The 288,358-nt window shown below is 47.8% G+C and overlaps 1 protein-coding gene across 1 annotated transcript; it reads left to right on the top strand.

Annotated features, from left to right (window-relative positions):
- Positions 1-45,536: 45,536 nt before the first annotated feature.
- On the top strand, positions 45,537-280,321 carry LOC141271501 (NXPE family member 1-like). The gene is made up of 6 exons (XM_073681564.1): positions 45,537-45,662; positions 45,758-46,473; positions 223,370-223,431; positions 225,308-225,316; positions 278,468-278,674; positions 279,716-280,321. Exons 1-6 carry the CDS (start codon positions 45,537-45,539, stop codon positions 280,249-280,251), a joined length of 1,656 nt encoding a protein of 551 aa, XP_073537665.1. The 3' UTR covers positions 280,252-280,321.
- The last annotated feature ends 8,037 nt before the right edge of the window (positions 280,322-288,358 follow it).

Genomic DNA, 288,358 nt, shown 5'->3' with positions numbered 1-288,358 from the left:
CTCACTCAGCACAGCAGCCAGCCCTTAGTACCGCAGTTGTGGTCATGTAAAAGATTGTTTCCTCCTAAACATCTCCAATCTGTTGACAACGGAATTGCTGTCTTTCTGACTGGTGAATACAGACGGTTTATGAAAGCTGATGGCTGTCGCAGTCCCCCAGTACCAGTTGCCCAGTCACCATTACTTCTCTAAGAAAGCTGTGTCTGCGTTACCCCAGCATGTGGCAGACAACATCATCTGTTCCTTGAAAAAATCAATGTCTGCCAGGGTGCATTTCAGCAATTCAGCAAAGACACCTGGATGAACAAGCATGGCCAGGGACATTACATCTCTCTGACTGGGCACTGGGTGACTCCACAGGTATTGGAATTCCCAAGGCTTGCAGGACCAACCTCTGTATGTAACACTTTCTCCAGTGTTTCTGCATTCTCCCCCTCCTCTACGGCCTTCCACCTGCGCCCTCATCCTGTGGCTTAATGAGACACTCGTTTCAACAGCGCAGAGAGAATCCCCCCCACCTCCATATTGTGCAGCTAGAGCTCGCCACAATCTGACAGTGTTAAAATTACTATGCCTTGGAGATTGCAGTCATACAGTTTAAAAGTTGTGGACAGCTATCCAGGCTGAGTTTGAGCAATGGCTGTCTCCACTGAACCTGGAGCCAGGTAAGGCCGTGTGCGATAACAGAGTGAACGTGGTGGCGGTCCTACGTGGGGCAACCTCACACACATGCCTTGCATGGCTCACATCAAGTGATGAGTGAGCACAAAAATGCTCGGGTACTTGTTACTCTAGTTGAGCAAACTGGAATGCTAGAGTGCTCGACCCGAGCCACGAACATTCCAATGTGATTCTATGGGAAACTGGAGCATTTTTCTGGAGCCCCCCCCCCAGAGGTCTGCAGGGGGCCTAAAAACTGCCCAAATCAATGGGAATAGTGCTGAAATGACATGGGAACAGCATGATGAAGACCCCTGGTAGCATCTCTGACTCCCAGGTCACTGCTGCTGTGAACAATGTTATCAGTATGAGTATTACGCCACTTTTATGGGCTCACAATAAAAAATACAAAAAGGAAACCAAAATGGATTTTCCTGGGAAAAAATGATAAGGAATAGTGATGAGCGAGTACTAAAATGCTTGGGTACTCGTTGTTCGGGTCGAGCAAATTGGAATGCTCGAGTGCTCGGACTGAGTAACGAGCTCAATGTAACTCAAGCACTTTTCCGGCGGCTCCCCCCGGCGGTCTGTAGAAGGCCTTAAAATTGCCCAAATTGATGGGAACAGTGCTCAAATGACATGGGATGAGCATGGGGAAGACGCCTGGAAGCATTTCGGATGCCCAGGTCACAGCTGTCAACAATGTTGATAGAGGTATTCACCACTTTTATGGACTTACAATAAAACATGAAAAAACAAAACCAAAATGGATTTTCCTGGGAAAAATGTTAAGGAACATCCTTTCCAGGGTAATGGCTTGTATATAAGGCAAAATAAATGACCAAAAACAAAAATGCTCCTCCACACCTTGGGCTATGCTCACACAGAGCGTTTTTGATGTGTTTTTGCACTTTTGCATTGCTTTCAACCAAGATAAATGCATTCACTGGGAAATGTCATTTTAACATTTTACAACCTTATCTGGCCATGTTCTGTATGACACATCATCAGACACATCCTGTTTCATTTATGATGGAGTGATTCTGAAAGTCACAAAGCCTATTTTTCTAGGGTCATCAGGCGGCCCTTACTATTCTTAAAGGGCCAGCAGTCAGTCCTCGCTATTGTTAGAGCGCCATCAGCCGGCTATGCTTTGTTGTTCCCATTATTAACAAGTGGGTCTTCTATACTGTTATTTCATATGCAGTGACTGCAAGGGCTGCCAAAAATTTGTACACAACCCAATACCCCTTTGAAGAGACATAAAGGAGGGTTTCAGTAAATAAAATGTTCCCTTTATAAAGGAGTGGGTCTCCAAAATTGGTAATGTTCATGCTGTGACTGCAAGGGCTGCCAAAATTTAGGAAAAACTCCACTAACAATTTAAAGACACATAGAGCTGGGCCACAGTAACGAGTACATGTTCCCATTAGAAAGGAGAGGGTCTGCTATACAGTTATAGGGTATGCAGTGAGTCCAACGGCTGCCAAAATTTGGGAAAAACTCCACTATCAATTTAAAGACACATAGAGCAGGGCAACAGTAATGACATATTCCTATTAGAAAGGAGAGGGTCTCCCATACTGTTTGCCTATGAAGTGACTGCAATGGCTGTCAAAAATTTGGAGGCACTCCAATGTCCCTTGCAAGAGACATAGAGGTCAGAGGACCTCCTGAAAGCAATGTTCCCATTATTAGGAAGTGGGTCTCCCGTAATGTTTGCCTATGCAGTGAAGCAACAGCTGCCAAAAATTTGGAGGAACTCCAATGCCTCTTTCAAGACACGTAGAGGTGAGAGAGCCTCCTAAAAACAATGTTCCCATTATTAGGAAGCGGGTCTCCCATAGTGTTTGCCTATGCAGTGAAGCAACGGCTTCAACGGCCAAAAATTTGGAGGAACTCCAATTTCCCTTGCATGAGACGTACTATAGATATATTGATATGCTGCATATGGTGGTGATATGGTGGTGGAGGATGAGGATGCGGAGAAGGAGGAGGATAAGAGCAAATTAACAAAATCAGGAGGCATATACCCATGTCTGGGTGTGAAGACAGAGGTGCATGGGAATAGAGTTAGACCTCCACGAAAAAAGACACTGTATTTGAGTTTATGTTACACTGCTATCATTCGGTGGTGTTGAGAAGTCTGGCCCAATCCAGCCCTTGTTAATTTTTATAAGAGTCAGCCTGTCAACATTTTCAGTTGACAGGCGGATGCGCCTATCGGTTATAATTCCACCGGCGGCACTAAAAACCCGTTCTGACAAAACGCTAGAAGCAGGGCAGGCCAAGGCATAGAGTGCCAGTTCATGCCACGTGTCCAGCTTGGATACTCAAAAATTATAAGTCACAGAGGAATCACAGAGGACGTTGGTACTGTCGGCAAGGTACTCCCTCAGCATCTTCCGAAACTTTGCACTCCTTGTGAGAGTACCCCCCGCCTCAGGACCTGTGCGGTCTGAGAAAACTGTCACAGAACTTTGACAGTGTTCCCCTCCCTCTGCTGGATTGCATTTGTGGCTCTCTAGATTGTACTCCTTGGTTGTCCAACGAACTGTGACCTCTGTTGCCAGCGTCTTCAGTTGGGAATTTTTTCATTAATTCCGCAACAAGGGCCTTCTCGTACTGCCCCATTTTATTAGGCTTGTCCAGCAAAGGAATAAGAGACATAATGTTTTCCCCATGGTGTGGGTCTAGAAGCGTCACCAACCAGTAATGACTGTCACCCAAAATTTGGACAACGCGAGGGTCACAGGAAAAGCAGCGTAACATAAACTCAGCCATGTGTGTCAGACTGCAAAGAGGCAAGACTTCCATGTTCTCACCAAGAGAACAACTGACCATATTCTCCTCCTCAACCTCCTCCTCTTCCTCCTCCTCCCTGTCCTCAGGCCATCCTCGCTGAACAGACGGCATGGTAGTTGTGCAGGTAGTACCGTCTATAGCACAGGAAACTAGCTCCTGTTCTTTCTCCTCCTCCTCTTCCTCATTGTCACCCAATCCACTTTGGGATGAGATGAGGCTGGGCTGTACAGTCATGGCCAAAAGTTTTGAGAATGACACCAAAATTATATTTTCACATGATCTGCTGGCCTCTGGTTTTTATTAGTGTTTGTCTGATGTTTATATCACATACAGAAATATAATTGCAATCATATTATGAGTACCAATAGGTTATATTGACAGTTAGAATGAGTTAATGCAGCAAGTCAATATTTGCAGTGTTGCCCCTTCTTCTTCAAGACCTCTGTAATTCTCCCTGGCATGCTCTCAATCAACTTTTGGACCAAATCCTGACTGATAGCAGTCCATTCTTGCATAATCAATGCTTGCATTTTGCCAGAATTTGTTGTTTTTTGTTTGTCCACCCGTCTCTTGATGATTGACCACAAGTTCTCAATGGGATTAAGATCTGGGGAGTTTCCAGGCCATGGACCCAAAATCTCTATGTTTTGTTCCATGAGCCATTTAGTTATCACCTTTGCTTTATGGCAAGGTGCTCCATCATGCTGGAAAAGGCATTGTTGGGCGCCAAACTGCTCTTGGACGGTTGGGAGAAGTTGCTCTTGGAGGACATTCTGGTACCATTCTTTATTCATGGCTGTGTTTTTAGGCAAGACTGTGAGTGAGCCGATTCCCTTGGCTGAGAAGCAACCCCACACATGAATGGTTTCAGGATGCTTTACAGTTGGCATGAGACAAGACTGGTGGTAGCGCTCACCTCTTCTTCTCCGAATAAGCTGTTTTCCAGATGTCCCAAACAATCGAAAAGGAGATTCATCAGAGAAAATGACTTTGCCCCAGTCCTCAGCAGTCCACTCCCTGTACCTTTTGCAGAATATCAGTCGGTCCCTGATGTTTTTTCTGGAGAGAAGTGGCTTCTTTGCTGCCCTCCTTGAAACCAGCCCTTGCTCAAAGAGTCTCCGCCTCACAGTGCGTGCAGAAGCACTCACACCAGCCTGCTGCCATTCCTGAGCAAGCTCGGCACTGCTGGTAGTCCGATCCCGAAGCTGAAACAGTTTTAAGATACGGTCCTGGCGCTTGCTGGTCTTTCTTGGGTGCCCTGGAGCCTTTTTGACAACAATGGAAGCTCTCTCCTTGAAGTTCTTGATGATGCGATAGATTGTTGACTGAGGTGCAATCTTTGTAGCTGTGATACTCTTCCATGTTAGGCCATTTTTGTGCAGTGCAATGATGGCTGCACGTGTTTCTTTAAAGATAACCATGGTTAACTGAAGAGAAACAATGATACCAAGAACCAGCCTCCTTTTAAAGTGTCCAGTGATGTCATTTTTACTTAATCATGACTGATTGATCGCCAGCCCTGTCCTCATCAACACCCACACCTGTGTTAATGGATCAATCACTAAAACGATGTTAGCTGCTCCTTTTAAGGCAGGACTGCAATGATGTTGAAATGTGTTTTGGGGGTTAAAGTTCATTTTCTGGGCAAATATTGACTTTGCAAGTACAGTAATTGCTGTTAAGCTGATCACTCTTTGACATTCAGGAGTATATGCAAATTGCCATTACAAAAAAGGAAGCAGTAAACTTTGGAAAAATTACTATTTGTCTCATTCTCAATACTTTTGGCCATGACTGTATGTATTCACCCTGTATATTTCCTTGCTTCTTCTCATCGTGCTCCGCCTGCAATGCATCCTCTTTAATTGAGAGCAGAGAGTGTTTCAGAAGACAGAGAAGCGGGATGGTGATGCTAATTATGGCGTCATCGCTGCACACCATCTTGGTGGAGTCCTCAAAGTTTTGGAGGATGGTACTAATGTCTGACATCCATGTCCACTCCTGAGGTTTTATGTGTGGAGTCTGAAATGAATACTGACGGCCTTGTTGATACTGGCAGTCAACAACTGCCCTCTTTTGCTCACAAATCCTTCCCAACATCTGCAATGTAGAGTTCCAACACATAGGGACATCGCAAATCAGTTGGTGAGCTGGAAGCTGCTAATATGCTTAGGTGACAAACCACTCAACACTGAAGAGTTGTGGACAGCTCTGAAAGAGCAGGCAGATCTGTGGCTTGCACCGCTGAACCTACAGCCAAGCATGGTAGTGTGTTACAATGGCCAGAACCTGGTGGCGGCTCTGAGGCGAGGAGAGCTCACACACACGTACCATGCCTGGCCCATATGCTTAACCTTGTGGTTCAGCGGTTTCTCAAAACCTACCCGGATCTGTCGGATCTGCTTGTCAAAGTACACTGCCTGTGTGCCCATTTTAGAAAGTTAGCTATGGCTTCCGCCGCTATTGCCGTGCTTCAGCTGCTATAAGCCACCTAGTCAACACCATCATGTCCTATCCAAAGACAACTGACAAGGAGGGGCTACTCCACTCTCTTTCTTTGGCAGCCGCAGAGCGATACGCCTTGTTGATAAGGGCCAGAAAGAGCAGGTGCTCCAGTGGATGGCAAGCGCTGATTCAAGTGGCTTCTCCTCTTCTTCCTCCACCTCAACATCACACACAGTACAGTCCACACAAGTGACCCTCCAATTACCCTTGCTTCCCCCCGTGTCACAACTGTTCAAATGCCCAACTGACTGTAGTGAACCACAGATGGGCAAGTCTGTGGATCTGTTCACCCATTCTATACCATGGGCATCAGAAGTGTACTCCAAACATTCACAGAGTCAAGAAGAGGAGGAAAGCATCTGCACCGATGCCCAAATTCTTTTTACGTTGCATTCGGGGCAGTACAGAGTAGCATCTGAGCAGGTTCCTGACCCTCGTCACCAGGCGTTAGTCACTGGGAAGAGAGGTCATCTTGATGAGACTCAGATACCTGAGGCTCATGCGGACTGTACTGTACTGTGAGGGCAACAAGTGGAGAAGGGTCACTCTGAGGCCGAGGAATGGGATAACATATTGGATGATTGCGAGGTTGAATATCCTACTTAGTGTGAACCTAGTGTCACGCAGCCGAGTAGGTCATCTGAGAAGGTGGAGGAAGAAGACGAGGAGGTTACCTTCCGCCCTACGGCGCAGACACGGAGTGATGCAAGCGTTAGGAGCACTGCATCCTTAGCCAGTAGAGGGAAAAAGGACAATAATTTAACTACTACATGCATGAACCTTCACATGCGAACACAACATGCATTACACTGGGAATCTCACTGCGCTAAAATGTAGACCAGCGGACCTCAACAACCATCAGCCACCCCATCAACCGCATCTGCTGCTTCTTCCTCCTCCTTCCTCCTCCTTCCTCCTCCTCTGTTACCGTGCCAAGTATTGGCACGCAGATCTCCCACTGCAAAACTTCTGGTTCTCTACCCACTCCAGTCAGGCTGAGTGAGAGCCCGTCAGCTGTAATGGAAGTGGACATCCTGCTGTGTTTGTTTCAAAGAGTACACCACACGTTTCTCAATCCACCGTAACATCTTCGCCTGCACCTCACTCACTGAGGTGTCTGTTTCACCATACTCCGCCCTCTATCAGCACCACAGCCAGCCCTCGGTCCCGCAGTTGTGGTCACGTAAAAGATTGTTTCATCCTACACATGACAAAGCTAAGAGGTTGAACTCCACCATCTCAAATCTGTTGGCCACGGAAATGCTGCCTTTCCTCCTTTTAGGTCAGACGGTTTCTGAAAGCTGATGGCTGTCGCATTCCCCTAGTATTAGTTGCCCAGTCACCATTACTTCACTAAGAAAGCTCTGCCTGCGCTACACCAGCATGTCACAGACAACATCACCGGTTCATTGACTAAATCTATATCTGCCAGGGTGCATTTCACCACAGACACCTGGACAAGTAAGCATGGCCAAAGACATTACATCTCGCTGACTGGGAACTCCTGTGACTCTGGTGGCTGTGGGGACAGGCGGGGAAGGGGCTGCTCCACAAATCTTGAAATCCCCAATGCTTGCAGAACAAACTTCTGTATTATACACTTCCTCCACTGCTTCTCTGTACTCCACCTCCTCTAGGGCCTCCACCTGTACAATTAACCTCTGCCTTAACGAGACATGCATTCCAACAGTGCAGAGTGAATCCACACTTCCTCCGTACTGCACAGCCAGGGCTCACCGCAATCAGGCAGTCTTAAAATGAATATGCCTTGGAGATCGCAGTCATACAGCTGAAGAGTTGTGGAAAGCTCTCCAGGCTCAGTTTCAGCAATGGCTGTCTCTGCTGAACCTGGAGCCAGGGAAGTGCCGTGTGCGATAACGGTGCAAACCTGTTGGCGGCCCTACGTCGAGGCCAACTCACACACGTGCCTTGCAAGGCTCACGTCCTCAACCTGATGGTACAGCGATTTCTCCGCCACTATCCCGGCCTGGATGATCTGCTTCAGAAAGTACGGAAGCTGTGTGCTAACTTCGCATCCCTCATGTCATCAACTTGCATCGATACAGAGGTCTTTCTCCATGTCAGTTAATAGGTTGATATGCGATGTGCTGATGCGGTAGAATTCCACTCTGCACATGTTGCAGCGATTGTGGCAGCAGCATCGAGCCCTGACGCAGTATGTTATGTCTTATAGCCTAAGCCAACGCAGTACGGATGTGGGGCATATCACGTTTACAGAGTGGGACAACATTAAAGACCTCTGCACCCTTCTGCACAGTTTTGAAACGGCTACTAAACTAGTTAACGCTGACAATGTCGTCATCAGCATCACTATTCCGGTCATCTACATGCTGGAGAAGACCTTGAATTGCGTGCAGCAGGAGATGGTTGTCCCAGAAGAAGAGGAGGATGCAGAATGGAAAAGAATGTCTCAAAGTTCCAGATTGTCGTCACACAGGCAGATGCCAAGTGACAGTGGCTTCCTGTGATAGAGGGGGTTTAGTGATACCAGACATACTGTTAGTGAATGTGCAAGAGCCAAGGAACAAATGGAGGAGGAAGAGGTGATGGGCGAGCAACAGTCAGAAGATGAAGAGAATAATCATCTCCTCTCTGTTGAACGTGGGGATAAGGGGAGGGGATGGAGGAAACATGGAGGGGACTCGGGAAACATGCATCAGTGTTACGTGACGCGCCCCCAGAGCCGTGGGGTACTTGGCAGCTGGGCCTCTGGCTGCTGGTGGGGGATATCACGGTGGCTGGCCCGGTCCGTGGCCCAGAGTGGTCAACAAAAAGGGGGGAAATGTTATTTATATGGGGTTTGTAGTTTTAGGAAGTGTTCGTAACGCCACCTGTGGAATGCTGCCAAAGGCAGCCGCCGCTGAAGAGCAGTCCTTTGAAGCTGATGTTACTGCTGCAGGGATGGTGTGGCTCTCCACAGGAAGAGCTAGCTCCAGGGCAGTGTAGATTGTGTTCATTGCGCTGGGCATTGTAGTGCAGGGGGAAAGCTGGCACAGCTGAAATAATGGACGAAGGCAGTGCGGTGCAGTCATCCGAGTTTTTACTCACAGTTCTTATGAAAGTTCCACTGGTGCACTGTACGGGTGCCAGCCTCCCACGTCGCGCTGCGTTCACCAGACCGGGGGTTCAGCTCTTCCCCAGGTAGTTTAAGAGCACCTGACGAAACCCCGCTTTCTTGTGTTCCTCTCTAGACCGTCTTCACGCTGGGTCTTCTCCCTCCTGCCCTGCTCTTCCCCACTCTCAGTCCCGCTCGGGTGCTCTGAAGTCCCTCCTGTCTTTCTGGACTTCCCGGACCTGCTTGACCCTCACGGAGATTAGAATCAGGCTTTGGCAACTGAGCTATAAAAGCCAGAAGCCTCCGGATTTTCCAGCCGAGACCTGGAGTAACACGGCAGGTCCAGGGGCCGGTCCCCTTCTTGCGGCCTACGATCCCTCTGTCTTCTGACAGATTCAGGGCGTACGGGTGCCGTCCTGCACTCGCCGTACCCCCTAGGATCCCTTTAACAGAACGGAGCCTACTCCTCTGCTCCCATCCTGGGCCTCTAACACTAGGCCCTATTTGTGGAGCAGAGCTCCTAATGAGACTCTGCTCCCAGACTGTCTTCACTCACTGACCTACTCAACTCCACTGACCTGCCACCCTAAGATGGCTTCCCTTTAAATACCTACTACTATGGTGCTCTCCTAAACTGCTTCCTCCACCCACACCCAATACTGGTTCCCCCTACCTTTGGGTTCCCCCCACTCCAGCCAGGGACAGGGCTCAGCACTGCGCATGCATCTTGCCTCTCCAGCCGGCCTGTAGCAGTGTAGTGTTGGATGCAGGTGTTGGGGTTCCGGGCAGCACTCCCTCCTTACCTAAGAGAAGGAGACACCACACTTCTGGGTGAGGTGCAGTACCTCTGTGGTGACTGAACCCTCAGGGGCGCCATATTACGCAGCCAACAACAGAGTCTGGCTTTGGACCACCTGGAAGAGCCCAACATATGAGTGCCTTCTTGCTGCACTTTCTGCAACATGATTCCCATATAGTTAGGATTCGAAATAATGCTGACTACTGGGTTGCCACTCTGTTAGATCCACGTTATAAGAGTAAATTTTGCCAGGTGCTTCCCACCCTGGAAAGGGACATGCTAATGTTGGTGTATCGAAACAAGCTTTTAAGCAACCTTAATAGAGCTTTTCCCCTAGATAGAAGTGAGGCACACAGTGCGCATCGCAGCTGTAGTCTTTCAACCTCTGGCAAGTCAGTTCGTCAGCGCCAAACCATTAGCAGCAGCAGCAGAGTAAGTGGCATAAGCAATTTCTGTGAGTCCTTTCACACATTTTTTAGACCAGTCCGTGCACCAGCACAACAACAAGTCTGACACTTGGAGAACGACTGGAGAGGATAGAGGAGGACTATGTGAGGATTTTGACCTTTTTACATTTTGGTCTTCAAAAATGGAGGAATGGCCTGAGTTCGCCTGTCACGCCTTGGAGTGGAGGTTTTATCATGTTCGGCAGCCAGCGTTCTCTCAGAACGTGCTGGCGGTGTCCTGACGGATAAGCGCACCTGGCTGTCCCATGAAAGTGTTGACCACCTAACTTTCATCAAGATGAACAACTCATGGATCTCAAAGGACTTTTGCACCCCAATTGCAGACTGTGCAGAGTAGGCGATGTTGTAGTTTTTAGTGTGCTGCATTGATCTTACAGAATTGCAGTCTGCAATATGGCTTTTGTGCCTGCTCCTGCTGCTGCTGCAGGTTTTAGGCCCTAATTTTTGGAAATGTGGGGAATCCTGATTGGGCCTCCATCTATTAGGTTGGCTGTAGTGGAAGGTGTGTTGGTCCCCATTATACTACTTATACTATAGTGAAATTGATGCCACTTTGGTGGTTTTATGCCCAATTGTTCTCCATCTATTGGGTTGGCTGTAGTGGAAGAGTTGTCGGTCCCCATTATACTACTTATACTTTAGTGAAATTGATGCCACTTTGGTGGTTTTAGGCCCGATTGTTTTCAAGTGGGAACAGTCCTGATTGGGTCTCCATCTATTGGGTTGGCTGTAGGGGAAGAGGTGTCATTCCTAATTGTACAATTTCTACTGTACTGAAATTGATACCACTTCGGTGGTATTAAGCCCTAATTTATGGAAATGTGAACACTCCTGATTGGGTTTTCATGTGCTGTGTTGGCTGCAGTGAAAGAGGTTTTGGTCTCAATAGTAATGAGCAAGCACTAAAATGCTTGGGTACTCGTTGCTCGGGTCGAGCAAATTGGAATGCTCGAGTGCTCAGTCCGAGTAGCGAGCCCAATGTAAGTCTGTGGGAAACTCGAGCATTTTTCCGGCGGCTTCCCCCGGTGGTCTGCAGAGGGCCTAAAATTGCCCAAATCGATGAGAACAGTGCTCAAATGATATGGGAACAGCATGTGGAAGACCCTTGGAAGCATTTATGACTCACATGTCACTGCTGTCGACAACGTTGATAGAGGTATTACGTCACTTTTACGGACTCACAATAAAACATACAAAAACAAAATCAGAATGGATTTTTCTGGGAAATATGTTAAGGAACATCCTTTCCAGGGTAATAACTTGTATATAAGGCAAAATAAACAACCAAAAACAAAAATGCTGCTCCACACCTTGGGCTATGTTCACACGTGACGTTTTTGATGCGTTTTAGCACTTTGCATTGCTTTCAACGAAGACAAATGTTTTCACCGGAAAATGTCACTTGAACATTTTACAACCTTATCTGGCCATGTGGTGTGTGAAACATCATCAGACACATCCTGTTTCATTTATGAAGGAGGGATTGTGAAAGTCACAAACATTATTTTTACAGCCTTACTATTCTTAAAGGGCCAGCTGTCGGCTATGGTTTGTTGTTCCCATTATTAAAGAGTGGGTCTCCTATACTGTAATTGCATATGCAGTGACTGCAAGGGCTGCCAAAAATTTGGGCGCACCTCAATACCCCTTTGAAGAGACCCTGTGAGTTTTGCCTGGCTGAGCCCAGAGCAGGAGCAGATCAGGAGATCCTGTGTGTTCTGAGGGTGTCTGCTGTGTGATACACTGGACAGGGCGTCTGAGGAGAACTGTAATTACTGAACTGCAACAAGACTCTCTCTCTACAAGCTTTTCTGTGGGGCTTGATAACCCCTGGCCCTGGTGAAGCTGTGCCCCTGCTTAAGAACAAGTGCTGAGCTGGGGAAAGCTGTGTGGCTCTTTGGAGTTTTGTGGAAGTCCATGCTGAGTGACTAGAGACTTTGTTCTGAAGGAGCCAAGTGTCGAATGAGAGGGAAAGAGACTGAGGATATCATCTCTGTGACGGAGAGTGTGGTCGGTAGTCTGGAAAACAGTGAGTGACTGCGAGAGGAGAGAAGGAGTCCGGTGCCATTCACATTGAGAGGACACTGACAAGCCTTGTGAAGAGTTCTTCCCAGACCTTAACCTGAGGCTACAGGACTAAAGTCCCTGGCGTGTGGGCTCGGCATTGGCCGATAAGACAAGGAGCCGTTGCTGTTTTTGTGAACGTTGCTTTTTATTTTGACGCCAAAGTTTTCCCGGGACTAGCTGCAGCCACCGTGATTCACAAACCTGTGATAGACCACATCTGAGTTTAACGGTACCGTAACTTTAAGATACCCGGGTATCCCTATACTAGGGGAATAAGAGCAATTGGTGTAGTTTCATGCATTGTTATTGTTAATAGCGGTAGGATTGTACTCAGTGTGCCATCTCAGGAGTCCCTATAGAACACCCTCACTAGATCGACAGTGTTTAGGTAAAATTGTTCCAGATCTTTAGAATAATTCACATAATCTGGAAACCTTGAGATTGGCACATTGATTTCAGCTTTTGCTGATTGTGTGTATTTAGGACAGAGTCCCAGGTAGAACCTGAGACTGATTCATGCAATACTGAATTTTAGTCTAATCCGTGTTTTAGTAAAGAAAGTGTTGTTTATTTATGTCTCTGTCTCAGTTTGTGACTCACTGGATCCCTCTCGGACCTCTGGTCATTACAGTTTTGGCGTAGTCAGCAGGATCCAGTGCTTGTCATGGACGGAGGCGAGGGAAGAAATGACTGCCGCACCAGCAGCCCCCCCGCTGATAGCGGAACCTCTGGCAGCCGTGGCAACTTTGGGAGGATATGTGCTGGTAGGAGCTTTACTCCAGCACATGCCGAAATACGACGGGCGTAACATGCCGTTGCAGGATTGAGCTGAGAGGGTCCGGAGTGTTCTGCGGATGTGTAATCTGGCCCCCGCATTACGAGCAGAGTAGGCATTAAATACACTAGAGGGCGACGCTAGGTGGATGGTGATGGTACGTCCAGAGTCAGAGAGGAGCACGTTAGAGAAAATCTTGGAATCTTGGAGTTCGGGAGGCCGGGCTCACGTGGCCCAGCTTCGTTCCTTGTTTTTCAATCGGCCCCAAAGGGAATGTGAGACCATGATGCAGTACTCGAATACCTTACAGGAAATGTTGAATGAGGTGCAGCGACTAGACCCAGGGGCCTTGGGTGCATTCCGAGAGGTAGACCTCTTGCTCCGGGATCAACTCATAACAGGGTTAGCCAATAAACTCCTTTAAGACAAACTAATGGAGATGACCCAAGCTACCCCAGAATTATCCTTCTGGCAGATTTATCGGGCCGCGGTGGAATGGGAGGAGGAGTCTACTCTGGTGGTCGAGGGGGCAGTGGACAGTGCACAGCTGGAGGGAGGTCGGTCGCCAGTTTCAGGAGGGGGAGGACTGGTAAACGTTGTACAGGCTCTGCGTGCCGAACTGAAGGAGCTAAAGCTGGAGGTGTCTAAACTCCGAGCTGGAACGGTCCCTACTCCCATGGAAGGGCCACCCACCGTGTCCTCTGGCATGGTGGTTCCGCAGTCTGCCAGGTCCTCCTCCTCAAATGATTCAAGTTCTCGTCCACGAGGAGCAGTCACCTGCTGGAGCTGTGGGCGTTGGGGACACATATCCCAATACTGCCGGATGTCTGCAACCCTGGAGCCTCCTTCGCCCGCGTTAAACTCCCAGCTGCTGCTATGAGAGGGGGCTAGCAGCAGTGGCCCAGCCCCCACAAAGCCCTCGACGTGAAGAACAAGATTTGTTCGAAAGCAGTCCAGTGCTGGAAGCAGAGTTTGAAGGGCGGAAGATGAGATGCTTGGTTGACACAGGATCCAAATGTACTATAATGCCCTTAGAGGTGTACGAATGGCACTTCAGTCAACTAGTGGTTCCCGAGGACGGCCGAATGAGATGACTTACCGCCGCTAACAATGGCCAACTGACGGTGAAGGGAATCCTGTGGATGCAACTGAAAATGTTTGGTCAAGAGCTGGGTCAGAAAGGGATAGTGCTGGTGGACCACCCTCCTAGAAAAGGGATGGAGGTGATGCTCGGAATGAACTTTCTGTGAGATTTAAATCATCAGATGTATGCCAGGGAGGGACCCCGATAATAGGCTCGTGCTACCCACCATCGACCCACACAGAGAATGTTACACCGTCTAGTGCTGAGCTGCGATCTCCTGAAGAGTGTGGTCCCTGGGGGTCGGGCGGGCCTGGTCCGAGTGCCATCGCCACACACAATCTCTAGTGATGAGTGAGCACTAAAATGCTCGGGTGCTTGAAGCTCGGGTCGAGCACATTGGAATACCCGGGTGCTCGACCCGAGCAACGAGCCCAATGTAAGTCTATGGGAAACTCGAGCATTTTTCTGGCGGTCCCCCCCGGCGGTCTGCAGAAGTAGAGTTTAATTTATAACATTAAAGAATTGTGTCTTTATTTCAATGAAAGGACTTTATTCTGGGTGTTTGTGTTTTTTTTTTAACTTTCACTATGGGGTTAGTAATGGCGTCTATAAGACGCCTCTCCATTACTAACCTGGGCTTGATGTCAGCTGGCTTTATAAGCTGACATCAACCCCAACCCTATTACCCCACTGCCACTGCTCCAGGGTAGTGGGAAGAGCGAGGCTAAGTGCCAGAATTGGTGCATCCAATGGAAGTGCCATTTCTGGGGCAGCTGACGGCTGGTGTTTCTAGCCTGGGAGGTGGCCATATTCATGGCACCCTTCCTGGGCTATTAATATCAGCCCCCAACTGTCTGCCTAGCCTTTGCTAGCTATTAAAATAGGGGGGACCCCACGTCATTTTTTTGGGGGTCCTCCATTTTAATTGCTAGTAAAGGCTAGGTATTCAGCTGGGGGCTGATATTAGTAGCATGGGAAGCTCCGTGGGTATTACCCCCTTCCCAGGCTTCAAACATCTGCCCCAGCCACCTGCTTAACCTCCGCTAGAGACTAAAATTACGGGGAACCCCACGCCAATTTTTTTTTAATAAATCCTTTATTTTAACACTAAATGACAAGTACAGTAACCAACACTGTCACTGTACTTATTATATATGTGACTGACATGTTTCTATCTATCTAATCTATGTGTGATGCTCTATTCTTTCTGTTCTAAATTGTCGGGTACCAATGTATGCCGCTGATGAATTGCCGGCCGGCTTTTTTAACCCCTTTACCCCCGAGTGTGGTTTGCACGTTAATGACCAGGCCAATTTTTACAATTCTGACCACTGTCACTTTATGAGGTAATTACTCTGGAACGCTTCAACGGATCCCCCTGATTCTGAGACTGTTTTTTCATGACATATTGTACTTCATGATTGTAGTAAAATTTCTTCGATATCACTTGCGTTTATTTGTGAAAAAAATGGAAATTTGGTGAAAATTTTGAAAATTTTACAATTTTCAAATAATTAGAATTTTTATGCCCTTAAATCAGAGAGATATGTCACACAAAAGAGTCAATAAAAAACATTTCCCACATGTCTACTTTACATCAGCACAATTTTGGAACCAAAATTTTTTTTTGTTAGGGAGCTATAAGGGTTAAAAGTTGACCAGCGATTTCTCATTTTTCGAACAAAATTTACAAAACCATTTTTTTAGGGATCACATCACATTTGAAGTCACTTTGAGAGGTCTTTATGACAGAAAATGGCCAAAAGTGACACCATTCTAAAAACTGCACCTCACAAGGTACTCAAAACCACATTCAAGAACTTTATTAACCCTTCAGGTGCTTCACAGGAATTTTTGGAATGTGGAAGAAAAAAATGAACATTTAACTTTTTTTCACAAAAATGTTACTTTAGACCCAATTTTTTTTATTTTCGCAGGGGTAACAAGAAAAAATGGACTCCAAAATTTGTTGTGCAATTTCCCCTGGGCACGCAGATACCCTATATGTGGGGAAAAACCACTGTTTGGGCGCACGGCAGGGCTCGGAAGGGAAGGAGCGCCATTTGACTTTTTGATTGTAAAATTTGCTTGAAAAATTAGCGGACGCCATGTTGCGTTTGGAGAGCCCCTGATGTGCCTAAACAGTGGAAACCCCCCACAAGTGACCCCATTTTGGAAACTAGACCCCCCAAGGCACCTATCTAGATGCATAGTGAGAACTTGGAACCCCTAGGTGCTTCACAAATTGATTTGTAAAAATGAAAAAGTATTTTTTTTTCCACTTTTTCATTTTTACGAATCAATTTGTGAAGCACCTGAGGGTTCCAAGTGCTCACTATGCATCTAGATAGGTGCCTTCGGGGGTCTAGTTTCCAAAACGGGGTCACTTGTGGGGGAGCTCCAATGTTTAGGCACACAGGGGCTCTCCAAACGCAACATGGTGTCCGCTAACAAATTGAATGTAAAATCGGCTCAAATTGTTAGCGGACACCATGTTGCGTTTGGAGAGCCCCTGTGTGCCTAAACATTGGAGCTCCCCCACAAGTGACCCCATTTTGGAAACTAGACCCCCCAAGGCACCTATCCAGATGCATAGTGAGCACTTGGAACCCCCTAGGTGCTTCACAAATTGATTCGTAAAAATGAAAAAGTGGAAAAAAAACACTTTTTCACTTTTATGAATCAATTTGTGAAGCACCTGGGGGTTCCAAGTACTCACTATGCATCTAGATAGGTGCCTTGGGTGGTCTAGTTTCCAAAATGGGGTCACTTGTGGGGGAGTTCCAATGTTTAGGCACACAGGGACTCTCCAAACACAACATGGTGTCCGCTAACAATTTGAGCCGATTTTCCATTCAATTTGTTAGCGGACACCGTGTCACGTTTGGAGAGCCCCTGATGTGCCTAAACGGTGGAGCTCCCCCACAAGTGACCCCATTTTGGAAACTATACCCCTCAAAGATTTTATTAAGGGGTATAGTGAACATTTTGAACCCAGAAGTATGACACAGAATTTGATAACATTAGGTCATCATATTGAATAAGTTGTCATTACTCTTGAGCGCAAGTGCTCGCTACTTGAGTTTGCATCGGGTTCTCAGGTATGCACCATGTATCACGGGTGCTCAAGTGAAAAGCTCGAGTCCCCGCCCGCTTGTTTCATGGTTATTAGACACCCCAAAAAAAACATGCGGTGATCGCTCGTGCATGGCAGGCAATCCCCGCAAGGTTTATTTGGCCGCGAAGCATATGGGGCAGAGACTCGAGCACCCGTGATACTCAGTGCATACCAGAGCACCCGATGCAAACTCAAGTAGCGAGCACCTGATGCAAACTCAAGTAGCGAGCACTTGCGTTCAACACTAGTTGCCATATCGTCATCTTTTTTTTTTTTTTCACTTTTGGAAAAAAAAAAAAAACCAACCCTAACATTAGCACAACCCCAACCCCAGCCCTAGCGTTTATTTTTTACGCCATTCCTCGTGCGGTATAAGTGATGAGATTACTTTATTCTTCGGGTCGGTGCGATTACAGCGATACCAGAATCATATCGGGTTTTTATGATTGACAGCTGTCACACACTGAAAGACACATATTTTGTAAAATCTAGTTTTTGCATCGCCATATTTTGGCCGACAGAGTCATGTGATGGCTTGTTTTTTGCGGGATGAGTTGACGTTTTTATTGGTGCCATTTTCAGGCATGTGACATTTTTTGATCGCTTTCTATTCCAGCTTTTGGGAGGCAGAATAAACAAAAACCAACAATTCAGGAATTGTGTTTTTTTACATTTTTTTATTCTGCTCCAGGTGTGGTAAAATTGATAAGGTAGCTTTATTCTTCGGGTCAGTACGTTTACAGCGGTACCACATTTATATCGTTTTTTATGTTTTGGCGCTTTTACACAATAAAAGCTATTTTATAGAAAAAAATATTTTTTTGCATCGCTTTATTCTGAGAGCTATAACTTTTAGATTTTTTGGAAGATGGAGCTGTATGGCAGCTTGTTTTTTGCGGGACGAGATGACGTTTTCAGGGATACCATTTTTATTTATATTCGTCTTTTTGATCGTGTGTTATTCCAATTTTTGTTTGGCGGTATGATGATAAAGCATTGTTTTTTGCTTTGTTTTTTTTTTATTTTTTTACCGTGTTCACTGAAGGGGTTAACTAGTGGAACAATTTTATAGGCCAGGTCGTTACGGACGCGGCGATACCAAATATGTGTACTTTTATTGTTTGTTTGTTTTTTTTTCTTAATAATATTTATTGATGGGTACATTATATTTTTAATTTTAGTGGATTATTTTTTTTATTTTTTTTTTATATTTTTACAATATTTTTTTAATTTTTTTTTCACTTTCTGGGAGTTTGTTTTACTTTATTACTTTGTCCCACTATGGGACTTTCACTTTTTTTATTCTGATCGCCTGCATGGCACAGGGATGCAGCACCATCCCTGTGCCATGCAGGCAGTCAGCGCTGGACAGGGAGAAGATAGTTTGGAGATGCACTGCGCATGTCCAAACAATCTTACTGCTGTCTGGTGACCCGGATGTTGTCATGACGACATCGGGTCATAATGGCAACATCCGGGAAGCCGCGGCAGACAGCGCTGGAGGCCGGAAGAGGAGGTGAGTATACCGATGACCTCCCCTTGCCACCGCAATGCTGCGATCGACTTCGATCGCAGCATTGCGGGGGTTAATGTGCTGGGAGCGGTGCGGGACCGCTCCCTGCACATAGTACCGGGTGTCAGCTGTGACAATCAGCTGACATCCGGCGGCGATCGCGCCCGCACAGCCTGTGTGCGCGCGTGATCGCGATGACGAACTAATACGGGTCAGGCTCTTAAAGCCCAGGGCACTGACGTGTATTAATACGTCATGGGCTGTAAAAGGGTTAAAGAGACAAAAACACTATTATTTTTTTTTTTAATAAATCCTTTATTTTAACACTAAATAACAAGTACAGTAACCAACACTGTCACTGTGTAGCGTCGGCGTCCCTGCCTCCTGCTAGGCAGGGACGCCGTTCCCCTCACCTCTCCGCTCCGTGCCCGGCGTCTTCCTCCCGCTCTGCTGGCAGCGAGCGCTGCTTCCCGGTCACTGTGCTTAGGGCGCGCGCGCGCTCCCTCTCTCTTAAAGGGGCCGCGCGCGCCGTCCTAAGGAGTCCCCGGCCAATGGCCGGAGGACCTCACCATATATAAGGCACCTCCTCCAAAATGGAGGTGCCCAAGCAATGTTGTTGCAAAGCCTTTCAACTCTGCTTCAGCCCTCAGGTCCCGTTGCCTGATACCTGCCTGATACCTGCCTGATACCTGCCTGATACCTGCCTGATATCTGCCTGTTTCTGTCTAGCTGCTTGCAATCCTGTGGTCCGACAGTCTGCCTACCAGCACCTGCCAGTCTGTCTATGGATCAGTCCACCCGCGGACCAGAAAGTACCTGCCAGATACCTGCCTGCCTGTCCAGAGACTCTGACCCGCTCACCTGGGAGCGCTCACCTGCTACCCGCCTGCTAGCCTACCTGGAGGCTTAGCCGTCACTTGCTGTGACCACCTGCCTGTCCAGAGACTCTCACCCACTCACCTGGGAGCGCTCACCTGCTACCCGCCTGCTAGCCTACCTGGAGGCTTAGTCATCACTTGCTGTGACCACCTGCCTGTCCAGAGACTCTCACCCGCTCACCTGGGAGCGCTCTTCTGCTACCCGCCTGCTAGCCTACCTGGAGGCTTAGCCGTCACTTGCTGTGACCACCTGCCTGTCCCAAGACTCTCACCCGCTCACCTGGGAGCGCTCTCCTGCTACCTGCCTGCTAGCCTACCTGGAGGCTCTGCCGTCACTTGCCGTGACCACCCGCCTGTCAAGAGACTGTCCCTGTCACTTGCTGTGACCGCCCTGCCCTTCTACCCTGAGACTGTCCTTGTCACTTGTCGTGTCTACCTACCCGCCTTCCCTGGGAGCCACCAGCTTCCTTACAAGGACTGCCCTTTGTATAGTAGCTCAGAGGTTCCACCTCCCAGACCCGTTACACACTGTACTTAGAAACATGTCAGTCACATATATAATATCTATCTAATCTATGTGTGATGCTCTATTCTTTCTGTTCTAAATTGTCAGATACTGATGTATGCGGCTGATGAATTGCCGGCTTTTCTTGTTTCACTGTGAGCACTGTTCCCATCGATTTGGGCAATCACTGTAATGCCACAACCACCATGGCTGTGACATTACAGTGAGTGGCAGACAATCCCTGCATGATTGGTGCTCTAAATAGCGCCAAACATGCAGGACGGGGCCCCGAGCTCCCGCCCGAGCATCTCAAAAGTACTCAGCGAGCTCTGAGCATCTCGAGTACTGAGATTCTCGGGCAAGTACCGAGCAGTGGCGAGCATGCTCGCTCATCACTACAAGAGACCTTTTTGCGACATGCAGAGGATTTCGGTTGTTTCCGGACGATTGAGCATGAGATTCCCACGAGGGATACCCCTCCTATTAGGGAACGTTATCGTCAAATTCCCCCACCGCTCTATCAAGAGGTGAAGCGCATGGTGGCCAGTATGCTTGACAACCGAGTGATCCGAGAGAGCCAAAGCCCCTGGGCGGCCCCTGTGGTCTTGGTGCGGAAGAAGGATGGGATCCTTCGGTTTTGTGTGGACTATCGCAAATTGAATGCTCACACGTTGCGGAACTCATATCCATTACCTCGCAAAGAAGAGTCTCTGTTGTCATTGGGTCGGGCCAAATATTTCTCAACATTGGATTTAGCAAGTGGCTATTGGCAGGTACCAATGGCCGAAAAAGATCGGGCCAAGACGGCGTTTGTCCTACCAATGGGGCTCTATGAATTCAACCGGATGCCCTTCGGGCTCACTAACGCCCCGGGAACCTTCCAACGCCTGATGGAACATTGATTAGGCAATCTGAATTTTAAATCAGTCCTGATATATCTAGATGACATTGTGGTGTTCGGGACCTCATTTGAAGACCATCTTGAGAAGTTACTTCAAGTTCTCCGGCGGCTCAGTTGTTACTGCCTAAAAATAAAACCAAAGTAGTGCCAACTGTTACAGAGGCAGATTGAGTATTTAGGCCACGTGGTGACTCTGGATGGTGTGCTGCCCGCGACCAGTAAGGTCATGGTCATGCAGGAGTGGCCACCTCCCCGTACCCTGCGAGAGGTTTCGGGCCTTCTTGGGTTTAGCGGGGTACTATTGGCGATTTGTACCTAAGTTTTCACAAGTAGTGAGTTCCCTGAATGAGCTTTTAAGAGAGATGGCACAAGGCCCCCAAAATAGCCCCATCCTATCTGGACCCCAGCAGCAAGAGGCATTGGAGGAGGTGAAGGCCACCCTAACGAGTGCTCCGTTGTTGGCGTATGCCCGGTTTGATTCCCATTTTCTGTTATACACCGATGGAAGTCTGCATGGGCTGGGGGCAGTACTAGCACGAGTGCAGGATGGTCAGGAGCGAGTAATCGCCTATGGCAGCAGGTCTTTAAGAGACACTGAACGCAACCTAGCTAACTAAAGCTCCTTTCGCCTAGAGCTATTGGCCCTGGTGTGACAGAACGCTTTGCCGAGTATTTAACAGGAGCTGAGGTGCTAGTCATGACTGATAATAACCCTCTGGCTCACCTAGAAAACGCAAAACTGGGAGCATTGGAGCAGCGGTGGGTCACTCGCCTTGCTAAGTTTAACTATCAAATTAAGTTTCGCTCTGGGCGGGAAAATGGAAATGCGGATGCACTCTCAAGGGTGCCCCTTGGGTCCTCGGGGGAAAATGTTGATGACCAGCTTGAGGACACTGAAACCCCTGACTTGGGGCAGGTACCTATCTTCCGAAGTGTGGTACATTCAAGTGGGGTGGCGTCAGGGATGCCATGTGTTCTGGGAAAAACACCCTCGGATTGGGCGAAAGACTAGAACGATTGCCCTAACATTGCACTAGTGCGCAATTGGGTACAAAAAAAGGGGTCTGGCCGCATGCAGAGGAAAAGGCCCAGCTGTCTGTGGAAGGAATGAAACTACTGCGACAGTGGGATAAGTTGTGTGTGGAACAGGGCCTCTTGTACCGTAAGGTGTACCTGCCATCTGAGCTCTTGCACCGGTACCAGCTAGTAATCCCTATGGGGATGGGTCCGGTGGTCGCTCGCGAGGCACATGAGAAGAGGGCCCACTTTGGGAGTGAAAAGACACTCCAGTTGCTACAGCGAGTCCTCTATTGTCCTGAACTGGGGGTGATGGTGACGGAGGCCTGTCGGCAGTGTCGGGTCTGTGGGCTCAGTAAGAGCCCTGAGCAGCGGGCGCCCACGCAATCTATTAAGACTTCTGCTCTCTTAGAGCTGCTCATGATTGACTATGTCTTAATACCATACTCAACGTCTGGGTATTCCTTTTGCTTGGTAATGACAGACCACTTCACCAAGTATGCTGTAGCAGTGCCGACAAGAGATCAGACGGCAGAGTCGGCGGCTGAGGCCGTGTGTCGACATTTCATCCAGGTGTTTGGGTGTCCCCAAAGAATACACTCGGATCAAGGGGCATGTTTTCAGGGGGCATTGATGAAGTAGCTGTACCAGCTGTATGGTATCGCACCATCGAAAACGACACCTTACCATCCCCAAAGTAACGGAGCTTGTGAGCGCTTTAATCGGACTCTGTTGCAGATGTTGAGGACGTTAGAGGGTAAACAGCAGGTATGCTGGCCTGAATATCTCCCCGAATTGATGTTGGCCTACAATAATAGAGTGCACAGCACTACTGGCTACTCACATCGCTTGTTGATGTTCGGGAGGCCAGGGCGGGACATCGAGAATTTGAGTATGCCAGGTCCCTCCTCCAATCCCCTCGGACTGCATCAGAATTGGTTCGAGAACACAGGCGGCAATTAAGGGTGGTGCATCAGGTGGTGGGTGATCGACTCTGTCAGGTGACCCATAGGGACGCGCGTCACGTGCAAGCCGAGCCTTTCTCCCTGGGAGATAGAGTGTTGGTGAGAATCAAACGACGGTCCGGAAAGTTGAGTGAACGATGGGAGGCGACTGCGTACCTGGTAAAAAAATGAGTGAGCCCTGAGATTTCAGTCTACGAGGTCGAACCGGTGGGGATAGGGGGACCAACCCGTAATCTTCATCGTAACTTGCTACAACGGTGCTGGTTTGAAGATGTGGTCCCCGTTTCCACGGAACCACAAGCCGTGTCCCGAGGGGTGGGCATTCCTAGTGCTCTTGAATTTGATGGTGAGTCTGCCTCTAAGCCTGCTTACTTGCCCCCTGCGATCAATCTGTCCCCTTGTGGAGAGAGTGTTGAGAATGTGGTATGTCCTTCAGAGAACAGGGAATCAGGTCAGTTACCTGACCCGGATGATGTGGCACAGGGTGCCAAACCTCAGTAGGGAGCAGCCTCATTGGCTCCCTCTGATGATACCGCTGAAAAGACTTCTGCCCCCTCGGGGACCGAACCTGATGGGGTGGGTCTCAGGAGAATTACTCGAGCTATGGCGGGTATACCCCCACAGTGCTATGCACAAGACGACTTTGAGTGGGGAGGTGTATCGAGGACGCCATCTCTAGTGGAGTGGCATGTGAGAGTGTGAACTGTGATAGCAGCAGGAGAGCATTAGGACCCTGTGAGTTTTGCCTGGCTGAGCTCAGAGCAGGGGCAGATCAGGAGATCCTGTGTGCTCTGAGGGTGTCTGCTGTGTGAGACGCTGGACGGGGCGTCTGAGGAGAACTGCGAGGACTGAACTGCAACAAGACTCTCTCTCTACAAGCTTTTCTGTGGGGCTTGATAACCCTTGGCCTTGGTGAAGCTGTGTCCCTGCTTAAGAACAAGTGCTGAGCTGGGGAAAGCTGTGTGGCTCTTTGAAGTTTTGTGGAAGTCCATGCTGAGTGACTAGAGACTTTGTGCTGAAGGAGCCAAGTGTCGAGTGAGAGGGAAAGAGACTGAGGATATCATCTCTGTGACGGAGAGTGTGGTAGGTGGTCTGGAAAACAGTGAGTGACTGCGAGAGGAGAGAAGGGGTCCAGTGCCATTCACATTGAGAGGATACTGACAAGCCTTGTGAAGAGTTCTTCCCAGACCTTAACCTGAGGCTACAGGACTAAAGTCCCCAGCGCGTGGGCTTGGCATCGGCCGACAAGACAAGGAACCTTTGCTGTTTTTGTGAACGTTGCTTTTTATTTGGTGCCAAAGTTTTCCCGGGACTAGCTGCAGCCACCACGATTCACAGGCCTGTGATAGACCACATCTGAGTTTAGCGGTACCATAACTTTAAGATACCCGGATATCCCTATACTAGGGGAATAAGAGCAATTGGTATAGTTTCATGCATTGTTATTGTTAATAGTTATAGGATTGTACTCAGTGTGCCATCTCAGGGGTCCCTATAGAACACCCTCACTAGATCGACAGTGTTTAGGTAAAATTGTTCCAGATCTTTAGAATAATTCACATAAACTGGAAACCTTGAGATTGGCACATTCATTTTAGCTTTTGCTGATTGTGTGTACTTAGTAGAGGCAGTGTCCCAGGTAGAACCTGAGACTGATTCATGCAATACTGAATTTTAGTCTAATCCGTGTTTTAGTAAAGAAAGTGTTGTTTATTTCTGTCTCTGTCTCAGTTTGTGACTCACTGGATCCTTCTCAGACCTCCGGTCATTACAGAGACATAGAGGACTGTCTCAGTAAAAAAATGTACCCCTTATAAAGGAGTGGGTCTCCTATAGTGGTAATGCCCATGCTTTGACTGCAAGGGCTGCAATTTGGGAAAAACCCTACTAACAATTTAAGACACATAGAGCTGGGCCACACTAATGAGTTAGACATGTTCCCATTAGAAATGAGAGGGTCTGCTATCCAGTTATAGGGTATGCAGTCAGTCCAACGGCTGCCAAAATTTAGGAAAAACCCCACTAACAATTTAAAGACACAGAGCTGGGCCACAGTAACGACATGTTCCTATAAGAAATTGTAGCATCCCTGGCAGCATGCTGGCATGGTTTACCATCTCCCACCATGCAAGACTGCCAACTTACCTACCAGTCCAGGCTGTGCACTATGCTCCTCTACCTGCTGTGTGCATGTCTCTTGTCTGCTGGCTTAGGGCGGCGGTGCTGGAACTTCCTAATTCTTAAAGTTACAGTGTGCGCAGTCCTAATGCATCGCCAGCCTATTGCTGTGAGTCACTGGATACTTAAACCTCCTCCACCCAGTGAGAGATGCCTGAGCAACACTTTCTTACAGTGTGTTCTGTGCAACTGTGTGTTGCCAGGCCCTGTCTTGAATCTTGCTTGTTTCCGCCACCCTGGGGGCTGAGTACCCAGGGCCGGCTACCTGTATCTGTGACTTCTAGTCTATTTCCGCCACCCTGGGAGCTGAATGCCCAGGCTCATTCCTGTATCTCGTTCCTGAGTCAGTTCCTGTCTCAACTGTGTCCCAGCCCATTACCTGTTTGTCTCCATGTCCGATCCTTCCTTTTTCCTGCAGTGTCTGAACCAGTACCTAACTCCTACTTGTTGTCTCTGTACTTCTGTTTGTGAGTTTTGTGTCCACTCGCTACTTCATAGCAAGTACCTTGTGTGTATCTGGTTCTGCTTGTCCCGTTTCCCTGCCTCCGTATCTACCTCCTGTGTTCTAGCTATCTTCTTGTGTTTCCCTGTCCCTGTCTTTTCCATGTGAACAGAGCCCTGTCCTGTCTCTCCGCACCTGAGGCTCTGCTCTTTCTACTCTGCTCTGCCCTGTTCTGCTTCCCCTTTGCACCTGCGGCTCTGCTCTGCCCTGCCCTGTGGCTCTGCTCTGCCCTGCCCTGCGGCTCTGCTCTGCCCTGCTTCACTTCCCCTCCACACCTGCCGCTCTGTTCTGCCCTGCTCTGCTTCTTCTCCGCACCTACGGCTCTGCCCTGCTCTGCCCTGCTCCGCTTCCCCTCTGCACCTGCGGCTCTACCCTGCTTCACTTCCCCTCCGTACCTGTGGCTCTGTTCCTGTGTCTCAGTCTGTACTGGTCCCTATCCAGCCTGTTTACCTACCTGCCAGTACCCGCCTGTCTGCATACTAGCCATGCCTGCCAGTACCCGCCTGTCTGCATACCAGCCGTGCCTGCCTGTACCCGCCGGTCTGCACACCAGCCGTCCCTGCCAGTGCCCGCCTGTCTGCATTCAAGCCGTGCCTGCCAGTACATTCCGCGGTGTGAGTCAACAGCTGTGTGACCGGGGTCTGACCTGGAGTAGCACCTGGGCCACCTTCCATGTCCCTCCTCGGACCACGGAGTCGATTAAGCCGCCGTGCATCTGTGGTCGAATCTGGCGAGATCCCTAGTCATGCCCCTCCAGGCACTCCTCGGTTCGTGGCCCAGTGGGACCACTACAGTCCGGGCGTGAGCATAACAGAAGGAGAGGGTCTGCTATACAGTTATAGGGTATGCAGTGAGTCCAACAGCTGCCAAAATTTAGGAAAAACCTTACTAACAATTTAAAAACACATGGAGCTGGGCTACAGTAACGAGTACAACATGTTCCCATAAAAAAGTAGTGGGTCTCCCATACTGTTTTCCTATGCAGTGAATGCAATGGCTGCCAAAAATTTGGAGGAGCTCCAATGCCCCTTGCAAAAGAAGGAGATATGGTGATATGGTAGATTTGGTGGTGACATGGAAGAGGATGTGGAGGATGAGGATGAGAAGAAGGAGGAGGACAAGGGCAAATAAACAAAATCAGGAAGCGTATACCCATGTCTGGGTGTGAAGACAGAGGTGCATGGGAATAGAGTTAGACCTCCCAAAAAAAAGACACTGTATTTGAGTTTATGTTACGCTGCTATCATTCGGTGGTGTTGAGAAGTCTGGCCCAATCCAGCCCTTGTTCATTTTTATGAGTCAGCTTGTCAGCATTTTCAGTTGACAGGCGGATGTGCTTATCAGTTATAATTCCATCAGCGGCACTAAAAACCCGTTCTGACAAAACGCTAGCGCATGCCACGTGACCAGCTTGGATACCTCAGGTATACCTCCCCGCCTTAGGACATGTGCGATGGGAAGGTCTCAGAAAACTGTCCCAGAACTTTGACAGTGTTCCCCTGCCTCTGCTGGAATGCATTTGTCGCCCTCTCGTCTGTACCTTGGTTGTCCAACAAACTGCGACCTCTGCCGCCAGCATTTTCAGATGGGAATTTTTTCACTAATTCCGCAACAAGGGCCTTCTCGTACTGCCCCATTTTATTAGGCCTGTCCTGCGCGGGAATAAGAGACAGAAAGTTCTTCTTGTAGCATGAGTCTAGAAGTGTCACCAAGCAGTAATGACTGTCACCCAAAATTTGGACAACGTGAGGGTCACGGGAAAGGCAGCGTAACATAAACTCAGCCATGTGTGCCAGACTGCAAAGAGGCAAGATGTTCGTGTAGTCACCAAGAGGATGACTGACCATGCTCTCCTCCTCATCCTCCTCTTCCTCCTCCTCCCTGTCCTCAGGCCATCCACGCTGAACAGACGGTATGACAGTTGTGCAGGTAGTAACATTTATAGCGCAGGACACTAGCTCCTGTTCTTCCTCCTCCTCTTCCTCATTGTCACCCAATCCATGTTGGGATGAGATGAGGCTGGGCTGTGTGGAATCACCCAGTGTGATTCCTTGCTCCATCTCATCGTCCATCCTCTTTGATTGTGAGCAGAGAGTGTTTCAGAAGACAGAGAAGCGGGATGGTGACGCTAATTATGGCATCATCGCCGTTCACCTTCTTGGTGGAGTCCTCAAAGTTTTAGAGGATGGTACATATGTCTGACATCCATGTCCACTCCTGAGGTCTCATGTGTAAAGTCTGAACTGAATACCAATGGCCTTGTTGATGGTGGTAGTCAACTGCCCTCTTCTGCTCACAAATCCTTCCCAACATCTGCAATGTAGAGTTCCAACACGTGGGGACATAGCAGATTAGTCAGTAAGCTGGAAGCTGCAAACACAGCTGAAGCACGGCAAGGGCGGCGGAAGCTGTAGCTGACTTTCTAAAATGGGTACACAGGCAGCGTACTTACACAAGCAGATCCGGGTAGGTTTTGAGAAATCACTGAACCACGAGGTTAAGCATAAGGGCCAGGCATGGTACTTGTGTGACCTTGCTTCGCCTCAGAACCGCCGCCAGATTCCGGCCATTGTCACACACGACCATGCTTGGCTGTAGGGTCAGCGGTGTAAGTGACAAATCTGCCTGCTCTTTCAGAGCTGTCCACAACTCTTCAGCATTGTGCGGTTTGTCACCTAAGCATATTAGCTTCAGCATAGCCTATTGCCGCTTGGCCGAGGCAGTGCTGCAGTGCTTCCAGCTTGCGACTGATGTGGCCATTTGGGAGATGGAGGCTGAAGAGAAGGAGGAGGTGCAGGAGCTGTAGAATGTGGGGGAAACCCTGATTGACCAAGAGCCCGCAATCCTTAGCGTCGGGAGTACGTGTTCTGTCCCAAGGTCCGACTGGTTCCCGGCTTCCACTATATTAACCCAGTGTGCCATCAGCGAGATGTGCCGTCCCTGCCCACAAGCACTCATCCACGTGTCCATGGATAGGTGGACTTTCCCAGTAACTGCGTTGTTGAGGGCATGTCTAATATGGTGGGACACATGCTCGTTTAATGTGGGGACGGCACACCTGGAGAAATAGTGGCGGCCGCCGCCATCATGTTGCGGAAAGCTTCCATCTCCACGAGCCTAAAACACAACTTTTCGAGCACAAGCATTCACAAAATGTGTGAATTTAGTAGTGTGGCCTGTGGGGCGTTAGCTGCGTATTTGCGCTTGCGTTCCAAGGACTGGGGTAGGGACAATTGAATGCTGCGCTGGGACAAGGATGTGGACGTGCTTGCTGGTGGTTCTACTTTGGAGTGTGCAATGACAGGTGTAGGGCGTGAAGCATCTTGGCATGCCCAAAGGACAGGGCATTGGCGTGCATGCACAACAGCGGAAAGAGCAGTGGCTTCACCCGCAGACACTGTTGCTGGACCCTAGGGTTCGACCCATTTAGTCGGGTGCTTTGCTGCCATGTGCCTGATCATGCTGGTGGTGGTCAGGCTGCTAGTTGAACTTTATGTCTCTTATTCCCTTGCAGGACAGGCCTAACAAAATGGTGCAGTACGATAAGGCCCTTGTTGCGGAATTACACTGTGTTCCAAATTATTATGCAAATAATATTTTCTCAGATTTTCCCCTATATGAATTGCAGTCATTGTAATTTTCCAGTCAAATAACTATTAGAGTACAATTGAAAGGTTTTTTGTACAAACTGCCTATGATAACAGTATATTTTTTAAAAAATAAAAAACTCAAACTGCACTCAAAATGCATGTTCCAAATTATTATGCACAGCAGAGTTTTCAACCTTTTCATTTTAATAAAGAACAAAAAAATGGTCATTTTTTAAATTATAAGCATTAGCAGCTTATTTTCAGCTCAAAACTTTATTCTAGGTGATGTTACATTTGCACATAAGACCGCTTGTTCGAAAGGAGCTTCTGAACTCTCTCGTCCATTGAATTTGTCAGGTTTTGGATGGTTTCTGCTTCAATTGTTTTGCATGAGGACAGAATACCCTCCCAGAGCTGTTGCTTAGATGTGAACTGCCTCCCGACATCATAGGCACTCCTTTTGATGATGCTCCAGAGGTTCTCAATGGGGTTGAGGTCAGGGGAGCATGGGTGCCACACCATAAGTTTGTCCCCTTTTATGCCCATAACAGCCAGAGATGCAGATGTGTTATGTGCAGCATGAGACGGGGCATTATCATGCATGAAATGATCTCGATGGTCCAGATGGATGGAGAGGAGGATGGCTGGTTGATGGACACCCCATGCAAACACGGTTACGGCGCTAACAAGGAGGAGGTGGAGTAATGTTTTGGTCTGGAATCATAGGGAGAGAGATTGTCGGCCCTTTTAGTATCCCTGAAGGGGTAAAGATGAACTCCATAATGTATGTTGAGTTTCTCAAACAGCACTTCCTTCCATGGTTCAAGAAGAAGAACCGTGCATTCCGCAGCAAGATCATTTTCATGCATGATAATGCCCCGTCTCATGCTGTCCTTTCAATTGTACTCTAATAGTTATTTGACTGGAAAATTACAATGACTGCAATTCATATAGGTAATTTGGGAAAATCTGAGAAAATATTATTTGCATAATAATTTGGAACACAGTGTATTAAAAAAATTCCCATCTGAAAACGCTGGCGGCAGAAGTCACAGTTCGTTGAACAAGGCGAGAGAGCCACAAATGCAATCCAGCAGAGGCAGGGGAACACTGTCAAAGTTCTGGGACAGTTTTCTCAAAACCTCCCATCGCACAAGCCCTGAGGAGCAGGTTTTTTCTTTCACAAAGAGTGCAAAGTTTTGGAAGATGGTGAAGGAGGACCTTGCCGACCGTACCAAACTCCTCCGTGATTTCTCTGTGCCTTATAATTATTGGGTATCCAAGCTGGACACGGGGCATGAACTGGCTCTCTACGCCTTGGAGGTACTGGCCTGTCCTTCCGTTAGCGTTTTGTCAGAGCGGGATTTTAGTGCCGCCGGTGGAATTATAACCGATAGGCGCATCCGCCTGTCAACTGAAAATGCTTACAGGCTGACTCTTATAAAAATGAACAAGGGCTGGATGGGGCCAGACTTCTCAACACCACCGAATGATAGCAGCACAACATAAATTCAAATACAGTGTCTTTTTTCGTGGAGGTCTAACTCTATTCCCATGCACCTCTGTCTTCACACCCAGACATGGGTATACTCTTCCTGATTTTGTCTATTTTCCTCCTCCTTCTCTGCATCCTCATCCTCCACCACCATATCACCACCATATGTACCATATCAACATATCTACGTCTCTTGCAAGGGACATTGGAGTTCCTACAAATTTTTGCAAGCCGTTGCTTCAGTGCATAGGCAAACAGTATGGGAGACCCACGTCTTAATAATGGAAACATTGTTTTCAGGAGGCCCTCTGACCTCTATGTCTCTTGCAAGGGGTATTGGAGTTCCTCCAAATTTTTGTAGGCCATTGCATTTACTGCATAGGCAAACAGTATGGGAGACACACTTCCTAATAATGGGAACATTGTTTTCAGGAGGCCCTCTGACCTCTATGTCTCTCGCAAGTGGCATTGGAGTTCCTCCAAATGTTGGACAGCAATTGCAGTCACTGCATAGGCAAACAGTATGGGACACTCGCTCCTTTCTAATGGAAACATGTCGTTATTGAGGCCCACCTCTATGTGTATTTAAATTGTCGTTGGGGTTTTTCCTAAATTTTGGCAACCGTTGGACTCACTTCATACCCTATAACTGTATAGCAGATCCGCTCATTTCTAATGGAAACATGTCATTACTGTGGCCTAGATCTATGTGTCTCACTGCATACCCTATAACTGTATAGCAGACCCTCTGCTTTCTAATGGGAACATGTCACACTTGTTACTGTTGTCCTGCTCTATGTGTCTTTAAATTGTTAGTGGGGCTTTTCCTAAATTTTGTCCGCCGTTGGACTCACTGCATACTCTATAACTGTATAGCAGTCCCTCTCCTTTCTAATGGGAACATGTCGTACTTGTTACTGTAGCCCTGCTCTATGTGTCTTTAAATTGTTTGTGTTTTTTTCCTAAATATTGGCAGCCCTTGCAGTCACAGCATGGGCATTACCACTATAAGAGACCCGCTCCTTTATAATGGGAAAAAATTTTTTTACTGAGACCCTCCTCTATGTCTCTTCAAAGGGGTATTGGGTTGCGTCCGAATTTTTGACAGCCCTTGCAGTCACTGCATATGCAATAACAGTATAGGAGACCCACTCGTTAATAATGGGAACAACAAAGCATAGCCGACTGATGGCTCTCTAGCAATAGCGAAAGCCGACTGCTGGCCCTTTAAGAATTGTAAGGGCCTCCTGATGGTCCTATAAAAATAGGCCTTGTGACTTTCAGAGTCCCTCCATCATAAATGAAACAGGATGTGTCTGATGATGTGTCACACACCACAAGGCCAGATAAGGTTGTAAAATGTTAAAATTACATTTCCTGGTGAAAGCATTTGTCTTAAAAAATAACGTAAAAACAAAACAAAACAGTAGGATCTTTCTTTAGTATAAAAACCAGAGTCGCCAGTGTAAACTCCATGTAATCACATTGTTCAGCTCCTGCACCTCCTCCTCGAGTTCGGCCTCCATCTCCGAAATGACCACATCAGTCACAAGCTGAAAGCACTGCAGCACTGCCTTGGCAAGCGGTAACAGGCTGTTCTGAAGATGACATGCTTAATGCTTAGGTGACAAACCGCCCACCGCTGCAGAGTTGTTGAAAGCTGTAACACAGCATCCTGATCTGTGGCTCTCACCGCTGAACATACATCCAGGCATGGTCGTGTGTGACAATGGGCAGAACCTGGTGACGGAGAAATGACAGCCTTGATTCTGAGAGCTCATCTTTCTCCCCCGCTCAAGAGCCCCATAGCTGCTGCAAAGTTTGTGATTTCATGAACTCTCCTGATGGAGAAGCCAGGGCCCACCCGAAGATTCTCTGTTGGGACTGTCCAACCCTGCCGAGAAGCAGTCCTGGCTAAGAAAAGCGTGTGGGAAGGTTCCCGGACACTCTATGGCTCCTTTTTTACTGAGGTGGAAACTCACTCAAACACGGGGAGAACATACAAAATCCTTGCAGATGTTGCCCTTGCAGGGATTTGAACCCAGGATCCCAGCGCTGCAAGGCTTCAGTGCTAACCAATGAGCCAATGTGCTGCCGTTTGTAACATACCTGGCGGCGTCCTTGCATAGTGGTCCATTTCCCACTGTGCAGGAGCGCGCACTTGATCTCCTGTCCAGAATGTCTCTCTGGCTTCCCTCCATGCTGTCTGTTTGTGTCTGTCTCTGCTGCTTAAGGGCGGCGCCCGATCACTTCCTGCTTTTTGTACCTGCTGTGGGTCACACCCCTTGTGCGTCCTCAGCCTATTGCTGTCTGACACTTGGTATATAGCTCAGCAGCTCCCTTCTATCCCTGCCTGAGCATAGTGTTTTCCTTCAGTGTGTGCTTGCACTCTGAAGGTGCCAGGTCCCGTCTTTGTTTCCTTGTCTGCCTTTCCTGGAGGCTGTATTTCCAGGCCTGTCTGAACTGAGTCCTGTATGTCTCCTGCTTTTTGTATCAGTTCCCGTGTCTGAACTGAGTCCTGTATGTCTCCTGCTTTTTGTATCAGTTCCCGTGTCTGAACTGAGTCCTGTATTTCTCCTGCTTTGCGGTATCAGCTCCCGTGTCTGAACTGTGTCCTGTATGTCTCCTGCTTTGCGGTATTAGTTCCCGTGTCTGAACTAAGTCCTGTATGTCTCCTGCTTTGCGGTATTAGTTCCCGTGTCTGAACTAAGTCCTGTATGTCTCCTGCTTTGCGGTATTAGTTCCCGTGTCTGAACTGAGTCCTTTCTGTGTATCTTGTCTGTCCTGTCTGAACACGCTCCTAGCCTATTCCTCCCGCCTTCTAGGAGCCGATTACCTAGACCCGCTCCTGTATCTTGTCTGTCCTGTCTGAACACGCTCCTTGCCTGTTCGTTCCGCCTCTCTGGGGGCCGTATTCCCAGACCCGCTCCTGTATCCCTCTGCAGTGTCGGTCTCCTCCGTACACTCAGTTCCAGTCTGAACTTTCTCCTGTCCTTTACCTGTTTTGCCTCTATGTCCGTTCCCTTCCTTTTTCTGCAGAGTCTGAACTCGTACCTAACTCCTGCTTGTTGTCCCTGCAAGTACTGTGTGAGTATCTGGCTCTGTCTTTCCCTTCCTGTCTGTTCCGTGTGAACAGAGTCCTGTCCTGCCCTGCTTCTGCCCGCTGCTCCGGCAGTCCTGTCCTGCCCTGCTTCTGCCCGCTGCTCCGGCAGTCCTGTCCTGCCCTGCTTCTGCCCGCTGCTCCGGCAGTCCTGTCCTGCCCTGCTTCTGCCCGCTGCTCCGGCAGTCCTGTCCTGCCCTGCTTCTGCCCGCTGCTCCGGCAGTCCTGTCCTGCCCTGCCTGTACCCCTCTGCCTGTAATGTTCCTGAGTCCCAGTGTGTACTGGGCCCTATCCCGCCTGTGTTCCTACCTGCTAGTGCCTCCCTGTCTGCACTCTAGCTGTGCTTGCCTTTACCCCCCTGCCTGCATACCCGCCTGCCTGCATACCAGTCGTGCCTGCCTATACCCTCCAGTCTGTGTGCCAGCCTACCAGCCTGTTCCTGTATTCCCCTGTGTGGGTCAACAGCCGTGTCCGGGGTCTGTCCTGGAGTAGCACCTGGTCCCTTTGCTCGGTTCCTCCTTGGTGCACTGGCGTCGTATGCCGTCGTGCGACCCTGGTCGGATCGGGTGAATACTTAGTCACGCCCCTCCAGGCATTCACTCTCCGGCACGGTCCAGTGGAATCACTACCAATCACACGCACACGCCGCTTAGCCCGGGCGTGTGCATAACAGCATGCTCAGGCCATGGTTCCCGTTGAGCCCCACGGCCTTCGCCCTCTGAGAAGTTTTCCAGCGAATATATGCATTAAAATAAATAAATAAATTTTTTTTCTCTTAGCTGAGTTCCAGGCGAAATTACGCACCGTCCAGATGGATCTATCAGCTCTCGTTCCTGCGGATCCGCCACGTTACTATGGGGATCCAAGACAGTGTCGTGCATTTGTGGAGCAATGCATGCTACACTTTAAGGCCTACCCTCTCTATTTTCCTTCCGATTGGGCTAAAGTGGCCTTTATTATGTCTTACCTGGCGGGTGATGCCTTGGAATGGATCAACTCCCTATATGAAACACAGGATCCGATCCTCCGGGACCTAATGGCCTTCCTGGTGGCCTTTCTAATGGTCTTCGATGATCCTAACCCGGAGGCTCCTGCTGAAGCTTCACCTCCCAATATCCCGGAGCAGCCCCGATGGGTAATGTGTGTGGGTAGCGCAATAGTCCTCCAGCCCAATGAGACTACTGCCCACCCAGAATCCTCACAGGGTGACTACGCTTTCCGGAATACTTCTCTCAACCTCAAGAGTCAGTCCAGACGTGCTAGACGTAGAGGCAAGCCGTCACGCCAGGGTCTGTCCTCCCTGAGACCTCCTGACCCCAACCTTGAAGTCCCTACTGAAGCTTCATCTCCCTGTATCCCGGAGAAACCCCAATGGGTAATGTGCGTGGATAGTGCACCAGTTCTCCTGCCCGAAGAGACTTCTGCCCATCCAGACTCCACACAGGAGAACTTCCTGCACCCGGCATCAGATGCTTCTCTCTCTTTAACCGGTGTGCATGTCCAAGGATGCTCCAAAGCTGTGGTTACCTCTGAGTCTGTGCACCTCTACTACCTGGCGGAGGATCCCCTGTTGCCTCCTGAATCCTCCGGGATACCACTCGATGACAAATGGAGAGAGACTTCTCTACACCCGGTACTCAATACTTTGTCCGCTTCGTCCTGTGAGCCTGACAATGGGTACCCCAAAGTGGTAGTTACCTCCGAGTCTCTACACCCCTCCGACCAGGCGGAGGATCTCCAGTTGTCTCCTGAACCCTTCGGGGTGCTACCTGGTAGCGAAAGGACAGAGACTCTCCTATACTCTGTACCTGATACCTCGCTCGCTTCGTCCAGTGAGTCCAACCTAGTGTACTCCGAAGCAGAAGTTACTCCCGAGTCTCTACACCCCTCCGACCAGGCGGAGGACCTCCAGTTGTGTTCAGAACCCTTCGGGGTGCCACCTGGTGGTGAATGGACAGTGACTTTCCTATACTCGGTACCCGATACCTCGCCTGCTTCCTCCAGTGAGTCCGACCTAGTGTACTCTGAAGCAGTTGTTTTCTCTGAGCCTCTGCACTCTTCTGACCCGGCGGAGGACCTCCAGTTGTTTCCTGAATCCTCCGGGGTACCACCAGATAACAAAGAGACAGTGACTTTTCCTCATTATGTACCTGATAACCCGTCTATTTTTTCCTGTGAGCTTGACAAGATGTACCTCGAAGCAGAGATTACCCTCAAGTCTCTGTCCCCCTCCAACCCAGTGAACGACTGGTCCTCGAATTCCCTGCGGAAGATTCTGGCAGGCCTGAAGAAGAGGGGGCGTAAGGGGGGAGGTACTGTAACATACCTGGCGGCATCCTTGCATAGTGGTCCATTTCCCACTGTGCAGGAGCGCGCACTTGATCTCCTGTCCAGAATGTCTCTCTGGCTTCCCTCCATGCTGTCTGTTTGTGTCTGTCTCTGCTGCTTAAGGGCGGCGCCCGATCACTTCCTGCTTTTTGTACCTGCTGTGGGTCACACCCCTTGTGCGTCCTCAGCCTATTGCTGTCTGACACTTGGTATATAGCTCAGCAGCTCCCTTCTATCCCTGCCTGAGCATAGTGTTTTCCTTCAGTGTGTGCTTGCACTCTGAAGGTGCCAGGTCCCGTCTTTGTTTCCTTGTCTGCCTTTCCTGGAGGCTGTATTTCCAGGCCTGTCTGAACTGAGTCCTGTATGTCTCCTGCTTTTTGTATCAGTTCCCGTGTCTGAACTGAGTCCTGTATGTCTCCTGCTTTTTGTATCAGTTCCCGTGTCTGAACTGAGTCCTGTATTTCTCCTGCTTTGCGGTATCAGCTCCCGTGTCTGAACTGTGTCCTGTATGTCTCCTGCTTTGCGGTATTAGTTCCCGTGTCTGAACTAAGTCCTGTATGTCTCCTGCTTTGCGGTATTAGTTCCCGTGTCTGAACTAAGTCCTGTATGTCTCCTGCTTTGCGGTATTAGTTCCCGTGTCTGAACTGAGTCCTTTCTGTGTATCTTGTCTGTCCTGTCTGAACACGCTCCTAGCCTATTCCTCCCGCCTTCTAGGAGCCGATTACCTAGACCCGCTCCTGTATCTTGTCTGTCCTGTCTGAACACGCTCCTTGCCTGTTCGTTCCGCCTCTCTGGGGGCCGTATTCCCAGACCCGCTCCTGTATCCCTCTGCAGTGTCGGTCTCCTCCGTACACTCAGTTCCAGTCTGAACTTTCTCCTGTCCTTTACCTGTTTTGCCTCTATGTCCGTTCCCTTCCTTTTTCTGCAGAGTCTGAACTCGTACCTAACTCCTGCTTGTTGTCCCTGCAAGTACTGTGTGAGTATCTGGCTCTGTCTTTCCCTTCCTGTCTGTTCCGTGTGAACAGAGTCCTGTCCTGCCCTGCTTCTGCCCGCTGCTCCGGCAGTCCTGTCCTGCCCTGCTTCTGCCCGCTGCTCCGGCAGTCCTGTCCTGCCCTGCTTCTGCCCGCTGCTCCGGCAGTCCTGTCCTGCCCTGCTTCTGCCCGCTGCTCCGGCAGTCCTGTCCTGCCCTGCTTCTGCCCGCTGCTCCGGCAGTCCTGTCCTGCCCTGCCTGTACCCCTCTGCCTGTAATGTTCCTGAGTCCCAGTGTGTACTGGGCCCTATCCCGCCTGTGTTCCTACCTGCTAGTGCCTCCCTGTCTGCACTCTAGCTGTGCTTGCCTTTACCCCCCTGCCTGCATACCCGCCTGCCTGCATACCAGTCGTGCCTGCCTATACCCTCCAGTCTGTGTGCCAGCCTACCAGCCTGTTCCTGTATTCCCCTGTGTGGGTCAACAGCCGTGTCCGGGGTCTGTCCTGGAGTAGCACCTGGTCCCTTTGCTCGGTTCCTCCTTGGTGCACTGGCGTCGTATGCCGTCGTGCGACCCTGGTCGGATCGGGTGAATACTTAGTCACGCCCCTCCAGGCATTCACTCTCCGGCACGGTCCAGTGGAATCACTACCAATCACACGCACACGCCGCTTAGCCCGGGCGTGTGCATAACACCGTTCACCCTCTGATATCTAACAGGCTGGAGAAACTTGCACCTACTGCCACTCTAGCTTCAGCTCCTTTGTGAGAAACTAATGTATTTGGGCAGCCACTCAGTCTACCAAATAGAATTCCTGAGAAGGAAATTGGGGATGGCTTCGCTACTGGTACTGGGGCAGTGCTAACACCATGGCATCATACCATAGTTCAGTGGAAATATTACAGGCTGGTAGGAGGCAAGCAGATTCCCACAGAAAAGTACTAGCAGTAATGTTGTGGGACCCTTGATTATGGAAGGCGGAGATGATACCGAGAGAAATAGTGGCGGCTGGGGACCGAGTATGGACACCCGGCCGCCGGCGGCATGAGGTTGTGGACAGCTTCTGCCTCCATGAGCCTAAAAGGCCACATTTCAAGTGCAAGCGGCTTTAGAGGACTTTCTGGGAGAAATGACAGCTGTAGTAGATACGGTTTCCCAAGTCCTTTCACCAAGCTAAAGAATATGGCTGTGGTGAAATACAACTCTCAGCAAAAAAAAGCTGTGGACTGGCTCCGTACCATCCCTGGCCACGGTCACTTGACCATGTGTTTGTGGTTAGGTGGTCCTTCCCAGTAAGTGCACTGGGGAGGGCATGGTAATGTTGTGGGACCCATGCTTGTGGAAGACGGAGACGACACCGGGAGAAATAGTGGCAGCTGGGGACCGAGTATGAACACCTGGCCGTCGCCGGCATGAGGTTGTAGACAGCTTCCACCTCCACGAGCCTAAAAGGCCACATTTCAAGTGCAAGCAGCTTTAGCCGACTTCCTGGGAGAAATGACAGCTGGAATTGATACGGTTTCCCAAGTCCTTTCACCAAGCTAAAGAATATGGCTGTGTGAAATACAACTCACCGACAAGCTGTGAACTGGCTACAAGTAACAGAAAACTAAGCAAATGGTGGCCTCTATCATCATCTCGGCACTATGAACTCTCCCGATGGAGAAGCCAGGGCCCACTGGTGGAGTCTCCGGTTCCGTGGTGGGCCCGTCCAACTCTGCTGAGAAGCAGCCCTGTCTAAGAAAAGTGTGTGGGAAGGTTCCCGGACACTCTATGGATGCTTTTTTTTAATGTGGATTGAACGTGCTTAATTGTATGTTATTTCTGAAACCACATTGCGAATCAGGCCATTGCCCAACCCTGTAGTCATGAAATTAAAGGGCAAACAAAGATGTTTGTGTGTTGAAGCACCACCGACAAGTGCGAGCTGATGTTGGACAGGCTGCTGCCATTGCTTATGCGCCAAGCTACATTAGAAGACTTCCTGGGAGAAATGACACCCAGAGTAGATACGGTTTCCTTTCACCGAGCTAAAAAATATGGCTGAGGTGAAATACAACTCAACGACAAGCTGTGGACTGGCTCCGTACCATCCCTGGCCACATTCACTTGTCCACGTGTTTGTGGTTAGGAGGTCCTTCCCAGTAAGTGCACTGGGGGGGGTATGGGTAATGTTGTAAGACACTCATCCGCCACCATAAGGTTGTGGACAGCTTCCGCCTCCACGAGTCTGAAAGGCCACATTTCAAGTGCAAGCAGCTGTCAAAAATTTGGCAGTATAGTATTGCAGTCTGTGGGTGGGTGGCTGGTTGGCTGGCTGCATATTTGTGCTTGCATTCCAAGGAATGGGCTACAGACAACTGAACGCTGCACTGGGACAAGGACGTGGACGGTGATTGTTGCAAGTCTGCAACGACAGAGGCATCTTCGCATGCGCCAAGGATCACTTGTGATAGGCACACTTTTAGGCAGTGACCTGGGAGTCATAGATGCTTCCAGGGGTCTTTCCCATGTTTCCATGTCTTTTCAGCACCTTATGCATGTGTGTGATGATGTGTCACACACCATATGGCCATATAAGGTTGTAAAATGTTAAAATGACATTTCCCAGTAAATGCATTTGACTTGGTTGAAAGCAATGCAAAAATACAAAAATGCATCAAAAACACTATGTGCGAACATAGCCCAAGGTGTGGAGGAGCATTTTTGTTTTTGGTTATTTATTTTGCCTCATATACAAGTCATTACCCTGGAAAGGATGTTCCTTAACATTTTTCCCAGGAAAATCTACTTTGGTTTCGTTTTTGCATGTTTTATTGTGAGTCCGTAAAAGTGGCGTAATACTTCTGACAACATTGTTGACAATAGTGACCTGGGCATCCGAAATGCTTCCAGGGATCTTCCCCATGCTGATCTCATGTCATTTGAGCACTGTTCCCTTCGATTTGGACAACTTTTATGTCCTCTGTAGACCGCTGGGCAAAGCCGCCGGAAAAATGCTTGAGTTTCCCATAGACTTACATTGGGCTCGCTACTCGGTCCGAGCACTCGAGCATTCCAATTTGCTCGACTCGAACATTGAGTACCTGAACATTTTAGTGCTCGCTCATCAGTATTAAAAATCTAACAAAGTATTTTTTTTTACTGAGGATGAGGCCTTTATAACATGGGAGATATTCTCCAAACTATTTCAAACTGAGATGTTCTTGCTGTATAACGTTAGGAACCAAAGTATTTTTTCACTGTGGATGAGGCCTGTATAACATGGGAGATATTCTCCAAACTATTTCAAACTGAGATATCCCTGCTGTATAACTTTAGGAACCAAAGTATTTTTTTACTGTGGATGAGGCCTGAATAACATACAAGATGTTCTCCAAACTATTTCAAACTGAGATGTTCCTACTGTATAGTTTTAGGAACCGAACAAATTTTTTTTTTACTGTGGATGAGGCCTGTATAACATGGGAAACATTCTCCAAACTATTTCAAACTGAGATGTCCCTGCTGTATAACTTTAGGAACCAAAGTATTTTTTTTACTGTGGATGAGGCCTGTATAACATACAAGATATTCTCCAAACTATTTCAAACTGAGATGTTCCTGCTGTATAGTATTAGGAACCAAACAAATTATTTTTTTTTGTGGGGATGACGCCTGTATAACACAGGAGATATTCTCCAAACTATTTCAAACTGAGATGTCCCTGCTGTATAACGTTAGGAACCAAACAAAGTATTTTTTTACTGTGGATGAGGTCTGTATAACATGGGAGATATTCTCCAAACTATTTCAAACTGAGATGTCGCTGCTGTATAATGTTAGGAACCAAAGTATTTTTTTACTGTGGATGAGGCCTGTATAACATAGCAGATATTCTCCAAACTATTTCAAACTGAGATGTCCCTGCTGTATAACGTTAGAAACCAAACAAAATATTTTTTTACTGTGGATGAGGCCTGTATAACATAGGAGATATTCTCCAAACTATTTCAAACTGAAATTTCACTGTTGTATAACGTTAGGAACCAAACAAAGTATTTTTTTTTACTGTGGATGAGGCCTGTATAACATAGGAGATATTCTCCAAACTATTTCAAACTGAGATGTCCCTGCTGTATAACTTTAGGAACCAAAGTATTTTTTTTACTGTGGATGAGGCCTGTAAAACATACAAAAAACATACATCACCCACCAAAAAAATTACAAAAAAAATTACAAACTGGACTAACACATTAATAAATGAGAAAAAAAATTATGTGCTCTGCACTCAGAAGCTCTGCACTGACAAGCTCTGTAGATAGCTGAATTTCAACCCCACAAAAACAAAAAGTGGCTTGCTTGCTTTATCACATTAGCAAGTGCAAAAATAGATTGAAGATCTGCATGGAGCACAGAAAGTACAACCGATGCACAACACTGTTCTATGCCATAGGCCCTGCACTTTCTCTCAGAATCTCAGTAATTGTACAAAAACAAAATAAAAGGGCTGCAAGGTTGATTGAACACAGCACAGGACTTATCTACACTATCTGACTTCCACAGAAGCGCCCATCTATCTAGCTAATATCTAGCTAATATCTCTCATTACACAGGACAGTGCACACTCAGCAGCATCTATCTCCTTCAGTGACATGCTTAAAATGGTGCTGAGGGAACATGGCTAGTTTTTATATGGAGAGGACATGTGATTTCAGCAGCCAATTGCAGAAGCCCTTGTGTCTGGGACACTGTAGATGCTTCCTGCGCTCTGATTGGGTCACCGCACTTTCCTGACTTAAAGTTACCTCCTACAGGAAAAATTTAAAAAAGAGCGCTGCTGATCTGGCTATTACCAGCCCCCCCCACTCATCTGCCATGTCTCCCCACTCATCATACACAAGCACTATGCTAGCAAAACTGTAAAAAACACTGTAGTTGGCCCGAAATCACGTAACCATGGAAATTTGCCCAACGCTACCGATTTTACCACATTCGTGTCAAACTTAAGTTTGGAGATCGGATCTCGAACATATTCACTCATCACTACCCCAGTGCAATGGCTGTGTCTCAACCATGTACGAAACATGGTCTGATCATACCGTATCTCCTGGGCAGGGGAGGACACAAAAGAGTATACAGATATTACAGCATGAGATCACAGCTGATTCTTTTTGTGAGGTAAAGCATTTCACTGCCTGTTTTTAAACAATGTTTTACTTCAAAGAAAGAATCAGCTGCAATTACCTGCTGTAATGTCTGTATACTCTTTTGCTTTCTCCCCTGCCCAGGAGATGCGGTATGATCAGACCATGTTCTGTACACGGTCAGACACAGCCATTACACAGTACACAGCAGGGGCACAGTTATAAGATTATTTCATCACTGGAACATTTTATTTCAACACATTCAATTGTGGAACTTATTATCATTCAAAGATCTATTGATTAAAATTAACTTTTGTTTGTGGGAAAACCCCTTTAAGCTTTTTCTTTGCCACTTTGCCCTGAAGGCCAGTATCCCGGAGTAACCTCTTCACTGTAGACGTTGACAATGGCGTTTTGCGTGTACTATTTAATGAAGCTGCCAGTTGAGGAGCTGTGAGGCGTCAATTTCTCAAACTAGAGACTCTAATGTACTTGTCTTGTTGCTCAGTTGTGCAGCGAGGCCTCCCACTTCTCTTTCTACTCTGGTTAGAGCCTGTTTGTGCTCTCCTCTGAAGGGAGTAGTACACACCGTTATAGGAAATCTTCAGTTTCTTGGCAATTTCTTGCATGGAATAGCCTTCATTTCTAAGAACAAGAATAGACTGTCGAGTTTCACATGAAAGTTCTCTTTTTATGGCCATTTTGAGAGTTTCATAGAACAAACAAATGTAATGCTACAGATTCTCAACTAGCTCAAAGGAAGGTCAATTTTATAGCTTCTCAAATCAGCCAAACCGTTTTCAGCTGGGCTAACATACTTGTGCAAGGGTTTTCTATGGTTTTCTAAACATCCATTAGCCTTCTTACACAGTTAGCAAACACAATGTACCATTAAAACACTGGAGTGGTGGTTGTTGGAAATGGGCCTCTATACACCTATGTAAATATTGCAATAAAAACAAGACTTTTGCAGCTAGAATAGTAATTTCCCACATTAACAATGCATAGAGTATAGTTCTGATTCATTTAATGTTAGCTTCATTGAAAAAATGTGCTTTTCTTTCAAAAATAATGACATTTCTAAATGACCCCAAACTTTTGAACGGTAGTGTATGTTGTTCAGACTCTTGGCTAGTGAGACGGGACTGTGTGGAAGACAGGGTGGTACTGGGAAACAGGCTGAAAGCATTATCTCCCATCCAACCCACAACCTTCTTGCACTGACCTGGCTTCAACAGTGGTGTCCTGCGCCCCGCTGAAAAGTCGGAAAGTTATCTAGGTCTCGTGGATGAGTGTGTTTGTTGTGCTCCCGCAGTAGGCACAGTTTCATCTGGACCACGGCCTCCTTGTGCACTATCAGCAGCACGGCCACCTCCCCATCCCTTACCGCATGCCTTGCACATTTTAAATAATCTACGCAGCTAAGAGCGGTATTATTAGAGAATATAATCTATTTAAATTGTCGCTGAATGAAGTTTTGCTTGTACCTGACAGCAGCAAGGACTGTAACGCAATCAACCCTGACTAGGTGCCTTTATTACGCTCTCCCTACTCCACTAGCTAGCCCTAAACAAATTGTAGATAAGAGCAGTATTATTAGAGAACAGTATCTATTTAAATTGTCTCTGAAAGGAGTTTTGCTTGTAGGTGGCAGCACCAAGGACTGTAACACAATCAACTCTGACTAGATGCCTATAATGCGCTATCCCTTCTCTGCCGGTTAACCCTAAACTAATTGCAGATAAGAATGGTATTATTAGAAAATAGAATCTATTTAAATTGTCCCTGAAAGGAGTTTTGCTTACATGTGGCAGCACCAAGAACTGTAACGCAATCAACCCTACCGAAATGTCTCTAATAAGCTATCCCTACTCTGCCACCTAACCCTAAATGAATTTCAGATCAGAGTGGTATTATTAGAGAATAGAATCTTTTTAAATTGTCAGTGAAAGGAGTTTTGCTTGTATGTGTCAGCACTAGTGATGGGCGCGTAAGTTCTGTTAACCCTTTCGGCGAGCATGCTCGGGTGCTCTCCAAGTATCTTCAGCGTGCTCGGGTGTTATGTTTAAGTCACTCCATGCTCATGATTTGCGACTGTTTGACAACTTTAATACATGTGAAGAATGCCTAAGAAACAGGCATTCCTCACATGTATTAAAGCTGTCAAACAATTGCAAAGCATGAGCACAGAGTGACTGAAACATAACACCTGAGCATGCTGAAGATACTCGGAAAACACCCGAGCATGCTCGTAAATCTCGAGTAACGAGCAGGCTCGCTCATCACTAGTCAGCACTAATGACTGTAACGCAATCAACCATGACAAGATGCTTGTAATTCTAACCCTAAAATAATTGCACATAAGAGTGGTATTATTATAGAATCTATTTGATTTATCCCTGAAAAGGACTGTGGGTTTAACGTTGCAGCACCAAGGACTGTTTTTCAATCAGTCCTGCTCTAAGTGCCACTAATACACTATTCCTACTCCAACAGCTAATCTTACCCTAATTGCAGCTAAGAGCAGAATTATAGAATAGAATCTATTTGAATTAGCCCCAAAAAGGGCTGTTGGTTTAATGGTTGCATCAGCAGGTACTAGAACACTATTTAACACATTACACTGTCCCTTCTGCAGTTGAAACTCTTCCTACACTATTTCAGCGTATAATGCACCGAACATGAGGTCACTGGGTCTTACATAGTATAACACAGTGTTGCCAGTAACCAACATGGCTACAGCATTACTGTGATTGGCAGGGAATCCCTGCATGTTTAGTGGCTGAAAATCAGGCACTAAACTTGTGGGCGGGAAATTGAGCATTGCGCCTGAGTACCCGGATACTTGATTGAGTGCCGAGTGTCTCGAGTACTAGAATGCTCGATTGAACACCGAGCAGTGCCGAGCACGCTCGCCCATCAGTAGTTGTGGGCTGATAATGTTCTTGGATTTATGACCAAAATAGCATTCCAGGCAGGAGAGATGGACTTAAGTGTTCTTCAATGTGATTAGTAACCTTAATACATGCTAATTAGACTAGGCTACTTAAATAAACAACATTTTCATAAACTTACAACTTTACAATTTTATAAGATTTACAAGATTACTAATACCATGTATTTCTTCTTCAGGTCCAGCAGCATGTCCAAACTAGTTGAAAAGCAATTTCTGGTCATTATTTGTATGACATTTGTTTGTATTCTGGTTCTTAGCTTTATGCATCATCTGCAGTCATTTCAGGTATGTTCTTTATTAATTAACATGACACTGCCTACTAAATTATTTACATTATATTTATATAATAACAATAATTAAAAAACAAAATCACTTTTCAGCTTTCTGCAACACATTGGATTTCCCAAAGCCAACAATTTGCATTTTCAACACAATGCAAAAATTTCACTCAAACTGAAACCAATGGCATAAATGAGAAAGTCAACCGCTTCTTTGATGCCATAAATCAGGAAATTCCACAAGTAAACTTCACAGATGTAAATGTGGTCACCAGTGGCACAAAGAGCAGAGCAACCATCATAAACCATAAATCAACATACTGTGTGAGAGACACTTTAATTGTACAAATTGAAATGTTTAATTTTTTGGGTAAAAAGAAGACATATGGAGGTGATTTTTTACGAGCCCGTATCTTTTCTCCAGAACTTGGAGCTGGGGCATCTGGAAGAGTTAAAGATTTTAATAATGGGACCTATAATGTCCATTTCACTTTGTTCTGGGAAGGTCTGGTGAAAATATCCATAATTTTGTTACTTCCAAGTGAAGCAGTGTCCATCTTGTGGAAAGTGAGAAATATTGACTATGGATATATTACATTTGTGGGAACGTTCCTCAACAACACAAAAGAGGTTCATACACAATGTGGGTTTTATTTGAACTCACAAGAAGAATTATGTAAGTATGAAGATAAGAAATATGGAGAGGTCTTCAACTGCGTCAGACCATCTCATGTGCCCTGCGAGGCCTTCATATCATTGAAGAGTAGTAACACACCTGTGAGTTATCTTACTCAAATTCAGAAGAATATTTTTGCAAGGTAATTATCATTTTAAGTCAACTTAAATGAATATTAGGCAATAAAAGCTTCCACAAATGAGGCTATTATCAATATATTAGTCAAGATAAAAGCCAAAGGCAAAAAAATGAAATCTGATTTATTATGACAATAGGAAACAGCAAAAAATCTGAATGAATTAAAAAGTAACTTTTAATAGATAGTTTTAAAACCCAAATTCTTCAAGTGCCAAGTGCTATTATTATTAAATACAATTATGATGATGCTGGTCACCAAATGAACAATTAGATCAAGATAGAATCCCAACTCTTTTTACAATGTATAGATGGGTCTTGGTGAAATAAGTGTTGGTTATTTTTTATTGGTATCCAGAGTCTAATTTTTAGATAGTGGATATATTATTTAACCCCTTAAAATCTTGATCTAATTGTTCATATTGGTGACCAGCATCATTATAATCGTATTTAATAATATTAGCACTTGGCACTTTAAGGATCGTTTTAAAACGATTTATTAAAAGTTACTTTTTAATTCACTCTGATTTTTCGTTGTATCACACATTATGTTAGTCAACCTGTAGCAGAATAGCAAATCCCAATCAACCAGAGATATACAGTGAGAACCAGAAATATTAAAATATTTGGACAATGACTGAATCTTCATGATTTCAGCTCTGCATGCCACTATTTTTTGTTTAAAATGAAGCAACTGAGATGCAATTGAAGTGTAGACTTTCAGGTTTAATTAAAATGGTTCAACAAAAAATATCCTGTGACACATTTAGGAATTGCAAGCATTTTTGTACAAAGCCTCCTCATTTCAAGGGTACAAAAGTAACTGGACAAATTAACTTTACCATAAATAAAATGTTCATTTTTAATACTTTGTAGAGAATTCTTTGCAGACAATGACTGCCTGAAGCCTGGCAATCCCATGGACGTCTTCAAATGCTGTCTTTACTCCTTTTATTGCAGCTGACTTCAGTTGTTGCTTGTTTGTGCGTCTTTCTGTCTTAAGTTTTGTCTTAAAGTGTAGCCATTGTTTTAATTTTTATTTACAAAAATCAATGGCACACATGAAAATAAGCAACTTTGTAATATATTTTATTAGAGAAATCTGCTTCTTTCTCTGCCAAAATTGATCAGTCATTATCAAAATTCTCATTTCTAAGGTGCAAATTGCCTCTTCAGAGAAAAAGAGGACTTGTACTCTATAGCGCCACCTATTGGAAGCAGCAATCCTACAAGTCACAATCAACCCTTTAACGAGTCGTGCAATATGACTTAGGATAAAAGCCAATAGCCTCCTTACCTTGACGTGCCAGAGCTGGTGTGTCACTCTCCATAAGGAGAAACGCTACCCATTTCTAAGGTAAAATCTGTATTCCATCAAGACAGACTTTCCTATTACTGATATAGAAGATGGTAGCTGCTACTAATGAGATTGTATGTAGATAGGAGGAGAGGAAGGAGGGAGAAGTTCTGCCCCTAACTCCTCCCTCCTCCCATATACATATAATTGTATCCATAACAATGTAGCAATAATATTTAACACGTGTCTACTTCACATCAGCATCATTTTTTAAACATATTTTTTTTGTTAAGAAGTTAAAAGGGTTAAAAGTTTATTAGCAATTTTTCATTTTTACAACAAAATTTATAAATAAGTTTTTTTAGGGACTATATCCCATTCAAAGTGACTCTGAAGGGACTATTTGACAGAAAATACCAAAAAGTGACACCATTTTAAAAACTACATCCCTTAAAGTAATAAAAACCACATTCCTAAAGTTTATAAGGGGCTTCATCGGAATTAAAGCAATTGGAAGCACGTGCAAGGAAAAAATAAAAATGTTACTTTTTCCCACAAAAATATACTGTAGTTTTAGCCCCAAATTTAGCAATTTCAAAAGGGTAATAGGAGAAAATGGACAATTCAATTTGTTGCACAATTTCTCTTGAGTACGCCGATACCCCATATGTGGCATAAAACTACTGTTTGAGCGCACAGCACAGTTCAGAAGGGAAGAAACGCCATTTGGCTTTTGGAGCGCAAAATTAGCTGGAATAGATAGCGGATGCCATGTCGCATTTGTAGAGCCCCTGATATGCCTAAACAGTGGAAACCCCCCACACGTGACTCCATTTTGGAAACTACATTCCTCAAGAAACTTATCTAGAGGTGTGATGAGTACCTTGAATCCATAGGTGCTTCACAGAATTTTATAATATTAATCCGTGAAAATGAAAACAAATTTTTTTCATGCAAAATTGTTGCTGCAACAGGAGAAAATGGACAACTAAATCTATTGTGAGATTTCTCCAGAGTATGCTGATACACCATATGTGGTGGAAAACTACTGTTTCTGTGCATGACAAGGCTCGGAAGAGAAAGAGCTCCAATTGAATTCTGTAGCACAATTTTGGCTGGAATAGATAAATTGCTGATGATATGTCACATTTGAAGAGCCCCTACAAGTGACCCCATTTTGGAGACTACACTTCTTGAGGAATTCATCTAGGGGTGTAGTGAGCATTTTTAACCCTCAGGAAATGCACAGAATTGAATAACATTGGGTCGAGTCAATGGAAAATTATCAATTTTTCCACTAAAATGTTGATTTGGTCCCAAGTTTTTAATTTTCAAAAGGAATAACAGCAGAAAATTGACCATACAATTTGATACGCAATTTCTCCTGAGTACGACAATACTTCATATCTGCTCAAAAACTACTTTTGAGGCACAATGCAAAGCTCAGAAGGGAAGGAGCGCCATAATGGAGTTCAGATTTTGCAGGAATGGTTTGAGAGTGCCATGTCACATTGGCAGAGCTCCTGAGGTACCAGAACTGCAGAATCCCTCCATAAGTGACCTCATTTTACAAACTACACTTCTCAATGAATTCATCTAAGGGCACAGTGATCAGTGTGTCACAGAAATTTCTACCATTGGGTGATGAAAAAAGAATAATTACATTTTTACCAATAAAATATTGCTTTAACCACACGTTTTTCATTTTTATAAGGATAATATTCTGAGAACTATAGCTTTTTTATTTCTCTGCTGATGGAGCTGTATGGTGGTTTGGTATGGTGGCCTCAGGAGAAGATGACATTTTCAGCTATACCATTTCCTTTCATTGATCACATTTTGTTTAACTATTTGTTGGGCAGTATTATGAAAAAGCATAGTTTTTTTATCATGTTTTTTATTTAATTTTTTATGTTAACTTAAGGAGTTAACTAGTATGATAGTTTTATAGGGTGGGTCGTTCCAGACGCAGCAATACCAAGTATGTGAATTTTTTGGGGTTTATTTTTGCTATTTTTAAATATTTTTACAATTGTTTTAACTTTTTTTGCTTAGTCCGTCTAACTTTTATTACCCTGATCACTGGTATAATGCATTGCACTGCATTTTACCTGTCAATGATGCACTGACAGATCGCTTTTTAGACCATGCTTTTGGCATGCTCTAAACTGGCTCCCATAGCTGGCAGACCCTGAGGTCATCATGACGACCTCAGGTTGCCATGACAACAATAGGGTCCTCACGATTACGTCACATGGGCTCTGTTCGTATGAGAGAAGGAGCCCCCTCACTCTCCTATCTTCCTAAATCTTGCAACCGATATCAATTGCGGCATTTAGAGGGTTAAACAGCCAGGGGCAGTGCGGGCACCATTCCTGATTGTGAGATCAGGAAATCGGCTATCATATTAACTGGACTCCTGGTGGCGATCACGTGGGCACCGTTCCCATGCCCATTTGATCGCCATGACATAACTATACGTTAAAGATCGGGAACCCCTATCTGAACATGACGTATAGATATGTCACAGGTCGTTAAGGGGCTAGGCATGGGAAATGCATACTTTCTGGGGTTGAGTTCTGGTGATTGACGCTGCCATTGCAGAATATTCAACTTATTTGCCTTAAAAAACTCCTTGGCTGCTTTCACAGTATGTTTTGAATCATAGTCCAGCGCTGTGAAACGCTGTCTAATCAACCTTGCTGAATTTGGTTGAATCCGAGCAGAAAGCATAGCCCTGTACACTTCACAATAAATCCAGCTGCTTCTGTCATCAGTCATATCATCAATAAACATTAGTGACCCAGTGCCATTAGAATCCATACATGTCCATGTCATCACACTGTCTCCACTATGTTTTATCGAAGATGTGGTGTGCTTTGAATCATGAGCCGTTCTAAGCGTTTCCCATGGTTTCTCCTGCCCATCATTCTAGTTCAGGTTGATCTTAGTTTCATCTGTCAAAAAAATGCTTATCCAAAACTAGTCTGGCTTTTCTCGATGTTTTTTGACATAGTCTAATCTGGCCTTTCCATTTTTAAGGCTGATTAATAGTTTGCACCTTGTTGTGAACCCTCTGTATTTGCTCTCATGAAGTCTTCTCTTTATGATAGACTTAGGCTGTGTGCCCACGTAGCGTTTTTCAAGTGTTTATGCTGCGGAATTTCTGCAGCGTAAACGCTTGTTAAACGCTAGGTAATCCGCACCCCATGGTCCCCAAGGGGATTCCGCAAGTTCTGTGCCCACGCTGCGGATTTTTCCGCAGCGTTTATGCTGCGTTCAAAAATCCGCAGCATGTCCATTAATTTTGCATTTCCGCAAGCGGAATTGCCTTTTGCAATGCATTAAAAAACACAAGGCAATTCCGCATGTGGAAATCGCGCGATAAATGCGTGCGGAATTCCGCATGCGTTTTTACTTGCAGAAATGAAGCAGAAATTTTCTGCCTCATTTCTGCAACGTGGGCACATAGCCTAAGGCTGTGTGCCCACGATGCGTTTTTCAAGCGTTTATGCTGCGGAATTTGCTGCATTTTTTTCCGCAGCGTTTATGCTGAGCTCAAAAATCCGCAGCATGTCCATTAATTTTGCGGACACGCAGCGAAATCGCCGCCATTGACTTGCATTGAGACGCATATAATCCGTGTCAGTACATTTGTACTCACGGATTATATGCGTTTCAATGTGCGGATGGTACCCAAGTCTGGAGGAGAGGGGACTCTCATCCAGAGCTGGGTACTATAGAAACTGTAAAAAAAATAATTTAAAATAAAAAATAAAGTTTATACTCACCTTCCGATGTCCTCTGGGTGTTTTGTCTGCTCCGTCCAGTGTCTTGCAATGTTCACGTTGTTGTGAAGGACCTGCCATGACGTCACTGAGTCATGTGACCCATCACATGGCTCAATGACGTCACCGCAGGTCCTTCACAACAGCGCGAGCCGCCCAACACACCGGACGCGGCAGAGAGAACACCGGGAGAACAACGGAAGGTGAGTATAAACTTTATTTTTTTTATTTTTCACCTTTCTTATTCTTTTTTTAAACTAACTTGGTCACACTACTATAAATCCATGCCGGTTGCATGGATTTATATAGTGTGAACAAGTTGTCAAGCACTTTTCCAAGTGATGCTAAAATCGCTTGGAAAAGCTCTTGATAACCTGTATGCAGAAATGCTTGCAAAGACGCTTGACAAACGCTTCTACCTGGCGGGAAAACCGCATGTAAAAACCGCATGCGTTTTTCCTGCCAGGGAGAAGCGTAAAAAATATGCAGCATTTCTGCATCGTGGGCACATAGCCTTAATTACTGAAACACCTACTTCCTGGAGAGTGCTCTTCACTTGGGTGGATGTTGTGAAGGTGTTTTTTTTCACCGAGGAAAGGATTCTGCGATAATCCACCTGCAAATGCTACACCTGTAATCAACTCCAGACCTTTTACATGCTTAATTGATGGTGAATTAATGAGGGAATAGCCCATACAACCCATTAAAGAGCTTTTTATATAATTGTCCAATTACCTTTGGTCCCTTTAAAAAGAGGCTGCTACATATTAAAGAGATGTAATTCCTAAATCCTTACTTAAATTAAGAAAGTCTGCACTTTAAGCCCATATTGATTATATAACTGTATCTTGAAAATGTTTTGGTAAACAGCTAAAATGCTAAAACTTGTGTCACTGTCCAAATATATCAGGACCTAACTATGTATAAGTCAAAAATACATAAACTGTATTCATGCATAGTCATCAACTAGATAACAATGGCAGTACCATTTAGATAAAGAAATCAATATAATTGTACCAATAATATCTAAGTCGGCCGGTCACATCTTCACACGCTATCCGAAATGGAGCTATGAATAACCAATTGCATGTCACAATTCTCTATGCAAGTAACAAATTGTTAGAATCAGGCTCTAAGCCCCTACATCATCCTGCTCTCAGATTACATAAAAAACTACTGTCAGATTTGCTTTAATTCTAACAAAAGCTGTGATAGTGATGTTTTGTAAAAAGATGGAAATGCTCCCTTGTTTCTCCTTGAAGACGTTTATTGTTGCAATGTGTTATGATGTTTGTATATGTAATAATCTGTATTGTTAGTGATGAAGCTGTATTCTGCCCGGCAGCAGGTAGTTAACAGGCACAGTTAGAGTTAATGTTTGGGACTAGCTCAAACTGGGAGGGGATAAAGTGAAGGGACAGGGAGAGAGTTTCCTATCAGGAGTTAGCCATGGCCTGGCTTGCAGCTAGTGCAGACCTGTGGTCTGATTGCTCAGCAGAGCTGACATGGGTGTCCCTAAAATGAAACTGAGAGGACGGATCCAATGGAAGAGAGAGAAGTGACCGAAAGTAGGGAGTGACCAATCGGAGACGGGTCCTGGGAGCCGAGCAATGTGGCCCAGAGTTTATTACAACAAGAGGTAACAGGCCCAGATGGGACAGAGTATGTGAGATGAAGGGAGTGACCCGTGCAGGAATTCCAGAGCATCAAAGAGAAGTAAAGGCCATAGTGGCAAAGTAGCTCCCCTAAGGGGAAAAGGACATGGAGCTATGGGTTGAGTATAGGACTCTTACAAACAGGACTGTAGTACTGAGCTGGGCTGTGGAGAAGTAAAGAGGAAAGGTGAACATAGAGCGCAATTGAGAAAAGAGGAAGGAATCTGTGTGTGGAAAATGTTCCGTGTGTTGAAAGAAACGTTCATCAAGATCTGTGCCCGCTCTCTCCTGTATATAATTTCTTCCCAGTTATAATTGAGTAAAAAGTTTATTTTTGATTCGGAGTCTACCTCATTAAACTAACATCTGGTCCTGTTAAACCAACGTCATCCAGTACATACAGACTGCACGGATATAGCGTCCTCACAGCACAAGTCCACACACCCAGCCAGGACCCCCACCTTCATTTAACCCCTTTACCCCCCAAGGTGGTTTGCTTGTTAATGACCAGGCCAATTTTTACAATTCTAATCACTGTCAGTTTATAAGGTAATAGCTCTGGAACCCTTCAACGGATCCCCCTGATTCTGAGATTGTTTTTTCGTGACATATTGTACTTCATGATAGTGGTAACATTTCTTTGACATCACTTGCGTTTATTTGTAAAAAAAATGGCAATTTTCGCAATTTTCAAACTTTGAATTTTCATGCCCTTAAATCAGAGAGATATGTCACACAAAATAGTTAATAAATAACATTTCCCCATGTCTACTTTACATCAGCACAAATTTGGAACCAAAATTTTTTTTTTGTTAGGGAATTATAAGGGTTAAAAGTTGACCAGCGATTTCTCATTTTTACAACAAAATTTACAAAACCATTTTTTTAAGGACCACATCACATTTGAAGTGACTTTGAGGGGCCTTTATGACAGAAAATACCAAAAAGTGACACCATTCTAAAAACTTCACCCCTCAAGGTGCTCAAAATCACATTCAAAAAGTTTATTAACCCTTCAGGTGCTTCACAGGAATTTTTGGAATGTGGAAGAAAAAAATGAACATTTATTTTTTTTCAAAAAAATATTAGTTTAGATCCCAATTTTTTTTTATTTTCAAAAGGGTATCATTAAAAAATGGACCCAAAAATTTGTTTTGCAATTCCTCCTGAGCACACTGATACCCCATATGTGGGGGAAAAATACTGTTTGGGCACACGACAGAGTTCGGAAGGGAAGGAGCGCCATTTGGCTTTTTGAATGTAAAATTTGCTTAAATAATTAGCAGACGCCATGTTGCGTTTGGGGATCCCATGATGTACCTAAACAGTAGAAACCCCCTACAAGTGACATCAGTTTGGAAACTAAACCCCTCAGGGAACTTATGTAGATGTGTGGTGAGCACCCTGAACCCCCAGGTGCTTCACAGAAGTTTATAACATTGAGCCGTAAAAATAAAATTTTCACATTTTTCCCACAAAAATGTTTTTCAGCCCCCAATTTTGCATTTTCATAAGGGTAACAGGAGAAATTGCGACATAACATTTGTTGTGCAATTTATCCTGAGTAAGCCGATACCCCATATGTGGGAGAAAACCACTGTTTGGGCGCACGACAGGGTTCGGAAGGGAAGGAGCGCCATTTGACTTTTTGAATGTAAAATTTGCTTGAATAATTAGCAAATGCCTAGTTGTGTTTGGAGAGCCCCTGATGTGCCTAAACATTGGAAACCCCCCACAAGTGACACCATTTTGGACACTAGACCCCTCAGGGAACTTATCTAGATGTGTGGTGAGCACCTTGAACCCCCAGGTACTTTGCAGAAGTTTAGAACATTGAACCGTAAAAATACAATTTTCACATTTTTCCAACAAAAAATGTTTTTCAACCTCCAATTTTGCATTTTCATAAGGGTAACAGGAGAAATTGCACCATGAAATTTATTGTGCAATTTCTCCTGAGTAAGCCGATACCCCATATATGGGGGAAAAACACTGTTTTGGCGCACGGCAGGGTTCGGAAGGGAAGGAGCGCCATTTGACTTTTTGAATGTAAAATTTGCTTGAATAATTAGCGGACACCATGTTGCATTTGGAGAGCCCCTGACGCACCTAAACAGTGGAAATCCCCAGAAGTGATTCCTCTTTGGAAACCAGACCCCTCAAGAATTTTATCAAGGGGTATAGTGAACCCAGAGGTACGACACAGAATTTGATAACATTAGGTCATCATATTGAATTGTCATTAGTCTTGAGCGCAAGTGCTCGCTACTTGAGTTTGCGTTGGGTGCAGCAGCTCACTATGCTATGAAGCCTGTCAGCGCTGCACACAGGGAGAAGTTACTTTGGTCATGCGCTGCGCATGACCAAAGTAACTTCCTGCTGTCTGGTGAACCATATGTTGTCAGGACAGTGCGGGACACTGGCAGAGGAGGTGAGTGTCTGCGCTTTCATGCCCTTGCCCCCACAATGCTGCGATCGACTTCGATCGCAGCATTGCAGGGGTTAATGTGCCAGCAGCGGTGCGGGACTGCTCCTGGCACATAGCACCGGATGTCAGCTGTGACAATCAGCTGACACCGGCGGCGATCGCCCCTCACCGCTTGTGTGCGGGTGACGAACCCCCAGGGCCGTGGGGTACTCGGCAGCCGGGCCTTCAGATGCTTGGGGGAAATCACGGTGGCTGGCCCGGTCCGTGGCCCAGGGCGGTCAACAAAATGGGGAATGATTATATTTATAGGGGTTTAAGAATAATTCGTGACGCCACCTGTGGATTCTGGTAAGAGGTTACCAGCTCTGCGACAGTCCACTGAGGCTGATGTTAGGGGCAGCTATGATGGAATGGCTCCCCACAGGTGGAGCAGGCCTCAGGGCAGTGTAGAGGTGTAGAAAGATGGTGGAAGCAGGAGAGAGACGGCAGGATGGTCCCAGAGGAAGTACAGGCACACACACAGGGGCAAACTTCAATACCTTTTCTGATGGTGATGCAGGTACGGTCCAGGGCACTCAGGGCGAAGGGTACATTTCTGGACTCTCCCCAGTGAGCGGGTGTAAGGCCTCCTGATCTGTGTCTTTTACTCTCTAAGCTTCGGGCCTGCCTGGAGCTAGGCCTGGCTTGCTTACTGCTTCCTTCTTGTACCTACTGACCTGGCGGTAGGGTTTTCTCCTGGTTCCCACTATTCCTGGTCGCTGGAGCCTTAGTGGTACCTAACCCTGTTGCTGTGGTCAGCGGTTGGTTAACCTGGGACTTGTAGTTCTCCAGGGATTCCGGTTGTTTCTAAGGGTCATAAAGATCCTTGTAGGCGCGGACCCGGTGTCCGGTATAGAAATCGGGGTGAGCTTACTATGCTCCTCTGCCCCCTTAGTTCCACTTGCCTTCGGCCACTCGGGGCCCTCACTAGGCTTTAGGGCTGCTGGAGGCCTAGCTTGCCTCACACAGCAGCCTGCGTGCAGCTACATCCTGTCTCTCTGCAGACTGCACACTGACTGAGCTGCCTGGCTCCACCTTCCCTTTATATATCCCTATCAGGGCTCCCTCTGATGGAAGGTGGAGGTGTTTGCATGTAGTGAGGGCCTCTTGTGGAGAAATCCATCTATGCACCCTTCTAGGTTCTGTGGCACCAATGCGCAGCAGGGGCGCCACACGGGCGCGATTGTATCACGTGTAATAGTACGTAGTTGGCCCTATAGGCCCAGGGCGCAACTATGTACTATTACTGACAAGGTCGGAGAGGGGTTAATGTGCCAGGGAGCGAAAGACAAGTACCTCACCCACGGCTACAATGTTACAGTTTGATTACTATTCCAAATAAAAATCACATCAATAAACTGTTGCCAATGAATGAGGTTTCGCAAGCAATTTACTCTTTTGGAAAATAAATGCCTCCTCCCATTTACCAACAAATACATTTGCATAACTTGGGGTTAGTAGTTTTCTACTGTTTATTACAAAATTCACCCTGATATTTAAAATCATTATGACTTAAAAATAAACATTACTCACTCCACGATATGTTGCATTTGATCTCTAGGAAAAAGGCAGAATTTTTCAAGATCAAACATAGCGGCATCATGTCTAAAGTGCACATGATATATAGGTTCTACCAACGATTATTATACAATATTGGAAGAATATGCTTAGTATCATGGAAATAATCTGGAATTGATTGCACACACCTCTACAATTGTGTATCTACATATCTTGACATATTAGATGTTAAAAAAATCAATGCCCTATATATTTGACATTCCTGGGGGGTCCTCACTGCATTTATGCACTTTTGGTATATAGTAAAATATTGCAATTTTGAAGCTAAGGATGTTAATAAACTTTGCTTTCTGATTAGTTAACACCCCAATATTAACATCAGTCTAAATCAGATTCAATAAAACTTTCCCATATTCTACTGTAGGGTCCTTCCTCTATTTAATATAAGTTTTTGTATCACTCAGGGGATGCAGGGACTCTATATGTACAACAATATTTTATAACTAGTGATAAGCGGACCCGTATATATGTTCAAGTCCGTCGGAATCCGCCGAACGATAAAAAAAAGTTTGATTCAGCTACCAGAATGGTACTCGAACTTGAACCCGAACCGGGCCCGAACATCCGGCGTTTCCTATGCTGTCATCTGTGTGAAACGCCAACTCTGATCAGCGGTAAAAATATCAGAGAAAAAAAATAACCAATAAACAAAAACCGTGAGGCAGAGGTCCAAATGGAGAAGGGGTGGAGGTGGATGTGGTGGTGTAGGTGGAGGGGAGGAGGGGGCCAACACTTTTTTTTAAAGTAAATTTACTTAAAATAATAGAGAAAAAAAAATTAACCAAAAATAAAAATATAGACCCACAAGGCAGAGGTCCAAGTGGAGGAGGGGATGGAGGTAGATGTGGAAAAGGGGGATGAGGCCAACACTGTTTTATTTATTTATTTATTTTTTATTAAACTTGGGTAAGCAACAAAATGAAATCAGTGCAAAATAAAGAGTAACCATGGCTGGGTGCGGCTGGTATAATTGTCTAGTCAGTCAAAGGATTGGAGAAGTCCTGTGTGATCCATGCCTGTTTCATTTTTATAAATGTTAGCTTCCCCAAGTTGTCTGTGGACAGGCAGTTGCGCCCGTCTGTGATGACACAACCTGCGGTGCTAGCAACATGCTCTGTCATGACACTTGCAGACCCTTCAGTTAGTATGTGGACATGTACTCTTCCACGACTCTGCCCCTTGCTGAAACGGGCAGTAGCACATGGTGGTGCCAGATGTTGTGGCATACTCATAAAGTTTTGCCAAATTGGGGCCATGCAAACAATGCCTTTTGAGGTGGTGGTGGTGCAACATCTATGTGGGTGATTTCCTCCTCCGCATCTGCCTTGATGTTCCACTGAGTCGCTGCTGTTAGGTGGAAAAGCCATTAGTAGTTTCTATACCAGAGCGTTCTTGAATTGACTCGTTTTTTGATCCCGCTCCAGTTTTGGAAACAATGATGGTACGTTGCCCTTGTACCGGGGATTGAGCTGGGTGGCCACCCAGTAATCTGCATTGATGACAATATGGGCAACTCAGCTTTCATTGCGCAGCATATATTGGCTCATGTGTGCCAGGCTGCCCAGAGGCAAAGGCAAGCTGTCCTCAGTGACAGATGTATCTTCTGGGTCCTCACTAACCCCCCAGCCATGCTCCAGTAATGCCTGTGAGCTGAATTGAGAGCCAACCTGCTGTGAACACGGCTGTTGTTCCTCCTCCTCCTCATCCTTCAAAACTGTCCCCTGGGTTGAAACTTGTGTACCCTCCCGCTGTTGGTACAACAACCCACCTTCCGAGCCATATGTGAAAGACAGGCCTGATGACGTTGAAAATGGTCCTTGTTCCTCCTGCTCCTCTTCCTCTTGCGCGACTACCTCAAGCATCATTGCCTGTGAGGTTGTTTCCAGCAGGCATACAAGTGGCATTGTCGCAGCCATACCAGTGGCCATGTTGCTTGAATATCCAAAGCACCGAAAAATGTCACACACATCCCGCAAGAGGCCCACTCATTGGTGGTGAAGTGACTGAGGTTGTTCAGCCGAGCGACTCACCCATGCATGTGTGGCACCCCAGGGGTCTGGTTACCACAGTAATAGAAATATTACATCTGAGAGCAAGTTGGAGGTTTCCTGGTCAGGAGCCCTTAAGCATGCAACACCTCCTGCCCAGACCTGGGAGGGGAGGAATCTGCCCTATATAAACTGGGTCTGGGGCGGGGTTAGACAGACAGAGCCTGGAGACAGTTCCAGACACAGGGACTGGAAGCAGATATTGCTCGTCCTGGCTGAAGAGACTACGACCGGACACCGGAGTCCCAGGCTGTGGGGACGTATATTCACCCAGCAGCAGAAACCAGCCAGCAGGGGATTCCATGTCCTCTGGCCATAGAAGCCCGGAGGCTCAGTCACAAGGAAGGGACCAGCACCGCCATCGAGGAGCGGAGGCTATCAGAAGGCCCCAAGTCACCAGCCATACTGGTGAGCACCACACGGTATACTCAGGGACGTGGGCTACTTCCACTTTCTTACAGCAAGTTAGCCAGAAAGAGTGCAGATAGACGGGGAGCCCTACAACTCCACCTGGCCAGGGGAACTCCTGTTTGTTCACAGACTGACCAGGCCCCTTATGCTAGCCAGTACTCTTGGGAGAGTCTGCCTTAATATCATCAGTAAAGACCCTGAACTGCACTGCAAAGACTCTGAGTCGCTCCTGCTTTCTCACCGCATACAGCACTACTAGTACTGGGACGCCCGTGCACCATCACTCCCATCATCCACATTCCCTGCCCTGAGGCCATACTCTTCCCGTGAGGAGTTATCCCATCTTTTGCTGCGCACACCACACCAGCCTCAGCGGACTGCCTCGCAGCGGCAGTACACCCTGACCGCACTCCACGGGTGGCGTAGTCGGACAATTAACCTAAAACCCATACAAGACCGCCACTGGTTTGACCACCCTGAGCCACGGGACCGGGTCGCCGCCACGGAGACTACAACCCCCAGAGACCCGGCTCCGGGTATCCCCCACACGTGCACGCTAGACCCAGGGGGCGCGTCACATGCTGCAGCTGGAGTTCCTCTATTGCCGGCTGCTGCTCACACAGCCTCTCCAGCATATGTCGGGTGGAGTTCTACCTTGTTGGTACATTGTATATAAGGTGGTGAGCAGAAAGATAGAACAACAGGGTGAGACTGCTGAAAGTGCGCTCACACTGCCCGCACTTTCACCAACAGATGTGACATATCTGGGTAATTTGTGAGGAAGGCCTGCATGAACAAATTAGGCACATTTACCAGGCAAGTTATGTGTGTCAGTCTGGCTAGGCCCAGAGCTGCTACCAGATTTTGCTGGTTATCACACACCATCAGGCAGGGCTGCCACTAGGAATTTCATCGAACAATACTGACAACATTTTTGGGCCCCCTTGAGACTCTGCCCAAGCTCCACCCTGCCTCCACCCAAGCTCTGCCTGCACCCCTCGAACCTTCCATAGTTCTACCTCCCACTCTTGGCAAAACTCTACTTCTGCACCACGTCCACACCAATCGCACATTAACAGTTCCCATCTAACAGCATATCACACACATAGCCGTTAGCTTTTGTTTTGGCCAACAGATTTTTTAAGCCGCCACCACAACAAGGTGTACTCTTCTGGCCGGGCGGTACTCTATTCTAACCTATTAAACATTTTTTAAAATATCCAATACTCTTTTTAGGTATATTTTTCTTTATTTATCTTTAAGGGAATGTGTCACTTACATTTTTTAAAATGATTAATAATACCACATACAAGGGACAAATACCGTTACACTATGGCCGGACCAGATAATACTACCACATAGTGACCGGAAAATACAACATGCAAGGAACAAATACTGCCACACTATGACTAGATCACATATTACCACCACATAGTGACCAAATAAGACCACATACAAGTAACAATGACTAGACCACATATTACCACCACAGTGACTGAATAATACCACATCCAAGGAACAAATACCTCCCCACCATGAGCAGACCACATATTTCCACCACAGTGACCGAATACTACAATACTGATCATTAATAAAAGAACACAATACTAATATTACCATAAGTGCCATTATACACAGGAGCTATGTACATAGTATACATTGTATAGTGTCAGTGTACAGGTAATACAGTGATCACCAGTGACATTTACACAGGAGCTCTGCATATAGTGTACAGGTAATACAGGGATCACCAGTGACATTATACACAGGAGCTCTGTATATAGTGTCAGTGTTCAGGTAATACAGTGATCACCAGTAGAGATGAGCGAATATTTCAATATTCGATTCGGATTACGATCGCCGAATTTGCAATATTCGCCAATTTATTCATCGAATGTTCGTTAAACGTTACCAAATGGCATAGGATTCAATGGGGGGACCAAAAAAACGCATAAACAACAACTTAAAACTGGCCCAAAAGCTGCCAAAACACATTAAATTAGGGGTAGACACCTGGAAAGTGCCATCAATTGACCAAGAGTACAAGTACTATAATTATTATTACTATTAAAGCAACATTTATTCCGTGGCTCTTTACATGTCAAAAGGGGTCACAGACTGGTACAAGAGGAGAGAGGACCCTGCTCGCGAGGGTGCATAAACAATCTACAAGGGATGGGTGAGGATACAGCAGGTCAGGGTACAGCTAGTCATGCAGCGGTATGCTGGAGCGAGGCTTACCGCAGATTGTACGCTTGTCACAAGAAGTGGGTCTTCAGCTTCCTTTTCAAGGTTTTCACGGTAGGCGACAGTCTGAAGTGTTTGGGTACAGCGTTATCACAGTAGTGGACATGCACGGGACAAATCTGTCAAGAGCCTAAATCACGTTAAGCGTCCAGGAGCTCACAACTAAGCAGATTATCCCCTGCACCGATTAATATGAAGGCAAAAGGTTTCTTTTTAATGACTGCAGAAGTGGGAGGAATCAGATGCTGTGGTCTTCTGGCTCCTCTCTGTCATGGTAAACCCGTGACACCTTGCAAGCTTCAACACAATGTTCACAAGATATACAGCAGTGGTGGTCGGTCTCCTAGACAACGAGCTAACTCATTTCTGATGATAGAGGACAACATCTGCAAGTAGTTTTTATGTTCTCCCCGTGTTTGCGGGGGTTTCCTCCAGGTTCTCCGGTTACCTCCTCAGTAAAAAAGCAGCCATACAGGAGTGTTCACAGTTCAAAAAATTAGGGCCTGACACTACCATTTCCGTGGCCAACAGATTGGAAATGGTGGATGTCCACCTCTTAGGTTTGTCATGTGTGGGAGGAAATAATCTTTTACGTGACCACAAATGCAGGACTGAGAGCTGTCTGCAGTGCTGAAAGAGGGTGGAGCAAGGTGAAACAGACAAACTGCTGGACTGTGAGTGAGGTGCAGGGGGACATGTTAAGGTGGATTGAGAAACATGTGGTGTGCTCAGTGAAACAAACACAGCATGCATGTCCGCTTCCGTTACAGCTGACACTCAGCCTGACTGGAGCACGTAGAGAAGCAGAGGTTCTGCAGTGGGAGACATGCATGCCAATAATTGGCATGTAGTGATGAACGAGCACTAAAATGCTCGGGTACTCGTTGCTCGGGTCGAGCAAATTCGAATACTCGGGTTCTCGACCCGAGCAACGAGCCCAATGTAAGTCTATGGGAAACTTGAGCATTTTTCAGGCGGCTACCCCTGGCGGTCTGCAGAGGGCCTAAAAATTTCCCAAATCGATGGGAACAGTGATCAAATGACATGGGGACAGCATGGGGAACAACGTTGTCAGAGGTATTACGCCACTTTTATGGACTCACAATAAAACATACCAAAATGGAAACAAAATGGATTTTCCTGGGAAATATGTTAAGGAACATCCTTTCCATGACATGTACAATGTATATAAAGCAAATTAAATAACCAAAAACAAAAATACTCCTCCATACCTTGGGCTATGTTCACACGTAGGGTTTTGATGCGTTTTTGCACTTTTGCATTGCTTTCAACCAAGACAAATGCATTCACCAGGAAATTTCATTTTAACATTTTACAAACATATCTGGCCATGTGGTGTGTGACACATCATCAGACACATGCATACAGTGATGAAAAGTCATGGGAATAGTATGGGGAAGACCTCTGGAAGCATCTCTGACTCCCAGGTCACTGCCTAAAAGTGTGCCCATTATAAGTGATCCTTGGCGCATGCGAAGATGCCTCCCGCTATGAACCTGTTGTTGCAGACTTGCAACAATCACCGTCCACGTCCTTGTCCCACTGCAGCGTTCAGTTGTCCCTACCCAATTCCTTGGAATGCAAGCGCAAGTATGCAGGCAGCCACCACCCACAGGCTGCAACACTACATTGCCAAATTTTTGACAGTTTTTTGCACTTGAAATATGGCCTTTTAAGCTCGTGGAGGCGGAAGCTTTTCACAACCTCATTCCTGCGGCAGCCGGGTGTCCGTACTCAGTCCCCAGCCGCCACTATATTTCCCGGTATTGCCTCCGCCTTCCACAAGCACGGGTCCCACAACATTACCCGTGCCCTCCCCAGTGCACTTACTGGGAAGGACCGCCTAACCACAAACACGTGGACAGGTGAATGTGGCCAGGGACGGTACAGAGCCAGTCCACAACTTTTTTTGCTGACAGTTGTATTTAGCTCGGTGAAAGGACTGGCATAGAGGGAAACCCTATCTACCCTGCATGTCATTTCTCACAGGAAGTCCTGTAATGCAGCTTGTTGCAGAAGCAATGGCAGCCCATCCAACATCAACTCGCCCTTGTCGGTGGTGCTTTGACACACACACATCTTTCTTTGCACATTTAATTTCTTGAATACAGAGTTGGACAATGGCCTAATCTGTAATGCATTTTGAGAAATAACATGCATAAGCATGGCCGATCCACATTAAAAAAGCAGCCATAGAGTGTCCGGGAACCTTCCCCCACAATTTTCTTAGCCAGGGCTGCTTTTTGGCAGGGTTGGACGGGCCCACCAGAGAACCGGAGACTCCTCCGGCGGGCCCTGGCTTCTCCTTCAGGAGAGTTCATAGTGCCGAGGTGAGGCCATGATGATGATAGATGCCACCATCTGCTTAGTTTTCTGTTACTTGGAATGCAAGTGCAAGTATGCAGCCAGCCACCCACCCACAGGCCGCAACACTAAACTGCCAGATTTCTGGGCAGCTTTTTGCCCTTGAAATATGGCCTTTTATGCTCGTGGAGGCAGAAGCTTTTCACAACCTCTTGCCGGTGGCAGCCAGGTGTCCATACTTGGTCCCCAGCCGCCACTATATTTCCCGGTATCGACTCCGCCTTCCACAAGCACGGGTCCCACAACATTACCCGTGCCCTCCCCAGTGCACTTACTGGGAAGGACCGCATAACTACAAACACATGGACAGGTGAACGTGGCCAGGGATGGTATGGAGCCAGTCCACAGCTTTTTTTGCTGAGTTGTATTTAGCTAGGTGAAAGGACTGGCATAGAGGGAAAGCCTATCTACCCTACGTGTCATTTTTCACAGGAAGTCCTGTAAAGCTGCTTTCACTTGAAATGTGGCCTTTTAAGCTCGTGGAGGCGGAAGCTTTTCACAACCACATGCCTCATGCCTCGTGTCCATACTCGGTCCCCAGCCGTCACGATTTCTCACGGCGTTGTCTCCGTCTTCTACAAGCACGGGTCCCTGAGCATTACTGCTGTTACTTTTCTGTGGGAATTTGCTTGCCTCCTACCAGCCTGGAATATTTCCAGCAAAAAATGGTACGACACAATGGTATTAGCACTGCCCCCAGTACCATTAGCAAAGCCATTCCCAATTTCCTTCTCAGGAATTTTATTTGGTAGACTGAGTGGCTGCCCAAATACATTTTCTCACAAAGGAGCTGAAGATAGAGTGGCAGTAGGTGCAAGTTTCTCCAGCCTGTTAGATATTAGAGGGTGAACGGCAGCACATTGGATCAGTGGTTAGCGGTGAAGATTTGCAGCGCTGGGATCCTGGGTTCAAATCTCAGCAAGGACAACATCTGCAAGGCCTTTGTATGTTCTCCCCGTGCTTGCGTGTGTTTCCTCTTCAGTAAAAAAGCAGCCATAGAGTGTCCAAGAACCTTTCCACACACTTTTCTTAGCCAGGACTGCTTCTTGGCAGGGTTGGACTGTCCCACCAGAGAATCTTCTGGTGTGCCTTGGCTTCTACCTCAAGAGAGTTCATGATAGCAATAACTTTGCAGCTGCTATGGGGCTCTTTAGCGGGGGAGAAAGGTTAGCCCTCAGAATCAAATCCTCTGGTGGGCACAATGTTTTTCAATCTCAAACAGCTTCTCAGTGGGACTTGTATTTCACCACAGCCATATTCTTTAGCTCGGTGAAAGGACTGCCATAGAGGGAAACCGTATCTACTGCGGCTATCATTTCTCCGTCACCAGGTTCCGCCCATTGTCACACACGACCATGCCTGGCTGTATGTTTATCGGTGAGAGCCACAGATCAGGCTGCTGTGTTACAGCTTTCAGCAACTCTGCAGCGCTGGGCGGTTTGTCAATTAAGCATTAAGCATGTTATCTTCAGCACAGCCTGTTGCCGCTTGGCCAAGGCAGTGCTGCAGTGCTTTCAGCTTCTGACTGATGTGGTCATTTCGGAGATGGAGGAGGAGGTGCATGAGCTGAACAATGTGATTACATTGTTGTTAAAATGGTGACGCTGTTTTTTATACTAAAGAAAGATCCTATTGTTTTGTGTTTTTTTACGTTTTTTTTTTAAAACAAATGCATTCACCGGGAAATGTCATTTTAACATTTTACAACCTTATCTGACAATGTGGTGTGTGACTCATCATCAGACACATCCTGTTTTATTTATAATGGAGGGACTCTAAAAGTCATAAAGCCTATTTTTATAGGGACATCAGACAGCCCTTACTATTCTTAAAGGGCCAGCAGTCGGCCCTAGCTATTGTTAGAGAGACATCAGCCGGCTATGCTTTGTTGTTCCCATTATTAACAAGTGGGTCTCCTATACTGTTATTGCGTATCCTGTGACTGCAATGGCTGCCAAAAATTTGGACGCAACCCAATACCCCTTTGAAGAGACATAGAGGAGGGTCTAAGTAAAAAAAAAGGTCCCATTACAAAGGAGCGGGTCTCCTATAGTGGTAATGCCCATGCTGTGACTGCAAGGGCTGCCAAAATTTGGGAAAAACCCCACTAAGAATTTAAAGACCCATAGAGCAGGGCCACAGTAACAAGGTACGACATGTTCCCATTAGAAAGGAGACGGTCTGCTATACAGTTATCGGGTATGCAGTGAGTCCAACAGCTGACCAATTTTAGTAAAAACACCAATAAGAATTTAAAGACACATGGAGCAGGGCCACAGTAACAAGGTGCGACATGTTCCCATTAGAAAGGAGAGGGTCTGCTATACAGTTATAGGATATGCAGTGAGTCCAACGGCTGACAAATTTAGGAAAAACCCCACTAAGAATTTAAAGACACACAGATCAGGGCCACAGTAACAAGGTATGACATGTTTCCATTAGAAAGGAGAGGGTCTGCTATACAGTTATAGGGTATGCAATGAGTCCAACAGCTGACCAATTTTAGTAAAAACACCACTAAGAATTTAAAGACACATGGAGCAGGGCCACAGTAACAAGGTACGACATGTTCCCATTAGAAAGGAGAGGGTCTGCTATACATTTATAGGGTATAGAGTGAGTCCAAGGGCTGACATATTTAGGAAAAACCCCACTAAGAATTTAAAGACACACAGAGCAGGGCCACTGTAACGACAAATTCCCATTATAAAGGAGAGAGTCTCCCATAGTGTTGGCCTATTCAGTGAAAGCAAGGGCTGCCAAAAATTTGGAGGCACTTCAATGCCCCTTGGAAGAAACCTGGAGGAGGGTCTCATAAAAAAATGTTTCCATTAGAAAGGAGCGGGCCGCCTATACTTGTAATTCCCATGCACTAAGTGTATGGGCTAACAAACATTTACCCCTGTGGGGTATATGTAACATCCCTGGCGGCATGCTTGCATGGCTTACCATCTCCCACCATGCAAGACCGCAATCTTACCTTTCTGGCCAGGCTGCACATTTTGCCCCAGTACCTGCTGTTTGTATGTCTCTTGTCTGCTGGCTTAGGGCGTCGGCGCTGTTGCTTTCTGATTCTTAAAGCTACAGTGTGTGCAGTCCTAATGCGTCCCCAGCCTATTGCTGTGAGTCACTGGATAATTAAACCCCCTCCACCCAGTAGGAGGGGCCTGAGCAACACTTTCCATCTGTGTGTTTCTTGCAACTGAGTTGCCAGGTCCTGTCCTGTATCTAGTCTGTTTCTGCCACCCTGGGGGCTGTATACTCAAGCCCGTTACCTGTACCTGTGACTTCTAGTCAGTTTCTGCCACCCTGGGGGCTGAGTTCCCAGGCTCGTGTCTGTATCTTGTTCCTGGTTCAGATCCTGTCTGAACAGTGTCCTAGTCCTTTACTTGTTTGTCTCTGTCTGTATCTTCCCTTTTTTCCTACAGTATCTGAAACTGCACCTAATTCCAACTTGTTGTCTCTGTACTTCTGTTTGTGAGTTTTGTGTCCACTCGCTATTTCATCGCCAGTACCTTGTGTGCATCTGGTTCTGCTCGTTCTGTTTCCCTGCCTCAGTATCTAACTCCTGTGTTCCAGCCATCTTCTTGTGTTTTCCAGTCTGTTCCATGTGAACAGAGCCCTGTCTTGTCTACCACATCTGCGGGTTTTGCTTTGCTCTGCTTGCTCACCGCACCTGCGTTTTTTCTCTGCTTTGCTTGTTCACCGCATCTGCTGGTTTTGCTCTGCCTTGCTAGTTCACCGTATCTGCGGGTTTGCTCTGCTTTGCTTGTTCACCGCATCTGTGGGTTTTGCTCTGCCTTGCTAGTTCAACGCATCTGCAGTTTTGCTCTGCTTTGCTTGTTCACCGCATCTGCGGTTTTGTTCTGCTTTGCTTGTTCACCGCATCTGCGGGTTTTGCTCTTCTTTGCTTGTTCACCGCATCTGCAGTTTTGCTCTGCTTTGCTTCTTCACCGCATCTGCGGGTTTTGCTCTGCTTTGCTTGTTCACCGCATCTGTGGGTTTTGCTCTGCTCTGCTTGTTTACCGCATCTGCGGCTCTGTTCCTGTATCCTAGTCTGTACTGGTCCCTATCCTGACTAAGTTCCTACTTGCCAGTACCCGCCTGTCTGCATGTCAGCCATGCCTGCCTGTGCCCAACAGTCTGCATGCCAGCCGTGCCTGCCAGTGCCCACCTGTCTGCATACCTGCTTTGCCTGTCAATATCCACCTATCTGCCTACCAGCTGTGCCTGCTAGTACCCACCAGTCAATATGCCAGTTTAACCTGCCTGTTCCTGCATTCCCTGGTGTGGGTCAACAGCTGTGACCGGGGTCTGACCTGGAGTAGCACCTGGTCCCTCTGCTCAGTTCCTCCCTGGTTCATGGAGTAGACTGAGTCCCCTCCAGGCACTCATCGGTTCATGGTACAGTGGGATCACTAATCACGCTCACGCTAGTCTGCCCGGGCGTGTGCGTAACAGTAAACATGAACATACTGTATAAAAAAAATTTTTTTACGGGCATCATAAACACCCTTTACAAAAATTAGGTGGGTGTTGCATCACGGACCACGGTCACCCTGGTGATATGGTGGTGGAGGATGAGGAGAAGGAGGAGGAAGAGAGCAAATAGCCAAAAACCCATGTGTGGGTGTGAAAAGGTGCATGGGAATACACCTCCCAAGAAAAGACACTGGATTGGAATTTATGTTACGCTGCTATCATTCGGTGGTGTTGAGAAGTCAGCCCTTATTCATTTTTATAAGAGTCAGCCTGTCAGCATTTTCAGTTGACAGGCAAATTCGCTTTTCAGTTATAATTTCACCAGCGGCACTAAAAACCCGCTCTGATAAAATGCTGGCGGCAGGGCAGGCCAGGACCTCCAAGGCATAGAGAGTCAGTTCATTGCACGTATCCAGCTTGGATACCCAATAATTATAAGGCACAGCGGAATCACGGAGGATGTTGGTACGCTCGGAAAGTTACTCCCTCAGCATCTTCCCAAACTTTGCACTCCTTGTGAGAGTACCCCGCGCCTCAGGGCCTGTCCGATGGGAGGGTCTGAGAAAACTCTCCCAGAACTTTGACAGTGTTCCCCTGCCACTGCTGGATTGAAGTTGTGTCTCTCTCGCCTGTACGCCTGGGTTGTCCAATGAAGTGTGCCCTCTGCCGCCAGATGGGAATTTTTTTAATAGTTCCGCAACAAGGGCCTTCTGGTACAGCCCCATTTTTGTAGACCAGTCCGCCTCAGGAATAAGAGATATAAAGTTCTCCTTGTAGCATGGATCTAGTAGTGTCACCAACCAGTAATGACTGTCACCCAAAATTTTGAGAACGCGAGGGTCATGGGAAAGGCAGCGTAACATAAACTCAGCCATGTGTGCCAGAATACTAACAGGCAAGACTTCCGTGTCCTCACCAAAAGGATGACTGACCATGCTCTCCTCCTCCTCCTCTCTGTCCTCTGGCCATCCACGCTGAACAGACGGTATGACAGCTGTGCAGGTAGTACCGTCTATAATGCATGAAACTAGCTCATGTCCTTCCTCCTCCTCCTCCTCTTCCTCATTGTCACTCAATCCACGTTGGGATGAGATGAGGCTTGGCTATGTGTAATCACCCTGTATGGTTCCTTGCTCCATCTCATCTTGCTCCGCCTGCAATGCATCCTCTTTGACTGTGAGCAGAGAGCGTTTCAGAAGACAGAGAAGCGGGATGGTGACGCTAATTATGGCATCATCGCCGCTCACCATCTTGGTGGAGTCCTCAAGGTTTTGGAGGATGGTACATATGTCTGACATCCATGTCCACTCCTGAGGTCTTATGTGTGGAGTCTGAACTGAATACCGACGGCCTTGTTGATGCTGGTACTCAACACATGCCCTCTTCTTATCACAAATCCTTCCCAACATCTGAAGTGTAGAGTTCCAATGCGTGGGGATATCACACACCAGTCTGTGAGCCAGAAGCTGCAAAAACTGCTGAAACACTGCAAGGGTGGCGGAAGCTGTAGCTGACTTTCTAAAATGGGCACACAGGCGGCGTACTTTAACAAGCAGATCCGGCAGCTCCGGGTAGGATATGAGAAACCGCTGAACCACGAGGTTAAGCACATGGGCCAGGCATGGTACGTGTGTGAGCTCGCCTCGCCTCAGAACCGCCACCAGGTTCTGGCCAGTCTCACACACGACCATGCCTGGCTGTAGGTTAAGCGGTGTGAGCCACAGATCTGCCTGCTCTTTCAGAGCTGTCCACAACTCTTCAGCATTGTGTGGTTTTTCACCTAAGCATATTAGCTTCAGCACAACCTGTTGCCCCTTGGCCGGAGGCATTGCTGCAGTGCTTCCAGCTTGTGACTGATGTGGTCATTTCGGAGATGGAGGCTGAAGAGGAGGAGGATGCTGAGGAAGATGAGGTACAGGAGCTGTAGACCGCTGTTTCAACCCTGATTGACCTAGGGCCTGCAATCCTTGGCGTCGGGAGGACGTGTTCCGTCCCAAGGTCCGACTGGGTCCCGGCTTCCACTATGTTATCCCAGTGGGCCGTCAGCGAGATGTACCGTCCCTGCCCACAAGCACTTGTCCACGTGTCCATGGTTAGGTGGACTTTACCGGTAACTGCGTTGTTGAGAGCACGGCTAATGTTTTTGGACACGTGCTTGTGTAATGCGGGGACGGCACACCGGGAGAAAGAGTGGCGGCTGGGGACTGAGTATCGAGGGACGGCCGCCGCCATCAGGTTGCGAAATGCTTCCGTCTCCACGAGCCTAAAAGGCAACATTTCGAGCGCAAGCAGGCGTGAAATGTAGGAATTTAGTAGTGTGGCCTGTGGGCCGCTGGGACAAGAACATGGACGTACTTCCTGATGCTGCTACTTGAGAGTGTGCAATGACAGGTGCAGGGCAGGAGGCATCTTCGCAATCACCATGGACAGGGGATTGACTTGCATGCACAACAGCGGAAGAAGCAATGGTGCCACCCGCAGACACTGTTCCTGGACCCTGGGGTTCGGCCCACAAAGTCGGGTGCTTTTCTGCCATGTGCCTGATCATGCTGGTGGTGGTCAGGCTGGTCGTTTTGCCACCCCTGCTGATTCTGGCCTGGCAGGTGGTGCAAATGGCCTTTTTGGGGTTATCGGCAGAGTCTTTAAAAAATAACCAGACTCGGGAAGACCTAACAGTTGTACTGGCAACTTCCTTCGTGTTGGTGTTACAGTGAACGGTTGCCTGCCTTCTGTCTGCGGCCTCCACACTGCTTCTTCCTGCCTGTTTGGGTGCTCTGCCTCCCTCCCCCTGTGTGCTGCTTTCCTCACTCTGCATAACCTTCTGCCTGGTTGGGTTAGTTACTATATCATCCACCACCTCGTCTTCCACTTCTGCACCTTGGTCCCCCTCCTGACTTTCTGGCAATTGTGTCTCATTATCGTCCACCTCTTGTGACACTTTCCCACTGTCGCCTTCGTGTGACCGTGGCTGCTCAAATATTGGGCCATTGCTACACGCGATCTCCTCTTGCCCCGCTTCAAGTGGAGCGGGAGAGAGGCCTGAATCTATAAATGGAAAAGTTAACAGCTCTTCAGAGTGTACAAGTGTTGGATCAGTTGTCTCTGGGTACTCGGCATGGTGGGAGGAAGGAGGATCAGGGTGAGGAAAATGCTTTCCAGACTCACGGCTACTGAGACTTGAGCGTGTGGAAGACAGGGTGGTGGCTAAGTGACTGGAAGCATTATCCGCTGTCCAACCAACAACCTTTTGACACTGCTCTGGGTTCAATCTGCGGTCCCCTAGAAATTGGGACAGGAAGGTCAGGCAAGAAGATGTGGGTGTTTGTTGTGGCACAATTTCGGCTTGCCCACGACCTTGTATTCGGCCTCTGCATGCACCATTACCATCACGTCCACTTCCACGTGCCTTGCCCATTTTAAATGGAGGACAGTATCTTCCACGCTCACTACAAATGATTGAGTTTGGAGCAAATTTATATGTGATCCGTGTGACGGTGAAAACAGAGTTTTAAATACCTGGCCTGTAGGTAAGTAGTTTGACCAGCAAACTGCTGTGAATTGCTTCACTGACACACTGAAAGAAATTTTTAATGGAGGCCAGAAAAGGCAGTATTTTCTGACAACGTATAGGTGCGCCGTGTGACGGAGAAATACAGTTTTAAAAATCTGGCCTGTAGGTAACTATTTTGAACAGCAATGTGGTGTCAATTGCTTCACTGACACACTGAAATTTTTTTTTAATGGAGGGCAGAAATGGCAGTATTTTCTGAAAACGTATATGTAATCCGTGTGATGGAGAAAACACAGTTTTAAATACCTGGCCTGTGGGTAACTATTTTGAACAGCAATCTGGTGTCAATTGCTTCACTAACACACTGAAAAATTTTTTAACGAAGGCCAGAAATGGCAGTATTTTCTGACAACGTATATGTAATCCCTGTGATGGAGAAAACACAGTTTTAAATACCTGGCCTGTAGGTAACTATTTTGAACAGCAAACCAGTGTCAAAAACTTTGCTGACCCACTGAAAAAATGTTTTAATGGAGGCCAGAAATGGCAGTATTTTCTGAAAACGTATATGTGATCCATGTGACGGAGAAAACACAATTTTAAATAGATGGATTTTTAGTGTTGTAATATGGAAAGGACCTGGCTGTATTCTGCAGTGCCAACAAGCAAATGGCGCAGAAAAACTGTGTTCTCTGGATTGCTTTTTAAGCAAATAATGAGGATTAAGATGCAAAAAAAATTATTCCTGGCCCCTGAGACCTGGGCCTATTTCCAGAAATATCTAACAGCAGCAGCCGACAGAACTGGACTGGAATGCTATGTGCACTGGAGTCTGCTATATACACTGCCTGCCTGCCTATATACACTGCCTGCCTGATATCTCTGAAGATGGATTAGTTAGTCCTCAAAAGGACTGTTTGTTAAGATGGATATGTGTAATGTACAGTTTTTCTCCCTACACTACCTAATACACAAGCAAATCTCTCCCTGACACAGCAGCAGCTCTCCCTACACTGTCTGATCCGGAGTGACTGTGACGAGCATGGCGGCGCCAGGTCTGATATACACCTGATGACGCTGTGCGGCCAGCCAATCACTGTAATGCCCACAACCAACATGGCTACGGCATTACAGTGCATGGCAGGCAATCCCTGCATGTTCATTGGCTCTCTAAAGAGCACCAAACATGCAGGGAGGGGACCCGAGTTCCCGCCCGAGCAACCCGGAAATACTCGCCAAGCACCATGATGCTCGGGCGAGTACCAAATAGTGGCGAGCACGTTCGCTCATCACTATATGCATGTAGTGATGAGCGAGTATGTTTTGTTAACCCGAGCACCGAGTATTTATAGCATGCTCAGGCTTTAAGTTTTCGTCGCTCATTGAACATAATTTGCAACTGTTTGACTGATTTAATACATGTAAGGAATGCTGGAAAACAGGCATTCCTCACATGTATTAAATCTGTGAAACAGTCGCAAATCATGTTCACGGAGAGAGAAAACTTAAAGCCCGAGCACGCTATAAATACTCGGTGCTCGGCTGAGCATACTCAGCGAAAGGGTTAACAAAACATACTCGCTCATCACTATTGGCATGGTAACAGAGGAGGAGGAAGAAGCAGCTGTTGCAGTTGATGGGGAAGCTGATGTTTGTTGAGGTCCGCTGGTCAGCATTTTATCGCAGTGAGATTGCCAGAGTAACGCATGTTCATTGTGCATATGAAGGTTCATGCATGTAGTTGTTAAATTATTGCACTTTTTCCCTCTACTGAGTTCTTTATCGCAATGTTTGCAGAGAACGTGAGCTGGCTCATCCTTTGCAGTCTCAAAAAAGCCCAGGCTAGGCAACCCTTGCCGACCCTGCGAGCTGCAGACCCGCGACTGCTGCTGGTCACTGCCAGTGCTCCTCGTGCTTGCATCACTCCAAGTTTGCGCCATAGGACGCAACAAAACCTCCGCATCTTCCTCCTCCACCTCCTCAGATGAGCTACTCAGCTACTTGGCTCTGTGTTCACACCAAGTTGGATGTGCAACCTCAACATCATCCAATGTGTTATCTCATTCCTTGCCCTTAGAGTCAGCCTGAAGGCAAAGTACAGTCAAGGGTCAAGAAGCTGCTCGGACCCATCCTTTTTTTTTTTCCCCTGTGTGGAGAAGAATATCTGACCCAAACAATTTTAAGCTCAGATGCAGTTTGATTTATATACCCATGTTAAGTTTATCAGGTCTGTGTACCCCTGTGTGGAGAATAATAAATATCTGCCCCAAAAAATTATTTTCACTAGAGTATAACTATTGTAAAGGACACCAAAACCACTTCCACTACAGCCAACCCAATAGAGAGACCAAATCTGTATTCTCCACATTTCCTTAAATTAGGGCCTGATATCACCAAGGTGGCATAAATTTCAGTATCGTAGAAATAGTATAATTAGGACCGACACTTTGTCCCCTACAGCCAACCCAGTAGATGGAGACCCAATCAGGACTGTTCACATTTGAAAACATTTGGGCCTAAAACCACCAAAGTGGCATCAATTTCACTAGAGTATAAGGAGTATAATGGGGACCGGCACCTCTTCCACTACAGCCAACCCAATAGATGGAGACCCAATCAGGATTCCCCACATTTCCAAAAATTACTGGCATACACCAACAAAGTGGCATCAATTTCCGTACAGAAGAAATTGTACAATTAGCAATGACACCTCATCCCCTACAGCCAACCCAGTAGATTGAGACCCAATCAGGACTGTTCCCATTTGAAAGCATTTGGGCCTAAAACCACCAAAGTGGCATCAATTTCACTAGAGTATAAGCAATATAAAGGGGACCAACACCTCTTCCACTACAGCCAACCCAGTAGATTAAGAGACCAAATCTGTATTCTCCACATTTCCAAAAATTAGGGCCTAAACCCTGCAGCTGCAGCAAGAGCAGGCACACAGGCTATATCACAGACTGCAATTCTGCATGATCAATGCACTCAAAACTACAACATTGCCTACTCTGTACAGTCTACAATTGAAGTGCAAAAGTCCTTTGAGATCCATGACTTGTTCATTTTGATGAAAGTTAGGCGGTCAACACTTTCATGGGACAGCCGGGTGCGTTTGTCTATCAGGATACCACCAGCAGCGCTGAACACACATTCTAAGAGAACGCTGGCTGCTGGGCATGATAAAACCTCCAAGGCGTGACAGGCGAGCTCAGGCCATTCATCCATTTTTGAAGACCAAAATGTAAAAGGGTCAAAATCCTCACTGATGGTATTCGTATTGAGCGCTAGATAGTCCTCCACCATCCCCTCCAGTCGTTCTCCACGTGTCAGACTTTTTCTCTGTTGTGCTGGTGCACGAGCTGGTCTAAAAAATGTGCGAAAGAACTCACAGAAATTGCTTCTGCCACTTACTCTGTTGCTGCTGCTAATATTTTGGCATTGACGAACTGAAGTGCTGGAGGTTGAAAGACTACAGCTGCGATGCACATTGTGTGCCTCACTCCTATCTTGGAGAAAAGCTCTACTAAGGTTGCTTAAAAGCATTTTTAGAAACTCCAAGATTTCCAGGGCGGGAAGCATCTGGCAAAATATACTCTTACAACGTAGATCTAAGAGTGGCAACCTAGTAGTCAGCATTATTTTGAATCCTAACTATACGGGAATCATGTTGCAGAAAGTGTAGCAAGAAGGCACTCATATGTCAGGCTCTTCCAGGAGGTCCAAAGCCAGACTCTATTGTTGGCTGCATAACACTGATGCATGTTTCCTCCTTCCCCTCCTGCCAACCACGTTCAACAGAGAGGGGATGATTATCCTCTTCATCCTCTGACTGTTGCTCGCCCATCACCTCTTCCTCCTCCATTTGTTCCTCGGCTCTTGCACCTTCACTAACAGTATGTCTGGTGTCACCAAACCCCCTCGATCGCAGGAAGCCACTGTCACTTGGCATCCGCCTGTGTGATGACAGTCTGGAACTTTGAGACATTCTTATCTCTTCCGCATCCTTCTCTTCTTTTGGTACAACCACCTCCTGCTACACGCTATTCAAAGTCTTCTCTAGTATGTAGATGACCGGAATAGTGATGCTGATGATGGCATTGTCAGCGCTAACTAGTTTAGTAGACATTTCAAAACTATGCAGAAGGGTGCAGAGGTCCTTAATCTGGTCCTACTCCGTAAATGTGATATGCCCCACGTCCGTACTGCGTTGGCTTAGGCTATACGACATGACATAGTGCGTCAAGGCTCGTTGCTGCTGCCACAGTCGCTGTAACATGTGCAGAGTGGAATTCCACTGCTTCAACACATAGCATTTCAACCTGTTAACTGGTATGGACAAAGACCTATGAATTGATGCAAGTCAATGACATGAGGATGCGAACGGCGGAAGTGAGCACACAGCTTCCATACTTTCTGAAGCAGTTCATCCAATCCGGGATAGTGGCGGAGAAATCAATGTACCACCAGGTTTAGGACGTGAGCCATGCAAAGCACGTGTGTGAGTTCGCCTTGGCACAGGGCCGCCAACAGGTTCGCACCGTTACTGCATGTGGCCTTCCCTGGCTCCAGGTTCAGTGGAGACAGCCATTGCTCAAACTGATCCTGGAGAGCTGTCCACAACACTTCAGCTGTATGACTGCGATCTCCAAGGCATAATAATTTGAAGACTGCCTGATAGCAGTGAGCCCTGGCTGCGCAGTATGGAGGTGGTGTGGATTTACTCTGTACTTTTGGAACATGTGTCTCATTAAGAAAGAGGTTGATTACGCAGGTGAAGGCCCTAGAGGAGGTGAATGATGCAGAAGAAGTGGAGGAAGTGTGAAATACAGAGGTTTGTTCTACAAGCCTTAGGGATTCCAAGATTTGTGGAGCAGCCCCTTCCCCGCTTGTCTCCACAGCCACCAGAGTCACCCAGTGCCCAGTCAGCGAGATGTAACACTGTCCATGCTTAATCGTCCAGGTGTCTGTGGTGAAATGCACCCTGGCAGCTATAGATTTAGTCAAGGAACGGGTGATGTTGTCTGCAACATGCTGGTGTAGCACAGGCACAGCTTTCTTAGAGAAGTAATGGCGATTGAGGAACTGGTACTGTGGGACTGCGACAGCCATCAGCTTTCGGAAACCATCTGTATCTACCAGGCGGACAGGCAGCATTTCCGTGGCCAACAGATTTGAGATGGTGGAGTTCAACCTCTTGGCTTTGTCATGTGTAGGATGAAACAATCTTTTACTTGACCACAACTGCGGGACTGAGAGCTGGCTGCTGTGCTGAGAGATTGCGGAGTACGGTGAAACGGACAAATTGCTGTACTGTGAGTGAGGTGCAGGCGCAGATGTTACAGTGGATTGAGAAATGTGTGGTGTGCTTGGTGAAACCAACACAGCATGCATGTCCGCTTCCATTACAGCTGATGGGCTCTCACTCAGCTTGACTGGAGTGAGTAGAGAACCAGAAGTTTTGCGGTGGTAGACCTGAGTGCCAATACTTGGCATTGTAACAGAGGAGGAGGAAGAAGCAGCGGATGTGATTGATGGGGCAGCTGATGGTTGTTGAGATCCACTGGTCTGCATTTTAGCACAGTGAGATTCCCAGCATAATGCATGTTCTATGCGCATGTGAAGTTTCATGCATGTAGTAGTTAAATTATTGCACTTTTTCCCTTTACTGAGTTTTTTCTTGCAAAGTGTGCAGATAACGTGAGTTGGCTCATCCTTTGTGGTCTCAAAAAAAGCCCAGGCTAGGCAACCCTTGCCACCCCTGTGAGCTGCAGACCCGCAACCTCTGCTGGCCACAGCCACAGTTGTGGCTAAGGATGCAGTGCTCCTCGTGCTTGCATCACTCCGTGTCTGCACCGTAGAGCAGAAGGTAACCTCTTCGTCTTTCTCCTCCTCAGATGAGCTACTTGACTGTGTGACTCTGAGTTCCAACCAAGTAGGATCTTCAACCTCATCATCATCCAATATGTTATCCCATTCCTCACCCTCAGAGTGACCCTTCTCCTCTTGTTGCCTTGACAGCACAGTGCAGTCAGGTATCTGAGTCTTATCAGGATCACCTCCCTCCCAGTGGTTAATGTCTGATGACGAGGGTCAGGAACCTGCTCGGATCCTACTCCATCCTGCCCCAAATCCAATGTAAAAAGATTTTGGGCATCGGTGCAGATGCGTTCCTCCTCTTCTTGACTCTGTGAATGTTTGGAGAATACTTCTGATGCCCATGGTATAGAATGGGTGAGCAGTTTTACAGACTCGCCCATCTGTAGTTCGCTACAGTCAGTTGGGCACTTGGACAGTTGTGATATGGGGGGAAGCAAGGGTAATTGGGGTGCCATCTCTGTGGACTATACTGTGTATGATCTTTAGGTGGAGGAAGAAGAGGAGAGGCCACTTGTAGCAGCGCTTGCCATCCACTGGAGTACCTGCTCTTTCTGGCCCTTATCAACAAGGCGTATCGCTGTGCGGCTGCCAAAGAAAGAGAGTGGAGTAGCCTGTCCAGTAACAGTTGTCAGTTGTCTTTGGATAGGACTAGAGATGAGCGTTGTTCGACTCGAACTGTTCACCAATCTCAAATTCGAGCTGTTCGAGGTTATGTTCGATAACTGTTCGTGCACCAAAATCATAACTGGATTTTTTCTCAGTAATGATGAAAATTAATGTTAATACGCAGTTTGAGTGTACAGCGGGGTGGGGGGAGTGGCAGGGGATGGATCTCTGCAGGAATAATGAAGATCTCCATTTTTTTTTCTCTTTCCCGCATTTACAGTGGGGAGGTGCAATCTGTCAGCCTATCAGCAGCGCACACACGGAGCGAAGTGCTTTTTTTCACACAAGCAAGGGCATGTGTCATTGGCAGTGTATGTCACATGTCCTTGCCCTATAAGACCAAGCCATTTTCCCCGTCGCCACCATTTTCTCACTGCTGCAGCTGCGTGTTAGACGGCACCGCTGTTGCTGTGTGCGCTATACCTTGTTAATTTCAAGCCAATTTTCGCACAAATCTACAGATAGCTTGGGAGAAGGGAATAGTTGTGATTGCAGTCCTTTTAAGGACTAGGTTACAGCATTTCCTACGACTTTTATCAGGCAGGTCTGTGCTCTTAAATAGATAGATTGTGGGAGTAAAGACTAATTGTAATTGCAGTCCTTTTCAGGACTAGGTTACATCAGTTCCTATCAGTTTTTGCCAGGCAGGTCTGTGCCAGTACTGTGCAAGTTTTTTTCACAGCATTTGGCTGAATCTAGCAAAGCTAATCCTTTTTGGCCTATTGCAGAGTGTGTTAGTCAGTGGAGTAGCCTATCTGTGTTGCAAGATATACCACCTGTGTATAGAATACCAATTTTTTTACTGCACCTAGTGAAGTAAAATCTTTTGGGCATAGCATCATTCTATTAGTCCATCTATACTGACCTCCATCAGGTTGCAAATAGAATATAATTTTTTTCTGCATCTAGCTCTGAAAAAATATTTGGGCTTCTAGCAGTGTGTGGGACTTGTTCTATTAGTCCATCTATACTGACCTCCATCAGGTTGCAAACTGAATATAATTTTTTTCTGCATCTAGCTCTGAAAAAATATTTGGCCTTCTAGCAGTGTGTGGGACTTGTTCTATTAGTCCATCTATACTGACCTCCATCACGCTGCAAATTCAAAATAATTTTTTGTCTGCATCTAGCTCTGAAAAAATATTTGGCCTTCTAGCAGTGTGTGGGACTTTCTCTGTTAGTCCATCTATACTGACCTCCATCAGGTTGCAAACTGAATATAATTTTTTGTCTGCATCTAGCTCTGAAAAAATATTTGGCCTTCTAGCAGTGTGTGGGACTTGTTCTATTAGTCCATCTATACTGACCTCCATCAGGTTGCAAATTAAAAATAATTTTTTTCTGCATCTAGCTCTGAAAAAATATTTGGCCTTCTAGCAGTGTGTGGGACTTTCTCTATTAGTCCATCTATACTGACCTCCATCAGGTTGCAAATTAAAAATAATTTTTTGTCTGCATCTAGCTCTGAAAAAATATTTGGCCTTCTAGCAGTGTGTGGGACTTTCTCTATTAGTCCATCCATACTGACCTCCATCAGGTTGCAAACTGAATATATTTTTTTTCTGCATCTACCTCTGAAAAAATATTGGGCTTCTAGCTGTGTGTGGGACTTGTTCTATTAATCCATCTAAACAGACCTCCATCAGGTTGCAAACTGAATATAATTTTTTTCTGCATCTACCTCTGAAAAAATATTTGGGCTTCTAGCTGTGTGTGGGACTTGTTCTATTAGTCCATCTATACTGACCTCCATCAGGTTGCAAACTGAATATAATTTTTTTCTGCATCTAGCTCTGAAAAAATATTTGGCCTTCTAGCAGTGTGTGGGACTTTCTCTATTAGTCCATCTATACTGACCTCCATCAGGTTGCAAATTAAAAATAATTTATATCTGCATCTAGCTCTGAAAAAATATTTGGCCTTCTAGCAGTGTGTGGGACTTTCTCTATTAGTCCATCTATACTGACCTCCATCAGGTTGCAAATTAAAAATAATTTTTTGTCTGCATCTAGCTCTGAAAAAATATTTGGCCTTCTAGCAGTGTGTGGGACTTTCTCTATTAGTCCATCTATACTGACCTCCATCAGGTTGCAAACTGAAAATATTTTTTTTCGGCATCTACCTCTGAAAAAATATTGGGCTTCTAGCTGTGTGTGGGACTTGTTCTATTAATCCATCTATACAGACCTCCATCAGGTTGCAAACTGAATATAATTTTTTTCTGCATCTACCTCTGAAAAAATATTTGGGCTTCTAGCTGTGTGTGGGACTTGTTCTATTAATCCATCTATACAGACCTCCATCAGGTTGCAAACTGAATATAATTTTTTTCTGCATCTACCTCTGAAAAAATATTTGGGCTTCTAGCTGTGTGTGGGACTTGTTCTATTAGTCCATCTATACTGACCTCCATCAGGTTGCAAACTGAATGTAATTTTTTTCTGCATCTAGCTCTGAAAAAAATATTTGGCCTTCTAGCAGTGTGTGGGACTTTCTCTATTAGTCCATCTATACTGACCTCCATCAGGTTGCAAATTAAAAATAATTTTTTTGTCTGCATCTAGCTCTGAAAAAATATTTGGCCTTCTAGCAGTGTGTGGGACTTTCTCTATTAGTCCATCTATACTGACCTCCATCATGTTGCAAACTGAATATATTTTTTTTCTGCATCTACCTCTGAAAAAATATTTGGGCTTCTAGCTGTGTGTAGGACTTGTTCTATTATTCCATCTATACTGACCTCCATCAGGTTGCAAACTGAATACAATTTTTTTCTGCATCTACCTCTGAAAAAATATTTGGGCTTCTAGCTGTGTGTGAGACTTGTTCTATTAGTCCATCTATACTGACCTCCATCAGGTTGCAAATTCAATATAATTTTTTTCTGCATCTAACCCAGCCAATAGTTTTGGCCTAATACCACAGTTTGGCCACTCAGCTCTGCTCGGTTCCCATCCATTGTTTTTTTGTGCAAACAACTCCAGAGTTGTGAATTAGTTAACCACCAAAATGAGTGGAAAAAGGCCTGCTGCTGGTGGAAAGGGGAATAGGCGTGTTGGGAAGGGGAAAAAAGGTTGTGTCCGTGGGGTAGGTGTTAAAGCAACAGTAACATCTGCAGAAGAAAGACCATCTTCCAGCCAAACTAAAATGTCTACTTCTTTTAGCGGACAATGTGATAAGATCCCTTTCTTACGGCCACGCCAATCGCTACAAATTCCAGATGAGGCACAAAAACAGCAGGTGCTTCAACGGATATCAAGTGCTCCTTTAAGTGGGCTCTCCTCCACATCAACTTCAACATCACAAATACTCCAGTCCTCAAAGGTGTCACCCCAATCGCAATTGCTTCCTCACAGCTCCCAAATCTCCAGCTGCCCGTCTGAGTATGAGGTAGAACAGATGGTTGAGTCTGCAGAGCTGTTTACTCATACTATAGCCTGGGAATCAGAGGTCGACTCCAGCGCTTCTGTGAATCCAGACGAGGAAATGATCTGCACTGATGCCCAGAATCTTTATGAGTCGGATCCAGGACCAGACGCAGAAGGTTCTGACCATAATGTAGACCCTCATTCCCAAACTGTAACTCCTGTTGGTGGAGACAATGAGGAAGACGATGATGAGACTCAAATACCTGATTGGAGCGACAACTTTAGTTTTTTGTCAGGGCAGGAACAGGTTGGCTCTGAGGACGACGGGTGTGATAACGCACAGGGTGATGATGATGAGGTTGGAGATCCCACTTACTGTCAACCCACAGTCAGCCAAGAGATGAGGTCAGCAGAGGAGGTGGAGGAAGATGCTAGTGACGACGAGGTCAGGTTGCGCCTTCCTGGACAGAGACGTAGTACTGGAAGCACGTCAACAACTGCATCCTCAAACACAACTCTGCCTCTCACCACAAGTCGTGGTGGCTCTTCAGGTCGCATGGGTGCTAAGCCTTGCATAGCCTGGGCATTTTTTCAGATCGATAAAGATGACCCAACTCGTGTTATCTGTAACATTTGTCAGCAAAAGCTAAGTAGAGGCCAAAAAATACATAGTTTGAGTACTTCATGCATGAACCGGCACATGGACATGAAGCATAAGTTGCAGTGGGAAGCTCAGTGTGCTACAATGCGGCCTAGCCGGCCGGGCCAACCACCGTCTGCCATATCTTGTGCATCCGCGGCCTCTTCATCCTCTGTGACTGGGGGGACAGCGTTCACACCTGTTTTGGGGTGCAGACCTGCCACCTCTTTACCCGCAACAGCCAGCGTGATTGGCAGGTCATCATTTTCTTTGGAGGTGGTAACACCAGCTGGTGTTGAGCGCTGTCCGACATCGATAGCAACACCTTTGGATCAAGGCAACCTAACATGTCCGCCTGCATCTTCCTCACAGACCGGCAGTTTGCCAGGGACACCCTTATCAACCCCGTCTAAGCACAATAGCCAGCCCTCGGTCCCTCAGATGTGGACAAGTAAAAGATCATTTCCTCCTAGCCGTGAGAAAGCTAAGAGGTTGAATTTCACCATCTGCAAGCTCTTGGCTACAGAAATGCTGCCTTTCCGCCTGGTGGACGCAGAGGATTTTCGAGACCTTATGTCCGTCGCAGTGCCCCAGTACCAGATGCCCAGTCGGCACTACTTCTCAAAGAAAGGTGTGCCTGCGCTCCACCAGCATGTCGCACACAACATCACCGCTTCTTTGAGAAACTCTGTGTATGACAGGGTGCATTTCACCACAGACACTTGGACGAGTAGGCATGGACAGGGGCGTTACATGTCGCTGACTGGGCACTGGGTAACTATGGTGACAGCAGGACAAGGGGCTGCTGTCCAAGTCTTGCTGTCCCCACGAGTTGTGCGTCAATCCTCTTTATGTCAAAGTTCCTCCACTGCTTCTGCCTCCTCAACCTCCTCTCGGTCTTCCACCTGCACCCAAAGCCTGTCTGGTCATGCCACAAGCTTTCTAACTGCGCAGAAGGGATCCTGCACACCTCCTTACTATGCTGGCAGTAGGGCTCAACGTCATCAGGCGGTTTTTACTTTGAAATGTCTGGGAAATGTGAGTCACACAGCTGAGGAGTTGTGGTCAGCTCTGCAGAACCAATTTCATGAATGGTTGTCTCCACTGGACCTGAAACCAGGGAAGGCCGTGTGCGACAATGCTGCAAACCTGGGTGCGGCCCTTCGCCGGGGCAATGTCACACACGTGCCTTGTATGGCTCACGTGTTGAACCTGGTTGTCCAGCAATTTTTAGCCCACTATCCCGGACTAGATGGCCTTCTGCAGAGGGCACGGTCGCTGTGTGCTCACTTCCGCCGTTCGCATCCCGCAGCTCAGCGACTTACATCTCTACAGAAGTCGTTGGGCCTGCCACTTCACCGGCTAAAATGCGATGTGCCTACCCGGTGGAATTCAACTCTGCATATGTTGCAGCGACTGTGGCAGCACCGACAAGCCCTGGTGCAATACGTTCTGACGTATAGCCTGGGCCAACGAGATCCAGAGGTGGGGCAAATCACGCTGGAGGAGTGGTCTCAGATCAGGGACCTATGCACCCTTCTGCACAGTTTTGAAATGGCGACGAAGATGTTTAGTGCTGATGATGCCATTATCAGCATGACTATTCCGGTGATTTACATGCAGGAGCACATGTTAAACAGAATTCGGAGTCAGGTGGTGGCACAAGAGGAGGTGGAGGAAGTAGAGGAGGAGGAGTTGTATGCGGAAGGGCTAACATCTGCAAGGTCCAGACGGTCGGCAGCACCAAGGCGGCAGGCATGTGAGGGTGGGGGAGATGGTTTTACCAGGGCGCATGGTAGCAGCCAAACTAGTGAGGAAGGTGCAGGAGCCCAGGAAGAAGTGGAGGACGAACTGATGGAAGACTCATCAGATGTGGGAGACCTTGATCACATTTCTGTTGTGCGAGGTTGGGGGGAGAGGACAGAGGAAGGAAGCATGATTGTTACCTCGCCACCAACACAACAGGGACTTGGTGCTCCTGGATGCGCAACACACATGAGTGCCTTCTTGCTGCACTACCTACAACATGATCCTCGAATTGTGAGAATTAGAAATAATCCTGACTACTGGGTTGCCACACTGTTAGATCCCCGGTACAAAAGTAAATTTGCAGAAATTATTCCTGCCATAGAAAGGGATGCACGCATGCAGGAGTATCAGCAGAGACTGTTGCAGAATCTTACATGTGCTTTTCCACAAAACACCAGTGGTGCACGTAGTGAATCTCACAGTTCCAACTTGCCAACCGTGGGACCGTCAAGTGTTCAGCACTCAAACCATAACAGAACCACAGTATCTGCTGGTAACATCAATTTTGCGGAATCATTTCACCACTTTTTTAGCCCATCCTTTGCAAGGCCACAGGAGACAAGAAGTCTGACACATAGTCAACGCCTAGAGACGATGGTACAGGAGTATCTCCAAGTAAACATTGAAGCCATGACTGTGTCACTGGACCCTTGCTCTTTTTGGGCTTCCAATCTGGATAAATGGCCGGAGCTAGCCACTTACGCCTTGGAGATCTTGTCATGCCCCGCAGCCAGCGTTCTGTCTGAACGTGTGTTCAGCGCTGCTGGTGGTGTGCTGACAGATAAGTGTAGCACCCTGAGGACTCGGCTGCTACAGGGGTATTGCACCTCAAACCAGAGGTGTGGTATTCCACTCCCGGGTAAGGATGGAGTGTGGGACTGAGCTCAGTAGGCTGCATGCACTACATACATCCCATTTCCGGGGGACAGAACTACGGTACTCCCACCAAGTAGATGTGCAGGTACGACAGCGTCTGTCCCTGGCTGGAGTGGGAGGGGGGGTGGAACATCCCAGTAGTGTAGGGGCAGATAGGGGAGGGGCTCTGGGCATAGAGATAGGAGCCCATTGGGTGCTGGTCACCTGAGCTCACACATAGAGGGAGTATATATGGTGGGCACCATCTAGAGATAGGGTGAGTCTGTCAGGAGAGTTCTGAGGAGGAGTTCAGCCAGGAGGGCTGACAGGGAGCTGTGGCTCCGGCTGGGCCCAGCTCCAGGGCCAGGCCTGAAGCAGAGAGGAAGAAGAAAGGCCCAGAGACGCAGAAAAGAGGGAACCCTAAGATCCCAGAAGCAAACCAAAAAGGGTGAAGGGTTGGCAGAAGAGGGCACCGGATCCCAAGCTGGCGGAGGCAAAATTAACCCTTAACCAGGAACCGGAGGTCGTGGGCAAGCTTTGCCACGACCCTCACCACATCCACCAGGAAGGTACACCAAGAGTAGGGTCAGGAAAGCCAGAGAAGGCTTTACCATAGAAGGCCCAAGGGAACCGGACAAAGGTGGATCCCTGGTGGGGACGGCCAGGAGAAAGAGAGAGAGAGGGAAGCTCAGGACCACGCTCCGGAACTGCCTGGGGGTTGGCCGAGTCCAGGACCTGGTGGATGCATTACGGCTCGGGTGGTCACTCAAGGCCAGAGTGACTGAAGGAACACCTGTGAGTAAAAACCCTGAAACTGCATCTCACGTCTCTGACTCTCCTTTCTGCACTATCACTACCCCCATCATCCGCACCAGCTGCCCTGAGGCCATACCCCTCCCGTTGGGGGTTATACCACCATCGCTGCACCCATACTACCGGCCTCAGCGGACTGTTCTGCAGCGGCGGCCTTGTGACCGCAAATCAACGGGTGGCGTAGTCGACACAGAAACAACATCTACCAAGACTGCCACACACTTAGTTTGACACCCTGGGCATGGACCGGGTTACCGCCACGAGACTACTACCCCCATCTGATCCGGCTCCAGGTAAGCCCCCGTGCGCGCGATGCCGCACGACACAGCAGGCCCAGGGGCGCGTCAACTTTGGCGTAGTCGGCAGGATTACGTGCCCGCAACCGACGGGTACTGCGTGCCTGAAGAGAAGTTCACATTTACCGTAAGGGGGAGTCTCCCGCCAATTCCGGAGGGTCCCCGCCATCGGACGCCATCTCGGATCGTTTCCCGCCGTTTGCCCGCCATCTGCAGTCTTTTCCCGCCGTCCACGGAGTTTCCCGCCATTGGGGGACGGTTCCCGCCATCTGAGAAGATTTCCCGCCCTGGCAGAGCGGACGCCATTATGAGCGTGCCAGAGGGTGGTGGGAGACGACCTCCCATCGTGGGCCTGGTCCCAGGGGAGCACCGGGGGCGGGGACCGCCCCCACCAGCAGAGACTGCAATGATAGAGATGTCTATCAGCGTGGGGGGACTGCCCCTGGAACTGACAATCACCAAGTTGCCCCAGGACCGCCCTCAGTGTGGGCGGATCAAGAACAAAAGAGTGAGGATGGGTGCAGCCTGGAGGAGTCTGGGAAGGTCGCACCCGGAGATGGAGGGAGAGTCAGGCAGCACCGACCCTGTGGTCAGGAGCCTGTTGCAAGCCACCACCCCACAAGACCTGGTGGAGATCTTGGCACAGCTCCCCCGAGACCGGGAGCGTGCACAGACCGCGCTGGAGGGCCTCGCACGGAGGATGGCCCAGGTGCAGCGAGAAACGCTGACTGAGTGGAGTAGGGAGATGGCCCAGCAGGCTGGAACCCGCCAGCGGAGCATGCCACCCGAGACGAGGAGTCTGACCGCCTCTGAGGATGGTGCAGGAGGAATGAAGGCCGGAGACGACGCCGTGGAAGGAGCTGAAGAGACAGAGGCAGGTAAAGGGGACGACACTACCCCAAGCCTAGAAACCGTGAGCCTGCCCCAGCTCCCCGTCGCAGAGCCCGAAATTCCCCCTACCGTGCCCGTCGCTGCACCGCCCCCGCTCCAGACTAGGCCTCAAGCAGGAGCCGCGGCCACGCCCCCTGTGACGTCACGCGCCTCAACCCCGAGCGCGGCCAAGCAGGAGACGCCACCGGCCTGGTCGCAGGGCCGAGTACCCCCGGGCGCCGCAGTTCCAACAGAGCCCTCTATCTCCACCAAGTCACTGACCTGGTCGCAAGGTCGAGTGCCCCCGGGCGCCGCCGTCTCCACAGTGCCCTTTACCTTTAGAGCGCCACCGGCCTGGTCGCAAGGCCTGGTGAATCCGGGCGCCGCTACTACCATCGCGCCCTCAACCTCCACCGTGCTACCCTTGGGTGAAGACCTGTTCGCCCAGCACACTTGCCCGGATGGGCAGCCCTTTGAGTGGCCACCGGAGTACCTCCATCCCCGACTCCGGAAGGAAAGGCCTCTGTGTGAGCCCCTGATTCCGTCTCCGGCGCCCGCCAAGATCACCCCACTCCCGTTGGAGGAGGCGCAGTTCGAATGGGACCCCACCGGAGAAAACCTCATTGGGTTCACCCATGATACCCGGGCGGCCGCAGCCCAGCGAGCAGAGTGCTGCCGGCAACAGCTGGAGGTCTTCGACCGGGAACGGCGAGAAAGGCGGGTCCGCAAGGAGCGGCTGCAAGTACAGAGTGCGGAACAGAAAAGCCGGACCAGACGAAACCCTCGTGCAGCCTATGGTCCCCGCGCCACCGGGACCGTAATCAAGTTTCAACTGCAGCACGGTTGGGGTTTTATCCGGGACCACAGAACCCCCGGCGACGTCTTTGTCACCCGCAGGGACGTCGAGAGCCATCTGCCGGAGGGACACAGAGGACGTGATCTTTACCTGGGTGATGAGGTCACCTTCACCCGGCATCAATGTGCCAAAGGTCCATATGCTCTCCATGTGCACAGATTGACTGAGGAAGAGCTGCGGTTTGAGGAAGGTCAAGAGGACCCGGACGGGTCTGAAGATTACCCTCAAGAAGGAGCAGGAGGATGCCGTTATTAAAGTACGGTACAGTGAAGCTGTAAATAGTTACCCGTAAGGGTACAAGAACTGTTACCAGTAAAGTATAGTCCCCGTAGGGACCAGCAAACTGTTACCCGTGTGTCCCTATCCCTTAACAGACCGAGGACTGAGAGCGGTCGTTCTTTCCCTCTACCTGGCCGAGGACTGAGAGCGGCCATACCCTTGTAAATAGTTGCGCTTCCTAAGGCGCCCCCTACCGGTTTTATAGGAGGATTACTGTTTTCCTCCCAGTGACTGTGGCACTTTACCTGGTCACAAGTGCACAGTGGCCAGAAGCTCAAGAACATTTTATATAAAAGAGTTTTATATGAAAAAGTTTATATTGCTAGAATCTGATAATGTTTATAATGTTTTATATGTTGGTGTATGTTTTAAAAAGTTTGTATGTTTTGGTATGTTTTATTCTTTTACAGCCCGAGGACGTGCTGTGATTTACCAGGGGGGAATGTAGCACCCTGAGGACTCGGCTGCTACAGGGGTATTGCACCTCAAACCAGAGGTGTGGTATTCCACTCCCGGGTAAGGATGGAGTGTGGGACTGAGCTCAGTAGGCTGCATGCACTACATACATCCCATTTCCGGGGGACAGAACTACGGTACTCCCACCAAGTAGATGTGCAGGTACGACAGCGTCTGTCCCTGGCTGGAGTGGGAGGGGGGGTGGAACATCCCAGTAGTGTAGGGGCAGATAGGGGAGGGGCTCTGGGCATAGAGATAGGAGCCCATTGGGTGCTGGTCACCTGGGCTCACACATAGAGGGAGTATATATGGTGGGCACCATCTAGAGATAGGGTGAGTCTGTCAGGAGAGTTCTGAGGAGGAGTTCAGCCAGGAGGGCTGACAGGGAGCTGTGGCTCCGGCTGGGCCCAGCTCCAGGGCCAGGCCTGAAGCAGAGAGGAAGAAGAAAGGCCCAGAGACGCAGAAAAGAGGGAACCCTAAGATCCCAGAAGCAAACCAAAAAGGGTGAAGGGTTGGCAGAAGAGGGCACCAGATCCCAAGCTGGCGGAGGCAAAAGTAACCCTTAACCAGGAACCGGAGGTCGTGGGCAAGCTTTGCCACGACCCTCACCACATCCACCAGGAAGGTACACCAAGAGTAGGGTCAGGAAAGCCAGAGAAGGTTTTACCATAGAAGGCCCAAGGGAACCGGACTAAGGTGGATCCCTGGTGGGGACGGCCAGCAGAGAGAGAAAGAGAAGGGAGCTCAGGACCACGCTCCGAAACTGCCTGGGGGTTAGCCGAGTCCCGGACCTGGTGGATGCAGCACGGCTCGGGTGGTCACTCAAGGCCAGAGTGACTGAAGGAACACCTGTGAGTAAAAACCCTGAAACTGCATCTCACGTCTCTGACTCTCCTTTCTGCACTATCACTACCCCCATCATCCGCACCAGCTGCCCTGAGGCCATACCCCTCCCGTTGGGGGTTATACCACCATCGCTGCACCCATACTACCGGCCTCAGCGGACTGTTCTGCAGCGGCGGCCTTGTGACCGCAAATCAACGGGTGGCGTAGTCGACACAGAAACAACATCTACCAAGACTGCCACACACTTAGTTTGACACCCTGGGCACGGACCGGGTTACCGCCACGAGACTACTACCCCCATCTGATCCGGCTCCGGGTAAGCCCCCGTGCGCGCGATGCCGCACGACACAGCAGGCCCAGGGGCGCGTCATAAGCGCACGCGGCTATCCACTGATAATGTAGACAGACTCACGTTCATAAAGATGAACAAATCATGGATCCGAAACGACTTTTCTACCCCTGTGTCATCCTGGGGAGAGTAAAAGCTTGATGATTGGTTAAAATCACCCTACCAACCGTTTTAAGCTTTCAAATTACTAATCATGTTTATCTGTATCTTGGCTGGAAAATAATTTGGGCTTTGTAGCAGTGTGCAGCAATGATTCTATTAGGCAATCTATAATAAGCTCCACCAGATTTAAAATTACTAATCATGTTTATCTGTATCTTGACTGGAAAATAATTTGGGCTTTGTAGCAGTGTGCGGCACTGATCCTATTAGGCCATCTATACTAAGCTCCACCAGATTTAAAATTAATAATAATTTTTAGCTGCATCTAGCCCGGAAAATAATTTTGGGGCTCCGAGATGCGCAAGACACATAAGTGCCTTCTTGCTGCACTACCTGCAGCATGACCCTCATATTGTTAGAATTCGAAGTAATCATGACTACTGGGTTGCCACACTCTTAGATCCCCCAAACTTTTCGATCAACCTTTTCATTTTAATAAAGACCAAAAAAATGGTCATTTTTGAAATTATAAGCATTAGCAGGTTATTATAAACTGAAATCAAACAGTTTTCAACTCAAAACTTTATTCTAGATGATGTTACATTTTCACATAGGACCCCTTGTTCGAAAGGAGCTTCTGAACTCTCTCGTCCATTGAATTTGTCAGGTTTTGGATGGTTTCTGCTTCAATTGTTTTGCATGAGGACAGAATACCCTCCCAGAGCTGTTGCTTAGATGTGAACTGCCTCCCGCCATCATAGACACTCCATTTGATGATGCTCCAGAGGTTCTGAATAGGGTAGAGGTCAGGGGAGCATGGGGGTCACACCATAAGTTTGTCCCCTTTTATGCCCATATCAGCCAGAGATGCAGATGTTTTATGTGCAGCATGAGATGGTGCATTATCATGCAAAAAAATGATCTTGCTGTGAAATACACGGTTCTTCTTCTTGAACTATGGCAGGAAGTGCTGTTTGAGAAAATCCACATACATTATGGAGTTCATCTTTAGCGCCTTCAGGGATCCTAAAGGGGCCGACAATCTCTCTCCCCATGATTCCAGCCCAAAACATTACTCCACCTCCTCCTTGTTGGCGCTGTAGCCGTGTTTGCGTGGGGTGTCCATCAACCAGCCATCCTCCACTCCATCCATCTGGACCATCGAGCGCTGCACGGCACTCATCCGTGAACAAAACAGTTTTGAAATCAGTCTTCATGTAATGTTTGGCCCACTGGAGCCTTTTCTGCTTGTGTGAAGTGGATAGAGGAGGTCGATAGGATGGTGTATGCACAGCTGCAAACCTCTGAAGGACCCTGCATCTTGTTGTTCGGGGGACGTTGGAGGCACCAGCAGCTTCAAAAACTTGTCTGCTGCTATGACAAGGCTTTTTTGCCGCTGCTCTTTTAACCTGACGTAATTGCCTGTAGGAAAGAGTCCTCAATTTGCCCTTATCAGCACGCACACGTGTGTACTGTGAATCAGCTACATGCTTCTTGATTGCCAAGACACTTCATCCTGATCATCGCACAATGTTGATTGTAGTCATGCCTTGACCTAAACACTCCACAATTTGTTGCTTCTCAGCAGCCGACACATCCTTTTTCTTTCCCATTTTGGCAGAAAATGTAGGCTGCTTAATAATGTGAGACAGCCTTCTTAAGTAGTCTTGCCTTTCATTGGACACACCTGCCAAACTAATTAGCACAGGTGTCTGCAATTGCTTACAGTGATATAAAGAGCCCTGACACACATCACCATCAATGAGTTTAACTGACAAACAAATTCTTCCCTTATCACTCCTAAACACTTTTTGCATAATAATTTGGAACACAGTGTACATGTGCTTTTCCACAAAACACCAGTGGTTCACGTAGTGAATCTTACAGTTCTAACTTGCCAACCGTGGTCTGTATGGAATTGTTCAATAAAGGGCCCAAAATTAAGATAACATAGATGGGAGAGGTCTCTATGAATAGGAATTCCTAAGTATTTGATACCCTGTGAGGGCCAGGCAAAGGGAAAGTTGGACTGGATGGAATCCTATATGGATTTGGGGAGGGAGACATCGAGGGCCTCAGACTTCGCTGCATTGATTTTAAAATTTGACCATGTAACAAAGTGATCTATTTCAGCCATAACAGCATGGATGGATATATGTGATTGAGTGATATATACTAGGACATCATCAGCAAATAGAGAGCACTTGTACTCGGTGCCTCTCACCTCAATCCACCTAATATTGGGGTTATGGCGAATTGATGAGAGCAGGTGCTCCGTCACTAGGATGTATAAGAGAGGGGACAGAGGACATCCCTGCCTTGTCCCATTGGTGATTGTGAAAGGTGATGAAAATGTTCTGATGCACCCCCTGGGCCTTGGGACACCCGGAGCCGGACCCTTTTTGGTGGATGCTGGTGGTTGTAGTCTTCGTGGCGGCGACCCGGTTCCGTGGCTCAGGGTGGTCAAACAAGTGGCGGAACTATTTATGTGGTTTTGATGTTTAAATGTCCGACTACGCCACCCGTGGATTGCGGTCAGAGTGAACCGCCGCTGCAGGGCAGACCGCTAAGGCTGGTGTTGTGGGTGCAGGAGAGCGTAGCATAACTCCCCACGGGAGGAGTATAGCCTCAGGGCAGTGTATGCGGAGGATGGGGGTGATGGTGCAGGGCAGCAGCAGTAACGACACGGAGTCAGTGATGCAGTCCAGGGCCTTTACTCACAGTTCTTATTATCCAGACCACGTCTGCAGGTAACGGCTGCCCACGTCGTACTGTGCTCACCAGATGAGGGGCTCAGACAACTCCCAGATAACTTTGGAGCGCTTCACAGGACCCCCTTTGTGTGTCCTTTGTCTGGCCTTTCTTACCAACCCTTCTGTCCGGCTGCCTCGGGCCTCCTCTTGGTAAACTTGGCGCCAGTTTCCCTGACCCTATGTGGTGCCTTCCTAGCGGGTGTAGCGAGGGGCTGCGCCACATAAAATGTCACAGCCTCCGGTTTCTAGCTGAGGGTCGTTTCCTGCCTCCACTAGTTTCGGGGACCAGTGTCCCCCTTTGGCCTGACCCCTCCACGCAGGTGGATTCGGCCGTGCGGTGGCGACTCGCCCGTCCGCACCCCTGGGATCCCTTCATTTCTCGTTCCTGGAGCCTTCTACGCTCCTCTTCCTTCCTTCTCCCTCTTCCAGGCCTGGGCCTCTGTTACTAGGCCCGCCTCCGGAGCAGAGCTCATGCAGAGCCCCTGCTCCCTGCCACTTCTGCTCAGACTTCTCTGCACTGAACTAAGATGGTGCCCACCTTTTATACTCCCTTCTCAATGCACCCAGGAACTGCTTCCTCCCTGCTCCTGCACTACAGGGTTCCCCTTCCTCAATGTTCCCTCCCCCCACTCCAGCCAGGGACAGGGACTGTCGTGCCCATCTCAGAGGCATATTGGTCGCCCTGCCCCACGGCAATGTAGTGTAATGCATGCAGGTGTCGGGTCCTGATCCACACTCCATCCTTACCTGAGAGTGAGATATCACACCTCTGGGTGAGGTGCAATACCTCTGTAGCAACCGAGCCCTCAGGGTGCTACAGTTCCATTTATCTTCAGCCTAGGTGACGTATTGTGTTACAGGGCCGTGATTTTGGCTATAAAAGGGTCCCCTAGACCCCTACCCCAAGCTTTTTAAGAGAATCATATATGGCGTGCCAGGAGACTCTATGGAATGCTTTCTCAGCATCCAACGAGAGTATCTAATTACAAATTTTTAACTGCATCTAGCCCAGGAAATACTTTGTGCCTAGTAGCAGTGTCTGCTAGTCAGCGGATTATCCCGGCTGTTAAGCAAGCTACACCACCTGTAGTTTGGACACTTAATTTTTTCAAAGGAAATGCTTCGGGACCACGGGATACTCAGTGAAGAGCATCAGGAGGCACCCCAAGGCATAGGGGCTGGGACTGGCAGTAGGATGCCTTGCGGAGGACAGCCGAGCTCGATCCTTATAAAAGCTTTTTAACTGCAGCAGCTTTAGTGGACGCTACTGGAGCTGGAATTACGCGGCTGCTGGCATGAGACTTGCCCTCCAATAGATCCTTGTAAATGGATTTAAAGTGTATTCATTCAAATTAGAGAGACAATTTAAATTAAAAAGCTTAGAGCTGCCTCCACCACAGGGGGGCTCGCTCGACCCACCAGCGGACAGGTACCAGTATTGGGAGAGGGGCGCTGGCCGTCAGGGTTCACCGCGGCTCTGGCACAAACCCGGCGACACGGAGGTGGCACGGGCAGGAGCTGACTGAACGTGTCGGCTTCTCACTTTTTGGATTTTAGAAGGGCATGACATGCCTATATCTGTGTTTCCCCCTCCTTTTACTCCTCCACCTCTTTTCTTTTCGCATGACTATATGTACTTGTCACTTTTCCATGTGTTAGTTGTGTCTTTTGAGCAGTTTGTCAGCTTTTGGACACATTTGAAGGTGTTTTCTATGTGTTTCTATGTGTTTTTGTTTGCCTGCCATTGGTTTTAACGGTGTTCGAAGGTGTTCGACGAACAGTTCGACGAACAGTTCGGCGAACACACGGGTGTTCGACGAACCGAACCGAACTCGAACACTACGGGGGTGGCTCAACACTAGATAGGACATGACAGTGTTGGTTCACTAGTCAATTCACTAACATTACCACCTACCCCACCTATACCTTGAATACCAAGCCTATTCCCCCTTCCACCATGACCTCTCTTCTTCCCACTTATATTGCTCAGATACTGTAGTAGGAGCATGCTATTAGCAAAACAAAATTTGATTTTTTTCCTCTGCAACAGCTCTGCACACTCCTAAATTTCAGCGGCACTAAATGACAAGGCAAGATATGGCTTGCTGTATAAAGTTACTAACCGAACAAAGTATTTTTTTTTACAGTGGATGACGCCTATAAAACATACGAGATTTTGTCCAAACTATTTCAAACTGAGATGTTCCTGCTGTATAGTGTTAGGAACCAAACAAATATTTTTTTTACTGTGAATGACTCCTGTATAACATAGGAGATATTCTCCAAACTATTTCAAACTGAGATGACCCTGTTGTATAACGTTTGGAACCGAACAAAGTATTTTTTTTTACTGTGGATGACACCTGTATAACATAGGAGATATTCTCTCAACTATTTCAAACTGAGATGTTCCTGCTGTATAGTGTTAGGAACCGAACAAAGTATTTTTTTTACTAGGGATGATGTCTGTATAACATAGGAGATATTCTCCAAACTATTTCAGACTAAGATTTCCCTGCTGTATAACGTTAGGAACCAAACAGAACAAAGTATTTTTTTTTTTACTATGGATGACGCCTGCATGACATAGTAGATATTCTTCAAACTATTTCAAACTCAGATGTAGCCTGCTGTATAACATTAGCAACAGCAAAAAATAGATTTTTTGACTCTGTACAAGCTCTGAACAAAGCTGAATTTCACCGCTACTAAAATGACTAATTGGCTTATGGCAGAGTGTAACATGTTTGCGACAGAAAAAAACATTTTTTGGACTCTGTCTAGCAACTGAAAAAATAAATGTTTTACTCTGAAACTGCTGAATTTCACTGCCATTAACGCAGCAGCTGACATATAGTAGAGTGTATGATGTTTGCCACATAAAAAATCGTTTATAGACTGCCTATCAAGAAAAAAAAAAAATTTTTCTTACTTTGAAAATAGCTGAGGTTCACCGCCACTAAAGTAGTATATGGATTTTAGCAGACTGTATCACGTTTGCCACAAAAAAAATCTTTGGTGGATTGCGGCTAGAAACAGAAAAAATATATTTTTATACTTTGATGAAAATAGCTGAAGTTCACTGCCACTAACGTAGTAGCTGACGTTAAGTAGAGTGTATGACATTTGCCACACAAAAAATTCTTTGGTGGACTGTGGCTAGCAACAGAAAAAAATCTATTTTGTTTACTCTGAAAACAGCTGAATTTCACCTCCACTGAAAGCACCAGGTGGCTTATAGCAGAGTGTATCATGTTTGCCACACAAAAAAATCTTCTGTGGACTGTGCCTAGCAAGACAAAAAAATCATTTTTTTTACTTTGAAAACAGCTGAGGTTCATCGCCACTAAAATAGTAGAGTGGCTTATAGCATAGTGTAACACGTCTGCAACACAAAAAAATATTTGGTGGACTCTGCCCGCCAACAGAAAAAATATATTTGTTTTACTGTGCATACATTTGAAGTTCACCCACCAAAAATATGACAAACTGGGCTAACAGAGCTTGCACTATCACATTAGCAAATCAAAAAAACCGTGTTTTGGGCTCTGCACTAACAAGCTCTGCTGATAGCTGAAGTTCAACCCCACAAAATCAAAAAGTGGCCTACAAGGGCTTTCTTGCTTGCTTTATCACATTAGCAAGTGCAAAAAAAGATTGAAGGTCTGCATGGAGCACAGACAGTACAACTGATGCACAACACTATTCCATGCCATAGGCCTTGCTCTTTCTATCAGAATCTCAGTAATTGCACAAAAACAAAAAAAAGGGCTGCAAGGTCGATTTAACAGGTACACAGCATAGGACTTATCTACACTATCTGACTTCCACAGAAGTGCCAATTTATCTAGCTAATATCTCTCATTACACAGGAGCACACTGAGCAGCGTCTTTCTCCAGCAGTGATATTCATATAATGGCGCTGAGAGAACATGTGATTTCAGCAGCCAATTGCAGAAGCCCTTGTGTCTGGGACACTGTGGATGCTTCCTGTGCTCTGATTGGCTAGCCGCACTTTCCTGACTTAAAGTTACCGCCTACAGGAAAAAAAAACTGCGCGCCGCTGGTCTGACCTGTTCTGAGCTATCACCAGCCCCCTCCCCCCACGTCTCCCCGCTCATTATACACAAGCACTATGCTAGCAAAACTGTAAAAAATGCTGTAGTTGCCACGCAATCATGTAACCACGGAAATTTGCGGAACGTTACCGATTTTCCTGAATTCAACAAATTTTGCTCGTCTTTCCGATCACAAATCCGAATGTGCCACATTCGTGTTGAACTTAAGTTTGCAGATCGGATTTCAAACATATTCGCTCATTACTAATCCCCAGTGACATTATACACAGGAGCTCTGTATATAGTGTCATTGTACAGGTAATACAGGGATCACCAGTGATATTATACATAGGAGCTCTGTACATAGTGTCAGTGTACAGGTAATACAGTGATCATCAGTGACATTATACACAGAATCTCTGTACATAGTATATAGTGTATAGTGTCAGTGTACAGATAACACACTGACTCACCGTTGATGTCACTAGTTGAAGTCCTTCATGTTCGCTTTTCTCATTCATCCAGTGTAGACAGCCATCACTTCTTCCAGCCAGGACTCGTCTCTGCATAAAATAACACAGTTATCTAGAGCTGAATACTGACGTGCACACTCCATTAACATATAATTAGTAGTGATGATCGAGCGTGCTTGGTACTCACCTGAGCATCTCACTGCGTGACATGCTTGGCAAGTATCTCCGGGATGCTTGGGCGGGAGTTCAGGTCCCCGCCCGCATGTTTGGTGCTCTATAGACAGCCAATTAACATGCAGGGATTGCCTTCCACACACTGTAATGCCATAGCCATGTTGGTTGTGGCATTACAGTGATTGGCTGACCGCATAGCATCATCAGGTCTGTATAAGACCTGGTGAGCCTATGCTCATCACAATGTACCCTGGAAACAGGCAGAGTAGGGAGAGGTGCTGCTGAGTGAGGGACAGAATTGGCAGTTTAATAGATATAGGTATTCCACAGCAAGCTATATATCCATCTGAACTAACAGTCCTTCTGAGTAGAGATGAGTGAACTTTTCGATGTTGAGTTCGGAAAAGTTCGCTGAAGAAATAGACATTCGCCGAATTTGTTCACCGAACATTTGACGAATATTCCCGAACATCGTAGCAGTCAATGAAGGGACCCAAAAAATGTATATACAACACCTAGAAATGGGCCCAAAAGCTGCCAAAACACATCAAATTAGGTGTAGGCAGCAGGGAAGTGCCTTCAATTGACCCAGAGTACAAGTACTATAATTATTATTACTATGACAGCGATATTTATTCCGTGGTGCTTTACATGTCAAAAGGGGTCACCGACTGGTACAAGAGGAGAGAGGACCCTGCCTGCGAGGGCGCACAAACAATCTGCAAGGGATGGGGGGGATACAGTAGGTCAGGGTACAGCTAGTCGTGCAGCGGTATGCTGGAGTGAGGTTTACCGCAGATTGTACGCTTGTCACAAGAAGTGGGTCTGCAGCTTCCTTTTCAAGGTTTCCACAATAGGCAACAGTCTGATGTGTTGGGGTACAGAGTGACACAGTAGTGGAGATGCACTGGACAAATTTTGTATGCGATTGTGACAAGAAGAGATAAGAGAAAAGTAGAGAAGGAGATCTTGGAAGGATGGGAAGTTGCATGCAGGTAACTAGTACAGGGAGAATAGGTCACACATGTATGGAGGAAACAGGTTTTTGATGGCTTGGTATGCCAAAGTTAGGCTTTTCAACTGGAGTGTCTGGGAGCTTGCGCAGAGATTGACATAGGGGAGAAGCCTGGAAATAGTGACAGGTGGATTAATCGGCCAGCACACTTTAGGATAGATTGGAGGGGTGGGAGAGTGGTAGAAGGGAGGCCACAGAGCAGGAGTTTGTAGTAAAAGAGGCGGGAGATGATGAGGGCATGCACTGGTGTTTTTCTAGATGCATGGTTCAGGAATGTGTTGATCCTCAAGTTACTTTGGAGTTGGAGTCAGCAGCAAGTGAAAAGGGCTTGGATCTGACATTTGAAGGACAGATCAGAGTCAAGTTTGCGGGACTGGGGAGAGTGGGCAGCCATTCACTTTGATGGATAGGTCAGTTGGGGCGGGGGGGTGAATGAGATGGTGGAAAGACGATGCATTCAGTTTTATCCATGTTAACTTTTACAAATCTAGCAGAGAAGAAAGATGAAATACAGGACACACATTGTGGGATTCTGGTTAGTAAGTAGGTGATATCAGGTCCAGAGAGGTAGATCTGTGTGTCACCAGCATAGAGGTGATACTGAGAGTCGTGAGACCGTGAGCTGTCCCAGGCCGAAGGTGTAGATGGAGGAGAGCCTGGGTCCCAGAACATTACCAGTGCCCTCCCCAGTGCACTTACTGGAAAGGACCGCCTAACCACAAACACGTGGACAGGTGAATGTGGCCAGGGACGATACGGAGCCAGTGCACATCTTGTCGGTGAGAATTGTATTTCACCATAGCCATATTCCTTAGCTCGGTGAAAGGACTTGGGAAACCGTATCTATTCCAGCTGTCATTTCTCCCAGGAAGTCCACTAATGCAGCTTCTTGCATAAGCAATGGCAGCTCTTCCAACATCAGCTCACACTTCTCGTTGGTGCTTAGTCACAGACAAAGATCTCTCTTTACGCCTTGAATTTAATCACTACAGAGATGGACAATGGCCTGATCTGCAATGTGTTTTGAGAAATAACGTGCATAAGCACCGCCACGGTTAAGGCCACTGAAGGTCATTAAGCGAAACTCATAAAGTTTTCCCACAGACTGAAAGAGGGGTATCAAGACTTCCAAGACCGGCAAGACTTCACTGTCCTCCCCAAGAGGATGACTGTTCATGTTTTCCTCTTCATCCTCATTATCACCCAATCCGCATTGAGATGAGATGAGGCTGGGCTGCATAGTTCCTTGCTCCGCCTGCAATGCCTCTTCTCTAACTGTGAGCAGCGAGCATTTCAGTAGAAAGAGAAGCAGGATGGAGACGCTAGTTATGGCGTCATCGCCACTCACCATCATGGTGGAGTCCTCAAAGTTTAGGGCTTAAGACCTTTCTGTGGCCTACAGATTGGAGTTGGTGGAGTTCAACCTTTTAGCTTTGTCATGTGTGCGAGTAAACAATCTTTTACATGACCGCAACTGTGGTATCGATGGCTAGCTGCAATGCTGAGAGAGGGTCGAGTACAGTGAAATGGACAAACTACTAGACCGTGAGTGAGGTGCAGGCGGAGATTTGTCGGTGGATTGAGAAACATGTGGTGTGCTCAGTGACACAAACACAGCAGGCATGTCCGCTTCTGTTACAGCTGACGGACTCTCACTCAGCCTGACTGGAGTAAGTATACATCCGTAGCTTCTGCGATCGGAGACCTGAGTGACAATACTTGGCGCGGTAACAGAGGAGGAGGAAGCAGCAGATGCTTTTCATGTAGTGGCTGATGGTTGTCTATTGAAAACCAATTTTGAGTTTATCATGTTTGTGTACCCCTTTGTGGAAAACAAAATCTTCACCAAATAATTGATTTCACTATAGTATAACTATACAAATGGATGGAGATCAAAACCTCTTCCACTACGACCAACCCAGGAGATGGATACCTAACCAAGGTTGTTCACATTCCCTAAGTTAGGGCCTAATACCAACAAAGTGGTATTAATTTCACTGCAGTAGAAATAGTGTAATTAGGACCGACACCTCTTCTAGTACAGCCAACCCAGGAGATGGAAACTCAGTCAGGAGTGTTCATATTTCCCTAAATGAGGGCCTAACACCACCAAAGTGGCATCAATTTCACTAGAGTATAAGTATTGCAAAAGAGACCAAAACCTCTCCCACTACAGCCAACCCTATGGATGGAAACCCAATCAGGATTCTCCACATTTCCATAAATTAGTGGCAGATGCCAGCAAAGTGTAATCAATTTCAGTACAGTAGAAATAGTGTAAATAAGACCCACACCTCTTCCAGTACAGACAACCCAGGAGATGGATACTCAGTCGGAATTGTTTACATTTATAAAAATAGGGCCTAAGACCACAATTTCCGTGGCCTACAGATTGGAGATGGTGGAGTTCAACCTCTTAGCGTTGTCATGTGTAGGATGAAACAATATTTTATGTGACCACAACTGCGGGACTGAGGGCTGGCTGCAGTGCAGTGAGAGGGCAGAGTACGGTGAAGCGAGCAAACTGATAGACCGTGAGTGAGATGCAGGCAGAGATGTTACGGTGGATTGAGAATTGTGTGGTGTGCTCAGTGAAGCAAACACAGCAGGCATGTCCGCTTCTGTTACAGCTGACGGGCTCTCACTCAGCCTAACTGCAGTGGGTATACAGCTGGTTCTGTTGCAGATCTGCATGACAATACTTGGCATGGTAACAGAGGAGGAGGAAGAAGCAGCAGAGGGAGGGTGATGGTTGTTTAATGAAAATCAATTTACAGTTTATCATGTTTGTGTACTCGTTTGGAGAGAACAATATCTGCACCAAATACTCAATTTCACTAGAGTATAACAATACAAATGCATGGAGACAAAAACCTCTTCCACTACAGCCAACCCAATAGATGGAGACCCTATCAGGATTCTCCACATTTCCAAAAATTAGTGGCAGATGCCAGCAAAGTGTGATCAACTTTACTGCAGTATAAATAGTGTAAATAAGACCCACACCTCTTCCACTACAGACAACCCAGGAGATGGAGACCTAACCAGGACTGTTCACATTTCCCTAAATGAGGGCCTAACACCACCGAAGTGGCATAAATTTCACTAGAGTATAAGTATTGCAAAGGAGACCAAAACCTCTTCCACTACAGATAAAACAATAGATGGAGACTAGTGATGAGTAGTGTTGAGCGAACATGATCGACACTGCCCGGTACTCGCCCGAGCATCACGCTACTCGGGATGTTCGGCGAGCACTGAGCATTTCCGCGTTACTCGGGCGGGAGCTCGGGTCTCCGCCCTGCATGTTTAGTGCTCTTTACAGAGCCAATGAACATGCAGGGATTGCCAGCCAGTCACTGTAATGCCTCAGCCATGTTGGTTGTGGGCATTACAATGATTGGCTGGCCGCACAGTGTCACCTCGAGTATTTAAAACCGGGCGCCGCCATCTTGGACACAGACGGCTGGGATCAGACAGTGTAGGGACAGCGCTGCTGATTTAGGGAGAGATATATACTGCAAAATAGTTAGTGTAGGGTCTGTAAAGGCTGCCAGATCAAACAAACAGTCCTTCTCAGGACTAATATCCATCCCAGATATCAGGCAGGCAGGCAGGCTGTATAGGAGACGCAGGGTTTAACCAGAAAACACTGCATTACAGTCCTGTGTGCTCCTGTTGCTGAAATTGCTGGACTTAGCTCCAGGTCTCGGGGACCAGGAAAAATCCTTTTTTTTCATATAAATCCTCTTTTTTTTTCCTCCTTCACACTGTACAAATACCTGTCTTATTAACCTTTTGGTGTCCCCCCCCCCCCAAAAAAAAAAAAGTGTGTCTGTGACAGTTCAGACACAAATATATCTGTTGAAAATAGTCTGGTGTAGGCCAGAGAAACAAAAGTGTGGTTTTGCAGTTCCACGGTTCAAACCTCTGTATTATCCACTTTTGGGCCATTTGTATGTAAAAAAAAACAGTTTGAGTGTGTCGCTCACTGTTCAGCCGCAAATACATATATTTAAAAAAGTCTGGTATACACCAGTAAATTATAACTGTGGTTTTGCTGTTCCACGGTAAAAAATCTCTATTATCCTGCTTTTGGCATTTTTTGCCGTAAAACAAAAACTAATAGGGTCTCCCTGATTTTTCAGACACAAATATATCTGTTGAAAATAGTCTGGTGTAGGCCTCAGAAACAGAAGTGTGGTTTTGCCGTTCCACGGTTCAAACCTCTGTATTATCCACTTTTGGGCCATTTGTATCTAAAAAAAACAGTTTGAGTGTGTCGCTCACTGTTCAGCCGCAAATATATATTTAAAAAAGTCTGGTATACACCAGTAAATTATAACTGTGGTTTTGCCGTTCCATGGTAAAAAATCTCTATTATCCAGCTTTTGTTATTTTTTCCGTAAAGAAAAACAGTAATAGTTTCTCCCTGATTGTTCAGATTGTTTAAAAGAGTCGGGTGTAGGCCAGAGAAATAGAACTGTGGTTTTCCTCTTCCACGGTTCTAATCTACTTTTTATTACCCTTTTTCCATTGATAGTGCGAGTGTAAGCTATTTTACTTCGTTTACAATGGGCAAGGCGCGTGGCAAGGGACGTGGAACTGGACGTTCTGGTGATGGTGCGTGCAGAGGACGGGGCCGTGGCCAAGGTGAAAATTTGCCACAACTAACAGCCACATCTTCTCGCTCACACTTCGTGACCGAATTACTAGGGAAGCACAGAACAACACCAGTATTGCGAACTGATCAGTATGAACAGGTTATTAATTGGATAGTAGATAATACTTCCAGTTGCCTGGCCACCACCACCCCAGGTCTGTCTTCCACACGGTCAAATCTTAGTAGCCGTGAGTCTCGACCGCATACTCCTCCTCACCCTGATGCTCCTTCCTCCCAGCATGCCGAGTGTCGTCAGACAGCAACTGATCCCACACTTGGACACTCTGAAGAGCTGTTCACTGGTCCATTTCCATATTTGTGACCCTCGCCTGCTCCGCTTGAAGTGATGGAAGAGGAGATCCCATGTAGCGATGCCCAAATACTTGAACAGCCACGGCCACAGGAAGTCGACGCTGGCAATTTGTCACAAGAAGTGGACGATGCCAGGAAGTGAGGAGGAGGATCGTGGTGCGCAAGTGGAAGAGGAGGAGGTGGTGGATGATCTAGTAACTGACCCAACGTGGCAGGAGGACATGCAGAGCGAGACCAGCAGCACACAGGGTGAGGGAGGCAGAGTACCCCAACAGGCAGGAAGAAGCAGTGTGGTGGCCGCACACAGAAGGCAGGCAACAGTTCCCCGTAACACCAACACGAGGGACATTGCCAGTACAACCAGACTCTGGTGATAACCCCAAAAAGGCCATTTGTACCACCTGCCATGCCAGCATCAGCAGGGGTGACAAAACTACCAGCCTGACCACCACCAGCATGATCAGGCACATGGCAGCAAAGCACCCGACTTTGTGGGTTGAACCCCAGGGTCCACGACCAGTGTCAGCGGGTGTCACCACTGCTTCTTCCGCTGTTGAGCGTGCTAGGCAATCCCCTGTCCATACTGCATGCAAAGATGCCCCCTCCTCTCAGTCTTCACTTGTTATGGCAGTTTCTCAAGAACCAGCATCAACGTCCACGTCCCACCGCAGTGTTCATTTGTCCATATCCCAGAACTTTGAACGAAAGTGGAAATTCGCAGCTAACGCCCCACAGGCCACAGTCCTAAATTCGCACATTTCACGACTGCTTGTGTTGGAAATGCTGCCTTTTAGGCTGGTGGAGACGGAATCCTTCCGCAGCCTTATGGCGGTGTCCATCCCTCGATACTCGGTCCCCAGCCGACACTATTTTGCCGGGTGTGCCATCCCCGCACTACACAAGCATGTGTCCCAAAACATCTGCCGTGCCCTCAACAATGCAGTTACTGGGAGAGTCCACCTGACAACGGACACTTGGACAAGTGCTTGTGGCCAGGGACGGTACATCTCGCTGACGGCACACTGGGTAAACATAGTGGAAGCCGGGACCCAGTCGGACCTTGGGACGGAACGCATCCTCCCCACACCGAGGATTGCGGACCCTATGTCAGTCAGAGTTGCCCCCACAGTGTACAGCTTCTGCGCATCATCCTCCTCCTCATGTTCAGCCTCCATCTCAGATATTACCACATCAGTTACAAGCTGAAAGCACTGCAGTACTGCCTCTGCCAAGCGGCAACAGGCTGTGCTGAAACTCATAAGCTTAGGTGAGAAACTTCACACTGCTTGTGAGTTGTGGACAGCTGTGAAAGAGCAGGCAGACCTGTGGCTGAGACTGCTGAACCTACATCCAGGCATGGTCGTGTGTGACAATGGCCATAACCTGGTGCCGGCTCTGAGGCGAGGCGAGATCACATACGTACCATGCCTGGCTCATGTGCTTAACCTCGTGGTTCAACGGTTTCTTAAATCGTACCCCGAGTTGCCAGATCTGCTCGTCAAAGTACGCACCCTGTCAGGTCATTTTCGCAAGTCGGCTACAGCTTCCCGCGCCCTTGCTGTGTTGCAGCAGCATTTGCAGCTTCCGTCACACCGACTGGTGTGTGATGTCCCCACACGTTGGAACTCTACCCTCCACATGTTGCAAAGGATTTGTGAGCAGAAGAGAGCAGTTGTGGAGTACCAGCTGCAACAAGGCCATCAATATTCAGGTCATTCTCCACACATAAGACCTCAGGAGTGGACCTGGATGTCTGACATATGTACCATCTTGACAAACTTTGAGGAGTCCACCAAGATGGTGAGTGGCGATGATGCCATCATTAGCGTCAGCATTCCACTTGTCTGTCTTTTGCAACGCTCTCTGCAGAGAATTAAAGAGGAGGCATTGCAGCCAGAGTATGATGAGATGGATCAAGAAGCCGTAGCGGTCGATTACACACAGCCCAGCCTCATCTCATTCCAACGTGCATTGGGGGACAATGAGGGAGAGGAGGAGGAGGAAGAACAGGAGCTTGTATCATGCGCTGTAGACGGTAGTACCTGTACAACTGTCATACCGTCGGTTCAGCGTGGTTGGCCTGAGGACAGGGGGGAGGAGGAGGATGAGGAGGAGGAGGAAAGCATGGTCAGTCGTCATCTTGGTGAGGACACGGAAGTCTTGCCCGTTTCCAGTCTGGCACGCATGGCTGACTTTATGTTACGCTGCCTTAACCGTGACCCTCGTGTTGTCAAAATGTTGGGTGACAGTCATTACTGGTTGGTGACACTTTTAGACCCCCGCTACAAGGAGAACTTTCACTCTCTTATTCCTGAGGTGGAGAGGTCTACAAAAATGGAGCTGTACCAGAAGGCCCTTGCTGCAGAACTGTTAAAAAAATTCCCATCTGAACACGATAGCGGCAGAAGTCACAGTTCGTTGCCCAACCAAGGCGTACATGCGAGAGAGACACAACGCCAATCCAGCAGAGGCAGGGGAACACTGTCAAAGTTCTGGGACAGTTTTCTCAGACCCTCCTTTCGGACAGACCCTGAGGCGCGGGGTACTCTCACAAGGAGTGTAAAGTTTCAAAAGATGGTGAGGGAGTACCTTGCCGACCGTACCAGCATCCTCCGTGATTCCTCTGTGCCTTTTAATTATTGGGTATCCAAGCTGGACACTTGGAATGAACTCGCTCTGTACTCCTTGGAGGTCCTGGCCTGCCCTGCCGCTAGCGTGTTATCTGAGCGTGTTTTTAGTGCCGCTGGGGGAATTATAACTGATAGGCACACTCGCCTGTCATCTGACAATGCTGACAAGCTGACCCTTATCAAAATGAACAAGGGCTGGATTGGGACAGACTTCTCATCACCACCAAATGACAGCAGAGTAACATAAAGTCAAATCCACTGTGCTATTTCGGGAGGTGTATTCACATGCACCGCTTCACACCCACCGATGGGTATATGCTTCCTCATTTCAGCTGTTTTATGTTCTTCTCCTTATTATTGTTGAGCCTCCCCCGTAGTGTTCGAGTTCAGTTCGGTTCGTCGAACACCCGTGTTTTCGCCGAACTGTTCGTCGAACTGTTCGTCGAACACCTTCGAACACCGTTAAAACCAATGGCAGGCAAACAAAAACACATAGAAACACATAGAAAACACCTTCAAATGTGTCCAAAAGCTGACAAACTGCTCAGAAGACATAACTAACACATGGAAAAGTGACAAGTACATATAGTCATGCGAAAAGTAAAGAGGTGGAGGAGTAAAAGGAGGGGGAGACACTGATATAGGCATGTCATGCCCTTCTAAAATCCAAAAAGTGAGAAGCCGACACGGCCAGTCCATTCCTGCCCGTTCCACCTCCGTGTCGCCGGGTTTGTGCCAGAGCCGCGGTGGACCCTGATGGCCAGCCCCCCTCTCCCAATACTGGTGCCTGTCCGCTGGTGGGTCGAGCGAGCCCCCCTGTGGTGGAGGCAGCTCTAAGCTTTTTAATTTAAATTGTCTCTCTAATTTGAATGAATACACTTTAAATCCTTTTACAAGGATCTATTGAAGGGCAAGTCTCATGCCAGCAGCCGCGTAATTCCAGCTCCAGTAGCGTCCACTAAAGCTGCTGCAGTTAAAAAGCTTTTTAGAAGGATCGAGCTCGGCTGTCCACTGCAAGGCGTCCTACCGCCAGTCCCAGCCCCTCTGCCTTGGGGTGCCTCCTGATGCTCTTCACTGAGTATCCCATTGTCCCGAAGCATTTCCTTTGAAAAAATTAAGTGTCCAAACTACAGGTGGTGTAGCTTGCTTAACAGCCGGGATAATCCGCTGACTAGCAGACACTGCTACTAGACACAAAGTATTTCCTGGGCTAGATACAGTTAAAAATTTATAATTAGATACTCTCGTTGGATGCTGAGAAAGCATTTCATAGAGTCTCCTGGCACGCCATATATTATTCTCTTAAAAAGCTTGGGGTAGGGGTCTAGGGGACCCTTTAATAGCCAAAATCACAGCCCTGTATCGCAATACGTCACCTAGGCTGAAGATAAATGGAACTGTAGCACCCTGAGGGCTAGGTTGCTACAGAGGTATTGCACCTCACCCAGAGGTGTGATATCTCACTCTCAGGTAAGGATGGAGTGTGGATCAGGACCCGACACCTGCATGAATTACACCACATTGCCGTGGGGCAGGGCGACCAATATGCCCCTGAGATGGGCACGACAGTCCCTGTCCCTGGCTGGAGTGGGGGGAGGGAACACTGAGGAAGGGGAACCCTGTAGTGCAGGAGCAGGGAGGAAGCAGGGAGGAAGCAGTTCCTGGGTGCATTGAGAAGGGAGTATAAAAGGTGGGCACCATCTTAGTTCAGTGCAGAGAAGTCTGAGCAGAAGTGACAGGGAGCAGGGGCTCTGCATGAGCTCTGCTCCGGAGGCGGGCCTAGTAACAGAGGCCCAGGCCTGGAAGAGGGAGAATGACGGAAGAGCAGCGGAGAAGGCTCCAGGAATGAGGAATGAAGGGATCCCAGGGGTGCTGACGGGCGAGTCGCCACCGCACGCCCGAATCCACCTGCGTGGAGGGGTCAGGCCAAAAGGGGAGACAAGTCCCCGAAACTAGTGGAGGTGGGAAACGACCCTCAGCTAGAAACCGGAGGCTGTGACATTTTATGTGGTGCAGCCCTTCGCTACACCCACAAAGGGGGTCCTGTGAAGCGCTCCAAAGTTATCTGGGAGTTGTCTGAGCCCCTCACCTGGTGAGCACAGTAAGACGTGGGCAGCCGTTACCTGCAGAAGTGGTCGGGATAATAAGAACTGTGAGTAAAGGCCCTGGACTGCATCACTGACTCCGTGTCGTTACTGCTGCTGCCCTGCACCATCACCCTCATCCTCCGCATACACTGCCCTGAGGCTATACTCCTCCCGTGGGGAGTTATGTTACGCTCTGATGCACCCACAACACCAGCCTCAGCGGTCTGCCCTGCAGCGGCGGTTCACTCTGACCGCAATACACGGGTGGCGTAGTCGGACCTTTAAACATCAAAACCACATAAATAGTTCTGCCACTGGTTTGACCGCCCTGAGCCACGGAACCGGGTCGCCGCCACGGAGACTACAACCACCAGCATCCACCAAAAAGGGTCCGGCTCCGGGTGTCCCAAGGCCCAGGGGGCGCGTCAGAACATTTTCATCACCTTTCATAATCACCAATGGGACAAGGCAGGGATGTCCTCTGTCCCCTCTCTTATACATCCTAGTGACGGAGCACCTGCTCTCATCAATTCGCCATAACCCCAATATTAGGTGGATTGAGGTGGGAGGCACTGAGTACAAGTGCTCTCTATTTGCTGATGATGTCCTAGTATATATCACTCAATCACATATATCCATCCCTGCTGTTATGGCTGAAATAGATCACTTTGTTACATGGTCAAATTTTAAAATCAATGCAGCAAAGTCTGAGGCCCTCGATGTCCCCCTCCCCAAATCCATACAGGATTCCATCCAGTCCAACTTTCCCTTTGCCTGGCCCTCACAGGGTATCAAATACTTAGGAATTCCTATTCATAGAGACCCCTCCCGTCTATGTTATCTTAATTTTGGGCCCTTTATTGAACAACTCCATACAGACCACGGTTGGCAAGTTAGAACTGTAAGATTCACTACGTGAACTACTGGTGTTTTGTGGAAAAGCACATGTACACTGTGTTCCAAATTATTATGCAAAAAGTGTTTAGGAGTGATAAGGGAAGAATTTGTTTGTTTGTCAGTTAAACTCATTGATGGTGATGTGTGTCAGGGTTCTTTATATCACTGTAAGCAATTGCAGACACCTGTGCTAATTAGTTTGGCAGGTGTGTCCAATGAAAGGCAAGACTACTTAAGAAGGCTGTCCCACATTATTAAGCAGCCTACATTTTCTGCCAAAATGGGAAAGAAAAAGGATGTGTCGGCTGCTGAGAAGCAACAAATTGTGGAGTGTTTAGGTCAAGGCATGACTACAATCAACATTGTGCGATGATCAGGATGAAGTGTCTTGGCAATCAAGAAGTATGTAGCTGATTCACAGTACACACGTGTGCGTGCTGATAAAGGCAAATTGAGGACTCTTTCCTACAGGCAATTACGTCAGGTTAAAAGAGCAGCGGCAAAAAAGCCTTGTCATAGCAGCAGACAAGTTTTTGAAGCTGCTGGTGCCTCCAATGTCCCCCGAACAACAAGATGCAGGGTCCTTCAGAGGTTTGCAGCTGTGCGTACGCCATCCTGTCGACCCCCTCTATCCACTGCACACAAGCAGAAACGGCTCCAGTGGGCCAAACAATACATGAAGACTGACTTCAAAACTGTTTTGTTCACCGATGAGTGCCGTGCAACGCTCGATGGTCCAGATGGATGGAGTGGAGGATGGCTGGTTGATGGAAACCCCACGCAAACACGGCTACAGCGCCAACAAGGAGGAGGTGGAGTAATGTTTTGGGCTGGAATCATGGGGAGAGAGATTGTCGGCCCCTTTAGGATCCCTGAAGGGGTAAAGATGAACTCCATAATGTATGTGGAGTTTCTAAAACAGCACTTCCTGCCATGGTTCAAGAAGAAGAACCGTGTATTCCACAGCAAGATCATTTTCATGCATGATAATGCACCGTCTCATGCTGCACATAACACATCTGCATCTCTGGCTGATATGGGCATAAAAGGGGACAAACTTATGGTGTGACCCCCATGCTCCCCTGACCTCTACCCCATTCAGAACCTCTGGAGCATCATCAAAAGGAGTGTCTATGATGGCGGGAGGCAGTTCACATCTAAGCAACAGCTCTGGGAGGGTATTCTGTCCTCATGCAAAACAATTGAAGCAGAAACGATCCAAAACCTGACAAATTCAATGGACGAGAGAGTTCAGAAGCTCCTTTCGAACAAGTGGTCCTATGTGCAAATGTAACATCACCTAGAATAAAGTTTTGAGTTGAAAACTGTTTGATTTCAGTTTGTAATAACCTGCTAATGCTTATAATTTCAAAAATGACCATTTTTTGGTCTTTATTAAAGTGAAAAGGTTGATAGAAGAGTGTGGGGGATCTAAGAGTGTGGCAACCCAGTAGTCAGGATTACTTCAAATTCTGACAATCTGAGGGTAATGTTGCAGGTAGTGCAGCAAGAAGGCACTTATGTGTCTTGCGCATCTCAGAGCCCCAAAATTATTTTCCGGGCTAGATGCAGCTAAAAATTATTATTAATTTTAAATCTGGTGGAGCTTAGTATAGATGGCCTAATAGAATCAGTACTGCACACTGCTATAAAGCCCAAATTATTTTCCTGCCAAGATACAGATAAACATGATTAGTAATTTTAAATCTAGTGGAGCTTATTATAGATGGCCTAATAGAATCAGTGCTGCACACTGCTACAAAGCCAAATTTTTTCCAGCCAAGATACAGATAGACATGATTAGTAATTTTAAAGTTTAAAATGGTTGGTGAGGTGATTTTAACAAATCATCAAGCTTTTACTCTCCCCAGGATGACACAGGGGTAGAAAAGTCGTTTCGGATCCATGATTTGTTCATCTTTATGAACGTGAGTCTGTCTACATTATCAGTGGAGAGCCGCGTGCGCTCATCTGTCAGCACACCACCAGCAGCGCTGAACACACGTTCAGACAGAACACTGGCTGCGGGGCATGACAAGATCTCCAAGGTGTAAGTGGCAAGCTCCGGCCATTTATCCAGATTGGAAGCCCAAAAAGTGCAAGGGTCTAGTGACAAAGTCATGGCTTCAATGTTTACTTGGAGATACTCCTGTACCATCGTCTCTAGGCGTTGACTATGTGTCAGACTTCTTGTTTCCTGTTGCCTTGCAAAGGATGGGCTAAAAAAGTGGTGAAATAATTCCGCAAAATTGATGTTACCAGCAGATACTGTGTTTCTGTTACGGTTTGAGTGCTGAACACTCGACTTTCCCACGGTTGGTAAGTTGGAATTGTGAGATTCACTACGTGCACCACTGGTGTTTTGTGGAAAAGCACATGTAAGATTCTGCAACAGTCTCTGCTGATACTCCTGCATGCGTGCATCCCTTTCTATGGCAGGAATAATTTCTGCAAATTTACTTTTGTACCGGGGATCTAACAGTGTGGCAACCCAGTAGTCAGGATTATTTCTAATTCTCACAATTCGAGGGTCATGTTGCAGGTAGTGCAGCAAGAAGGCACTCATGTGTCTTGCGCATCCAGGAGCACCAAGTCCCTGTTGTGTTGGTGGTGAGGTAACAATCATGTTTCCTTCCTCTGTCCTCTCCCCCCAACCTCACACAACAGAAATGTGATCAAGGTCTCCCTCATCTGATGAGTCTTCCATCAGTTCGTCCTCCACTTCTTCCTGGGCTCCTGCACCTTCCTCACTAGTTTGGCTGCTACCATGCGCCCTGGTAAAACCATCTCCCCCACCCTCACATGCCTGCCGCCTTGGTGCTGCCGACCGTCTGGACCTTGCAGATGTTAGCCCTTCCGCATACAACTCCTCCTCCTCTACTTCCTCCACCTCCACTTGTGCCACCACCTGACTCCGAATTCTGTTTAACATGTGCTCCAGCATGTAAATCACCGGAATAGTCATGCTGATAATGGCATCGTCAGCACTAAACATCTTCGTCGCCATTTCAAAACTGTGCAGAAGGGTGCATAGTTCCTGATCTGAGACCACTCCTCCAGCGTGATTTGCCCCACCTCTGGATCTCGTTGGCCCAGGCTATACGTCAGAACGTATTGCACCAGGGCTTGTCGGTGCTGCCACAGTCACTGCAACATGTGCAAAGTTGAATTCCACCGGGTAGGCTCATCGCATTTTAGCCGGTGAAGTGGCAGGCCCAACGACTACTGTAGAGATGTAAGTCGCTGAGCTGCGGGATGCGAACGGCGGAAGTGAGCACACAGCGACCGTGCCCTCTGCAGAAGGCCATCTAGTCCGGGATAGTGGGCTAAAAATTGCTGGACAACCAGGTTCAACACGTGAGCCATACAAGGCACGTGTGTGACATTGCACCGGCGAAGGGCCGCACCCAGGTTTGAAGAATTGTTGCACACGGCCTTCCCTGGTTTCAGGTCCAGTGGATACAACCATTCATGAAATTGGTTCTCCAGAGCTGACCACAACTCCTCAGCTGTGTGACTCACATTTCCCAGACATTTCAAAGTAAAAACCACCTGATGACGTTGAGCCCTACTGCCAGCATAGTAAGAAGGTGTGCAGGATCCCTTCTGCGCAGTTAGAAAGCTTGTGGCATGACCAGACAGGCTTTGGGTGCAGGTGGAGGACCGAGAGGAGGTTGAGGAGGCAGAAGCAGTGGAGGAACTTTGAGATAAAGAGGATTGATGCTCAACTCGTGGGGACGGCAAGACTTGGACAGCAGCCCCTTGTCCTGCTGTCACCATAGTTACCCAGTGCCCAGTCAGCAACATGTAACGCCCCTGTCCATGCCTACTCGTCCAAGTGTCTGTGGTGAAATGCACCCTGTCACACGCAGAGTTTCTCAAAGAAGCGGTGATGTTGTGTGCGACATGCTGGTGGAGCGCAGGCACACCTTTCTTTGAGAAGTAGTGCCGACTGGGCATCTGATACTGGGGCACTGCGACGGACATAAGGTCTCGAAAATCCTCTGTGTCCACCAGGCGGAAAGACAGCATTTCTGTAGCCAAGAGCTTGCAGATGGTGAAATTCAACCTCGTAGCTTTCTCATGGCTATGAGGAAATGGTCTTTTACTTGTCCACATCTGAGGGACCGAGGGCTGCCTGTTGTGCTTAGACGGGGTTGATAAGGGTGTCCCCGGCAAACTGCCGGTCTGTGAGGAAGATGCAGGCGGACATGTTAGGTTGCCTTGATCCAAAGGTGGTGCTATCAATGTCGGACAGCGCTCGACACCAGCTGGTGTTACCACCTCCAAAGAAAATGATGACCTGCCAATCACGCTGGCTGTTGCGGTTAAAAAGGTTGCAGGTCTGCGTCCCAAAACAGGTGTGACTGCTGTCCCCCCAGTCACAGAGGATGAAGAGGCCGCAGATGCACAAGATGGGGTAGACGGTGGTTGGCCGGCTAGGCCGCATTGTAGCACAGTGAGCTTCCCACTGCAACTTATGCTTCATGTCCATGTGCCGGTTCATGCATGAAGTACTCAAACTATGTATTTTTTGGCCTCTACTTAGCTTTTGCTGACAAATGTTACAGATAATACGAGTTGGGTCATCTTTATCGATCTGAAAAAATGCCCAGGCTTTGCAAGGCTTAGCACCCATGCGACGTGAAGAGCCACCACGACTTGTGGTCAGAGGCAGAGTTGTGTTTGAGGATGCAGTTGTTGACGTGCTTACAGTACTACGTCTCTGTGCAGGAAGGCGCAACCTGACCTCGTCGTCACTAGCATCCTCCTCCACCTCCTCTGCTGACCTCATCTCTTGGCTGACTGTGGGTTGACAGTAAGTGGGATCTCCAACCTCATCATCATCACCCTGTGTGTTATCACACCCGTCGTCTTCAGAGCCAACCTGTTCCTGCCCTGACAAAAAACTAAAGTTGTCACTCCAATCAGGTATTTGAGTCTCATCATCGTCTTCCTCATTGTCTCCACCAACAGGAGTTACAGTTTGGGAATGAGGGTCTACATTATGGTCAGAACCTTCTGCGTCTGGTCCTGGATCCGACTCATAAAGATTCTGGGCATCAGTGCAGATCATTTCCTCGTCTGGATTCACAGAAGCGCTGGGGCCGACCTCTGATTCCCAGGCTATAGTATGAGTAAACAGCTCTGCAGACTCAACCATCTGTTCTGCCTCATACTCAGACGGGCAGCTGGAGATTTGGGAGCTGTGAGGAAGCAAGTGCGATTGGGATGACACCTCTGAGGACTGGAGTATTTGTGATGTTGAAGTTGATGTGGAGGAGAGCCCACTTAAAGGAGCACTTGATATCCGTTGAAGCACCTGCTGTTTTTGTGCCTCATCTGGAATTTGCAGCGATTGGCGTGGCCGTAAGAAAGGGATCTTATCACATTGTCTGCTAAAAGAAGTAGACATTTTAGTTTGGCTGGAAGATGGTCTTTCTTCTGCAGATGTTACTGTTGCTTTAACACCTACCCTACGGACACAACCTTTTTTCCCCTTCCCAACACGCCTATTCCCCTTTCCACCAGCAGCAGGCCTTTTTCCACTCATTTTGGTGGTTAACTAATTCACAACTCTGGAGTTGTTTGCACAAAAAAAAAATGGATGGGAACCGAGCAGAGCTGAGTGGCCAAACTGTGGTATTAGCCCAAAACTATTGGCTGGGTTAGATGCAGAAAAAAATTATATTCAATTTGCAACCTGATGGAGGTCAGTATAGCTGGACTAATAGACCAAGTCCCACACACTGCTAGAAGCACAAATATTTTTTCAGAGGTAGATGCAGATAAAAATTATTTTTAATTTGCAACCTGGTGGAGGTTAGTATAGATGGACTAATAGACCAAGTCCCACACACTGCTAGAAGCCCAAATATTTTTTCAGAGCTAGATGCAGAAAAAATTATATTCCATTTGCAACCTGATGGAGGTCAGTATAGATGGACTAATAGACCAAGTCCCACACACTGCTAGAAGCCCAAATATTTTTTCAGAGCTAGATGCAGAAAAAAATTATATTCAATTTGCAACCTGATGGAGGTCAGTATAGATGGACTAATAGAACAAGTCCCACACACTGCTAGAAGCCTAAATATTTTTTCAGAGCTAGATGCAGAAAAAAATTATATTCAATTTGCAGCCTGATGGAGGTCAGTATAGATGGACTAATAGAACAAGTCCCACACACTGCTAGAAGCACAAATATTTTTTCAGAGGTAGATGCAGATAAAAATTATTTTTCATTTGCAACCTGGTGGAGGTTAGTATAGATGGACTAATAGACCAAGTCCCACACACTGCTAGAAGCCCAAATATTTTTTCAGAGCTAGATGCAGAAAAAATTATATTCAATTTGCAACCTGATGGAGGTCAGTATAGATGGACTAATAGACCAAGTCCCACACACTGCTAGAAGCCCAAATTTTTTTCAGAGCTAGATGTAGAAAAAAATTATATTCAATTTGCAACCTGATGGAGGTCAGTATAGATGGACTAATAGACCAAGTCCCACACACTGCTAGAAGCCCAAATATTTTTTCAGAGCTAGATGCAGAAAAAAATTATATTCAATTTGCAACCTGATGGAGGTCAGTATAGATGGACTAATAGAACAAGTCCCACACACTGCTAGAAGCACAAATATTTTTTCAGAGGTAGATGCAGATAAAAATTATTTTTCATTTGCAACCTGGTGGAAGTTAGTATAGATGGACTAATAGACCAAGTCCCACACACTGCTAGAAGCCCAAATATTTTTTCAGAGCTAGATGCAGAAAAAATTATATTCAATTTGCAACCTGATGGAGGTCAGTATAGATGGACTAATAGACCAAGTCCCACACACTGCTAGAAGCCCAAATATTTTTTCAGAGCTAGATGCAGAAAAAAATTATATTCAATTTGCAACCTGATGGAGGTCAGTATAGATGGACTAATAGAACAAGTCCCACACACTGCTAGAAGCCCAATTTTTTTCAGAGCTAGATGTAGAAAAAAATTATATTCAATTTGCAACCTGATGGAGGTCAGTATAGATGGACTAATAGAGCAAGCCCCACACACTGCTAGAAGCACAAATATTTTTTCAGAGGTAGATGCAGATAAAAATTATTTTTAATTTGCAACCTGGTGGAGGTTAGTATAGATGGACTAATAGACCAAGTCCCACACACTGCTAGAAGCCCAAATATTTTTTCAGAGCTAGATGCAGAAAAAAATTATATTCAATTTGCAACCTGATTGAGGTCAGTATAGATGGACTAATAGACCAAGTCCCACACACTGCTAGAAGCCCAAATTTTTTTCAGAGCTAGATGTAGAAAAAAATTATATTCAATTTGCAACCTGATGGAGGTCAATATAGATGGACTAATAGAACAAGTCCCACACACTGCTAGAAGCCCAAATTTTTTTCAGAGCTAGATGTAGAAAAAAATTATATTCAATTTGCAACCTGATGGAGGTCAGTATAGATGGACTAATAGAACAAGTCCCACACACTGCTAGAAGCACAAATATTTTTTCAGAGCTAGATGCAGAAAAAAATTATATTCAATTTGCAACCTGATGGAGGTCAGTATAGATGGACTAATAGAATGATGCTATGCCCAAAAGGTTTTACTTCACTAGGTGCAGTAATAAAATTGGTATTCTATACACAGGTGGTGTAGCTTGCAACACAGATAGGCTACTCCACTGACTAACACACTCTGCAATAGGCCAAAAAGGATTAGCTTTGCTAGATTTAGCCAAATGCTGTGAAAAAAACTTGCACAGCTCTGGCACAGACCTGCCTGGCAAAAACTGATAGGAACTGATGTAACCTAGTCCTGAAAAGGACAGCAATTACAATTAGTCTTTACTCCCAACCTATCTATTTAAGAGCACAGACCTGCCTGATAAAAGTCGTAGGAAATGCTGTAACCTAGTCCTTAAAAGGACTGCAATCACAACTATTCCCTACTCCCAAGCTATCTGTAGATTTGTGCGAAAATTGGCTTTAAATTAACAAGGTATAGCGCACACAGCAACAGCGGTGCCGTCTAACACGCAGCTGCAGCGGTGAGAAAATGGTGGCGACGGGGAAAATGGCTGGGTCTTATAGGGCAAGGATATGTGACATACACTGCCAATGACACATGCCCTTGCTTGTGTGAAAAAAAGCAGTTCGCTCCGTGTGTGCGCTGCTGATATGCTGACAGATTGCACCTCCCCACTGTAAATGTGGGAAAGAGAAAAAAAAATGGAGATCTTCATTATTCCTGCAGAGATCCATCCCCTGCCCCTCCCCCCGCCCCTCCCCCTGCCCCACTGTACACTCAAACTGCGTATTAACATTAATTTTCAGCATTACTGAGAAAAAATCCAGTTATGATTTTGGTGCACGAACAGTTATCGAACATAACCTCGAAAAGCCGAATTTTTTTCAAATCGTTCGTGTTCGCCGAACGGCTCGAACACCGCCCAAAACAGCTCGAATTTGAGATTGGCGAACAGTTCGAGTCGAACAACGCTCATCTCTACTCCTTATCCTCAGCCTCTACCACCACTTTACCACCAGGGTGACCGTGGTCCGTGTTGCCATTATTGAAAGTTCCTCCGTCCTTATTTTTGTCAGCTTTTGCTTGGAAGGCATAAGCAAAGACTGTGGGAGACCCACTCCCCAATAATGGGAATAATATTTTTATGATGCTGTACTGTATGGCTCTTGTAAGGGCCATTAAAACTATCTTGTTAAGATACTACAACCTCCACCACTTTTCCAAGGGGCATTAAAACCGTCTTGTTAAGCTACTGGGACCTCCACATCTCTTCCGAGGGGCATTAAAACCATCTTGTTAAGCTACTGTGACCTCCACGTCTCTTTCGAGGGTCATTAAAACTGTCTTGTTAAGCTAATGTGACCTCCACCACTTTTCCAAGGGGCATTAAAACCATCTTGTTAAGCTACTGGGACCTCCACGTCTCTTCCGGGGGGCATTGAAACCGTCTTGTTGAGCTACTGTGGCCTCCACATCTCTTCCGAGGGGCATTAAAACTGTCTTGTTAAACTACTGGGACCTCCACTTCTCTTCCGAGGGGCATTGAAATGTTGTTTTTAATTACCTCTAACCTTCACGACTCTTCCAACGGGCATTGCATTTCCTCCTAATTTTTGTCATCTTTTGCTTTTCAATGCAAAGGCAAAAACTAAGGGAGACCCACTTCCCAATAATGGGTAGAATTTTTTTAGTACACTGTAATCCACGTCTGTTTCAAGGGGCATTGCAGTTCCTCATAATTTTTGGAAAGCCTTCCATTCACTGCTTAGGCCAACAGTGTACAGGAGACCCAGTTGCTATAAATGGAAAAAACGGTTTTGTTAAGGCCCTCTGACCCCCATGTCACTTCCAAGGGGCATTGGTGTGCCTCGAAATTTTTGGTAGGCATTGCACTCACTGTATGCCCTATAACTGTGGAGCCGAACCGCTCATTTTGTTACAGAAACATATCCTACAAGACATATGTGGTTGACTGGCCTGAAATTGATGTGAATGGTCCCTGTTCCTCCTGCTCTTTCTCTTTTGCCACCACCTCATCCATCATTTATCACCTGAAGCTTTGTTTTAACGGGAGTCATAGTAGCAGTAAAACATCTAGCAATCCTCGGAGGAGGTAGGATATGCGCCAAAACGCTGACCACCTCAGGCCTAGCCGCTACTACATACATGCGCTTGCATTCCAAGAAAACAAAGCAGATGCTAACTTCTATCATCATCATCATGCTCCTCAACTTGGCCCTCTCAACTCCCCTGATGGAGAAGCCAGGGCCCACCGGAGGAGTTTGGTTCTCTGGTGGGCTCGTCCAATGCTGCCCTAAAGCAGGCCAGGCTAAGAAAAGTGTGTGGGAAGGTGACAGGAGAAATAGGGTCGGCTGGGGACCATTTATGGACACCCGGCCGCCCCCAGGCAGCTGGGGACCGTGTGTGAACATCCGGCCGCGGGGCGGCTGGGGACCGAGTATGGACACCCGGTCACCCCCTGGCGGCTGGGGACCGTGTGTGGACACCCAGCCGCGAGGCGGCTGGGGACGAGTATGGATACCAGGCCGCCAACGCAGCCATGACGTGGTGGCCAGATTCCACCTCCACATGCCTAAAAGGCCCAAAATCAAGTGCAAGCAAGCAAGCAGTATGGTATTGCAGCCTGGGGGTGGGTGGGTGGCAGGCTGCATACTTGCTCTTGCATTGCAAGGAATGGGAGAGGTACAATTGAACACTGCCCTGGGACAAGGACTTGAACGGGGATAGTTGCAAGTCTGCAACAACAGGTGCAGGGTGGGAGGCATCTTCGCATGTACCATGAACAGGGGTTTGGCATGCACACACTACAGCGGAATAGGCTGTCCTTCCCACTAAATGCACTGAGGAGGGCACAGGTAATGTTTTGGTATGCGCGCTTAATCTTATTTATAAGGGACAAATAGGGGCGGCTGGGGACCGAGTATGGATACCTAGCTGCCGAAGCAGCCATGAGGTAGTGGCCAGCTTCGGCCTGGGGGTGGGTGGGTAGCAGGCTGCACACTTACGCTTGCATTCCAAGAAAACAAAGCAGATGCTAACTTTTATCATCATCATCATGCTCCACACCTTAGCACTCTCAACTCCTCTGATGGAGAAGCCAGGGCCCACCGGAGGAGTCTCTGTTTGTCTGGTGGGCTCGTCCAATGCTGCCCTAAAGCAGGCCAGGCTAAGAAAAGTGTGGGGAAGGTTACCGGGACAAATAGTGGCGGCTGGGGACTGAGTATGGAGACCTCGCCGCCGACGCAGCCATGAGGTAGTGGCCAGCTTCGGCCTCCTCCAAACTAAAAGGCCCCATTTCAAGTGCAAGCTAGCAGTATAGTATTGCAGCCTGCGGGTGGGTGGGTGGTTGGCTGCATATTTGCTCTTGCATTGCAAGGAATGGGGGAGGTACAATTGAACACTGCCCTGGGACAAGGACTTGCACGGGGATAGTTGCAAGTCTGCATCTTCTGATGCAGCAAGGATCACTTCTGATGGGCACACTTTTAGGCAGTGACCTGGGTGTCAGAGATGCTTCCAGGGGTCTTCCCCATGCTTTTCCCATGTCTTTTCAGCACTGTATGCATGTGTCACACAGCACATGGCCAGATAAGGTTGTAAAATGTTGAAATGACATTTCCCGGTGAATGCATTTGTCACGGTTGAAAGCAATACAAAAGTGCAAAAATGCATAAAAAATGCTACTTGTGAACATAGCCTAAGGTGTGGAGGAGTATTTTTTTGGGGGGTTATTTATTTTACCTTATACACAAGTCTTTACCCTGCAAAGGAACTTCCTTAACATATTTCACAGGAAAGCAGTTTCAGTTTAGTTTTTGAACGTTTTATTGTGAGCCCTTAAAAGTGGCTTATTACCTCTGACCACGTTGTTGACAGCAGTGACCTGGGGGTCAGAAATGCTTCCTGGGGCGATCCCCATGTCATTTGAGCACTGTCACTATCGTTTTGGGCACTTGTTAGGCTTTTAAGAGATTGCCGGGGGTGCCGCCGCAAAAATGCTCGGGTCTCCCATAGACTAACATTGGGCTCATTGCTCTGGTCGAGCACCCGAGTATCACGGCGAGCTCGCTCGAGCTTCGAGCACCCGAGCATTTTAGTGCTCGCTCAACACTAGTGATGAGCGAACGTGCTCGCCGTGGCTCGGTACTCGGCCGAGCATCACTGTTCTTGATGAGCTCGGTGCTCGACGAGTATTTCCGGGTTGCTCGGGCAGGAACTCGGGTCCCTTCCCTGCATGTTTGGTGCTCTTTAGAGACCCAATGAACATGCAGGGATTGCCTGCCACGCACTGTAATGCCATAGCCATGTTGGTTGTGGGCAGTACAGTGATTGGCTGGCCGCACAGCGTCATCAGGTGTATATAAGACCGGGCGCCGCCGTGCTCGTCACGGTCTACCCCAGAATCAGGCAGAGTAGGGAGAGGTGCTGCTGCATCAGGGAGAGATTTGCTCGTTTAGAGTTAGCATACGTATTCCACAACATATATCTATAATATCCATCTGAACTAACAGTCCTACTGAGGACTAATCCAGCTGCATATAATCGGTGCGAGGCAGGGAGGCAGTGTATGTTGCAGACTGCAGTACATGATACAGCATGATACAGCACAAGAGGGTCCATTGAACGTCCTGTTAGTATAGGTATTCCAAAACATATATCTACATCCATCTGAACTAACAGTCCTTCTGAGGACTAATCCAGCTGCATAAAATCAGTGCTAGACAGGCAGGCAGTGTATGTGGCAGACTACAGTGTATGACACAGCACAAGAGGATCCATTGAAGGTCCTGTCTGCTGCTGCTTTAATAATTACAAATATTTCTAGACATAGAAAGGCAACATTTTTTTAATCTTAATCCTGGTTATTTGCTTAAAAAGCAATCCAGAGTACACCATTTTTCTGCTCACTGCAGAATCAAGCCAGATCTGTTCCATATTTCAGCAATAAAAATCCAGAAATTTGAACTGAACTTGTAACATATTGGCCTCCTTTTCCTTTCTGTTGCAGTGTGTCAGTGAAGCTATTCACACTAGGTCTCCGTGTAGAATAATATTAGTAAATTACAGGCCTACAATTTAAAGCCGTCGTTCTCTGTCAGACATATCATAGAAAAGACTTAAAAAATCATACATTTCTTCCATTTTCATTCCGTTGCAGTGTGTCTGTGAAGCTATTCACACTAGGTCTCCGTGTAGAATAATAATAGTAAATAAAAGACCTACAATTAAAGCCTGGTTCTCTGTCAGACATATCACCTAAAAGACTGTTCAAAAATCATACATTTCTTTCATTTTCATTCCGTTGCAGTGTGCCAGTAAAGCTATTCACACTAGGTCTCCGTGTAAAATAATATTAGTAAATTACAGGCCTACAATTTAAAGCCGTGGTTCTTTGTCAGACATATCACCGAAAAGACTGTTCAAAAATCATACACTTGTTCCATTTTCATTCTGTTGCAGTGTGTCGGTGAAGCTATTCACACTAGGTCTCCGTGTAGAATAATATTAGTAAATTACAGGCCTACAATTTAAAGCCATGGTTCTCTGTCAGACATATCACTGAGAAGACTTCAAAAAATCATACATTTCTTCCATTTTTATTCCGTTGCAGTGTGTCGGTGAAGCTATTCACACTAAGTCTCCGTGTAGAATAATATTACTAAATTACAGGCCTACAATTTAAAGCCATGGTTCTGTGTCAGACATATCAACTAAAAGACTGTTCAAAAATCATACATTTCTTTCATTTTCATTCCTTTGCAGTGTGTCGGTGAAGCTCTTCACACTACTTCTCCGTGTAGAATAATATTAGTAAATATCAGGCCTCCTATTTAAAATCGTGGTTCTCTGTCAGACGTATCACATATAACTGTGTTCCAAAATCAGCCATTTCTCGTGAACGTGGAAAATATTGCCCTCCATTTAAAATGGTCAAAGGGACTGGGGAAGTGGATGTGATGGTGATTGTGCATGCAGAGACCGAGGACGTGGCCGTGAGCAAGGTGAATTTGTGCCACAAAAAACACCCACATCTTGTCGCTCGACCTTCCTGTTCCAATTACTAAGGGACCACAGAGCACCACTATTGAACACAGAGCAGTGTGATAAGGTTATTGGTTGATTAGCAGATAATGCTTCCAGTCCCTTGGCCACCACCACCTCCACCCTGTCTTCCACACAGTCAAGTCTTAGTAGCCGTGAGTCTGGATCGCATATTCCTCACCCTGATCCTCCTTCCTTCCACCATGCCGAGTGCCCAGAGACAACTGATCCCACACTTGGACACTCTAAAGAGCTGTTCACTTTTCCATTTGTAGATTCAGGCCTCTCGCCCGGCCAGCTTTAAGGGAGTCAAGAGGAGAATGCGTGTAGCGATGCCCAAATATTGGAGCAGCCACTGTCACACGAAGGCGATGGTGGTAAGGTGCAATTATTATCGCAAGAGGTGGATGATGATGATGATGAGACACAATTACCAGAAAGTAAGGAGGAGAACCAGGGTGCCGTTGGTAATCAGGTCAGACTCCACACATAAAACCACAGGAGTATGTATGGATGTCAGTCAGACATCTGTACCATCCTCCAAAACTTTGAGGACTCCACCAAGATGGTGAGCGGCGATGACGCTTTAATTAGCATCACTATCCCGCTTCTCTGTCTTCTGAAATGCTCTCGGTTTGTGACTCGCCCCCTGGGCCGTGGGGTACCCGGAACCGGGCTTCTGTATGATGCTGAGGGTAGTAGTGGCAACCCGATCCCGTGGCTCAGGATGGTCAGACCAAGTTGTGGCAGTCTATCAATCAGTGCTTTAAATGTCCGACTACGCCACCCGTGGATTGCGGTCAGGGATAACCGCCGCTGCAGGGCAGGCCACTGGGGCTGGTGTTGGTGTGCAGCACAGAGATAGGATAACTCCCCACGGGAGGAGTGTAGCCCCAGGGTAGTGTAGGTGGATGTTGGGGGTGATAGTGCAGGCCGCAATAGTATGAGTTCAGAGTCCGCTTCAAACAGTTCAGGGTCTTTATTGCAGATATTATTAATGACCCAATAGTAGTACCGGTTAGGAATGGGCCTGGGTGTCCGAGAGCATTCGGGGAACCCCACTGGTCAGGGTGAGTGTGTAGGCCTACCGTTCTCTCTATGCCTTTTCTGACTATCCCCCTCTTTGTGGTGTAATAGCCCACGTCCCTGAGCTGGCCGTGTACTTCTCACCTGTATGGCTTGTGACTCGGGCCTTGGGTACCTTTTGCTTTCTCCTCGCTGTACTGGTCCCTCTGTGTGGTGGAGCCTCCAGGCTTCTTAGGCCAAGGGACCTGAAATCCCTCGCAGGTTGGTTCTCTGCTGCTGGGCTTATAACCCTGACAGCCTCGGACCCCAATGTCCGGTTGTGTGATTCTCTCAGCCAGGACCGGCTCTCGTCGCCTCTGTCCCTGGCTCGCAGTCTCTCCTCTTTCTCACGGACTACTCAGCTGCTTCTGACCTGTCCCTTTTCTCTGAGAACCCTTCTGGTCACTTCAGAAGTGGGTTCTGGTCTCTCTAACTCTGCCCCAGTTCCAGCTTTTATAGGGCAGCCAGCTCCCCCTACTGGCCTGGGACAGGAGGTGCTGCATGCTAATGGTCCCTAACCAGGGAACCTCCCTCCTGCTCTCAAACACAGATTATTGTTTGTGGCATCCAGGCCTGGGGTGACACATTCCCCCCTAGTAAAATTTAGTACTCCGGACTAAACACATTTTTTTTTTTTAGGAAACACAAATACATGGTATAAACGATAACATAACATATATACAAGTACATTTTGTCCTTAAGGTCATGGCGCTTCCGCGACCGGGTGTCCATATCAGTTGCAGTGAAGTTTTGAACGGTGCGGGGACCTGTCTCCATAAACCCCAAGTTCCTGGCCTTGGGTGTGGCGACAAGGCTGAGCTACCTACTTTGGGCCACAAGGGGGCCACGCCGGACAGGTTTTTCTTCTGTGGCCATCTTCGCAAGAGGGCATCAAGTGCAACTATCTACAAGACAGTTACGGCCATTCAGTGTCCATGACCTGTCAGTCCATTGAACTAGGAAAAGCTGGAAAAACATTATTAATAACCAGGTAACAAGCATTAAACATTTTCAATATACAGGTAAATATATACTTTGCATTTAGATTCTCCAGTGAGCTGGTATTTGACCCCTAGTGCTCCGGGTTGACCTGCATAACCCACTGTCTGGTGGTGGTCTAACCTGGCTTTCCCTACTAGCATTTAGGGTACAGCTACTAGCTAGGTTTACAGGCAGTGCAGGCAGCTGTCTGCGGGTCCTTTGGTTTACCGCAGGCATGGCAGGCTCACTGTCATCAGAGGGTTGACTCTCCTGGGCTGCTGGCATGGGTTCTTCTGCCTCCGGGGCTGCTTGTTCCTCTTGTTCTTCCTGCTCTCCTGTAGGCTCCTGCTGGGTTGGTTGAAGGAAGTGTAGGACAGGTACCACTATTGCGTCATTTATCCGAGTCCAGGACCGGGGAAACTCCCCGAGGACGGTGCTGACCGTTTCTTCATTGTCCACTGCGGGCTCAAGGTCATCTTGATCTTCACTTGCACTCTGCAGTTGCTCGGGGCACCATTTTAGGTGGTCTCTGGAGAGGGTGCTAGTGGTTTCTCCTCCATCCTTGGTAATTACACATACCTTCGGGTTGTTGTGGTCAGACTGCAGTACTGTGTACGGGTCGCTCTCCCACTGGTCATCTAGCTTGTGAAGCCTTCTCTTCCGCTTCAGGACCTGCTCACCAGGTTCCAGGGGACCAGCAGGGGCGTGTTGGTTGAAGAGCCTCTCTTGCTTTTCTCTCGCTTGAGCCAGACTCCTCTCCACACTCTCCTGTACCTTCTTGTACTGTAGCCGCCGTTCCGTATCCCAGTCCGCGTCTGGGGAGGTGTCCTCGGGTGTCAGGACTCCCATCTCCAGGTCTACTGGCAGCTTACCTGGTCTTGCTCGCATCAGGTAAGCCGGGGTGCAATTTGTAGCATTCACCGGGATATGGTTGTATAAGTCTATCAGGTCTGGCAGCTTCTCCGGCCACAGGCTGCGTTCTTCCAGGGGCAACGTCTTGAGGAGATCAATGACGATATTATTCATTTTCTTACACAGCCCGTTGGTTTGCGAGTGGTAAGGCGTTGTCCGAATCTTCTTACAGCCGTAGAGGTTGCAGAACTCCTGGAAGACTTCAGCCTCAAACGCTGGACCTTGATCTGTCAAGACCTGTTCCGGATACCCGTGTGGACGGCAGAAGTGTTGTTGGAAGGCTCTGGCCGCTGTTTGGGCTGTCAAGTCTTTAACAGGAACCACCACCAGGAACCGGGAGTAATGGTCCACAATCGTGAGGGCATAGATGTAGCCGGACCGGCTTGGAGCCAACTTCACATGGTCTAGCGCTACTATCTCCGGAGGCTGCCTGGTAATGATGGGCCTCAAAGGAGTCTTCTGGCTGGCACGGTCCTTCCTTCTGAGGTTACATGGGCCGCAATCTCTGCACCATCTTTCTATGGCCCCTCTCATTCCTATCCAGAAGAACCGCTCCTGTAACAGGAACTCCAGTTTCTTCCACCCAAAGTGTCCTGCTCCATCATGGTAGGCCTACAGGACCATAGCGGCATCTCGCCTGGGAACTACTACTAGCCAGGTTAACTCGTGTGTCCGATGGTTGACAAGCCTTCTGCACAGTTTACCTTCGTAGAGAAATAGTCTGCTCTTCTCCTTCCACAGCTGCTTAGCTTCCTCAGGGGCATCCGGATCGGGATAGGCATCTGCCTGAGTCAGCATTTCCTTCACCAAGCGAACTGCAGGGTCACTATCCTGCGTTTCAGCCCAGCCATGGTGAGGTATGGGATTGAACATGACGGTGGTCGAGTCTTTGTCTCTTACATGGAGGGAGTACTGAGTGGCCCCATACCGGTGGAACACAGGGAGTGCTACTTCCTCCAGCTCTTCTGAGTCTTCTTCTCCTTCGGGTAGGTGGGGCATTCTTGATAGGGGGTCTGCATTGGCGTTGGTTCTGCCTGCCCGGTATTTGATCGTGAAGTCATAATTTGATTGCCGGGCCATCCACCGCTGTTCTAGGGCACCAAGATTTGCATTGTCCAGGTGTGTCAACGGATTGTTGTCCGTGTACACAGTGAACTTCGCAGAGGCCAGGTAATGCTTGAAACGTTCCGTTATTGCCCACACCACTGCAAGAACTCCAGCTTAAAGGAGCTGTAATTCTCCGGGTTTCTCTTGGTGGGCCTCAGCTTCCGGCTGGCGTACGCGATCACCCTTTCTCTGCCCTGTTGGTTCTGTGACAGTACGGCTCCCAGCCCCACATTACTGGCGTCTGTGTGGAGAATAAAAGGCTGGCCATAATCGGGGTAGGCCAGGATCTCATCCCCCATGAGGGTCATCTTCAGCTGGCGGATGGACTCCTCTTCTGGCTTGTCCCACTTGAAGGGTGGCTTTTGGCTTTGGGTCTTAGATTGTCCTATAAGGAGGTCCTGCATAGGGGCTGCCTTCTTGGTGAACCCGGGGATGAACCTTCGGTAGTAGCCTACCAACCCGAGGAACTGCCTCACTTCTTTTATGTTAGAGGGGCTTGGCTAGTTCTTTATTGCCGTGATTTTGTCAGGGTCGGGGGGCTACTCCTTCTGCACTCACCACGCGTCCCAGGTACTGTACCTTCGGCTTTAACAGATGGCACTTGGAGGGTTTCACTTTCGTGCCAAAGCCTGCCAGGGCCTCGAACACCTCGGCCAGGTGCTTTAGATGTTCCTCGTAAGTCTTCGAATAGACAATAACATCGTCCAGGTAGAGTAGAACTGTTTCAAAATTCCTATGTCCTAGGCCGCATTCCATCAGCCTCTGGAAGGTCCCTGGTGCGTTGCAGAGCCCGAACGGCATACAGTTGAATTCACTGAGTCCCATCGGGGTGGTGAAGGCAGTCTTCTCCTTGTCAGCCTCTGCCACAGAAACCTGCCAGTACCCGCTAGTAAGGTCCAAAGTAGAGAAGAAATTAGCTGATTTTAGGGCTGCTAAAGACTCCTCTATTCTAGGTAACGGGTATGGGTCTTTGTGGGTGATACGATTAACTTTTCTATAGTCCACGCACATTCTCATGGTACCGTCTTTCTTTTTTACCAAAACTAAGGGAGCTGCCCAGGGGCTACAGCTATCTCTAATGACCCCAGCTTCTTTCATTTCTCTCAGCATGCCCTTTGCGCTCTGATAATGTGCAGGGGGTACAGGTTTGTGTCTCTCTTTTATTGGTGGGTGGCTCCCCGTGGGGATGTGGTGTTCCACTCCCTTTACTCGGCTGAAGTCTAGCGGGTGCTTACTAAAGATTCTCTCGTACTCCTGAACCACCCGGTAGACTCCTTGTTTTTGGTGCAGGGGAGTGGAGTCAGCACCCACATGGACTTTCTGGCACCAGTCCTCCTTGTGTTTCTGGGAGTCATTATCCTCCACCGGTGGAGATGGAGGCAAGGGTTCCACGATCCTGACTGCATTGTGTTCAACAGCAAACAATTTGGCTAATGTAGCGTACCGGGGCAAGTGTACTTCCCTTTCCCCAATCTTTAGAATGCGGACGGGCACCCTCCCATGGCGGACATCAACCACCCCCCGGGCTGTCAAAATGGTGGGCCTGCTGTCTGAGTACACAGGTTCTACCATGGCTTGGTAGTCTCTTCCTCTTAACCCGATTGCAGTCCGACATCAGATCATCATTTCGCTCTTGGGAGGCATGGCGATAGGGAACGGGTCGCTCATCCTTATGCTACCGATCTCACCACCAGACAGTTCTACCTGTTGCCATCTCATCAAGGCTCTTATCTCTTTCTGGAGGACCCTCTGTTGGCTGGAACTCACATTCATCGCCACCTGCTGCAAAATTACAATTACTTCTGAAAGACAATTTTCAATCACGTTAGTGCCCAAAGTTATTTTAGGGTGACTTTCACTACAGTCAATGTCCACAATAACAATCCCCTGTGCCGGCAGTTCAACTTTACCAATCTTGATGGTCACCTCTTTGAACCCCACCAGCGGCACGGGCTGGCCATTGCTGGCGATGATGCTCAAGTCATTGTCTGGATAGCGGGTTATGTCAGTGTCACTCCAATACTGCTTAAAAAGTACATAGGGGATGGAAGTTACTTGTGACCCGGTATCCAGCAGTGCACTCATGTGGATACCGTCCAGCACTACGGGTAAAACTGGGCGTCCCCCTATGTACTTATCACGCCAATTAGATGGGCCTGGTGACCTTATGCCTGGGGGTTGGCCCTCTGCCCCAGGTCAGACCCGTTTAAAGAACAGTACCTGGCTATGTGTCCTGGCTGGTTGCAACGGCAGCAAATCGGCTGTCCATCCTCAGCGTAGCGGTCTGTGGGCCTCCCTCTGAACGACGGGATCCTCCTCTGCCGACGCCACGGGACATCCTCCGGACTGGAAGCCAGCTTGATTGGTCCTGACGGTTCCATCTGCAACGACTGTACGGTCCTGATCAATGCAGCAACACTCTTTGTTAGTTCTTGGACCTGATGGTGCAGGTTTGCAGGCGGGGATGGGTTTAGGGCCTGCCCATCAGCCCCCACAAGGTCTGCAGGGTAGGGCGCTGCCTCCTGGTGGTAAGTGATGGCAGGGTGCCGGGAAGCTACACCGCCACCTGGTGCGGGTTCTCTGAGCACCTGGATGGCCCTATCTTTAAACTGTGCAAAAGTCAAATCGGAGTTCTGTAGGGCCATGAGGCTCAGCTGGGTTCTGTGGGTGCTGGACAGCAGACCTTCTATGAACTGTTCAGTCAATAGTTTATCTGTATCCTGCACGCTGCCAGGGTCAGCTTGTTTGATTGCTCTCAGGGCTTCTTGCAAGTTTAAGGCATAGTCTCTGATACTATCTTGGGCTCGCTGCTTACATCCATAGAACCGCATTTTGATTTCTGCTGAGGTTCGGGTATCAAAGGTGTCCCGTAGACGGGTCAGAACCCCCCTTACAGTCCTTTTCTCCTCCGCTATCCAAGACTTTACCTCCCGCTGGGCCGCACCAGTTAACTGCCCTATCAGTGTGCTTACTTTCTGTTCTTCTGTCAGGGGATAAACTTTGAACAAGCTATACAGCCTTTCTTTAAAGTCGCCCAAGGTATGCGACTCGCCGGCATACTGTGACAGCCAGGCAGCTCCGGGGATATAGGGCATGGAAAACGGCATCACAGCTGCAGCGGCTACGCTGGTGGTAGAGGGTCCCTCCGCGTCCGAGATCTTCCTCCCCCCTAGTTAACCATGGCCTACCTTCCGGTGATCCTCCGCTCGCGATGCTCTGGGCGAGGACCTTGCGTCGCTCGGTGATGACGTCGGCGTCCGCTGGATCTCCTTCCAGGATCTTGCGCAGTGTCTCAGCGTAGGGCTGGGCTTTAGGTCTCGCGCGTTTTTGGACGTCCACGCCCCTCTTCTTCCCGCGCGGCGTCCCGAAGATGGCGCCCGATGGCGGGAAAACGGCTGAAGATGGTGGGAAACGGCTGAAGATGGCGGGAAATCTCTTTTTAAGGTACGTATACAGTCTTTTCCGGCACGCAATACCCGTTTGTGGCGGGTTGGTTCCAATCCTGCCGACTACGCCAAAGCTGACTCGCCCCCTGGGCCATGGGGTACCCGGAACCGGGCTTCTGTATGATGCTGGGGGTAGTAGTGGCAACCTGATCCTGTGGCTCAGAGTGGTCAGACCAAGTTGTGGCAGTCTATTAATCAGTGCTTTAAATGTCCGACTACGCCACCCGTGGATTGCGGTCAGAGATAACCGCCGCTGCAGGGCAGGCCACTGGGGCTGGTGTTGGTGTGCAGCACAGAGGTAGGATAAATCCCCACGGGAGGAGTGTAGCCCCAGGGTAGTGTAGGTGGATGTTGGGGGTGATAATGCAGGCCGCAATAGTAAGAGTTCAGAGTCCGCTTCAAACAGTTCAAGGTCTTTATTGTAGATATTATTAATGACCCAACACTAGTACCAGTTAGGAATGGGCCTGGGTGTCTGAGAGCATTCGGGGAACCCCACTGGTCAGGGTGAGTGTGTAGGCCTACCGTTCTCTCTATGCCCTTTCTGACTATCCCCCTCTTCGTGGTGTAATAGCCCACGTCCCTGAGCTGGCCGTGTACTTCTCGCCTGCATGGCTTGCGACTCGGGCCTTGGGTACCTTTTGCTTTCTCCTGCTGTACTGGTCCCTCTGTGTGGCGGAGCCTCCGGGCTTCTTAGGCCAAGGGACCTGAAATCCCTCGCTGGTTGGTTCTCTGCTGCTGGGCTTATAACCCTGACAGCCTCGGACCCCAATGTCCGGTTGTGTGATTCTCTCAGCCAGGACCGGCTCTCGTCGCCTCTGTCCCTGGCTCGCAGTCTCTCCTCTGTCTCACGGACTCCTCAGCTGCTGCTGACCTGTCCCTTTTCTCTGAGAACCCTTCTGGTCACTTCAGAAGTGGGTTCTGGTCTCTCTAACCCTGCCCCAGTTCCAGCTTTTATAGGGCAGCCAGCTCCCCCTACTGGCCTGGGACAGGAGGTGCTGCATGCTAATGGTCCCTAAACAGTGAACCTCCCTCCTGCTCTCAGACACAGATTACTGTTTGTGGCATCCAGGCCTGGGGTGACACATTTGCAATTAAAGAGGATGCATTGCAGGCGGAGCACGATGATATGGAGCAAGGAACCATACAGGGTGATTCCACACAGCCCAGCCTCATCTCATCCCAAAGTGGATTGGGTGACAATGAGGAAGAGGAGGAGGAGGAGGAAGAACAGGAGCTAGTTTCCTGTGGTATAGACAGTACCACCTGCACAACTTTCATACCGTCTGTTTAGCGTGCATGGCCTGAGGACAGGGAGGAGGAGGAAGAGGAGGAGGATGAGGAGGAGAGCATGGTCAGTTGTCCTCATGGTGAGAACTAAGAAGTCTTGCCTCTTGGCAGTCTGGCACACATGGCTTAGTTTATGTTATGTTTTTCCCATGACCCTCGCCTTGTCCAAATGTTGGGTGACAGTCATTACTGGTTGGTGACACTTCTAGACCCACGCTACAGGGAGAACTTTATGTCTCTTATTCCCTTGCAGGACATGCCTAATAAAATAGTGCAGTACGAGAAGGCCCTTGTTGCGGAATTATTAAAAAAATTCCCATCTGAAAACACTGGTGGCAAAGGTCACAGTTCGTTAGACAAGCAAGGAGTACAGGCGAGAGAGCCGCTAATGCAATCCAGCAGAGGCAGGGGAACACTGTCAAAGTTCTGGGACAGCTTTCTCAGACCCTACCATTGCACAGGCCCTGAGGCGCGGGGTAGTCTACCAAGGAGTGAAAAGTTTCGGAAGATTGTGAGGATGTACCTAGTCGACCGTACCAACATCCTCCATGATTCCTCTGTGCCTTATAATTATTGGGTATTCAAGCTGGACACCTGGCATAAACTGGCTTTGTATGCCTTGGAGGCGACTCCGACATCTACGTCCGTTGCAAGGGGCATTGGAGTTCCTCCAAATTTTTGGCAGCCATTGCTTCACTGCTTAGGCAAACAGTATGGGAGACACACTTCCTACTAATGGGAACATAGCTTTCAGGAGGCCCTCCGACCTCTACGTCTCTTGCAAGGGGCATTGGAGTTCCTCCAAATTTTCGGCAGCCGTTGCTTCACTGCATAGGCAAACAGTATGGGAGACACACTTCCTAATAATGGGAGCTTTTTTTTGCAGGAGGCCCTCCGACTTCTACGTCTCTTGCAAGGGGCATTGGAGTTCCTCCAAATTTTTGGCAGCCTATGCATTCACTGCATGCCCTTTAACTGTATAGCAGACCCTCTCCTTTCTAATGGGAACATGTCAATACTGTAGCCCAGCTCTATGTGTCTTTAAATTGTTAGTGGGGTTTTTCCCAAATTTTGGCAGCCCTTGCAGTTACAACATGGGCATTACCACTATAGGAGACCAGATTCTTTATAATAGGAACAACAAAGCATAGCCAGATGATGGCTCTCTAACAATAGCGAGGGCCGACTGCTGGTCCATTAAGAATAGTAAGGGCCACCAGATGACCCTATAAAAATAGGCTTAGTGTCTTTCAGAGTCCCTCCATCATAAATGAAACAGGATGTGTCTGATGATGTGTCACACACCACATGGCCAGATAAGGTTTTAAAATGTTAAAATGAGATTTCCCGGTGAATGCATTTGTCTTAAGAAATAATGTAAATAAAAAAGTAAAAAATAACAAAAAAATAAAAGCACAGTAGGAACTTTGGCAAGTTTGGTTTTTATACTAAACAATGTAACCTCTATGTAATCACATTGTTCAGCTCCTGCACTTCCTCCTCCAATTTGGCCTCCATCTCTGAAATGACCACATCAGTCACAAGCTGAAAGCACTGCAGCACTGCCTTGGTCAAGCGTCAACAGGCTGTGCTGAAGATAACATGCTTAATGCTTAGGTGACAAACCGCCCAGCGCTGCAGAGTTGTTGAAAGCTGTAACACAGCAGCCTGATCTGTGGCTTTCACCACTGAAAATACAGCCAGGCATGATCGTGTGTGACAATGGGCAGAACCTGGTAACGGAGAAATGACAGCCGGAGTAGATACGGTTTCCCTCTATGCCAGTGCTTTCACCGAGCTGTAGCATATGGCTGTGGTGAAATACAACTCCGACTGAGAAGCAGTTTCAAACTGAAAAACATTGGGCCCACCAGAGGATTTGATTTTCAGGGCTCATCTTTCTCCCCCGCTCAAGAGCCCCTTAGCTGCTGCAAAGTTTGCGCTATCATGAACTCTCCTGATGGAGAAGCCAGGGCCCACTCGAGGATTCTCTGGTGGGACCGTCCAACCCTGCCGAGAAGCAGTCCTGGCTAAGAAAAGTGTGTGGGAAGGTTCCCGGACACTCTATGGCTCCTTTTTTACTGAGGTGGAAACCCACGCAAACATGGGGAGAACATACAAAATCCTTGCAGATGTTGTCCTTGCTGGGATTTGAACCCAGGATTCTAACCACTGAACCAATGTGGCGTCCACCCTCTTATATCTAACAGGTTGGAGAAACTTGCACCTACTGCCACTCTATCTTCAGCTCCTTTGTGAGAAACTAATGTATTTGGGCAGCCACTCAGTCTACCAAATAAAATTTCTGAGAAGGAAATTGGAGATGGCTTTGCTACTGTTACTGGGGGCAGTGCTAATACCATGGCGTCGTGCCATAGTTCACTGGAAATATTCCAGGATGGTAAGAGGCAAGCAGATTCCCACATAAAAGTACCAGCAGTAATGTTCAGGGACTCACGCTTTTGGAAGGCAGAAACGACACTGGGAGAAAGAGTGGCGGCTGGGAACCGAGTATGGACACCCGGTTGTCGCCACCATGAGTTTGTGGACAGCTTCTGCCTCCAGGAGCCTAAAAGGCCATATTTCTAGTGTAAGCAGTTGTCAAAAATTTGGCAGTGTAGTTTTGCAGCCTGTGGGTGGGTGGCTGGCTGCATACTTGCGCTTGTGTAGCGCCCCGAGGGTTCGGCCGCTACAGGGGTATTGCACCTCTGCCAGAGGTGTGATATTCCACTCCCGGGTAAGGATGGAGTATGGACCAGGGCTCAGTTAGCTGCATACAGCACACACACCCCATTTCCGAGGGACAGCTCAACGGTGCTCCCACTAGACAGAAGTGCAGGCACGACCGACTATGTCCCTGCCTGGAGTGGGGAGGGGGGGTGGAACACCTAGTGCTGTAGGGGCAGATAGGGGTTGGTTCCTGAGTGTAGCTAGGAGCTCATTGGTTGCTGGTCACCTGGGCTCATGGTCAGAGGGAGGTATAAAAGGTGGGCACCATCTTAGATCTAGGTTCAGTCTGTGAGGAGAGGTTGAGAGGAGAGCTGACAGGGAGCAGCAGCTCAGGGTGAGTGCTGCTCCAGAGGCAGGCCTAGAGAAGAGGCCGGGGCCTGAGAGGAGAAGGAGAAGTGGGCCTAGAGAAGAGGCCAAGGGAAGGAGGAGAAGACAGAACAGGATAGAAGGAGAGAGAGAGAAACAGAGGGGCTCAGGAACAAGAAGGTGGAAGGGACCCTAAGAACCCACGAGAATGCAGGGTGAAGGATAAGGCAGATTAAGGGTACCGGATCCCAAGTTGGTGGAGGAGAAACAACCCTCAGCCAAAGACCGGTCGTCGTGATCATTTATTGGTGCGACACCTCATCAAACCTGCTAGGAAGGCACCATATAGGACAGCGGAGGACGGGGCCCACGTTTAACCGCACAAGTCCGCGGCAGCTGGACAAAAGTGGGTCACTGGTGAGGCAGGCCAGAGAAAGGATTAAAGGGGGTCCTGTGCCATGCTCCTGAACTGCCTGGGAGTTGACCGAGCATCACACCTGGTGGACGCAGCACAACTCGGGCGGTCACTACCTGTACAGAAGTGACCTGGACTACCTGAACTGTGAGTAAAAGACATTGGACTGCAGTACGTTATCTGTGTGCTCTTTTGCTCCTCCAGCACTACCGGTACTGGGACTCTCACCATCATAACTCCCACCATCCGCTACACTGCCCTGGGGCCGCACTCTTCCCGTGGGGAGTCACACCATCCCAGCTGCACACACCATCAGCCCCAGCGGACTGCCTTGCAGTGGCGGTTCCTAATAACCGCAATCCACGGGTGGCGTAGTCGGACATTATCTAAAGCATGTAGCAGACTACCATTGGTCTGACCACCCTGAGCCGCGGGACCGGGCCGCCACTACTGCTCCCAGCGTCTCCCTATTGCCCGGTTCCGCGTGCCCCACGGCCCAGGGGGCGAGTCAGCTTTGGCGTAGTCGGCAGGATCGTTACCCACCCGCCACAAGCGAGTATTGCGCGCCTGAAAAGAGACTGTTTTATTGTACCAAAGATGGCGCCTGCCCCAGAAGAACGAGCGCCATAATGTGCGTGCCAAAAGACAACAGGAAACCCATCGTGGGCCAGGTCCCAGAATGGCGCCAAAGAGGAAGCCCGCCCCCAACAACCATGAGCATGGCGGTAGAAATGTCCGTCAATGTGGGGGGGCTGCCCCTGAGAGTGATTGTCAGCAGAATGCCCCAGGACCGCCCCTCATGGGGACCGAAAGAGAAGAAAACTGCGGGGCAGGGGGTGGTCTGGATCAGTCTGGCCAGGCCGCACCCGAAGGTAGAGACAGGAACCAGCTCCAGCGCCCTGGCGCGTGGCCTGCTGCAGGCCGAATCCCCATGCAGCTTCACGGAGCTGCTAGCACACCTCCCCAAGGAAGACCCCGACTATGTGCGGGCTGCGCTGGAGGAGCAGGACCGGAGGATGGTCCGGGCGCAGCGGGACGTGATTGCCGGGTGGAAAGAAGAAATGGCCCGGCGGGCCGTGATCCTGCAGCAGGAGGCGCCGTCGACATCCAGCGGCACACCAGCCACCGAGGGCAGTGAAAGCAGAGCGGAGGCCGAGGACGACGCTGCGGAGGGGGCCGCGACAGCAGAGGCAGGTAACGGAGACGCCCCTACCCCGAACCCTGGGGCCGCTGATCTGCCCCTGCACCCTGTTGCGGAGCCCAACGTACCTGAACCCGACATCGACACCGTGCCTCCACCGCTACCAACCGGTTCCCAGGCCATCGACACCGCCAGCGAGCCCCGCCCCACGCCGTGCCCTCTGACCCCGGGCGTGATCAGCAGACCACAATCGCATGCTCGGTCGCAAGGCCTAGCGCCCCCGTACGCCGCCCGTCGACGGGAGTACTGCCGCCAAAAGCTGGAGGTGTTCGAGAGGGAGCAGCGGGAGCAGCGCATGAAACAGGAGAAGCTGCAGGCCCAAAGTGCGGAGCAGAAGATGAAGGCCCGACGAGATCCCCGAGCTGCCCACGGTCCCCGAGTCACCGGGACTGTCGTGAAATTTCACATGGAACATGGCTGCGGTTTCATCCGAGACCCTGAGACAATCAGCGACGTGTTCGTGACTAGGAGGGATGTAGAGAGCCACCTGCCAGAAGGTCATCGAGGGCGGGATCTATATCCAGGGGATGTGGTGTCTTACACCCGACACCAAGGCGTGAAGGGATGGTACGCCCTCCACGTCCACAGAGTAGTAGAGGAGGAGGAACAGCACTACTCGGATGCTGAGTACCAAGAGGGCCCGGACGGGCCTGAAGATCATGAGGAAGAAGGAGCATCAGGAGGACACCGTTACCAGTGAACGGTAAAGTGGAATTGTACATAGTTACCCGTCAGGGTACAAAGGAACTGTGTGGGACTGTTTCAAATTGAGTGTGGTCCCCGTTGGGACTGATATAGGACTGTGTGAAAGTTACCCCCTACATCCCCTAAGTAACCTGGCTGAGGACTGAGAGCAGCCATTCCCCTTCCCAAAACTGACCGAGGACTGAGAGCGGCCAATTCCTTGTATATAGTTGCGCTTCCTAAAGCGCCCCCTACTGGTTTTATAAAAAGACTGCAACGTCTACCTCAAGACAAGTTTACTGGACTGTTGCACCTTTAAGAAGAGAGAACACCTGGTCGCAAGTTGCACCGCAGCCATGATCCAAGAATACAAGAATGTGTCTTGCCTAAAAATGTTTTATATGAAGAGTTTAATATGCTGCTAGAAAATGTTTTACATAATCTTGAAACCGTTTTATATGATAAGTGACAAAAGAGTTCCAGAAGTATTAGTATGTGTTTTATAATAGTGTGACAAGAAAAGAAAAGTGTGTCCCATAAAGGGAGTTGAACAATGTCGTCCGTTTCTACATGTAAAAAGTTTTTAAAAGTTTTTGCATGTCCTGTAATCAACTGTTTTTGCTCTTTTCCAGCCCGAGGACGTGCTGTGCTTTACCAGGGGGGAATGTAGCGCCCCGAGGGTTCGGCCGCTACAGGGGTATTGCACCTCTGCCAGAGGTGTGATATTCCACTCCCGGGTAAGGATGGAGTATGGACCAGGGCTCAGTTAGCTGCATACAGCACACACACCCCATTTCCGAGGGACAGCTCAACGGTGCTCCCACTAGACAGAAGTGCAGGCACGACCGACTATGTCCCTGCCTGGAGTGGGGGGGGGGGTTGGAACACCCAGTGCTGTAGGGGCAGATAGGGGTTGGTTCCTGAGCGTAGCTAGGAGCTCATTGGTTGCTGGTCACCTGGGCTCATGGTCAGAGGGAGGTATAAAAGGTGGGCACCATCTTAGATCTAGGTTCAGTCTGTGAGGAGAGGTTGAGAGGAGAGCTGACAGGGAGCAGCAGCTCAGGGTGAGTGCTGCTCCAGAGGCAGGCCTAGAGAAGAGGCCGGGGCCTGAGAGGAGAAGGAGAAGTGGGCCTAGAGAAGAGGCCAAGGGAAGGAGGAGAAGACAGAACAGGAGAGAAGGAGAGAGAGAGAAACAGAGGGGCTCAGGAACAAGAAGGTGGAAGGGACCCTAAGAACCCACGAGAATACAGGGTGAAGAATCAGGCAGATTAAGGGTACCGGATCCCAAGTTGGTGGAGGAGAAACAACCCTCAGCCAAAGACCGGTCGTCGTGATCATTTATTGGTGTGACACCTCATCAAACCTGCTAGGAAGGCACCATATAGGACAGCGGAGGACGGGGCCCACGTTTAACCGCACAAGTCCGCGGCAGCTGGACAAAAGTGGGTCACTGGTGAGGCAGGCCAGAGAAAGGATTAAAGGGGGTCCTGTGCCATGCTCCTGAACTGCCTTGGAGTTGACAGAGCCCCACACCTGGTGGACGCAGCACGACTCGGGCGGTCACTACCTGTACAGAAGTGACCTGGACTACCTGAACTGTGAGTAAAAGACATTGGACTGCAGTACGTTGTCTGTGTGCTCTTTCGCTCCTCCAGCACTACCGGTACTGGGACTCTCACCACCATAACTCCCACCATCCGCTACACTGCCCTGGGGCCGCACTCTTCCCGTGGGGAGTCACACCATCCCAGCTGCACACACCACCAGCCCCAGCGGACTGCCTTGCAGCGGCGGTTCCTAATAACCGCAATCCACGGGTGGCGTAGTCGGACATTATCTAAAGCACGTAGCAGACTACCATTGGTCTGACCACCCTGAGCCGCGGGACCGGGCCGCCACTACTACTCCCAGCGTCTCCCTATTGCCCGGTTCCGCGTGCCCCACGGCCCAGGGGGCGAGTCACTTGCATTTCAAGGAATGGGGTATGGACAACTGAATGTTGGGCTGGGACAAGGACGTGGACGGTGATTGTTTCAAGTCTGCAACGACAAGTGCATGGCAGGGGGCATCTTCGCATGCGCCAAGGATCACTTATGATGGGCACACTTTTAGACAGTGACCTGGGAGTCAGAGATGCTTCCAGGGGTCTTCCCCATGCTGTTTCTATGTTTTTTCAGCACTGTATGCATGTGTCTAATGTGTCACATTACATGGCCAGATAAGGTTGTAAAATGTTAAAATGACATTTCCCAGTGAATGCATTTGTCTTGGTTGAAACCAATGCAAAAGTGCAAAAACACATCAAAAACGCTACGTGTGAACATAGCCGAAGTTGTGGAGGAGCATTTTTGTTTTTGGATATTTATTTTGCCTTATATGCAAGTCATTACCCTGGAAAGGATGTTATTAAACATATTTCCCAGGAAAATCCATTTTGATTTTGTTTTTTCATGTTTTATTGTGAGTCCGTAAAAGTGGAGTTAACCTCTGATAAATTTGTTGACAGCAGTAACCTGGGAGTCCGAAATGCTTCCAGGAGTCTTCCCCATGCTGTTCCCATGTCATTTGAGCACAGTTCTCATCGATTTGGGCAATTTTTAGGCCCTCTGCAGACCGCCGGGGGAGCCGCCTGAAAAATGCTTGAGTTTCCCATAGACTTACATTGGGCTCGTTACTCGGACCGAGCACTCGAGCATTCCAATTTTCTCGACTCGAACAACGAGTATCCGAGCATTTTAGTGCTCGCTCATCATTGCAATTGGTGTGCAAAAGTCCTTGTAGATCCATGACTTGTTAATCTTGATGAAAGTTAGCCGGTCTACACTTTCATGGGTCAGCCGGCTGCGCTTATCCGTCAAGACACCACCTGCAGTGCCGAAGATACATTCTGAGAGAACGCTGGCTGCTGGGTATGATAAAACCTCCAAGGCGTGGCAGGCGAGCTCAGGCCATTCATCCATTTTTGAAGACCAAAATGTAACAGGATCCAAATCCTCACTGATGGTATTCATATTAAGCTCTATATACTCCTCCACCATCCTCTCCAGTCGTTCACCACGTGTCAGACTTCTACTCTGTTGTGCTGTTGCATAAGCCGGTCTAAAAAATGTGTTAAACTCACAGAAATTGCTTCTGTCACTTACTCTGCTGCTGCTAATGTTTTGGTGTTGACGAACTGACGTGCTGGAGGTTGAAAGACTACAACTGTGATGCACACTGTGTGCCTCACTGCTATCTTGGCGAAAAGATCTATTAAGGTTGCTTAAAAGCTTGTTTCGATACACCAACATAAGCGGGTCCCTTTCCATGGCAGGAAGCATCTGGCAAAATTAACTCTTTTATAACTTGGATCTAACAAAGTGGCAACCCAGTAGTCAGCATTATTTTGAATCCTAACTATACGGGGATCATGGTGCATCAAGAAGGCACTCATGAGTCAGGCTCTTCCAGGAGGTCCAAAGCCAGGCTGTATTGTGGGCTGCGTAACACTGATACTTGTTTCCTCCGTCCCCTTCTGCCAACCTCGTTCAACTGAGAGGGGATGATTATCCTCTTCATCCTCTGACAGCTGCTCGCCCATCGCCTCCTCCTTCTCCATTATTTAGTCGGCTTTAGCACCTTCACTAACAGTTTGTCTGGTATCACGAAACCCCCTCGATCGCAGGAATCCACCGTCACTTGGCATCCGCCTGTGTGACGAGAGTCTGGAACTTTGAGACATTCTCATCCCTTCCACATCCTCCTCTTCATCTGGGACCACCACCTCCTGCCGCAGGTTATTCAAAGTCTGCTTCAGCATGTAGATGACCGGATGCTGATGACGGCATAATCAGCGCTAACCAGTTTAGTAGCCATTTCAAAACTGTTCAGAAGGGTGCAGAGGTCCTTATTCTGTTCCCACTCCGTAAACGTGATATGCCCCAAGTCCATACTGCGTTGTCCCAAGCTATACGTCATGACATACTGCGTCAGAGCTCGTTGCTGCTGGCACAGTCATTGCAACATGTGCAGAGTGGAATTTCAGCACATCGCAGATCAACCTGTTAACTGGCACGGACAACGATATCTGTATCGATGCAAGTCGATGACATGAGGGGTGCGAACAGTGGAAGTGAGCACACAGCTTCCATACTTTGTGAAGCAGCTCATCCAGACCAGGCTGAGGATGTGAGCCTTGCAAGGCACGTGTGTGCTCGGCCTAGGGCTGCTAACATAATCGTACCGTTATCGCACAAGGCCTTCCCTGCCTCTAGGTTCAGCGGAGATAGCCATTGCTCAAACTGAGCCTGGAGAGCTGCCCACAACACTTCACCTGTATGACTGCGATCTCCAAGGCATATTAATTTTAATACTGCCTGATTGCGGTGTGCCCTGTTTGCACATTACCACCTTCCCCACGTATATCTTGAACACCAAACATTCCCCTTTCCACCACAACCTCTCTTTTTCCCACTCATGTTGCTCAGATGCTGTGGTAGTAGCACGCTATTAACTGAAGAAAAATTTGTTTTTTTTCTCTGCAACAGCTCTGCACACACCTGAATTTCAGTGACACTAAATGACAAGGTAAGATATGGCCTGCCAGACGAAAGACATTTTTTAGCGTGGATGAGGCCAATAAAGCATACAAGATATTCTCCAAACAATTTCAAACTGAGATGTTCCCTGTTCTATCACCTTAATAACAGAAGAAAGTATATTTTTACTCTGGATGAGGCCTATATATCGTAAAATATATGATACGAACAATTTCAAACTGAGATGTCCCCTGCTGTATTATGTTAGGAACAGAAGAAAGTATTTTTTTTAGTGTGGATGAGGCCTGTATAATATAGGAAATATTCTCCAAACTATTTCAAACTGAGATGACCCCTGCTGTATCACATTAGAAACAGAAGATTTTTTTTTTTATTGTGGATGAGCCCAGTATGACATAGGATATATGCTCCAAAATATTTCAAACTCAGATCTAGCCTGCTGTATCACGTTACTCGGAGCAAAATATATTTTTTTTGTTACTCTGCATAAGCAATATGTACAGCTAAATTTGACCGCCACTGACGACGTAATTGCTGACTTATAGCACAGTGTATCACGTTTGTCACACGAAAAAATATTTTTTCGTGTGTCTATCAAGAGAAAAAATGTATTTTTTTACTCTGAACCCAGCTGAAGTTCAACACCACTAAAATAGTATCTGGCTTTTAGCGGACTGGATCACATTTGCGACACAAACAAAACTTTTGTGGACTCTGCCTGCCAACAAAACAAATATATTTGTTTGACTGTGTGTACAGCAGAATTTGACCGCCACTGATGTATTAGCTGGCTTATAGCACAGTGTATCATGTTTGTCACACGAAAAAATATTTTTTGGACTGTGCCTAGCAAGAGAAAAAATTTATTTTTTTGCTCTGAAACCAGCTGAAGTTCAACGCCACTAAAATAGTATCTGGCTTTTAGTTGACTGGATCACGTTTGTGTCACAAAAAAAACTTTTGTGGACTCTGCCTGGCAACCAAAAAAATATGTTTGTTTTACTGTGCGTACAGCTGCATTTCACCCACCAAAAAAAGGAAAAATTGGGCTAAGGCTGTGTGTCCACTATGCGTTTTTTAAGCGTTTCGGCAGTGGCAATTCCACTGCAGAAATGCTTAAAAAATGCTTGGTAGAAGGTCTGCCATGTTCCCCAATGATAATCCGCATGTGCTGTGCACATGTTGCGGAAATTTCCGCTGCGGATTATCATTGCAGGAAAATCCGCAGCACTACCAATTATTTTGCAGAATCGCGGTGTTTTCGCCGCCATTGATTTGCATTGGACCGCATGACGTCCGCATCACTACATCTGCAGATGCGGATATATCATGCGGCTCAATGTGGGGATGGTACCCGGGTTTGGAGAAGAGGAGACTCTCCTCCGGACCTGGGTACCATAGTACCTGTAAAAAACAAGAATAAAATGAAAAATATTCATTATACTTACCTTCTAATGGCCCCTGGGGTCCATGCGTCCTGGCTTGCCGGCAGCTCGCGATGGTCTAAAAAGGACCTGCCATAACGTAATTTAGTCATGTGACGGGTCACGCGAATGCTGACGTCGGCTGTCGCGTGACGCGTCACATGACTAAATGACGTCATGGCAGGTCATTTTAGTCTACCGCGAGCTGCCGGCCAGCCAGGAAGGATCGGATAAATACACCGGGGGCCATCAGAAGGTAAGTATAATATTTATTTTTTACCATTCTTTCGGTCACACTATATAAATCCATGCCGTTTGCTAAAATCACTTGCAAAGCGATTGACAACCCGCATGCGGAAATGCATGTCAAAAACGCTTCACTTCCGCTTGTCCCTCGCAGGAAAAACGCATGTAAAATGCGTTTTTTATGCCAGGGAGATGCAGAAATGCTCAGGAAAAATGCGAAGCATTTCTGCATCGTGGGCACATAGTGCAAACTGTGTTAGGCTATCACATTAGAAACAGAAGAAAAAGTTTTTTGTGCTCTGCAGACTCTCCATAGAGCAGAATTTCAACCTCACAAAATGAAAAGGTGGGCTGCGCTTGCTTGCTTGCTTGAACACATTATAGCAAGTGCAAAAATAGATTGAAGATATACTTATGCATGGAGCTCAATACAAGCGGTGCACAACGCTGTTTTATGGCATAGACCCTGCTCTTTCTGTCACAATCTCAGTACTTGCACAAGAAAACAAAAAATGTGCTGCACTATCTGACTTCCACACAAGCGCCCATCTAGCTAGCTAATATCTGTCATTACACAGGAGCACACTGAGTTTTTGTGCTATTACTGAGATTCTGACAGAAAGAGCAGGGCCTATGGAATAGAACAGTGTTGTGCACTGGTTGTACTGTCTGTGCTCCATGCAGGGGTATACCTTCAATCAGGGGTGGATTAAGAGTAGCAAGGGCCCCGGGCAGTTTAGAAGGCACGGGTCTCCCCCCCACACACACACCTGATGTATCACATGTCACATGATCCCCTGTGATAGATCATGTGATAGTTCACGTGAAATTAATTTGGCACAATAATAATTATAATATTTTTTTTAGGCTGTGTGCCCACTATGCGTTTTTTAAGCATTTCCGCAGCGTCAATTCCGCTGCAGAAATGCTTAAAAAAGCTTGATAGAAAGTCTGCCATGTTCCCCAATGATAATCCGCATGCTGCGGAAATTTCCGCTGCGGATTATCGTTGTGGAAAAATCAGCAGCATTACCAATTATTTTGCGGAAGTGCGGCGTTTTCGCCGCCATTGACTTGCATTGGAACGTATAGAATCCGCATCACTGCATCTGTACATGTGGATTCCATGCGTTTCAATGTGCGGATGGTACCCGGGTTTGGAGAAGAGGAGACTCTCCTCCGGACCCGGGTACCATAGAACCTGTAAAAAAAGAATAAAATAAAAATAAATATTATACTTACCTTCTGATGGCCCCCGATGTCTTTATCCGATGCGTCCTGGCTTGCCGGCAGCTCGCGATGGTCTGAAAAGGACCTGCCGTGACATCATTTAGTCATGTGATGGGTCACACGACCGCTGACGTCGACAGGCCATCAGAAGGTAATTATATATTTATTTTTTATTTTTTACCATTCTTTTACGGTCACACTATATAAATCCATGCTGGTTGCATGGATTTATATAGTGTGACCAAGTTGTCAAGCACTTTCCAAGTGATGCTAAAATCACTTGGAAAGCGCTTGACAACCCGCATGCATAAATGCATGTGAAGAATTCTTCACATCCGCATGTCCCTGGCAGGAAAAACGCATGTAAAATTCGCAAAGCCACGTAGCCATCTATACACAGCAGGAGGCTGCACATAGCCATCTATACACAGCCCGAGGCTGCTTGTAGCCATATATATATACAGCGGGAGGCCGCACGTAGCCATCTATACACAGCAGGAGGCTGCATGTAGCCATCTATACACAGCAGGAGGCCGCACGTAGTCATCTATACACAGCAGGAGGCTGCACGTAGCCATCTATATACGGCGGGAGGCCGCACGTAGCCATCTATACACAGCAGTAGATCGCACGGCGTCATCTATACACAGTGGGAGGCCTCACGGCGTTCCCCCCAGAGACAGCGGGAGGCTGCACGCAGTCACGCAAGCACAAACATATACAGACATATACATACACGCATAAACACATTTGAAACACAAAAATACATTTAAACAGACATCACACAATGATATCTGCCTGCACACATACACACACACACTCACACACACTCACACACTCACACACACACACTCACACACACATACTCACACACACTCACACACACTCAGCATCCCCCAGCTCCAGTCCTCCTGCTCCTCTCCGGTGCAGCAGTACAGGCCGGGCACGCACTGCGTGACGTCACAGCTAGGAGACACGGCCGCGCACAGGGCCGTGTCTCCTAGCTGTGACGTGGCCGGGCCAGCACAGGGAAGTTAACAGCTGCAGTGCTGGCCCGGCCGAAGAAGAAGTGGTGGCCGTGCGCCGCTGCGGGGGTGCCGTCCGGGAACCCCCCACCACTGTCTGCCGGTATGTGCCGCGGCGCCGCACATATAATGAGGGCAATCTGGCCATAGACATCCCGGTAGCCCAGATTGTCCTCATTATAATCCGCCTATGCCTTCAATCTATTTTTGCACTTGCTAATGTGATAAATAGTGTTCAGCCACCCCCATAGTGTTCGGGTTCGGTTCGGTTCGTCGAACACCGGGATGTTCAAGGAACTGTTCGTCGAACTGTTCGCCGAACACCTTAGAACACCGTCGAACACTGTTAAAACCAATGGCAGGCAAACAAAAACACATAGAAACACATAGAAAACACCTTTAAAGGTGTCCAAAAGCTGACAAACTGCTCAGAAGACACTCTCTATAAAAAAGCCGGCCGGCAATTCAGCAGCGGCATACACCGGTACCCGACAATTTAGACAAGAAGGAATAGAGCATCACACATAGATTAGATAGATAGAAACATGTCAGTCACATATATAAGAAGTACAGTGACAGTGTTGGTTACTGTACTTGTCATTTAGTGTAAAGGATTTATTAAAAAAACATTAGTGTTTTCATGCACCGTCTCTTTAAAAAAGCCGGCCGGCAATTCAGCAGCGGTACCCGACAATTTAGAACAGAAAGAATAGAGCTTCACACATAGATTAGATAGATAGAAACATGTCAGTCACATATATAATAAGTACAGTGACAGTGTTGCTTACTGTACTTGTCATTTAGTGTAAAGGATTTATTTTAAAAAATAATAGTGTTTTCATGCACCGTCTCTTTAAAAAAGCCGGCCGGCAATTCAGCATCGGTACCCGACAATTTAGAACAGAAAGATAGAGCATCACACATAGATTAGATAGATAGAAACATGTCTGTCACATATATAAGAAGTACAATGACAGTATTGGTTACTGTACTTGTCATTTAGTATTAAAATAAAGGATTTATTAAAAAAAAAATTGGCGTGGGGTTCCCCGTAATTTTAGTCTCTAGTGGAGGTTAAGCAGACGGCTGGGGCAGATGTTTGAAGCCTGGGAAGGGGGTAATACCCATGGAACTTCCCGGGCTACTAATATCAGCCCCCAGTTGAATACCTAGCCTTTATTAGCTATTAAAATGGGGGACCCCCCCCCCAAAATATGATGTGGGGTCCTCCCTATTTTAATAGCTAGCAAAGGCTAGGCAGACAGCTGGGGGCTGATATTAATAGCCCAGGAAGGGTGCCATTAATATTGGCCCCCTCCCAGGCTAGAAACACCAGCCGTCAGCCGTCCCAGAAATGGCGCATCCATAGGATGCGCCAATTCTGGCACTTAGCCTCGCTCTTCCCACTGCCCTGTAGCGGTGGCAGTGAGGTAATAGGGTTGGGGTTGATGTCAGCTTATAATGCCAGCTGACATCAAGCCCAGGTTAGTAATGGAGAGGCGTCTATAAGACACCCCCATTACTAACCCCATAGTCAAAGTTAAAAAAAACACAAACACCCAGAATAAAGTCCTTTAATTGAAATAAAGACACAATTCTTTATTGTTCTAAATTAAACCATACTTACCATCACGCCCATTCCAGCTGAAGCCAAAGATCTCCTGCAATAAAAGAAAAATAATAAAGCAACATCATCCTTACCTTTCCATGGTTCCCACGACAGCTTCAGCTCTGCTACATCGAGATGACAGGCTGGACCGCAGCAGAAAGCTGCCATCCAGCCTGTCATCCCGCACACACTGAGAAGCGCAGGCATGCTTGCGCTCCTCAGTGTCAGGCTGTGACTGCATCCAGATGAGCCGAGGTCATGTCCAATGAACTCGGCTCACCTCATGCACGTCACTGACAGTGTGGGAAAATTCTCCTGCACTCAGCACTTCAGCGTGAGAATTTTCCCACGCTGTCAGTGACGTGCATGAGGTGAGCTCATGTCCAATGAACTCAGCTCACCTCATGCACATCACTGACAGCGTGGGAAAATTCTCCTGCACTCAGCGCTTCAGCGTGAGAATTTTCCCATGCTGTCAGTGACATACATGAGGTGAGTTCATGTCCAGTGAACTCAGCTCACCTCATGTACGTCACTGACAACGTGGGAGAATTCTCACACTGAAGCGCTGAGTGCAGGAGAATTTTCCCACGCTGTCAGTGACGTGCATGAGGTGAGCCGAATTCATGGGACATAACCTCGGCTCATCTGGATGCCGTCACAGCGAGACACTGAGGAGCGCAAGCATGCCTGCACTTCTCAGTGTCTGCGGGATGACAGGCTGCATGGCAGCTTTCTGCTGCGGTCCAGCCTGTCATCTCGATGTAGCAGAGCTGAAGCTGTCGTGGGAACCATGGAAAGGTAAGGATGATGTTGCTTTATTATTTAACTTTTATTGCAGGAGATCGTTGGCTTCAGCTGGAATGGGCGTGATGGTAAGTATGGTTTAATTTAGAACAATAAAGAATTGTGTGTTTATTTCAATTAAAGGACTTTATTCTGGGTGTTGTGTTTTTTTTTAAATACTTTACTAGAAATTCATGGCGGTCATGTCTAATATTGGCGTGACCCCATGAATTTCGGGCTTAGGGCCAGCTGATAATACCAAGCTGGCCCTAAGCCCTTTATTACCCAGTGAGCCACCACACCAGGGCCCTGGATGAGTTGGGTACAGCGCCAGAAGATGGCGCTTCTATGAACACGCCATTTTCCGGGGTGGCTGCGGACTGCAATTTGCCACGGGGGGAGGGGGAGAAGAAAGCTTGGGTCTTCCCGCGCTGCAGATTCCAGCCCCCAGCTGCCTAGTTGTACCTGATTGGACACAAAAATAGTGCGAAGCCCCACGTATTTTTTTTTTTTATTATTTCATGAATTTCCTGAAATAATTAAAAAAAATTGAAGTGGGGCTTTGCACTATATTTGTGTCCAGCCAGGTACAGCAGGCAGGAACGGGCTGCTCCCCAACCACCAGCTGCCTATTTGTACCTGGCCGGACACAACAATATAGGGAAGCCCTTTTTTTCTTAATTACAGTTATATGAAAAAGTTTGGGCACCCCTATTAATCTTAAGCTTAATGTTTTATAAAATTTGGTGTTTTTGCAACAGCTATTTCAGTTTGATATATGTAATAAATGTTGGACACAGTAATGTTTCTGCCTTGAAATGAGGTTTATTGTACTAACAGAAAATGTGCAATCTGCATTCAAACAAAATTTGTCAGGTGCATAAGTATGGGCACCCTTATCATTTTCTTGTTTTAAATACTCCTACCTACTTTTTACTGACTTACTAAAGCACTTTTTTTGGTTTTGTAACCTCATTGAGCTTTGAACTTCATAGCCAGGTGTATGCAATCATGAGAAAAGCTACTTAAAGTGGCCACTTGCAAGTTGTTCTCCTGTTTGAATCTCCTCTGAAGAGTGGCATCATGGGCTCCTCAAAACAACTGTCAAATGATCTGAAAACAAAGATTATTCAACATAGTTGTTCAGGGGAAGGATACAAAAAGCTGTCTCAGAGATTAAACCTGTCAGTTTCCACTGTGAGGAACATAGTAAGGAAATGAAAGAACACAGGGACAGTTCTTGTTAAGGCCAGAAGTGGCAGGCCAAGAAAAACATCAGAAAGGCAGAGAAGAAGAATGGTAAGATCAGTCAAGGACAATCCTCAGACCACCTCCAGAGAGCTGCAGCATCAACTTGCTGCAGATGGTGTCACTGTGCATCGGTCAACTATACAGCGCACTTTGCACAAGGAGAAACTGTATGGGAGAGTGATGCGAAAGAAGCAGTTTCTGCAAGCACGCCACAAACAGAGTCGGCTGAGGTATGCAAAAGCATATTTGGAGAAGCCAATTTCTTTTTGGAAGAAGGTCCTGTGGACTGATGAAACCAAGATTGAGATGTTTGGTCATACAAAAAGACGTTATGCATGGCGGCAAAAAAACACAGCATTCCAAGAAAAACACTTGCTACCCACAGTAAAAGTTGGTGGAGGTTCCATCATGCTTTGGGGCTGTGTGGCCAATGCCGGCACCGGGAATCTTGTTAAAGTTGAGGGACGCATGGATTCCACTCAGTATCAGCAGATTCTTGGCAATAATGTTCAAGAATCAGTGATAAAGTTGAAGTTACGCAGGGTATGGATCTTTCAGCAAGACAATGATCCAAAACACAACTCCAAATCTACTCAGGCATTCATGCAGAGGAACAACTACAATGTTCTGGAATGGCCATCCCAGTCCCCAGACCTGAATATCATTGAACATCTGTGGGATTATTTGAAGAGGACTGCCCATGCTCGGCGACCATCAAACTTTACTGAACTGGAATTGTTTTGTAAAGAGGAATTGTCAAAAATACCTTCATCGAGGATCCAGGAACTCATTAAAAGCTACAGGAAGCGACTAGAGGCTGTTATTTTTGCAAAAGGAGGATCTACTAAATATTAATGTCACTTTTCTGGTGAGGTGCCCATACTTATGCACCTGTCAAATTTTGTTTGAATGCAGATCGCACATTTTCTGTTAGTACAATAAACCTCATTTCAAGGCAAAAACATTACTGTGTCCAACATTTATTACATATATCAAACTGAAATAGCTGTTGCAAAAACACCAATTTTTATAAAACATTAAGATTAATAATGGTGCCCAAACTTTTTCATAAAACTGTATTTCATGAATTTCATGAAATAATTAAAAAAAAAAAAATACGTGGGGCTTCACATTATTTTTGTGTCCAGCCAGGTACAACTAGGCAGCTGGGGGCTGGAATCCACAGCACAGGGAGGCCCAAGCTTTCTGGGCCCCCCCCCCCGCTGCAAATTGCAGTCCGCAGCCACCCCGGAAAATGGCGCGTTCATAGAAGCGCCATCTTCTGGCGCTGTACCCAACTCATCCAGGGCCCTGGTGCGGTGGCTCACTGGGTAATAAAGGGGTTAGGGCCAGGTTGGCATTATCAGCTGGCCCTAAGCCCGAAATTCATGGGGTCACGCCAATATGAGACATGACCACCATGAATTTCTAGTAAAGTATTTAAAAAAAACACAACACCCAGAAAAAAGTCCTTTAATTGAAATAAACACACAATTCTTTATTGTTCTAAATTAAACCATACTTACCATCGCGCCCATTCCAGCTGAAGCCAACGATCTCCTGCAATAAAAGAAAAATAATAGAGCAACATCATCCTTACCTTTCCATGGTTCCCACGACAGCTTCAGCTCTGCTACATCGAGATGACAGGCTGGACCGCAGCAGAACGCTGCCATCCAGGTTGCCATGCCGCAGACACTGAGAAGCGCAGGCATGCTTGCGCTCCTCAGTGTCTCGCTGTGACGGCATCCAGATGAGCCGAGTTCATGTCCAATGATCTCAGCTCACCTAATGCACGTCACTGACTGCGTGGGAGAATTCTCACGCTGAAGCGCTGAGTGCAGGAGAATTTTCCTACACTGTCAGTGACGTGCCTGAGGTGAGCCGAGTTCATTGGACATGAGCTCACCTCATGCAAGTCTCTGACAGCGTGGGAGAATTCTCACGCTGAAGCGCTGAGTGCAGGAGAATTTTCCCACGCTGTCAGTGACGTGCATGAGGTGAGCTGAGTTCATTTGACATGAACTCACCTCATGCACGTCACTGACAGCGTGGGAGAATTCTCATGCTGAAGCGCTGAGTGCAGGAGAATTTTCCCACGCTGTCAGTGACGTGCATGAGGTGAGCCGAGTTCATTGGACATGAACTCGGCACATCTGGATGCTGTCACAGCGAGACACTGAGGAGCGCAAGCATGCCTGCGCTTCTCAGTGTGTGCGGCATGGCAAGCTGGATGGCAGCGTTCTGCTGTGGTCCAGCCTGTCATCTCGATGTAGCAGAGCTGAAGCTGTCGTGGGAACCATGGAAAGGTAAGGATGATGTTGCTTTATTATTTTACTTTTATTGCAAGTGATCATTGGCTTCAGCTGGAATGGGCGTGATGGTAATTATGGTTTAATTTAGAACAATAAAGAATTGTGTCTTTATTTCAATTAAAGGACTTTATTCTGGGTGTTTGTGTTTTTTTGTAACTTTGACTATGGGGTTAGTAATGGGGGTGTCTTATAGACGCCTCTCCATTACTAACCTGGGCTTGATGTCAGCTGGCATTATAAGCTGACATGAACCCCAGCCCTATTACCCCACTGCCACCGCTACAGGGCAGTGGGAAGAGCGAGGCTAAGTGCCAGAATTGGCGCATCCTATGGATGCGCCATTTTTGGGGCGGCTGACGGCTGGTGTTTCTAGCCTGGGAGGGGGCCAATATTCATGGCACCCTTCCTGGGCTATTAATATCAGCCCCCAGCTGCCTGCCTAGCCGTTGCTAGCTATTAAAAAAGGGGGGACCCCACGTCATTTTTTTGGGGGGCCCCCATTTTAATAGCTAGTAAATGCTAGGTATTCAGCTGGGGCTGATATTAGTAGGCTAGGAAGCTCCGTGGGTATTACCCCCTTTCCAGGCTTCAAACATCTGCCCCAACCGTCTGCTTAACCTTTGCTAGAGCCTAAAATTATGGGGAACCCCACGCCAATTTATTTTTAAATAAATCCTTTATTTTAACACTAAATGACAAGTACAGTAATCAACACTGTCACTGTACTTCTTATATATGTGACTGACATGTTTCTATCTATCTATGTGTGATGCTCTATTCTTTCTATTCTAAATTGTCGGGTACCGGTGTATGCCGCTGCTGATTTGCCATCTTTTCATGTTTCACTGTGAGCACTGTTCCCATCGATTTGGGCAACCACTGTAATGCCACAACCACCATGGCTGTGGCATTACAGTGAGTGGCAGACAATCCCTGCATGATTGGTGCTCTAAATAACGCCAGACATGCAGGACACGCTTTTGGTGCACGAACAGTTATCAAACATAACCTCGAACAGACGAATTTTTTGCAAATCGTTCTGGTTCGTCGAACAACTCGAACACCGTCCAAAACAGCTCGAATTTGAGATTGGCGAACAGTTCTAGTCGAACACCGCTCATCTCTAGTGATAAAGCAAGCAAGCAAGCCCTAGTAAGCCACTTTTTGATTTTGTGGGGTTGAAATTCAGCTGTCTGCAGAGGTTGTCAGTGCAGAGCTTCTGAGTGCAGAGCACAAAACCCTTTTTTTTCATTAACTAATGTGATAGTTCAAGCAGTGTTAGCCCAGTTTGTCATTTTTTTGGTGGATAAACCAGCTTTATGCACAGTAAAACAAATATTTTTTTTCTGTTGCTAGCCACAGTCCACCAAAGATTTTTTTGTGTGGCAAACGTCATACGCTCTGCTATACGTAAGCTACTATGTTAGTGGCAGTGAACTTCAGCTGTTTGCCGAGTATAAAATTTTTTAGTTTTTCTGTTGCTAGGCAGAGTCCACAAAAGATGTTTTGGTCTCACAAACGTGATACACTGCTAAAAGCCACATACTATTTTAGTGGCAGTGAAATTCAGCTGTATGCAGAGCTTATGCAGAGTAAATAAATCTATTTTTTACTGTGACTAGCGTGATACAGCAGGCTAGATCTGAGTTTGAAATATCTTGGAGCATATATTCTATGTTATACAGGCAGCATCCACAGTCAAAAAATACTTTCTTTGATTCCTAACGTTATACAGCAGGGGATGTCTCAGTTTGAATTAGTTTGGAGAATATGTCATATGTTATACAGGCCTCATCCACAATAAAAAAATAATCATCCCCTCTGTTAGTGTTTGACAGGAGGGGACGGAGGAAACAAGTATCAGAATTACCCAGCCAACAACACAGCATGGGCTTGAACCGCAGGAAAGAGCACGAAATATGAGTGCCTTGTTGCTGCACTATCTGCAACATGATCCCCGTATAGTTAAGATTCAAAATAGTGCTGGCTAGTGATGAGTGAACATGCTCACTACTGCTCGGTGCTCGCTGAGTATTTCCGGGGTTGCTTGGCGGGAGCTCGGGTCCCCTCCCTGCATGTTTGGCATTCTTTACAGAGCCAATGAACATGCAGGGATTGCCTACCACTCACTGTAATGCCACATCCATGATAGTTGTGGCATGACAGTGATTGGCTGGCTGCACAGCGTCATCAGGTCTATATCAGACCTGGTTCCGCCATGCTCGTCACAGTCACTCCGGAATCAGACAGTGTACGGAGAGGTGCTGCTGAGCTAGGGAGAGATTCACTTGTTTATTAGGTTAAGTAGGTAGAGCAGAAGTATATTACACATACTTCCTTCTGCAGAGATATCAGGCAGGCAGTGTATATAGTCAGGCAGGCAGTGTATATAGAGAAATCAAAGACAAGAAAAATACCCAAATAACTGAAAGTAAATATATAGATCGCACAGTGCAAAAATAATAATAAATAATAAAGGGTATTTAGTTAACATAATTTTGATCAAAATAATGTATAAGCTATCCCGCCACTTCACGGCAACCCTTATGGGACAGTCCTAACTCTAGTATTAAAAACCTTACCATTTGTCAAGTGACAGACATATGGACAAGGGCAGAGAGACTGAATCCCTAGTGTAAGCATAAAACCGAGGCAGAATGAGCGTCTCAGCCCAGAAAAAGGGCGGCCACACCCTTTTATATGCACTAAAGCATACTGACTGCAAAGAAAAAACCTGAAGGTCTGAACTGAAACGTAAATTAATGTGCATGCAAAATGTAGATGCATGTTCACACAAGACCATTAAACATAGAAATCAAAGACTAGAAAAATACCCAAATAACTGAAAGTAAATATATAGATCGCACAGTGCAAAAATAATAATAAATAATAAAGGGTATTTAGTTAACATAATTTTGATCAAAATAATCTATAAGCTATCCCGCCACTTCACAGCAACCCTTATGGGACAGTCCTAACTCTAGTATTAAAAACCTTACCATTTGTCAAGTGACATACATATTGACAAGGGCGGAGAGACTGGATCTCTAGTGTAAGCATAAAACCGAGACAGAATGAGCGTCTCAGCCCAGAAAAAGGGCGGCCACACCCTTTTATATGCACTAAAGCATACTGACTAGTGTTGAGCATTCCGATACTGTAATATCGGGTACCGGCCGATATTCGCGGTATCGGAGTTCCGATACTAAGTTCCGATACTTTTAGAATATCGGATACCGGAATCGGAAGTTCCCATAATTCCTGCGCTCTGCAGTGTCTCTGAGGGATGACAAGTTGGATGGCAGCGCTCAGCTGTGATCCAGCCTGTCATCAGAATGCCATCCCAGCGTGAGAGAATTCTCCTGATTGTTTAAAAGCCGGCGGGCGGTAAAAAGCAGCCGGCTTTTAAACAATCACACAGCCCCATGCTGCTTCCCCGCACTCCCCCCGCCACCTCACATCCCGATCGTAAGTTAGGACCGGGCGGGGAGTGCAGCACCAAGGAGCAGGGAGCGAAGGACCCGGGCGGGGAAGCCGGCAGTGAAAAGACTTCACTGCCGGCTTTCCCGTTCTGTGCTGCGCTTTCCCGCCGGTTATTTCAAATGAACAGCTGAGATATCAGGTGATGCCGATCAGCTGTTCATTTGAAGTAGCCGCGGTGCCCTCAGAAGGTTCATGTGAGTTCATGCTTGACTGCATTGCATGAACTCACATGAACTTTCCCACGGCCGCACAGGTCAGCCTCACCTCCCAGACCATCAGACCCGTCATGATTAGTGTGTGCGCGGTGTCTGTGCGATGTCTGCGGGTGTGTGCGCGGTGTGTGTGCGATGTCTGTGGGTGTCTGCGTGCAGGCAGACATAGGCCGATGTGACACTACTACTCCCATCGGCCTATGTCTGTCCGCCGTCCACTCGTGCCAGCAGGATCAGCTCGATGGGAGCAGTAGTTCCCATCAGCCTGATCCTCCTATTTAAACTGCCCCATGTTATTTTTGCCCCTATACATCTTTTATTTTATTAGGCCCTCATATATATTTTTTTGTTTTTGGTCCCCAATAAATTTTAAATACATTTCATTGGTGGCCAGTGGTTACCTAAAATAAATTAGTTTATACATTACCTGTCCCCGCCGATCGCCACCTAAAATAAAATAAAAAATAAAAAACTACACCTACACTCACCTAGACACCTAATTCCCCGAAGCCATCGATCTGTAATAAAATATAAAATAATAAACCACAACCTTATCCTTACCCCTCCGTAGTAGTCCACGAGTGTCCCACGATGATCTCCAGTTTAGAGCAGCCACATAGAATGTGACCGCTCTGAACCGCTGCCGCCGCTAGAATGACGGGGCTGTAAAGCAGCCCCGTCATTGCATAATCGGGTTCGCCGGAGTTCAGGCAGCGCTGCTCCAGTTAGCTCCTTTCTCATGGTACAGCAGGGCCGTAAAGGAGGTCTCCGGAGCAGCGCTGCCTGAATGCAGGGGCTCACGCTGCCGGGAGCGGACGTGTTCCAGGCAGTGTGACCTTACAGCAGCCATGCACAGCCGTCACCATCTCCAGATGTGACAGCTGTGCATGGGAGATCAGCGCAGGAACGTGGACAGGTAGAATTAAATAAAATGGTGTGTTTTATTTCAAATAAATTATTTTTTTCTGGGTGTAGTGTGTGTTTTTTCTTTTTAACACTTTGTAGGTTAGTAATGGGGGTGTCTTATAGACGCCCATCATTACTAACTTGGGCTTCATGGCAGCTGGCGCTGACATGAACCCCACCACTATTACCCCCTGCCACCGCACCAGGGCAGCGTGGAAGAGCGAGGCTAAGCGCCAGAATTGGCGCATCCTATGGATGCGCCATTTCTGGGGTGGCTGAGGCTGGTGTTTCTAGCCTGGGAGGGGGCCAATATTCATGGCACCCTTCCTGGGCTATTAATATCAGCCCCCAGCTGTCTGCCTAGCCTTTGCTAGCTATTAAAATAGGGGGGACCCCACGTCATTTTTTTGGGGGGTCTCCCATTTTAATAGCTAGTAAAGGCTAGGTATTCAGCTGGGGGCTGATATTAGTAGCCTGGGAAGCTCCGTGGGTATTACCCCCTTCCCAGGCTTCAAACATCTGCCCCAGCCATCTGCTTAACCTCCGCTAGAGACTAAAATTATGGGGGATCCCACGTCAATTTTTTTTTAATAAATCCTTTATTTTAACACTAAATGACAATTGAGGGGTTAATAAAGATGCAGTCCCTAAATTATTATTTATTTTTTAATTAATTTTTCCAAAAAATTTTGACGTGGGCTTTGCCATATTTTTGTATGCCAGCCAGGTACAGCATCCAGGAACGGGCTGCCCCCAACTCCCAGCTGCCTATCTGTACCTGGTCGGACACAACAATAGAGGGAAGCCCTTTTTATTTTTTTATTATTTCATGAATTTCATGAAATAATTAAAAAAAAATTGACGTGGGGCTTCGCACTATATTTGTGTCCAGCCAGGTACAGCAGGCAGGAACGGGCTGCCCCCAACCACCAGCTGCCTATTTGTACCTGGCTGGACACAACAATATAGGGAAGCCCTTTTTTTTTTAAATTATTTCATGAAATAATTTAAAAAAAAATGACGTGGGGCTTCGCACTATATTTGTGTCCAGCCAGGTACAGCAGGCAGGAACAGGCTGCCCCCAACCACCAGCTGCCTATTTGTACCTGTCTGGACACAACAATATAGGGAAGCCCTTTTTTTCTTAATTATTTCATGAATTTCATGAAACAATTAAAAAAAAAAAAATACGTGGGGCTTCGCCCTATTTTTGTGTCCAGACAGGTACAACTAGGCAGCTGAGGGCTGGAAACTGCAGCGCAAGGATGCCCAAGCTTTCTGGGCCCCACCCGCTGCAAATTGCAGTCCGCAGCCACCCCGGAAAATGGCGCGTTCATAGAAGCACCATCTTCTGGCGCTGTACCCAACTCATCCAGGGCCCTGGTGCGGTGGCTCACTGGGTAATAAAGGGGTTAGGGCCAGCTTGGCATTATCAGCTGGCCCTAAGCCCGAAATTCATGGGGTCACGCCAATATTAGATATGACCGCCATAAATTTCTAGTAAAGTATTTAAAAAAAAACACAACACCCAGAATAAAGTCCTTTAATTGAAATAAACACACAATTCTTTATTGTTCTAAATTAAACCATACTTACCATCACGCCCATTCCAGCTGAAGCCAACGATCTCCTGCAATAAAAGAAAAATAATTAACATCATCCTTACCTTTCGATGGTTCCCAGGACAGCTCCAGCTCTGCTACATCGAGATGACAGGCTGGATCGCAACAGAAAGCTGCCATCCAGCCTGTCATCCCGCAGACACTGAGAAGTGCAGGGATGCTTGCGCTCCTCAGTGTCAGGCTGTGACGGCATCCAGATGAGCCGAGTCTCTCACGCTCACCGCATGCGCATAAGAATTCTCCCACGCTGTCAGTGACGTACATGAGGTGAGCTGAGTTCATTGTCGGCTCATCTGGATGCCGTCACAGCGAGACACTGAGGAGCGCAAGCATGCCTGCGCTTCTGTGTCTGCGGCATGGCAAGCTGCATGGCAGCTTTCTGCTGCGATCCAGTCTGTCATCTCGATATAGCAGAGCTGGAGCTGTCCTGGGAACCATCGAAAGGTAAGGATGATGTTGGTTTATTATTTTTCTTTTATTGCAGGAGATCGTTGGCTTCAGCTGGAATGGGCGTGATGGTAAGTATGGTTTAATTTAGAACAATAAAGAATTGTGTCTTTATTTCAATTAAAGGACTTTATTCTGGGTGTTTGTGTTTTTTTAACTTTCACTATGGGGTTAGTAATGGGGGTGTCTTATAGACGCCTCTCCATTACTAACCTGGGCTTGATGTCAGCTGGCATTATAAGCTGACATCAACCCCAGCCCTATTACCCCACTGCCACCGCTACAGGGCAGTGGGAAGAGCGAGGCTAAGTGCCAGAATTGGCACATCCTATGGATACGCCATTTCTGGGGCGGCTGACGACTGGTGTTTCTAGCCTGGGAGGGGGCCAATATTCATGGTACCTTTCCTGGGCTATTAATATCAGCCCCCAGCTGTCTGCCTAGCCTTTGCTAACTATTAAAGTAGGGGGGACCCCACGTCATTTTTTTGGGGGGGTCCCCCATTTTAATAGCTATTAAAGGCTAGGTATTCAGCTGGGGGCTGATATTAGTAGCCTGGGAAGCTCCGTGGGTATTACCCCCTTCCCAGGCTTCAAACATCTGCCCCAGCCGTCTGCTTAACCTCCGCTACAGCCTAAAATTGCGGGGAACCCCACGCCAATTTTTTTTTTAATAAATCCTTTATTTTAACACTAAATGACAAGTACGGTAATCAACACTATCACTGTACTTATTATATATGTGACTGACATGTTTCTATCTATCTAATCTATGTGTGATGCTCTATTCTTTCTGTTGTAAATTGTCGGGTACTGATGCTGAATTGCCGGCCTGGCTTTTTTAAAGAGATGGTGCATGAAAACACTAATATTTTTTTAAATAAATCCTTTACACTAAATGACAAGTACAGTAAGCAACACTGTCACTGTACTTCTTATATATGTGACTGACATGTTTCTATGTATCTAATCTATGTGTGATGCTCTATTCTTTCTGTTTTAAATTGTCGGGTACCGCTGCTGAATTGCCGGCCGGCTTTTTTAAAGAGACGGTGCATGAAAACACTAATATTTTTTTAAATAAATCCTTTACACTAAATGACAAGTACAGTAAGCAACACTGTCACTGTACTTCTTATACATGTGACTGATATTTCTCTATGTATCTAATCTATGTGTGAAGCTCTATTCTTTCTGTTGTAAATTGTCGGGTACCGGTGTATGCCTTTGCTGAATTGCCGGCTTTTCATGTTTCACTGTGAGCACTGTTCCCATCGATTTGGGCAACCACCTCCCCCAATACATTCTACGTTATTATTAGTTGTTTTCCTTCATGTAGAATTAACCTACAAGGAAAGAAAGGGTTTATTTTAATTCCAATATTTGTGTCCCATTGACTTGCATTGGTTTTCGGTATCGGAATCGGCGATATCCTATACTTTGTGGCTATCAGCCCGATCCAATCCGATCTGATATTTCCTGATATCGGAAGGTATCGCTCAACACTAATACTGACTGCAAAGAAAAAACCTGAAGGTCTGAACTGAAATGTAAATTGATGTGCATGCAAAATGTAGATGCATGTTCACACAAGGCCATTAAACAGAGAAATCAAAGACAAGAAAAATACCCAAATAACTGAAAGTAAATATATAGATCGCACAGTGTAAAAATAATATTAAATAATAAAGGGTATTTAGTTAACATAATTACAGTGAGTGGTAGGCAATCCCTGCATGTTCATTGGCTCTGTAAAGAACGCCAAACATGCAGAGAGGGGACCCAAGCTCCCGCCGAGTATTTCCGGGATTGCTCGGCGGGAGCTCGGGTCCCCTCCCTGCATGTTTGGCGTTCTTTACAGAGCCAATGAACATGCAGGGATTGCCTACCACTCACTGTAATGCCACAGCCATGATAGTTGTGGCATTACAGTGATTGGCTGGCTGCACAGCGTCATCAGGTCTATATCAGACCTGGCGCCGCCATGCTCGTCACAGTCACTCCGGAATCAGACAGTGTACGGAGAGGTGCTGATGAGCTAGGGAGAGATTCACTTGTTTATTAGGTTGTGTAGGTAGAACAGAAGTATATTACACATACTTCCTTCTGAGGACTAATCCATCTGCAGAGATATCAGGCAGGCAGTGTATATAGTCAGGCAGGCAGTGTATATAGCAGACTGCAGTGCATATAGCACAAGAGGCTCCATTCCAGTTTTGTCTGCTACTGCTGTTAGACATTTCTAAACATAGGCCCAGGTCTCAGGGGCCAGGAATAATGTTTGGATCTTAATCCTCATTATTTGTTTAAAAAGCAATCCAGAGAACACCAGTTGATTATTGGCACTGCAGAATACAGCCAGGTCCTTTCCATACTACAGCGCTAAAAATCCAGCTATTTAAAACTGTGGTTTGTCCATCACATGGATCACATATAATTATGCTGAAAATATTGCCATTTCTGGCCTCTATTGAAATTTTGTTGCAGTGTGTCAGTGAAGCTATTGACACCGGTTTGCTGTTAAAAATAGTTACCTACAGGTCAGCTATTTAAAACCGTGTTTTCTCTGTCTCACGGATCACATATACGTTTTCAGAAAATACTGCCATTTCTGGTCTCCATTAAAAATTTGTTTCAGTGTATCAGTGAAGCTATTGACAGCAGTTTGCTGTTCAAAATAGTTACGTACAAGCCAGGTATTTAACCCCTTAAGGACCTTGGGATTTTCCGTTTTTGCATTTTCGTTTTTTGCTCCCCTTGTTCCCAGAGCAATAGCATTTATTTTTTTGGTCAATATGGCCATGTGTGGGCTTATTTTTTGCGGGATGAGTTGTACATTTGAAACACATTACTGGTTTTACCATATCGTGTACGGGAAAATGGGAAAAAAATTCCAAGTGCGGTGAAATTGCAAAAAAAGTGCAATACCACAGATGTGTTTTTTTTTACCACGTTCACTGAATGCTAAAACTAACCTGCCATTCTTATTCTCCAGGTCATTATGAGTTTGTAGATACCAAACATGTATAGGTTCTTTTTTATTTAAGTGGTGAAACAAAAATCAAAAGTTTGCTAAAAAAAAATAAAAATGGCGCCATTTTCCAAGACCCGTAGCATCTTCATTTTTCAGGATCTGGGGCCGGGTGAGGGCTTATTTTTTGCGTGCCGAGCTGAAGTTTTTAGAGATACCATTTTGGGGTAGATCTGATGTTTTTATCGACCATTATTTCATTTTATTTCAATGTCCAAAAAATGTAATTCTGGCGTTTAGAATTTTTTCTCCTTACACCGTTTACAGATCGGATTAATTATTTTATATATTGATAGATCAGGCGATTCTGAACGCGGCGATACCAAATATGTGTATGCGGAGTTTTTTTTAATTATTTTATTTTGAATGGGGTGAAAGGGGGGTGATTTAAACTTTTATATTTTTTAAATTTTTTTAAATATTTTGAAAACATTTTTTTTACACTTTTTGCTTGCTTCTATAGTCTCCATAGAAGACTAGAAGCAGCAACTGTTCGATCGCCTCTGCTGCATAGAGGTGATGAGCAGATCACCTCTATGTAGCAGAAATGCTCCTGTGCTATGAGCGCCGACCACTAGGTGGCGCTGATAGTGATCAGTACATGACAACCACTGGGGTCTGCTGCAGACCCAGGGTTGTCATGCCCACCCATCAGTGACCCGCGATCATGTGACGAGGTCACCGATGGGCGGGGTAACTGACGCGCCTCCGGCTCGGCTCTGTTTTATGCCGCTGTCTGAGATTGACAGCGGCATTTGCGGGCACATGTCAGCTGTATAAATCAGCTGACATGTTCCCAGATCAGTGCGGGATCAGCACCGGAGGCTTCACTGAACCAGGGTAATAGCCTGATGCTTACAATTACGCCCCAGGCTTTAAAGGGGTTAAAACTGTGTTTTCTAAGTCACACTGATCACATATACATTTTCCAAAAATACTGCCATTTCTGGCCTCGATTAAAACTTTGTTTCAGTGTGTCAGCAAGGTTTTTGACATCGGTTTGCTGTTCAAAATAGTTACCTACAGGCCAGCTATTTAAAACTGTGGTTTGTCTGTCACAGGGATCACATATAAGTTCGCTCCAAATTCAGCCATTTGTAGTGAGCGTGGAAGATATTCTCCTTCATTTAAAATGGGCAAATCACGTGGCAAGGGACGGGGAACTGGACGTGATGATGATGGTGATGGTGCATGCAGAGGCCGAGGCCATGGGCAAGCTGAAATTGTGCCACAATATCCACATCTTCTAGCTAGACCTTCCTGTCCCAATTAATAGGGGACCGCAGAACACCACTATTGAACACAGAGCAGTGTGAAAAAGTTATTGTTTGGATAGCAGATAATGCTTCCAGTCACTTAGCCACCACCACCACCTTGTCTTCCACACTGTCAAGTCTCATAGCCGTGAGTCTAGAATGCATATTCCTCACCCTGATCCTCCTTCCTCCCACCATGCCGAGTGCCCAGAGACAACTGATTCCACACTTGGACACTCCAAAGAGCTGTTCACTTTTCCATTTATAGATTCGGGCCTCTCGCCCGATCCACTTGAAGCGGGGAAAGAGGAGATCGCATGTAGCGATGCCCAAATAATGGAGCAGCCACGGTCACACGAACGCGACGGTGGGAAAGTGACACAAGAGGTGGACAATGATGAGACACAATTGCCAGAAAGTCAGGAGGAGGACCAGTGCGCTGAAGTGGAAGACGAGGTGGTGGATGATATAGTAACTGACCCAACCTGGCAGGAGGACATGCAGAGCGAGGACAGCAGCACACAGGGGGAGGGAGGCAGAGCACCCCAACGGGCAGGAAGAAGCAGTCTAGTGGCCGCAGACAGAAGGCAGGCAACTATTCCCCGTAACACCAACACGAAGGAAGTTGTCAGTACAACTGTTAGGTATTCCCGAGTCCCCGAGTCTGGTTGTTTTTTAAAGACTCTGCCAATAACCCCAAAAAGGCCATTTGCACCACCTGCCAGGCCAGCATAAGCAGAAGTAGCAGAACTGCCAGCCTGACCACCACCAGCATGATCAGGCACATGGCAGCAAAGCACCCAACTTTGTGGGCCGAACCCCAGGGTCCAGGAACAGTGTCTGCGGGTGGCAACACTGCTTCTTCCGCTGTTGTGCATGCAAGCTAATCCCCTGTCCATAGTGCATGCAAAGATGCCTCCTGCCCTGCACCTGTTGTTGCACACTCTCAAGTAGCAGCATCAGCAAGCACGTCCACGTCCTTGTCCCAGCGCAGCGTTCAGTTGTCCATACCCCAGTCCTTGGAATGCAAATGCAAATACGCAGCCAACGCCTCACAGGCCACACTACTAAATTCCAACATGTCGCAATTGCTTGCACTCGAAATGTTGCCTTTTAGGCTCATGGAGACGGAAGCATTCCGCAACCTGATGGCGGCGCCCATCCCTCGGTACTCAGTCCCCAGCTGCCACTATTTCTCCCGGTGTGCCTTCCCCGCATTACACAAGCATGTGTCCCAAAACAACGCAGTTACCAGGAAAGTCCACCTAACCACGGACACGTGGACAAGTGCTTATGGGCAGGGATGGTACATTTCGCTGATGGCACACTGGGTTAACATAGTGGAAGCGGGGATTCAGTTGGACCTTGGGACGGAATACGCCCTCCCGACGCCAAGGATTGCGGGCCCTAGGTCAATCAGGGTTGCCTTCACAGTCTACAGCTCCTGCACCTCATTCTCCTCAGCCTCCTCCTCATCTTCAGCGTCGATCTTCAGGCGAGAGAGACACAACTTCAATCAAGCAGAGGCAGGGGAACACTGTCAAAGTTCTGGGAGAATTTTCTCAGACCCTCCCATCGCACAGGCCCTGATAGGCGGGGTACTCTCACAAGGAGTGCAAAGTTTGGGAAGATGCTGAGGGAGTACCTTACCAACGTCCTCCGTGATTCCTCTGTGCCTTATAATTATTGGGTATCCAAACTGGATACATGGAATGAACTGGCTCTGTACGCCTTGGAGTTCCTAGCCTGCCCTGCTGCTTGCGTTTTATCAGAGCGGGTTTTTAGTGCCGCTGTTGGAATTATAACTGATAAGCGCATCCGCCTGTTAACTGAAAATGCTGACAGGCTGACTCTTATAAAAATGAAAAAGGGCTGGATTGGGCCAGACTTCGCAACACCATCGAATGATAGCAACGTAACATAGACTCAAATCCAGTGTCTGGTTTTGGGAGGCGAATTCCCATGCACCTTTTCACACCCACACATGGGTATATGCTTCCTGATTTTGGCTATTTGCTCTTGTCCTCCTCCTTCTCATCCTCATCCTCCACCACCATATCACCAGGGTGACCGTGGTCCGTGATGCAACACCCACATCATTTTTTAAAGGGTGTTTATGATGAGTGTAAAACATTTTTTTATACAGTATGCTCATGCATACCCCCAGGAGTAAATGTTTTTCAGCCCATACACTTAGTGCATGGGCATTACAAGTATAGGAGACTCGCTCCTTTCTAATGGGAACATTTTTTTTATGAGGCCCTCCTCCACGTGTCTTCCAAGGGGCATTGGAGTGCCTCCCAATTTTTGGCAGCTTTTGCATTCACTACATAGGCAAACACTATGGGAGACGCACTTCCTAGTAATGAGAACATTGTTTTTAGGAGGCTCTCTGACCTCTACGTCTCTTGCAAGGGGCATTGGAGTGCCTCCAAATTTTTGGCAGCTTTTGCATTCACTGCATAGGCAAACAATATGGGAGACACACTTCCTAACAATGAGAACATTGTTTTGAGGAGGCTCTCCAAACTCTACGTCTCTTCAAAGGGGTATTGGGTTGCGTTTGGCAGCCCTTGTAGTCACTGCATATGCAATAACAGTATAAGAGACCCATTCGTTAATAATGGGAACAACAAAGCAGAGCCAACTGATGGCTCTTTAACAATAGCGAGGGCCGACTGCTGGCGCTTTAAGAGTAGTAAGGGCCGCCTGATAACCCTATAAAAATAGGCTTTGTGACTTTCAGAGTCCCTCCATCATAAATGAAACAGGATGTGTCTGATGATGTGTCACACACCACATGGCCAGATAAGGTTGTAAAATGTTAAAATGAAATTACCCGGTGAATGCATTTGTCTTAAAAAATAATGTAAAAAAAACAGTAGGATCTTTCTTTAGCATAAAAAACAGAGTCATCAATGTAACCTCAATGTAATCACATTGTTCAGCTCCTGCACCTCCTTCTCCATCTCCAAAATGACCACATCAGTCACAAGCTGAAAGCACTGCAGCACTGCCTTGGCCAAGCTGAAGATAACATGCTTAATGCTTAGATGATAAACTGCCCAGCGCTGCCGAGTTGTTGAAAGCTATAACACAGCAGCCTGACCTGTGGCTCTCACCGCTGAACGTACAGCCAGGCATGGTTGTGTGTGACAATGGGCGGAACCTGGTGACAGAGAAATGACAGCCGGAGTAGATACAGTTTCCCTCTATGCCAGTCCTTTCACCGAGCTGTAGAATATGGCTGTGGTGAAATACAACTCCCACTGAGAAGCAGTTTTAAACTGAAAAACATTGGGCCCACCAGAGGATTTCATTCTGAGGGCTCACCTTTCTCCCCCGCTCAAGAGCCCCATAGCTGCGGCAAAGTTTGCGCTATCATAAACTCTCCTGATGGAGAAGCCAGGGCTCACCCGAGGACTCTCTGGTGGGACTGTCAAACCCTGCCGAGAAGCAGTTCTGGCTAAGACGAGTGTGTGGGAAGGTTCCTGGACACTCTATGGCTCCTTTTTAACTGAGGTGGAAACCCATGCAAACACGGGGAGAACATACAAAATCCTTGCAGATGTTGTCCTTGCTGGAATTTGAACACAGGATCCCAGTGCTGCAAGGCTTCAGTGCTAACCACTGAGCCAATGTGCTGCCGTTCACCTTGTGATATCTAACAGGCTGGAGAAAGTTGCACCTACTGCCACTCTATCTTCATTCAGCTCCTTTGTGAGAAACTAATGTATTTGGGCAGCCACTCAGTCTACCAAATAGAATTCCTGAGAAAAAAATTGGGGATGGCTTCGCTACTGGTACTGGGGGTAGTGCTAATACCATTTCGTCGTACCATAGTTCACTGGAAATATTACAGGCTGGTAGGAGGCAAGCAGATTCCCACAGAAAAGTACCAGTAGTAATAGTGGCGGCTAGGGACCGAGTATGGACACCAGGCATGAGGTTGTGAAAAGCTTCCGCCTCCACGAGCCTAAAAGGCCACATTTCAAGTGCAAGCAGCTTTAGAGGACTTCCTGGGAGAAATGACAGCTGGAGTAGATACAGTTTCACAAAAGTCAGTCCTCTCACCGAGCTAAAAATTATGGCTGTGGTGAAATACAAGTCACCGACAAGCTGTGGACTTTCTCCGTACCGTCCCTGGCCACATTCACTTGTCCACATGTTTGTGGTTAGGTGGTACTTTCCAGTAAGTAAACTGGGGAGGACACGAGTAATGTTGTAGGACCCGTGCTTGTGGAAGGCAGAGACGACACCGGGAGAAATAGTGGCAGCTTGGGACAGAGTATGGATATACTTATACACCATAAGGTTGTGGACAGCTTCCGCCTCCATGAGCTTAAAATGCCACATTTCAAGTGCAAGCAGCTGTCAAAAATTTGGCAGTATAGAAATGCAGCCTGTTTGGCTGCATACTTGCGCTTGCATTCCAAGGAATGGGGTAGGGACAACTGAAGTCTGCAACGACAGGTTCATGTCGGGAGGCATCTTCGCATGCGCCAAGGATCACTTATGATGGGCACACTTTTAGGCAGTGACCTGGGAGTCAGAGATGCTTCCAGGGGTCTTCCCCATGCTGTCCCCATATCTTTTCAGCACTGTATGCATGTGTCTGATGTTGTGTCACACACCACATGGCCAGATAAGGTTGTAAAATGTTAAAATTACATTTCCCAGTGAATGCATTTGTCTTGGCTGAAAGCAATGCAAAAGTGAAAAAAATGCATCAAAAACATTACATGTGAACATAGCCCAAGGTGTAGAGGAGCATTTTTGTTTTTGCATATTTATTTTGCCTTATATACAAGTCATTACCCTGGAAAGGATGTTCCTTAACATATTTCCCAGGAAAATCTATTTTGGTTTCGTTTTTGTATGTTTTATTGTGAGTCTTTAAAAGTGGCGTAATACCTCTGACAACGTTGTTGACAGCAGTGACCTGGGAGTCAGAAATGCTTCCAGTGGTCTTCCCCATGCTGTTCCCATGTCATTTTAGCATTGTTCCCATCGATTTGGGCAATTTTTAGGCCCTCTGCAGACCGCCGGGGGGAGCCACCTGAAAAATGCTCAAGTTTCCCATAGACTTACATTGGGCTCATTGCTCGGGTCGAGCACCCGAGCATTCCAATGTGCTCGCCCATCACTAGTGTAAATTTTGCCAGTTGCTTCCCACCCTGAAAAGGGACCTGCGAATGCTGGAGTATCGAAAAACGCTTTTACACAACCTTAAGATAGGTTTTCTCCAAGCCAGCAGTGAGGCACACAGAGTTCATCGCAGCTCTACATTTCCAACCTCCGTCATGTCAATTCGTCAATGCCAAAATATTAGAAGCAGCAGTAGTGTAAGTGGCAGAAGCAATTTCTGTGAGTCCTTTCACACATTTTTCAGACCAGCTCGTGCACCTGCACAACAGAGTACAAGTCTGATACGTGGTGAACAACTGGAGAGGATGGTGCACTCCTGATTGAGTCTCCATCTGCTTGGCTGTAGTGGAAGAGATTTTGGTTCCTAATTCTACAATTTCTATTCTATTTCTATCCACTTTGCTGGTGTCTGCCACTAATTTTTCTAAATGTGGAGAATCCCGATTGGGCCTCCATCTATTGGGTTTGGCTGTAGTGGAAGTGGTTTCTCTCTCCATTAAACTACTTCTACTCTGATGAAATTAATGCCACTTTGCTGGTGTCTGCCACTAATTTTTGGAAATGTGGGGAATCCTGATAGGGTCTCCATCTACTGGGTTGGCTGTAAGGGAAGAGGTGTTGTTCCTAATTCTACAATTTGTACTGTACTGAAATTGATGCCACTTTGATGGTTTTAGACCCTAATTTTTTAAAATGTGGTGAATCCGGATTGGGTCCCCATCTATTGGGTTGACTGTAGTGGAAGCGCTGTCGGTCCCCATTATACTACTTAAACTCTAGTGAAATTGATGCCACATTGGTGGTTTTAGGCTCTCATATATTTAAATGTGAACACTCCTGATTGTGTCTCCTTCTATTGGGTTGGCTGTACTGGAAGAGGTTTCTTTCTCCATTAAACTACTTCTACTCTGGTGAAATTGATGCCACTTTGGTGGTACTAGGCACTAATTTAGGGAAATGTAAACACTTCTGATTGAGTCTCCTTCTACTGGGTTGGCTTTAGGGGAAGACGTGTCATTCCTAATTCTACAATTTCTACTGTATTGAAATTGATGCCACTTTGCTGGTGTTTGCCACTAATTTTTGGAAATGTGGGGAATCCTGATTGGGTCTCCATCTATTGGGTTTGGCTGTAGTGGAAGAGGTTTCTGTCTCCATTAAACTACTTCTACTCTGGTGAAATTGATGCCACTTTGCTGGTGTCTGCCAATAATTTTTGGAAATGTGCGGAATAACGATTGGGTCTCCATCTATTGGGTTGGCTGTAGTGGAAGCGGTGTCAGTTCTCATTATACTACTTAAATTCTAGTGAAATTGATGCCACTTTGGTGGTTTTAGGCCCTCATTTTTTTAAACGTGAACACTCCTGATAGTGTCTCCATCTATTGGGTTGGCTGTACTGGAAGAGGTTTCTGTATCCATTAAACTACTTCTACTCTGGTGAAATTGATGCCACTTTGCTGGTGTCTGCCATTAATTTTTGGAAATGTGGGGAATCCTGATAGAGTGCAGCAGGCAGAGTCTGTATCAGGAGTGCAGCAGGCAGAGTCTGTAACAGAAGTGCAGCAAGGACTGGTAGTACGCAACCTTACACAACTTAGACTGCAGAACAGGAAGCCTAAACTACAGCCAGCACAATAGATGGAGACTCAATCAGAATTCCCCACATTTAAAAACATTAGTCGCAGACACTAGCAATATCAAATCAATTTCACTACAATATAACTATAGAAATGCATGGAGACCAAAACCTCTTCCACTACAGTCAACCCAATTGATGGAGACCCATTCAGGATTCCCCACATTTCTAAAAATTAGTGGCAGACACCAGCAAAGTGTAATCAATTTCACTACAGTGCAAATAGTGTAAATGAGACCCATATCTATTCCAGTACAGCCAACCCAGGAGCTGGAGACCTAACCAGGAGTGTTCACATTCCCCTAAATGAGGGCCTATCACCACCAAAGTGGAATTAATGTCATCAGACTACAAGTAGTTTAACGTAGACCCATACTTGTCCCACTACAGCCAACCCAGGAGATGCAGACTCAATCAGAAGTTTTTATATTTAAAAAAATAGGGCCTAAGATCACCATTTCCGTGGCCAACAGATTGGAGATGGTGGAGTTCAACCTCTTAGCTTTGTCATGTGTAGGATGAAACAATCTTTTACGTGACCACAGCAGCGGGATTGAGGACTGGCTGCAGTGCTGAGAGAGGGCAGAGTACGGTGAAACAGACAAAGCGATAGACAGTGAGTGAGGTGCAGGCTGAGATGTTACGGTGGATTGAGAAACGTGTGGTGTGCTCAGAGAAACAAACACAGCAGTAATGTACTCTTCACTTACAGCTGACGGGCTGTCACTCAGCCTAACTGCAGCAGGTATACAGCTGGTTCTGTTGGATACCTGCGTGACACAACTTGGCACGGTAACAGAGGGGGAGGAAGAAGCAGCAGAGCTGTTTGATGGAGCGGCTGATGGTTGTTTATTGAAAATCAATTTAAAGTTTATCACGTTTACGTACCCGTTTGGGGAGAACAATATCTGCACCAAATGCTCAATTTCACTATATAACTATAGAAATGCATGGAGACCAAAACCTCTTTCACTGCAGTCAACCTAATGGATGGAGACCCATTCAGGATTCCCCACATTTCCAAAAATTAGCGGCAACCGCCAGCAAAGTGTAATCAATTATATTACAGTTGAAATAATGTAAATAATACCCACATCTCTTCCAGTACAGACAACCCAAGAGATGGAGACCTAACCAGGAGTGTTCACATTGCCCTAAATGAGGGCCTAACACCACCAAAGTGGCATCAATTTCACTAGAGTATAAGTATTGCAAAGGAGGCCTAAACCAGTTCCACTACAGCCAACCCAATAGACGGAGACCCAAACAGGCTTCTCCACATTTCAAAAAACTAGTGGCAGACAGTAGCATTGTCTAATCAATTTCACTACAGTAGAAATAGTGTAAATGAGACCCACATCTCTTCCAGTACAGCCAACGCAGGAGATGGAGACCTAACCAGGAGTGTTCACATTGCCCTAAATGAGGGCCTAACACCACCGAAGTGGCATCAATGTCATCAGACTATAAGTAGCTTAACGCAGATCGAAACCTGTCCCACTACAGCCAACCCAATGGATGGAGACACAATCAGAATTCTCCACATTTCACAAAATTAGGGCCTAAAACCTGCAGCAGCAGCAGCAGGAGCAGGCACATAAGCCATATCAGAGACTGCAATTTCAAGAGATCAATGCAGCACACTCAAAACGACAACATTGACGCGCCCCTGGGCCTTCGTCGTGCAGCATCGCACGCACGGGGGAGGGCTTACCCGGAGCCGGATCCGATGGGAGTAGTAGTCTCGTGGCGGTGACCCGGTCCGTGCCCAGGGTGTCAAACTGAGTGGCGGTGTATTAGCAGTAGATGTTAGAAATGTTCGACTACGCCACCCGTTGAATGCGGTCATGAGACCGCCGCTGCAGGGCAGACCGCTGAGGCCGGTGATATGGTTGTGCAGCGTAGATGGTATAACCCCCAACGGGAGGGGAATGGCCCCAGGGCAGCAGATGTGGATGATAGTGGTAGTGATGGTGCAGCAAGGAAGCTCAGAGACGTGTGGTGCAGTTTCAAGGCTTTTACTCACAGGTGTTGCTCCGGTCACTTCGGCCAAGAGTGACCACCCGAGCCGTGCTGCGTCCACCAGGTGCGGGACTCGGCCAACTCCCGGGCAGTTCCAGAGCGTGGTCCTGAGCTCCCCTCTCTTCCTTCCTACTGGCCGTCCTCACCAGGGACCCACCTGTGTCCGGCTCCCTCGGGCCTTTTGGTGGCGAAACCTTTCCCGGCTTCCCTGACCCTATTCGTGGTCTGCCTTCCTGGTGGATATGGTGAGGGTCGTGCCAAAGCTTGACCACGACCTCCGGTTCCTGGCTGAGGATCATTAGCCTCCACCAGTTTGGGTTCCGGTACCCGTTTCCGCCAACCCTTCACCCTTTTCGTTCTCCTGTGGGATCTCAGGGTTCCCTCTCTCCTTGTGTCTCTGGGCCTCTCTTCTTCCTTCTCTCTGCTTCAGGCCTGGCCCTGGAGCTGGGCCCAGCCGGAGCCACAGCTCCCTGTCAGCCCTCTCTGGCTGAACTCTCTCTCAGCTTCTCCTCTGACTCAACACCCTGTCTCAAGATGGTGCCCACCTTTATACTCCCTCTATGTGTGAGCCCAGGTGACTAGCACCCAATGGGCTCCTACCTCTATGCCCAGAGTCCCTCCCCTATCTGCCCCTACACTACTGGGATGTTCCTCCCCCCCTCCCACTCCAGCCAGGGACAGACGCTGTCGTACCTGCACATCTAACTGGTGGGAGTACCGTAGTTCTGTCCCCCGGAAATGGGATGAGTGTAGTGCATGCAGCAATCTGAGCTCAGTCCCACACTCCATCCTTACCCGGGAGTGGAATACCACACCTCTGGTTCGAGGTGCAATACCCCTGTAGCAGCCGAGTCCTCGGGGTGCTACAACATCACCTACTCTGTACAGTCTGCAATTGGGGAGCAAAAGTCCTTGGAGATCCATGACTTGTTCATCTTGATGAAAGTTAGGCGGTTGACACTTTCAGGGGACTGCCGGGTGCACTTATCACACCCGCAGCGCTGAAGACACGTTCAGAGAGAACGCTGGCTGTCGGTCATGATAAAACCTCCAAGGCGTGAGAGGTGAGCTCAGGCCATTCATCCATTTTTGAAGACCAAAATGTAAAAGGTTCAAAATCCTCCATGATGGTATTCATATTAAGCACTAGATACTCCTCCACCATCCTCTCCAGTCGTTCACCACGTGTCAGACTTGTACTCTGTTGTGCTGGTGCACGAGCTGGTGCAAACAATGTGTGAAAGGACTCCCAGAAATTACTTCTGCCACTTACTCTGCTGCTGCTGCTAATGTTCTGGCGTTGACGAACTGACGTGCCTCACTGTTATCTTGTGGAAAACCTCTATTAACTGTGCTTAAAACCTTGTTTCCATACTCCAACATGAGTGGGTTGCTTTCCAGGGCTGGAAGCATCTGGCAAAATTGACTCTAATAACGTGGATCTTAAAGAGTGGCAACCCAGTAGTCAGCATTATTTCGAATCCTAACTATACGGGGATCATGTTGCAGCTCTTCGGGCTTTTCCAGGAGGTCCAAAGCCAGGCTGTATTGTGGGCTGCTTAACACTGATGCTTGTTTCCTCCATCCCCTCCTGCCAACTACATTCAAACGAGAGTGGATGATTATCCTCTTTATGCTCTGACAGCTGCTCGCCCATCAACTTTTCCTCCTTCTTTAGTTCCTCGGCTCTTGCACCTTCACTAACAGTATGCCTGGTATCACCAAACCCCCTCAATCGCTGTAATCCACCATCACTTGGCATCCGCCTGTGTGACGAGAGTCTGGAATTTTGAGACATTCTCATCCCTTCCAAATCCTCCTCTTCATCTGGGACCACCACCTCCTGCCGCAGGTTATTCAAAGTCTGCTTCAGCATGTATATGTCTGGAATAGTGATGCTGATGACGGCATCAGTTTAGTAGCCATAAGTGATGAGCGAGCATGTTCGCTACTGCTCGGTGCTCGCCCCAGCATCTCACTGCTCGACATGCTCGGCGGGAGCTCGGGTCTCCTCCCTTTATGTTTGGCGCTCTTTAGAGCGCCAGTGAACATGCTTGGAATGCCTGCCACTCACTGTAATGCCGTAGCCATTAGTGATGAGCGAGCACTAAAATGCTCAGGTGCTCGATGCTCGGATCAAGCACATTGGAATACTCGGGTGCTCGACCCAACAAGCAATGAGCCCAATGTAAGTCTATGGGAAACTCGCGCATTTTTCAGGCAGCTCCCCCCGGCGGTCCGCAGAGGGCCTAAAAATTGCCCAAATCGATGGGAACAGTGCTCAAATGACATGGGGCCAGCATGGGGAAGACCCCTGGAAGCATTTATGACTCCCAGGTCACATCTGTCAAAAACGTTGTCAGAGGTATTACGCCACTTTTACGGACTCACAATAAAACATACCAAAATGAAAGCCAAAATGGATTTTCCTGGGAAATATGTTAAGGAACATCCTTTCCAGGGTAATGACATGTATATAAAGCAAAATAAATAACCAAAAACAAAAATGCTCCTCCACACCCTGTGCTATGTACACACGTAGCGTTTTTGATGCATTTTTTCACTTTTGCATTGCTTTCAACCGTGAGAAATGCATTCACCAGGAAATGTCATTTTAACATTTTACAACCTTATCTGGCCATGTGGTGTGTGAGATATCATCAGACACATCTGACGCGCCCCCTGGGCCGTGTGTGTAGGGGAATACCCAGAGCCGGGTCTCTGTGTAATGCTGGGGGTTGTAGTCTCCGTGGTGGCGACCCGGTCCCGTGGCTCAGGGTGGTCAAACCAGTGGCGGATCTGTTTCTTTGGTTTTGTAATGTTTAAATGTCCGACTACGCCACCCGTGGATTGCGGTCACTGAGAACCTCCGCTGCGGGGCAGACCGCTGAGGCTGATGTTGTGTGCGCAGCAGAGGGTAGTATAACTCCCCACGGGAGGAGTATAGCCTCAGAGCAGTGTCTATAGATGGTGAGGGTTGTGGTGCGTGGGTGCAGCAGAAATGACTCAGAGTCCGTGCAGTGCAGTTCAGGGTCTTTACTGTCGGTAATGGAGAAGGCCCTGCCGGGAGTACTGGCTAACATTAGAGAGCAGGTGGCTCCCACGGGTCAGATGGCTGGGACTGACCGGTATGGCGGATGGACACGGCAAGCAGGCGGAAGTCTCTGGTAGCAGACAGGTGGTCACAGTTCGAGGAAGCAGGGCAAGTAGCAGTCTTTAGGTTTACCAGGAAGGTGGTCACATCAAGTGACGGCAGGGTCTCCAGGCAGGCTGGCAGGAAACAGGCAGGTGCTCCCAGGTGAGCAGGCAGACAGACGAGGCGGGTAACTGGCAGGTAACTGGTGGACGCTCCCAGGTGAGCCGGCAGACAGACGAGGCAGGTAACTGGCAGGTAACAGGTGGGCGCTCCCAGGTGAGCGGGCAGACAGACGAGGCAGGTAACAGGCGGGTGCTCCCAGATGAGCGGGCTGACGGACACAGCATGTAACAGGCGGGTGCTCCCAGGTGAGCTGGCAGACAGACGAGGCAGGTAACTGGCAGGTAACTGGTGGGTGCTCCCAGGTGGGCGATCTGACAGACAAGGCAGGCGGATGCTCCCAGGTGAGCGGACAGATAGCCAAGGCAGGTAACAGGCAGGTAACAGGTGAGCGCTCCAGGTGAGCAGGCTGGCAGGCTCGGCAGGTAACGAGCAGATAACAGGCTGGCAGGCAGGACGAGAAGTCAGGCTAGCAGCGGGACCTGAGGGCTGAAGCACAGATCAGACACAGTGCAAACAACTTTGCTCGGGCACCTCCATTTTGGAGGAGGTGCCTTATATATGGGAAGTCCTGCGGCAATTGGCCGGGGACTCCTTAGGACGACGCGTGCGGCCCCTTTAAGAGAGGGTGAGCGCGCGCGCGCCCTAAGCACAGTGCCCGGGAAGGAACGCGCGCCGGCAGCAGCGAGGGAAGGAGCGCTGGAGGACACCGCGCGCTGAACAGGAAGGTGAGAGGGACGGCGTCTCTGCCTAGCAGGAGGCAGAGACGCCGATGCAACACAGGGTATAAGCAATACAACAACATATGTACAAGAAGTTTTGTCTTTATAGGTCACGTCGCTTCCGTAACCAGGTGTCCATGTCACCCAAGATGTATTTTGAGGGACCCGTCCCAAACCCTCCACGTAGGCCCTGGGGTGGCTACAGGGCATCGATAATCCGGCGTTGGACCACGTCTTCAGCCACCTCCACGGGTTTTTGTTCTGTGGTCTGGCACAAAAAGGCACTTAACAGGTGCAACTATTTACAAGGTACAGTTCCGGTTATTCATTGTCCATAACCTGTTAGTCCATAAACCCTGTCGGGTAACTAGAGAAACATAATTAGTATTCAGGTAACAAACACAAAACATTCCAACATTTGCAATATACAGGTATATATATATATCACATTTAAATTCTCCAGCGAGCGGGCATTTGACCTCTAGTGCTCCTGGTGGACCTACGTAACACACTATCTGGTGGTGTTCTTTCTGTTTCCACCCCTTGTGTAGTGGGCTCACTAGTGTCTGCACTACAGGTGTTTGGAGATGTTACGGGTAGGCTGGGCAGCTTTCTGCGTACTCTTTGGCTTACCACGGGCACGGCAGGCTCACTACTAGCAGAGGGTTGATTCTCCTGGGCTGCTGGTATGGAATCTTCTGCCTCCGGGGCCGGTTGCTCTCCCAACACTACTTGCTCTTCTGTAGGCCCTTGAAGGGCTGGCTGGAGAAAGGTATGGACGGGTACCACAATAGTGTTGTTAATTTGTGTCCAGGACCAGGGAAATTCTCCGAGTACTGTACTGACCATTTCTTCCCTTTCCTCTGCGGGTTGAGAGCTATCTTGGTCTTCATCAGTGCTTTGCAGCTGCTCGGGACACTTCTTCAGGTGGTCTCTGGAGACAGTGGCTGTGGTCTCTCCTCCATTCTTACTGATAACGCATACTTACGGATTTTCATGGCTTGATGGCAGTACTGTGTATGGTTCCTTCTCCCACTGGTCATCCAACTTATGGAGCCGCCTCTTCCTCTTCAAGACCTGCTCTCCAGGTGCCATGGGAGCAGCGGGAGCATGCTGGTTGTAAATCCTCTCTTGCCTTTCTCTTGCTTGAGACAGACTTCTCTCAACACTCTCCTGCACTTTCCGGTACTGCTGCTGCCGTTCTGTATCCCAGTCTGCCTCTGGCGAGGTGTCCTCAGGTGTCAGGACTCCCAAATCCAGGTCAATAGGCAGCTTACCAGGTCTTGCTCTCATTAGGTAAGCCGGGGTGCAGTTGGTGGAATTTACTTGGATGTGGTTATACAAGTCCACCAGATCAGGCAGTTTCTCAGGCCACAGACTGCGTTCTTCCAGGGGCAACATTTTCAGCAAGTCTATCACCACCTGATTCATCTTCTCGCATAATCCGTTGGTTTGGGGGTGATAGGGCATTGTCCTTATCTTCTTGCAGCCATACAGGTTGCAGAACTCCTGGAAGACCTCCGCTTCGAAGGCTGGACCTTGGTCAGTCAACACTTGCTCCGGATACCCGCAGAAGTGCTGCTGGAAGGCTCTAGCTGCTGTCTGAGCTGTTAAGTCCTTGACAGGGACCACCACCAGGAACCGGGAGTAGTGGTCTACGATGGTGAGGGCGTAGACGTACCTGGACCTACTTGGAGCCAGCTTCACATGGTCCAGGGCTACCAGTTCTAGTGGCTGCTTGGTGATGATGGACTGCAGGGGGGTCTTCTGGCTGGCACGGTCCTTTCTTCTCAGGTTGCACGGGCCGCAGTCTCTGCACCATCCATCTCACAATGGCCCCTCTCATGCCTACCCAGAAGAACCGTTCACGCAACAGCAACTCCAACTTCTTCCATCCAAAGTGCCCTGCTCTGTCGTGGTATGCCTCCAGGACCATAGCCGCGTCTCATCTCGGGACCACTACCTGCCAGGTCAGCTCATGTGTCCGGGAGTTGACAATTCTCCGGCACAGCTTCCCCTTGTAGAGAAACAGTTTACTCTTCTCCTTCCAGAGCTGTTTGGTTTCTTCCGGAGCGTCTGGGTCAAGGCGGGCATCAGCCTGTGTCAGCATCTCTTTTACCAGGTGGACGGCTGGGTCACTGTCTTGCGTCTCCGCCCAGCCGTAGTGGGGTAAGGGATTGAACATGACAGAGTGCCTGTCCCTTACACGGTGGGAACACTGGGTAATCCCACGATGGTGGAACGCAGGGAGTTCAATCTCTTCCAGTTCTTCTGGATCTTCCCCACCATCCGGCAAGTTCGGCATCCTAGACAGGGAGTCTGCGTTGGCATTTGCGCCCGGTATTTGATGGTGAACTCATAGTTGGATAGGCGGGCCATCCATCTCTGCTCCAGGGCACCAAGTATTGCAGTGTCCAGGTGTGTCAACGGGTTGTTGTCCGTGTACACGGTGAACTTGGAAGAGGCAAGGTAATGTTTAAAGTGCTCGGTCACTGCCCATACCACCGCGAGGAACTCTAGCTTGAAGGAGCTGTAATTTTCAGGATTCCTTTCTGTGGGCCTGAGCTTCCTGCTGGCATAAGCGATCACTCGTTCTCAAACCTGCTGGATCTGGGACAGCACCGCCCCTAGCCCGATGTTGCTTGCGTCTGTGTGGAGAATAAAAGGCTGGCCGTAATCAGGGTACGCCAGGATTTCATCCCCCGTGAGGGCCATCTTCAGCCAGTGGAAAGACTCATCCTCCAGCTTGTCCCATTTGAAGGGCGGATTCTGGTTTTTGGCCTTTCTGGACTGGCCTATCAGGAGGTCCTGCATAGGAGCTGCCATTTTGGTGAACCCGGAGATGAATCTTCGGTAGTAGCCTACCAACCCGAGGAACTGCCGCACTTCCTTTATCCTGGAGGGCCTTGGCTAGTACTTAATCACTGTGATCTTATCAGGGTCTGGAGCTACTCTGTCAGCACTCACCACGTGTCCCAGGTACTATACCTTTGGCTTCAGTAGATGACACTTGGAGGGTTTCACCTTTAGGCCGTAGCCTGCCAGGGCGTCAAACACCTCTGCCAGGTGTCTCAGATGGTCTTCGTATGTTTTGGAATACACGATGACATCGTCCAGGTATAGCAGGACCGTCTCGAAATTCCTGTGCCCCAGGCAACACTCCATCAACCGCTGGAAGGTCCCTGGTGCGTTGCAGAGCCCGAACAGCATACAGTTGAATTTGCTGAGACCCATCGGGGTGGTGAATGCGGTCTTCTCCTTGTCGGCCTCTGCTACAGGAACCTGCCAGTACCCGCTAGTAAGATCCAAAGTGGAGAAGAAGTTAGCAGACTTTAATGCAGCTAAAGATTCCTCTATCCTAGGTAACGGGTGCGCATCTTTGTGTGTGATACGGTTGACCTTCCTGTAGTCTACACACATTCTCATGGTGCCATCTTTCTTTTTCACAAGAACTAGTGGAGCTGCCCAGGGGCTACAGCTGTCCCTGATTACCCCAGCCTCCTTCATTTCTCGCAACATTCCCTTGGCAATCTGATAGTGTGCAGGGGGTACAGGTCGGTATCTTTCCTTTATGGGTGGATGGTCTCCTGTGGGGATGTGGTGTTCTACCCCATTTACTTGCCCAAAGTCTAGCGGGTGTTTGCTAAAGACTCTTTCGTACTCCTGCACCACCCGGTAGACTCCCTGTTTTTGGTGTGAAGGAGTGGAGTCGGTGCCCACATGCAGCTTCTGACACTAGTCCTCCATTTGTTTCTTGGAGCCGTTGCCCTCCTCTGGTTGAGATGGAGGCAAGGGTTCCACGGCCTTTATAGAGTTTTGGTTAACGGTGAATAATTTGGCTAGAGTGGCATACCGGGACAAGTATACTTCTCTTTTCCCAATGTTTAGGATACGGACGGGTACCCTCCCATGGCGTGCATCGACCACCCCCGTGCTGTCAAAATGGTGGGCCTACTGTCTGAGTGTAGCGCCCCGAGGGCTCGGCCGCTACAGGGGTATTGCACCTCTGCCAGAGGTGTGATATTCCACTCCCGGGTAAGGATGGAGTATGGACCAGGGCTCAGGTAGCTGCATACAGCACACACACCCCATTTCCGGGGGACAGTTCAACGGTGCTCCCATTAGACAGTAATGCAGGCACGACAGACCATGTCCCTGGCTGGAGTGGGGAGGGGGGAGGAAAACCCGGTGATGTAGGAGCAGAAGGGGACGGTTCCTGAGCGTAGATAGGAGCCCATTGGTTGCTGGTCACCTGGGCTCATGTTTTAGAGGGAAGTATAAAAGGTGGGCACCATCTTAGATAGGGAGTTGAAGCAGAGTCTGTTCAGTCAGAGAAGACAGGGAGCAGAGGCTCTGTTGGAGCTCTGCTCAGAGGCAGGCCTAGAGGGTGAAGGCCGGAACCAGAAGGAAGGAACAGAAACAGAAAGGAACAGAAAGGAACAGCAAAGAAAAGAGAAGTACCCAAAGTGTAGAAGGGCTCAGGAACAAGAAGGTGGAAGGGACCCTAAGAACCCATGAGAATACCGGGTGAAGGGTCAGGCAGATTAAGGGTACCGGATCCCAAGTTGGTGGAGGAGAAACTACCCTCAGCCAAAGACCGGACGTCGTGATCACGACACCTCATCAAACACCGTTATCACGACACCTCATCAAACCTGCTAGGAAAGCACCATAAAGGACAGCGGGGAACGGGGCCCACGTTTACCCGGGCAGATCCGCGTCAGCTGGACAAAAGTTGGTCACTGGTGAGGCAGGCCAGAGAAAGGATAAAAGGGGGTTCTGGGTCATGCTCCTAAATTGCCTGGGGGTTGGCTGAGCCCCTCACCTGGTGGACGCAGCACGGCTCCGGCGGTCATTGCCTGTACAGAAGTGACCCGGAGCATATGAACTGTGAGTAAAAGGCATTGGACTGCAGTACGTTGTTTGTGTGTTCCTTGCTCCTCCAGCACTAACGGTACCAGGACTCTCCTACCATCACCCTCACCATCCATTGCACTGCCCTGCGGTTACACTCTTATACAGTCTCAGCTGCACACACCATCAGCCCCAGCGGTCTGCATTGCAGCGGCGGTTAACCCTGACCGCAATCCACGGGTGGCGTAGTCGGACATCACTTAAAACTTATGAAGGGACTACCACTGGTCTGACCACCCTGAGCCACGGGACTGGGCCGCCACTACTACCCCCATCGCCTCCCTATTGCCCGGTTTTCTAGTGCCCCATGGCCCAGGGGGCGAGTCATGAGTAGACGGGTTCTACCACAGCTTGGTAGTCCCTTCCTCTTAACCCAATTGCACTCCGGCACCAGATCATCATCTCACTTTTAGGGGGCATGACGATAGGGAACGGGTCACTCATCCTTACACTACCAATCTCACCACCAGACAGTTCTACCTGTTGCCTTTTCATCAGGGCTCTGATCTCTTTTTGTAGGACACGCTGCTGGCTGGAGCTGGCGTTCACCGCAACCTGCTGTAATATGAGAATTATCTCTGCAAGACAATTTTCAATAACATTAGTACCCAAGGTTATCTTAGGGTGGCTTTCACGACGGTCAATGTCCACAATAATCAGTCCTTGCGCTGGCAGTTCAACTTTACTGATTTTTATGGTCACCTCCTTGAATCCCACCTGCGGTACGGGCTGACCATTGCTGGCGATGATGCTCAAATCGTCATCTGGGTAGCGGGTAATATCCGTGTCATTCCAGTGCCGCTTAAAAAACACATAGGGGATGGTGGTTACCTGTGACCCGGTGTCCAGTAGTGCACTCATAGGAATGCCATCCAGCACCACAGGCAAGACCGTCATCCCCCTACGTACTTATCACGCCAGCTCGATGGGCCTGATGATCTTATGCCTGGGGATCGGCCCTCTGCCCCAGGTTGGGCCCGTTTAAATGACAGTACCTTGCCATATGTCCTGGTTGGTTGCAGCGGTGGCAGATGGGTTGTCTGTCCTGGTTGTAGCGGTCGCTGGGCCTTCCTCTGGATGATGGGATCCTCCTCTGTCGACTCCAAGGGACGTCCTCCGGACGAGGGCATCTTCAAAACAATGTTCCCACTATTAGGAAGTGGGTCTCCCATAGTGTTGGATGAGGTTGCTTTATTATTTTACTTTTATTGCAGAAGACATTGGCTTCAGCTGGAATGGGCGTGATGGTAAGTATGGTTTAATTTAGAACAATAAAGAATTGTGTGTTTATTTAAATTAAAGGACTTTATTCTGGGTGTTTGTGGTTTTTTTTTAACTTTGACTATGGGGTTAGTAATGGGGGTGTCTTATAGACGCCTCTTCATTACTAACCTGGGCTTGATGTCAGCTGGCATTATAAGCTGACATCAACCCCAGCCTTATTACCCCACTGCCACCGCTACTGGACAGTGGGAAGAGCGAGATTAAGTGCCAGAATTGGCGCATCCTATGGATGCGCCATTTCTGGGACAGCTAACGGCTGGTATTTCTAGCCTGGGAGGGGGCCAGCATTCATGGCACCCTTCCTGGGCTATTAATATCAGCCCCCAGCTGTCTGCCTAGCCTTTGCTAGCTATTAAAATAGGGGGGACCCCACGTCATTTTTTTGGGGGGTCCCCCATTTTAATAGCTAGTAAAGGCTAGGCATTCAGCTGGGGGCTGATATTAGTAGCCTGGGAAGCTCCGTGGGTATTACCCCCTTCCCAGGCTTCAAACATCTGCCCCAGCCGTCTGCTTAACCTCCGCTAGAGACTAAAATTACGGGGAACCCCACGCAAATTTCTTTTTTAAATAAATCCTTTATTTTAACACTATATGACAAGTACAGTAATCAACACTGTCACTGTACTTCTTATATATGTGACAGACATGTTTCTATCTAATCTATGTGGGATGCTCTATTCTTTCTGTTATAAATTGTTGGGTACAGTTGCTGAATTGCCGGCCGGCTTTTTTAAAGAGGCGGTGCATGAAAACACTATTATTTTTTTTAATAAATCCTTTAACACTAAATGACAAGTACAATAAGCAACACTGTCACTGTACTTCTAACATATGTGACTGACATGTTTCTATCTATCTAATCTATGTGTGATGCTATATTCTTTGTATTCTAAATTGTCGGGTACCGATGCTGAATTGTCGGCCGGCATTTTTAAAGAGACGGTGCATGAAAACACTATTATTTTATTTAATAAATCCTTTAACACTAAATGACAAGTACAGTAAGCAACACTGTCACTGTACTTCTTATACATGTGACTGACATGTTTCAATCTATCTAATCTATGTGTGATGCTCTATTCTTTCTGTTTTAAATTGCCGGGTACCGGTGTATGCCGCTGCTGAATTGCCGGCTTTTCATGTAATACATTCTACATTATTATTAGTTGTTTTCCGTCATGTAGAATTAACCTCCAAGGAAAGAAAGGGTTTATTTTCATTCCAATATTTGTGTCCCATTGACTTGCATTGGTTTCCGGTATCGGAATCGGCGATATCCGATATTTTTTGGGTATCGGTCCGATCCAATCCGATCCGATATTTCCCAATATCGGAAGGTATCGCTCAACACTACTTATCAGTTATAATTCCACCAGCGGCACTAAAAACCCGCTCTGATAAAACACTGGCGGGAGGGCAAGCCAGGACCTCCAAGGCATAGAGAGCCACTTCATTACACGTATCCAGCTCGGATACCCAATAATTATAAGGCACAGAGGAATCACGGAGGACGTTGGTAGAGTCAGCAAGGTACTCCCTCAGCATCTTCCCAAACTTTGCACTCCTTGTAAGAGTACCTCGCGTGTCAGGGTCTGTGCGATGGGAGGGGCTGAGAAAACTCTCCCAGAACTTTGACAGTGTTCCCCTGCCTCTGCTGTATTGAAGTTGTGTCTCTCTCGTCTGTAGTCCTTGGTTGTCCAACGAAGTGTGCCCTCTGCCGCCAGCGTTTTCAGATGGGAATTTTTTTAATAGCTCCGCAACAAGCGCCTTCTGGTACAACCCCATTTTTGTAGACCTGTCCGCCTCAGGAATAAGAGATATAAAGTTCTCCTTGTAGTGTGGGTCTAGAAGTGTCACCAACCAGTAATAACTGTCACCCAATATTTTGAAAATGCGAGGGTCATGGGAAAGGCAGCATAACATAAACTCAGCCATGCGTGCCAGACTACTAACAGGCAAGATTTCTGTGTCCTCACCAAGAGGATGACTGACCATGCTCCCCTCCTCTTCCTCCTCCTCCTCCTCTCTGTCCTCTGGCCATCCACGCTGAACATATGGTATGACAACTGTGCAGGTAGTACCGTCTATAACGCATTAAACTAGCTCCTGTCCTTCCTCCTTCTCCTCTTCTTCCTCATTGTCACCCAATCCACATTGGGATGAGATAAGGCTGGGCTGTGTGTAATCACCCTGTATGGTTCTTTGCTCCATCTCATCATGCTCCACCTGCAATACATCCTCTTTGATTGTGAGTAGAGAGCGTTTTGTAGAATGGTACATAAGTCTGACATCCATGTCCACTCCTGAGGTCTTATGTGTGGAGTCTGAACTGAATACCGACGGCCTTGTTGATGCTGGTACTCAACAACTGCCCTCTTCTGCTCACAAATCCTTCCCAATATCTGCAGTGTAGAGTTCCAACACGTGGGGACATCACACACCAGTCTATGAGCCGGAAGCTGCAAACGCTGCTGAAACACGGCAAGGGCGGCGGAAGCTGTAGGTGACTTTCTAAAATGGGCACAGAGGCGGCGTACTTTAACAAGCAGATCCGGCAGCTCCGGGTAGGATTTGAGAAACCGCTGAACCATGAGGTTAAGCACATGGGCCAGGCATGGTACTAGTGTGAGCTCGCCTTGCCTCAGAGCCACCACCAGGTTCCGGCCATTGTCACACACGACCATGCTTGGCTGTAGGTTCAGCGGTGTGAGCCACAGATCTGCCTGCTCTTTCAGAGCTGTTTGTCACCTAAGCATATTAGCTTCAGCACAGCCTGTTGCTGCTTGGCCGAGTCAGTGCTGCAGTGCTTCCAGCTTGTGACTGATGTGGTCATTTCGGAGATGGAGGCTGAAGAGGAGGAGGAGGCTGAGGAGGATGAGATGCAGGAGCTGTAGAATGTGGGGGCAACCCTGATTGATCTAGGGCCCGCAATCCTTGGAGTCGGGAGGACGTGTTCCGTCCCAAGGTCCGACTGGCTTTCCGGCTTCCACTATAACCCAGTGTGCCATCAGTGATATGTACTATCCCTGCCCACAAGCACTTGTCCACGTGTCCGTGGTTAGGTGGACATTCCCCGTAACTGCGTTGTTGAGGGTATGGCTAATGTTTTGGGACACGTGCTTGTGTAATGCGGGGATGGCACACCGGGAGAAATAGTGGCGGCTGTGGACCGAGTACCGAGGGATGGCCTACACCATCAGGTTGCGGAATGCTTCCATCTCCACGAGCCTAAAAGTCAACATTTCGAGTGCAAGCAGTCGTGAAATGTGAGAATTTAGTAGTGTGGCCTGTGGGGCGTTAGCTGCATATTTGCACTTGCGTTCCAAAGACTGGGGTATGGACAACTGAACGCTGCGCTGGGACAAGGACATAGATGTGCTTCCTGATGCTGCTACTTGAGAGTGTGCAACGACAGGTGCAGGGCAGGAGGCATTTTCGCATGGACAGGGGATTGGCTTGCATGCACAATAGCGGAAGAAGCAAAGGTGCCACCCGCAGACTGTTCTTGGACAATGGGGTTCGGCCCACAAAGTCGGGTGCTTTGCTGCCATGTGCCTGATCATGTTGGTGGTGGTCAGGCTGGTTGTTTTGCCACCCCTGCTGATGCTGGCCTGGCAGGTGGTTCAAATGACCTTTTTGGGGTTATCGACAGAGTCTTTAAAAAACAACCAGAGTCGGGAAGACCTAACCGTTGTACTGGCAACTTCCTTCGTGTTGGTGTTACGGGGAATAGTTGCCTGCCTTCTGTCTGCGGCCACTAGACTGCTTCTTCCTGCCCGTTGGGGTGCTCTGCCTCCCTCCCCCTGTGTGCTGCTGTCCTCGCTCTGCATGTCCTCCTGCCAGGTTGGGTCAGTTACTATATCATCCACCACCTCGTCTTCCACTTCAGCACCCTGGTCCTCCTCCTGACTTTCTGGCAATTGTGTCTCATCATCGTCCACCTCTTGTGACACTTTCCCACCGTCGTCTTGGTGTGACCGTGGCTGCTCAAATATTTGGGCATCGCTACATGCAATTTCCTCTTGCCCCCCTTCAAGTGGACCGGGCGAGAGGCCCGAATCTATAAAAGGATAAGTGATCAGCTCTTCAGAGTGTTCAAGTGTGGGATCAGTTGTCTCCGGGCACTCGGCTTGGTGGGAGGAAGGAGGATCAGGGTGAGGAACATGCGGTCCAGACTCACGGCTACTGAGACTTGACCATGTGGAAGACAGGGTGGTGGTGGTGGTGGTGGTGGCTAAGTGACTGGAAGCATTATCCGCTATCCAACCAACAACCTTTTGACACTGCTCTGGGTTCAATAGTGGTGTGCTGAGATCCCCTAGGAATTGGGACAGGAAGATGAAGATGTGAGTGTTTGTTGTGGCACAATTTCAGCTTGCCCATGGCCTTGTCCTCAGCCTCTGCATGCACCATCACCATCACGTCCAGTTCCCCGTCCCTTGCCACGTGCCTTGCCCATTTTAAATGGAGGACAGTATCTTCCACGCTCACTACAAATGACTGAGTTTGGAGCAAACTTATATGTGATCCGTGTGATGGAGAAAACAGCGTCTTAAATACCTGGCTTGTAGGTAACTAGTTTGAACAGCAAACTGCGGTGAATTGCTTCACTGACACACTAAAGGAAATTTTTAATGGAGGCCAGAAATGGCAGTATTTTCTGACAACGTATATGTGATCCGTTTGACGGAGAAAACACAGTTTTAGATACCTGGCCTGTAGGTAACTAGTTTGAACAGCAAACTGGTGTGAATTGCTTCTCTGACACACTGAAAGAAATTTTTAATGGAGGCCAGAAATGGCAGTATTTTCTGACAACGTATATGTGATCCTTGTGACGGAGAAAAAAAGAGTTTTAAATACCTGGCCTGTAGGTAACTAATTTGAACAGAAAACTGGTGTGAATTGCTTCACTGACACACTGAAAGAAATTTTTAATGGAGGCCAGAAACGGCAGTATTTTCTGACAACGTATATGCGATCCTTGTGACGGAGAAAACAGAGTTTTAAATACCTGGCCTGTAGGTAACTAGTTTGAACAGCAAACCGGTGTCAAAAACTTCGCTGACACAGTGATAAAAATTGGAATGGAGGCCAGAAATGGCAGTATTTTCTGACAACGTATATGTGATCTGTGTGACGGAGAAAACAGTGTTTTAAATACCTGGCCTGTAGGTAACTAGTTCAAACAGCAAACTTTTGTCAAAAACTTCGCTGACACAGTGAAAAAAAATTGCATTGAAGGCCAGAAATGGCAGTATTTTCTGACAACGTATATGTGATCCATGTGACGGAGAAAACACGGTTTTAAATAGCTGGATTTCTAGCGCTGTAATATGGAAAGGACCTGGCTGTATTCTGCAGTGCCAACAAGCAAATGGAGCAGAAAAATAGTGTTCTCTGGATTGCTTTTAAGCAAATAATGAGGATTAAAATCCAAAAAAAGTATTCCTGGCCCCAGGGCCGGCGTCATCACCCACCGCACCCGGGCAAGTGACGGGGCCCTGAGCAGGCAGGGGGCCCACTCGACGTCAGGACCTGTGTGCGGAGGAGAGCAGTGTCAGCGCCCGCTCCCCTCCACTTGCTCAGGGCCCCAGCAGCTGGCACAATACTTACCTCTCCACGTGCCTCTGCAGCAGCTCCGGTATCTTCCGCGTCCTTTGACTGTGACGTCTCAGGTCAGAGGGTGCGGTGACGTCTTTACACCGCGCTCTCTCCTGAGCCGTCACAGCGCAGAGCGAGAAGACGCCGGAGTCGCTGTAGTCCAGAGCTGAGCAGCGGCATTAGAGATGTGAGGTGAGTATTTTTTTTTTTTTTTTTAATGTATGGAGGCATGGGGCATTATAAGGGGGGGGGGGCGTGACATCCTGCATGGGGCATTAAAAGGGGGAGAAGTGACATCCTGCATGGGGCATTATAAGGGGGGGTACGACATGCTGCATGGGGCATTAAAAGGGAGGGAAGTGACATCCTGCATGGGGCATTAAAAAGGGGGGATTGATATACTGCATGGGGCATTATAAGGGAGGAGGGGGGTTACATCCTGCATGGGGCAATAAAAGGGGGGGAAGAGACCTCCTGCATGGGGCATTATAAGGGGGGGTACGACATGCTGCATGGGGCATTAAAAGGGGGGGAAGTGATATCCTACATGGGGCATTAAAAGGGGGGGATTGACATACTGCATGGGGCATTATAAGGGAGGAGGGGGGTTATATCCTGCATGGGGCATTAAAAGGACAGGAGTGACATCCTGCATGGGGCATTAAAAGGTGTGGGTGTGACATCCAGCATGGGGCATTAAAAGGGGGGAAGTGACATCCTGCATGGGGCATTAAAAGGGGGGGTGACATACTGCATGGGGAATTATAAGGGAGGGGGTGTGTGCCATCCTGCATGGGGCATTAAAAGGGGGGAAGTGACATCCTGCATGGGGCATTAAAAGGGGGGGAGTGACATCCTGCATGGGGCATTATAAGAGGGGGTGACATAATGCATGGGGCAATATAAGAGGGGGTTGACATCCTGCATTGGGCATTATATGGGGGGGAACAGCCTGCATGGGGCATTATAAGGGGGGAACAGCCTGTGTGAGGCATTATGTGGGGGGAACAGCCTGCATGGAGCGTTATATGGGGGCTAGTATTCTGTATGGAACATTATATGGAGGCCGGTATCCTGTATGGAGTGTTATATGGGGGCCAGTATCTTGTATGGAGCATTTCATGGGGGCCAGTATTCTGTATGGAGCAATTCGCTGATTTCTGAGCTATTGTAGAATTTACAATAGATATCGCTCATGTAATGTAAGAAGTGAAATCTTTGGCATTGTACTGTATATATTTCTCGGCGGTATCTGTGCATCATGAATCGTGGTATGAGTTAAAGGGGCCCACTGAAACTCTTTCGCCCAGGGCCCACAAAAACCTGGAGCCAGCCCTGCCTGGCCCCTGAGTCCTGGGACTTTGTATAGAAATATCTAACAGCAGCAGAAGGTAGAATTGGAATGGAGCCTCTTGTGCTATATGCACTGCAGTCTGCTATATACCCTGCTTGATATCTCTGCAGATGGATTAGTTAGTCGTCAAAAGGACTGTTTGTTAAAATGGATATGTGTAATGTACGGTTTTTCTCCCTGTGCTACCTAATACACAAGCAAATCTCTCCCTGACGCAGCAGCACCTCTTCCTACTCTGCCTGCTTCCAGAGTGACTGTGATGAGCACGGCGGCGCCAGGTCTGATATAGACCTGATGACGCTGTGCGGCCATCCAGTCACTGTAATGCCACAACCACCTTGGCTGCGGCATTACAATGAGTGGCAGGCAATCCCTACATGTTGATTGGCACTCTAAAGAGCGCCAAACATGCAGGGAGGGGACCCGAGCATCTCGCAAATACTCGGTGAGCTCCGAGCATCTCGAGTACTGAGATGATCGGGCCAGTACTGAGTACTTACGAGTATGCTCACTCATCACTAGTAGCCATGTTGGTTGTGGCATTACAGTGATTGGCTGGTCGCACAGTGTCATCAGATCTATATCAGACCTGGTGCCGCCATGCTCGTCACAGTCATTAAGGAATAAGACAGTGTAGGGAGAGGTGCTGCTGAACTAGGGAGAGATTTGCTTGTTTCTAGTTAGTGACAGTCCTCATGCCAAGACATATGATTAATGTCCTGCATTAGATGCTTAGTATCTTTTATCATACCTGGTGATCCCTCATATGTCTTGGCATGAGGACTGTAATTGGATAACATGTGATGTTGTCCAGTTATATTCCTCAATACCTCACGATAAGGCATTGAGGGTTTTGCAATATTTTTTTAATCAAATTGACGTTTTCACTGATGGTGTCAAGGAATTTTTGTTATTGAGTTTGGAATTTCTTTTGAAGAGTAATTTTTTCATCTTCAATGATAAATTTTACTTACGTCTTTGCTTTTGTCCGATGGGCTCTAAGTTTTCCCCTTCACTGGCCAATGTTTATATGAAAAGATGGGAGGAAGAATATATTTTCAGTGAATGTTGTCCATATAGGAACAATATTTGGTGGTGCGGGAGATTCATTGATGACATGATCCTCATATGGGGTCTGTCGTCGGGGTCTCCCGCACCACCTGTTACAGAATTTTTAAATTATCTGGAGGATAACAACTATAATTTAAAATTCACTATGGAGATTCACAAGGAGTCAACTCCGTTTTTGGATGTCTTATTGACTGGTTGTGTGAGTACAGGGAAAATTACCTCTAAACTTTACCGCAAGCCCCTCAGCGGTAATTCTCTCTTGAGAGCTGAAAGTAGTCACCCAAAACATCTAATAAAAAAATTACCAGTGGGTGAGTTCATTAGAGCTAGACGCAATTGCAGTGAACAAGAGGGTTTTGAGGAGGAAACTAAAACCTTGTCAGCGAGACTAAAATCTAGGGATATGAAAAATGGATGATCGATAGGGCTGTATCTATAGCTACATCTAAAGATAGAGAAGGTTTGTTGACACAATCAGAAAAACATAGTTCCAATCAGGCGAAATCGTCATTAACTTTCTCTACGCCATATAGTGATCATTTTTACAACATTAAACAAATTTTTCTCAAGAATTTACGCATATTATATCAGGATGACAAATTGTCTAATATATTGGAAGCAGGCTGCAGGGTGTTTTCAATGAAAGGTCAGGATCTACGCAATATGTTGTCACCCAGAGTATTTTTGGATAACAAAGTACAAAGTCCCACCTGGCTGAAATATGTCGGTATGTATAAATGTGGTGAAAATAGATGCTGTATGTGCAAACATGTCGCTATGGGTTCAAGTTTCTCTGATCTACACACAGGTAGAAAATATGACATAGAGTCTTATATAAATTGTAACACCTCCCATGTTGTCTATATGGCAACTTGTGTCAGCTGTTCAAAATATTATATAGGCTGTACTACCAGAGCCCTTAAAGCAAGAATATCAGAACATATTACAGGAGCAAATCCTGCCTCAAAATCCATCAGGTTATCAGGTCTCTCCAAACATTTCAGAGAGGTACATGCGGGCAATAATTAGGAAAAAATGCTCCATAACAAAGAAAAATGATGGATATTGAAATTAAATGCACGGATACCGCAAGGTATGAATTATAGATCAGATCTAATGTTTTTTTCATTAAATTATACATATATGCTTGCATTTACAATATTATATGCATGTTTTGTTCTGTGCATTTGACTCGCCCCCAGAGCCCTGGGGTACTCGGCAGCCGGGCCGGTGGATGCTGGTGGGGGATATCACGTATGGGGTACTCGGCAGCCGGGCCGGTGGATGCTGGTGGGGGGATATCACGGTGGCTGGCCCGGTCCGTGGCCCAGGGCGGTCAACAAAAAGGAAGGGGTTTTGGGTTTATATGGGGTTGTGGAATAGTTTGTGACGCCACCTGTGGTGCCTGGTAAGGTCTACCAGCGCTGCGACAGTCATCTGAGGCAGATGTTAGGGCAGCTTATGATGGAACGGCTCCCCACAGGTGGAGCGAGCCTCAGGGCAGCGTGGGGAAATGGATGGTGGTACAGGTGAGAGACGGCCAAGACAGTTCAGGGAGAAATGACAGACACACGGGGGTTCGCTTCGGTACCTTTACTGGTGTAGATGCAGGTATGGTCCAGGGTACTCGGTACGAAGGGTGCACTTCTGGACTCTCCCCAGTGAGCGGGTATAGGACCTCCTGATCCATTGCTTTCACTTGCTAAGCTTCTGACCTGCCTGGAGCTAGGCCTGGCTTAATTACTGTCTCTCTCTCTCTCTCTTGCACATGCTGACCTGGTGGTAGGGCCTTCTCTTGGAGATCACTCTCCCTGGTCGCTGGGGCCTCCGTGACTCCTAGCCCTGGTACGGTAGTCAGCGTTGGTCAACATGGGACTTGTAGTCCTCCAGGTATCCGGTGGTCCCTACTGGGTATAAAGGGACCCTGTAGGCGCGGACCCGGTGTCCGTTGTATAGTTCGGGGTGAGCCTGGTGCGCTCCTCTGCCCAATCAACTCCTCTCTCCTCTCCTCCTTGCCGTCGACCACACTCGGGGCCCTCAAAACTCAACACGTGCTGTAGGCCTTAGCTCGCCTAAGCACAGCAGCCAGCGTGCTGCGACTTCACTGGTCTAAGTGCCAGCACACTCTCTTCTCTGACTAAAGACTGAGCTGCCTGGCTCCACCCTCCCTATATATATCCCTAACGGGCTCCCTCTGGTGGTGTGAGGTGGTAGGGTAGAGGTGTGTGAATGTGTGAGGGCCTCTTGTGGAGAGGTTCATGCATGCACCCTACTGGGTTCTGTGGCAGCTGTGTGTAGCAGGGCGCCACACATTTATATGGCAAATTTATTACATATATAATTTTTTTTTTTCTCCTAAGTTTATATCTGAATATTCTATGAGAATTTGTTGCACGCAAATCTTGTCTAAGTAGAAGTTAATATCCTAATTTGTATACTAATCTATCTCACATATTTAGGGGTGGTCATAGGTTTTATTATAAATGTGTTGTTTTTTAATTCATTTGTATACTGACGAATAAGGGGCTGTGTCCTCGAAACGCTTCCAGTTGTTCCCCTCCTAGGGACATGTTGTGATTTTTAATTTTGGAATAAAAGGATTTATCGCATGTGGCACCGGATTTTACCTTTCTGATTTAAAACTGTGGTTTGTCCGTCACACGGGTCACATATAAGTTTGCTCCAAATTCAGTCATTTGTTGTGAGTGTGGAAGATATTGTCCTCCATTTAAAATGGGCAAGGCACGTGGAAAGGGACGGGGAATTGGACGTGATGGTGATGATGGTGCATGCAGAGGCCAAGGCCATTGGCAAGCTGAAATTGTGCCACAACAAACACCCACATCTTATCGCTTGACCTTCCTGTCCCAATTAATAGGGGAACGCAGAACACCACTATTGAACACAGAGCAGTGTGAAAAGGTTATTGGTTGAATAGCAGATAATGCTTCCAGTCACTTAGTCACCACCACCACTTTGTCTTCCACACGGTCAAGTCTCAGTAGCTGTGAGTCTGGACCGCATATTCCTCACCCTGAACCTCCGGGTGACGGAGAAATGACAGCTGGAGTAGATACGGTTTCTGTGGCACCCTGCTACAACAGGTACCACAGGACCCAAAAGGGTGCATGGACGGACTTCTCCACAAGAGGCCCTCATTACAAACAAACACCTCCACCCTTCCACCTCATACCACCAGAGAGAGCCATGTTAGGGACATATATAGGGAGGGTGGAGCCAGGCAGTTCAGTTAGTCTCTCAGTCTGAGAGAGAGCGTGCTGACGCTGAGAGCAGTGAAGACGCAGCACGTCTGCTGCTGTATTGAGGGCCCCGAGTGTGGCCGGAGGCAAAGAGGAGAGGAGAGAGGAATTGAGGGGGCAGAGGAGCATCATAGGCTCACCCCAAGACACAAACCGGACACCGGGTCTGCGCCTACAGGGTCCTCTATACCCAGTAGGGACTACCGAGCATACCAGGAGGACTACAAGTCCCTGGTCGACATGAAGCTAGACCCTTGACAGGACTAGGAACCACGAAGGCCCCGGCGTCCAGGGATAGTGGTTGCCAGAGAAAGGTCCCTACTACCAAGCGACAGCTGAAGGAACAGCACGACACAGAAGCTAGGCTCAGTTGCAGGCTGGCCAAGAGCTTAGAGAGAGGGAGACACGGACCAGGAGGCCTTTTACCCGCTCACTGGGGATAAGCCCTGAAGTGCACCCTTCCTAACGAGTACCCTGGACCGTACCGGACATCCGCACCAGTAAAGGTACTGAAGTGAATCCCCTGTCTCTGTCAGTTACTCCTGCTGCGCCATCTCTCCTGCACTACAAGCCCCAGCATCACCACCATCTGCACCTCCACTGCCCCTGGCGCCCGCTCCACCTGTGGGGAGCAGAAACGTCCCGCTGCCATCCCATCACCCCCGAAGGTCTGCAGCAGCGCCGGTAACCATTACCGGAAACCACAGATGGCGTCACGAGACAAACTGTATACTAAAACCCCTTTTTAAAGAGAGAACCAGAGTAAGGCCTGGGAGCCGACTGCCGTGACCTCCTAAACAACGTAAAAGACCCGGGTACCGAGTCCCCTATATTCCCCCTGGGTGACACATTTCCCTCTATGCGATTCCTTTCAGCGAGCTAAGGAATATGTGTCGCGCCCCCAGGGCAATGGGGTACTCGGAGTCCGGGCCGATAGATGCTGGGGGAAAGGGATATGTCACAGTGGCTGGACAGGTCCGTGGCCCAGGGCGGACAACTAAAAGGGGGGAAAGTTTATATGGGGTTTATAGTTCGATCGTGACGCCACCTTTGGTTTCTGGTAATTTGTACCAGCGCTGTTGCAGACCTCTGAGGCAGTTGATAAGGCAGCTGGGATGGAACAGCTCCCCACAGGTGGAGCGGGCCTCAGGGCAGGGTAGAGTTTGATGGTGGGTGGTGATGCTGGGACCTGTAGTGCTGGAGGAATGGCGCAGCAGGAGTAACTGACAGAGACAGGGGATTCGCTTCAATACCTTTACTGGTGCGGATGTCAGTTACGGTCCAGGGTACTCAGTAGGATGGGTGCACTTCAGGACTTCTCCCCAGTGAGCGGGTATAAGTCGTCCTGGTCCATGTCTACCTCTCTGTATGCTCCTGGCCAGCCTGCAACTGGGCCTAGCTTATGTGTCGTGCTGTTCCTTCACATGTCGCTTGGTAGTAGGACCTTCTGCTGGCAACCACTATCCCTGGTAACGCTGGGGCCTTCGTGGTTCCTGATCCTGTTAAGGGTTTAGCTTCAGGTCGGCCAGGGACTTGTAGTCCTCCTGGTATGCCGGTGATCCCTACTGGGTATAAAGGACCCTGTAGGCGTGGACCCGGTATCCGGTTTGTATATTCGGGATGAGCCTATGATGCTCCTCTGCCCCTTCAACTCCTCTCTCCTCTCCTCCTCGCCGTCGGCCACACTCGGAGCCCTCAGAACACGGCAGCAGACGTCTTCGCTGCTCTCAGCGTCAGCACGCTCTCAGACTCTCTGACTCTGTCTGACTGACTCTCTCTTCTGACTGACTGCCTGGCTCCACCCTCCATATATATATATCCCTAACGGGCTCCCTCTGATGGTATGAGGTGGAAGGGTGGAGGTGTTTGTATGTAGTGAGGGCCTCTTGTGGAGAAGTCCATCCATGCACCCTTTTGGGTCCTGTGGTACCTGTGAACAGCAGGGTGCCACATTCCCCCCTAGTACAGTTCAGTACTCCTGGACTGAAGCATTTTGTAACAGGTTACAACAATAACAATAATAATAATAATAATAATAATAATAAAGTTACAGTAAGTCCCGTAACCCGGTGTCCATTTCACCGAAGAAAGTGTAATAAGGGTAACATGAGGGACCCGCCTGAAAACCCTCAACATAGGCCCTGGGCGTGGCTACAGGGCATAAGTGATCTAGGTGCTGGACCATGTCTTCAGCCACGCCAAACGGGTTTTTGTTCTGTGGTCATTTAAGGAGGCACTTTGATAAGTGCAAATATTTACAGGACAGTTTTTGGCTGCTCACAGTCCTCAGCCTCCAAGTCTTTGTACCCTGACGGGTAACTAAATGAACACATATTATTGACAGTTTATACAATAAACAATAGGCAATACCCAACTGGGTAACTATTTATAATGTAGGCACTTTGTGCTTATTCCCTAAACCTGGCAGGGATTTGTCCTTGTGTGCTGCGTGTGGACCTTCGTAGCACTGGGGTGTCACTAGTGTCTGTGCGTACCCTTTCTGTTAATCTAGCAGGTGTACGTGCTGGTAGATTATAGAACTGCCTTAATCTCTCTATGGGACTGGCAAGTACATTGTCCACTGGGCCTTCAGGCTCTGTTTCAACGGGTGATCCTCCTCTTACTGGGGACTCTTCCTGTTCTTGAGCAGGTTCTTCCAGAGCGCTCACAGGTTCTTTTTTGTGGCTGATAGAAGTGTATTACGGGTATAATCACTGCTCCATCAAGTTGAGGCCAGTCCGCAGGGAAATCTCCTAGAACTGTGTGAAGCACATCTTCCTTGGGTTCTTCCGGTGCTATAGGAGGTACTTTTTCTTCATTGTCTTCAGTAGACTTGGGCACACTTTCAGATGGTCTCTTGAGACTGTTGCAGTTGTTTTACCTCCATCTTTGCTAATCAGGCAGGTTTTACTGTTGTCAAATTTGGAGTTCAGCACTGTGTAGGGCTCTCTTTCCCACTGGTCATCGAGCTTGTGACTTCTTCTCTTCCGCTTTAGCACTATCTCTCCAGGTGCCAAGGGTTCTGCTGGTGCATGTTTATTGTACTGTTTTTCCTTTCTTTCCCTTACTCTGTTCAGACTGTCTTCGACACAGGCCTGTACTCTCCTGTACTGCTCTTGCCGATTTGTATCCCAGTCTTCAGTGGACATATCTGCTTCCAGTTCTACCACTCAGAGTTCCAGGTCCATGGGCAATTTCCCAGGTCTTGCTCTCATGAGGTATGCTGGGGTACAATTTTTAGAACTCACAGGTATGTGATTGTACAGATCTACCAAGTCAGGTAGCTTGTCTGGCCACTGATTTCTTTCTTCCAAGGGTAAGGTTTTCAGCAGGTCTATGACGATGTTGTTCATTTTCTCACACAAACCATTGGTCTGAGGGTGGTACGGCGTAGTCCGGATCTTTTTGCACCCGTACAGGTGGCAGAATTCTTTAAACAGCTCGGCTTCAAAGGCAGGGCCTTGATCCGTCAGCACTTTGTCCGGGTATCCATGGGGCCTGCAGAAGTATGCTTGGAATGTTCTTGCTGCAGTCTCTGCTGTCAGGTCCTTGACAGGGGCTACCACCAGGAACCAGGAATAGTGATCCACCATGGTCAGGGCATAGGAGTAGCCTGACCTGCTGGGTGACAGCTTGACATGATCCAGAGCGACGATCTCCTGGGGCTGGGTTGTTTTGATGGACTGCAAGGGTGCTTTCTGGCTGTCGTAGTCTTTCCTTCGGAGGCTACAGGGCCCACAATTCCGGCACCACCTCTCTATGGAACTCTGCATTCCAACCCAATAGAACCGGTCCTTCAGCAGGGTTTCCAGCTTCTTCCAGCCAAAGTGACCTGCTTGGTCGTGGTAGGCTTCCAACACCATCTGGATATCCGTCCTGGGTACAACAATCTGCCACACCATTTCATGGGTCTTGGGGTTGACATATCTTCTGCACAGCTTCTCTCTGTAGATGAACAGCCGGCTTCTTTCATTCCACAGTTGCTTGGCTTGTGGAGGAGCATCCTTCTCCAGGTGAGAAACTTCCTGGGTGATCAGTCTTTTGATAAGGCTGACAACCGGGTCACTGTCCTGGGTCTCCTTCGAACTGTGGTGGGGTAGAGGATTCAGTGTCCTTCCCTAACGTCTTCTCGTGACGTGTTGCCCATGGACCACTCCTCTTTGGTGGAAAGCAGGTAATTCAACTTCCTCTAAATCATCCACTTCATCCTCGGTGTCTGACTGGTGAGGTATCCTTGACAGAGCATCAGCATTGGTGTTCTTGTGACCAGCCCGGTACTTGATGGTGAACTGATAATTTGCCAGTCTGGCCACCCAACGCTGTTCCATGGCTCCCAACCTGGCTGTCTCCAGGTGTGTCAAGGGATTGTTGTCAGTAAAGGCTGTGAATTTCGTTGAGGTTAGGTAATGCTTGAACCTTTCAGTGATAGCCCAGACCACGGCCAGGAACTCCAGCTTGAAGAAACTGTAATTCCCCGGGTTCCTCTCAGTAGGGCAAAGCTTCCTACTGGCATGCACAATTACCTTCTCATTGCCATTTTGCTTCTGGGACAACACAGCTCCCAGTCCCTCGTTGCTGGCATCGGTGTACAGCAGAAAAGGCTGGCTGTAGTCAGGGTTATGCCAGGATTTTTTCACCGGTTAGGAATTCCTTCAATGATGCAAAGGACTCAGTCTGTTCTTTGCCCCACTGGAATGGGGGATTCTTTCCTCTTTTGGACTGTCCTACCAGGAGGTCTTGTAGAGGTGCTACCTTTTTGGTATAGTCCTTTATGAACCTCCTGTAGTACCCGACCAGTCCCAGGAATTGCCGTACTTCTTTGATGCTTCTCGGCTCAGGCCACTTCTGGATGGCAGTGACCTTCTCCGGGTCTGGTGCTACTCCCTCCGAGTTGACTACGTGTCCCAGGTACTGAACCTTCTGCTTGAGCAAGTGGCATTTAGAAGACTTTAGTTTCATCCTATACCGGGACAATGCTTCAAATACCTCCGCCAGGTGCTTCAGATGGTCCTCATACGTCCTCGAGTACACGATAACATCATCCAGGTACATCTCGAAGTTCCGATGTCCCAAGCAACACTCCATCAGCCTCTGGAACGTTCCGGGTGCATTGCAGAGTCCAAACGGCATACTGTTGAACTCGCACAGTCCCATTGGGGTGGTGAAGGCCGTCTTCTCCCGGTCATCCTCAGCAACAGAGACTTGCCAGTACCCGCTAGTGAGATCCAGTGTAGAGAAGTAATTGGCAGATTTTAGTGCAGCCAGGGATTCCTCTATACGGGGCAAAGGGTATGCATCTTTATGTGTTATGCGATTAATCTGTCTATAATCTACACACATTCTCATGCTACCGTCCTTTTTCCTGACCAGGACCAGGGGAGCTGCCCAAGGGCTACAGCTATCCCTTACTACCCCTGCCTTTTTCATGTCATGCAACATTTCCTTGGCTTTTTGGTAATGTGCTGGTGGTACGGGTCTGTAACGCTCCTTAATGGGTGGATGGTTACCGGTGGGTATGTGGTGTTGTACCCCTTTAACCCTTCCAAAATCAGGTGGGTATTTACTAAACACTTGTTCATATTCCTGAACCACTCTGTAAACACCGTGTTTTTGATGGACAGGAGTGGCGTCAGTTCCAACATGGAGCTGTTGACACCAATCCTCCAGCAGAGCTTCGGAGTCATTGTCCTCCACTGTATCTGGTAGGGCAAGGATTCCACTGTGTGTATGGCATCATCATTCACAGTATACAGTCGGGCAACAGTGGCATATCTTGGCAATTTGACTTCCTCCTCCCCACAATTTAGGAGTCGTACTGGCACCCTCCCATTGCGTACGTCAACCACCCCTCTAGCAGTTAGGAGTGTAGGTCTGTGCTCTGAGCTAATGGGCTCCACTACCGCCTGGTAGTTCTGTCTCTTGAAACCTATTGCTGCCCTACACCAAATGAGCATCTCACTCATTGGAGGAATCACAATGGGTATCGGGTCTGTCACCCGTACATTACCAATCTCACCACCTGTTAGCTTTACCTGTTGCTGGTACAGGAGGGCTCGAATCTCTCTCTTGAGCACCTTCCTCTGCCCTGGTTTGGCAGTGTCAGCAATCTGTTGGAGCAAAAACAACACTTCTCCCAAACAATTACCAACAATATTTGTACCAAGTATCATATACAAGTATCATATACAAGTCTGTATCACCAGGGTTAGATCTATGACAATTAGTCCTTGGTCCTTTAGTTCCACTCTCCCCACCTTCACTGTCACGTCCTTAACCCCTACTAGATTAAGAGGAAGGCCGTTAGAGGCATACACAGAGAGGTTCGGGGCTGGCGGGTGGAGTTCATCTATGGACCAGTAACTTTGGTAGAGGACAACAGGTATGATGGTTACCTGTGAGCCGGTGTCCAGTAACGCAGGTGTTGCTATGCCGTCCAGCACGATGGACAGGAAAGGCCTTCCTCCTACGAACCGGTGGTACCAGCTTGATGGGCCTCGTTGATTTACTCCTGGGTGTTGGCCCTCGGCCCCAGGGTTTGCCCGTTTAAAGGACAGTTCCACACGGTGTGGCCTGCCTTGTGGCAACGGTAGTAGATGAAGTCTCCTGGAGGGCGACGTTGGTCGTTGGTCCTCCCATGGGGTGGCGTTGTCCTCCTACGGAGTGGTGTTGTCCTCCTACTGGGTGGTGTCGTCCTCCTTCTCCTCATCCAGGGGACATCCTCAGGACTGTTGGCGAGTAAGATCCTTCCTTCCAGCTCGGGCTCCTCCTGTAGCTGCAGGGTGTTCAGGACATTGGCCAGGGTTTTACTCAGCTGACACACTTCAGAGCGCAGGTTGTCCAGCTCGCTAGGGGGCACTGTTTGCATCTTTGTTTCACACGTCAATGAAGAAGCAGTGGGTGCTGCGGTCACTGGGGTGGCCCCACCCAGGTAACACTGGATAGCAGTCCCTGATGTTTCCAGGGGCTGAAGGCCCTTAATAGCCATGTCCTTCAGGGTGTCAAAGGTGGCATTTGGATGATCTAAGGCCCACCACCGTACGGTTCTGCTCTCCTCCTGGGACCTCAACCCCCGGATGAATTGTTCTGTCAGCATTTTATTCTCATCTTGTATGCTGGCTGGACTAACCTGTTTCAGGGTCCGCAAGGCTTCCTGTAAGCGCCAGGCATAGTCCCGGATACTGTCCTCAGGTTTCTGGGTACAGTGGTAGAACCGCATCCGGAGATCTGTCTCAGTGCGGTTTTCAAAGACAGTTTGCAGTCTCTTAAAGATAATGGATACTGATTCCTGGTCTGTGGCTGGCCAGATTTCAACTTCCCGCTCTGCGGCACCAGTCAATTGTCCCAGCACAACAGCAGCTCTCTGTTTACCAGTCATTGAGTACATATCCAGTACGCCGCATATCTTCCTTTTGAATCCAGACAGGGTGTCTGGTGTGCCATCATACTGGGGAAGCCATTTTGCTCCAGGGCCATGGGTATTAACGGAGTCACGACCCCTGCTGGTGGGGCGGCCGCTCCGGCCTGAGCAGTGCCGGGCACAAGTTGAGCATCAGGATTGTTATCCGGTGCTCCGGCGTCTCGCTGCTCGTTGGCCATGGTTGCGCCCCCCCAGTGAACCGTAGCCTACCTCCTGCTTCTTTAATCGGGTAGGCCACAGCTCCGCAGACGACGGTCTCCTTCCAGGAACTGACGCTTCCTGGTGCTGCGTCAGAGTGCGACTCAAAAATGGCAGACAATGGCGGGAAACAGCGGCAATTGGCGGGAAAACTTCACCACGGTATGTGACACAGTTCTTTAAGGCGCACAGTACCCGGTGGCACCGGGCACGCAATCCTGTTTGTGACGCCAGGAGTTGTCGCGCCCCCAGGGCAATGGGGGATATGTCACAGTGACTGGCCCGGTTCGTGGCCCAGGGCGGACAACTAAAAGGGGGGTAAGTTTAGATGGGGCTTATAGTTCGATCGTGACTCCACCTGTGGTTTCGGGTAATTTGTACCAGCGCTGCTGCAGACCTCTGAGGCAGTTGATAAGGCAGCTGGGATGGAACGGCTCCCCACAGGTGGAGCGGGCCTCGGGGCAGGGTAGAGTTTGATGGTGGGTGGTGATGCTGGGACCTGTAGTGCAGGCGCAATGGTGCAGCAGGAGTAACTGACAGAGACAGGGGATTCGCTTCTATACCTTTACTGGTGCGGATATCAGCTACGGTCCAGGGTACTCAGTTTGATGAGTGCACTTCATGACTTCTCCCCAGTGAGCAGGTATAAGGCCTCCTGGTCCGTGTCTGCCTCTCTTTATGCTCCTGGCCAGCCTGCAACTGGGCCTAGCTTATGTGTCGTGCTGTTCCTTCACCTGTCACTTGGTAGTAGGACCTTCTGCTGGCAACCACTATCCCTGGTAACGCTGGGGCCTTCGTGGTTCCTGATCCTGTTAAGGGTTTAGCTTCAGGTCGGCAAGGGACTTGTAGTCCTCCTGGTGTGCCGGTGATCCCTACTGGGTATAAAGGACCCTGTAGGCGCGGACCCAGTGTCCGGTTTGTATATTCGGGGTGAGCCTATGATGCTCCTCTGCCCACTCCTCTCTCCTCTCTTCCTCGCCGTCGGCCACACTCGGGGCCTCAGAACACCGCAGCAGACATGCTGCGTCTTCGCTGCTCTCAGCGTCAGCACGTTCTCAGACTCTCTGACTCTGTGTCTGACTGACTCTCTCTTCTGACTGACTGTCGGGCTCCACCCTCCATATATATATCCCTAACGGGCTCCCTCTGGTGGTATGAGGTGGAAGGGTAGAGGTGTTTGTATGTAGTGAGGGCCTCTTGTGGAGAAGTCCATCCATGCACCCTTTTGGGTCCTGTGGTACCTGTGAACAGCAGGGTGCCACATATGGCTGTGGTAAAATACAACTCCCGCTGAGAAGCTGTTTCAGATTGAAAAACATTGTGCCCACAGGAGGATTTGATTCTAAAGAATATTGCTGTGGTGAAATACAACAAAAAAAGCTGTGGACTGGCTCCGTACCTTCCCTGGCCACATCCACCTGTCCACGTGTTTGTGGTTAGGTGGTCCTTCCCAGTAAGTGCACTGGAGAGGGCACGGGTAATATTGTGGGACCCATGCTTGTGGAAGGCGGAGACGATACTGGGAGAAATAGTGGCGGCTGGGGACCAAGTATGGATACCCGGTCGCTGCCGCCATAAGAGTGTGGACAGCTTCCGTCTCCACGAGCCTAAAAGGCCACATTTCAAGGCAAGCAGCTGTCAAAAATTTGGCAGTTTAGTATTGCAGCCTGTGGGTGGGTGAGTGGGTGGGTGGGTGGCAGGCTGCATACGTGCGCTTGCATTCCATGGAATGGGGTAGGGACAAATGAACGGTGCACTGGGACAAAGACGTGGATGGTGATTGTTGCAAGTCTGCAATGACAGGTGCATGGCGGGAGGCATCTTCGCATGCGCCAAGGATCATTATGATGGGCACACTTTTAGGCTGTGACCTGGGAGTCAGAGATGCTTCCAGAGGTCTTCCCCATGCTGTCCCCATGTCTTTTCATCACTGTATGCATGTGTCTGATGATGTGTCACACACCACATGGCCAGATAAGGTTGTAAAATGTTAAAATGACATTTCCCAGTGAATGCATTTGTCTTGGTTGAAATCAATGCAGAAGTGCAAAAATGCATCAAAAATGCTACTTGTGAACATAGCCCAAGGTGTGGAGGAAGGTGTGGAGGAGTATTTTTGTTTTTTGGTTATTTATTTTGCCCTATATACAAGTCATTACCCTGGAAAGGATGTTCCATAACATTTCCCAGGAAAATCCATTTTGGTTTAATTTTTGTATGTTTTATTGTGAGTCCATAAAAGTGGCGTAATACTCTGACAACGTTGTTGACAGCAGTGACCTGAGAGTCAGAAATGCTTCCAGGGGTCTTCCCCATGCTGTTCCCATGTCATTTGAGCACTGTTCCCGTTGATATGGGACAATTTTTAGGCCCTCTGCAGACCGCCGGGGAGAGCCGCCTGAATAATGCTCGAGTTTCCCATAGACTTACATTGGGCTCGTTGCTCAGGTCGAGCACCTGATTATTCCAATTTGCTCGACCCGAGCAATGAGTATCCGAGCATTTTAGTGTTCGCTCATCAATAGTAGCCATTTCAAAGCAATGCAGATGGGTGCAGAAGTCCTTAATCTGTTTCCACTCCGCAAACGTGATATGTCCCAAGTCCGTACTGCGTTGCCCCAAGCTATACGTCATGACATACTACGTCAGAGCTAATTGCTGCTGGCACAGTCGCTGCAACATGTGCAGAGTGGAATTCCACCTCGTCGGAACATGGGGGGTGCGAACGGCCGAAGCGAGCACACAGCTTCCGTACTTTGTGAAGCAGCTCAACCAGGCCAGGATAGTGGGGAAGAAAATGCTGTACCACTAAGTTGAGGACGTGAGCCATGTAAGGCACATATGCTAGCTTGCCTCGGCCTAGGGCTGCTAACAGGTTCGCACTGTTATCGCACATGGCCTTCCCTGGCTTTAGACAATCATTGCTCAAACTGAACCTGGAGAGCTGCCCACAACTCTTCACCTGTATGACTGCGATCCCCAAGGCATATTAATTTGAAGACTGCCTGATTACGGTGAGCCCTGACTGCGCAGTACGGAGGTGGTGTGTATTCAATCCGCACCCTTGGAACGTGTGTCTCGTTAAGGCCGAGGTTGAGTGCGCAAGTGGAGACCCTAGAGGACGGGGAGGACGCTGAAGCAGCAGAGGAAGTTGGAAATACAGAGGTTTCTTCTGCAAGCCTTGGTGATTCCAAGATTTGTGGAGCATCCCCTTCCCCACCTGCCCCCACCGCCACTAGAGTCACCCAGTGCCCAGTCAGCGAGATGTAACGTCCTTGGCCATGCTTACTCGTCCAGGTGTCTGTGGTGAAATGCCACCTGGCACACGTAGATTTAGATAAGGAATGGGTGATGTTGCCTGTGACATGCTGGTGTAGCGCAGGCACAGCTTTCTTAGAGAAGTAAAGGCGACTGGGCAACTGGTACTGGGGGACTGCAATGGCCATCAGTTTTCGGAAACTGTCTGTATCTACCAGACTTAAAAGCAGCATTTCCGTGGCCAACAGATTGGAGATGGTGGAGTTCAACCTCTTAGCTTTTTCATGCGTAAGATGAAACAATCTTTTATGTGACCACAACTGCGGGACAGAGGGCTGGCTAAGGTGCTGAGAGAGGGCGAACCGGAAAAACTGGTAGAGCATGAGTGAGGTGCAGATGTTACGGTGGATTGAGAAACATGCGGTGTGCTCGGTGAAACAAACACAGCAGGTGTGTCCGGTGTGTCCGCTTCAGTTACAGCTGACGGGCTGTCACTCAGCCTGACTGGAGTGGGTAAAGAACCGGAGTTTCTGCGATGGGAGACCTGCATGACAATACTTGGCACGGTAACAGAGGAGGAGGAAGAAGCAGCTGATGCATATGATGGGGCAGCTGATGGTTGTTGAGGTGCGCTAGTCCGCATTTCAGCACGGTAAGATTCCCAGCATAAAGAATGTTGCTTGAGCAAGTGAACGTTAATGCATGTAGTAGTCAAATTATTGCAGTTTTTCCCTCTACTGAGTTTTTTATCACAAGTTTGCAGATAACGTGAATTGGCTCATCCTTTGTAGTGACAAAAAAGGCCCATACTAGGAAACCTTTGCTGCCCCTGCGAGCTGCAGACCCATGACCGCTGCTGGCCACAGGCCACTGTAGGGCGAAATGTAACCTTCTCGTCTTCCTCCTCCACCTCCTCAGATGAGCTACTTGGCTGCGTGACTCTGGGTTCACACCAAGTAGGATCTTCAACCTTGTCATCATCCAATGTGTTATCCCATTCCTCGCCCTCAGAGTGACCCCACTCCTCTTGTTGCCCTGACAGCACAGTACAGTCCACATGAACCTCAGGTATCTGAGTCTCATCGGGATCACCTCTCTCCCCTGCGGTTAACGTCTGGTGACGAGGGTCAGGAACCTGCCGGACCAGTTGTGACGCGGGGGGAAGCATGGGTAATTGAGGTGCCACCTCTGTGGACTGTACTGCATGTGATGTTAAGGTGGAGGAAGTAGAGGAAAGGCCACTGGAAGCTGAGCTTGCCATACACTGGAGCATCTGCTCTTTCTGGGCCTCATCAATAAGGCATATTGCTGTGCGGCTGCCAAAGGAAGGGAGTGCAGTAGGCCATCCACTAACATAAGTTGTCAGTTGTCTTTGGATAGGACCTGTTTGCGTTGGTTCACTAGAGCTTTCACTAACATTACCACGTACCCCACATACACCTTGAACACCAAGCCTATTCCCCCTTCCACCACGCCCTCTCTTTTTCCCACTCATGTTGGTCAGATACAGTGGTAGGAGCACGCAATTAACTAAATAAAAATATGTTTCCTGTGCAATAGCTCAACACACACCTGAATTTGAGCGACACTAAATGACAAGGTAAGATATGGTCTGCCGTATAACGTTACTAACAGACAAAATAAATTTGTTAGTGTGCATGAGGCCGATAAAACCTATGAGATATTCTCCAAACAATTTCAAACTGAGATGTCCTCTGCTGTATTACTTTAGGAACAGAAGAAAAATTTTCAATATATTTCAAACTCAGATCAAGCCAGCTGTTTCACTTTACTCAGGGCAAAAAATATTTTTGGGTTACTCTGCATAAGCTCTGTGACCACCACTGACGTAGTAGCTGGCTTATAGCACTGTATGACTTTTGGCACAGGAAAAATTATTTTTTGGACTTGGCCTACTAAGAGAAGTTTTTTTTTACCGTGAAACCAGGACAAATTCACCGTCACTAAAATAGGATCTGCCTTTTAGCAGACTGGATCAACTTTGCCACAGTAAAAAACCTTTGGTGGACTCTGCCTGTCAACCAAAAATATATATAGGTTTGACTGCGCGTACAAGCTGAATTTGACCGCCACTGATATAGTAGCTGGCTTATAGCACTGTATGACTTTTTGCACAGGAAAAAATATTTTTTGGACTGGGCCTAGTAAGAGAAGTTTTTTTTTTTTTTACTGTGAAACCAGGAGAAGTTCAACGCCACTAAAATAGGATCTGCCTTTTAGCAGACTGGATCAACTTTGCCACAGTAAAAAACCTTTGGTGGACTCTGCCTGGCAATCAAAAATATATTTAGGTTTGACTGCGTACAAGCTGAATTTGACCACCACTGACGTAGTAGCTGACTTATAGCATTGTATGACTTATTTGTCACAGGAAAAAATATTTCTTGGACTGGGCATCGCAAGAGAAAAAAAATATTTTTTTACTCTGAAACCACCTGAAGTTCAACTCCACTAAAATAGTATCTGACACTAAAAAAACTTTAGTGCACACAGCTTTCAATATCACAATAACAAACAGAAAAAAACTGATTTTGTGCTCTGCAATAAGAAGCTCTGCAGACTGTGCAGAGCACAATTTCAACCCCACTAAATGAAAAAGTGCACTGTGCTTGCTTGATCACATTAGCAAGTGCAAAAAAAGATTCAAGGTATACTGAGCTCTATACCAGCGGTGCACAGCACTATTGTATGGCATGGGCCCTCTGTTTCTGTCAGAATCTCAGTACTTGCACAAGAATACCAAAAATGTGCTGCACCAGCGGTTGCAGAGGTACACAGGCCAGGAATTATCTACACTATCTGACTACCACACAAGCGCCCATCTATCTAGCTAATATCTCTCATTACACAGGAGAACACTGAGCTGCATCTGTCTCCAGCATTGACTTTAATAAAATGGCGCTGAGGGAAAATGGCCACTTTTTATATTGAGAGGACATGTGATTTCTGCAGCCAATTGCAGAAGCCCTTATGCCTGGACAGTGTAGATGCTTCTTGCGCTATGATTGGCTGGCCGTGCTTTCCTCAGTTAAAGTTACTGCCCACAGGCAAAAAAAAAAACGCTGATCAGACCTGTTCAAAGCTCTCCACAGCCCCCACACTCACCTGGCACATGTCACCGCTCATCATACACTTGCACTATGATAACAAAACTGTTAAAACGCCGTGGTTGCCCTGTATTCACGGTCCCGCAGAAATTCGTCGAACTTTTCCGATTTTAAGAAAATTTGCACGCCTTTGCGACCACAAATCCGAATATGCCATATTCATGCTGAATTTGAAACTTTCGAACATTCGTCGAACAAATTTGCTCAACACTAAAATTGATGCCACTTTTCTGGTGTCTGCCACTAATTTTTGGAAATGTGGGGAATCCTGATTGGGTCTCCATATATTGGGTTTGGATGTAGTGGAAGAGGTTTCTGTCTCCATTAAACTACTTCTACTCTGGTGAAATTGATGGCACTTCGGTGGTGTCAGGTGTCAGGTCTCCATTATAATTGTATACTCCAGTGAAATTATGTGTTTGTGTGTTTGTTTCACCGAGCGCACCACACGTTTCTCAATCCACTGTAACATCTCCACCTGCACCTCACTCACTGTCCAGCAGTTCGTCCGTTTCACAGAACTCCGCCCTCTCTCAGCACTGCAGCCAGCCGTCGGTCCCACAGTTGTGGTCACGTAAAAGATTGTTTCCTCATACACGTGACAAAGCTAAGAGGTTGAACTCCACCATCTCCAATCTGTTGGCCACAGAAATGGTGGTCTTAGGCCCTAATTTTTTTTAAATGTGAACAGTTCTGATTGTGTCTCCATCTGCTGGGTTGGCTGTAGTGGAAGAGGTGTCGGTCCCCATTATACTACTTAAACCCTAGTGAAATTGCCTAAAGCCACAAAAGTGGCATCAATCATTAATTAAAATGTGAGCACTCCTGATTGGGTCTCCATCTATTGGGTTGGCTGTAGCGGAAGAGGTTTCTGTCTCCATTAAGCTACTTCTACTCTGGTGAAATTGATGCCACTTTGGTGATGCTAGGCACTAATTTAGGGAAATGTAAACAATTCTGATTGAGTCTCCATCTACTGGGTTGGCTTTAGGGGAAGACGTGTCATTCCTAATTCTACAATTTCTACTTTACTGAAATTTATGCCACTTTGCTGGTGTTTGCCACTCATTTTTGGAAATTTTGGGATTCCTGATTGGGTCTCCATCTATTGGGTTTGGCTGTAGTGGAAGAGGTTTCTGGAAGAGGTTTCTGTCTCCACTAAACTACTTCTACTCTTGTGAAATTGATGCCACTTTGTTGGTGTCTGCCACTAATTTTTGGAAATGTGGAGAATCCGGATTGGGTCTCCGTCTATTGAGTTTGACTGTAGAGGAATAGTTGTTGGTCACCATTATACTAGTTCTACTCTAGTGAAATTAATTCTTTGGTGCAGATATTTTTGTCACAGGGGTACACAAGATAAAATCGAAATTGTTTTTTTTAGTACCATGGTATATAAAGCAGGCTATATTTCATATTTTAATTTTTCAGTGCTGATATTGTTCTCCACCCATACAGGGGTACACATTAGTAACGAGAGAGCACTAAATGTGCTCAACTTAGTGGTTCAGCGGTTTCTCAAAACCTACTCAGATCTGCCAAAGTACAACGCCTGTGTCCCCATTTTTGAAACTCACCTATAGCTTCTGCCATCCAGGCAGTGCTTCAGCAGCATATGCAGCATCCAGCTAACCAACTGTTGTGCGATGTCACCACACGTCTGAAATCAACGTTGCAGATGTTGGGAAGGATTTGTGAGCAGCAGAAGGCAGTTGTTGAGTACCAGCTTCAACACGCCCATCGGCATTCAGGTCAGCCTCCGCACATAAGAACTGATGAGTGGGCATGGATGTCTGACATCTGTGCCGTCCTCCAAAACTTTGAGGACTCCACCAAGATGGTGAGCGGTGATGACATCATAATTAGCATCACCATCAACTTCTCTGGCTACTGAAACTCTTGGTGCTAACAGTTAAAGAAGAGGCATTGCAGGCGGAGGAAGGAACTATGCAACCTAGCCTCATCTCATCTCAATGCAGATTGGATGATAATGAGGAGGAGGAGAACATGGATAGTCATCCTCTTGGGGAGGACAGGGAAGTCTTGGCTGTCTTGGAAGTCTTGATACCCCTAGTTCAGTCTGTGGGAAAGCTGTATAAGTTTTGCTTAATGACTTTCAGTGGCCTAAATCATGGCTTTGCTTATGCACGTTATTTCTCAAAACACATTGCAAATCAGGCCATTGTCCAACTCTGTAGTGATTAAATTCAAGGCTTAAAGAAAGATCTTTGTCTGTGACTAACACCACCAAGAATTGTGAGCTGATGTTGGATGGGCTGCCATTGCTTACGCAACAAGCTGCATTAGAGGACTTCCTGGGAGAAATGACAGCTGGAGTAGATACAGTTTCCCTTCATGCCAGTCCTTTCACCGAGCTAAAGAATATGGCTGTGGTGGAATGCAACTATCACTGAGAAGCAGTGTCAGACTGAAGACCATTGGGCCCACCAGAGGATTTGATTCTTAGGGCTCACCTTTCTCCCTCACTAAAGAGCCCCATAGCAGCTGCAAGGTTTGTGCTATGAACTCTCCTGAAGGAGAAGCCAGGGTCAACCATAGGATTCTCCGGTTCTCTGGTGGGTCCATCCAACCCTGCCGAGAAGCATCCGTGGCTAAGAAAAGTATGTGGGAAGGTTCTTGGACGCTATATGGCTGTTTTTTTTACTGTTGACTGGCTCCGTACCATCCCTGGCCACATTCACTTGTCCACGTGTTTGTGGTTAGGCGGTCCTTCCCAGTAAGTGCACTGGGGAGGTCACGGGTACTGTCCTGGGACCTGTGCTTGTGGAAGGTGGGGACGACACCAGGAGAAATAGTGGCGGCTGAGGACCGAGTATGGAGACCCGGCCGCTGCTGGCATGAGGTTGTGAAAAGCTTCCACCTCCATGAGGCTAAAAGGCAACATTTCAAGTGCAAGCGGCTGTCCAGACATGTGGTAGTTTATTGCGACCTGTGGGTGGATGGCTGGCTGCATATTTGCACTTGCATTTCAAGTAAGAGAAAACTAAGGAGGTGGATGGCCTCATCATCATCACAACCTGAAAGGTTTGCGCTATGAACTCTCCTGATGGAGAAGCCATGGCCCACTGGACGATTCTCTGGTGGGCTCGTCCAACCCTGCTGAGAAGCATCCCTGACTAAGACAAGTGTGTGGGAAGTTTCCAGGGCACTCTATGGCTGCATTTTTGCTCCAGACTGGCTCCACCAATCCATAAGATTGCAATCTATAAGATCCCTTCACTGGCTCCCAATTGCCCAGCGTATCCAGTTCAAACGACAAACACTGACGTACAAAGCCATCCATAACCTTTCTTCTTCGTACATCTCTTAACTAATCTCCCGATATATTCCCTTATGTAATCTCCAGTCCTCCCAAGACCTCCTTCTTTCCACACTTATTTATTCCTCAGCCAATCACCTCCAATACTTCTACTAAAGATCCTCCATCTTCTGGAATTCTGTGCCTCAACATGTCCGGTTAGCCACCACATTCGGATCCTTCAGATACAACCTGAAAACCCATCTCTTCAAGACAGCCTACAGCCTGCCATTGCCTCGCTGCCACCTCACCTCAACACCACTGGAGCTAATGCAACTCCATGACCTACTGTCTCCTTCCCCACCATCCTGTAGAATGTAAGGTCGCAAGTGCAGGGTCTATAAGACTTAAGATGCAATATGGCACCTTGGCAAAGCCCAGTTATGTTCTCCCTCTGATATCTAACAATAACAAACAGGTCATACTGGAGAAACTTGTAACTACTGCCACTCAGGGTCTTCAGCTTCTTTGTGAGAAAACTAATGTTTGCTCAGCCAGTCTACAAAATAAAATTCCAGAAATTGTGGATGGCTTTGCTTCTGGTACTGGGTGCTAATACCAAACCGTGGCATGCCATTAACCGAATATTCCTGGCTGGTTGGAGACAAGCTCATTCCCACAGAAAAGCACCAGCAAGCTAAGGAGATGGTGGCCTCTATCATCATGAAGGAGTTTTCTCGTTGTCTAGTAGTCTGGCTTTTATACTAAAGATCCTGCTCATTTTTATAGTTTTAAGTGAGCACGCAGAGACCGTGGTTTCTGCAACAGCGCATCCAGGCTGAGATGGTGGCGGAGAAATTGCTGTACCATCAGGTTGAGGATGTGAGCCATGCAAGGCACGTGTCTGAGGTTGCCCCAGTGTAAAACCAGGTTTGCACTGTTATCGCACATAGCCTTCCCTTGCTCCAGGTTCAGTGGAAATAGCCATTGCTCAAACTCGGCCTGTAGAGCTGTCCACAACTCTTCAGCTGTATGACTGCGATCTCCAAGGCATATTAATTTTAACACTGCCTGATTGCGGTGAGACCTAACTGCGCAGTACAGAAGTGGGGGGGGATTCTCTCTGCACTGTTTGAACTTGTGTCTCAGTAAGGCAGAGGTTGAGGGTGCAGGTGGAGGCCCTATAGGAGGTGGAGGATGCAGAAGCACGGAGGAAATGTTAGAAATACAGAGGTTTGCCCCGCAAGTCTTGGGGATTCCAACAGTTGCTGTCTAGTGACACCTTGGTGTGTAGTGGTTTAGTTCTCCAACCCTAGCTGTTTAGTAGGTTAGTTTTCCAACCCCTGTTGTCTTATTAGTTTAGTTCTCCAACCCCTGTTTTCTATTAGTTTAGTTCTCCATGTTCTGGTGTGTATTTATTTCTCTCTCCAACCCATCCATGCCCACCCCCAGAGGATAAGGTCTGGTGATGAGCAGTGATGAGTGAGCATACTCACAAGTACTCGGTACTCGCCAGAGCATCTCAGTACTCAAGATGCTCGGAGCTCGCTGAGTACTTGCGAGATGCTCAGGCGGATGCTTGGGTCCCCTCCCTGCATGTTTGGCGCTCTTTGCAGAGCCAATGAACATGCAGGGATTGCCTGACACTCACTGTAATGCCGCAGCCATGTTGGTTGTGGCATTACAGTGATTGGCTGGCTGCACAGCATCATCAGGTCTATATCAGACCTGTCGTCGCCATGCTCGTCAGTCTACTCTGCAATCAGACAGTGTAGGGAGAGCTGCTGCTGAGTTAGGGAGAGATTCGCTTGTTTATTAGGTAGTGTAGGTAGAACAGAAGCATATTACACAACTCCATCTCAACAAACAGTCCTTCTGAGGACTAATCCATCTGCAGAGATATCAGCCAGGTGTTAAGGATCCGGGTGGTGGAACCTCTGTGCTGTGATACAAGGAGGGAGCAGAAGGGCGTAACTAAGTGCCTACCCTCACCAACCCTGGCCACAAGGCAGCTTAGTCGACTCCGTGAACCAAGGAGGGACTGGGAAGGTGAACCAGGTGCCACTCTGGGACCGACCTTGTGTGAGAGCAGTCGACTCCCATGGGACTGATGGCCGAAGCCGACAGGCACAGCAGATGAGCATGGCTGGTAGACAGGCAGGTGATGCGGGTAGACAAGCAGGCGGGCATGGCTGACAGACAGGCTGGCGGGCATGACTGACAGACAGGCTGGCGGGCACTGCTTATAGACAGGCAGGCTGGCAGGGCTGATAGACAGGCAGGCAAGCACGGCTGATAGACAGGCAGGCAGGCACGGCTTATAAACAGGCAGGTGAGCACAGCTAATAGACAGGCAGGCACAGCTGCTAGACAAGCTGGCGGGTACTGGAACCTGAGGACTGAGGAGAGTGTTAGCACACAAACAACAATCTTGTACAGGCACCTCCATTTTGGAGAAGGTGCCTTATATGAGGGCAGTCCTCCGGCCATTGGCCGGGGACTCTTTAGGATGGCGTGTGCGGCCCCTTTGAGAGGGAGGGAGGGCACGCACGCGCATCCTAAGTGTAGTACCCGGGGAACCGCGCGCGGTGCGCGCACCCCATACGGACGCGGGGGGGAGCTGGAGGACGCCCGACCGGGACCTCGGCGGTGAGGGGATAGGCTTCTCTGCCCAGCAGGAGGCAGAGACGCCGACGCTACAGCAGGCAGTGTATATAGCAGATTGCAGTGCATATAGCACAAGAGGCTGCAGTCCAGTTCTGTCTGCTGCTGTTAGACATTTCTAGACATAGGCCCAGGTCGCAGAGGCCAGGAATAATTTTTTTTTGGATCTTAATCCTCATTATTTGCTTAATAAGCAATCCAGAGAACACCATTTTTCTGTGCCATTTGCTTGTTGGCAGTGCAGAATACAGCCAGGTCCATATTAAAGCGCTAAAAATCCAGCTATTTAAAACTGTGTTTTCTCTGTCACACGAATCACATATACGTTTTCAGAAAAAACTGCCATTTCTGGCCTCCATTAAAAATTTGTTTCAGTTTGTAAGTGAAGTTTTTGACACCAGTTTGCTGTTCAAAATAGTTACCTACAGGCCAGCTATTTAAAACTGTGTTTTCTCTGTCACATGGATCACATATACGTTTTCAGAAAAAAGACTGTCATTTTAGGCCTTCATTAAAAATTTGTTTCAGTGTGTCATTGAAGCTATTGACACCAGTTTGCTGTTCACAATAGTTACCTACAGGCCAGATATTTAAAACTGTGTTTTCTCCATTACACGAATCACATATAAGTTCGCTCCAAATTCAGCCATTTGTAGTGAGTGTAGAAGATATTGTCCTCCATTTAAAATGGGCAAGGCACGTGGCAAGGGACTTGGAACTAGACGTGATGGTGATGGTGCAGGCAGAGGCCGAGGCCATGGGCAAGCTTAAATTGTGCCACAACAAACATTCCACATCTTCTCGCCCCACCTTCCTGTCCCAATTCCTAAGGGACCGCAGCATACCACTATTGAACCCAGAGAAATGTCAAAAGGTTGTTGGTTGGATAGTGGATAATGCTTCCAGTCACTTTGCCGTCACCACCACCCTGTCTTCTACACGGTTAAGTTTCAGTAGCTGTGAGTCTGGACTGCATATTCCTCACCCTGATCCTTCTTCCTCCCACCATGCCAAGTGCCCGGAGACAACTGATCCCACACTTGGACACTCCGAAGAGCTGTTCACTTTTCCATTTATAGATTCGAGCCTCTATCCCAGTCCACTTGAAGCGGGGCAAGAGGAGATCGCATGTAGCGATGCCCAAATATTTGAGCAGCCACGGTCACACGAAGGCGACGGTTGGAAAGTGTCACAAGAGGTAGACAATGATAAGACACAATTGCCGGAAAGTCAGGAGAAGGACCAGGGTGCAGAAGTGGAACACGATGCGGTGGATGATGTAGTAATTGACCAAACCTGGCAGGAGGACATGCAGAGCGAGGATAGCAGCACACAGGGGGAGGGAGGCAGAGCACCCCAACAGGCAGGAAGAAGCAGTGTGGTGGCCATAGGCAGAAGGTAGGCAACCGTTCCCCGTAACACCAACACGAAGGAAGTTGGCAGTACAACTGTTAGGTCTTCCCAAGTCTGGTTGTTTTTTAAAGATTCTACCAATAACCCCAAAAAGGTCATTTGCACCACCTACCAGGCCAGTATCAGCAGGGGTGGCAAAACTGCCAGTCTGACAACCACCAGCATGATCAGGCACATGGCAGCAAAGCACCAGACTTTGTGGGCCGAACCCCAGGAACAGTGTCTGCGGGTGGCACCACTGCTTTTTCCGCTGTTGTGCATGCAAGCCAATCCCCTCTCCATGTGTATGCGAAAATGCCTCCTGCCCTGCACCTGTCATTTCACACTGTCAAGAAGCAGCATCAGGAAGCACGTCCACATCCTTGTCCTAGCGCAGCGTTCAGTTGTCCATACCCCAGTCCTTGGAACGCAAGCGCAAATACACAGCCGACGCCCCACAGGCCACACTACTAAATTCCCAGATTTTGTGACTGATTGCGCTCAAAATATTGCATTTTAGGCTAGTGGAGACAGAAGCATTCTGCAACCTGATGGCGGCGACCATCCCTCAGTACTCGGTCCCTGGTCCCCAGGCGCCACTATTTCTCCCGATTTGATGTCCCTGCATTACACATACACATGTCTCAAAACATTAGCCGCGCCCTCAAGAACGCAGTTACCAAGAAAGTCCACCTAACCACAAGGACAAGTGCTTGTGGGCAGGGACAATACATCTCGCTGACGGCACACTGGGTTAACATAGTGAAATCCGGGACCCAGTCGGACCTTGGGACGGAACACGTCCGCCAAGGATTGAGGGCCCTAGGTCAATCAGGGTTGCCCCCACAGTCTATAGCTTCTGCACCTCATAATCCTCCTCCTCTTCAGCCTCCATCTCCAAAATGACCACATCAGTCACAAGCTGGAAGCACTGCAGCACTGCCTCGGACAAGCGGCAACAGGCTGTTCTGAAGCTAATATGCTTAGTTGACAAACAGCTCTGAAAGAGCAGGCAGATCTGTGGCTCACACTGCTGAACCTACAGCCAGGCATGGTCGTGTGTGACAATGGCCGGAACCTGGTGGCGGCTCTGAGGCGAGGCGAGCCCACACACGTACCATGCCTGGCCCATGTGCTTAACCTCGTGGTTCAGAGGTTTCTCAAATCCTACCCGGAGCTGCCGGATCTGCTTGTTAAAGTATGCCGCCTGTGTGCCCATTTTAGAAAGTCAGCTACAGCTTCCGCTGCCCTTGCCGTGTTTCAGCAGCGTTTGCAGCTTCTGGCTCATACACTAGTGTGTAATGTCCCCACGTGTTGGAACTCTACACTTCAGATGTTGGGAAGGATTTGTGAGCAGAAGAGGGCAGTTGTTGAGTACCAGCATCAACAAGCCCGTCGGTATTCAGTTCAGACTCCACACAAAAGACCTCAGGAGTGGACATGGATGTCAGACTTATGTACCATTCTCCAAAACTTTGAGGACCCCACCAAGATGGTGAGCGGCGATGACACCATAATTAGCGTCACCATCCCGCTTCTCTGTCTTCTGAAAGGCTCTCTGCTCACAATCAAAGAGGATGCATTGCAGATGGAGCACGATGAGATGGAGCAAGGAACCATACAGGGTGATTACACACAGCCCAGCCTCATCTTATCCCAACGTGAATTGGGTGACAATGAGGAAGAGGAGGAGGAGGAAGAAGAACAGGAGCTAGTTTCATGCACTATAGACGGTACTACCTGCACAATTGTCATACCGTTCAGCATTGATGGCCTGAGGACAGAGAGGAGGAGGAGGAGGAGGAGGAGGAGAGCATGGTCAGTCATCCTCTTGGTGAAGACACGGAAGTCTTGCCTTTTAGCAGTCTGGCACGCATGTCTGAGCTTATGTTACGCTGCCTTTCCCATGACCCTCGTGTTCGAAAAATTTTGGGTGACAGTCATTACTGGTTGGTGACACTTCTAGACCCGCGCTACAAGGAGAACTTTATATCTCTTATTTCTGAGGCGGACAGGTCTACAAAAATGAGGCTGTACCAGAAGGCCCTTGTTCCGAAACTATTAAAAAAATTCCCATCTGAAAACACTGGCGGCAGAGGTCACAGTTGGACAATCAAGTACTACAGGCGAGAGAGACACAGCTCCAATCCAGCAGAGGCAGGGGAACACTGTCAAAGTTATGGGAAAATTTTCTCAGCCCCTCCCATCACACAGGCCCTGAGATGTGGGGTACTCTTACAAGGAGAGCAAAGTTTGGGAAGATGCTGAGGGAGTACCTTGCCGACCGTACCAACGTCCTCCATGATTCCTCTGTGCCTTATAATTATTGGGTATCTAAGCTGGATACGTGGAATGAACTGGCTCTCTACTCCTTTGAGGTCCTAGCCTGCCCTGCCGCTAGCGTTTTATCAAAGCGGGTTTTTAGTGAAATTATAACTGATAAACGCATCCTGTCAACTGAAAATGCTGACAGGCTGACTCTTATAAAAATGAACAAGGACTGGATTGGGCCAGACTTCTCAACACCACTGAATGATAGCAGCATAACAAAAACTCAAATCCAGTGTCTTTTTTTTTGGGAGGTGTATTCCCATGCACCTTTTCACACCCACACATAGGTGTATGCTTCCTGATTTGGGCTATTTGCTCTTGTCCTCCTCCTTCTCCTCATCCTCCATCACAATATCACCAGGGTGACCGTTGTCCGTGATGCAACACCCACATAATTTATTTAAAGGGTGTTTATGATGCCCGTAAAAAAAATAATTATGCAGTATACTCATGTATACCCCCCAGGAGTAAATGTTTGTCAGCCCATACACTTAGTGCATGGGCATTACAAGTACAGGAGACCCGCTCCTTTCTAAAGGGAAAAATTTTTTTATGAGGCCCTCCTCCATGTCTCTTCCAAGGGTCATTGGAGTGCCTCCCAATTTTTTGCAGCCCTTGGATTCACTGCATAGGCCAACACTATGAGAGACCCACTTCCTAATAATGGGAACATTGTTTTCAGGAGGCCCTCTGACCTGCACGTCTCTTCCAAGGGACATTCGAGTTCCTCCGAATTTTTGGCAACCCTTGCATTCACTGCATAGGCAAACACAATGGGAGACCCACTTCCTAACAATGGGAACATTTTTTTTCAGGCGGTCCTCCTCTACATCTCTTCCAAGGGGCATTGGAGTAGGTCCAAATTTTGGGCAGCCCTTGCATTCACTGCATAGGCAAACAGTATGGGAGACCCACTTCCTAATAATGGGAACATTGTTTTCAGGAGGCCCTCCTCTAAGTCTCTTCAAAGGGGTATTGGGGTGCGTCTAAATTTTGGGCAGCCCTGCCACTCACTGCATATACAATAACAGTATACTGTAGTAGACTCACTCTTTAGTAATGGGAACAACAAAGCATAACCAGCTGATGACTCTCTAACAATAGTGATGGCCAACTGCTGCCCTTTAAGAATAGTAAAGGCCGCCTGATGGCCCTGTAAAAATAGGCTTTGTGACTTTCAGAGTCCCTCCTTCAGGAATGAAACAGGATGTGTCTGATCATGTCTCACACACCACATGGCCAGATAACGTAATAAAATGTTAAAATGACATCTCCTGGTGAATGTATTTGTCACAGTTGAAAGCAATGCAAAAGTGCAAAAACGCATCGAAAACGCTACATGTGAACATAGCCCAAGGTGTGGAGGAGTATTCTTGGTTTTGGTTATTTATTTTGCCTTATATACAAGTCATTACCCTGGAAAGGATGTTCCTTATCATATTTCCCAGGAAAATCCATTTTGGTTTTGTTTTTGTATGTTTTATTGTGAGTTAGTAAAAGTGGTGTAATACATCTGACAACGTTGTTCACAGCAGTGACCTGGGAGTCAGAAATGCTTCCAGGTGTCTTCCCAATACTGTTCCCATTGATCCCATGTAATTTGAGCACTGTTCCCATTGATTTAAGCAATTTTTAGGCCCTCTGCAGACCGCCGGGGGGAGCCGCCTGAAAAATGCTTGAGATTCCTATAGATTTACATTGGGCTCGCTGCTCGGCTCGAGGACCCAAGCATTCCAATTTGCTCGACCTGAGCATCGGGCACCCGAGCATTTTAGTGCTCACCCATCACTACTCTCTACCCCTACATATTAGACTCTCGCCTACCGTGGAAACATTCAAAATGAACCTGAAGACCTACCTCTTTCGACAACCATACAACCTGCAGTAATCCTCGCACCACCATACCACTGCACAACCAGCTCTACCCTCTCCTACTGTATCCACACCCATTCCTTGTAGATTGTGAGCCCTTGCGGGCAGGGTCCTTTGTCCTCCTGTACCAGTCAGTGACTTTTTTTGTTCAAGATTATTGTACTTGTTGGTTGCTAAGTATACCCTTTTCACATGTAAAGCACCATTTAATAAATGGTGCTATAATAATAAATAATAATAATTATATTAGTTGTACTCTGGGCCAATTGATGCCACTTTTCCTGGTGTCTGCCCCTAATTTGAGCTGTTTTGACAGCTATTTTGAATGTAAAAAAAGGAGCATGGACTGCACCTCCAAAAAATCATACATTTGATCTAATTCCCCTCGGCAAAAATATATACAACTGAACATGAACTGAACCCCACAAGCACAAAAGCACAGTAACAATGGCCAACACACTGCACCAACACCACATGAAAGGAGCATTGTGACTCACCTTCCTCAAGCTCTCAAGTGAGAGAAAAAATAGGCTAGACCCTTTTTGCAGTCTCCTGCTAATTAAAATCGCCTGTGCCAAAAGGGAGGAGTGCTGGTCCAAGAAAGGGGAAAGAATATGCAATGCAAAAAAAGGAGCATGGACGGCACCTCCAAAAAATCATACATTTGATCTAATGCCTCTCGGCAAAAATATATATAACTGAACATGAGGTTCTTAGTTTAACATTCTGATCAGACTGTATGAAGCCTACTGCCATGACACGGCAAACCTCGTAGTGGGTCCTAACATTTCCTACCTGAACGGGAGCGGAGCCGTGCGCCAACCACCACCACAGCGGCAATGCACCAGCAGGGCGGGTGGCCAAGCACAAAACCACAGCAACAATGGCCGACATACTGCACCAACACCACATGAAAGGAGCATTATGACTCACCTTCTTCAAGCTCTCAAGTGAGAGCAAAAATAGGCTAGACCCTTTTTGCAGTCTCCCCTTTGAATGTTGTCTTTGCATTTGGTTTTGCCTCCCGTTGAATTCAATAGGGTTCAGATATGTTTGACGAACTGTTCGATGAATTGAAAGGTTCGCTTATCTCTATTTATAGCTAATCGATCGATATCAATAAATCTTATCCAGGTCAGAGGACTATTGAAAACTAGATATTGAACCCATTCTATGCCCGGGTGGTGAGCATTTTTATTGATATATGGTCCCCTATCCTGGTATATGCTCCCCCATCCTGGTCCATGCTCGCCCATCCTGGTATATGCTCCCCCATCCTGGTATATGCTCCTTCATCCTGGTCTCCCATCCTCTTATGTGCTCCCTCATCCTGGTTCTCCATCCTGGTACATGCTCCTCTGTCCTGGTCCCCCATCCTGGTATTTGTTCCCCCATCCTGGCATATGCTCCCCCATCATGGTCCCCTATGCAGGTATATGCTCCCCCATCCTGGTATTTGTGCCCCCATCCTGGTATATGCTCACCCACCCTGGTCTCCAATCTTAGTCCATGCTTCCCCATCCTGGTATTTGCTCATCCATCCTGCTCCCCCATCCTGGGCTCCCCATTCCTGGTATATGCTCCCTAATCCTGGACCTCATCCCTGGTATATGCTCCCCCATCCTAGTCTCCCATCCTAGTATATGCTCCCCTATCCTGGTATTTGCACTCCCATCATGGGCTCCCCCATTCCTGGTATATGCTCCCCAATCCTGGTCCCCCACCCTGGTGTATGCTTCTCCACCTGGTCCCCCATCCTAGTCCCCCATCCTAATATATACTCCCCCATCCTGGTATATACTCCCCTATCCTGGTCCCCCTTCCTGGTATTTGCTCCCCCATCCTGTTCCCCCATCCATGCATTTGTGCCTCCATCCTGGTCCCCCATCCGGTTATGTGCTTCCCCATCCTGGTCCACCATCGTTGTATATGCTCCCCCATCCTGGTCCATACTCCCCCATCCTGGTCCATGCTCCTCCATACTGGTATTTACACCCCCATCCTGGTCCATACATCCCCATCTTGCTCCCCCATCCTGGTATTTTTGCCCCCATCCTGGTATATTTTCCCCCATCCTGGTATATGTTCCCCCATGCTGGTATTTGTGCCCCCATCTGGGTATATGCTCCCCCATCCGGGTATATGCTCCCCATCCTGGTCCCCTATACTGGTATATGCTCCCCATCCTGATATATACTCCCCCATCCTGGTATTTGTACCCCCATCCTGCTATATGCTCCCCCATCCTGGTCCCCTATCCTGGTATTTGCATTCCCATCCTGGTTCCCCATCCTGGTATTTGTGCCCCCATCCTGGTCCCCCATCCTGGTATTTGTGCCCCCATCCTGGTATATGCTCCCCCATCCTGCTTCTTCATCCTGGTATATGATCCCAGATCCTGTTACGTGCTCCCCATCCCTGGTATTTGCGCCCCATCCTGGTCCCCTATCCTGGTATTTACACCCTCATCCTGGTCCCCCATCCTGGTTTATGCTTCCCCATCCTGGTCCCCCCATCCTGGTATATGCTCCCCAATCCTGCTCTCCCATCCTATTATGTGCTCCCTCATCCTGGTATATAAACCCAAATCCATCAATTAAATAAAAAAAACCCTCTTACTCACTCTTCTATTGCTCGCCTGAAGCACGTCGCTTTTACTAAGATGGGGCCGGAATCAGCGCTTTCAAAGCACAATATCCGGCGCCATTTTAGTGAAGACACATTTGCAGAGTGTCTTCAACAAAATGGCTCCAGGGTACGCGCATGCGCATACTGCATTGTCTGGTAATGTTTTGTTGAAGACACACTGCAAATGTGTCTTCACTAAAATGGCGCCAGATATCGCGCTATGCGCAGGTGCTGATTTCGATGCCACACTCCTCCCCCGGCCCCCAGCCTGAACTGGCGCACCACACCTCCCGGCAAGTATGTGCTTATGGCGCAAGAGATCGCTGTAAGTGTTCAATGCTTATGCATACCACGATCTCAGGCGCCTCACTCCTCATCTCTGTCCGGGGTGTTTTCTTTTGTCTCTGGCCAGACTGCGCAGGCGCATTGCGCTTGCGCAGTCAATCGAGGCTTCGGACAGAAGGACACATTCCTGGTTATATTATAGATACTAGTTGCGCAGAGTTTATATCAGTACAATTATATGGATTTCTTTACCTAAAACTTAATGTTATCTACTTGGTCATTATGCATAAATAGAGTTTATGTATGTTGCATATCACACTACTAAAAATCAAAGATGATATACAATGGAATCCTACAGGATGTCCCGGTTAGTAAATCAATTTTCTGATATCCAAAAATGCATTTGAAAATAATACAAAGTTGTGCCTTATGCAGGACCTCCATCTACGAGGCAGATAGGAGAGAACCTTTAAAGAGCATTTTCCACTCTGGAAGACCCAGAATATCCATAGATTATCTGGGCAATTTTAAACAATTTCCATTGAAATCAATATTCTTACATTTTACCACTGTGGTGGTGCTGCAGCTGAATCAAACACTTTAACTCCGGTTCCTTTATACTGTAGATTATGTAGATTATCTACATTTTACATGTTGTCTACACTGTAATGTAATCCATTGTTCTGTGTTAAAAATATTCTAGTGTTTTTCAAATGGTTTAGATCATATGAAAGTGCGGGAAAAATACCGGTAGTTGCCTTAAATCACTGCTTTAAAACACATTGAATATACAGGTGTATCTCACTAAATTAGAATATCATCAAAAAGTTAATTTATTTCAGTTCTTCAATACAAAACGTGAACCTCATATATTATATAGAGTCATTACAAACAGAGTGATCTATTTCAAGTGTTTATTTCTGTTAATGTTGATAATCATGGCTTACAGCCAATGAAAACACAAAAGTCATTATCTCAGTAAATTAGAATACTTTATAACAACAGTTTGAAAAATGTTTTTAAAATCCAAAGTGTTGGCCTACTGAAATGTATGTTCAGTAAATGCACTCAATACTTGGTCAGGGCTCCTTTTGCATCAATTACTGCATCAATGCGGCGTGGCATGGAGGCAATCAGCCTGTGGCACTGCTGAGGTGTTATGGAAGCCCAGGTTGCTTAGATAGCAGCCTTCAGCTCGTCTGCATTGTTGGGTCTGGTGTCTCTCATCTTCCTCTTGACAATACCCCATAGATTCTCTATGGAGTTAAGGTTAGGTGAGTTTGCTGGCCAATCAAGCACAGTGATACTGTTGTTTTTAAACCAGGTATTGGTACTTTTGGCAGTGTGGACAGGTGCCAAGTCCTGCTGGAGAATGAAATTTACATCTCCAAAAAGCTTTTCAGCAGAGGGAAGCATAACATTTCCTGGTAGACAGCTGCGCTCACTTTGGTCTTGATAAAACACAGTGGACCTACACCAGCAGATGACATGGCTCCCCAAGCCATTACTGATTGTGGAAAATTCACACTAGACCTCAAGCAGCTTGGATTGTGTGCCTCTCCACTCTTCCTCCAGACTCTGAGACCTTGATTTCCAAATGAAAATTGGAACTCTGGGACCTTGTGCAGTGTGTCAATGACTGCCTTCTGGACATCTGTCAAGTCAGCAATCTTCCCCATGATTGTGAAGCCTACTGAAACAGACTAAGGGAGCTTTTTAATTGCTTAGGAAACCTTAGCAGGTGTTTTTTGTTAATTATTTTAATTTACTGAGATAATGACTTTTGTGTTTTCATTGGCTGTAAGCCATAATCATCAACATTAACAGAAATAAACACTTGAAATAGATCACTCTGTTTGTAATGACTCTATGTAATATATGAGTTTCACTTTTTGTATTGAAGAACTGAAATAAATTAACTTTTGATGATATTCTAATTTAGTGAGATACACCTATAGGTTTATGTCACGGAAGTTCACAACTCGGTTTAGCAGCATTGCTTCTGCAAACTGTCAATTTTAGACCTTGACATTTTTTTTTTTCACATTTAATGAAAGGTCCAACATTGGCATTGAAATTCCAAAGGTCATTGACAGTGTTGAAGTTTTGAAATGCAATAGTGAGTATAATCAAACAATTTTTTAACAATTTTACTTGTCATTCTCTGAACTTTATAGATTAGTACAATCTGAAGAATATTGGAAGGAGAATTGAGTACTTGAGGTGGGAAAGAACCTTTGATGCCTTTGTCAGTCCAAACTTTTGTACATCAAGCAAATTGGTGGCTAGGAACCATGTAACTGAATTCAAAAGAAAGTGATGAAAAATAGTATAAAAAAATTATAACCACGCGACCCCCACCTTTTCTCTTTAGACTGGTCACCCGTGCAATCTTCATTGGGCCATCATCAACATCTTCCGGCACCCAGCACCTTTGGCTGCTCTGTGCTGACTGGTCCTAGTCAGCATAAGAAATGCCAAAGATGCCAAGAACCAGAAAAAATCAAAGATTCTGGGCACAAGCAAATGCAGAAGATGTCCCAGTAAGACTACACTGTTGACTGGAGAGAAGAAGAAGACTGGACCAGAACAGGGCTATGCAATGGGACAGTTGAGGCCCGGGTGAATATAATTGTTTTTAAATTTATTTTACATATGTTTATTATGCTCTGGGGTCTGGAGTCTTGATTCTGGAGAAACCTCAGAACATAATGTACATTTGCTCGAAATTGAATACATTTGATGTTTGATTTCAGCAGATTTGCTTATCCCTTCTATCCACAAATGAGGGGATAATTTAAAGTTTAAAAGGGTATTCCCATCTCCAAGATCCTATCTCAATATGTGCTAGAAGTAATAATAATAATAATATCAGCAAATAGCTTCAGTTAGAAATGTAGTATAGTTCTTCTGATTACCTATGTGTCATGCCTCAATTTGAAGATTTGATCCGGTAACCTGTTGCTTCATGGTAGGTTCACCTGTCTGTTGAGCTATTGCCCTTTCTTCCCTGTCCAAGTGATGATGGTTTCAGTTGTCTATGTTTTCCCCTCTCCAAGTGTTTCTCATTTTCCCATTTTGGGTTTGACCAATCACATTCCAGGTGGAGTTTTAAATTTTCACCCTTCATTACACTTTTCTTTGCTGGCCATACCTCTTGGTGGATGTTTATTCAGGAGTTTCAGCCCTTCAGCTAAGGGGTTTACATTTATTGGTAAACTCCAGTTGTATTCCTGCAATCAGTCTGCTTGCTTTGCTTACCTTCCCAGCACCTTTTCCTTTTACCACTGTTAGGCTTCTGGGAGGCTACTTGTTCTTTTTATTTTGGTTCTCCATAGTTTTGTCACTCTACCCTAAATGAATGTGTTTTAGTTTGTCACCCTGGATTTTCTTATCTTTCTTCATACTTTACTCTCCCTTTATTAGCAGTGTGATGCGGCCTCACCTCTAGTACCTCATTAGGTACGAGAAACCCCTCAACGCCCTTTTAGGGAGTTAGGTCCAAGGTGGTGTTTTTAGTTTGTGGCTAAGGCCTTTCTAATCTCTACAGGGACCAGTTTGGTTTTGGTGTGGTGTCTCCCGATGGTTGAACTTCCTGATGTCCATTACCCATGTGTGAGTGTGTACACGTTCAGAACTCTGTCACTTACCCCATGTGCAGGGCATTGTAGTAGCTTAGGTATTCATTGTTGCGACCACTCAAATATTGACAGTTAGTTAGCTGTTAGTGGCCGTAACCATGGATACCTAAGCTACTGCAATGCCCCGCGCATGGGCATTGCAACAAAATGATCCAATATTACATGTCTGCGAGCTACAAAAGTATTTGAACCTTTTTTTTTAGCATCTGTAGTGATCCAGTTCTGTAGCAATAACTGCATCTAAACGTTTCCGGTAATTGCTGAATACTCCTGTCTTCAGCTTGGAAAATTTTTTAGCGCATTACTCCCTACAAAACAGATTAAACTTTGCTATGTTGTTAAGTTTTCTCCCAGGACCTGCTAGTTTTATGTCCTTTCACAACATTAATATAGTATTAAAGGGGATTTATTAGTAGGATCTTCCCTTCTAAGCCATCTATATAGGCATGTACACACGTGGTCAAAATTGTTGGTACCCCTGTTTAATGAAAGAAAAACCCACAATGGTCACAGAAATAACTTGAATCTGAAAAAAGTAATAATAAATTAAAAATCTATGAAAATGAACAAATGAAAATCAGACATTGCTTTTCAACCCTGCTTCTGCCAATTTTTAAAAAAAATTAAACTCATGAAATAGGCCTGGACAGAAAATGATGGCACCCCTGAAAATAATGTGACAAAAGGGACATGTTAAATCAAGTTGTGTCCACTAATTAGCATCACGAGAATTTGTGTTTATCCAGGGGGAATATAGGGGACTCGGTACCCGGGTCTTTTATCTTGTTTAGGAGGTCACGGCAGTCGGCTCCCGGGCTCGTCTATCTTTAAAAAGGGGTTTTAGTATACAGTTTGTCTCGTGACGCCACCTGTGGTTTCCGGTAATGGTTACCGGCGCTGCTGCAGACCTCCAGGGGTGATGGGATGGCAGCTGGGATGTTCTTGCTCCCCACAGGCAGAGCGGGTATAAGGGCTCCTGGTCCGTGTCTCCCTCTCTCTAAGCTCCTGGCCAGCCTGCAACTGGGCCTAGCTTCTGTGTCGTGTTGTTCCTTCACCTGTCGCTTGGTAGTAGGACCTTTTTCTGGCAACCACTATCCCTGGACGCTGGGGCCTTCGTGGTTCCTAGTCCTGTCAAGGGTTTAGCTTCAGGTCGACCAGGGACTTGTCCTCCTGGTATGCCGGTAATCCCTACTGGGTATAAAGGACCCTGTAGGCGCGGACTCGGTGTCCGGTTCGTTTCTTGGGGTGAGCCTATGATGCTCCTCTGCCCCCTCAACTCCTCTCTCCTCTCCTCCTTGCCTCCAGCCACACTCGGGGCCCTCAATACAGCAGCAGTAGATGTGCTGCGTCTTCACTGCTCTCAGTGGCAGCACACTCTCTCTCAGACTGAGACTCTCTGACTGCCTAACTCCACCCTCCATATATATAACCCTAACGGGCTCCTTCTGGTGGTATGAGGTGGAAGGGTGGAGGTGTTTGTATGTAGTGAGGGCCTCTTGTGGAGAAGTCCATCCATGCACCCTTTTGGGTCCTGTGGTACCTGTGAACAGCAGGGTGCCACATTCCCCCCTATTACAATTCAGTACTCCTGGACTGAAGCATTTTGTTTAAAACAGGTAACAACAATAGCAATGACAATAATAAAGTTACAGTATGTCCCGTAACCAGGTGTCCATTTCACCGAAGATGGTATAACATGAGTAACATGAGGGACCCGTCCGAAAACCCTCAACATAGGCCCTGGGCGTGGCTACAGGGCATAAGTGATCCAGGTGCTGGACCATGTCTTCAGCCATGCCAAACGGGTTTTTGTTCAGTGGTCAAACAAGGGGGGCACTTTTGATGAGTGCAACTATTTACAAGGACAGTTTTTGGCTGCTCACAGTCCTCAGCCTACAAGTCTTTATACCCTGACGGATAACTACAGGCACACATTAATTTCAGTTTACACAATAATCAATAGACAATACCCAACTGGTTAACTATTTACACTTTAGGCATTTTGTATTTTAATTCCTAAACCTGGCAGGGATTTGGCCTTGTGTGCTGCGTGATGACCTTCGTAGCACTGGGGTGTTACTAGTGTCTGTGCATGCACTCTCTGCTAACCTATCAGGTGTACGTGCTTCTAGATTATAAAACTGCTTCAATCTCTCTATGGGACTGGCAAGTGCACTGATCACTGGTAGTGTTGAGCGAGTATGTTCTATTAACCCTTTTGCCGAGTATGCTCGGGCCAAGCTCCGAGTATTTATAGCTGCTTGGTGATATGGTTGAATCAATCCCGTGTGCATGATTTGCAACTGTTTGACAGTTTTATTACATGTGAGGAATGTCTATCTCTTACACATTCCTCACATGTAATAAAACTGTCAAACAGTTGCAAATCATGCACACGGGAGCGATTCAACAATATCACCGAGCAGCTATAAATACTCGGATCTCGGCCCGAGCATACTCGGACAGAACATACTCGCTCAACACTAATCACTGGGTCTTCAGGCTCCGCTTCAACGGGTGATCCTCCTCTGACTGGGGACTTTTCCTGTTCCTGAGCAGGTTCCTCTAGGGCACTCACAGGTTCTTCTTGTGGTTGATAGAAGTGTATTACTGGTATAATAACTGCTCCATCAAGTTGAGGCCAGTCCGCAGGGAAATCTACTAGAACTGTGTGAAGCACATCTTCCTTGGGTTCTTCCGGTGCTATAGGAGGTATTTCTTCCTCCGTTGTCTTCAGTAGACCTGGGCACACTTTCAAGTGGTCTCTTGAGACTGTTGCGGTTGTCTTACCTCCATCCTTACTAATCAGGCAAGTTTTTCTGTTGTCATATCTGGAGTTTAGCACAGTGGAGGGCTCTCTTTCCCACTGGTCATTGAGCTTGTGACCTCTTCTTTTCCGCTTTAGCAATATCTCTCCAGGTGCCAAGGGTTCTGCTGGTGCATGTTTGTTATACTGCTCTTCCTGTCTTTCCCTCACCTTGTTTAGACTGTCTTCGACACAGGCCTGTTCCTTCCTGTACTGCTCTTGCCGATTTGTGTCCCAGTCTTCAGTGGATGTATCTGCAGCAGGCTCTACCACTCTGAGCTCCAGGTCCATGGGCAATTTTCCAGGTCTTGCTCTCATAAGGTACGCTGGGGTACAATTAGTAGAACTCCCGGGTATGTGGTTATACAGGTCCACTAGGTCAGGTAGCTTTTCTGGCCACTGGTTCCTCTCTTCTAAAGGTACGGTTTTCAACAAGTCTATAACGATGTTGTTCATTTTCTCGCACATACCGTTGGTTTGCGGATGATATGGCGTAGTCCGGATCTTCTTGCATCCATACAGGTGGCAGAATTCCTTGAATAGCTCAGCTTCGAAAGCAGGGCCTTGATCTGTGAGTACCTTTTCTGTATATCCATGGGGTCTGCAGAAGTAGGCTTGGAACGTTCTTGCTGCAGTTTCTGCTGCCAGGTCCTTGACAGGGGCTACCACCAGGAACCGGGAATAGTGATCCACCATGGTCAGGGCATAGGAGTAGCCTGATCTGCTGGGTGACAGTTTGACGTGATCCAGAGCGACAATTTCTCGCTGCCGTAGTCTTTCCTTCTGAGGCTACAGAGTCCACAATTCCGGCACCACCTTTCTATGGAACTCCGCTTTCCAACCCAATAGAACCGGTCCTTCAGCAGGGTTTCCAGCTTCTTGCAGCCAAAGTGACCTGCTTGGTCATGGTAGGCCTCTAACACCATCTGGATATCTGTCCTAGGTACAACAATCTGCTACACCATTTCATGGGTCTTGAGGTTGACATATCTTCTCCACAACGTCTCTCTGTAGATGAACAGTCGGCTTCTCTCATTCCACAGGTGTTTGGCTTGTGGAGGAGCACCCTTCTCCAGGTGAGAACCTTCTTGGGTTATCAGTCTTTTGATGAGGCTGACAACCGGATCACTGTCCTGGGTCTCCTTCCAGCTGTGATGAGGTAGAGGGTTTGGCGTCCTACCATGACATCTTCTGGAGGCGTGTTGCTCGTGGACCACTCCGCTTCTGTGGAAGGCAGGTAATTCAACTTCTTCTAGGTCATCCACTTCATCCTCGGTGTCTGACTGGTATTCTTGTGACCTGCCCGGTACTTGATTCTGAATTGATAATTCGACAATCTGGCGACCCAACGCTGTTCCATGGCTCCCAACCTGGCTGTCTCCAGGTGCGTCAAGGGATTATTGTCGGTAAAGACTGTGAATTTGGTTGAGGCTAGGTAATGCTTGAATCTTTCAGTGATAGCCCAGACCAAGGCCAGGAACTCCAGCTTGAAGGAACTTTAATTCTCCGGGTTCCTCTCAGTAGGGCGAAGCTTCCTACTGGCATAAGCAATTACCTTTTCTCTGCCATTTTGCTTCTGGGACAACACAGCTCCCAGTCCCTCGTTGCTAGCATCAGTATACAACAGGAAAGGCTGGCTGTAGTCAGGGTAAGCCAGGATTTCTTCACCAGTTAGGACTTCCTTCATTGATGCAAAGGACTCAGTCTGCTCTTTGTCCCACTGGAATGGGGGAATTTTCCCTCTTTTGGACTGTCCTACCAGGAGGTCTTGTAGAGGTGCTACCTTTTTGGTATAGTCCTTTATGAACCTCCTGTAGTATCCGACCAGTCCCAGGAATTGCCATACTTCTTTGATGCTTCTCGGTTCAGGCCACTTCTGGATGGCAGTGACATTCTCTGGGTCTGGTGCTACTCCCTCTGAGCTGACTACGTGTCCCGGGTACTGAACCTTCTGCTTGAGCAGATGGCACTTAGAAGGTTTTAGTTTCATCCCATACCGGGACAATGCTTCAAATACCTCCGCCTGGTGCATCAGATGGTCTTTATACGTCCTCGAGTACACGATAACGTCATCCAGGTACAGCAGCACTGTCTCAAAGTTCCGGTGTCCCAAGCAACACTCCATCAACCTCTGGAACGTTCCAGGGGCATTGCAGAGCCCAAACGGCATACTGTTGAACTCGCATAATCCCATCGGGGTGGTGATGGCTGTCTTGTCCCGGTCATCCTCAGCAACAGAGACTTGCCAGTACCCACTAGTGAGATCCAATGCAGAGAAGTAATTGGCAGATTTTAGTGCAGCCAGGGATTCCTCTATACGGGGCAAAGGGTATGCATCTTTATGTGTTATGCGATTAATTTGTCTATAATCTACACACATCCTCATGCTACCTTCCTTTTTCCTGACCAGGACAAGGAGAGCTGCCCAGGGGCTACAGCTATCCCTTATTACCCCTGCCTTTTTCATGTCATGCAACATATCCTTGACTTTTTGGTAATGTGCTGGTGGTACGAGTCTGTAACGCTCTTTAATGGGTGGATGGTTACCGGTGAGTATGTGGTGTTGTACCCCTTTAACCCTTCCAAAATCAAGTGGGTGTTTACTAAACACTTGTTCATATTCCTGAACCACTCTGTAGACACCGTGTTTTTGATGGACAGGAGTGGCGTCAGTTCCAACATGGAGCTGTTGACACCAATCCTCCAGCTGAGCTTCGGAGTCATTGTCCTCCATTGTATCTGGTGGTGTCAAGGATTCCACTGTGTGCATGGCATTATTATTCACAGTATACAATCTGGCAACAGTGGCGTATCGTGGCAATTTAACTTCCTCCTCCCCACAATTTAGGAGACGAACAGGTACCCTCCCATTGCGTACATCAACTACACCTCTAGCAGTTAGGAGTGTAGGTCTGTGCTCCGAACTAATGGGCTCCACTACCGCCTGGTAGTTCTGTCCCTTGAGACCTATTGCTGCCCTACACCAAATCAGCATTTCACTCATTGGGGGAATCACAATGGGTATCGGGTCTGTCACCCGTACATTACCAATCTCACCACCTGTTAGTTTTACCTGCTGCTGGTACAGGAGGGCTCAAATTTCTTTCTGGAGAACCTTCCTCTGCGCTGGTTTGGCAGTGTCAGCAATCTGTTGGAGTAAAAACAACACTTCTCCCAAACAGTTACCAACAATATTTGTACCAAGTATCATATACAGATTGGTATCGCCAGGGTTAGATTCTATGACAATTAGTCCTTGGTCTTTTAGTTCCACTCTCCCCACCTTCACTATCACGTCCTTAACCCCTACTGGGTTAAGAGGAAGGCTGTTAGAGGCATACACAGAGAGGTTCGGGGCTAGCGGGTGGAGTTAATTTTTTGGACCAGTACCTTTTGTAGATGACATCAGGTATGATGGTTACCTGTGAGCCGGTGTCCAGTAATGCTGGTGTTGCTATTCTATCCAGCACGATGGACAGGAAAGGCCTTCCTCCTACAAACCGGTGGTACCAGCTTGATGGGCCTGGTTGGTCTACTCCTGGGTGTCGGCCAGGGTTTTACTTAGCTGACGCACTTCAGAGCGCAGGCTGTCCAGCTCGCTAGGGGGCTCTGTTTGCATCTTTGTTTCAGCCGTTAATGAAGGAGCAGTGGGTGCTGCGGGCACTGGGGTGGCCCCACCCAGGTAACGCTGGATAGCAGTATCTGATGGTTCCAGGGGCTGCCAACCCTTTATAGCCATGTCCTTCAGGGCATCAAAGGTGGCATTTGGATGATCTAGGGCCCACCACCGTATGGTTCTGCTCTCCTCCTGGGACCTCAACCCCCGGATGAACTGTTCTGTCAGCATTTTGTCCTCACCATGTATGCTGGCTGGACTAACCTGTTTCAGGGCCCGCAAGGCTTCCTGTAAGCGCCAGGCATAGTCCCGGATACTGTTCTCAGGTTTCTGGGTATAGTGGTAGAACCTCATCCGGAGATCTGTCTCAGTGCAATTTTCAAAGACAGTTTGCAGTCTCTTAAAAATAATGGATACTGATTCCTGGTCTGCGGTTGGCCAGGTTTCAACTTCCCGCTCTGTGGCACCAGACAATTGTCCCAGCACAACAGCGGCTCTCTGCTTACCAGTCATTGAGTACATATCCATTACACCGCATATTTTCCTTTTGAATCCAGACAGCGTGTCTGGTTTGCCGTCATACCGGGGAAGCCATTTTGCTCCAGGGATATACGGCAGAGCCATGGGTATTAAAGGAGTCAAGACCTCTGCTGGTGGGGCGGCCGCTCCGGCCGGAGCAGCGCCAGGCTCAAGCTGAGCACCAGGAGCGTTAACTGGTGCTCCGGCATTTTGCTGGTCATCGCCCATGGTTGCGCCCCCCTAGTGAACCATAGCCTACCTCCTTTACTTTTGATCGGGTAGGCTGCAGCTCCGCAGACGATGGTCTCCTTCCAGGACCTGACACTTCCTGGTGCTGCGTCAGCGCCCGAGGCGGGGCCTTGAGCTTTGCGCGCTTCTAGCAGTCACGCCTCTCCAATTCCCACGGTTACGCCCCTCTTCTTCCCGTGTGGCGACGTGATAATGGCGGCGATGTTCATCACAGTAAAAATAGAGTTCATTTACGGCACACAGTACCCGGTGGCAATGGGCAAGAAATCCTGTTCGTGACACCAGGTAAGAGAGCTGTGTCCCCCAGGGGGAATATAGGGGACTCAGTACCTGGGCCTTTTACCTTGTTTAGGAGGTCACGGCAGTCAGCTCCTGAGCCCGTACTCTGGGTCTCTCTTTAAAAAGGAGTTTTAGTATACAGTTTGTCTCGTGACGACACCTGTGGTTTCCGGTAATGGTTACCGGTACTGCTGCAGACCTCCAGGGGTGATGGGATGGCAGCTGGGATGTTTTTGCTCCCCACAGGCAGAGCGGGTATAAGGGCTCCTGGTCCATGTCTCCCTCTCTCTAAGCTCATGGCCAGCCTGCAACTGGGCCTAGCTTCTGTGTCGTGCTGTTCCTTCACCTGTCGCTTGGTAGTAGGACCTTTTTCTGGCAACCACTATCCCTGGACGCCGGGGCCTTTGTGGTTCCTAATCCTGTCAAGGGTTTAACTTCAGGTCGACCAGGGACTTGTAGTCCTCCTGGTATGGCGGTAATCCCTACTGGGTATAAAGGACCCTGTAGGTGCGTGTCTTGGGGTGAGCCTATGATGCTCCTCTGCCCCTCAACTCCTCTCTCCTCTTTTCTTTGCCTCCGGCCACACTCGGGGCCCTCAATACAGCAGCAGTAGATGTGCTGCGTCTTCACTGCGCTCAGTGGCAGCACACTCTCTCTCAGACTGAGACTCTCTGACTGCCTAACTCCACCCTCAATATATATATATATCCCTAACGGGCTCCCTCTGGTGGTATGAGGTGGAAGGGTGGAGGTGTTTGTTTGTAACGAGGGCCTCTTGTGGAGAAGTCCATCCATGCACCCTTTTGGGTCCTGTGGTACCTGTGAACAGCAGGGTGCCACATGTCTACAATCTTGTACTCAGTCAGTGGGCCATAGGTAGGTCATAGGAATCTGAATAAAATGATACCTTGATATTTGCGTTCTGATGTGTTATTCCAGAGAAATCCACATCTTTGATCTGATCTGCATGTAGATAATATTTTAAATAGAAGGGGAAGTTACCAGTGTGGTATGTAATGGCCACTCTTTGTTTTCCTGATCTCACTGCAGAGCTGTGTGTGATAATAACTGACACTGATCTGCAGGTACCTCTTAGTGTTTCATCTTCCATCTCACAGTCAGTAAGTGTTGCAATACAGCAGAGCTGTGAGAGCTGCAGCTGCAAATTTGCTTCTTATTAGACAAATGTCAGTTCTACTGTTCTGTGTTAATTACATGTCTCACACTGGTAAGTCCACCTTTCATTTAAAATAAGCTCTGGAAGCAAATTCTAAGGTAGATCAGTGTCCAGCCCATTGATTTTAACAGCTCATTTACATATGAGAAAAACGTAGATTTCTCTGAAATAAGACATCGAAGAACAGATAACAAGGTATAATTTCCAGATTTCTATGACCTGCATGGCCATATAGAAAACAACACCTGCACACCTTTAGTGTTAAATTAATGTACAGGTGCACAAATATGATATGTGGCCAATATACAAACATATACATACAATATTCCCCTCCATGCCTCAGTCAGCACTGTTATCTACACATCTTTCCTTTGATCAAAAAATGCTATGTAAGTACTTTGCATTTTTAACGTTTACAGCCGCGGCATTTTGCCACTGTCCCCCGGATTAGGGGATGGCCGTTCTCTAAGGCTCACAGAACTTGCAGCGCGCCGGCTCCCAGTGATCAATTGTACTAGTTTCTTACAGACGCGAGTACAACTGAAGCTCTGACCGCCGGGTCAGAGCATGTGATCATACTGCTGACGTCACTCGCCAGCGCCCAGAAGCGTGAAGAACATTGGTGGAAAGTGCTCCACACTGAAGCTGAAGACACCAAAGATTAAATCTAATGGGCGCAGGGGGATATTTACTGTGTGGGGGTATAATTACTGTGTGGGGGAGGATATTTACTATGTGTGGGGGGATATCTACTATGTGTAGCGGGATAGTTACTATGTGTGGGGGGATATATTTCCTGTGTAGGGGTGTATTTACTGTGTGGGGGATGTATTTACTGTCGGGGGGATGTATTTACTGTGAATTAGTGTGAGGTGGGGATATTTACTGTGTGGGGGGGTATTTACTATGTGTGGTGGGGTATTTAGAGCAACAGGGCTGGGGGAGGTTTACTGTGTGTGTAGGAGATGTAGTGTAATGGAGCTGGGGGAGATTTACTGCATGGGGGGAGATTTAGTTGTAACGGCAGGCAGTATGGAAAATAAGAGGGTAAATGTATGAGGAGGGATGGGAAAGTGTGTGAGGATACTATTGAAGGGAATAGTGTGAGGAGACAGTATGGGGGGAGAAAAGTGAGTGGGCACAGAGTAAAGACTGAGTAGTATGTATGAGGGGGTAGCATGGGGGACAGTGTAAGGGCACAGACAGGAAGGGATAATAAGCCAAGTAGTGTGAGTGTAGTGAGGGTGGCACAGTAGAGAGACTGGGCCCAATAGGGGGGTACACAGTGTGAGAGGAGAGTGTGAAGAGGGGGCCCAGTATGGAAAGGAGAGGCAGAGTTGTGACCATGTAGCATAAGAGGGACAATGTGGGGTCATATTTTGTGCAGGGAATATAGTGAGAGGCAATTATTTATTCAGGGGCTCAGTGTAGGGCACATATTTTTTTTTCAGGAGCACTGTAATGACACTACTATCGGTGAAGATGTTATTTTGCAGAGATGAGCTGTGGATGAGAAAAGTCATCATGGCGTCTGGACAAGATGAAGAAGAAAAGAAAGAGAACGACTCCGGAGACAACGTCATCTATCAGGTACCTGGATGTAAATGTATTGACTAATTCTCATATTTTTATTTATGTTAGGAGCATTAGTTAGGACCAAGTTTGTGATGAGTCTGCAGTCATTCTATGTGACTGCAGGCTTCTGAATTCTCACAGTGCGCACTGCACGCTGTCAGCATTTCTCGCGTCGGCGATTTGCATATATGCGGTCACATTCCGACTAGACATCAGTGGCCTCACTCAATGAAAATTAATTGAGTGAGGCTGGACAAGCCTAGTCGGAATGTGGCCAGAAGTATACAAATTGCAGTTGTGCAAAGGAGAATCCGAAAAGTGCGCAGTGCATGCACTGTAAGAATTCAGAAGCCTGCAGTCAAAGAGTGACTGCAGACTTTCATCTCAAGCCTGGACGAGCCCTTTAATTATAAAATAAAGCCCTGTAGCCAATCCTAGCAGCTTGTATTATACTCTCTGTCAGGATTCAGCTCTGCTTGCTGGTTCCAGCAGTCATCACATGGCCACTTCACTAACATGCGATTTGCAATCTTACGGTCACGTGGCAACTAGCAGCTTCTCTTCCTGCTTTTCTCAGTTTTTCGCTGAACATTGAGAAAATTAGGAAGAGCAGCTCGTCAGCACGTGATTAAGTGTGCAATTCGCATAAGTGCTTAAGGGGAGGGTGGGGGGGGGCAAACTGAATTCTTTCCCCAGGTGCCAGAAAACCTAGATACACCTTATCGCAAAATGTGGGCTGATGGGAGCCAATGCACAATCTAATTTACATAATTTAAATGCTTAAGCTGCAACGATCAGAACAAGCTCCAGTTGCTGCACTAACGCTGCGTGCCCACGATGCGTTTTTCATGCGTTTCCGCTGCGGAATTTCTGCAGCGGAAACGCATCAAAAACGCTTGGTAATCCGCACCACATGGTCCTCAATGGCATTCCGCAATGTCAATGCACATGCTGCGGATTATTCCGCAGCGTTTCTGCGGCGCTCAAAAATCCGCAGCATGTTCATTAATTTTGCGGAAGCGCAGCGGAATGGCCGCCGTTGACTTGCATTGAGACGCATATAATCCGTGTCTGTACATTTGTACACGCGGATTATATGCGTTTCAATGTGCGGATGGTACCCAGGTCTGGAGGAGAGAAGACTCTCATCCAGACCTGGGTACCATTGTACCTGTGAAAAAAATAATAAATAAAGTTTATATTTACCTTCTCGCGGGCCGTCCGGCAGCGCTTATCTTCCAGGACCTGAGATGACGTCGCCGTCATGTGAACGCAGGCTGTCTCGAGATATGCCGGCATCCCGGAAGGAGCGCGACAACACACGGGCAGCACACGCAGCGGGGGATCGGTAAGTATAGCTTTATTTTTTACGGTCACACTATATAAATCCATGCTGTTTGTATGGATTTATATAGTGTGACCTAGTTGTCAAGCACTTTCCAAGTGATGCTATCGCCTGGAAAGTGCTTGTAGTCCGCATGCGTAAACGCATGCATAAACGCATGTGAATACGCATGTGAATACGCGTGTATTCTGCAGGAAAAACGCATGCACAATCTGCATGCATTTTTTTCTGGCAAGGGAGATGCAGAAACGCTGCATAAATTTTCTGCTTCATTTCTGCATCGTGGGCACATAGCCTTACAGGCAGATTCCGTCTATGTAGCACAACCATGATCTGCCTGGTATGTTGCAGGCTCAGCTTCTGAGCCATCTGCATACTTTGCTTAATGAACTTTGAGGGAAATGTACATCATAAGTCAATGACTAATTAACTGTTTTGTAAAACAATGTGTTTGCTTTGCGTCATTGTCTTGCTGCACAACCTATGTTCTCTTGAGATTCAGCTCATGTCCCTTTAGAATTTGCTGATACAGTCATATGAAAAAGTTTGGGCACCCCTATTAATCTTAAGCTTAATGTTTTATAAAAATTGGTGTTTTTGCAACAGCTATTTCAGTTTGATATATGTAATAACTGTTGGACACAGTAATGTTTCTGCCTTGAAATGAGTTTTATTGTACTAACAGAAAATGTGCAATCTGCATTCAAACAAAATTTGAATTTTGTAAATGGATCTACGTTCTGGGAACTAGAGCCCCCATGGGTTTGAATGAAGCTTTTAGCTTTTCTCCCTTTCTATAATAGTTTCCTCTAGGGCCCATGTTCTACTAAAATACTCCACATCAGCAGCACCCTTTGGTCAATTGAAATTTATGAAAATTGCCTTGGTTTTTAACAAAACCATTTTATTTAAAAAAAAAAAATTTTAACCTGTTTGTCTTCTCTGAGCACATTCTCTCATTTTATGTATATTCGGGCTCTAATCAAATTGCCCTTATTATTTTCAGGCCGAATGTCAATTCATTCTGATGATTCCACATGTTGAATATGAAAGACAGAACACTAAAGAAACTGAAATCCCATATAAAGTCTGCATGACTCCTATTTGAAGGAACTATGTGAGTGCAGACTGGCAGACATTGTTTTGCAGAAGCCCAGTAGGTAATGTAATAATGAAGTTTACTAAAAAAGTGGTTAATTTATAAGGTTTTGGGTTCTGCAAAACTCATGTCATGCCGGTCTGCACATTGACATTTGAAAATGTAATAAGCAGATTGAGGAATGTTTTATAGAGATTCTTTGTGTGTTCTCCTTTAAGATCTGATTCTCTGGCACTCGGCCTCAAAACAGACTCTATAGGGTTAACCTTTGTTTACAGTGCTCTCTCTCTCCTGTTCCTGATTAGGTGCCCCTGCCTTGCGCCCCCCTCCCTCTCCACAGTCCATCGCTGTCAGTATCCATGCTGGACGCAGGTGACTTAATCCTGATGTCCAGATATGCGTGGTTGAGGAGCGAAGGACGGTGGGGGGAGGGTAGGAGGGGCTGAATGCATGCGCCGCCTTCTAGTCGGCATTGGACAGATTGAAGCACGTGATCTCTTAGCCCGACATAAAAGAGTGATTGGCTGAGCCTGTAGCCACGCCCCCTTGAGGAAGCTAGTGCGAAATGCGCACTGGGGCCAGGGGTCACGTGGTAAGTGGGTCCTAACAGCCTTCCTGACCGGTAATAGCATGATTCAACACTGCTAACACCACAAAATGAGATATTCCTGCTTGATTCAGTGAGGTGACACTAACTGGGGTCTGAGATTTCAGCACAGGGTAACTGTGTACTGGGCACATGAGCACTGATAGTCTGCAACCTGTATTTATGATTGCACCTGAGGCATAGACTGAGATATATATACACATAATGGCGTGCTGTTAAACTGTGACTTGTGTTTTCTCTGCCTGCTGTTTGCTACTTCCCGTGGAGAGGGGAAGATAAAGCCCTTCTGATTACTAAAAAGACTGGTGTTAAACTGTTTACTGCAATGTGATTTAATTGATGTTAATACCACTCAGGATATATATTTGTAAACCTGCAAACCACCCCAATTGATCGGTTCATTATTTACTATGGCTCACTGTCTGCTAAATAATTGTTTTTAATTGTTTGTCAGCATATATGTAAAATAAATGGATTTATACTTTTTCATAAAAATTGCTGCACTCTGTCTCTCTAAGTAAAATGTTTAATAATGGAGTTAGCATGATTTATATCAAAGTCTGGTTCTTTTTTTGGTACATTATCCCACTGTAGTGTAGTGGTAGCCCACGTCTCTGAGTGTACCGTGTTGTTCTCACCTGTATGACTGGCGACTCGGGCCTTCCGTACTTCTCACCCCTCCAGGGCAGTAGTGGTCCCTCTCGTGTGGCTGAGCCTCCGGGCTTCCTTGGGCCAGAGGACTTGAAGTCCCCTGCATGGTGGTTTTCTGCTGCTGGGCTTATAACCCTCACAGCCTCGGACTCCAGTGTCCGGCTTTGTAAGTCTCTAGCCAGGTTGAGCTCTTCTAGCTCGTGTTCCTCCTCTGCCTACAGGGACTCCTCAGCCTGCTGCTGGCCTGTCCCTATCTGCAACTTGTCTGGCACTTCACTGTCTAAACCCGCCCCAGATCCAGTTTATAAAGGGCAGGTTTCTCCCCTCCCTGGACTGAGGCAGGAGGTGCTGCATGCTAATTGTCCCCAACCAGGGAACCTCCCACCTGCTCTCAGACATGACATTGCTGCCACTGTGGTGACCAGACCTGGGGTGCCACACAAGCAATTACCTTCATAAGCCACATGCTTAGTGAAAGGAAGTCTACCTGTGTGCAATCTAAGTGTCACATAGTCTGTCAGTATATACACACCTTATCTGAAAGGCCACATAGGCTAAAAAAAATAAAACAAGAGGCACCACTAACCAAACAACACCATGAAGACCAAGGAGATCTCCAAACAAGTCAGGGACAAAGTTGTTGAGAAGTACAAGTCAGGATTGGGTTATAAAAAAATATCCCAATCTCTGATGATCCCCCAGAGCACCATCAAATCCATTATCATCAAATGGAAATAACATGGTACCACAACAAACCTGCCAAGTGATGGCCACCTACCAAAACTCTCAGCCCAGACAAGGAGGACATTCATCAGAGTGGCAGCACAGAGAGCAAAGGTAACCCTTAAGAAGCTGCAGAGTTCCAAACAGAGACTGGAGTATCTGCCCATACGACCACAATAAGCCGTACACTCCATAAAGGTGTCCTTTATGGAAGAGTGGGCAGAAAAAATCCTTTACTTACACGCAAAAATTGTAAGGCTCATTTTGAATTTGCCAAAAGATATGTGGGAGATTGACCAAATGTATGGGGGAAGGTGCTGTGGTTAGATGAGACAAAAATGTTTCTTTATGGCCACCAATGAAAAAACTATTTCTAACGCCAAACCAATACAACTCATCACCTCAAGAACACCATCCTCACAGTGAAACATGGTGGTGGCAGCATCATGCTGTGGGGATGTTTTTCGGCAGCAGGAACAGAGAAAATGGTCCGAGTCAAGGGAAAGATGGATGGTGCAAAATATAGGAATATTCTTGAGCAAAATCTGTTTGTGATTTGAGATTGAAATGGAGGTTCACCTACCAACAAGACAGTGACCGAAAGCACAATGCTAGAGCACCACTTGAGTGGTTTAAGCGGAAACTTGTAAATGTTTTGGAGTGGCCTAGTCAAAGCCTAGATCTTAATCCAATTGAGAATCTATGGTCAAACCTGAAGATTGCTGTTCACCAAAGTAAATCATCTAACTTGAAGGAGCTGGAACAATTTTGCCTTCAGGAATGGGCAAAAATCCCAGTGGCAAAATGTGGAAAGGTCATGGAGACATAGCCAAAGCTACTTACAGCTTTAGTTACCGCAAAAGGAGGCTCTACAAAGTACTGACTTTAGGGGTTTGAATAGTTATGCACACTGATGTTTCCAGTTATTTTGATCTATTTGCTGTTTGCTTCACAATAAAAAGAAAACAAAATGTTCACAGTTGTAGGCATGTTCTTTACATGAACTGATGCAAACCCTCAAAAAAACCTGTGAAATTACAGGTTGTGAGGTAGCAAAACACGAAAAATGCCAAGGGTGTGAATACTTTTGCAAGCCACTTTAGGTTAAGCGGCTGGATGAGATGGAGGATGAGGAGGGGGTGCAGTAACTGGAGTAGGAGAAGGGGAAACTCCGATGGAACTTGGGCCCACAATTCTAGGCGTCGGTTACACGTGTGCAGTCCCAGGTTCCGACCTACAGCAGGTTCACCCAGTGTACCATCATGGAAATGTAGCGTTCCTGGCCACAAGCACTTGTCCATGTGACGGTTGTTAAGTGGAACTTCCCAGTAACTGCGTTAGTCAGGGCATGGGTTATATTATTTGACACATGCTGTTGTAAGGCAGGGACGGCTTTCAAGGAGAAATAGTGTCTTCTGAGGAGTGAGTACTGACGGACAGCCGCCGACATGAAGTTGCAGAAAGCTTCAGTGTCCACAAGCCTAAACGGCAACAATTCCAGGGCAAGCAGTTTGGAAATGTGTCCGTTTACTTTTTGGTCCTGTGGGTGGGTGACTGCATATTTCTGCTTGCGTTTCAAGGCCTGTGGTAGGGATAGCTGAACACTGGGTTCAGACAAGGAAATGGACATGGTTGCTGATGGTGGTTACGTATGTGCAACGACAGGTGCAGGGCAGGAGGCATCTGTGACTGCATCCTGGAAAGGGGATTGGCAAGCACATAGCACAGGGGAAGAGGCAGTGGTGTCCCGTAGATGGTGATCGTGGACCCAGGCTTTTGGACCACCTAGTAGGGTGCTTGGATGACTTGTGCCTCAGCATGCTGGTGGTGGTAAGGCTCTTAGTGGTCTGACCCTTGCTGAGCTTGGTACGGGAAAGCTTGCAAATCACCTATCTCTTGTCTTCCGCACTTTCTGTAAAAAAGCACCATACTGGGGAACACTTAACCCTTGCCCTGGAATCTGGCTGTGTGTCGTTGCTCTGGGGAACAGTTAATGACCTTCTCCATCTATCAGCCCAACTGCCTCTTCCTGCCTGTTGCAGTACTGCATATCCCTCCCCCTCTGCACTTCTGTGCTCGCTTTGCATGCCACCTTGCCAGGTTGGGTCAGTGACTTCATCATCCACCACCTCATCTTCCACTTGCTCAATCTGGTCCTCCTCTTGACTTCTTGTCAAAACATGACTTGTTGGCAACTGTGTCTCATCATCATCCACCTCTTGAGACAGTAATTGCCATTCACCACTTTCCGCTGATTCTGTCCGTGGCTGCTTAAATATTTGGGCATCACTTCATAGAATCTCCCACTGTCCCTCTTGATCTTTGCACAATAACAGGCCAGAAAAAGCCCTAACCATGGAAAGGTAAAGAGCTACTTGGTGTTTCCAAGTATGGGGTTACTTGTCTTCTGGGACTCGGCATGCTGGGAGGAAGGGGGATCAGGGTGAGGATTATATGGTCCAGACTCCTGGCTAGCGAGACTGGACTGAGTGAAAGACAGGGCGGTGCTGTAAAACAAGGTGGAAGCATTAGCTGCAATCCAACCCACAGCCTGCTTGCACTGTTCTGACTTCAAGCGTGGTGAGCTGCGCCCCCCTGAAAAGTGGGACAGGAACCCAGTTTCACCTGGACCATCGGCAGCACATCCACTTCCCCAGCCCTTACTGCACTCCTTGCGCATTTTAAATGATCTACGCAGTGTAGGATTTTGTACTCAGTCGGCTGCGATAGGCATACGAAGCGTTTTCGTCAGAGAATCCAAGCTGGTTTATTTTGACAGCATAAACCGCTCATTAAGCAAACAAAAATCAGCCTTTTCCGGCAAAAAAAGATAAAACAGAACCAAACTCAAAATAACAAGTTCATATACCGCACAGCCTCAGCCGTTTAAATGAAGTGCTTTTCCTGCACTTCAGCAGGTCTGAGCAGCCCATGCAAGGCCTGCTCACCTTGCAAAACACACACGGACTGACTGAGACAGGCGCAGCTGTCTTAAATCAGGCCGTTCAAGACCTGGACTGGAGGTAAGTGAGCAGCTGCTCTCCCCCAGCTCTTTCACCTGCTCGTAAAACCCGGCCCTATAATCCGGGCCCATTAAACACCTCTCAGCACTATGTGTGCTGGAGCCTGGTTTTCCAAGTCCTGCATCACCAAGGCTTGGCACCTTCGGGACACATACCTCCCATCCATTAGATTAGATACACCCTTCTGGGGAGTATCTCACATGACGATGAGATTATCTACACCGGTCTGGGGAGTATCGCACATAATGGGATTAGCTACACCAGTCTGGGGAGTATCTCACATGATGGGATTAGATACACCAGTCTTGGGTGTATTGCACATGATGGGATTAGATACACTGGTCTGGGGCATATTGCAAATGATGGGATTAGATACACCAGTCTGGGGAGTATCTCACATAATAGGATTGGATACACTGGTCTGGGAAGTATCGCACAGGATGGGATTAGATACACCCGTCTGGGGAGTATCTCACATGACGATGATATTAGCTACACCGGTCTGGGGAGTATCGCACATGATGATGGGATTAGATACACCGGTCTGGGGAGTATCACGCATTTTGTTGGTGACTGCCTGTGATACTGACAAGTAGACAGTGTGACTGAGGGTGGCTGGCAGCGCTGATTAAGTTGGTGCTGCTCGCTGTATCATAAACTGGGGTTAGATACGTGGAATGTATCACATGCACGATGAGATATGCTTAGAGTAAAACACGCTAGGATTAGATACAGGGCTAAGTGTATCACATTATGGGATTAGATATTAAGCTCAGTGGAATGTATCACACAGGATGGGATTAGATACACAGTAGCTAATGTATGGAGCAGGGTCACCCATTTCTAAGGGAGCAGTGGTGTAATACGTGATCCCGCTCTGTCCACTATATTACTGCTCCCATAGAAGTGGACGGAACGGGGTCACACATTACACCACTGCTCCCATAAAAGTGAACGGAATGGGGTCACGCATTACACCACTGCTCCCATAGAAGTGGACAGAACGAGGTCATTCATTACACCACTGCTCCCATAGAAGTGGACGGAACGGGGTCACGCATTACACCACTGCTCCCATAAGAGTGAACAGAACAGGGTCACACATAACACCACTTCTCCCATAGAAGTGGACGGAGTGAGGTATATATATACTATATACTGTGCTATACATTATAAGGCTACATTCCTGTATCCGTATGCAGTGTCGGTGTGCTGCCCGCTTTTACAGACGCATTGAGCATGTCCTATTCTGATCCTCAAAATCGGATGAGAACAGGACATTCTCTGACCCTCACAGATCTTTTTCTCAGATCCGTGATTTTCATGGATGTTTGAATGGATCTATAAAACTCTACGAGTCCGGGGACCATCCGATAAAAAATCTGGCAGCACACGGACATTTCACACAAATGTGAGAATGCAGCCTAAGGGATTTTATGTATAATATTTAGTGATGAGCGAGTACCCTAATATTTGTAATAGCTATACTCGTAGCGATTACTTTGTAATAATCGCGTATTTGTTCCGAATAGCGAGTACAATGTAAGTCAATGGGAAATGCTTGTAATTTTCTGCTGGACCCTACAAAGGGATCTGGGGGCCTGAGGAAAAGGCTGAAATGGATGGGAAAGTGATGAAACAGAATGGGAAGAGCCTGGAGAATATGTGTGCATTAGTGTTGAGCGAGCATGCTCGACACTGCTCGATACTCGCCCGAGCATCTCACTACTCGGGATGTTCGGCGAGCACCTAGCATTTTCGGGTTACTCAGGCAGGAGCTCGGGTCTCCGCCCTGCATGTTTGGCACTCTTTACAGAGCCAATGAACATGCAGGGATTGCCAGCCAGTCACTGTAATGCCACAGCCATGTTGGTTGTGGGCATTACAGTGATTGGCTGGACGGACAGCGTCACCTTGAGTATTTAAAACCGGGCGCCGCCATCTTGGACACAGTCGCTCCGGATCAGACAGTGTAGGGAGAGTGCTGCTGAGCTAGGGAGAGATTTATACTGCGAAATAGGTAGTGTAGGGTCTCTAAAGCCTGCAAAATCAAACAAACAGTCCTTCTGAGGACTAATATCCATCCCAGATATCAAGCAGGCAGGCAGGCAGCCTGTATAGGAGACGCAGTGGTTATACCAGGGGTCTCAAACACGCGGCCCGCGGGCCACATGCGTCCCCTCCGGCTGCTTCTTGCGGCCCGCAGGCACAGACCCCATAACTATCGCGGCTCTCTCCAGCAGCCGCCGACATCAGCGCTGTAATGCAGTGTATTGCCGCGCAGAGACCGGCTCTCTGCACAGCAATACCAGTGTCAGCCGCCGGCCTATCAGAGGCCAGCAGCTGACCTCTGCGTCCCAGCGCAGCGGCGTATGACGTCACTGCCATGCGCAGATGTCAGCTGCTGGCCTCTGATAGGCCGGCGGCTGACACTGGTATTGCTTGCAGAGAGCCGGTCTCTGCGCGGCAATTCTCTGCATTACAGCGCTGATGTCCGCGGCTGCTGGAGAGAGCTGCGATCGTTACGGGGTCTGTGCCTGCAGGCCACAGGTGCAGAAAAGATGCCGAGGGAACGGAGAATCTTTTTTTTCTCTCTGTCATGTGAAATACAGCACAGGGGACCTGTGCTCAGTATAGAGGGGGGCACTGTGCGCAGTATGGGGGGGACGGGGATCCTGAGCGCTGTATGGGGGGAACGGGGACCCTGAGCGCAGTATGGGGAGGACGGGGACCCTGAGCGCAGTATGGGGGGACGGGGACCCTGAGCGCAGTATGGGGGGGACGGGGACCCTGAGCACAGTATGGGGGGGATGGGGACCCTGAGCGCAGTATGCGGGGGGACGGGGACCCTGAGCACAGTATGGGGGGACGGGGACCCTGAGCGCTGTATGGGGGGGATGGGGACCCTGAGCACAGTATGGGGGGACGGGGACCCTGAGCGCAGTATGGGGGGGTCGGGGACCCTGAGTGCAGTATGGGGGGGACGGGGACCCTGAGCGCAGTATGCGGGGGATGGGGACCCTGAGTGCAGTATGGGGGGGACGGGGACCCTGAGCGCTGTATGGGGGGGATGGGGACCCTGAGCGCAGTATGGGGGGACGGGGACCCTGAGCGCAGTATGGGGGGGTCGGGGACCCTGAGCGCAGTATGGGGGGGACGGGGACCCTGAGCACAGTATGGGGGGGATGGGGACCCTGAGCGCAGTATGCGGGGGATGGGGACCCTGAGTGCAGTATGGGGGGGGACGGGGACCCTGAGCGCAGTATGGGGGGGGATGGGGACCCTGAGCACAGTATGGGGGGGGATGGGGACCCTGAGCACAGTATGGGGGGGGACGGGGACCCTGAGCGCAGTATGGGGGGGATGGGGACCCTGAGCACAGTATGGGGGGGACGAGGACCCTGTGCGCAGTATGGGGGGGCGGCCCTGTGCTCAGTATGGGGAGGGACCTGGATGGGGGACATGTCTGCAACATGGGAACCTGGATGGGGGACATGTCTGCAACATAAGGACCAGGATGGGGGACCATGTCTGCAATATGGGGGACCTGGATGGGGGACCATGTCTGTAATATTGGGGACCTGGATGGGGGACCATGTCTGCAATATGGGGACCATGTCTGCAATATGAAGACCATGTCTGCAATATGGGGGACCTGGATGGGGGACCATGTCTGCAATATGGGGGACCATGCCTGCAATATGGGGGACCTTGTCTGCAATATGAGGGACCAGGATGGGAGACCATGTCTGCTGGAAGGGGGACCATGTCTGCAATATGGGGGACCTGGAAGGGGGACCATGTCTGCAATATGGGGGACCTGGACGGGAGACCATGTCTGCAATATGGGGGACCTGGACGGGAGACCATGTCTGCAATATGGGGGACCTGGATGGGAGACCATGTCTGCAATATGGGGGACCTGGATGGGAGACCATGTCTGCAATATGGGGGACCTGGATGGGAGACCATGTCTGCAATATGGGGGACCTGGATGGGAGACCATATCAGCAATATGGGGGACCTGGATGGGAGACCATGTCTGCAATATGGGGGACCTGGGCGGGTAGACCGTGTCTGCAATATGTGGGACCTGAAGGGGAGACCATGTTTGCAATATGGGGGACCTGGAGGGGAGACCATGTCTGCAATATGGGGGACCTGGAGGGGAGACCATGTCTGTAATATGGGGAACCTGGAGTGGAGACCATGTCTGCAATATGGGGGACCTGGAGGGAAGACCATGTCTGCAATATGGGGGACCTGGAGGGGAGACCATGTCTGCAATATGGGGAACCTGGAGGGGAGACCATGTCTGCAATATGGGGGACCTGGATGGGAGACCGATGAGGACCAGTTCAAAAGGTATATAGAAAATAAAATGGTGTCACTAAAAATGTCACTTTGTCATCCAAATAATGCGGCCCCACAAATAAAATGTTTTTCCGTGTGCCCAGCTGAGTTTGAGACCCCTGGGTTATACCAACAAACACTGCATTACAGTCCTGTCTGCTGCTGCTGCTCAAATTGCTAGACTTAGCCCCAGGTCTCAGGGGCCAGGAAAAATCAATTTTTTTCATCTAAATCCTCTTTTTTTTTTTTTTTTTCCCCCCTCAGTCAGACTGTACAAATACCCGTCTTATTAACCTTTTGGTATTCCCCCCCCCAAAAAAAAATGAGTGTGTCTGTGAGTGTTCAGACACAAATATATCTGTTTAAAAGAGTCTGGTTTCAGCCAGATAACTAGAACTGTGGTTTTGCAGTTCCACGGTTCAAATCTCTGTATTATCCACTTTTTTCCTTTTTTCCATAAAAAAAAACAGTTTGAGTGCCTCGCTGACTGTTCACATACAAACATAACTATTTACAAAAGTCTGGTATACGCCAGGAAATTAGAACTGTGGTTTTCCTCTTCCACGGTTCAAATCTGGGAGTAATCCACCTTTTTGCCTTTTTTCCATAAAAAAAAACAGTTTGAGTGTCTCGCTGACTGTTCAGACACAAATATATCTGTTTAAAAGATTCTGGTGTAGGACAGAGAACTAGAGCTGTGGTTTTCCTCTTCCACGGTTCCAATCTGGGTGTAATCTACCTTTTTGCCTTTTTTACATAAAAAAAACAGTTTGAGTGTCTCGCTGACTGCTCAGACACAAATATATCTGTTTAAAAGATTCTGGTGTAGGCCAGAGAACTATAACTGTGGTTTTCCTCTTCCATGGTTCTAATATCCTTTTTATTACCCTTTTGCCATTGATAGTGCGAGTGTAAGCTATTTTACTTCATTTACAATGGGCAAGGCGGGTGGCAAGGGATGTGGAACTGGACGTTCTGGTGATGGTGCGTGCAGAGGACTGGGCCAAGGCCAAGGTGAAAATGTGCCACAACCAACTGCCACATCTTCTCGCTTCCAGTTCTTGACCGAATTACTAGGGAAGCATACAACAACACCACTATTGCCAACTGATCAGTGTGAACAGGTTATTAATTGGATAGCAGATAATACTTCCAGTCACCTGGGCACCACCACCTCCTGTCTGTCTTCCACACGGTCAAGTCTTAGTAGCAGTGAGTCTCGACCGCAAAATCCTCCTCACCCTGATGCTCCTTCCTCCCACCATGCCGAGTGTCGTCAGACAGCAACTGATCCCACACTTGGACACTCTGAAGAGCTGTTCACTGGTCCATTTCGTGGCAGGAGGACACGCAGAGCTAGGCCAGCAGCACACGGGGGGGGGGGGCAGAGCACTCCAACAAGCAGGAAGAAGCAGTGTGGTGGCCGCAGACAGAAGGCGGGAAACCGTTCCCCGTAACACCAACATGAGGGACGTTGCCAGTACAACCGGTAGGTCTTCCAGAGTCTGGAGTTTTTTTAAAGACTCTGCTGTGAACCCCAAAAAGGCCATTTGTACCACCTGCCAGGCCAGCATCAGCAGGGGTGACAAAACTACCAGCCTGACCACCACCAGCATGATCAGGCACATGTCAGCAAAGCACCCGACTTTGTGGGGCGAACCCCAGGGTCCACGACCAGTGTCACCAATGCTTCTTCCGGTGTTGTGCGTGTAAGAGAACCCCCTGTTGTGCGTGTAAGGCAATCCCCTGTCTTTACTGCATGCAAAGATGCCCCCTCCTCTCAGTCTTCACTTGTTATGGCAGTTTCTCAAGAAACAGCATCAACGTCCACATCCACGTCCCACCGCAGCGTTCAATTGTCCATATCCAAGACCTTTGAACGAAAGCGCAAATTCGCAGCCAACGCCCCACAGGCCACAGTCCTAAATTCGCACATTTAATGCCTGCTTGCGTTGGAAATGCTGCCTTTTAGGCTCGTGGAGACGGAATCCGTCCGCAACCTTATGGCAGTGGCTGTCCCTCGGTACTCGGTCCCCAGCCAACACTATTTTGCCCGGTGTGCCATCCCTGCACTACACAAGCACGTGTCCCAAAACATCTGCCGTGCCCTCAACAACGCAGTTACTGGGAGAGTCCACCTGACAACGGACACGTGGACAAGTGCTTGTGGCCAGGGATGGTACATCTCCCTGACGGCACACTGGGTAAACATAGTAGAAGCCGGGACCCAGTCGGACCTTGGGACGGAACACATCCTCCCAACACCGAGGATTGCGGGCCCTATGTCAGTCAGAGTTGCCCCCACAGTGTACAGCTCCTGCGCATCCTCCTCCTCCTCATGTTCAGCCTCCATCTCAGATATCACCACATCAGTTACAAGCTGGAAGCACTGCAGTACTGCCTCAGCCAAGCGGCAACAGGCTGTGCTGAAACTCATAAGCTTAGGTGATAAACCTCACACTGCTTGTGAGTTGTGGACAGCTGTGAAAGAGCAGGCAGATCTGTGGCTGAGACCGCTGAACCAACATCCAGGCATGGTCGTGTGTGACAATGGCCGTAACCTGGTGGCGGCTCTGAGGCGATGCGAGATCACACACGTACCATGCCTGGCTCATGTACTTAACCTCGTGGTTCAGCGGTTTCTTAAATCGTACCCCGAGTTGCCAGATCTGCTCGTCAAAGTACGCCGCCTGTCAGCTCATTTTCGGAAGTCGGCTACAACTTCCGCCGCCCTTGCTGTGTTGCAGTAGCATTTGCAGCTTCCGTCACACCGACTGGTGTGTGATGTCCTCACACGTTGGAACTCTACCCTCCACATGTTGCAAAGGATTTGTGAGCAGAAGAGAGCAGTTGTGGAGTACCAGCTGCAACAAGGCTGTCCATATTCAGGTCAGACTCCACACATAAGACCTCAGGAGTGGACCTGGATGTCTGACATATGTACCATCCTGACAAACTTTGAGCCAGAGTATGATGAGATGGATCAAGAAGCCGTAGCGGGCGATTACACACAGCCCAGCCTCATCTCATCCCAACGTGCACTGGGGGACAATGAGGGAGAGGAGAAGGAGGAGGAGGAAGAACAGGAGCTGGTATCATGCGCTGTAGACGGTAGTACCTGTACAACTGTCATACCGTCGGTTCAGCATGGGTGGCCTGAGAACAGGGGGGAGGAGGAGGAGGAAGAGAGCATGGTCAGTCATCATCTTGGTGAGGACACGGAAGTCTTGCCTGTTACCAGTCTGGCACGCATGGCTGACTTTATGTTACGCTGCCTTAACCGTGATTCTTGCGTTGTCAAAATGTTGGGTGACAGTCATTACTGGTTGGTGACACTTTTAGACCCCTGCTACAAGGAGAACTTTCACTCTCTTATTCCTGAGGTGGAGAGGTCTACAAAAATGGGGCAGTACCAGAAGGCCATTGCTGCAGAACTGTTAAAAATTCCCATCTGAACAAGCTAGCAGCAGAGGTCACATTTCGTTGCCCAACCAAGGTATACAGGCGAGAGAGACGCAACTCCAATCCAGCAGAGGCAGGGGAACACTGTCAACATTCTGGGACAGTTTTCTGAGATCCACCCAGCTTACAAGCCCTGAGGCGTGGGGTACTTCCCAAGCAGTGGAAAGTTTCAAAAGATGGTGAGTGAGTACCGACCGTACCAGAGTCCTCCATGATTCCTCTGTGCCTTTTAACTATTCGGTATCCAAGCTGGACACTTGGAATGAACTTGCTCTGTAAGCCTTGGAGGTCCTGGCCTGCCCTGCCGCTAGCGTGTTATCGGAGCGTGTTTTTAGTGCCGCTGGGGGAATTATAACTGATAAGCGCACTCGCGTGTCAACTGACAATGCTGACAAGCTAACCCTTATCAAAATGAACAAGAGCTGGATTGGGCCAGACTTCTCATCACCACCAAATGACAGCAGAGTAACATAAAGTCAAATCCACTGTGTTATTTCGGGAGGTGTATTCCCATGCACCGCTTCACACACACACATGGGTATACGCTTCCTCATTTCGGCTGTTTTTTGCTCTTCTCCTTATCCTCAGCCTCCACCACCACTATACCACCAGGGTGACCGTGGTCTGTGTTGCCAGCATTGCAATTTCCTCCGTCCTAATTTTTGGCAGCTTTTGCTTGGAAGGCATAGGCAAAGACTATGGGAGACCCACTCCCCAATAATGGGAATAAAGTTTTTAATATGCTGTACTGCATTGTTTTTGTAAGGGGCATTGCACGTTCCTCCATCTTAATTTTTGGCAGCTTTTGCTTCGAAAGCATAGGCAAAGACTATGGGAGACCCACTCCCCAATAATGGGAATAATGTTTTTAATATGCTGTACTGCATGGCTCTTGTAAGGGGCATTAAAATCGTCTTGTCAAACTACTGTGACCTCCACGTCTCTTCCAAGGGTCATTGATATTGTCTTTTTATTCCACTGTGACCTCCACATCTCTTCCTAGGGGCATTAAAACCATCTTGTTAAACCACTCTGAACTCCACGTCTCTTCCAAGGGGCATTAAAACCGTCTTGTTAAACCACTCTGAACTCCACGTCTCTTCCAAGGGCATTAAAATCTCTTGTTAAGCTACTGTGACCTCCACGTCTCTTCCATGGGTCATTGATATTGTCTTTTTATTCCACTGGGACCTCCACCACTCTTCCAAGGGGCATTGATATTGTCTTTTCCTCCTAATTTTAGTCAGCTTTTACTTTTCAATGTATAGGTGAACACTAAGGGAGACCCACTCCCCAATAATGGGTAGAAGGTTTTTAGTATTCTGTAATACACGTCTGTTTCAAGGGGCATTGCAGTTCCTTATAATTTTTGGAAAGCCTTTCATTCACTGCTTAGGCCAACAGTGTACAGGAGACCCAGTTGCTATAAATGGAAAAAATGGTTTAATTAAGGCCCTCTGACCTCCATGTCACTTCCAAGGGGCATTGGAGTGCCTCGAAATTTTGGCAGGCATTGCACTCACGGTATGCCCTATAACAGTGTAGCCAAACCGCTCCTTTTGGTACAGAAACATATCCTACAAGACAGTTGTGGTTGACTGGCTGGTATTGATGTGAATGGTCCCTGTTCCTCCTGCTCTTTCTCCTTTGCCACCACCTCATCCATCATTCATCACCTGAAGCTTTGTTTTAACGGAAGTCATAGAACTGGGATAGTAGCAGGAAAACATCCAGCAATCCTCGGAGGAGGTAGGATATGCGCCAAAACGCTGACCACCTCAGGCCTAGCTGCTACTACATACATTCACTTGCATTCCAAGGAACAGAAAGCTAAGGAGATGGATGGACTCATGATCATGAATAATTTACTTGTTGTGTGAACTTTGTGTTGAAGCCTGATTGACCCAGGACCCGCAATCCTCTATGTCTGGAGGACGTGTTGTATCCCAGTGTCCAACTGTGTCCCGGCTTCCACAACATTAACCCAGTGTGAAGGCGTCAGTGAGATGGACCATCCCTGGTCACATTCGCTTGTCCACGTGTTTGTTGTTAGGCTGTCCTTCCCACTAAATGCACTGGCAAAAAAGAAGCAAGACAAAAATATATCTCATACCCTACCATAATTATATATAAATGTAAAGCAAAGTTGCATAATAAATATAGGGTACTTAGTGAACTATTTTTGATCAAAAAAAGTATACAAGCCGTCCCACCAGCGGCAAGGTGACCCTAAATTGGGACGGTACCTATACTGCCTATATTAAAAACCTTACTGTATATCAAAGTTGAAGTAATGCATATAAAAGGGTAGACAAATAGGACCGGGTCCCAACTCCAGACCACCTAGGCCCGTGGTAAGCTACATATATACCAATCAGCTCAACAAAGGGCATGCCACACCCTTAAATTGCACAGAATGCAAACAAGTCAAAAAACCAGACAATGTGAACTGAGGTCTAAGATGGCAGACATACAAGAAACAGAGGCATGTTCACACTAGCAAAAAAGAAGCAAGACAAAAATATATCTCATACCCTACCATAATTATATATAAATGTAAAGCAAAGTTGCATAATAAATATAGGGTACTTAGTGAACTATTTTTGATCAAAAAAAGTATACAAGCCGTCACACCAGCGGCAAGGTGACCCTAAATTGGGACGGTACCTATACTGCCTATATTAAAAACCTTACTGTATATCAAAGTTGAAGTAATGCATATAAAAGGGTAGACAAATAGGACCGGGTCCCAACTCCAGACCACCTAGGCCCGTGGGGAGGGCACAGGTAATGTTTTGGTATGTGCGCTTGTGTATAAGGCGCACCGGGACAAATAGGGGCTGCTTGGGACCGTTTATGGACACCCGGCCGCCCCCAGGCGGCTGGGGACCGTGTGTGGGCACTCGGGCCTCGGGGCGGCAGGGGACCGAGTATGGACACCCGGCCACCCTCTGGCGGCTGGGGACCAAGCGTGGACACCCGGCCGCCGGGCGGATGGGGACTGAGTATGGATACCAGGCCGCCGACGCAGCTATGACTTGGTGGCCAGATTCCGCCTCCACATCCCTAAAAGGCCCAATTTCAAGTGCAAGCAAGCAAGCAGTATGGTATTGCAGCCTGGGGGTGGGTGGCAGGCTGCATACTTGCTCTTGCATTGCAAGGAATGGGGGAGGTACAATTGAACACTGCCCTGGGACAAGGACATGAATGGGGATAGTTGCAAGTCTGCAATGACAGGTGCAGGGCGGAGGCATCTTCACATGTGCCATGAATAGGGGGTTGGTGTGCACACACTACAGCGGAATAGGCTGTCCTTCCAACTAAATGCACTGGGGAGGGCACAGGTAATGTTTTGGTATGCGCGCTTGTGTATAAGGCGCACCGGGACAAATAGGAGCGGCTGGGGACCGAGTATGGACACCCGGCCGACCCCTGGTGGCTGGGGACCGAGTGTGGAAACCCGGCGCCGGGCGGCTGGGGACTGAGTATGGATACCAGGCCGCCGACGCAGCCATGACATGGTCTGCCTCCACAAGCCTAAAAGTGCAAGCAAGCTAGCAGTATGGTATTGCAGCCTGGGGGTGGGTGGGTGGCAGGCTGCACACTTACGCTTGCATTCCAAAAAAACAAAGCAGATGCTAACTTCTATCATCATCATCATGCTCCTCACCTTGGCACTCTCAACTCTCCTGATGGAGAAGCCAGGGCCCACCGGAGGAGTATGGTTGTCTGGTGGGCTCGTCCAATGCTGCCCTAAAGCAGGCCAGGCTAAGAAAAGTGTGGGGAAGGTTACCGGGACAAATAGTGGCGGCTGGGGACTGAGTATGGAGACCTCGCTGCTGAAGCAGCCATTAGGTAGTGGCCAGCTTCGGCCTCCTCCAAACTAAAAGGCCCCATTTCAAGTGCAAGCTAGCAGTATAGTATTGCAGCCTGTGGGTGGGTGGGTGGTTGGCTGCATATTTGCGCTTGCATTGCAAGGAATGGGGGAGGTACAATTGAACACTGCTGTGGGACAAGAACTTGCACGGGGATAGTTGCAAGTCTGCATCTACTGATGCGGCAAGGATCACTTCTGATGGGCACACTTTTAGGCAGTGACCTGGGTGTCAGAGATGCTTCCAGGGGTCTTCCCCATGCTGTTCCCATGTCTTTTCAGCACTGTATGCATGTGTCACACAGCACATGCCAGTTAAGGTTGTAAAATGTTAAAATGACATTTCCCGGTGAATGCATTTGTCACGGTTGAAAGCAATACAAAAGTGCAAAAACACATAAAAAATGCTTCTTGTGAACATAGCCCAAGGTGTGGAGGAGTATTTTTGTTTTTGGTTATTTAGGCTATGTGCCCAAGATGCAGAAGTGCTCTGCATTTTTACTAAGCGTTTCTGCATCTCCCCTGGCAGAAAAAACGCATGCGGATTGTACATGCGTTTTTCCTGCCAGGGACATGCGGATGTGAAGCTTTCTTCACATGCATTTCCGCATGCGGGTTGACAAGTACAGATGAGCGGTGTTCGACTAGAACTGTTCGCCAATCTCAAATTCGAGCTGTTTTGGGCGGTGTTCGAGTTGTTCGACGAACCCGAACGATTTGCAAAAAATTCGGCTGTTCGAGGTTATGTTCGATAACTGTTCGTGCACCAAAAGCGTGTCCTGCATGTCTGGCGCTATTTAGAGCACCAATCATGCAGGGATTGTCTGCCACTCACTGTAATGCCACAGCCATGGTGGTTGTGGCATTACAGTGATTGCCCAAATCGATGGGAACAGTGCTCACAGTGAAACATGAAAAGCCGGCAATTCAGCAGCGGCATACACTGGTATCCGACAATTTAGAACCGAAAGAATAGAGCTTCACACATAGATTAGATAGATAGAAACATGTCAGTCACATATATAAGAAGTACAGTGACTGTGTTGATTACTGTACTTGTCATTTAGTGTAAAGGATTTATTAAAAAAAATGTTAGTGTTTTCATGCACCGTCTCTTTAAAAAAGCCGGCCGGCAATTCAGCAGCGATACCCGACAATTTAGAATACAAGGAATAGAGAATCACACATAGATTAGATAGATAGAAACATGTCAGTCACATATATAAGAAGTACAGTGACAGTGATTACTGTACTTGTCATTTAGTGTGAAGGATTTATTAAAAAAAATATTAATGTTTTTAAGCACCGTCTCTTTAAAAAAGCCGGCCGGCAATTCAGCAGCGGTACCCGACAATTTAGAATAGAAGGAATAGAGAATCACACATAGATTAGATAGATAGAAACATGTCAGTCAAATATATATGAAGTACAGTGACAGTGTTGATTACTGTACTTGTCATTTAGTGTTAAAATAAAGGATTTATTTTTAAAAAAATTGGCGTGGGGTTCCCCATAATTTTAGACTCTAGCGGAGGTTAAGCAGACAGCTGGGGCAGATGTTTGAAGCCTGGGAAGGGGTAATACCCACGGAGCTTCCCAGGCTACTAATATCAGCCCCCAGCTGAATGCCTAGCCTTTACTAGCTATTAAAATGGGGGACCCCCCAAAAAATTGACGTGGGGTCCCCCCTATTTTAATAGCTAGCAAAGGCTAGGCAGACAGCTGGGGGCTGATATTAATAGCCCACGAAGGGTGCCATGAATATTGGCCCCCTCCCAGGCTAGAAACACCAGCCGTCAGCCGCCCCAGAAATGGCGCATCCATAGGATGCGCCAATTCTGGCACTTAGCCTCGCTCTTCCCACTGCCCTGCAGCGGTGGCAGTGGGGTAATAGGGCTGGGGTTGATGTCAGCTTATAATGCCAGCTGACATCAAGCCCAGGTTAGTAATGGAGAGGCGTCTATAAGACACCCCCATTACTAACCCCATTGTCAAAGTTAAAAAAAAACACAAACACCCAGAATAAAGTCCTTTAATTGAAATAAAGACACAATTCTTTATTGTTCTAAATTAAACCATACTTACAATCACGCCCATTCCAGCTGAAGCCAACCATCTCCTGCAATAAAAGAAAAATAATAAAGCAACATAATCCTTACCTTTCCATGGTTCCCACGACAGCTTCAGCTCTGCTACATCGAGATGACAGGCTGGACCGCAGCAGAACCCTGCCATCCAGCCTGTCATCCCGCAGACACTGAGAAGCGCAGGCTTGCTTGCGCTCCTCAGCGTCTCTCTGTGACGGCATCCAGATGAGCCTAGTTCATGTCCAATGAACTCGGCTCACCTCATGCACGTCACTGATGTAAGGTGCCCCAGCGAGGTAGTCGTGGGCGAGCTGTAGCCCCCTCTCGCTATGGCACCCTACAGACAATACGTGTCCTCCCTCTGAAGTGTGGCTGTGTATGTAGTGCTCCTCACTTACTTCAAGCCATCCGATCGCGGCTGTCTCCAGGCAATTTTCTTTTGGGACCAGGGCAGCAATAATCTCTGAGGACACGAGGTTCTTAACCAGAACTTGGACTTTACTTGGGGAAGAGCAATATATACAATATTTACAGTTAGATATAATGGATAAGGCCCGACAGGCAATCATCTCTCTAACAGGCGCTGTTAACTGCTTCAGTCCTGGTTCCCTCTTTAAGCGGAGCATCTCTGTGGCTATAATCCCTGGCCCAAGAGACTCCTCTGTATTGACAGTGACCGGATCCGATATCTCTCCCCCACGTCTTAGCTTGGAGTCCTATTTAGCTTCCTCTGCTTCCTGCAGACTAGAAGTGCCCTGTGTCCTCACTACGCTTTGATGAGTTTCTCTGGCGAGCGAACAGGACTCGTGCTGTTGTGTGGGGAGAATTGCGCACTGGGATCTCACTGTCTGAGGGTTCGGAGCTCCCGTCTACCCTAGCAGCCACTATAGTCAGGCTGTCTGATCAACTTGCAATCTCAACTCGTACTGAAGAATCACTTCCTGATTCTGGAAACTAAACAGAGACTTTCCTAATATGCCCACCCTCAGTGAGCTGTCATCACAGAACTTTAACCCATCACTGTCTATAACTCGGCTGGCAGACTCAACCTGACATCTGCACCCAGAACAGTGGCATCTTGTGGCTGTTTTCAGGTACAACAGCCCAGAAGGAATTATACCAGGAACAAGCTCTATATCTCTCTAGGCTTGAAAAGGGCACTAAGTTCCCCCTCTACTCTACTAACTGGACCACTAAAGCTAACCCCCTTAGCTTGGTCTACCACAGTTAGGGAGGTCTGACCTCAGGAACACTTCCTTTAACTATCTCAGTACCAAGGGAAGGCTACGCCCTTCCCCACTATTACATTCCCCCACACTTTAATGTTGGTCGTCCCTGACCACACTAAGCAATAAACATCAATAAACAGCTATAAAATTATGTTACATTTCTAAATTTTACTAAAACATTTTTAATAAACGACTGGTCCTGAGGTCATCTTCTTGGATGGAAGACCGGCCTTCTCGGTTAAGGGCCCTGGAACAGCAATTCAGGACAGTCCATTATCAACCTTTTCAGAGGTACCAGTCCTTCTTGGTAAGGACCCTGGAAACGAAGTGTCCACAGTTTTAAGTCATGTCAACCCCTCAATAGCCCCCAATCCCCTCTTGGTGCTACATTCTGAGGCACACAGTCACAGGTAACACCCTGTGAGTCTCTTTCTTCTTGGCCCTAGCAGGGGTCACCAGTTCTTCCCGCTAGGCCGCAAGTCTTTTAGATTTGGAGGATATCCATCCTCAAGGTGTGCCTCAGCATTTTAAATTCCAGCAGAAAAAGACGCAACAAGCGCAACAAAAAGAAAACAAAAGTAAAAACAAAAAGAGCAGCTCTCCCGGGCACACAACTTTTGGGTGCTGCTTAAGGCCTTCCTGGCCTAGGAGGTAGGGGAACAGTGCTCCATTTTTTTTAATTTTTTTTTTAACTTCATTCAACATGGGGCACTCCGCCCCCATTGGGAAACAGTCCCAGGAACAGGACCACATTCCGGTGGGTCCTAGTAGGAGAAGAGGTGAAAGGTCAACGGACCTTTTAGCCTACTCACTTCTTCCGGGCCTCCCGTCGCTCCTTCATGAAGGCGGCCCATGCTGCAGGCGAAGGCGGCCTCCTCCACTTCCACGGCTGGTCGGGGTACCTGCTAGCCCCGGGGTCCTTGTCCGAGAACATAGTGCCGCCACAGCCGACTTGGGTAGGGCCGTAACTGGTCACGGTGAAATGATGCACCTCATTACTAGCGCCAGCCTGGGTTTCCATAGCAGCTCCTTGTTCCACTGCTCCAGCCCCTCCTGGGTATTTGGCTGCTGAGCCGACATCAGACGCCTCACTGGGAGAGTCGGCCCTGCCGCAGCTCAGGAAGACCTCCTCTCCCCTACCGACGACATCTCTCCTTGGCTGCTGGTTTCTAGGTTCTTCCTCCTGCGAGACGCCAGTCTTGGGAGGGGGCAAGAATCCTTCAGGGGCCTCCCTGGCCCGACGCTGCCGAGCCTCCTTCTCAGCTCTTCGCTGGAGGACCCGCCTGTCCTTCTCCAGGACGTCCTCCCACTTATACGGACGGGTGAGTGCAGCCGCATACCACCCGTTTTGGCACTCACATTTTACAAAGTGCATGATGTCCCCCACGTGCAGGTTGTGTAAACGGTCAGGCAGATAGTCCCGCTTTACCGCTTTGCAGGACACGAACACCTCGTGCCCGGTCCATTCCTCTTCCAGAAACCCGTACCCCTCACGGATATGGAATTCTATGACCCGCCCCCAGGTCTGAGCTTCCTCCACTGACTCCCTTCTTGCCGCATTGGACCCCTCCAGCCAGCCTCTCAGGAAGGTATCGGTCCATTGCCGCTGTTCTCGCGCGGTCATCGGGGGGTCCCGGGTAGCCCACTTAGGACTCCCGGGCTCGGCGTACCGCTCTGCCGAGGGGGAATGTAGGGCCTCCAAGGCCAATGACCAGAAATTCTCCCGCGGGGCCTTTCTTTTATGGGGCTTCCCTTCCGCACCGTCCCCTGAAGGCCTGGGGGCCTCTGTTGCCACAGAAGCTACTGGGGCAGGTACCGCAGGCGTGACCGGCCGCTGGGGCATGGACCGCTCACCTTCTGTAAGCTTCGCTGCAGCTATTGCTCCGGCCCCACCTGGATGTTCTCCTCCCTCAGCCGAGGGGGACGTTTCCTCCAGCATCCGGCTCCAGCACCACATGCGAAGCTCGTGGACTAGCAGGCCCAACTCCGGATCAGGCCTAGTGGCCCACTGGACAGCCACCGGGGGTAAGGGCAATGGTTCGCGGGCAGCGCCCGCCGACGAAAGACTTCCAGCCGCGGCCCCTGGGGTGATGATCTCCAGGGGTTCCTCCTCACCGCTTGTCTCGCGCATGTTGTCAGGCTCTGGGGCTGCCATCCTCTCAGGACGTCCGCTGCCGTACCTCCTTCTCCTTACGTGCCGGACAGAAAATGGCGCCGGTCGCTTACCGGTGACGCGCGTCCTGCGCGTCCAGCTCCGCCTCTTCCTGGGCCGGACCTCTGACGCGACCGCCGCGTCACTCGTCACTCTCGGCCGCTCCGCCTTCAGCCGCGCCCCCTCTCTGTGCGCGCTGATACTCACGGGGCCGTGCTTCACCTTACACCGCGCCCTCTTCCTCGCTGGACGTCCCATCCCGGGACGCATCTTCATCGCTGGACCCATCCTCCTTCGGGCCGGAACTCGTAGGGGCTGGACATCTTTTCGCGCTCTCCAGCGCCGTCCACTCCCACGATAGGCGGTCCTTCTCCCAGACTTTACCGCCGTCGTCACCATCTTGGAATCCATGCTTCGGGCCGCCATCTTGGGCCGCATGCCTTCCAACACTTTCTCCTCAGTGTTCTGTGTCGGCTCTTCCCCGCTTTCTTCGTGCGAGGAACTCGCATCCTGCTGACTACGCCAAATGTAAGGTGCCCCAGCGAGGTAGTCGTGGGCGAGCTGTAGCCCCCTCTCGCTATGGCACCCTACAGACAATACGCGTCCTCCCTCTGAAGTGTGGCTGTGTATGTAGTGCTCTTCACTTACTTCAAGCTATCCGATCGCGGCTGTCTCCAGGCAATTTTCTTCTGGGACCAGGGCAGCAATAATCTCAGAGGACACAAGGTTCTTAACCAGAACTTGGAGTTTACTTGAGGAAGAGGAATATATACAATATTTACAGTCAGATATAATGGATAAGGCCCGACAGGCAATCATCTCTCTCACAGGCGCTGTTAACTGCTTCAGCCCTGGTTCCCTCTTTAAGCGGAGCATCTCTGTGGCTATAATCCCTGGCCCAAGAGACTCCTCTGTATTGACAGTGACCGGATCCGATATCTCTCCCCCACATCTTAGCTTGGAGTCCTATTTAGCTTCCTCTGCTTCCTGCAGACTAGAAGTGCCCCGTGTCCTCACTACGCTTTGATGAGTTTCTCTGGCGAGCGAACAGGACTCGTGCTCTTGTGTGGGGAGAATTGCGCACTGGGATCTCACTGTCTGAGGGTTCGGAGCTCCCGTCTACCCTAGCAGCCACTATAGTCAGGCTGTCTGATCAACTTGCAATCTCAACTCGTACTGAAGAATCACTTCCTGATTCTGGAAACTAAACAGAGACTTTCCTAATATGCCCACCCTCAGTGAGCTGTCATCACAGAACTTTAACCCATCACTGTCTATAACTCGGCTGGCAGACTCAACCTGACATCTGCACCCAGAACAGTGGCATCTTGTGGCTGTTTTCAGGTACTACAGCCCAGAAGGAATTATACCAGGAACAAGCTCTATATCTCTCTAGGCTTGATAAGGGCACTAAGTTCCCCCTCTACTCTACTAACTGGACGACTAAAGCTAACCCCCTTAGCTTGGTCTACCACAGTTAGGGAGGTCTGACCTCAGGAACACTTCCTTTAACTATCTCAGTACCAAGGGAAGGCTACGCCCTTCCCCACTATTACACTGACAGCGTGGGAAAATTCTCACGCTGAAGCGCTGAGTGCAGGAGAATTCTCCAATGCTGTCAGTGACGTGCATGAGGTGAGCTCATGTCCAATGAACTCAGCTCACCTCATGCACGTCACTGACAGCGTGGGAAAATTCTCCTGCACTCAGCGCTTCAGCGTGAGAATTTTCCCACCCTGTCAGTGACGTGCATGAGGTGAGCTGAGTTCATTGGACATGAGCTCACCTCATGCACGTCACTGACAGCGTGGAAGAATTCTCACGCTGAAGCGCTGAGTGCAGGAGAATTTTCCCACGGTGTCAGTGACGTGCATGAGGTGAGCCGAGTTCATTGGACATGAACTCGGCTCATCTGGATGCCGTCACAGAGAGACACTGTGGAGCGCAAGCAAGCCTGCGCTTCTCAGTGTCTGGGGGATGACAGGCTGGATGGCAGCATTCTGCTGCGGTCCAGCCTGTCATCTCGATGTAGCAGAGCTGAAGCTGTCATGGGAACCATGGGAAGGTAAGGATTATGTTGCTTTATTATTTTTCTTTTACTGCAGGAGATCGTTGGCTTCAGCTGGAATGGGCATGACGGTAAGTATGGTTTAATTTAGAACAATAAAGAATTGTGTGTTTATTTCAATTAAAGGACTTTGTTCTGGGTGTTGTGTTTTTTTTAAATACTTTACTAGAAATTCATGGTGGTCATGTCTAATATTGGCGTGACTCCATGAATTTCGGGCTTAGGGCCAGCTGATAATGCCAAGCTGGCCCTAACCCCTTTATTACCCAGTGAGCCACTGCACCAGGGCCCTGGATGAGTTGGGTACAGCGCCAGAAGATGGCGCTTCTATGAACGCGCCATTTTCCGGAGTGGCTGCGGACTGCAATTTGCAGCGGTGGTGGCCCAGAAAGCTTGGGCCTCCCTGCGCTGCGGATTCCAGCCCCCAGCTGCCTAGTTGTACCTGGCTGGACACATAAACAGGGCGAAGCCCCACGTCAATTTTCTTTAAATTATTTCATGAAATAATTAAGAAAAAAAGGGCTTCCCTATATTGTTGTGTCCGGCCAGGTACAAATAGGCAGCTGTTGGTTGGGGGCAGCCAGTTCCTGCCTGCTGTACCTGGCTGGACCCAAATATAGTGCGAAGCTCCATGTCAATTTTTTTTTTAATTATTTCATGAAATAATTAAAAAAAAAAGGGCTGCCCTATATTGTTGTGTCCGGCCAGGTACAAATAGGCAGCTGGTGGTTGGGGGCAGCCAGTTCCTGCCTGCTGTACCTGGCTGGACACAAATATAGTGCGAAGCTCCATGTCAATTTTTTTTTTAATTATTTCATGAAATAATTAAAAAAAAAAGGGCTGTCCTATATTGTTGTGTCCGGCCAGGTACAAATAGGCAGCTGGTGGTTGGGGGCAGCCAGTTCCTGCCTGCTGTACCTGGCTGGACACAAATATAGTGCGAAGCCCCACGTCAATTTTTTTTTAATTATTTAATGAAATAATTTAAAAAAAAAAGGGCTTCCCTATATTGTTGTGTCCGGCCAGGAACAAATAGGCAGCTGGTGGTTGGGGGCAGCCTGTTCCTGCCTGCTGTACCTGACTGGACACAAATATAGTGCGAAGTCCCACGTCAATTTTTTTTTAATTATTTCATGAATTTCCTGAAATAATTTAAAAAAATTGAAGTGGGGCTTCACACTATATTTGTGTCCAGCGAGGTACAGCAGGCAGGAACGGGCTGCCCCCAACCACCAGCTGCCTATTTGTACCTGGCCGGACACACAATATAGGGAAGGCCTTTTTTTCTTAATTATTTCATGAATTTCCTGAAATAATTAAAAAAAAAATATGTGGGGCTTCGCCCTTTTTTTGTGTCCAGCCAGGTACAACTAGGCAGCTGGGGGCTGGAATCTGCAGCGCGCAGGGAGGCCCAAGCTTTCTGGCAAATTGCAGTCCGCAGCCACCCCGGAAAATGGCGCGTTCATAGAAGCGCCATCTTCTGGAGCTGTACCCAACTCATCCATGGCCCTGGTGCGGTGGCTCACTGGGTAATAAAGGGGTTAGGGCCAGATTGGTATTATCAGCTGGCCCTAAGCCCGAAATTCATGGGGTCACGCCAATATTAGACATGACCGCCATGAATTTCTAGTAAAGTATTTAAAAAAATCACAACACCCAGAATAAAGTCCTTTAATTGAAATAAACACACAATTCTTTATTGTTCTAAATTAAACCATACTTACCATCACGCCGATTCCAGCTGAAGCCAACGATCTCCTGCAATAAAAGAAAAATAATAAACCAACATCATCCTTACCTTTCCATGGTTCCCACGACAGCTTCAGCTCTGCTACATCGAGATGACAGGCTGGACCGCAGCAGAACGCTGCCATCCAGCCTGTCATCCCGCAGACACTGAGAAGCGCAGGCTTGCTTGCGCTCCTCAGTGTCTCACTGTGACGGCATCCAGATGAGCCGAGGTCATGTCCAATGAACTCGGCTCACCTCATGCACGTCACTGACAGCGTGGGAAAATTCTCCTGCACTCAGCGCTTCAGCGTGAGAATTCTCCCACGCTGTCAGTGACGTACATGAGGTGAGCTGAGCTCATTGGACATGACCTCACCTCATGTACGTCACTGACAGCGTGGGAGAATTCTCACGCTGAAGCGCTGAGTGCAGGAGAATTTTCCCACGCTGTCAATGACATGCATGAGGTGAGCTGAGTTCATTGGACATGACCTCGACTCATCTGGATGCCGTCACAGCCTGACACTGAGGAGAGCAAGCATGCCTGCGCTTCTCAGTGTCTGCGGGATGACAGGCTGGATGGCAGCGTTCTGCTGCGGTCCAGCCTGTCATCTCGATGTAGCAGAGCTGAAGCTGTCGTGGGAACCGTGGAAAGGTAAGGATGATGTTGGTTTATTATTTTTCTTTTATTGCAGGAGATCGTTGGCTTCAGTTGGAATGGGCGTGATGGTAAGTATGGTTTAATTTAGAACAATAAAGAATTGTGTGTTTATTTCAATTAAAGGACTTTATTCTGGGTGTTTGTGTTTTTTTTTAACTTTGACTATGGGGTTAGTAATGGGGGTGTCTCATAGATGCCTCTCCATTACTAACCTGGGCTTGATGTCAGCTGGCATTATAAGCTGACATCAACCCCAACCCTATTACCCCACTGCCACCGCTACAGGGCAGTGGGAAGAGCGAGGCTAAGAGCCAGAATTGGCGCATCCTATGGATGCGCCATTTCTGGGGCGGCTGACGGCTGGTGTTTCTAGCCTGGGAGGGGGCCAATATTCATGGCACCCTTCCTGAGCTATTAATATCAGCCCCCAGCTGTCTGCCTAGCCTTTGCTAGCTATTAAAATAGGGGGGACCCCACGTCATTTTTTTGGGGGGGTCCTCCATTTTTATACCTAGTAAAGGCTAGGTATTCAGCTGGGGGCTGATATTAGTAGCCTGGGAAGCTTCATGGGTATTACCCCCTTCCCAGGCTTCAAACATCTGCCCCAGCCGTCTGCTTAACCTCCGCTAGAGATTAAAATTACGGGGAACCCCACGCCAATTTTTTTTTTAATAAATCCTTTATTTTAACACTAAATGACAAGTACAGTAACCAACACTGTCACTGTACTTCATATATATGTGACTGACATGTTTCTATCTATCTAATCTATGTGTGATTCTCTATTCCTTCTATTCTAAATTATCGGGTACCGCTGCTGAATTGCCGGCCGGCTTTTTTAAAGAGACGGTGCATGAAAACACTATTATTTTTTTAAATAAATCCTTTACACTAAATGACAAGTACAGTAAGCAACACTGTCACTGTACTTATTATATATGTGACTGACATGTTTCTATCTATCTAATCTATGTGTGAAGCTCTATTCCTTCTATTCTAAATTGTCGGGTACCGCTGCTGAATTGCCGGCCGGCTTTTTTAAAGAGACGGTGCATGAAAACACTATTATTTTTTTTAAATACAGTTATATGAAAAAGTTTGGGCACCCCTATTAATCTTAAGCTTAATGTTTTATAAAAATTGGTGTTTTTGCAACAGCTATTTCAGTTTGATATATGTAATAACTGTTGGACACAGTAATGTTTCTGCCTTGAAATGAGGTTTATTGTACTAACAGAAAATGTGCAATCTGCATTCAAACAAAATTTGACAGGTGCATAAGTATGGGCACCTCACCAGAAAAGTGACATTAATATTTAGTAGATCCTCCTTTTGCAAAAATAACAGCCTCTAGTCGCTTCCTGTAGCTTTTAATGAGTTCCTGGATCCTGGATGAAGGTATTTTTGACCATTACTCTTTACAAAACAATTCCAGTTCAGTTAAGTTTGATGGTTGCCGAGCATGGACAGCCTTCTTCAAATGATCCCACAGATGTTCAATGATATTCAGGTCTGGGGACTGGGATGGCCATTCCAGAACATTGTAATTGTTCCTCTGCATGAATGCCTGAGTAGATTTGGAGCGGTGTTTTGGATCATTGTCTTGCTGAAAGATCCATCCCCTGCGTAACTTCAACTTTATCACTGATTCTTGAACATTATTGTCAAGAATCTGCTGATACTGAGTGGAATCCATGCGTCCCTCAACTTTAACAAGATTCCCGGTGCCGGCATTGGCCACACAGCCCCAAAGCATGATGGAACCTCCACCAAATTTTACTGTGGGTAGCAAGTGTTTTTCTTGGAATGCTGTGTTTTTTTGCCGCCATGCATAACACCTTTTTGTATGACCAAACAACTCAATATTGGTTTCATCAGTCCACAGGACCTTCTTCCAAAAAGAAATTGGCTTCCCCAAATGTGCTTTTGCATACCTCAGCCGACTCTGTTTGTGGCGTGCTTGCAGAAACGGCTTCTTTCGCATCACTCTCCCATACAGCTTCTCCTTGTGCAAAGTGCGTTGTATAGTTGACCGATGCACAGTGACACCATCTGCAGCAAGTTGATGCTGCAGCTCTCTGGAGGTGGTCTGAGGATTGTCCTTGACTGATCTCACCATTCTTCTTCTCTGCCTTTCTGATGTTTTTCTTGGCCTGCCACTTCTGGCCTTAACAAGAACTGTCCCTGTGTTCTTCCATTTCCTTACTATGTTCCTCTCAGTGGAAACTGACAGGTTAAATCTCTGAGACAGCTTTTTGTATCGTTCCCCTGAACAACTATGTTGAATAATCTTTGTTTTCAGATCATTTGACAGTTGTTTTGAGGAGCCCATGATGCCACTCTACAGAGGAGATTCAAACAGGAGAACAACTTGCAAGTGGCCACTTGAAGTAGCTTTTCTCATGATTGCATACACCTGGCTATGAAGTTCAAAGCTCAATGAGGTTACAAAACCATAAAAAGTGCTTTAGTAAGTCAGTAAAAAGTAGGTAGGAGTATTTAAAACAAGAAAATGATAAGGGTGCCCATACTTATGCACCTGTCAAATTTTGTTTGAATGCAGATTGCACATTTTCTGTTAGTACAATAAACCTCATTTCAAGGCAGAAACATTACTGTGTCCAACAGTTATTACATATATTAAACTGAAATAGCTGTTGCAAAAACACCAATTTTTATAAAACATTAAGCTTAAGATTAATAGGGGTGCCCAAACTTTTTCATATAACTGTAAATCCTTTACACTAAATGACAAGTACAGTAAGCAACACTGTCACTGTACTTATTATATATGTGACTGACATGTTTCTATCTATCTAATCTATGTGTGAAGCTCTATTCTTTCTGTTCTAAATTTTCGGGTACCGCTGCTGAATTGCCGGCCGGCTTTTTTAAAGAGACGGTGCATGAAAACACTAATATTTTTATTAATAAATCCTTTACACTAAATGACAAGTACAGTAACCAACACTGTCACTGTGCTTCTTATATGTGTGACTGACATGTTTCTATCTATCTAATCTATGTGTGATGCTCTATTCCTTCTTGTCTAAATTGTCGGGTACCGGTGTATGCCGCTTCTGAATTTGCCGGCCGGCTTTTTTAAAAATAGTGTCTTCTGAGCAGTTTGTCAGCTTTTGGACACCTTTTGAAGGTGTTTTCTATGTGTTTCTATGTGTTTTTGTTTGCCTGCCATTGGTTTTAACGGTGTTCGACGGTGTTCTAAGGTGTTCGACGAACAGTTCGACGAACAGTTCCTCGAACATCCCGGTGTTCGACGAACCGAACCGAACACTACGGGGGTGGCTCAACACTATTGACAAGCGCTTTCCAAGCGATTTTAGCATCACTTGTAAAGTGCTTGTCAACTTGGTCACACTATATAAATCCATGCAAACGGCATGGATTTAAATAGTGTGACCTAAAGAATGGTTAAAAATAAAAAAAATAAATCTATACTTACCTTTCGATGGCCCCCGCAGTCTTGCTTCGCTGCGTCCTGGCTGCCGGCAGATCGCGGTACACTGAAGGACCTGCCGACGTCAGCATCGCGTGACCCATCACATGACTATGACGTCAGCGCAGGTCCTTCTGTCTATCGCTAGCTGCCGGCATGGGAGGACGAACGCCCCGGGCTGGGCTCACACATAGAGGGAGGTATATAAGGTGGGCACCATCTTAGAACAGTTAGTTCAGTCCGGGGAGTCTGTTCAGAGAGGAGTTCAGTCAGAGAGGGCTGACAGGGAGCTGTGGCTCAGTCTGGGCCCAGCTCCATGAGGCAGGCCTGGAGTGGAGGCCAGAAACAGCAGAGAGGACAGGAACAGAAGAGAAAGGAAACAAGGAACAGAACACTAAGAGAGGCCTAGAGACACGAGAGAAGAAGGAACCCCATAGGCCCAGGAGATTGCGGGTGACGGGTTGGCAGAACAGGGTACCGGATCCCAAATTGGTGGAGGCGACTAATCCTCAGCCAAAGACCAGCGGTCGTGACTATATCTCGGTGCGACCCCTCACTACACCTACCAGGAAGGCACACCACAAAGGGTCAGGGACGCAGAAATCAGCGTACCAAGAGAAGGCCCGAGGCAGCCGGACAAACGTAGAGTCACTGGTGGGGCACGGCCAGAGAAGGGAAGAGAAGGGAGCCCTGTGCCACGCTCTGGAATTGCCTGGGAGTTGGTCGAGCCCCTTTCCTGGTGGACGCAGCACGGCTTGGGCAGTCACCGCCGGTACCGAGGTGACTAGGACCAGTAAAGAACTGTGAGTAAAGCATTGGAAACTGCAACCACACGACTCTGTGCTTCTTCGCCGCACCAGCACTACCAGTGCTGGGACGCTCGTGCACCATCACTCCCATCATCCACACTAACTGCCCTGAGGCTATACTTCTCCCGTGGGGAGTCATCCCATTCTTAGCTGCACATATAACACCGGCCTCAGTGGTCTGCCTTGCAGCGGCGGTCCCCACTGACCGCAATCCACGGGTGGCGTAGTCGGACTATTATCACACTAATAAGACTGCCACTGAATTGACCACCCTGGGCACGGAACGGGTCAACGCCACGGAGACTACAACCCCCAGCAATCCGGCTCCGGGTATTCCCCGCACAACACAGGCCCAGGGGGCGCGTCACATAGGGTTTGTAAAAAATATCCCTACGGGCTGAGTTATGGTTGACTCAGGAAGCCACCATACCAAGGGCCTCCAATCACAAATAGTAGTTAGGCTGGAGTAGGAATACTGTCCTGGTTTGTCCACTGCACAATATGCATAGGATTTGTAAAAATTAGCCCTATGGGCTGAGTCAAGGTTGACGAAGGAAAGAAATGGGTTTTTATGGGAATGGGGTGACGTTAACAGCAACAGCATGAATCTGTATTTTTGGTGAATTTAGGTTGGCTTGCTGTCATCTGGAGGGATTACAAACTGTGGAGATATCCAGTCCTTGTTGAATTTAATCAGAGTAAGTCTGTTTGTATTTTCCATGGAGAGGTGTGTGCGCCTATCAGTGATGATTGCCCCAGCCAAACTGAAAATACACTCTGACACCACACTAGCAGCCGGGCAGGCCAGCACCTCCAAGGCATATAAGGTGAGGACGGGCCAAGTGTTCACCTTAGACACCCAATAATTAAAGGGAACAGAAGCGTCAGAAAGGACACACGCATGGTCACTTAAGTACCCCTTGACCATGTTCTGCAACTTATCCCTCCTTGGCATTGTTACAGGCACAGATAGCCCTTGCTGTTGTGCTGGTTTATTGAAAATTGCCCAATTTGTGCACATTTTCCCCCCACATCTGTTGGAGCTGGTGTTCGTGTCTCTTCCCATTATCCCTTGGTGTTGAAAAGAGCCTGTACCTCTGCCACCAGCAATGTTTGAGGGTGATGTTTTCAGCTACTGATCTACAACAGCCCTCTTGAACGATTCCATTGTAAAACTCTTTGGTGACGCCAAAAGCAGAGAAGGAAATTTCTCCTTGTACCGTGGATCGAGAAAGGTTGCCAACCAGTATAGGATAAAATGTGTATCAAGCGAGGGTCTTGCTACAGACACTTACACATGAACTGTGCCATGTGGGCCAAGCTGCAAAAAGGCAAATGTTCGGTGTCCCCAACAGTAGAAACAGTACCCATCCTCTACTCATGCTGACTCGCCTCCTCCTCCTGCTCCTCTCCAACCCATCCAGGCTGGACAAACATGAAGCTTGGGTTGGGTGTCCCCTCTGTAGCATTACGAGTCCCCTCGGTAGCACAGAAAAACAAGTCCTCTCCTTCATCATCCTCCTCATCTTCCTCCTCATCACCCAATGTTGCCTCACACTGCCCTGGCTACACTATGTGACTATGGAATCTGTTTTTAAAGAGCTTTTTTCACAATAAAGAAACCTATTTTTTTAACTATTCATGAAGCTGGAAATCCTTTCTCCTTATGCTGTGGAACTACTGCGAATGGTTCATCGCACCTTGCTTCAGGACGTCATTGCTCAGGTGAGCTGGTGTTACCTTATTACTGCTTCTTGAATGGCAGATTCTGAAGGACGTAGCAAGGTGACATGGCATTGGTTTGACCCGCAGATGCAGATTTGGTACCCTAGTTTTCCGCCCATCTACTGGGGTGCTTGGCTGCCATGTGGTTTCATATACTGGTGGTGCTCAGGTTTCCTTTGCCTTGGCCTCTGCTCAACTTGGTATGGCAGATGGTACAGACTACAATGTTTTTCTCTGAAGGACTTTCAGAAGAAAAATTCCACACAGCAGCTGAACGCCCCCTTGCCCTGACTTGGCGCACAGCGGGGGTGCTCTTGGGAACAGTTGACCCAGTTCTCACTCTGGGAAAACCACGACCCCATGGTGCTTGTGTTGGTGTTACATATCCATCTTCTTCTGTGTTGCTGTCATGGCTATGCATGCCAACGGTCCAGGTCAGATCAGTGGACTCATCATCGAACACCTTGTCTTCCATCTCATCCTCCTTCCCAGTTGACATTGTAGGCTGACCTGATGGCAACTGTGTCTCATTATTATCAGCCTCCACCTCTGGAGAGAGTAAATGACGTTTCTCCAAGTGGCTTTCTTCTGGCCATAGGTCCTCAAATACTTGAGCATCAACGCACGCCACCTCCTCTTGTCCCTCTTCAATGCTGCATGGTGATAGGCCAGAGCCAACCAAAGGATACGTACCAAACAGATCCTCGGAGCGGTCAAGCTTGGGGTCATATGTCTCCTGTGACTGATAATGGCTGGCGGAAGGAGAACCAGCTTCAGGATTGGATGGGCCAGCCTTCTGTGTATCGACAGTAGAATGTGTGGTCTTGGAAGATTTGATGCTGCTTGGCAAATGCGTAGAGGCCTTGTCTGCAATTCAAGACAGAATCTGCTCTCGCTCTTCTGGCTTTCACACACGTTTTACGTTCCCGACCGGGAAATTTTTCCAGGAACAGAGTGGATGCATCAAGCTTCTTCTGACCTGACACAGACTGAGTGCCTTCTCGCGCACCACTGACAACACCACCTCCATGTCCCTTAACAACAGGCCATTTTGGCATTTTGGGTTTTGTTGACAGATTTTCCGATGTTGATGGCACAAGCCAAGCTAGATTTCACAGACAAAATAGTGGGTAAAATGGCCTGGTGCGTGCTTGGTAGCAGGCAGTAGGAAATGTTTGTAATACTGGTTTGTGTAGGGCACTAAACGCCTTTTTAAGTGGTCTAATGTGGACAGAAGGCAGGCTGTCACCCCCAAAACAGCGGGGATAATAGGCTGGTGTGTGGTCGGTAGCAGGCAGTAGGAAATGTTTGGACTACTGCTTTGCGTTGGGCACTAACCGCCTTTTTAAGTGGACCAATGTGGACAGCAGAAGCTAGGCTCTGACCCCTAAAACAGCGTGTAAAATAGACCGAAATTTATTGAGTAACCCGAATACCATACTATCCATGCGAATAGCGACTAGAAACATTATCACTCCAAATCACACAGTGCAGATATACTGTAGAATAATATTTTCACCCAGGCACTTATGACTGACGTCTCATCTGAGTCAGTTTCTGCTGTTTCTTCTTCATCTGGTCAGACCTTCATGTCGACATCTCCCAGACATGACTCATCTTGTCACGATGATCAGTGCAGCTCTGAAAATAACAAAGTCACATATATTGTATATATACATGTGTCTCCCCCACACTGTGCCCCTGACTACAGATATGTACCCCCCACTAATATACTATTAGCCTCTTAGCAATCAAAATATAAAGTGATAAGCAGCACTGTGCCCCCCATTAGCTATAATCTCCACCCGCCAATAATATAAATTATTCAGTCTCTGTGATTCTCCCCAATTAACTGTAAGACTATATGCTCACAGAAAATATACAAGGCTTTACAGTACAAGCAAAGTGAAACCCCCATAATTGCTCTCTCTCAGTACCCCCATCATTGCTCTCTTCCAGCAACCCTCGTCATTGCTCTCTCCCAGCAACCCCCCGTCATTGCTCTCTCCCAGCAACCCTTGTCATTGCTTTCCCAGCACCCCCATCATTACTCTCTACAAGCACCCCAATCATTGCTCTCTCCCAGCACCCCCATCATTGCTCTCTCCCAGTACCCCCATAATTGCTCTCTCCCAGCACCCCCTTCATTGCTCCCTCCCAGAAACTCCCATCATTGCTCTCTTCCAGCAACCCCCATCATTACTCTGTCCCAGCAACCCCATCATTGCTCTCCCCAGCCCCATTATTGCTCTCCCCATCCCCACCATCCACATCATTGCTCTCCCCATCCCCACCATCCTCATCATTGCTCTCCCCATCATTGCTCTCCCCATCCCCACCATCCTCATCATTGCTCTCCCTATCCCCATCATTGCTCTCCCCATCCCCACCATCCCAATAATTGATCTCCCCATCCCCATCATTGCTCTCCCCATCCCCATCTTTGCTCTCCCCATCCCCACCATCCCCATCATTGCTCTCCCCATCATTGTTCTCCCCATCCCCATGATTGCTCTCCCCATCCCCACCATTGCTCTCCCCATCCCCCCATCTCCATCATTTTTCTCCCCCACCTCCCCTCATTCTCCTGTTTCTCTTCTCATCCACACCATCCCGATCATTGCTCTCCCCATCATTGCTCTCCCCATCCCCATCATTCCTCTCCCCATAGCCACCATCCCCATCATTGCTCTCCCCATCCGCATCATAGTTCTCCCCCACCTCCCCTCATTCTCCTGTTCCTCTCCCCGATGCATCAGTAAAAAAAAAATAAAAAATGAAATCATCTCTCAGCTTGCTCCCCTGCAGCATCCTCGTTGCTGGCTACTTTCTCTCTGACCCAGGCATGCGCTGCATGATGATGTCATCAAGCCGTGTGAGCCTGGATCAAGGAGGAAGCACTGGGCAGGAAGCAGAGGACGGATCCCTCCAGCTCCGCTGCCATTTTCCTCCTGTCAGCAGCGGAGCTGGAGGGATCGCTCCCTGCCCGCCGCACATGAGAGGGAAATTTGGCCATGGGCCCCCCGGAGACTCGGGCTCTGAGAAGCAGGACAGATTGCCCTCAATATTAGCCCCCCGGCTGATACATTGGTTGATGAAATCCGTCCTGTGGTTGTTGTGTAATCTTTACTTTCAGTTTGGAGATAATGATATGCTCGTGCTCCGAGGCGGCCTGTGGGGGGCGCTCTATCTGGTTCTCTGCTTACATTTTTATCTGTATGCTCTTATGACAGCTCACTGTGCCTTTACTGACCTGCCTATTTTACCTAGCCCCCACTACTAGATGCATTATGTAAAATAGGAGGCATGTTATGCTTTACCAAAAAGCTCTATCTTGGTCTCATCTATCCACAAGACGCTTTCCCAGAAGGATTTTGGCTTACTCCCGTACATCTTGGCAAACTGCAGTCTAGCTTTTTTGTGTCGCTGTGTCAGCAGTGAGGTCCTCCTGGGTGTCCTGCCATAGAGTTTAATTTAATTCAAATGTCAAAGGTTAGATAGCTCTGACACTGATGCACCCTGAGCCTGCAGGACAGCTTGAATTTCTATGGAACTTGATTGGGGCTTCTTATCCACCATCCCGACTATTCTGCATTACAACCTTTCATCAATTCTTCTCTATCATCCACATCCAGGAAGATTAGTTTTATTATTTTCTTTCTGTTCTCTATGCTTAGTGTGGCACACACAAACACACAATGTAAAGATTGAGTCAATTTTTTATCTGGTGTCAGGAGTGATTTTCATGTTTTGTGTGAAGTTATGTCCAATTTGCCTTTTTTCTGTTTTTTTGTTGTTCCAATACACGCAAAGGAAAAAACATATGCATAACAAAATGTGTAATTTTCTTAGAGAAATATTTCATTTTCTGGAACAATTTGAAGGGTGCCAACAATTTTGACCATGACTATAGGACTTCAGTAGTTTACATGATCCTAATTCTTAACACAACCAGATCCCCATTTAAAAAGGGTGTTCAGTAGTGATGAGCGAGCATGCTGAGTACTCGAGATGCTCGGAGCTCACCGAGTACTTTTGAGATGCTCGGGCGGGAGCTCGGGTCCCTATCCTGCATGTTTGGCACTATTTAGAGCACCAATCATGCAGGGATTGTCTGCCACTCACTGTAATGTCACAGCCATGATGGTTGTGGCATTACAGTGATTGCCCAAATCGATGGGAACAGTGCTCACAGTGAAACATGAAAAGCCGGCAATTCAGCAGCCGCATACACCGGTATACGACAATTTAGAACAGAAAGAATAGAGCATCACACATAGATTAGATAGATAGAAACATGTCAGTCATATACAGCACAGACCAAAAGTTTGGACACACCTTCTCATTTAAAGATTTTTCTGTATTTTCATGACTATGAAAATTGTACATTCACACTGAAGGCATCAAAACTATGAATTAACACATGTGGAATTATATACTTAACAAAAAAGTATGAAACAACTGAAAATATGTCTTATATTCTAGGTTCTTCAAAGTAGCCACCTTTTGCTTTGATGACTGCTTTGCACACTCTTGGCATTCCCTTGATGAGCTTCAAGAGGTAGTCACCGGAAATGGTCTTCCAACAATCTTGAACGAGTTCCCAGAGATGCTTAGCACTTGTTGGCCCTTTTGCCTTCACTCTGTGGTCCAGCTCACCCCAAACCATCTCGATTGGGTTCAGGTCTGGTGACTGTGGAGGCCAGGTCATGTGGTGTAGCACCCCATCACTCTCCATATTGGTCAAATAGCCCTTACACAGCCTGGAGGTGTGTTTGGGGTCATTGTCCTGTTGAAAAATAAATGATGGTCCAACTAAACGCAAACTGGATGGAATAGCATGCCGCTGCAAGATGCTGTGGTAGCCATGCTGGTTCAGTATGCCTTCAATTTTGAATAAATCTCCAACAGTGTCATCAGCAAAGCACCCCCACACTATCACACCTCCTCCTCCATGTTTCAAGGTGGGAACCAGGCATGTAGAGTCCATCCATTCACCTTTTCTGTGTTGCACAAAGACACGGTGGTTGGAACCAAAGATCTCAAATTTGGACTCATCAGACCAAAGCACAGATTTCCACTGGTCTAATGTCCATTCATTGTGTTCTTTAGCCCAAACAAGTCTCTTCTGCTTGTTGTCTGTCCTTAGCAGTGGTTTCCTAGCAGCTATTTTACCATGAAGGCCTGCTGCACAAAGTCTCCTCTTAACAGTTGTTGAAGAGATGTGTCTGCTGCTAGAACTCTGAGTGGCATTGACCTAGTCTCTAATCTGAGCTGCTGTTAACCTGCGATTTCTGAGGCTGGTGACTCGGATAAACTTATCCTCAGAAGCAGAGGTGACTCTTGGTCTTCCTTTCCTGGGGCTTTCCTCATGTGAGCCAGTTTCTTTGTAGTGCTTGATGGTTTTTGCAACTGCTCTTGGGGACACTTTCAAAGTTTTCCCAATTTTTCGGACTGACTGACCTTCATTTCTTAAAGTAATTATGGCCACTCATTTTTCTTTACTTAACTGCTTTTTTCTTGCCATAATACAAATTCTAACAGTGTATTCAGTAGAACTATCCGCTGTGTATCCACCAGACTTCTGCACAACACAACTGATGGTCCCAACCCCATTTATAAGGCAAGAAATCCCACTTATTAAACCTGACAGGGCACACCTGTGAAGTGAAAACTATTTCCGGTGACTACCACTTGAAACTCATCAAGAGGATGCCAAGAGTGTGCAAAGCAGTCATCAAAGCAAAAGGTGGCTACTTTGAAGAACCTAGAATATTAAACATATTTTCAGTTGTTTCACACTTTTTTGTTAAGTATATAATTCCACATGTGTTAATTCATAGTTTTGATGCCTTCAGTGTGAATGTATAATTTTCATAGTCATGAAAATACAGAAAAATCTTTAAATGAGAAGGTGTATCCAAACTTTTGGTCTGTACTGTATATAATAAGTACAGTGACAGTGTTGGTTAATGTACTTGTAATTTAGTGTTAAAATAAAGGATTTATTAAAAAAAAAATTGGCGTAAGGTTGCCCATAATTTTAGTCTCTAGCGGAGGTTAAGCAGACGGCTGGGGCAGATGTTTGAAGTCTGGGAAGGGGATAATACCCATGGAGCTTCCCAGGCTACTAATATCAGCCCCCAGCTGAATACCTAGCCTTTACTAGCTATTAAAATGGGGGACCCAAAAAAAAATGACGTGGGGTCCCCCTATTGTAATAGTTAGCAAAGGCTAGGCAGACAGCTGGGGGCTGATATTAATAGCCCAGGAAGGGTGCCATGAATATTGGCCCCCTCCCAGGCTAGAAACACCAGCCGTCAGCCGCCCCAGAAATGGCGCATCCATAGGATGCGCCAATTCTGGCACTTAGCCTCGCTCTTCCCATTGCCCTGTAACGGTGGCAGTGGGGTAATAGGGTTGGGGTTGATGTCAGCTTATTATGCCATCTGACATCAAGCCCAGGTTAGTAATGGAGAGGCGTCTATAAGACACCCCCATTACTAACCCCATAGTGAAAGTTAAAAAAAAACACAAACACCCAGAATAAAGTCCTTTAATTGAAATAAAGACACAATTCTTTAATGTTCTAAATTAAACTCTACTTACCGTATCGCCCATTCCAGCTGAAGCCAACGATCTCCTGCAATAAAAGTAAAATAATAAACCAACCTCATCCTTACCTTTCCATGGTTCCCAGGACAGCTTCAGCTCTGCTACATTGACATGACAGGCTGGATAGCAGCAGAACGCTGCCATCCAGCTTGCCATGCCGCAGACACTGAGAAGCTCCTCAGTGAAGCTCCTCAGTGTCTGGCTGTGACGGCATCCAGATGAACCGAGTTCATGTCCAATGAACTCAGCTCACCTCATGCACGTCACTGACAGTGTGGGAGAATTCTCCTGCGCATTCGGTGCCGGCAAATGACGTCACCGCTTGAGCAGGAGAATTCTCCCACGCTGGGACGGCATTGAGATGGCAGGCTGGATGGTAGCAGAACGCTGCCATCCAGCATGCCATCCTTCAGAGACACTGCAGAGCGCAAGCATGCCTGCGCTCCTGTATGAGAAGACATCAGTATTAGAATTGGCACATGGTAGGTGAGTGTACTTTACATCTGAACAAAGGCGTTTACATGCAAGGAAGTCATTATGGTTCAATGTTGTTCTTTTCACATGTACCTTTGACACATCAGACAATATTTTTTGGGGATTTTCCTCTTAAATTACTGGCTGTGTTGATGGTTCATATAATTGATCAATTCAAGGCCTCCTGATGACACACTGTCCCTGCCCTATTCATTCTTCTTGGGCATCAGTTGCACAGCCAAAAGTGATTAACGGATAAAGCTTGGCTTGGTTCAGCTTATTTCCCTTAGTAGATAGGATTAGTGAAGTTGTACTATTGCCTCATCCACTGGGTCAACAGTTCCCAATGTTTGTACCATGGGGGCCACATCAATGAATGTTTTCCTTCGGAGAATCTCCACAAGTAGGCGATCCCTAGTTTTATAATGACAAACCCTTATTTCTTCTCTAACCTGGTTTTAATGAATGTTTGGTCGAAATAACCTTGGTTAGAAGGCACTGCTTGTCGTATATTTACTAATGCTATCTAATTGGTAAAGAGCGTAAACTTGGACTTTGCAGGTACGAGATGTTCCAAATTGAACACAAACGTAAAGGATTTGGTGCATCTTGGTGCATAAGGTCTACACCTCCTTTTGGTTGCCGTACTTTTTGCATCACAAAACTGGAGAATACCAATAATAAATCTGGTGCATTTCTAGACTTTCTAGTCATTTTCTCTTTTTCAAATAGTTTGGAAAAGTAACTAGTGAGGAGCACAGAACTGCTCTTTTTAGGTGCAATTCAGTGATAAATTGATTGGGCCAAAATGTGAGATTTCAGACAGAATTCTGGAGAAATCACATATGAGCTAATGAATTGGAGTTGTAGTGGACTGTAGCGACAAGGTATTCAAACGCCTAGTGATGATAGCCCTAGCGCCAATGCCTATATTATTTATTTGTATGGAAATAGCAATTGCAAAAGTGTAAGTGGGCTAAGCTTTGAGGTAAATGTAGTCTTGTGTAAAACAGTATGTATAGTAAAATCGTTGATGGAAGCATGAAGGACCTATACAATGAAAACCTACTGTAACATTGAATTTTACAAATAGAAAATATACTGTAACATTGAATTCCTTACTAATCTTTCACATAATCATTTTACAGAAAATTTTACAACTAAATCCAAATGTGAAACTGGAGTGTCTTCTCCATTTCCTAGTGGCTATTTTTACAGAAACGAATGGTATACTGCAAATTGCACTCTGCGTACATTACCATCCATCAACAAATGCGTAGCTGGTAAAATGATTTACTTAATGGGAGATTCAACATTACGCCAATGGATAGAGTATTTCCCACGGCTCTTGACAAGTAAGTAAGACTAGCATTTTTCTATGAAGGGCATCTCTTATACATTGTCTTAGGCTCAGCACTGGACCACACTTATTGATGGCCCCAGTACAAAACATTTGTGCAGGCTGATTCTCAGAAACATGTGGCATGATTTGTAAAACTGTCCAATACACATTAGACAATTGTTAGCATACCCCCTTAATGTAAAGCCACCTACAGTCTACTGTGTAAAGTGATAGCTCAACCGTCCTTCATTGTCTGCTTTGAGTGAAAACAAGGATTAGCATTTTGCATCTGGAAGAGGCAGAAACAACTGTTTTCACATGGTTGTCCATGTAACACATTGGAGATTCCCAAGTAGAAGACCCTCCTTTTTTACATAATTTGCCCAAATATGAAATATCTATAGAGATTGTCTCATTAAGATGCCCCTTGTTTGTTACCCAGGATAATTGCAGTCAGAGGAGCAGCTATTTATCCCCATTCCCTTTGTTAGAACAAAAAAACATTAAAAGGAATGCCAACCCTCAATGTATTAATAAAAGCTTCACAACCACTTCTCTCTCATATTATAACATAACTATTATTATGGGAAGCGTTAATGTTTTAAACGTCCTGCTCCTAGGAGGCACTTCAGGAAATAGAAGATGAAGGAAGCAAACCTATCATAAAGGTGTTTGCTGTTATCAATATGCATATCACATATTATACTCTTTGAATCCTATCATATCCCATCATAATCCTCAATATTCAAAAATGTACGTACCATTGAAGCCAAATACTTGGCTACTCTTGGGTCTTTCAAGAGAGAGGGCCCAACCCTAGTTGATCCCATCACCTTTCCCAATTGGTGTTGAGAAAACATGGTCAAAACTTTCCTTTCAAAGGGAACTCCTTTTGTACCAAACAAGAGCAAGAAAATTGGCCCAAAGGTCATGAAATTAGCCTATAGGAGAAAACAAACACCTGGCATCATATTATTATAAAACTAAGATAGAAAATAGAGCCCAGTTAAGACGTATATACTGTATCTTACTATTTGTCTTAATCTTTTGTCAGCGCTGAAATTTTTTGATCTCCATGGAAGTGGTGCTCACAAGATGCACTTGGCATTAGATTTGGAAAATAACCTATATATGAAATGGAAGAAACATGGGCACCCATTTATTACCATCAGTTCATACACTCAACGAGATAATACCTATATCTTCAATGAAATTGACCAACTTTCTGGCGGCCAATACACTGTTGTCATTATTTCTCTAGGACTACATTTTCGGGCCTTTCCCATTCATTTGTACATCAGGCGACTCCTCAATATTCGTATTGCCATTGAAAATCTGTTTGTTCGAAGCCCAGATACAAAAATCATCATAAAATCAGAAAACACCAGAGAAATAAATCTTGATGCAGAACGGTTCAGTGACTTTCATGGATATGTCCAATATATCTTGATGAAAAATATCTTTAAGGGACTCAATGTTCAGTTTATTGATGCTTGGGATATGACTATTGCTTTTGGATCTTATGATCGTCACCCACCTGAGGTTGTTATTAGAAACCAAATTAATCTGTTCTTGACCTTCATCTGTTAGGATAAGGCATTGTTTTTGTGTGTGCACTACAATCTATTTTAAAGTAAACTTTAAATGGATCCATAACATACATCATGACTTTGTTCAATGATCATTATTGACTGACAAATTGCTGGAAGAATTATTAACACATGCATTAATGTTTAGATTAATAAGTTGTCTGTAACGCAGAAACATGATCTCTACAGCCAGAAACGCTAATAAATATACCTGCCAATTCTCCCAGAACATCTAAGAGGCTCTTAGAAAAGAGATGGACCTCCCTAATTTCCTCAAAAGTTGGCAAGTTTCAAGGGCACTGCACAATCCTCCCTCAAGATATTGCTTCCCTATTTCTTTTGACATGATGCCAAGCCCAGGGTTCGAGCTCCAACTGCTCCAACTTTTAGACAATGTAAAATTGTAAAGAAAACAAAGGAGCTCCAGTCAACCAAAGGAGGAATCGGGTAAGGACCCACTTCACAAAATATTAGACACTTATTTCAGAGGGGGAAACTGAACATCCATGCTCTATAAATCCAGGATCTATTTTCACCAGCCTTTCAAGCTCAAAAAGTAATTACAGGTGACAGCTCATAGTAAAGTGTGCCTTCTTTATTCCCACAAAAATCCTCTTAAAGAAACATACATAAATAAAAGGAGAGCATGTCTGGTTTCCTCTTCCTCACACAGAACCTTGTGACGCCCTCCCTGAGCGGTGGGGTTACTCGGTGCCGGGCCAATGTAGGGCGGTGGTGCGGGGTGTCATCGTGGCCATGACCCGTTCCGTGCCCAGGGCTGTCACATTAAAAATAATGGGCTTTTGTTGGTTCGGTGGTAAGTTTGATTCGACTACGCCACCTGCAGTTTCTGGTGAAGGCCACCAGCGCTGCTAAAGTCCTCTGAGGCCGGTGGTCAGGCAGCTTAGATGGTGCTACTCCCCACAGGTGGAGTAGGCCTCAAGGCAGTGGTGGAGAAGCGGTGTGGAGGTATGGTGGGTGCAGTGCCGCGCAGGAATAAACAAGCGGAGGCGGTGAATGAAGTCATCCGGGTCTTTACTCACTTTAGATGAACTTTCAGCTGCAAAGCTTCTCTCTGCTACACACGGCGTACTGCGGCCACCATGAAGGGGGTTCAGCACTTCCCAGGTAGATCAGGAGCACCTGTAGAGACCCCGCTGGTGTGTGTTCCTCTCCTCGGTAAGTTCTCCCACTGAGTCTTCTCCTGACTGTGTGTGGAATGAACGTGGTGTAAGGCCGGATCCCACTGGATAAACGCAGTTTAAGAGATACAGGTGGCGATTCTGCTCCGTCCATATCCCCTTGGGATTCACTAAGCCTCCGGGCTTTTCTGACTGAGACGTGAAGTGACAAAGTCAGATATCGGGGGCCGGTTACCCCTTTCGCAGCAGGAATCCCTCTGGCTAGGCCAGAATAAAGAATACAGGTGGCGACTCCGCTCCATCCGTATCCCCCTGGGATCCTTTTGCCTGTGGAGCCTATCTTCTCTGCTCCCCTCCTAGCCCTTCTTAGAACAGGACCCTGACCGGGTAGAGACAGTGGTTAACTCTGACCCGCTCCTCGCCTCAAGGCCAGAGTGCGAGGACCGCGAATTTTCCGCCAGCTACAGACTCTTGCTGGACCCTGACAGAAGACCCTCAATCAAAGATCTTGAACTTAAGATGGCCGTAGGTTATATAGGAATCAATAAGTGCTCCCTAAAAGTGTGTCCTCCACCCTCACCCACTACATGGCTCCCCCTATCTTTGGTTCCCCCCATCTCCTCTATCCCGGACCGGGGCAGCACCCTGGTGCATTTAGGCCCCCTACAGGACAGGAGTGGTGTAGTGTTGAGTGGTGAAGTGGGGTCCTGAGAGATGCTCCATCCTTACCTGGAAGAGGAGATACCACACCTCTATCTGAGGTCCAGCACCCCTGTGGCGACTTAACCCTCAGGGGCGCCACAACTTTGCTACCTACTGGATGGCAGAAGTGTTGTTGGAAGGCTCTGGCCGCCGTTTGGGCCGTCAAGTCTTTAACCGGGACCACCACCAAGAACCGGGAGTAATGGTCCACAATCGTGAGGGCATAGATGTAGCCGGACCGGCTTGGAGCCAACTTCACATGGTCCAGAGCTACCAGCTCAAGAGGCTGCCTGGTGACGATGGGCCTCAAGTGTGTCTTCTGGCTGGTACGGTCCTTCCTTCTGAGGTGACATGGGCCTCAGTCCCTGCACCACTTCTCTATGGCCCCTCTCATACCGATCCAGTAGAACCGCTCTCTCAGTAGGAACTCCAGTTTCTTCCACCCGAAGTGTCCCGCTCTGTCATGGTAGGACTCCAGGACCATTGCTGCATCCCGTCTCGGGACCACTACCTGCCAGGTCAGCTCGTGAGTCCGGTGGTTGACATGCCTTCTGCACAGCTTACCTTCGTAGAGGAATAGCCTGCTTTTCTCCTTCCATAACTGCTTGGCTTCCTCTGGAGCGTCCGGGCCAGGGCTAGCGTCTGCCTGGGTTAACAGGTCTTTCACCAGGCAAACTGCAGGGTCACTATCTTGCGTTTCAGCCCAGCCGTGTTGGGGTAAGGGGTTGAACATGACGGTGGTTAGGTCTTTGTCTCTTACCCGGTGAGAATACTGAGTGGCCCCATACCGGTGGAACGCAGGGAGCTCTACTTCCTCCAGCTCTTCCGAGTCTTCTTCTCCTTCGGGTAGGTGGGGCATACTTGATAGGGCGTCTGCGTTGGCGTTGGTTCTGCCTGCCCGGTATTTGATTGTGAAGTCATAATTTGATAGCCGGGCCATCCACCGCTGTTCTAGGGCACCAAGTCTTGCATTGTCCAGGTGTGTCAACGGGTTGTTGTCCATGTACACGGTGAACTTTGCGGAGGCCAGGTAATGTTTAAACCATTCTGTGATGGCCCACACCACTGCCAAGAATTCTAGCTTGAATGCGCTGTAATTCTCCGGGTTCCTTTCAGTGGGCCTCAGCTTCCGGCTGGCATACGCGATCACCCTTTCTCTGCCCTGTTGGTTTTGGGACAGTACGGCTCCTAGCCCCACATTAGTGGCGTCTGTGTGGAGGATAAAAGGCTGGCCATAATCGGGGCAGGCCAGGATCTCATCCCCCCGTGAGGGCCATCTTCAACTGGTGGAAGGACTCCTCTTCCGGCTTGTCCCACTTGAAGGGTGGCTTGTGACTTCTGGATTTAGACTGACCTATCAGGAGGTCCTGCATTGGAGCTGCCATCTTAGTGAACCCGGGGATGAACCTTCGGTAGTAGCCTACCAACCCGAGGAATTGCCTCACTTCTTTGATGTTAGAGGGGCTTGGCCAGCTCTTGATGGCTGTAACCTTGTCGGGGTCGGGGGCTACTCCCTCAGCACTCACCACGTGCCCTAGGTACTGTACCTTCGGTTTTAACAGGTGACACTTTGAGGGCTTCACTTTCAGGCCATAGCCTGCCAGGGCTTCGAACACCTCGGCCAGGTGCTTTAGATGGTCCTCGTAAGTCTTCGAATAGACAATCACGTCATCCAGGTAAAGTAGGACCGTCTTGAAGTTTCGGTGCCCTAGACAGCATTCCATCAGCCTCTGGAAGGTCCCGGGTGCATTGCAGAGCCCGAATAGCATACAGTTGAATTCACTCAATCCCATCGGGGTGGTGAAGGCGGTCTTCTCCTTGTCAGCCTCTGCCACAGGAACCTGCCAGTACCCGCTAGTAAGGTCCAAAGTAGAGAAGAAATTAGCTGATTTTAGTGCGGCTAAAGACTCCTCTATCCTAGGTAAAGGGTACCCAATTGCAGTCCGACACCAGATCATCATTTCACTTTTGGGAGGCATGGCAATGGGGAACGGGTCGCTCATCCTCACGCTACCGATCTCACCACCAGACAGTTCTACCTGTTGCCGTCTCATCAGGGCTCTTATCTCTTTCTGGAGGACCCTCTGTTGGCTGGAGCTCGCATTCATTGCCACCTGCTGCAAAATTACAATCACTTCTGAAAGACAATTTTCAATCATGTTAGTACCCAAGGTTATTTTAGGGAGACTTTCTCGACGGTCAATGTCCACAATGATCACTCCCTGTGCCGGCAGTTCAGCTTTACCAATCTTAATGGTCATCTCTCTGAACCCCACCTGCGGCACGGGCTGGCCATTGCTGGCGATGATGCTGAAGTCACTGTCTGGATAGCGGGTTATGTCAGTGTCACTCCAGTACTGCTTGAAAAGTACATAGGGGATGGTAGTCACTTGGGACCCGGTGTCCAGTAGTGCACTCATGGGGATACCGTCCAGCACTACGGGTAAAACCAGGTGTCCCCCTACGTACTTATCACGCCAATTAGATGGGCCTGATGACCTTATGCCTGGGGGTTGGCCCTCTGCCCCAGGTCGGATCCATTTAAAGTACAGTACCTGACTACGTGTCCTGGCTGGCTGCAACGGCGGCAAATCGACTGTCCATCCTCAGTGTAACGATCGGCGGGCCTCCCTCTGAACGATGGGATCCTCCTCTGTCGACGCCATGGGACATCCTCCGGACTGAAAGCCAGCTTGATTGGTCCTGACGGGTCCATCTGTAACGACTGTACGGTCCTGGTCAATGCAGCAACACTCTTTGTCAGTTCTTGGACCTGATGGTCGGGTTTGCAGGCGGGGATGGGTTTAGGGCCTGCGTATCAGCCCCCACAAGGTCTGCAGGGTAGGGCGCTGCCTCCTGGTGGTAAGTGATGGCAGGGTGCCGGGAAACTACAGCGCCACCTGGTGCGGGTTCTCGGAGCACCCGGATGGCCCTATCTTTGAACTGTGCAAAAGTCAAATCGGGGTTCTGTAGGGCCATGAGGCGCAGCTGGGTTCTGTGGGCGCTGGACAGCAGACCTTCTATGAACTGATCAGTCAACAGTTTATCGGTATCCTGCACGCTGCCAGGGTCAGCTTGTTTGATTGCTCCCAGAGCTTCTTGCAGGTTCAAGGCATAGTCTCTGATACTATCTTGGGCTCGCTGCTTACAGCCATAGAACCGCATTTTGATTTCTGCTGAGGTACGGGTGTCAAAGGTGTCCCGCAGACGGATCAGAACCCCCTTTACAGTCCTTTTCTCCTCAGCTGTCCAAGACTTTACCTCCCGCTGGGCCACACCAGTTAACTGCCCTATCAGTATGCTTACTTTCTGTTCTTCTGTCAAGGGGTAAACTTTGAACAGGCTATACAGCCTTTCTTTAAAGTCGCCCAAGGTATGCGACTCGCCGGCATACTGTGGCAGCCAGGCCGCTCCGGGGATATAGGGCATGGAAAACGGCATCACAGCTGCAGCGGCTATGCTGGTGGTAGAGGGTCCCTCCGCGTCCGACATCTTCCTCCCCCCTAGTTAACCGTGGCCTACCTTCCGGCGATCCTCTTCTGTAGGCCGCGGCTCTGCTCGCGATGCTCTGGGCGAGGATCTCGCGTCGCTCGGTGATTACGTCGGCGTCCGCTGGATCTCGTTCCAGGACCTTGCGCAGCGTCTCTGTGAAGGGCGGGGCTTCAGGTCTCGCGTGTTTTTGATGTCGACGCCCCACTTCTTCCCGTGCGGCATCCCGAAGATGGCGCCCGATGGCAGGAAACGGCTCCAATTGGCGGGAAATAGCCCCGAATGGCGGGAAACTTCACTCAGGTAAGTATAAAGTCTTTTTCAGGCACGCAATACCCATTTGTGGCGGGTTGGTCACAATCCTGCCGACTATGCCAAAGCTGACTCGCCCCCTGGGCCGTGGGGCACCCGGTACCGGGCTTCTATGCGATGCTGCGGGTAGTAGTGGCAACCCGATCCCGTGGCTCAGGGTGGTCAGACCAAATTGTGGCAGTCTATTTATCAATGTTTTGAATGTCCGACTACGCCACCCGTGGATTGCGGTCAGGCATGACCGCCGCTGCGAGGCAGACCACTGAGGCTGATGTTGGTGTGCAGCACAGGGGTAGGACAACTCCCCACGGGAAGAGTGTAGCCTCAGGGCAGTGTAGGTGAATGCTGGGGGTGATAGTGCAGGTCGCAATAGTAAGAGTTCAGAGTTCGCTTCAAACAGTCCAGGGTCTTTATTGCAGATGTTATTACTGACCCAACAGGAGTACCGGTTAGGAGTGGGCCTGGGTATCTGAGAGCATTCGGGCGAGCCCCACTGGTCAGGGTGAGTGTGTAGGCCTACCGTTCTCTCTATGCTCTTTCTGACTATCCCCCTCTTCGTGGTGTAATAGCCCATGTCCCTGAGCTGGCCGTGTACTTTGCCTGTATGGCTTGCGACTCGGGCCTTAGGTACCTTTTGCTTTCTCCTGCTGTACTGGTCCCTCTGTGTGGCGGAGCCTCCAGGCTTCTTAGGCCAAGGGACCTGAAATCCCTCGCGGGTTGGTTCTCTGCTGCTGGGCTTGCAACCCTGATACCCTCGGACCCCAATGTCCGGTTGCATACTTCTCTCAGCCAGGACCGGCTCTCTTCGCCTCTGTCCCTGGCTCGCAGTCTCTCCTCTGCCTCATGGACTCCTCAGCTGCTGCTGACCTGTCCCTTCCTCTGAGAACCCTTCTGGACACTTCAGAAGTGGGTTCTGGTCTCTCTAACCCTGCCCCAGTTCCAGCTTTTATAGGGGCAGCCTGCTCCCCCTACTGGCCTGGGACAGGAGGTGCTGCATGCTAATGGTCCCTGACCAGGGAACCTCCCTCCTGCTCTCAGACACAGCCTTTAATATTTGTGGCATCCAGGCCTGGGGTGACACATAACCACAACTACGGACTGAGGGTTGGCTGCTGTGCTGAGAGAGGACAGGGCACGGTGAACCAGACAAACTGCTGGACCGTGAGTGAGATGCAGGCGGAGATGTTACGGTGGACTGAGAAACATGTGGTGTGCTCGGTGAAACAAGCACAGCAGGCATGTCAGCTGACGGACTCTCACTCAGCCTGACTGGAGCGCGTAGAGAACCAGAGGTTCTGCGATGGGAGACTTGTATGACAATACTTGGCTCTGTAATAGTCTCCTGCATCCAATATCTGCTGTATTCATTGGACCCTGCTTATATCAATCTATTTATGTCCTTGTATGTCTCCTGCATCTAATATCTGCTGTATTCATTGATCCCTGCTTATATCAATCTATCTGTCTACTGGTATGTCTGATCCCATCTGCAAGTTTACCACCTCAATCCATTGATCCCAATATACACTGGTCCCTATATGTCTATTTCCTGAAAGCATTTAGTCTCTGCCTCCTAAGTAATCCCCCCCTCCACCCCATGCTCTGTGATCAGTGTCCCTGCGGCTCCTCCCTCCTGCCTTTTACTCACAGCTGATCCACTCCACCTGCTGTTAAGAGCTTCTTAAATCTAGAGTCCCAGGTCTCGCTAAGACTGTGGGTCTGGCTCTGAAGGGTCGCTCTTAAGGGTCTTACAGAAATATGCCAGAAGTGACCAGAAGGTATGAGTAACTGTTTACTAATTGTTCTTAGATTCTCTTTCTCATTCACACTTAAACCTTACTTATACTTACATATGCCCTTACTGTCTTTGCATCACTAATCCTCACTCTCCTTCTCTATCCCCAAACCCCAGCTCCCTCTAACCAAATAGTTATCTCTCCTTCCCTCTTACCTCCCCATCTGACTTCATCTGCAGATCTGCTCCTCAACCTCAGATCGATCCAACCAAAACATAAAACAAGCCGGACACTCACCTTCTCCCACCCGCTTTCCCTCTCTCTGCTTCTCCTCACTGCTGGCGACATATCTCCCAATCCTGAACCCCCACAGCTAACACCTCCCACCAATTTCCCCTCCTATCGCTTCCAACCAACTGCAAACTACCGCAACCTCTCCTACATAAAACTTGTGCCCTGAACGCCCACCCCCTTGCTCCCTCTTTCTGGAGCACTCTGGAACGCCCGCGAAATCTGCAACAAGCTCCATCTTGTCCACAAACTTTTTATCTCTCGTAATCTATCCTTCCTGGGCATCACAGAGACATGGTTGACACCCTACGACACTGCCTCCCCTGCTGCACTGTGTTATGGTGGCCTCCACTTCACCCACACTCCTCGTCATGGTAACAGACATGGCGGAGGAGTGGGTCTTCTCCTTTCTACCAACTGCACCTTTAGCCCTATC

The sequence above is a fragment of the Phyllobates terribilis genome, unplaced genomic scaffold, assembly GCF_046119375.1.
Source record: "Phyllobates terribilis strain yellow unplaced genomic scaffold, ASM4611937v1 Scaffold_5__5_contigs__length_657084704, whole genome shotgun sequence".
NCBI lineage: Eukaryota > Metazoa > Chordata > Amphibia > Anura > Dendrobatidae > Phyllobates > Phyllobates terribilis.
Note: the sequence above shows the minus strand (reverse complement) of the source record. Positions and strands in the feature narration are given on the sequence as shown.

Excerpts from the sequence above, each read along its gene's own strand:
- LOC141271501 (XM_073681564.1), top strand. The coding sequence starts at position 45,537 with ATGTATTTCTTCTTCAGGTCCAGCAGCATGTCCAAACTAGTTGAAAAG. Across the intron at positions 45,663-45,757 it reads ATCATCTGCAGTCATTTCAG|CTTTCTGCAACACATTGGAT; the intron begins GTATGTTCTTTA and ends ATCACTTTTCAG. Across the intron at positions 278,675-279,715 it reads TTTCCCACGGCTCTTGACAA|CGCTGAAATTTTTTGATCTC; the intron begins GTAAGTAAGACT and ends ATCTTTTGTCAG.